A 230,684-nucleotide genomic window follows, 5' to 3' on the forward strand; every position below is an offset into this window, starting at 1 on the left:
GACAGGAAACATTCATCGGCGCGGAGGTCAAGAAGAATGAATACCTCCCTGTCTTCTTGCAGTATGCTGACAACCGACTGAGATCCCATAGCTCGCCAATGGGCATGCCGAATAGACTCAAGAAGTAGGGGTGGAGGACTTGAGCAAAGGTTAGCCGGTTTCGTCCTGCTATGGTTTTCTTTCCGCATATCACAATGACGTACCAAGATCAGTCATTCCTGCTGGAGTTCCGTCTGGCTTGACAGGTGGAAATGCCTCAAAGGCGTTAGAGTCGCCAGCAACAGCAGCAAAGTGCTTGTTCCAGAACCACTTGGCTGTCTCCTCCGTACCATGCACGCCCGACAACTTATACTGCCCCAACTTGGCGAAATCGTCCGCTGTAGGCTTGTCTATGATCTCAGTGATGCCTGTTCTAAGCAAGAAAATGTCGCCATGCTTGAATTCTACGCCTTGATGTTTAGCTACAGCCTCAATGTCTTCGATGGTGATGCGGTAGCCCTCCATGGGATGGTAGTCGATGCCCTTCGCGTCAGCGTATGCTTTGTAATCGATCAAGACTCCGCGACCCACCACGCCACCTCGCTCATGCCAGTGGTCAATGGTGGGCATTTTGTTTGATGCCGTAGATGTCGCTGATAGTTCTTCTTGTGTTGGCTTGAAGCCATTGTAGGCGAATCCCGTCGGCTGATGCTGCCAGTGGACTAGACTGTCCCACTGACTGCTACCTTGCGTGTTGAAGTCCAGCTCGTCGTCCCAGCCAATCCCTTGACTGAGTCCGGCTGCCTGCAGCGAGTGCACCTTATGAACTGATTGCTTGCGTCCTGGGATAGCCAGCTTGTTCATGCTATCCAAAGGCCAGCTATGCACCATCTTGTCAGCCACGAAACGTCTGTTCCAAGTAAGGTAGCATGCACTGGTGATGTTGACGTCTTACTTCAACGAGATGGATACGCCATCGCGGATCTCGGCGCTGGCTGCCTTCACAACTGGAGGGGTGAGCAAGTTCAAGGTCCCGAAGAGGTCTTTCTTTCCATCCTTGTCGAAAAGTCCCCAGACACAGCCCTTGGGCATGCCTTCAACCAGCGGAAGGTCATCATAGTCAGGAAGGTTCAACTCGTTTCCTGGGGCGGTATCCATGATCTCGAATTGTTTGAAAGTCAGCTACGATATGCCGGTATGAAAGGATGGCTTTGAAGAACCTGCGGCTATTTCTTGTTGAAGAAGCAGAATTTCGGTCTGTGTATTCACTAAGCACACAAGGAAACAAGCCCAGCGATGATGCACCAGGCTGGATAGTCAGATACCTATCTCCTGTGTGAGCCCCTCGCTTCGCTTGAGGGGTAAAGTCAGGGGTTTGAGGTTGAGGTAGACAGGGGATCAACGGTGGTGCGATGGGTACTAAAGTGGATATAAATGTCAGTTGGCGGTTAAGTAATAGATCGTGGACCATCGCCATGCAGTTGTGTCCAGACCGAATGGAAATCCAAACCTCAATCTTCGAGCAAAGAGCACGAGCAGAACATTGGGGGATACCTTTCTCTTATTCCCCAACTGACAATGAAACCTACTTAGTACTGATGTGCCATGTCCATGACTGTGTTGGGCTCTCGGATCACTCTATGAATTGACATCAAGAGGAAGACCTCCACAACTTGACTGCACTGATTGGAGGATCTGGTCCACAGCCGATGGCCGCGCGCTGATCTGCGCCATTCGAACGTACGGATAGATACTTTTGTAATCGGTACCTCAGACACCGTTCTCAAGCTCATGCACAGACTAACTGACCTTTGTCGCCAGCACGTGGTCAAGATAGGCTCGGTCATCTCGTACCCCGCTGCATTAAACTTTGAGTTGATGTAAGTGTCAGGCCCATCCCAGTACACTCGTTACAACGATCGTCACACTATGCCTATGAAACAATATGGTCTTACACAAGCATGACTAAGTTTGCCAAGGATATGTCAGTATAAAGGGTCTTCCACTCACTATATAGATAGTCGGGATATTCCCATAGCCACTCGTTCTTCATACTCATCAATACATCCCATTGACCCCCTACCTGATAATCGCTGCCCAACAGTAAGCTTATTCCTAGTTCTAATAACACATCGCCGGAAGAGTTACGTTTGGAGGCGAGACGCGCATGAACGTCAACATCGCCCGTCAGTCCTCATCTTTTGCTAAGTTAGTTGTGACAACGGGCGTGCTGGCTGTGGCACACGGCGGTCGCTCCCGCGTAGTCTAGCGGGAACTACCCGTTCATGGGGTCATCTGATCGGTTTCGGTCTCGTAGCGGTGGGCCAGTCGCGTTGATGGTCTCGAAACCGAGCGCTCTGCACGGGGCAACGCGCAGCGAGCCGTTAGACAATGACACCATTGACTCATGATGCAGCAGCAGATGCACCATCCGCCAGGGTCTAGACGGGACACGCAGGTTCGTCCCCTGGTTCCCTGAAGTTTCAACCTATACCAACACTCTCAACTAATATAGCCCACCAAGACATGCAGGTGGTGTTTGACTCCAGGCCACGCGGAGTTTGTCATATCTGGCCGTCTTTGGACGACAGCTTCTCCGCAACAACTACCCATGCAGCGGAGCAGGAGCCGGACCCTTAAAAGCCTGGCGGGTCAATGTAGATCCTGAGATCGTTTTGGTCCGGTAGAGGACGAGATCCACCATCAACTACCGCATCTTTCATTGAGCGATGTTGCTATGTTGCACTAGAAATGCGACGAACGAATACGAATACGTCCGTGTCGATCTGGAGACACTGGTCCCTCCTGGCCAAGCGAGCAATGGCTCGTCGGGCAGATAGCACTCCCCGACTAGTCCATAGATTGAAGCTCTAATACGACGACCCGCAATCACGCCCCGGCTCAGAGATATTGTGTTACGCGGGGATGCTTGGCCCTCTTCTACCTTAGGGAACCCCAATTGAGACCAGACGACAGACGCGGCCATGGAAGATGTCACTAGAGCTGTTTGAGGACACCGCTTGGACTGCTCTCAGCGGACATGTGCCCCCATATTTCGGCGACTCAAAACCAGAGGATTTGCCTCCTCGAAGATGATAGATAGGTAGTAGAGCAGGATCACCTACCTCAACTACAACTCAGCTTGACCTGCAAATCAACGTCAACATGGCTGCACCTCCACAGATCACGGCAGACACCGCGGCCGGTGCCGCTGCGGTCGACTTCATGGCCCTCAACAAGAAGTACACCGAGGAGAAGGAGAAGCGTCAGCGGTCTGACGGCAACGCGCAGTACATCGAGATGGAAACGGACGCGCAGTTCAGCAAATTGGCACAAGATCCATGGGTCGACCATGAGGAACTCAACGCCCAGTCACCGAGCCTCAAAGACGGCGACGACGTTAAGTTCGTTATCCTTGGCGCAGGGTACGGAGGCTTGCTGTTCGCCATCCGATTCATCCAGGCCGGCTTCAAGCCCGAAGACATTCGCCTTATCGATGCTGCAGGCGGGTTTGGTGGCACATGGTACTGGAACCGTTATCCCGGTCTCATGTGCGATGTAGAATCCTACACCTACATGCCGCTCCTCGAGGAGACCGGCTATATTCCGAAGCATCGATACTCATATGGAAACGAGTTGCGAGCTCATGCAAACCGGATGGCAGAGACATGGGACCTGACAGATAAGGCTGTGTTCCGCTCACAGATCAAGAGCAACGAGTGGGACGAGAACTCCAAGCGATGGATCGTGGTCATCGAGCAGGTCCGCGGCCCGAATAAGTCGCCAATCACTATGACTGTTCGATCCCAGTTTGTTGTTCTCGCCAACGGTGTTTTGAACCACCCCAAAGCGGCCAAGAACCTCGAAGCCTTTGAGGGTGACATGTTCCATACTGCAAGGTGGAACTACAACGTCACTGGTGGAAACACGGAGGACCTTGAAAACGTCCAGCTCACTGGCCTAGAGGGAAAGCGGGTTGGCATCATCGGCACTGGTGCGACTGCCATCCAGCTCGTTCCACAGCTGGCCAAGTGGGCAAATGAGCTCTACGTCTTCCAAAGAACGCCGTCATCTGTAGACGAGAGAGGCCAGAGGCCCACTGATCCAGAAGAGTGGAAGAAGATTGCCGACGGCCCTGGCTGGCAGAAGCGTCGCCTTGAGAACTTCAATATTTTCGTTTCTGGCGGCGAGGCAGAAGAGAACTTGGTAGATGATGGCTGGACGAAACTGAAAACCTATAAAGGCCTTGTCGGCGCACCACATGAGAAGCCTCTTGGATTAGAAGACATTGCCGCCCACATTGGGGGTCTTCTCGCCTTAGATGCACCAAGGTCAGAGAGAGTCCGACGCCGCGTTGAGGAGATTGTGAAGGACAAGTCAGTTGCCGAAGCTCTGAAGCCGTGGTACCCAGCATGGTGCAAGCGACCGACCTTCCATGACGATTACCTCCCTGCGTTCAATTTACCAAATATCCACCTTGTTGATACAAACGGCAAGGGAGTTGACCACGCCACCAAGAACTCACTCGTCGTCGACGGCGTAGACTACCCGCTCGACGTCATCGTCCTGAGCACAGGATACAGACCGCCTGCAGCAGACATGGCTGAGCCATCGAGTAGATCCAACATGACTATCAAGGGCCGGAACGGCGAACTCTTGTCGGAGAAGTGGTCAGGCAAGGGCCCGTCCACCCTTCACGGCGTCCTCACCAATGGGTTTCCAAACTTGTTCCTGACCGGCCCCTTGCAGATCGGCACCACAGCAAACTTTGCTTATGCCCAGGACGTCCTCTCTCAACACTGCGCATACATACTTGTCGAAGCTATGAAGCGCGCGGGGAAAAGCACTAGCGAGGTGGTCATCGAAAGCACATTCGAGGGTGAAGAAGCATACGTCGGCTTGATTATGCAGCATGCGGCGTGGTTCTCCAGCTTATCTATCTGCACACCAAGCTACATGAATAACGAGGGCGAAAAAGCCCCGCCCGAGGCGCAAATGAAGTTGGCTAGAGGAGCACCGTTCCCTCATGGAATGAATGCCTATGTGAGATTTCTCGAAGATTGGCGGGCCAATGGCATGATGAACGGTGTTGAGGTTACAGCATAGCGATTGCGGCATCTGAAGATTGACTTTTGAGCATCTCAGGGCAAGACTTGATCGATATCGGAGGTAAGCCAGGACTTCTAATCGTGGAAAACGTCCTGAACATCACTATTGCCCGCGGTGCAATCGAACTGCTGTGTTTCTCATCTGGTCTACGAGCAAGTTTCAGCGAGCGCAACCACATAGATGGATTCTTACTAGCCATGCAATCGTGGAGTGAAGTTCGAGCATGTTTTATTGAAAGCTCAGCAGCTACTCAGGTAGAAGAAAATTGCCATGATTCAAGACCCTTTTCCCCATTCCTTTTTCACGATGCAGTGATGGTCGCCCTTGACGAATTGAAATTGTGATGACGCAGCTACTATCTAGAGTCAAGTGAACAAGGTAAGTAGGTAACACTGTCGTTGAACATCGGCATAGTCGAATCTCTTTTACGGGGTTCTCCGAGAGGAATCAATCTCTTCCTAGTACTCGCTACATTTTTTTATCAAGAGGTCATATCTTGCCGGCTGGTTTCTTGCCAAAAGAGCGAATCTCGATAAGCTTCCTAGTACTCAAGCAGCCTTTCGTTGACTTGATCTGAGACAGATCACAGTCCTTTCCATTGCCACCTAGTCACAATCTAAATCAACACACTTGCAGCACTATTTTGGGCTGTCCTCGAAACGTGTCATGCTCTGAGTGCCTGGGCCACCAAACCCTACCGTGTTTGCAGTTAAGAAGTGACACAAGCGTTTAGATCTACGAACTGGAGCTTCTTGCTGACCGCTTGGGTTTAATTGCTGCAGTGCGTCCTGACCCGGGCGGTTAGCCGCCTCGAGACTGTCAGTGGATGTCGGAGAGGTTACCATTTATAGAAGATGCGGCATTGGCTGGAGACAACACATCAGTCATTCGCAACTATCATAGGTCGAAGGGAGAATGCTTAAGCGACATGCAACACGTGATGGAAGACGCCTTTTTTGTCGTCAAACGAACAAGGAATGAATTCCCCCGTTGATTGACCAGCATTGAAAACCCACGCTTATGTGCCTCAAGATCCCCCTTTCCCAAGAATAAGATGGCGGTCTAGTATCATATTCAAATCCCTCTGAAGATCAATCAGCACGGAAGGAGATATCGTTTCAGGATTACATGCGGCCGAATTCATCGTTGCAAACAGCCAATTCACTAAGAGCATCCAAACACTGAAGGTCCTTCTCCGTTGCTGTACGTGCAGCCTGTTCACTTCTGAAGATATTACAAAAGTCTTGGAGTGGCAGCTTCCAGTCTTGTGCGGTGGCTCACATGAGAAGATAGTGTCGGAACGGCAAGGCTGATAAGGAGCAATGGGCAGGTATCGTGGGCTGGCTGGCGCCTGCCCGGGGCGAAATGGGACAACCGGCTTAGTCATCACGGCCGGTTAAGGTGGGGTGACAGAATCCATGCATGCTTATATGCGAGTCATAGGTATAACCCATTCGCAATGGTCTAAACATACTGAAACAGGCCAGACTGTCATTTCCACCTGGTCCTAGCTCTAGAGACGTATTATATTAAGGTAGCATTAGGCCCATAAGCCTGTGGGAATCCTTCCACTCTTTAGTACGAATAGACGCTCTTTTCTGCTCACTCATATATGCATATTCCGCTGGCCACCCTGACTAACCGTCATGGGGCAACCACCCAGGCCGTCCCCACCTACTTCGATCGGTCCCTGCCCACAATGTAAATAGGAACAAGAACAACAACAGCAATTATCACGGACATCGAAGTGATTGCTGCCGAAGATACACCCTCATGAGGGAATGTATCACGCCTGTGATACCAACAGATAGCTTTGCGAGTCTGTCGAGAGGGTGACAGCTGGAGGGTAGACACCCACAAGGTTGACGCGGCGCTGTCCTTGTGGCTATGTTCCATTGCCGAAGAACGCCGGGAGAACGAGTCGCCAGTCAAGGTTTCATCCGACGATAAATCAAGGACCTTCATTCAGGAGGCAGATCCATCTGCTAAGAAGGAGAAGGTCAGTAGACCAAGACCGAACCTTTCTTCCGAGTTTCAGACCAAGCTTCATCTGGCAACGTCAACAACAAACTTGCACCGGGATCTCCAGTGGTGGGTACCAAGGGACTTGTTACGTATCTCCCACTACAAAGTGGGTGATCTTGAATTTCCCGAAGGAGACCGAACAGAAGTTCATAGCAAGGGTGACAAGGACCTCTTAGCGATGGATTTCCGTGGCTCAAGGAAGACTCTCTGCCGCCAGAAGCTATTCTCGGCGTTTATGCTAGCTGTGGCAAAAAGAATGGAAGAACCGGACAATTGGGTAGCCGATGAATTGCAAACTGAGATGGCAGTTGTTGACATGGAGTGGGATAAGTTCCAGCTTCGGAACCAGACGCTTTCACGCATGGTTCAAGACATCAATGCAACTGGGTTAGGAAATCTGGGGGAAATTTACACAAGCGTTATTACTCCCTTAAGTCAATACCGAAAACTCCCACAGCTCAACAAAGTCGTTGAGTGGGCACAACAACACGCCGAGCGATTTGCAAGACTTGAGGATTGGGGGAAAACGAAAAAAACCCTCGAGCGGCTTTGCAAAGTCATTGAAACACCTTCTTTGACCGCCAGGGTTGAAGTAATCTTGATGGGTCATTTGCGGAGGGTTTTGTTGACCATCAAATTTGGGGAAGAGAAGGAATACAACGAAAAGGACCGTTCATTTAACTCGTTGATGATGTTGAGAGACATGCTCCAAGAGAAGCTGTCACAGACGAGGCAACTCAGAGCAGGCCCGGAAGAAACCTCGAAACACCAACAAAATCCAGCTTATCAGAGATCAAACCTCATCAGGCTCTTTGACCAAATTACCTGCGAACTGCCACAAGGTCTACTTCTGTAGGCAATGCTTCACAAAACTCAGGCAAAACGCTTCAACGATCCGAGGGATGCATGCCGCTCGTCAATGAAGGCATGTTACGCTACGACTTTCAACCTCAACGCACTTCATTTCGAAGCTTTGAAATGTGGCTATCACAGGGGTATGTCCTCTTTACGCATTAATATATTCTACAATGAAGAAGGGGAGCAGTTGGTCAACTCAAAAGACATACTTGATCGGACACCGGCACAATACACCGTGACAAGGCTGGGTAGTCCATCCAGGGTCCGTTCGCTGAAAGGAATAGGAGCGGATCTTGATGCCCAAGACCTATTAGGTTGGACACCTCTACATTTTGCATGCTGGGCTAGTCAAATTGCCACCGCAAGATCAGTCATCCAGGCAGGCGTTTCTCTCAACCTCCAAACCAACGACGGATCAACACCATTACACTATGCGGTAACTCAAGGATGTATAGAATGGGTCCGTGCGTTGGTTGAAGCGGGAGCGACAGTCGATCTGCGAGACTTCCACGGAAATACGCCGATACATTTAGCTGCTTTTAGGGGCTATTCCGACATTGTATAGATTCTGTTAGAGAACGCAAGTCGAGACCTCCGAGATCGTTTCGGCAGGACTTCGCTACATCAAGCAGCCCTAGCAGGACACCAGGACATTGTTGGGCCACTGGCTCGAAGTGGGATGTTTCTGGATGCTAGGGATCGTAACGGCCAAACGGCATTGTCGATAGCCGCCAAAAACGGCCATACGGCCTTTGTTGAAGCTCTGGTCAGCAGCGGTGCGGACATCAAACTAGAAGATGAAAAAGCAAAGACGCCTCTACAGTGGGCTGCAGAATTAGGCCACGGAGACTGTGTTGGAATACTCCTCACTCATGGTGCTCCCACGGAGCCAAAAGCCGACGGGAAGCTGACACCCCTTCACTTGGCTGCTCAATCAGGGGACTATGACTGTGTCCGCAAACTTCTTGATAAAGGCGCCGATGCGGATGCCTTAGATCACGGCGGTGACGCACCGATTCATCTTGCTGTCCAATCAAGTAATCCGGATACCGTCAAAGCACTACTCAGAAAGAGTCCGAACGCAAAGTTGATAGAACAACCGACTGGGCGGACAACACTGATGTTAGCCTCCGCAGCTAGTCAGACAGAAGTTCTTGAGATCCTTGCCGAGCATGGCGTCAATCCTCAGCTGAAAGATTTGTCGGGCAGGCATGCCTTAGAACATGCGATTTACGGGAGGCGTCATAAATTAATTCATATGACCAGTAAGACCCTAGTCGGGTTGGGCGCCAACGTAGAAGCCCGTGGGATAAAGGGAGAACACCGCTGATGGCTGCTGTTGACTTCTTAGCAGGGGATACTGCGCTGCTTGTTGTCAGACAACTGCATGATTGCGGCGCTGATATCGAGGCAACTTGTCCGAATGATACGACAGCATGAGAAGTCGCCATTGAGAAGCACAAAGAGGATATTGCTCACTTCCTACTGTCCATCAGAAGATCGCGTGGAAACCAGGTGCCTGAATGGTACGCTTGGCCTTCTGAGAATGAGCTTTTAGTGTCGGAAGAGTAAGGGTGGGCTCGAATGTCTAGTGGTTGGACCTCAAGCTTCGGAAACTCCAATTCACAGTTGGTACTACTTTCTATTTCAAGACGACGTGTAACAATGATTGTGCCCCTTCAAAGTGCAACTATGGCTAACTATATGTAGCTACACACGACATAGAGAGTCAAAACTTTCTCGAAATAATTTTATCCGCAGCTAGAACCGCGAACGTAGGCATGATTCTGCTGGCCACCTGCCGAGTTACCATAGGCAGAACCTTGATAGCTGCTAAGCAAACTACAGCTTGTACTGCTGCCCTGGTAGAAAGAAGCAGCAACACAAGCCGAGTTTGCAGCGCACTTCGAAATGCAATCGCCTAAGCTTGTAGCATCAAGGTAGCCAAGATAGTCTCCCGAAGCAAGCCTGCCACAGATGATTTGAAACTTCTTGGAACTCAGTGTCCAACAGTATCCATCGTTCGCGGAACATGTGGGATTGCTGGTCACCGTACCACCGCATGCTGAGCCAGGGCAGGTTGAACATGTCCCCGGTGAGAAGGAAGACTGGCATCCAAAGCCACAGAAGTCGCTGCCAGTGTTGCAGTACCCATTCTTTGAGCTATCATATGGCTTGTCAATGCTCTGATGCCAGAAGATAGAAAGAAGTATTGTCTAAGACTTACCAGCACAATCCGGAGGGGCAGGTATAGTCATTGGAGCCACCACATGTGTTGTCTGGACTTGTCTTGGCGCCAGTGGACGCGGGCTGCGCTGCCGAGGAAGATGCAGCAGCCCCTCCACCTGAAGAGGAAGAAGAGCAGGTTCCAAAGGAAGACTGGCAGCCGGTGCTGCAGTGATCGGTACTTGAGCCACAATATCCCCATTGACTACAGCAGTCACCAAAGTTGCTTCCTCGGCAGGTGTTTCCACCTGTTCCACCACAAGTTCCATCCTGGCTGACCGTTTTGCCGCCATTGGTGACGGAGCTGCAGTCGCCAAACTTTGACTGGCAAGAGTTGAGGCAATGAGCGTCCGTGTTGCCGCAATATCCCCACTGGCTGCAACAGGTTCCGAAAGAGCTTCCCTTGCAGGTGTATCCCGCAGTGCCACCACAAGTGCCATCTGAGCTGACCTTGCCGTTGGTGCTGGTGCTGCCGCTCCCGCTGCTGCCGCTCCCGCTGCTGCTAGAACTAGTTGTGCATTTACCGAATTTGGATTGACATCCTGTTCCGCAGTGCGCGTCGGTTGTTCCGCTATTAATATACTAGGTCAGTCTTGACAATTTCTCGCAGTCTTGCGCATCACCTCAACTTACCACCAGCTGTATTGACTGCAGCATTGAGATCCCGGACAGGTGTAAGCGTTGGAACCTCCGCAGGTCTGGTCCGGAGATGTCGCCGCTGCAACGATTCCCGCCAACAACAGTAGACAAGAAAGGGAAAGTCTAACCATCTTTTCTTCAAAGGCGACAGGGGATTGATGGGTATTGACCTGATATCAAATAAAGTTGATGTCTGTGATTGGAGGCCGCAAGAGTTGGCGCAATTCCAATCTGGATGATACGATATTTAAACACCGGCTAAGTTGAGGTATCCTCTAAATAAAGATTTCGGTGCTATTTTGGTGGTCATTGCTTGCGGACATAGCGGTCACGGGGACCATTCTCAGACTCTCTAGGGCAGGTCTAAGCCTTGGGATTTTGTCTTCGAGCCTAACGACAGGCTACGCTTCATTCCGTTTCCGGTCGTCAATGATCAGAATCCGTGACTTCACGCACCCTTCCGAAAGGAATGGCATGAAGTCCTTTGGCCGGATCTGTCCGATCTATGCGTCCGGCCCGAGGAGATGGCATGACTATCGTCTCCACGATCGGATCTACAAAATTGGTGCTACCGCTCACGCCGCTCTAGATTTCCGAGAACTTGTCCTACCTTCAACCGGCGCTGCGGGGTGTCTGGGTGAAATCAGGTGTTGGCCGAAAACGGGAATAGACATTAATCTAAACGGAATGGCTTCAGTCTAGATTACGTGCCGCAGAAATGGCAAATATTTGCGCACTATTTGTGGCTGAATTGACGTTGCTATCTTTTGACATTGGATGCATGCTGAGCCAGCGTGCCAGCCTGCTGGCGCTTCGTCTGATGATGATCAGATGTCTCAAACTATCACTGTTGCTTTCTTCGGTTCGGCTAGGTAATACCTCCACGCTTTTATTAAATAAGGTTTGAGATCTCCATGTTAATGTCCAACCTCATTTCTAACGTCCATACTCTTTTGGTGAGAATCCAGCGTTTTTCCTCTTTAATTTCTCTTGACATTTGAGGGTCTGTTCTTCACACAAATACTCTCTGCTAGAGTCCGCGTACAAACAGGTCACGCACTTGTAGTTAAGGTACTTAAAATAAGGCCTGTGAGACCAGTTCTCAAGCCCAGGGGGCGCTGGACCGTGCGACGATTCTCTGAACACCTCAGGGCAAGCATTTTCAGCTCTTAATGCAGTCACAGGGACTTCCAGTTACCCACATCACAATACTTATCACACATCACATAAATATGATACTTACACCATGAGAGGACTCTTCCGCGGAATGGCTCGACGCATCGACATTTGCTGGCGTGCAGGATTCCAAGTCGTGGTCGGATCGGTGGCAAGTCATTCATACCATTATGCAGTGAAGAGTGCTAAATGGATTATAATACGAGCCAGTAGAAGATCGTCGGTTTTGTGAGGCGATCATCAACACAACAAATGGCAGAGACACGCTCTGAGCTTGCGATCGGGTAGACCCAGGGATATAGACACAAATCTTGCTGGAGTAGATCATCAATCGGAAGGGTGGCCGAGTTGGTTATGGCGCCAGGTTAAGGTCAGCTTAACATCTGTTTCCTGGTGGGGCAACCCGCGCGAGTTCGAGTCTCGTCCCTTTCATTTTGAAGTTTTTGGCAATTTCTAAGACTGGTCAAACCTGTAGATCATAGTTCCACTCCTTCTACTCCGTATGCAAGCCTTTTTGCTAGCAAAAGAATGGAGTTTTCATATCTTCATCGGCCAAATGTGTCTGGTCGATGTGAGTAGGCGAGGTTGAGCGAGAAATGGCCTGGTATCTGAATGACTATCTCCCTGTGCTTATAAGTCGTTTCGGTAATTCAAACTCAATAACACAGAGTTTATGACTCAACCCACTTGGAAAGGCTTTCATTGATGCCTAGTTTACGTAGTCACGTAAATATTCTCGACAAGTAGTCGCCCCATTTCTGGCCGTGGTATCCATCCGAATATCGGGAACATACAATGCCGCAGTTCATTAGTACAAGTCACTACTAATCAGGATGTGTACCACGTAGCCATTTCCCCCAGGTATATATTGCCGTTTGATAAAACCGTAATATATACCATCAAGGAAGAAAGTTTCCGTGAGATGATCCCAACGTGGTACTAGTGCCAAGTCTCGGTAGTAATTCGCAATACCGCAATGATCTAGCCAGAAAAAGAAAGAAAGAGGGAAAAGTTCCGCTTTAAGTTCCGCTCTTGTTGCTTCACAGGCAGGCCGTACTCCATGAGATATCTGTATCAAAGAGACTGAAACTCGAAGCGATCACTTAGTTCTTTCAGGTCTCAAGGCTACGCGGGAAATAACTTGGTTGTTAACAGTATTGAGATCCATCCCATCATCCTCAAGGTCGCGGTACTTTGTAGCCCCGAATGTCCACACTAAGTCGAATAGTTGCCTAAAGATTGAGTGAGTCGTTTATCCGTCACTCCGTGTAATGAGTGGTTGAAATTTCCGGGACGAATTCGGCATTTCGGTTTTCTGCCCCCCTGAGCCTGAAGTTCGAGACAGTAGATTTCGAGCGCCTACCAAAAAGCTGGTCAGATCGAGAACGATTTTCTTGCCATATTCAGAATTGGATCATGTATTAAGTGTTGGGGGTTCATCAACACGAAAGCTCACTTAGCTCCCCTTACTCCAAGCCTGCGATCCTCGGAAATCACTACTGAGTTCGATAATGAAACTCTTCTCAGGTCTTTCGGGCCTTGCTCTGGCTCAGCGTACGTTAAAGAATCTTAAGACATGGTGCCCTAATTACCTCACTGACTGTTCACCTAGTATCAATGAAGTTACTCGCTGCAACTGTCCCAAATGACCCCTTTGACTACATCGTTGTGGGTAGTGGCCCAGGAGGTATCGTCACTGCTGATAGGCTTTCTGCCAATGGCAAAAATGTGCTTCTGATCGAGAGAGGACCCCCATCTGAAAGAAGATGGGGTGGGAGTAGGTCCCCTCAAACCACCAGTATATTGACAAGTTTGACAACACCAGGTTCTAACGGTTTTGTGTATAGGGCGGAGAGGAAGATGGCTTGAAAACTCGAATCTCACGAGGTTTGACGTTCCAGGCCTTTACGACCTCATATGGCAGGACAGCGCCGACATCAAGTGCCCGGACGTTGTGCCTATGGCAGGCTGTGTCCTAGGTGGTGGATCCGCCATCAACGCAGGCCTCTGGTTCAAGGTAAGCATGTCTGTTCCCCTAGTTTTGTCGTCGTGGCTAACATCTGTAAGCCTCAAAGCTTGGACTGGGATTCCCAGTTTCCTGATGGTTGGAAAGCCGAGGGCCTCTCCGCTGCCACGGATAGAGCTTTCGAGCGTGTACCGTGGACTAGTATTCCTTCTAGCGATGGGATTCTGTACAATTGCGAGGCTAGTGACTTGATTGCGAAGGGACTCGTCAGTGACGGATGGGCTAGCGTTGGGGCAAACAGTGAGCCTAATGCTAAAAACAAAACCGTCTCACAGTCAGAGTACTTCTTCCAGCACGGAGAGAGAGGAGGGCTCTTAGAGACCTATCTGGTATCAACAGCAGCCCGTGGAAACTTCAAGCTTTGGATGAACACACTCGCCACCAGAGTAGAGAGAAACGGAGGTAGCGTCACTGGTGTGCAAGTTGAGCCTTCTGGTGACGGCGGCTACAATGGCACTGTCAAGCTTGCTTCAGGCGGCCGAGTTATTCTCTCCGCAGGAGTGTTTGGCACAGCTAAGATTCTGTTTCGGAGTAAGAGATTTCCATCTAACAAACACCGAGATTGCTTCGGAAGTTCTAACCATATGGATAGGCGGGATTGGCCCCAAAGATCAGCTAGACGTCATCCAGAAAGCAGAGCCAGATGCACTCATCGACTCTGCCCAATGGATTGACCTTCCGGTTGGGCACAACCTCGATGATCATTTAAATGTACCACTCATTTCCAAAGTCCCTTCGTCTCCTTAGCTAATCCGTTCAGACAAATATCATGTTCGAGCATCCGGACATAGTGAACTACGACTTCAACAGCGCTTACAACAACCCTATTTCAGATGATGCAGCAGCATATCTTAGTGAGATCACAGATCTGCCCTTGTAAGATAGTTTGACTTAATTAACTAACAGTGGTTGTACAGCCGACAGATCAGGCATTTTGACCCAAGCCGCCCCGAACATCAATCCCATCTTCTGGGATGCGGTCAAAGGAGACGATGGCATCGACAGGTGGTTTCAATGGACGAATTATGTTGGTGAACCACAAAGAAACAAGATATACAGTGCGTACATTTGGTAACATCCCTACTTTTAGATGACCGTCACTAATAGCCACAGATACTTCCGAAATTGCAGCTGCCCTCGGACTAGGCAAGACTTCGAGGGGACGCGTCACAATCAACTCGTCCCTTGTTATGGATGTCAGCGTGCTTCTTATTTCAATGACGACGGAAACAATGACTTCGAGGCCGTTGTGGCTACTGTTAGTGGGGTCGTCAAGGCGATTTCTTCCATTCCTGGAGCCACGATGATCAACCCTGCCCCTGGTCAAGAAGTACGAGATTACGTTCGAAATGTGAGCAAATCATGCTGTCCTTCTGAAAATTGATATGAACATGGGCTGACTCAATCGTGTGAATAGTTGGCGGTTAATGCCGGCCGTACCGCCAATCACTGGGTCGGAACCGCTCGTTTTGGAACCGACTCTGCCCTGGAGGGGGGTAAATCCGTCGTCGATCTCAACGCGCAAGTTTATGGAACCAGAAATTTGCATGTTGTTGACGCGGGAATACTCAATGGGATTTTTACCGCGAATCCGCAAGCTGGTATTGTTGTTGCTGCTGAGAAGGTCGCGGAAGCTATCATCAAACTCCATGAGTAGACCGGAGCTTTGTCGCCGTGTTTGCCCGTAATTGTGGTGGTGAAGACTTCAGAGAGTCACTCAATTGTTTTCTTTAAGGCATCCTCGCCTATGCGAACCTCGGTAATAAAAGACTGGCAGACAAGCTTTCTGACCCGACGGTCTAGTGGTTGATTGTCATCATGGTCTCTGTGAAGACATCGAAATTGACGCAAATACGCCATCAAGGAGAGCCTCAGCACTTTAGGTTCATCGATCCCTGTAAACTCGTACCCAGACGCGCAGCTTACTCGCACGTCCGCATTTTCCAAAGCCTGTTTGGCACGTCTGGCAGCAGTGAGCAGCTCAAGTCCCAAGCCGTCAACCGGATCTCGGCACGAACGCCTGGAAGTGACGTCTTTAGCGCATTGCAATTCACTTCCAAGTTCAGATGACCTTCCTGTTTGGTGATCGTTCTTACATTTCCCGAGAACTTCGGGGGTCGCAATCAGCCGTCCAAAGTTGTAAACAAGCAGAAATTTCCACAGCTTACAAAGATCAATGGTTCAACGTCTAATTCTGTGACCGACTCGAAAGTTGATGATCAGGCCTTATCAAGTTGCTAGTTGCCCAGTGCTGTAGACGAAGCTTTGAAATCTCGGAGCGCTTCCAGCGCTAGCAGCAGCACCGTCACTACTGTCGCGGCACATTGCGAGTCATTGGCTAGACTCGCAAATTCCTCGCGTCTTGAAGCAGTACGAACCCTGACTTCGCGTGAACTTACCAGACGAGAGCACCCCAAACGTGCCGCCTGGGCGCATCAAGGGATCCTTGGCTTCGTTGGGAGCACCGCATAGTTAGACACCGGGCGAGTTCGTGCAAGACGTTCCTGAACTTTCGATTTGCAACTTCATCATCCATCACAGCGGCTATCGACAACTTCGCGTCCATTGCCGATTGCGAGGGGTCTTTCGGCCCTGCTGTGACGGTTCGCAGCAACCGATTCGATTTCACTCTCCTCTTCGAACAGTCTATCCTGAATATTGGCCCGTCTGCTGTATTGCTTCTGGCTCTCCCTTTACGGCTGCAACAGCTTCTCCACCAACGCCGCAAAGTTCTACGACATCCGTCGAATGCCGTCAAGATCGCGACGTGCATTGTCTTTGGCGGACTTCAAATCGCCTTGCTCACGTTATGGGCACAAGCACCGTTTTCCAGCCGCGTCTCCATCGCTGCCGCAGTTCTCGGCGTTATAGATGCCTTCGCTCTCACTCTCCTCAGCCATGCAGAGCATCTCCGATCCATTCGACCATCAACCACCATCTGCGTCTATCTTGCCTTCTCGCTCGTCTTCGATGCCGTGCAATGCCGCATATTATGGCTGCTCCCTGGCTTGCGCAACTTAGCTAGTGTCTTCAGTGCAGCGCTGGCAGTGAAGTTGACAATGTTTCTTCTAGAAGTACAAGGCAAACGCCGATTCCTCCTTGCTGCTCTGCGCCACTTGAGCCCGGAAGCCACGAGCGGCATCATCGCCCGCGGTTTCTTCTGGTGGCTCAATAGTCTGCTAGTGAAAGGCTTCAAAGCGACCTTATCTCCGTCGACACTTTACGATATTGATGATGATATGCGGTCTGAATACCTGCTGCAGAACCTCGACAATGCATGGAATCAACGAAGAGAACATGGCAAGCGGGCAATGTTACGCTCGATTTTCAGCACGACAAAGATGGCTTTGTTGGCCACGACGGTAAACAGACTCGTCCTGATTGGATTCAAATTTTCACAACCGTTTCTCATCAACCGAATCATCAAATACGTCGACGGCGACCGAGGACCTGACTCTAAGTCTGTTGGTTACGGGTTGATTGCTGCAACAAGTTTGGTCTACCTGGGCAACGCGGGGAGTTGCAATAATGGTGCTTGGTTGTGGTTCTCTCCACTAACAGACCTTGTGTTAGTTGTCGACGGGTTTCTACCAACATAAGCTCTTCCGTTACATCGCGATGATCCGTGGGTCTCTGGTTTCTCTCATCATGTCCAATAACCTCGAGCTAGACATGACAAAGGCCAGCGATCCGTCTGCCCCCTTAACCTTGGTCAGCACCGACGTGAGAACCATCTGCAAGTCATTTGAAATGATCCATAAGGTATGGGCAAACCCCATCGAAATCGGCCTTGCCATCTGGCTACTTCAGCAACAACTTGGCCTTGGAAGTGTGGGACCAGGTGTAACCATCATTGGTAAGCCAATGCTGTCGAGATTGAACCAAAACACAATGCACTATTGATCTAACTGGGACTTTACCAGCTTGCACCATTGGTATGGCGAGGCTATCGAAACTGATGCCTCGAGCTTCGAAGATTTGGAACGAAGAGGTCCAAAAGCGTATCACTGTCACTTCGGAGGTGCTTGGTGAGATCAAAGAAACAAAGATGTTGGAAATGGTGGACTTCCTTCAGCATGCAATCCAAGATCTCAGAATTGCAGAGCTGCGCAGAGCGAAACAGTATCGCCGGCTCATCACTTATATGAATATGTTAGGTGGGATTAAGCCCCCGTTCAGTGGCTGTACACCATAAGCTGATATTCAATATCCAGGCAATGCGCCGCCAATGGTTGGTCCTGTTATTACTTTTGGCCTTGCCATACTTGCGCAAAAGATCAATGCCGGGCTATCGCTCTCTATCGCCACGGTATTCACATCGCTTTCCATTATCGACCTGATTGCTGGGCCTCTTGCGCAACTCATCACCTCGGTACCGAGTTTGGTGGCATCTTTAGGAAGTTTCGAGAGGATCCAAGTCTTCCTCGAACAGGGTAGGCCATCAACGGTCACGAGTCCTGATTACCTTGAAGCTGCAAACCACTCTGACCGTGGCTATGTCGAAACTGATAATGGCATAGAGATGCAGAAAGTGCCGCCGAAAACCTCGTCCGAGCAGAGAGAAATCGCGATAGTTCAGGACGGCTCGTTTAGCCTCAAGATTGACAAGGAGCCCACTCTACGCGACATCAACCTTCGAATCGCCCCCTCATCTATGACCATCGTGATTGGTAGGATCGGCTCGGGAAAGACCACCCTCCTTCGAGGTTTACTAGGCGAACTACCAACCACTGGTTCGGTCAAGGCTCTTGAAAGCCCTGTAGCGTATTGTGCCCAAACAACCTGGCTTACGACTGCAACTGTGAAGAAAAACATTCTGGGCGAAACACCTCCCGACGAGGATTGGTACGAAAGAGTTATAAATGCTTGCGCTCTTGTGCCCGACTTCTCCCAGCTAGCAAACGGAGATCACACAGTAGTAGGAAGCAAAGGCCAGTCACTGAGCGGGGGTCAAAAGCAACGTGTTGTAAGTTGTTTTCCTTGACTTTACTAACAGTCGTTCAAAATCGCTCACTAACTTTACCAGGCTCTAGCACGAGCAGTATTCTCTAGGAAGCATGTTCTTGTTGTTGATGACGCGTTGAGCGGGCTTGATAACTCCACCCAGACTCACATCTGGGACTGTCTTTTCAGCCCACGAGGCCTTGTTCGCCAATATGGAGCAACCGTAATCCTGACCACACACTCACGTAAGTAGAAATACAGACGCACACGGCAAAGTTCCATATGCCAGGCTGTTGGCTCATACCAACCACAGTGAAGTACCTCAAATTTGCGGACAAGATCGTCATCTTGGGCGATAACGGGCAGATTGCTAGCCAAGGCAATTTTGACACTATTCGGGAAAGCGCTTACCTTCAAAGTCTTTCTTTCGAGTATACGCAGCCCAAAGATAAGAAGGACTTTCATACTATCCCAGTCGCAAAATCTCGGCAACAAAGTCAGCCACAGAGCAAAGGGGTCGTGTCTGAATCCGAGCAGGACCTCTTGAGAAAGGCGGGTGACACAACGCTCTACTGGTACTACCTGAAGTCCATCGGTTGGCTGTATGGCTCTGCTGGTGCAATAACCTTGATTTTCGACTGCTTTTTCAGAGTCTTCCCTCGTAAGTTTCTCTTCAAATACTTCTACTGACCATGGTCGCTGATCTACCTTATGCCAGAAATCTGGCTCAAGTCCTGGACGGAAAAAGACGCAAGAACCGGCTCATCAGACGCAGGCTTCTACTTCGGAGCCTACTCTGCGATTTCCGTTGTGGGGTTGTTCGTCGTTGCAGTCAATATCTGGTTCGTATCCGAATGATGCTTCTGCAAACTTTTTACTCAGAGTCTGCATGTGCTAACGGAAGCTTGCAGGATCATGTTTGTTTTGAACGTACCCAAGTCTTCTCAAAGCCTGCACTGGACACTTCTGCAGTCTGTCATGAGGTGGGTTGCACTTCGCTGGCCTGCGATATATATCATTACATGTACTTACCAAGTTACAGAGCACCATTGTCATTCTTTGGATCAACAGACACTGGAGACTTGATCAACAGGTAGTTATATCAGAGTCAGAGGTCTTAAGGCGTAGATGCCTAACATTTTACAGATTCAGTCAAGACCTAACGCATATTGACCGAGATCTTCCTTCAGCGTTGTTCATGACTTCAATAGGTGTGTGATTCGTCTTACGTACTAGACAAAACACCAAGCTAATCCATCTCAGCCGTTCTTGATTGCTTGGCAGGAGCCGTTCTGATTGTTATCGGTGCCAAATATCTAGCAGCTGCCATCCCGTTCGCTTTGATCGCCCTCTACTGCCTGCAGGCTTTCTATCTGAGAACGTCTCGTCAGATGCGATTCCTCGATCTCCAAGCACAAGCTCCTCTTCTGACAAAGTTGATCGAGACCATCGATGGCATGTCAACTATTCCTGCCTTCCGAGACACTTCGCTTGATCTCTTAGATCAGTCCCAACGGCCGTACTATCTGATGTTCTGCATCCAACGATGGCTCACTTCGGTTCTCGACATTCTTGTCGGTGCCATTGCAGTTTTGCTGGTTTCAATGGCCATGATGATACCGGATGCGACTAGCACTGGAGCAATTGCCATTGCGCTCTACAACGTGCTCAACTTCAATCAATCTCTAGCTACTCTGATTACCTCCTGGACAGAGCTCGAAACATCGTTGGGTGCCATATCTCGCTTGAGAACCTTCGTATCTCGAACACCAATCGAACCGACGCCTGTCGCTGGAGAGCATGATAATATTCCGCGTCAATGGCCCTCCCAGGGTCAGGTCGAGATACAGAACGTCACAGTATCTTACTCCGAGGAGACGAGGCCAGTACTCAAGGGCGTCTCGCTTTCGATCGAGCCGGGAGAGAAAGTTGCGATATGTGGTCGCACAGGCAGTGGCAAATCGACTCTCACTCTCGCTATTTTCAAACTTCTTGGCCTTGATGCAGGCAGGATCTTAATCGACGGCGTTGACATATGCAGTGTCCCTAAAGACGTGCTCCGTCGATCTCTTATCGCCATCCCACAGGAGCCACTTCTCTTCCCCGGAAGCCTGCGCACAAATCTCTTTCCCTTCAGTGACGTCTTGAGCGCGGATGAGGTGCCGTCCGACGCTGACCTCATAGATGCTCTGACCAGGTTTCACTGTGGTCAGCCATCTTCTTGAGTGGGGGGCTCAACACGGATGTCTCCAACTTACCACTATCCAAGGGCCAAAAGCAGCTGCTTTGTCTGGCCCGGGCCATAGTCAGGAAGAATTCTAGCAGGGTCCTGGTCCTCGACGAGGCTACTAGTGCCGTCGACCAAGAGACCGAAGACAAGATGGCTAGGATCATCGAGAGCGAGTTCGCTGATCACACTATCATATCTGTGATCCATCGTCCTCAGGCCCTTCGTGGCATTGACAAGATTGTTACCTTGCAAGATGGCAGAGTCGCCAGCATCGGGACTGCAGAGCACTAGTGAAGATGTACGCTTTGGCATGCGGGAAATCTGATTTTCTTTACACAACAGTCATTTGAAGGCTCCATTGATGTGGAAGATGTACGTAGACAATTTAATTTGTAAACGTATCAAGTCTGGTTCAACTACACGGCTCCCCACCTTTGTCCTGGCTGACAACCACCCCGGACGATCAGCTTGCGTCTTTCACCCAGTGGGCTTCTGACTTTGATAACCCTGTAATTGCTGTTATTCCCACAGCGGAACGCCTTGACATTGCATGCTCGGCAAGCTCCGCCAGATGTCCACCGGCCCTGTGATGCCCTGAAGGCTTTCGCATTGACCTTTTTGATGATGAACCAGGGTATGTACATGAAAAAAGATCTTCAACGGCAATAGCTGGTCCATGGGTACGGGTCTGCCGATTCCGCCAAACTTCCCCGATAATTATAACCTGATGAAAATGAGTCGAATAGCTTCTTCACATATTCATAAAAAGCACCTTCCATGTTTCTCCCTTTCAGTCCATGTGCCTTGCCAAAAATTCAATTCCCACGTCCCGGCATGTCTACACCCATTGTCGATACCGTGCTCTGTGATTTCCTGAGCCTCACTGCTTCGGGCTGTATTCCACAGTGATTGTCTTTGTTTGGACAATGTTGTTTCCTCGCATGATAGCCTTTTCTGATGAATCATCCTCTGTTGGATCATTCTCGCTATTGCCAGTGGCGATAGTCACTGGCTTGTTAGGTCCCATGCTAGCCATCACAAATGCTTCGCCGTTGTTATCTCGATCAAACTGCGAGTATTCGGCTCGATTTCGCGTTCCATTTGTTCCACCAATAGTCATTCGCGACATGGGTTTGCTCCCAGTACCACCGACAGTCTTTCCCTTGCCATATGTGCTTTCGCCGATAATCTTAGGTGCGACATGTCGGAAGAATTTGCGTAGGGTCGGGAGAGAGGCGCAAATAACGACCAGATTGGCTTCAACGATACTGAGGAACGAATTTGTTAGGAAACCTACATACAAATAACAACGACAGGATCGAAGCAGACCGGTGTTTACTTACATCCACAAGCTAGCCCATGAGATGACCCAGCTTTGGTCCATGCTCGTAAGCATGGCTGGGAGAAGAGAAACGCGAACAATCGATGTGACAACTGTACTACAGGCTTTGTTAGCTTCACCGGGATCTTTCTACGTATACCATGTATCTTGTTTGAGGATATCGGCAGCGTCGACTTACAGTGACCCGACTGCGAAAATGAAGAATAAGCCAATCTTTTGTCGACGTGGAATCTGTAGCTTCACAACGATTGGTAGCGGGAGGGCGAAGAGTATCAAGTCCGAGATGATGTTTGCCGCAGCGGTCGCAATGTATAACGATGGTCGGTTGATGCATGTGCCTTCCGTGATGGTCACATCCCAGCTCATCGCGATTGGGTCACAGGCAAAGACGAGGGCAATGAAGATACCGATGCTGTAACCGGCAATGATTGCAAGAGAAATCCACACGGCTCTTTTGAACCATCTTTGGGGGGATAGTCGGAAGTAGAAGATCAGGAGAGAGACTTTGGCAAAACTTCCGCAGAGGGTGTAGATGGCGGCCGCGAGAAAGACATCCTGTGTTGACAAATGCGTTAGTAAGTCGGGCTCTCGGAACAACATGCCAGCCCTCAAGGATGAAATAGACAAATAGAATAGTTTTTTTCCACTTACTATCATGTAGATGTTATACTTTTCGATGGATATTTCCCATCCGTGGACACCTCCCGACCCATATGCGAACATATCTACCAAGGGCTTGTTAGCAACAGATTGGCCGACCATATAAGCTTGACAGATTTACTCACGAACGCACAATCCAATCGTTGCGATGGAGGTGAACTATGTTGCAGTCAGTAAGGCTGGTTCCCACAAGTTGATCAAGCTTGTTGGCGTTGGGTGGATAAGCTTGAGGCTGCATGTTGCCGCAAGTCACGACCCGGTGTCCGAGGCATTCATGTTGTAGGTATTCGTGTTGGGGGTATTCATATTGGAACTAACCCAAGCCAAAAGAAGAAAGACTGCCAAGACTAAATGTTAGTTCACTCAGCTTTTCAAGTTGACGTCGAAGAAAAAGTCAAGGGCAGGTTGTGATGGAGGATAATGGGGTAAAAGACACTTGACATGCTGTCTGATGGGCGTTCTTACCATCGTCCCACTGCAGCCGACCGATCAAGAAGGCTTTCGTGTACAGCCTTTGCGCCATGAGCAAGACACTGAGAAGGGTGCCGAATCCAGCTACATAGTAAGCTTCGGGTACAGCCTGTCGCTGGGGATCATCGAAGTTGACCACATAGCCTTCAGGAGCCGAAAGAACAGTGATCACGCCGTTCACCACTGGCATGGCTGGGATGCTAGGAGTCGGATGGTCAAACTGCTGATTTCGTGCTGATGTTTGCGGTAAAATGGGTCACAGGATAAACTCGATCAAATGACAAGAACACAATACCAAAGGTATGTGGGTGGCCAGTGGCTTAAAGCAGATTACATCCTTGGGGCGGATGGTATTTTCGGACACCATGGTCGCTATGTACCAAGCGATATGAGAGTGACTATGGAAGCGTCAGTCTTAGCATGTATCACTCTCGACTACTTGACACCGGCTCTCTTTCATATTATATTCAGAGTGTGATTCGCAAGCATATACAAGTTTATGTTAGAACTGCGAGCTTTGAAGGGTAGAGGAAGCGAGCCCACATATCCGCCCCCCATGCAGCTTGATGCAGAAGGCCCTGCTCCAGTTCCACCGTCCTGCAGTCACAAAATTTCTCTTAAAACCAACGCCGCAAAACCCTGGGCTAGCGGTCGGCCAAGATATTTCTGCGCGATATCACTTCATCTGGCATTCTAGCCCGAAGAACGGCACGTAATCGTCGATATAACAACTTCTTGTCTGTCGCTCCACAAGCTCGGTCACAGGGATGAGCTGTGTTGGAACTAGGATGTCGTGAAGTTGAGACAAATCCTCCATCGTCTCTCTTAGCGAAATGCATGAGAAATTTCCAGTAGCCGCGTGGCGGCATCGACGGCTAGGTCGTTCGATGGTCCCAATCCACGCATGAAATGCGCCTCACACCTGCAGTCGTCGGCTCCGAGAGGCTGCATATCAATCTAAAAAGTGTTGGGGTCCGTTGCAGAAGTTCCGCAAACATAAATTTCTCAGGGATTGGGGCTCCAATCGAACCGCTTTCCGTATCACGATGAAGAAGAAAGATGTGGCAAAGCCAAGTTCGATCATTACTTCCTTCGTAAGGTCGCTGTGTATGAGGTGATGTAAGCCGTTGGAAACTCCGTAATACAAGGTTGCTTTAGTCGTACGAATGGAGAACACCGATCGTACTCTATTCTAGCGTACCTTCCGTGGGTACCTTACACTGTATCTCAAAGCATCCGTACCGTCGATGAACTACCTCGGATGATGGCGCCGGGCGGGGGCTAAATCGTTCGATGAGGCCTGATCCCCGAGATCGTCCCAATCCGTTGACGCGTGGGGCAGTAAGCTTTTTCATCTGGTCCTGACTGAGGCGATGTTGGTTGACCGTTGTCGTCGGCGCGATGCTTGTAAGTTGCCAGGGTTTTCAGAAGGATGAGCTTACGCGGAGTGCGCGGAATCGTAACCCCAGTGCCCGGTAACAAGTCAATCTCTTCCCCGATGGCAACGTCCAGGATCTTGGGTGGGACGACGGAGCTTCGGTGACTAGGATAATATTCGGTTACTTCCAACGACATCGACTGGAGTAACGTTGTGAAAAGACACCAGATGAAAAAAAGAGCAGCAGGGGTTAAAATCGCACCACGATCTTCGGTGCTGCTAGACAGGGGAAAGAAGCATGTCTGCCAAGTCTCCAACGCAAGAATTGAAGGAAACTTTACCGATACTACCCACCCATGCCAGGAAAGAAGACTGGACCGATAAACAACAAATCGATGACAACTGGACGGTGCCAGCCGTTATGAGGGGGCATTTTGGTCTAATGCATCACAAAAGTAATGTCCCACCTTCAACCCAATTCTGAGTTCGTCCAGGCCCTCCCAAGGATCAATATTCCTTTTCGGGTTCCTGATCCACCGTGCTGGATTGCAGCTCTGAAGCCGCTTCAGAACAGGGTAATATAAGGACAAGCTGAGGGCTCGTCGTAGAAAGTCTGCCTCCATGTTCACACCTATCAGTGCAATCTACTCCCATCGGTCTTTTCCCTAAGTCAAGCCTTGGCTTCGGTGTTCGGTCTTGCCACCTCCAGTCTCTCCGTGTCCGCCCTAACCGACCTTGCCAACCTTGCTTTTTGCTCAGTTGACATGATGAAGCCAACTGTAATGGCGTTGAGTACTGCGGCGTTCTTTGACATTGCCTCGGCTGCGACTTGCTACTCGCAGTCAACAGCATGCGTGAGTTTACCTACACGTTTCTAATGCAAATTGTTGGTGCATGTAACTGACTTCGATAACAGTGTTCGAAGCTGAACAAGGCCCCGGGGCTGGCAGGCAAGATCTACTTCCCTAACTCAACGGAGTATGTAGAACGTATGGACTCGTACTGGTCCATCACAGCCGCCCTGGACCCTTGGTGCGTCGCACAACCCTCAACAGCCGAGGATGTGTCGACCATCATCACCACCCTTGCTGCCTCTAACTGCACATTCGGCGTTCGCGGTGGTGGCCACGGCTCCTTTGCTGGATCCAACAGTGTCAACGACGGTGTCACCATCGACTTTGGCAACTTCAACAGCACTACCTACAACCCCGATACCAAGATCGCCTCCATTGGACCCGGCGGTCACTGGCAAACTGTCTACGACACTCTTGCCCCTTATGGCGTCGTCGTCACTGGCGGTCGCGCTGGTACTGTCGGAACTGGTGGCTTCATCCTCGGCGGCGGTAACTCCTTCCACTCGGCGTCTCACGGTTTTGCCTGCGACCAAGTTGCCAACTTTGAGGTGGTCCTTGCTGACGGATCCATCGTTAATGCCAATGCCACTTCCAACCCCGATCTGTGGCAAGGTCTGAAGGGAACTGGCGCCAACATCGGTCTCGTCACTCGATTCGATATGTACGCCATTGACTTCCCCGACCCAACAAAGCCAGTAGTCTGGGGAGGCAACCTCATCTACGACCTGGAGTCTGGTCCCAAAGTCATTGACGCTCTCGTTGAATTCACGGAGAACGTCCACAAGGACGAGAACAGCTCTTCCATCGTCTACTGGGCGTACCTCCCCCAACTCGGCGGTATGATCCTCAACGCCGCCATCGAGAACACCTTGGCTGAGGTTGCGCCTCCTGCTTTTGATGCCTACTACGCAGCCGGCAACATCACCCAGGACACCACTAAGGTCGACTTGATCTCCATCGTCGCGAACGAACTCGGATCCGGCCAACCCGCCGGCTTCCGCAACGCCTGGTTCACGCTTGCCTTCGACAACGACGCCCGAGTCATGAACTACGCCGTCGAGAAGTTCTACACTCTGAACGCGGATCTCGAGAAGGCCGTCGGTGCCGACTCTGGCTTCAACACCCTTTGCATGTTCCAGCCCATCACCAAGTCCATCGTCGACAAGGGCATCGCCATGGGTGGTAACAGCATGGGTCTGGACCACTACATCACCCGTGGCAACGGCATCATGTTCCTCATTACTTTTGCCGTCAACGGCGCTGAGAATGAGACCATTTCTTTCCCGTATATCCAAGCTTACACGGAGGACGTCGAGGCCTATGCCGCGTCTCTAGACTTGAACTGGGGCTGGATCTTCCTCAACTATGCTCACAAGGTGCAGGATGTCATCTCGTCGTATGGCGAAGCTTCCATTGAGAGGTTGAGGGCCGCTTCTGCCAAGTACGATCCCACTGGCGTTTTCCAAAACCTGCGTCACTCAGGCTTCAAGATTCCCTTCTAGACATCAAGTGTGACAGTTGGCAGTTGGCGAGAGGCGACATTAGATATCATCAATCTACCCTAATGAACGATATTATCATCAAATAGAAGTGTAATGCTAAACAACACAAGTTCATTCCTTTTTGACCGCTTGTGTTTTGTGTTCAATCTGAATGATCAGATCACTAATTATCACATGGTGTTAATGGCGATTCTGAAGAGGCTGGGTATCGAAGGAAATCGAATAAAGCGCTGGGAAGTAAATATAACTTGAGAACCGCGAGAAGGAACGCTACGTTCGCTATGTACTCTATGCAGAAAGCAACCTCTATCAAGCAAAATCCACGCTGTAATAGGACTCAACCATCAACATGAGCAGCCACCGCTCAAGGCCATACACGGCAGCCAAGCGCAAAACTCCCAACAAGGTCCTCCATCACCAGCCATACCAGTACAACACCAGCAAGTAGCGCAACAGCAATCTGGGCCTAGACTGCCACCCGCATTGGCACCGCTCCTCATGGGATCCATCGCTTTCCCCGCCTCATACGCGCCGTACACGATTCCAGCTCCGGCTCCCGCGGCAGCAACACCCCATAGTCCGTTCTGCATCGAGTTCTGGAACCCCTTGACGGCCTTGTCCGGTGTGATTTCGCTGAGTCTGTGAGTCGGTGTCTCGAGACTTTCTGCGAAGCAGTCGTAGTCAAGCGCACATCCCTCGGGCTTCTTGATGATGCTGCCGAACTTCTTGAGTAGTTCCCGGCAGTCATCGTATCCGAGATCCTCGGCTGCGATGGATGAGCGCGCGGCAGCCCACTCGGTGTTTACTTCGTCTTTCGTCAAGGTCGTCCAGCCGATCTGACAAACGGTGTAGTCGCGAGTGTGATAGCCCTTAGCCGGTGTTGAAAGCTTCAGTGCCCTGGGCTTGTTCATCTCCTCCTTCAGAGACCATGAGACCACTCGTGCCTCATACACTCTTGGAGGCCCAAACGAACTAGTCTTTTCGCTCTCCGGCAACTTGTCCTTTGGTACATTGCCATTTGATAGGCGGAGCTCGTACTTCAGGCCGTGCGTGATGATGGCCCAGTGTAGAAGACACCCGTCGTCAACACGGCGAGAGTACCATACTTGTTCGCCCTTGGATGTGTCCTGCCCCTGCTTGCCACGCAGGTTCACTTCCTCTTGTAACCTTTTCTTCTCTATCCTTGTTGCTCTTTTGACAGCGTCTATTCAAGGGATATCTTCATGTTATACTCCATAAAATAAGCATGGGATCCTGGTTATCAATGCTTCAATGAAGCCGCTGACGGCATGAGCTGCAGCGTTGCGGCGCTGCGGCGCATGCCCTACCATCGCTGCACGGCCTTGCGCGGACTGCGCCGCAGATAGCTGCCAAGTTTTCCCCATCTCATAGGGCAGATCGCACTCACGCATTCTCGGATTGACCAATGTCAACTAGCCATCATTAGATCTCTTGCAAAAGATCTTTTGTGTCTTTCGTTACTACTAATAGGGAGGCGCAACCGCCTGGATGAACGACGAAAATGACATCACCCACCAGTTGCGGGAAGATCTTCCCTGCATCGCCTCTCCTAAGCTTTCGGGCGGTAAATGTAGGGCTGTCTAATACCGGTGCCTACCTTATTACATCAGACGGCCAATCACCAAGATCTACACAAAGCTAATCGATGGGTGTCTGATATGCGCACCTTGGGAGACGTCAAAGTGAGCTTCGCGTGGCATTCGGCGGAGGGTATGAGCCATGTTCAGTGCGCGTTCATTCCGCCTTCTTCGTGGAAAACTTGTTCCGTCCAGCCCTCATGATATCGATGCTCGCTGCGCGTAGTCACTTCGCTGTAGAAGGTGCCGAGTAGCCATGCAAGGGACGCGAAGTTGACGCGAGAAATATGGCTCACTTAAGGTAAGGGATGCAAGTTACCCAGCACCCCCAGGTACATAAGCAGCTAAGCTCGACAAGTGCTATCGAAATAGCTTCCTGTTGCCCTCTGATACGTGGGATGCCTCGCGTCCCGCCTCTCGATTCGCCACTTATAAACACTCAGCAAAGGTGCTTCCGAGAGCCCCCATGCAACCTTGGATCACTTAGATCTTTGGGCGTCCCTATGATTCAATAATCCGACCCTACTTCCATTGTATCCGCCTATAAACAATCTCGAAATAGAGTTGGAGAAAGATTGGAGACGGATGCCGTGACGCCATCTAGCAGTTGATGAGATACTCAGTCTCCCACGAAATCTCCGAGCAAAGCCACAAGTGTCGCAATCAACACACCGAGCTCAGCTTCCAACGCTCCGACTCACCATTCCTCGAAGTCATTTTGGTTTCTTCCTATATTAAAACGAGCGTTGGGAACGGTGTCATATCTGGGGCTGCAGCCTCATGCAGCTCTTGCCGAAAATCGTGGCATGCAGCTGTGACCTGCAGGTAAGATCGTCATTATCCGACCGAGTCTCCACATTCAAACAATGGCAACATGGCCGAGTGGTCCAAGGCGATAGACTTGAATTGTTCATGATTCAGACATCTATTATCTTCGGATGCGCAGGTTCGAACCCTGCTGTTGTCGCAAATGTTTTTGAAATCGAGCGGGATTTCATGAACTTTTTTGCGTTGATTTGCCACAAATGCTGATGCGCGGTAAAGTTTGACTGCCTACCGTCGTGGCCATGGCTTGGCATATCTAGCTACCTTGAGCAACTTCGCGGGTAGGAAGTGTGGATACAAGGTACATGCGGCACGTCAATGGAGCACGAAAGGAGCAATCTTCATCGACTAAACTTTTTAACTTGCGCTATTATTCTAGAACCTTAAGCCATTGATGAAATGTTGACAGGGCCGAATACTATGACTTCGACAAATATGTACGAAGCAATTGACAAGACGTGATAGTACTAGGTAGATGCGTATAGAGTAGCAAGCGTGAATGAAACCTGACCTGACCTGGCCCTCTTCCCAAAGCAGGAGTGCCCATAGCATTAAACATTAGAACCATGATCCAGAAAACCCCGCGCTCCCAAATTCGAGACCTTGACGGACGGAAATTTTGAGTTAGACCACAAAGTGTTCATGTGGCAAGTAGTCAGGAAAAGTCAGAAAACATACCACGATCAGCAGCCATCCGGCCGTTCAGAAAGGCACTGGTCCATGCAGTATGTGCCCACAATAACACCATACACCTTGCCAGAGACGTAGCTGCGAAAGTTGTCACGGCAGTTATCATAGACCATCTCCGCGGCAGGCAAAAGTTCCGCAACGGGCGTCGGCTTATCAATGAACGCAGTCCAGCTGACGCAGCACCGCGCTGTCTCGATCTCGAGACAGTAGTCCTGCGGGGTGCCGCGGACCATGTCGGTGGCCTTGTCCTTCTTGAGGACGTTGATGAGGTGCGAGCAGACGCCGGCCATGGCCTGGTGGCCCTTGTCGCAGACGAGCTCGTTCTCGCCGCACATGGCGGACGAGGGCTGCTCGACAACGGTGCCGTCCGGACCGGTTGGGGTGACGGTGATGTCGGTGTAGTTCTTTCGGCCCCAGGTGGAGAAGGTGCCGATTTCGTTGGTGTAGAGGTCGAGGACGATGCGTGTGGGGAACTCTTTCTCCATGGCGAAGATGGCGTCCGCGTTGGGGAGCAGGTGAGCTGGGAGAGCTCTCGCGACTTGCATATTGGCACTTAGCGCCGTGACCTCGGGGATAATCATCTTCACGTCGGTGTTCTATCGATGATCAGTTGTCTGTGTGTTGTGTAGGTTATACTTCATAGACTTGATATGCACCTACCTTGGAAAGCGAGGCTACCTGAACTTGCTTATGCGAAAAGGAATGTTGTGGAAGAGGGAAAGAAGAGGTGTGAGGGGCAGTCCATCTGTCGTGGCATTTATACAAGCAGTGGAAGAGAGAGGTTGTAACCTTTGTGAGTGCTGACTGGAAGACCCTCAGAAGCGAGAAAAGCAGTAGCGGAATGAGAGGCCGTGGGGTTTTAGCCCTCAAACTAAAAGAGTGCCAGAGATCAGTATCGCGAGTGTAGGAAAGACAGGACGCCGTCAAGGTCGCGGTTCTCGTTGAAGCATATCGACGAACAACCACCCTGCTAGAAAGAAAATGGACTCTCCGCGGACCGGGGAATTGAGTTCTTTTCTAGACAGGCTGCGATGTCCCTCATGGTCTCTGGGGCCTAATTATCAAGGCAACGAAGTAGCTGTCATGAAGTGTTATGCCGCAGTTGAGCATCCGTAAAGGTAATACTGGGGCAGGAAACTAATATTGCTAGTGGCTGCATTTTCTGCATCGTACACGAAACTTAAGGGGCACTCACCGTAAAGGTATCCGTCTTCGTACGTCTCTCTCCTCAGAAGACAATGCTACGTGTAGTTTTCCACAACCTGCCGGTGTATTACTCACAATGTGTTGCTTCGTCCTGGCAGGTCACCTGCAGGCTCTTCACGCCCCTCTGGGAGATGTAAGGTTACGCTGTCAAGGTCCAGACTAATAAGTCGGCCGAGAGACTAGAAACTTAAAAGAGAGTAGAGGTGAGGAAGCACACCATAGAGGTTGATCGACAACGAGAAGGTAGGCCAGCACACACAAGCACTAATGATCAAAAGGTCACCGAGATATCGGGGCAAAGGAACAAGCTTCGAAGTCTTGACAAACTTGATTTCACCCGTGGGCCCTTCTGTGCCCAGAGTGGGATTCTCCCTATTCATCCACCAACGCCGTTCGCCCAACGTGGGAAGCCACGGATAAACCACATCAATCAATCTACTTTTTGCCCACCGTCCAAGGCGCACTTCCAAGTCCCAGACCGAATGATGATCAAGATTCTACGCCAACCACCCTCGAATAGCGCCAACATGACCCTCCTATCCAGGGAGACAGACAACAGTTTAAAAGGACCATGATACAAGGCGAGGACACATGGCCCCTTTAGTACTACAAGCCGCAGCAAATTCGTGAATGACAGAGGGGTATCGCAACTGCAGACCAATGACCGACCAACTAGCAAAGCAAACAACAGGATTGGTTCACACGCAGAACGGTCACGAACAAGTCAACAACGTGGCGAAAAAGCAAACTAAAAGCTAGGAAATCTCTGTTGGGGGAGTCCCGTGTGGAAGTAAGACGAATAGAAGGGGCAATCAAGTCGCAGAACCATCCGAACCCGACGCCCAAGACAAGCCCAGATGTCCAGAGAGATAACTAAGGCCGCAAAGCATGCAATCGTCGTTCTCGTGATGTCTCACAATCGTATCCGCTATCCGTATGCCTAACATCAAACAAGTCCAAAGAAATGTGTCATTCGCCCAGGTATCCATCGTGCAGCGTTAAGAGTCCAAGGCGGCGGCAGCGAACGAAGAACGATGAGACAAGCTCGAGAAAGGGTGAAGCAATAAGACAGTTGAGAGCGCAACTATCGATTTTCCTCAGGTGCTCAACTTGAGCCCAAGGGCAAGGGGGCCGTCCAGGAGGCCCTTAAGACCTTCGATCTACTACAAAGGATGTTAGCCCAGGTGTGTTCTGACACATGACCCATGGATGCTTACCTGAGGAGGGGCACCAGGAGGGCCCTGAGGTCCCGGAGGGCCATGAGGACCCGGAGCACCGAAGTGAGCGGGTCCGTAGGCGCCAGGGCCGGGAGCCGGAGCGAAGTAATGAGGTGGGGGAGGGGCAGGACGGTAGGGGGTACCAACACCAGAGTTGTTTTGGCTGCGGCCCCAGCTCAGACGGACACGGGAGTTTCCAATAGGGTATCCCTGCATCTGGTTGATGGCCATTTCGGCAGCGTGGCGGTGGACGAACTGGACAAAGCCGCAGCCCTTTCCAGGAGGGATCTTGACGTAGGTAATCTCGCCGAATCCTTGGAAGAAGCTTCGGAGCTCATCCTCGGTAACGTAGCCAGACAGGCCACCAACGAAGACGGTCGTGTTGTTGGGGTCGGTGAACTGGTTCATCTGCTGACCAGGAGGGTTGTAGGGAGCTCCGTAAGCATTGCCGTACTGGGCAGGCGAGGGAACGCCGTAGAATCCCTGCTGGTGAGGAGGCAGGCCGGGGGCCATCATCTGGTTACCAGGGTGCTGTTGGTAAGGGCCACCGTGGTTGCTTCTGCTTTGATTAGTCTCATAGACTCAAACTTGCAAGGTGTGCCGACTCACCTGTTCTTGGGGGTAGCGGTGGAGATACGCATAGGGCGGTTGCCGCAGTAAACTCCCTGCATCTCCACAAGAGCACGCTGCTGGTCCTGCTCGTCGGTGAAGCGGACAAATCCGTAGCCACGCGACTGTCCCGACATGGCATCGGTCATGATCTTAGCAGACTTGCAGGAGGGGAATCGCGCCTGGAAGAGAGACACGAGAACGTATTCGTTGACCTCAGGGCCAAGGTCGCCAACGAAGATCGAGTACTCGGGACCACGATCGTCGCGACGGTCGTTGATGCCGCCACCGGAAGCCCAGTTGAGCTTGAAGGCACGGTTGGAGTTGGGAACGGGGGATCCGTTCAGGGTGAGGGCCTTGCTGGCAGCCTCGGACGAAGTGAACTCGACGAAGCAGTATCCGGCATTGCCCGAAGTCTTGTCACGGATGACCTTAACGTTGACGGGCTCTCCGGTGGCGGTCAAGAAGACACCCTTGATGAAGTTCTCATCCATCCAGGGCTCGAGCTCGCCCATCCTGTGCATGTCAGTCGAAGCCGCACAAGATATCAAGAATGTTCGCTCACCAGAGAGTGTTCTTATTCGCGTCTTGCTGGATAGGGGCTTGGCCGCCCGGGATCTCTCCGGAACCGTTGTTGCCGGGGAAGGGCATACCGCCCGAGACGGGGGTACCGAAGCCGTCACCATTAGCGTTGGGAGGGGGGGCACCGTTGCCCTGAGCGGGGTTGTAGGGGTTGATTCCGTCCATTTTGGTGTTGAGTAGTAGTGAGAAGTTCAGAACTGTAGCTGTCCGCTTTAAAAAAATGGTTGATGGTTTCGAGAATCGAATCAGAACGACCTGTATTCAGACGCAAAACCTGTACTCCGAAAGGAACTTGGTAAAAAGTCGATTCTCTCTGACGCCTGCACGCCCCGTTGTGAAAACGAAAAATCGAGATGTCGCGGGATGTTCGTGCAAAAATGCTGTAGCCGCCGACTCAAAGAACCGAGCAATGCTTCAAATTCGACTTTTAGGTCTGTTTCGCCGTGGCCAACGTGAACTTTGAACGGTTCGAGAAAAGGTCAGAGGAAGAATCCGAAATGATTGGACCTAGCGAGGGTTAGCTTTCAGATACACACAAGGTATCCCGTCAGCACGCCGTGGATAGTCGCAGTTGCAGTCGCAGTCACTCCGAAGTTGTTGATCCGATAGCTGTATCCAGAGGCATTATCATCGTGAGTGCGGGTCGAGATCCTAGCAAAGAGCGGCGTGCGTCCAATGTCGGGTGAATTCGTAGGGCGACAGGGACGTCCCAGACAATCTTTCGTAAACGGGTAGTTGAAGCCAGGTGTTTTGTAGAGAGCCTGCAAGCCCTTCAGTCGCAAACTCCCTTGCGATCGTAGTGTAGCAAGCCTAGGGGTATGTGGCTGTCGAAGAGCTGCAATTCGACGAAGGAAATAATCTGACCGTCTGCCTTTGGCAAGACATGTCATCTCCCCAGCTACCAAAGAAGGCCTTAGGTGACACAAGACTAGATGCTGCCATCTAGCTGGGTGCTATTTCCTGTCCTTGGTATGCAATCCCCTGCGGGTCCGGTCTTTGATCCTCTCCAGTATACTGCAGCATTTCCGCGAGGCATTGGACTTCAGGACGAAATGGCATACCCCATATGTCAAGACGCCATTGCAGAAGCTAGAAAGAAATCCGCTGTTCCTTTGCCAGAGACTGGAAGGAGCTGTGGGACGCGGCGCCGCAGGCAAGGTAAGACGAGACTTGCGGACTTTTCGGGTGCGGGGGTGAGCAAAGGCGTTGCTGTGGTTGCTGATGGTGCATATTTCGCTTCCTCGGGCGTCTGACGGTGACGACTCGTTGCAGGACACGTCGAGGCTGAATGGCTTCGGCATTTGGTTGTCGATCTTCAACCGCGATCCGGGATGATCCACGATGCATGGAGGGGTTCGATGATGCGCCCAGAACTGCAATCCCATTTTTTTCTCCGACCACCATCCTCCAGAGTTGCTCGGGCGGTCAATTCGAGGCGGGCGACGTCGAGGTCCTCAGCAGAGGATTGCCGAGGATGCCGAAGGCCGGATGGTCGGACACGAGTGTACGATTTGCGACAGTGGCTGCGGCTGCGGATGCGACTGCGAGAATGCGACGGAGAGGAGGGGAATATGGGCAGATAGAGAGGAGGACAGTGAGGTAGAGAGAGAGCATTGATTACTTACTTTTGGGCGCCAACAAAAAGACTCTTTTTCCGGATGACCAGGAAGAAACGTCGTGCGACTCGTAAGGAGGGTGAGTGAGGGTGGTGAGGAGGAAGAATTACAGAGTAATTTTCGTGTCGAGGGAGGAATTTGGGAATGGGGGGGTTAAACGACGTGGGAGGAACCGGACAAGGAAGTTGCGCGCAGAGAATTTTTTTTCGCAGCTGGTGAAGGCCGTGGATCTCGCTCTAGTCAGTGGTGACGTGAGGTGGACAAAAAACGCGGCAGCTGGAGCAGCACGGATTTCTTTTGCAACAACCAAGACAATCGCTGAAAAGGATGCTTCGATTTTTGAGCAAAACCTGCAGAGCAACGCAGAGGAGCAGAGCAGATCGCAGAGAGCAGACAGAGATACGACAGAAGAGGCAGAGAGAGGTGCAGCTCTAAAGAAAGAGGAAGAAGGAGAAATGGACGATGATGAGGGTAGAGGGGGGAGTGGGAAGAAGAAGGAACCAAGGGAAGGGAAGGAAAGTGGAAGGAAAAGGAAGAGCGCGAGACTGCGAGACCAGCGGCCAGCCAGAGAGAGACGCCAGACGCCAGACGGGGTAGGTACCTTCCTCACGCACTGGCGATGGAGGACGCAGGCGCAGGCGCAGGCTCAGGAGGTACCTAGAATGTGGATTTTGGGCGAGGAGGAAAGGGAAGGCGCGACCTGAACTCTAGGGATGAGGGGGTGTGCGAGGTGGAAGGAAAGCAGGCAGGTACCTTCCTGGTTATTGACTGAGGTGGTGTGTGCGTGTGTGCGCAAGAACCTAAGGTTGTGTGTGCGTGTGTGTGTGGGTGTGGAAGGAACCTTGGGCCCTTAGGGTGAGGGAAGGCAAGGTACCTTGAGGTAAGGTATTTAGGAGAGGGTGAGGGCAGGCACGGAACCTAGACGGTGTTTGGAGGTGTCTGCAGGTAGGTACCTTCCTTTTAACGTACTTGTCTACTTATTTTCTCAGTGACTGTTTCTTCCGTCTCTTTTTTACGTGTCTATGGCGCTGTTGCTGAGGACGGCAAGTGCTGTGCCCGATACCAAGGTAAGGTCAGGCAGCTAAGGTAGATAGAGGTATCGGTATGGATGTCTGTGTGCGAGTGCGTGCCTCCCCAGCTCTTCGGCGCAAGCAGAGCAAGGTACCTCTTAGCTTAGACTCTACTTTTCACAAGGTACCGGTGGGAGCAAGTACCTTTCCCAAAGGTAAGGGTGGAAGGTATGGAGTCGAGGTTGAGGTGCCTTGAAAGTTGAGGGCAGGCAGGTGGAGCAGCCGCAGGCGAGCCTGTTTCCTTACGTACCTGCCTCACCTTAAGCCGCACTTTACTACGTGTGTACTAGCCGGGTGCATCTCAGCAAGCAAGCGCACCGGGTCAATCCAAGTCAGCCGCAGCAAAGTCTCCAAATCGACGAAGCAGCAAAGGTGGACAAGGTCTCCATGGATGGAAGGGTTGGAGTGGGTCCGGTGTCGGTGCTGATGCCGTGCGTTGGAGCTGGGAGAGCCGTGGCTGCCACCAACAAGCTCTAATAGAACGCCGGCAACAGGCGGACTGGCATCGCGTTTCTCAGGTCAGGTACGTGCTTCAACGGAAACAGCACGAGGCGCCCTAACGTACTCTTTTTGTCTATTTGCCCAGATTTCCTTAGGTACCTTAGTTGGCTCCAGAACATTGGATATAAAGTACCTATCGATGACAATTCATGGTAAGTTCTCTCAGGGCCAGGTTGGCCTGGGGCACCCACCCCGTGACTCCGAGGCCAGATTAACGAATGAGAAATGGCGTCACGAAAAAGTGAGGAGCAGGGGGGGGGGGGGGGGGGGGGGCCGCCGGATTGGGGAGGGGGCTCTTTCCTTGACCCTGCAGCCAGGTGTCGCCTTATCCCCGATGCCTCACCTTACGTCCTAGGAGGAAGGAACCAACCTCAATATCACACTTTTACACGGCAGTCAATTATTCGATCCACCATCTGCGCAACATGCAATAATCTGCACGAAATGATCCATTTCCAGCAGATAGAGACACATCGATCAACCTCCTCAAATGCAGCCACTTTGGTGCATTCACCTCATCAGCCACAATCCCCTCTCCACCTTCACGATTGTCGGAAGCCCCAACCACGCCAGCCTCAGCAACGAGAATGCGAGCTGTACTTCTCTCACGGCTAGGACGATCATCTCAGCAAACGCTGCTTGCTTTTCTGGTCTCCGCCATGCGAATACCCTCGCGATTCGCACCGCATCCAGCCGGACCTAAGTAATATCGGCCCGGCAATGGTTCGCTTGGAATGCGCCGGCTCAGTCCCTCATTCCAGATGCTGCTCGTCGATCGGGCCCTTCCCGCTCGCATGTCTCTCCCTAATCAGCCGCTGGCCGCTGGACGAGCACGAACGACGAGATGGCGGATGCGACAAACACCATAGAGCGAGCCGCATTCGAGACATTGGTCTCCTTTCATTTCTTTTTTCCCGTCGCTTGCTTCCTCCACGCGAACCTCCTCGACGACTTCTCCATAGCCGGCCGATGTTAGCCTTCAAGGACCACTGTCGACTTGCCCCCGACTTGTGCTAGAGCCAGCCACGCCAACGTGACATGTCGTGATATTAACCTTTGCCGCAGTTGTCTTCGTGCCTTACCTTGCTAACCGATTGTGCGCGCACCATGTTTCGAAACAGTTCGATGGTGTCAGTTTCTGCTCCGATACAAGGACAGTCCTCGCTCTTGGCTCGCCGTTGCTCCTACAACAGTGCAGAACACTCGAGCTTCTTTTGTCTGTGCAGCTGCCGCACGAGCGCCCCTATACGGAAGTCAATCTTCAGTTCTACACGCTTGAGAGACTTCCAGCCACAAGATCAACGAGTAACGCGGCGGAGCATTCTGCTCATAGACGGTGTATCTGCAATTCGTGGCCTATGCTTTTTTTTTTCCCAACTCTTCACCACCGCTATCAGGGCCGCCACCGAAGATGCCGGATCCGAAAAGAACCCCTGACCGACCGGCCAACCTTGACCACGGAAAAGACACGTCAAAAGGCTCCCCTATCGGCAAGTCATGGTTGCCTTGCCTTCCTCGGTACCCTCGTTCGGGAGATGGTCGAATAGCAGCGTTGACGTTGCACGGCACTTGCACTTCACTTTACGCGATGCCCGTCTCCTGAACAGGTCACCCCTGGATTACGGGTGACGTTGGCAGAGGCTTTGATTAATTGTTTGGCTCCGGATACCGCAGTTGTCAACTCCGAAAGCCCCAGCGGCCAGACCGGCCCCTCCTTTACGAAATCTGGTTAAAGTGCTGTCTCCGTGCCTTGTTGACACGCTGGCACTCCGGCAGCTGAGGGACACGTCCCCTTGTCCGGAGCGGACGGCTGTGAGGTTCAATAAGGAGCCGAAGCCTCGGGATTTGGGCATCGTCTGCCGTTGCGCTGCCTCCACCCTGTCGGCTGACTGCCCGAGCGATGCCCAGGCAGTGATGGTCTTCAGAATTTTGCAAGGACCGAGAGTGCGACACGCGCGCTCGCGCGCCAAGAATGGCGATCGGGACATATCACGGATTCAATCCTATTTGGATCGCTCAACTTCACCTTTACCCAAAGGGCCGAAGCTGTCTGGCTTGAAGCATTTGCACAGCACCCAGCACGACTCGCATGACAGTGAATTTCGGGTCTCCGTCGCATGCCGACTGACGCTCATTGGGCACATCATTGGCTTGACAGTTTTATTTTATTTTTCTTTCCTGAGAAATGAAATCATCGGACCAGGGTGGAAGGGGGTGGTCGCATGAAGGAGAGTTCCCACTGCTACCGTGGATCGAGGTGTGGGAAGAGTTAGATCTCTGGATTTTCTCGCCCTTCCCTCTCACTGGTCGCTGCCTCAACGCGCCATGTGGCCCGGCCGCACTCTGAAGTGCTGCGGGCTTGGATTGGTGCTGAGTTCAAATGACTCCCTTTCCCGCCTTCATTCCTACTCGCGAGCAGTGGCATGCTGGGCGAGGTCTTTCTATGCTAATTACCCTGCAGGTATCGGCCGATAATGGGCATCAAATATCGCCCGACAATCGATACCTCAGTCTGCCGTTGCTTGCTCCCGCGGCTCAAGTTGGGGCATGATTCAGCTCACACTAGCAATCTCCGGCGCAGCTCTTTAGACCTCGTCTTCTCAAGCCGATGGCTGGCACCGTTCCTTGTCGTTCGTGCAGGTCAGCACACGGACGCAAAGCTGGGACCTATCTCACCACATCCATATCTACATGCCGGTCGTCAAAAGAGCCTTCCTCGGCTATTGCTCAAGGCAAGTATCCGCTTACCCCTACCTGCGGCCATAATCGTATCTGCGATGCATCAACGACCATACGAAGATACGTCTGGCACAAAAAAAATTCGCTCCATGTACATCATATCCGTGGAGGACATTAGTCTCGATGCTAGCCCCAGTTGGTGTGTTCCTTCTCCTAGCAGTGACTTGCGTCCTCATCAGCATGAAGACTAGCAGGGTTCGGCATGTCTTAACCGCATGTTGTTGCGACGAATCATCAGGGGGCTTTTGCAATTCCACCAGATTCATGAATGCATGTTCTCCCTCATCAGGACACGTATAGCAGCATCGTATCCTCCTGGTACATCCGTCGGCGGGCAGGACTGGCGCGGATGGGTGAGACGGGCAACTCGGGCCCCAGCTAAGGCTCAGACCACATTAATTGACATATCGTTAGGGCTTCTCGAAGCCAAGCTGACGGGCACCTGACTGCTCACTCGGCCGTGTAGCTGTCTCGTCTGATGATCAGGAGTCGCATAGGCTGCAGAGTGCAGACTACAGACTGCAAAGAAGCAATTTACCTCCCTTCGTTGCACTCTTCGAGTACATTCCCCGGTTTTTGGAGAGCTCAAATGGCTCGAGCCTTTGAATCAATGGCTACGTGCATACAACAGGTACGCACTCTATGTGTCGTCCAACTCCTTCGCTACCGGGCTAATTGGTCCGCAAACGCATGGCCCCGGCGCCCAAGGATTCAGTAGGCCAGGGAAGCCCAAGGGCCTAGCAATAGCTCGTCGCGGGGATTTGCGACCCTACTGGACGTTGAGGCACCAGCAGTCGTCTGCCAACTCGCATTTGTCCGCGCAGAACGAGTATGCTTCACACTTTTTGGTCTACTAAGGTTGCTTTCGTCTCTGGTACCCGACAGGGCGTAGATGTAATAGATCAACAAGCGACAACCTCCTCCCTTGACTCGCGTCTCTTATTCTTAGGGGGGAACCTATTAGGTAGGTAGTCGTATTCTTTTCTTATTTTCCATCCCTCACCGGCTACCCGGCCATTGCGCTCAGGCGATGCACCGGATAATACCACTTCTGACTTTTCAAGGAGACATCGTAATATCAGTTCGCCGCACTTGCAATGGTGTTAGCGATACCAACTTCTGCATCAATCAGGAGAGCAGGCTATTCCTTTCCTACAAGCAGCTGAGTAACAATGATGCAAGTAGGCTGATTTGTGCTCGCCTGATTTTTTTGACGAGCTCAGGTACTAGTCCAACGTCAGTTGCATCTCGCCAAATCATGTTCTGGCTGCAACCTCGCCTGTCATCAATCACGGAGCCTCCTTGACTCGGCAATCTGCGATGAACTGCACTTTCATCCCCAGATGGTTCGGGGGCCTTCTAAAATAGCGTCCTACATGTTCACTCGCCCAGGTCCTCTTCTCGTCTACATCAAGAACGGTTTAAATGGAGTAATACGTACATGTAAGTCAACCTACCCGCTTTTCGCCATCCCCCCCTTTTCGCCACCCCAAAAATGCCTCCCAGCCACCCCATTATTATCCTACCTCAATTGATCAAACCGCCACAACAATTGCAATTATCGTCCAAATGCATTCCATTTTGGTATACTTATTTATCGATATGTCATGGTCGCGTATACCGAAGTTGAAGTCCAACGGGCTCTCAATGCAATTGAAAACGGTCTCTCTGTCAATAGGGCCTCAGTTGAGTTCGCTGTTCCAAGATCAACACTACGAAGTCGCATACAAGGAACCCAGAGCAGATCCAGAGGATTTATCGACCTCCAGAGGCTTTCCCCATGGCAGGAGGACAGCCTTGCCCAATGGATTCGTATTCAGCACACTCTAGGTGTCTCTCCAACACATGAACAAGTCAGAGAATTCGCTGAGCGAGTTCTGCGTGCTCAGGGAGACAGCAACCCTGTTGGCAAGAGATGGATCCAAGCCTTCCTGCGAAGGAATCCATCAGTTAAGGTCCAGAGAAGTCGTACCATCGATTCTAGACGTGTTAATGGGGCAACTACTGAGGTGATTAGGCCCTGGTTCCGATTACTCGACATACCAGAGATCAGGGGCATCAAACAAGCCAATAGGTATAATATGGATGAGACAGGTATCCTGGAGGGCAAGGGATCCAATGGGCTGGTCTTGGGCAAGGCAGAGACCAAAGCAGTGAGAAAAAAAGAGCCTGGATCGCGTGCCTGGGTGTCGATCATCGAGTGTATTTCTGCTGCTGGCAAATCCATCAACCCACTGATTATATTCAAGGGAAAGTCGGTCCAACAGCAGTGGTTTCCCCTTAAACTTAACCCATATGATGGTTGGGAGTTCACAGCAACAGATAATGGGTGGACGACAGACAACACTGCCCTTGACTGGTTGAGAAAGGTCTTCTTGCCCCTGACCGAGCCCCCCCCCCCCCCCTCCAGGAGGTCTGATGGGCGAAAGGAACCTCGACTGTTGGTTCTTGATGGGCATGGAAGTCATACGACGACTGAGTTTATGTGGGAGTGCTATAACAACAACGTCTACTTGCTGTTCTTGCCTCCACATACCTCACATGTCCTCCAGCCCCTGGATAGCAGTGTTTGGACCTATAAAGACCGCCTACAGAAAGGCACTTCGAAATATCGAAATAGTAGACAATTCTACTATCGTTGGAAAGCGGCACTTCTTGAGCTGCTATGCGACAGCTCGTTTAGCTGGTTTGACAGCATCTAATATACGAAGTGGTTGGAAAGCAACTGGACTATGGCCAGTTAACATGGACCACCCTCTAACCAACCCACTGATGCTCTCCAGCGCTGCCACTCCATCAAACAATACTGCAAAAGAGCAGGCAGTGACTAGAAAGCCTAGAGAACCCGTTGACTGGGTATCATCGACGTCTATTGTTGACTGGTCAACTCCCAGGCAGGCTGTAGAGCTCAGCCAGCACTTGAGGTTATTCACAGAGCTCAGTCCAGACAACAACACTCGACGACTACTGTTCCGCAAGATCAAAAAGGGCTTTGGAGAGAAGGACTACCTATTGGCCACATCTGAGCACCGAAACCGACTGCTCCAGGCTCGAATTGACCGCATGGCTCCAAGGAAGAAGAAGACTGTTCAAACAGACCCAAACACCAGGTTCGCGAACATCAGCGACATAAAGAGAGCTCAAGAGGATGCTGGCGACCGTCTCGTTAGTCCCAGCCGACTCGCAAGGGTCGATTTACCTAGGGACAATGGTGACTGTATTGTAGTGTCAGTGGAAGGTAGTTGATTAATTGAGTGTAGTTGGTGGTGATGTTTTGAGACCATGTTTGTTGGGGTGGCGAAAAGGGGGGGGATGGCGAAAAGCGGGTAGGTTGACTTACGGAATACCCATATGGGATTGGCTTGCAAGCCTGGTAAAGCCTGGAAAACCCGTACCTTCCAAACCGCAAACTCTAAAAATGAGTTTCGGAACAGGAGCTAGTTGGGAAGTAGCGTCTTGGATGGGTGTGTGTGTGTGTGTGTGTGGGAGTATCACTCTGATGAGGTACAGGAGGACTTTGTCATGTGAAGCTGACTCTTTCGATATTGCGGGGATGGGTTTGCGAGAGGGGAAAGGAGGGGGAGAAGGAAAGCAGTGTGATATCAGAAGGACAGATGTGAGCCCTTTTTGAGTTTCTGCTACAGCTGCCAATGAGGCTTCTCGAATGGCACCCTTCTCTGTGTGAGGTGGTGAAGTGGTGAGGATTGTCCTGGGATCATCTTTGTAGGAATCTCGGGTTATCGCTGTGCTGAGAGTGGTGACTCGACGTTCGGTTTCTAGGCCGATCTCGGATCGTGGTGTTGGGAAGTGGACGGTAGGTGAGTGCCAACTTTAAGTAAGGTAGGCAGACAACGTTGACGCGTCGATGTTGTATTCTGTGGTAGGTTGTAATCTTTCCCCGGAGCCCCGGGGCGGGCGCGCTTAGCGGGCGAATGTACCTTGCTCCGGTCGCACGGCGCGCGTTCCATCAGTGGATGCTGCAGCCAAGTAGAGCCTTTTTTCTCCGTTTCCTACGGATTGCCTAGAATTTCCATTGGGTATCAGGAGCGGTTCTTGTTAACAGCCCAGCTGAAGGAGGAATAGAAGGCTTCGGTGATGGTTTGGATGTGCATGTAGAGCCCCTGCTGTCTACCTCTTACTATTAAATGTATGATCTGCCGGACGAAAGTCAATCAGACTTTGAATCTCCAATTACCCTCGGCATGTTACATTCTGAGCGGATTTTTTCCCTTTAAAAACAGAAGCGGAACCGGTTGGCGATAGAGTTGGTGAAGACGATGGTGGGAGTTTGGGACTAATGGTTGATGAACGACTTTGTTATCTGTGATCTGTCAATACCCGGTGTATGGAAGCTTAGCTTAAGATAGTTGAGGTCGATTATTAAACCATCAGGACCTCAACAGTCTGATGAAATGATAGCTATTTTCTCTTGAACGGCTGGAAGAAGACTACCAGGTGCATGCTCACAATCATAGGGGTCTTCCAACGGGCACCCAGACACATTCCCATCGAGGGAGTGACAGTTTCGTCTCATGTGGTGTTGCAAAGCTGTTGGTTGAGTTCAAGGACAGGCTAGCTTGGGATTTACTTATCACTTGGACTTTTTCATATTTGAAGTTTCGTCTGGATGTGGTGTGAAGCCGTCGCCTGGGATCGGTGGCCGGAATCCAAAAGAGCAGGATTTTGGCATCTGTGGTTCTTGTGGATCCTCTCATGAGAGTGGCTGGCCTCAAGAACCAAGTTTGATCCCAGGGAAGATTTATCTATGAGATTTGGTGTCTGTCGTACAAAAACGAATCCGTAATTGCCGGCCAGCAATTACGCCTTATTTACCACAGTGTCGTTCTTCGTCAGCTGAGAAATCGAGAAAAAGTTGGTTGAGGATCCGCTGTGGGCGAACACTTTTCTTCGCTTCAATGTCTGCCGCTGTTGGTCTGTTGATGATCATCGTGTGCTAGCATAGGTGCATCGATCTCGACTCGTAAGGGGAGGGGCATTTTTGAACTCTTACCACGGGAGGTGGCGGTGTTGTATGATGGCAGTGCAACAACGTAGGTATTGGGGTTTTCAATATACCGATCTGGTAGGATGCCTTGCAAGAATGAGGTAAGGAGAGCGAGCTTCAGAACAGTCTATGAGGTTGAAAGCGGTGGTATAGTTCAACATGCATGAAATAAGTGCCATGGCTTAAAGCAAGCAAAATTCAAACATTTATTATCGAGTAATTCTAGATTACTGAAGTTCATGACGAATTACACATCAGACTTAGGCGATAAGTGGCCAGCGGAATGCCGAGCTTCACGTCGTGCGTACTGTGGTTCGATGACTTCAGTGAGCTGCCGGACGCCTCAAGATTTCAATGAAGCCTTGCTACTCGCCCAACTTTGAAGGTAATTATTCCAGTGATCTGTCTCTGATATTGTGGGATTGTTTTTGACCTCATCTAAACATGAACTAGATGCTTGATGGGAATGATGTGGAAACACTTAGATTGTTCATCAGATAGATTTCATCAGACTCCAGCTTGAAAGTGGAGACATACCTCGTAACTTGTACTGTCAAAAGCTATGCTGCAGTTGAAATCAAGATATACCTATACCTAAGTGAGGAGGTTGAATTCGACGTAAGAGCTTGATACCTAGACGAGTTGAACAAATTTGCCTTCGCACATGCGGTCCGATGACCTGAATTGAGACACAAGGAGGCTTTCAGTGAGGTCTACCGAACGTCGGCCTTATGATACATACATGTAAGGTAGGTACAATATCTAATCAAAATATATTGATCCACAGAAATATCTAATATAGGAAGACTTTAATGAATTCAGATTCTCGATATCCTTCAACATTACCACAAAACATTACCAACATTCTCGAAAGTTCTAGGCCACCTTTGTACCCATTGCTTTTCCCCCAAATGGTCTTCACCACGAGTTCTTCTTACATGTACTTTCTTATAATCATAAGAATTGTGATTAGAAAGAGGCAAAAGTCAGGAGAAAATCAAAGACTAAGCTCCAGTTTCCGTCAATCAAGTTGACAACTCAACTCAGTTTATCACTGTCTTCCAGCAGCACCGCTAAAGAAGCCAACCTTTAAGAGCCAACACAGCTGGGAAGCTGACATATAGTTTGTAGTTTGTGATTCCCAACTGAGGTTTTAATTGCTTTTGTGCCTACTTCAAAAGCAGCAAGGGCATCTTTTTATCAAGTTTAATCCACCTCACGTAGACAAAACACAAAAAACCTCAGTTTGGAAGAGTGATGCCGAAGTCCATTGCACTCGGGCAATTTACCATTACTTTTTAGACAGGACTAATAGGTGTCCCAGAAGAACATATAGGACCCCGGTCTCACATGGTGCAGAAGTGTAATAGGCTCAAAAGCTGTCACCTCAAGTATCTCTGATTGGAATGCAGCCATCGAGGTCGTTACCGATAGAAGCAATGTGACAGAACGAGCACTTTGCACAACCAAGTCAACAACCAATTTAGTCAACTTTTAGGAATTCGCCCTCAAACAACTCACCTTTGAGGCAAAAGTTACGTTGATTGCACCGAGCTGAAAACTGTATCAAGTGGAATAGGCGAGTGCTCTCTCAGTCTCGTTTTGGATATCAGCACCCGCCTACTCTATCCTTAATTCTCGTGAAACGATTCCATGCCGTATACGTTCAGCTAGATGAGGCAAGTTGAGACCAAGGACATAGCAAAGTGGTAAACGACGGTTAAGAAGTTCGTGTCTGAGATAACGGAGTCCCTTTCAGACAGGGCCAGGGCGAGCTTTTCATGCCAGAGGAAAGAACAAGGGCCTCGGCAAGAAGAAGCCCAAGGGCAAGAAGGGCAATCACAACTCCACTTGCAAGGACAACAGCACTATCAACTCCGGCCGCACCTTTTTAAGGCTCTAGGTGACTGCTCCTAACACTTCAGTGCCCCTTATCACTTCTTCATTATTAGTCACGACACAAATGGTGTATGATCACAAATAAAAAATGGAAATTGCGTCGAGGAAGCGCCAATTCAATGTGATTAACAGGTGATTAACAGATGACCACCTAAGAGACCCCAATTCCACCCTCGCTTTGTGTACCCCTCCAAGATGCTGCAAAAAAAAAAATCGAAAAGCACGTTACTAAACTTCAAGAACGAGAGCTCTCGCCTCTTGTGATCAAGAAAAGATCACTCAGGTGACCCGCCCAACTCCGTGTCACCCGGTTTATACCTCTACCTAGGCAGAAGAGGCGCTGCAGAACCACATCCTGAGAATTAAATCGAAACAGGACGGTATTCAACTACAAGGGCGAGAGCTCTCGCCTTGTGTGATCAACAAGACTATCGAGCAGACCCGCCCTAGCTCCACGTCACCTTGTCTACCTCTCTGACCCTCTAGAACACTCTGTGCGGAACCACATTCTGAGAAGAAAGTCAAAATAGGATGGTACAGGACCAAAACAGCGAGAGCTCTCGCCTTGTGTGAACATGAACTTTGAAGCTTGGTAGCACCCGCCTTTCTGGTTTGTTTCTGTCTCGGAGTCTCTCGAAAACATCTCCGGCGTCTGCTCGCTAAACCGGTTTCGGAGCAAACATTGGCCACATTGTGGCGGAGGTAAGTTGCCGCCCCCAACTGTTCCCCCCTGTTCCGTTCCGTTTTCTGTGGAATTTCTGGAACCACTCGGACACCAAGCTTAATCAGCTCAGGCAACCGGAAGCAACGTCGACTCTTCCACTACAGCACACGTCAGGTACATTTACATGTACCCCCACATCTCTCTCTCCATCATCATCTCTCATCATCAACCAACAATCGAAGCCCCGACAGCTTGTTCAAGATGTCTGGTGAATCTCCCGAGGCCAAGGAGAAGCGCCTCGTGGGGACCGTTCAGATTCGCCTACTCGAGGCGTCGAACAACGAAGCAAAGCTCAGCGACTTGTTGGGCAAGTACCTGTGCGCGCTGCTGCTCAAGGCCAAGAGCGACTATCCTGCAGTTCGGACTGAGGTAAGAATCCGCTACAAGCCGAACAAAATTATTCACGATGCTGATACTTGCTTTAGGTGATCACATTTGCCGGTAAATTGAAAGGCTTGATCATTCACCCAAGGTATGAGTTTCCCCGTGTTCCGCGTCTTCCACGACATGAGCGTGGGCACTGACGGTGTACACAGCATCATTCTCCCAGTTGAGAAGCTCATCGACCAATACCAGGAGGTCGACTCACCTATTCTTCGCGTCTTAGATATTTCGTTTATTCAGCATAGCATTCTGCGTCTCGAAGATTACGATAGACGTCATCTGTTTCCCAAAGTGGCAAAGGGCATCTCATCGCCCAACCATGCCGCCACCCAATCATCTATGTTCAATGTTCTCTTGAAGATCATTCCCGATATCCAGGTTCCATCACGCGGCAGCGAAGAGGACGCGGCCTTGAGAGAAGCTAGCGGCTTGTCGAAAGATGCAGACGCCCTCTTCGTCGCAAGATGGCTGGGTAAGGTGTTGCTCCTCAGAATCCCGGGTGGCTCGAACCCAACTCGACAAGATTTTGAGAGGATGAATCCGGCCCTGCTTGCAGCGGACCTGGACTTCCTGAAGCCCGAGCAGCGCGATACTGCAGCTGCATTCCAGAACATGCAGGCCCTCCGGCGCAAGATTGCCCAGCTATTGGCCAGCGGTGCTTTCAAAGACGAGGAAAGACTCTTGCCTGCCTTGTCTGCAGCAGCAAGCCCCGACTATCAAGTCTCACAGGCTGGAGAGGATGTCCTGAAAAGGATCACAATTGACTTCGAGAAGGCGTCAGTCATTGAGGAGCTGTATAATGCACATGCCCGACTCCCTGCGCCTCACCGAATCAAGATTCTCCCTCTGCTTTCGAAATCGAAGCTTGCTACGACGATGCAGGATAACATCATGAACGTTGTCACACTCGACTTTGGTACAGAGACAACATCCATTGCGCCAGCTCATCTACAAGCAGCAAGTGGCCTGGAGCGTACACGACTTCATAAAGCTCTGTTCTACTTCCTCAACTGGTGTGCCAACATCGGTCCTACCCAGGCCCGCTTCACCATTGGCCCCAAATTAATCGACAAGATGCGGGCTTACGTCGAAGACCAGGGCTGGCCTGTTTCGCGCACACTGACAGCAGATGAGGAGAAGCTTAGATCCATGGCTTACGACTTGCTTGGTGTTCTCGGCGCAGGAAGTGCATCCAGCACCCAAGACAAGCTCCACCTCGTCGGCTGGCTCTTCAGATCCATGTCCGAGGACCCTACTGCTGAAGCGGTTTCTGCTATCGAGGGCTCACTTTCGGGACTGACCAGAAGCTTCGACCCCGAGACTGTCAGTGGCGATGGCCGTGGCAGCGGCATGATCAACCTCATCTCCCTGCTTCTGCACTACATGAACCTACCCGAGGAAAACCCAGCCGTGCGAAGCGCAAGATTCTCAGCTGTCAAGTGGGCGAACCAGACCATTGCATCGTGGGATGTGCGAGGCAGATGGATCGACATCCTGGCCATCGCCGGCCGTAAGTCGGAGCGCACCGAGGTCGTTGAGGAAGGCAAGAAGGGCTTGGATCCCTGGACGTACAGAGATGCCGAGGCGCACAAGATGCCAGACTGGATTCAACTCATGACGTACTTCTTCTGCGACAAGATTTCAGACGAGATCTCCAGTGACGAATGGAGCAGCTCAGCACCGCCCAAGCTCGATTTTGACGACGATCGCACGATGCAGAACTTCCAGGGCGAGAAGATGATGGCTTACTCTGTTGCCGTCGAGTACGTCAAGAGGGCTCTGTTCGTCGCCGCGCTTCCCGACTTTCCTCTGGTTCCTGATTGGAGTTCCCAGCTCGATACTCTGGTCCGGAACGACGTCAAGACGCGGGAGACCATTCGAACCTATTTCCGCTCAGTTGAGCCTGAGTACATTGGTCTCTTCATCAAGATCTGCTTCGATGGTGTTCGCCACCTGAAGAACCTGGACGGAACCGATCGTGTCGTTGAGAGCTGCCTGAAGTCCATGGTTGATGTCGCGTCACTCGCCCCCGCTGGAACGATCAACTACATCGCCCCCTCGGCATACGTCCTGCAGAAGTGCATCGCATCCAACAACCGCCACACCCGTGCTGCCGCCGCGCAAGCTGTCGGAATTCTTCTTCCTCACCCCCTTAACAAGGTGGACTTGGCGATTCCCGAGGCAGTCCCCCATCAGACGAGGAACGAGAACATCCAGAAATTCCTGAGAGATCTCAAGGCGATGATTTGGGGATGGGACAAGCACGTAGGAGCGGTCGCCAACGGCGTCGAAGGCGCCCTACAGGCATTCGGCCACATCTTTTCGAGAGCCGTGTACTACGGTCTTCCGATCCCGATCGACGTTCATCTGCCGGCAAAGATGCTCATGGACAAATCGCGCCACGGCCCGACGTTGGAGAATGCTATTCTTGAATGCTACGGAGAGCTCTGGACCGCGGGACTCTCTCAGTACATTCCGGACAACGTTAACAACCTTACGGCGGACTATGTGATTGAGAGACTCACGGAGAATGCAAACGCTGGAAGCGACAAGTCCATCTTTGCACTCGGTCGCCTTGCCTTGGCGTTCAACGAGCCGAACGAAGAGGCCACCCCCGAGGACGGCCTGTTGTACCCGTCTAGCAAGACTTCAGGCATCGACAGCGTGCTCAAGAGCCTTTTCGGACTTCATTCCAGAAAGGAGACAGAGATACAGTTCACCGTCGGCGAGGCCATCACTGCCGCCATTGCCTGCTGGGAATCCGACTTTGTCAAGCTTTCCATGAATGTCGACTGCACCGATGGTCCCTGGAGAAAGGGCAAGCGCAGCCAGAGAATTACCGCCGTGCTCGACAAGCTCTTCCGCGACTGCAAGACGACTAAGCCTAGCTTGCTCAAGGCCTCTGGAATCTGGCTCTTCTGCGTCGTCCAGTACTGCGGACATCTCGATGAGGTCCAGTCCCGTCTCCGAGAGGCCCAGGCCGCCTTCATGAGACTGCTGAGTGCGCGCGACGAGTTGGTGCAGGAGACGGCCTCTCGTGGCCTGTCCCTGGTGTACGAGAAGGGAGACGAAGGATTGAAGCAGGATCTGGTCAAGGATTTGGTGTCGGCCTTTACCGGAAACACGACGCAGATCAAGGTCGAGGACGAGACGGAGCTTTTTGAGCCCGGCGCTCTGCCTACTGGCGAAGGCAAGTCGGTCACGTCGTACAAGGACATTGTCAGCCTGGCAAACGAAGTCGGAGACCAGAGCCTCGTCTACAAGTTCATGTCGCTCGCGACCAACGCCGCGACCTGGTCCACGCGATCCGCCTTTGGCCGCTTTGGTCTCAGCAATATCCTCTCCGAGTCGGAAGTCGACCCGAAGCTTTACCCCAAGCTATTCCGATACCGCTTCGACCCGAACTCCAACGTTCAGCGATCAATGGATGATATCTGGAAGGCGTTGGTCAAGAATCCGAACGAGACGATTGGCGAGCACTTTGATGCCATCATGCAAGACCTGCTGAAGAATGTCCTTGGCAAAGAGTGGCGCGTTCGACAGGCTAGCTGTGGTGCCATCTCCGATCTGATTTCTGGACAGCCCTTCCACAAGTATGAGAAGTACTATGCCGAGATCTGGACTGCGGCACTGAAGGTTCTCGACGATGTCAAGGGATCTGTCAGAGAATCGGCCCTGAAGTTGTGCATGGGTCTGACCAACACCATTGTCCGTCAACTCGAAGAGGGCGGATCTTCGTCATCAGCACAGGCTATGCTCAAACAAGCGCTTCGTTTCCTTCTCTCCCCCAGCGGTCTCGAGAGTGGTGTCGAGGATGTCAAGATGTTCTCGCTCAAGACGATCATCGACATCACCAAGAAGGGTGGTCCCAACCTGAAGCCCTTCATCGTCGACTTCATCCCTCCGCTCCTGGGTCTTCATAGCACAATCGAGCCAGAGCAGATCAACTACGCCTACCAGAAGGTCAGCGAGGACTCCCGCGACCAGCTTGACAAGCTTAGAGCTCGATGGGTCAACCAATCACCAATCTCCGAAGCCATTGACAACTGCCTTCGTCAGCTGGACGCCGATGGGATGAAGCAACTTGCGCCGAAGCTCGAGGAGATCATCAAGACCGCCATTGGGATGCCGACCAAGATCGCGTGTGCTAGACTGATCGGCGACCTAGTTATGCGCCACGCTGTGGACTTCAAGCTGGTCTCGCCCAAGTTTATGCAGATCATGGAGAAGCAGGCTCTCGACCGCAACGACGAAGTCAGCAAGGGCTACGCCAGAGCCGCCGGATACCTTATGCGGATCGTCCCCGATGCATCCAAGGAGCGTCTTGTCGATAAGTTTACCGAGTTCTACTTCGCTAGCGAAGACGAGGCCCGCCGTGCCAAGGTGTCTGACGTCGTTCTCGGCGTGTCCAAGCTGGCCCCCGACCACTTCAACGCCTTGGCTGCCAAGTTCATCCCGTTCACCTACATGGGTATGCATGACACCGACGAGTACACCCGAAAGTGCTTCGACGAAGTCTGGAACCAGCATGGCGGCAGCTCCCGCACCGTTGCGCGCTACGTCCCCGAGATTGTGGGCTTCATCAAGAGAGGTCTCGAGGCGCCGCGATGGAACCTTCAGCACACCGCCGCCTTCAGCATCGCGAGCATGATCAAGGCCGTCGTCGCCTCCAGCGATGCCACCGGCGGACAAATGTCCGAGGCCAACCTGAAGCTCATCTGGCCCGTCCTCGATAAGGCGCTCGCGCTCAAGACCTTCCCCGGAAAGGAGAAGGTTCTCGAGTCCTTCCCCCAGTTCGTCGGAAAGGGTAAGGCTCTCTGGCAGAATGACTCAGCCGTCGCTGCACAGCAGCAGAAGATCGCAATCCGCGAGGCCAAGAGGAATAACGAGGACTACCGCCCGCATGCCTTCAAGGCCCTCTGGCAGTTCGCAGAGCAGCGCGACGACCTGGATCTTCTCGAGACAATCTCTGCCATAGTCAGCGGACCTCTGGACGACTTTATCGACGAGAACCGGATGGACGTTGACAGCTCCGGCGACGCGACACGTAAGGCGGCCGTCAATGGTATCGAGACCGTCGCGCGCGGCTACAACCGCAAGCAGATCAAGGAGAACCCCAGCGCCGTGCTCAAGAAGGTCTTTGAGCTGCTCAAGACGTACCTGGATAACGCCAAGTTCGAGGGTATCAAGCGGGAGGTGTGGTACGAGTGTGTCAAGGACCTGATGGAAGCTGCGCCCGCCCCTGGCGCTCCTGCTGGCAACGGGAAGGAGGTCGCCCTTGCGTACCTCCGCAGCCTGGACCCCGAGTCCGTCGACAACGGCACCGAGGCCCAGCGTACGATGCGGGTCCTCGCCATTGGCGGGGTATTCAAGGCCATCCAGCGCGGGGTGTTTGGGGAGGGAGCGGCGGCAGCGGAGGAGAGAAGGGGGTTTGTGGAGATGGTGAAGAAGGCTTTGGCCGCGGAGAGGTCCCTTGAGGTGCAGAAACACCTCAAGGAGATCCTCGCGGAGTTGGAGAAGTAGGGGAAGGGCCTGTACTTCTCCAGGGGAGATGGATGTTTTTGGCCGCGCTGCGGCAGGATATGGCTCGCGGGGTGTTGATACCCCTATATTAGAACTTGCTCTTTACTTGAATGACTGTTTCAATGACCGTGGCCTCCCTTTTAAAGTGTCATTGATCTCGCTAGAAGTATTCCTAGCCGTACACACGGGAGATACTGGGAAGAGGTGAGACCTAGAGAGATGCTTTGGTTTGCATATTTTACCTAGACACTAGGACACCAATATAGATGACTGACACCAGCCCAGAGTCCCACCCTGGTGATACGTATCGACTTCCGTTCTTGTCTCGAAGCCTCGAGGACTCTCACTCGAGTCGTGTGCTGGCATCACAGACTTCGCCAGCCAGGAACGTATAAATAGTTTGATGGACTCCGGTCACTCCAGAGTATGGGCCTTTCAGACAGAGGCGTCTCTGTAGGTAGTAATTTTCCTAGCACAGGTCCCGTCATCACTGTTTGGAATCGATTTCGAATTCGGAATGAGACAGAGGACTTAGAACCAGTAACAAGCTAGGCGATGCATGCTTTGCTGCGGCGAGTTGATCATATTGGCCAAGCCTCAAGGTTCAGTATCGTCTGAGAATGCAATGAGTGAATCTCTCATTAGTTGCTACTCACACAGTTCTATAGTCCTTGATATAGTAGACTTATGAGCCCCGAGTCTCAATGGGATTGAGCTTGGACACAGAATGATGTTGCCCCAATGAATCATTCGCTTGGGGCCAAAAGAGATAAGTGAAGATTCAGGCTGGACCATTTTTGGAGTGTGGCTGGACTGAAGCCACAAAGTCAGCCACATATTCAATGAGGACCTTTGTGGCCGTGGCGCAGCAAATCACCTCATCGCAACAACATTCTGCCATTTCTCCGAGACAGCCCAGGGCAGGAAGGATGGGTGGACCTTCCGAGGCCCGACCGGCGGTTGCGTCACAGAGTTGGACGCCTTGAGGGTGGCACTGGCCCGATAGCAGCACCTGCCCTGCGCTTCCACCCACACCTGCACTCAGTAAGGTAACTCACACGCGCCGGGACAAGCCCGCAACACCATCCCGTCCTCAGATCAGTGGCGGCGCAAACCAACCAAACCCAGCCTTGCTTTTTTCCCAACAAGAAGCTGAACCTGAAGCTATCGACTTTCTTTCACGCTGCCTGTTTGGAAACCGCCTTGGAACTCTTCACTTGACGGGGCCAGACAATTTGGACCCAAGAAAACAACGCGCCCGACGGTGACCTGCAGCTACCCCTCCGCCCCGTGCCAGACAGACTCCAGTACCTTCGGTTCAAGGTGGGGCAGAGGTGCCTTCCGTCTCCCACCTCCAGCGACCCTTTTACATTCACTCTTCTGACCGCCACCAGAGAAAAAGATATCCTTTGACTGATTTCTGGTCGGTACCAAGTGCAGGAGGATATTTCACGAAACCATAAATTTTCCTCTTCAGCTACCTCAACAACGGCAAGCGCGGACCTTCACCATGGACGAGGATATTTCCAACTTCGTCGCCATCACGGCAGCCAGTCCGGAGGCCGCTCGCGGCTTCCTGGAGATGACCAACAACAACCTCGAGCAGGCCATTCAGCTTTTCTTTGAGAACCCAGACATTCAGAGCAGCTTCAACCAGCCAGCTGCCACCTCTTCGACAGCCCCCCCAGTGCCCTCGAACACCCGACCGAACATTGGACGGCAGGACGAGCGCGGGGTCATTCACATAGATAGTGATGACGATGGCGATACTGCCATGACGGTGGACGATATGGACGACAACTTTGGACACGACGACTCTGATATTGCGGCAAACGAACAGGTGGCGGCCATTGCCCGAAGTGCCCAAGAGGAAGAGGACGCCGCCATGGCTAAGAGATTACAAGAGGAACTCTACGGTGGCGGACCTGGAGGAGGTGGTGGTGGTGGCGGCGCTGGAATCGGCGGTCAGGATGATGTGAGATCACCTATCGCCAGAACCACCGAGACTCTGGTCGGAGGCTACGATGGTGACGATGGTATGGACATGGATACCATCATCCGGGCACAAATGCGACAGAGAGATGCCGCCAGAGCAGCTCGAGGTATGCGCTGGGTCAAGTCTGCTCCTTTGGAATCGCCATGCTAACTTGTTGGACATCAGCTGGTGGTGGAAACCCCTTTGCTCATAACCTGTCTATTTGGGATGATGACAGCCCAGCTGCAGCCCAGCCCGCGCAACCCGCTGCGACGGAAGGTGGCACGCGAGCCCAGAGATTGGCAGAGCTTTTCCGGCCGCCCTACGACATCATGTCCAGATTGGAGTGGGACGAGGCGAGGCAGGAGGGCAAGGACGAAAAGAAGTGGATCCTCGTTAACCTCCAGGATATGAGCGACTTCAACTGCCAAGCCTTGAATCGGGATATCTGGAAGGATGCGGCTATTCGACGACTGTTGGATGATGCCTTCATCTTCCTGCAGTACGACAAGGACGCCATGGCGGCACAGCAGTACATCAACTTCTACTTCCACGGCACTGGTCACGAGAACCCAGACAACTACCCGCACGTTGCCATTATCGATCCGAGGACAGGAGAGCAGGTCAAGGTATGGAGTGGAAGACCATTCCCCAGCGCATCAGACTTCCACGCGCAGCTGGCCGAATTCCTGGACCGCTACAGTTTGGCGGCGAACAGCAAGAACCCTGTGGTGGACCAAGCGGCACCCCGCCCCAAGACCGTTGATGTTGATCGAATGACGGAGGATGAAATGCTGGAGATGGCATTGCAGAACAGTCTTGCAGCGTCCAACGGCGGCGCCAGCAGCTCCAAGCCCAAGACTGGCGTTTTCGACCCCGATGCGCTAACCAAGTCAGACTCATCCAGCGGTCAAGGCAAGGGCCAATCCCCGGCCGAGGAGGCAGCAGGCGGCATAACCCCTCCTGCTGAGCCGGCAGTGGCGCAGAGTATCTGGGCCTCGATTGCGACCAACAAGCCGCACAAGGAACCGGAGAACAACCCAGCAACGACGACGCGGATACAGTTCCGACACCCCCATGGACGTGTTATCCGTCGATTCAACCTGGATGACCCCGTCAGGCGCATCTACGAGTGGCTCAAGCATGATCCCATCGAGAACAAGGATTTCATCGAGGTCGAGCTGAAGCGCATGCCGCAGGGCCAGGACTTGAGTAATGAACTGGAGACCACCATCAAGGACGCCGGACTCAAGAACGGGACTGTTATGATTGAATTCATTGAGGACTAGAGCTGGCGTGCGGTCTACTCGGCGACTGATGATTCGAGCAAAGTCGGTTAGGGAACAAAGTGCATTTTTCAGCAGGGCCTGGGCATGGCCGATAGAATTGGAACGGGGCAGGCGGAAGGAAGCCTTGTTTCAATGTTTTTCGTTTGGGCTCTTCTCATACATACCACGATATCCGGCGAGGGCAGGCATGGAAGGATGCAGTTTATCGAGGAACAAGGAAGCCAGACAGAGACAAGTAGCGGGCCAGATGATTCACAGATGGCCACCCAACAAAGGTAGACGCTTGTTAACACAGAGACGGCATCAATAGACACGGGAAATGACAGTAACTGCGGTCATGTTATGTGTGAGCTGCGGCATGAAGTACCAAAACGCGCCATCAGGTTAAATCTAGATGTGCATGTCTTCCCTATCGTGAGTCCTCGAGACATGATTCCATCTGGTCGACGTCGAGTTTCGACATGCAACTACGCAATGCCAATCATCTTCAAGCCTCTAATGGTACCCACACAAGCCACGTCCAAGGCTGAACGGAATCAACGGCAACTTTCTGGCCCAGATGCCTCTTGAGTCTTGACTACCTACCCTAGCTAAGTATCCACGTACCGTAGCCTACTGGCCTACCCCTACCAAGATGACAAGGTCACGAAGGTCAACCAGAAGAAGCCAAAGGAACAAAGATAGCTCGAAGAGTGTCTTGGGCTGAGAGATGTGGGTGTTTCACTAGCCTAGAGCATAACTATCTTGGGTGTGCTTGGCTCACCTGGATCGGTGGTGGCGCCGTTGGAGGGGAACCAATCAGAGGGGCTAAGGCGGACGGGTTCCTGGACGGGAGTTCGGGACGTGTCACTGCATGCGAGATGAATGGAGGGGTGATTGGATGTGGTGGGTTGGGCTCCAAATCTCAAGGGTGGAGGGGAGGTTCTCGGTCAGATAACATTGAGCGATATGAGGCTGGTGGTGGTGGTGGTGGTGGTGGTGGTGGTGTTGTTGGTGATGAAGTGGTGGAATTCGAAAGGAGCCCTTTTCGTGAGGTGCAATGCATTTGATAAGCAAGACGTGATCTGTGCACGCTCGCTTACTACGTAGACTGGCGATAATGCATTGCGCAGTATTGGGATTGTTTTGACTGCTAGAGGCCGCTGATGTTTTTACTGGACAGGGCCATCCCAAGGGCCATGGCAGGGGGGAATATTTGGGATGAGGGGAACCTTGGAACCTGCGGGAGGCTCCAATTGACATCAACAGCGGCGGTTGCTGGTGAACCGACCCCTCGGTTACCATTTGCGATCATGGCATAAACAACGGGGGATCCAATAGACACATCATGTCCACCCATCTCTGCTATTCCAGCCTGCCTTAGGCCCTGATCGACTCGAGACTATCGCTAATTGCCAGTCGCCTACGCTGATGTAATTAGTATATGAAAACAATAGAAACCCTTTTTCTATAGAGTTAAGCTTTTTCTAGCCGTAACAGTAATATTAGATCTAGTTTCTTATTAATATTTAAATTATATAACTATAAGTTAGTCATTTTTAATATTATATATTATATTATTATATTAGCTAAGAAACTAGCTAGACTTATTAAAAAATTAATTGCGATATTATAAAAGAGTTAATTTAATTAAAGAAAAGGTCTTGAAATATAAAAAATAGGAAATCTTTTTTTTAATAACAATAATAATAATATGTTAATCGTAATATTATATTCATATAAGTTACTAGAAAGGTTAAGCGGTTAAGACTAGCCTATTATTTAATATAGTAGTATAATTACTAGCTAGGTAATGGCTAAGCTAGTGGCGCTATATGCTAGTAATTGGTAATTAGTAGTAGAAATCGAGCGGATCAGGGCCTTTAGGGATATCTTGGAACTCGAGACTTTTTTACGCTGGAACGTCGCACTTCCGTTTGTATGTGCCCGCCTCAAGCCAAGGACAAGAGGATCATCAAGAGCAGGTACTAAAACAGTCCCTAAAGTCCAAGCCCCAGACTAGCACCAACACCAACACCACACGGTACCTTCTTCGTACACCCAAACATTTACAACATCCCAAGACAACATTGAAGAAGGCGACGACGACGCAAAGACAGCCACGCCACCGCCCTCTTCTTTGTGGCCTTTCAACCGTCCCAGAGTCAGACTGGTCTTGGTCTTGGTCTGGCTTGGTCCGTCTCTTTTTACCCCACACTCTGCCTCGTGTGCCCAAAGATCAGACTCCCGTCCGTCGTTCCTTTGGACCAAAGCACAGGTATCCGTACCTTACCAACCGCAACCCCACGACACTTTCTTTTTTCGCGCGGCTCTTCCTTGCCATTCCCTGAGAAGTTGAGATTGCTCATCTCTATCCATACTCCGTAAGTGTGTTGATTTTCCATGCTACTGTGGCATTGACGTCTTTCCCTACCTTGCCTTCTCCCTCTCCATTTGCTTTGCTTTGACTCTGTCAACCGACCGACTGGCGAGGAACGCGAATTACAGCGGCCCGCTACAGTGTCTCAGCACCACCTCTGGAACTTTTTTTTTTGATCCTTACCTACATTTCCCTCTTGTTTTCCTCGTCATTCTATCTCTGCACCTTGAAGAAAAGGAGAGACGAGACATAAGACACGCGACAAGAACCGACGTACGATTGACGCCGCCCCCTTGGGAACTAATCACCGTTAGGCTCCGGCCGACTCTGTCTCTAGCACATCTGCTAACCGCTCGCCTTCTACCAGATCGCTTTCTTTCTCCTGGGCCACCTCAGACCATCCTTCTTGGGGCACCTGTGACCGCCAGCCCGGCCTCAATCGCTTCCAGCTCGACGATAGCCGCATCCCTCGTCCCCCACCGCCTCTGTCCCTTTCGCTCGCCCTCAACTCCAGGATCCCCTCTTCAAACCAGCTGCCCGCCTGCTGCTCGAGCACGAAGGAGAAAAGAGACTTTCGAGCCTGAGAAGTCAATTTCCTGCCAAACGAACATCTCTCTCTGCCTAACGGCTGCAGAGACGAACCACCGCCGCGCCAGCACCGAACTACGGCGATTCGCACTGCGCTGACGTACTTTCGGCCCCCTCGCAACCCCGCGATCCTCTCCTTTGCGACGGACGAGAGTGCTCGACGGGAAAGCCTTTCATTGTTGCGCGGCGTCAATTGAACGACCGACCCTTTCTGCCGGAACGACCCCTTCGCATCGCATCGCTAGACCGCAATCATGGGTGATCGCGATAGGGATATCGAGGAGGGCAACGAGGCGCTTGATCCTGAGCTGCTCTACACCAAGGAGTACTGCATTGGTATGCGCTGCTTCTGTGCTTGAAGCGGCATGTTGCTAATACGCTGGATTTCCTAGGCGGAGGAAGCTTTGGCAAGGTCTACAAGGGGTAAGTACCATCTAGCCCCCCTCTCCAGCAGCGATGAGCACCAGAGGACTAACCGCAACTCGTGCAGAGTCGACAAGCGCACCGGTCACGCCGTCGCCATCAAGATCATCGATATCGAGAGCGCCGAGGACGAGGTCGAAGACATTATCCAGGAAATCGCCATCCTGTCCGAACTGCAGTCACCCTATGTTACGAAATACTACGGCTCGTATGCCAAGGGGGCTGAGCTATGGATTGTCATGGAGTTTTGCTCAGGCGGAAGCTGCGCAGACCTCATGAAGCCAGGCCTGATAGGCGAAGACTACATTGCCATCGTTATTCGCGAGCTGCTCCTCGGTCTCGATTACTTGCACACGGACAAGAAGTTACACCGCGATGTCAAGGGTTAGTTGGTCACTTTGTCATGCGCCCCTAGAGTGGCACTACCTTAGAAGCTAACACGCATAATCAGCTGCCAATGTGCTCCTCAGCTCCAACGGCCAGGTCAAGCTTGCGGATTTTGGCGTCTCGGGCCAGCTCTCGGCCACCATGACCAAGAAGAATACCTTTGTCGGCACTCCTTTCTGGATGGCCCCCGAGGTTATCAAGCAGTCTGGCTACGATCATAAAGCTGACGTCTGGTCGCTTGGTATTACGGCGCTGGAGCTTGCCAACGGCGAGCCACCGTATGCTGATATTCATCCCATGAAGGTGTTATTTCTGATCCCCAAGAACCCTCCACCGCGGCTGGAAGGAAACTTTACAAAAGCGTTCAAAGATTTCATCGAGGTGTGTTTGCAGAGGGACCCCAAGGACCGACCCACAGCCAAGGACCTGCTCAAACACCCCTTTATACGCCGCGCAAAGAAGACGAGCTACCTGACCGAGCTCATCGAGCGCCACAGTCGGTGGGCCGCGACGCACAAGGGTGACGATGACGAGAGTGATCAAGGGGGTGAAGAGTACTACGAGCGCCAGCGCGTCGACGAGGACATGTGGGATTTTGGCACAGTGAGGCTTGTGGGAGATCGCGGCGGTGTCGTTCCACGTCCCGGACTTGGTGCCCTGGACGAGTCTGCCACCAACGCTAGAGCCGCGAGATCTACGGACAGCATTGATGACTATGGAGAGCGTTCGAGAGACAGCAGTCCGACCAAGATTCGCGACTTTGGCCGCGACCTCGCCATTGCTTCCGATACCCTCAAGGCGGCCAGTGCCAATACGGGGACCTCTCGACAGGCATCGCCGCAACGGAAGCCAGTGCCGTCAGTCGCGCCCCAGGCGCCGGCCAAGGTGCCTCTTCCAATGTCGCCAGAGAAGTTGCAAAGAGGAGGGGGTCCAGAGACACCGCGACCCATTACTCGATTGATTCAACCTGCCGTCCCTGTCAGTCAATCTCCGGACTACGACCGAGAACTGCAGGTTCAGCTGCAAAAGGACATGGGCTTGATGAGTCTAGGCCCTGTGATCCAGCCCGCCGACCTACAACATATTGATGATTCGACACCGCCGCGACCCCCTCTTCATGGACCTCGGCCAAACAACAAATTTACACCGATTACTCTACCAGAAATACCACCATACCGCGGCAGCCCGCAGCCGCAACAAGCGCCGGTCAGGATACCGAGCCAATCTCCGGGCGGGCCATATCGCCAACCGTCTGGCCAGGCGCCGCCTCCACCGGCCAAGGCATACGCGCTGCCGTCAAAGACGCAAATGCCTACTCCTGAACCTGCGGCTCCTTCATCCTTCCCTCCGCCAGCGCCGTCTAATCCCAATGGGGAGCTCGACGCCTTGAACGATGTCATTTTCCCTGCACTCGAGGAGGCGCTAAAGAGGAGACAAATTAGACTGCAACAGGCATTCCGACCTCAACAGGGTTCTTCAAGCCCCGTGGCCATGAACCAGGTGACTCCGAAGCAGCAACGAGCGGAGGCGGCTCACGAGAAGCTGCGGAAGCTCGTATATAAGCTCGCTCATGTGTGCAAAGAAATCGACCACTATGACAAGGCGGAGCCAGTGGGTATGGGCAGGGACGTCGGCACCTTCCTAGAAGGACTTTTGGAGGAAATCCTCGTCAGGGTTGAACCCCTCGACGAGGAGGATGTTGCGGCGTGAACCGTCTGATGGTCCAGGCGGCTGTGTGTGAGGCGGAACGACAGACAGGGGGGATGCTTGGTGGGGCACCGACGAGCACATGCTCGGATGCTCGCGAGTCGTCGCCGGCGGCACGAGTGACATTGACTGACCGGTGAGGTGGGATGGAAGATGGGAACAAAGGAGCAAACATTGCAAGCCCCCGTTGACGACACGACAATACACGGCGTTCTGGAGGATACATACCGCCCCTATGCGAAAACGAAGAGACTTATTAGATACAATCCAAAGGCGGGGGAATCGGGGTTGTTGGAATGCTGGAAATGACAAGATGAACAAGACGACAGATATGACATGACGGATAGGACACACACACACACACACACACACACACTTGGCCTGTTTCCCTCTCGTCTTTTGACTCAGAATTGGGAAGGAAACAACGGGTGGCGAGTCCGGGGTTTGAGGAATAGAGGGGTGATGGGAGGGAAGGGAAGGGAGGGGAATGGTTCACAAGACGCCTTTTTTCTTTCTACAATTCCCTATGTATTATACCCAGCATTTACCCAAGAATAGAGTGCGTGCTCTTTCTCTGAGACCCCCGGGCCACACCCCCGGAGAAACCGACGCAAGGCTGAGGAGACACACTAAGCCGTATGGGGAGGAGAGAGAGGGATGGCATTTGTATGGTTGGTGAGTATCCGTACTCGTGAGAAGCGGACCCCCGAGTCGAGGGGTCTCACTGCGTCTTCTTTTTCTGCCCAGTAAGAATGGCAGTTCCCGTGTCTAGCTAGGTATGGGAATCGTTAGATCCTGCCGAGAGCCTCCTCGCCTGCCCTCACCCATGCGGCCTATTCGATCTGTCGAAGCCAAGCGGCCAGGGAGTAAGCTCGTGAAGAGAGGGGAGGGGTCAATACTTTACCGTAAGCGAGCGAACCTTGGGCTTGCCGCTGCAGAGTGCCAGAGAGCGAGACAAGGCAAGGCCTAGGGAGAAAGTCTCGCTCTTTCTTGGGCCCTGTCCTGGACTTCTGAAGTTCTGAAGAACGTTCGCTTGGGTGAGGTAGGGGGAGGGGGAGGGGGAGGGGGAAGAGTGTGAGTGAGGTGGATTCGGCCGTGGAGTTATATGGTTACGGATGCCAAGCTCCGTATGTGTGCGGTCGGTGTAAACCATGACTCTATCTACGACGGACCCATGTCCGGCGCGGCTGAAGAGGAGGGAGGCCTGGAGAAGGGTACGGAGTATGGAGTACGGATACTTCGTACAGATACAAAATGAAATCGATCGAATGGGGATAAAAAAGTGCGGGAGGAAGACGAGGAATATGAGTCTTTCGAGGTTTCCGATGGCAGTTGTGTTGTTGTCCGTGTGTTCTTGAGAATGGCCCGTGGAATCCTTGCTTGGGTGGGAGATTCCGACCAAGGCAGCACGTCTTCAAAAGACATGGTAGTACCTGATCTTCAGGCTCCATCAAGGTATGATCTTTCTGTATCCGTACGGAGTAACAGTGTATGAGTTGAGTGGAAAGAAGCAGTTTCGTTCGGCCAGGTCAGCCAAGTCGCAGCGGCAGATAACCTGAAACCAGACGCGCGCGTGGGGCGGATGGCTGCAGCTGGGCAGCAGAAATCCTTGCGGCGAGTCATGGACCCTGAAAATGCCACAGTTACATAGGCATTTGTGCGAGAGGGGAGGGAAAAGCTGCTGAATGAGCGGCATTGACGATGGCTGGCCTTGCTGGGCAGAAACTAGCCATGGATGATGGGGGGGTTCCATCTGGGTAGTCCACAGATACCGCTACGGCGTTACCCGTTGCTGGACCATGATCCCTGGTTCTCTTCTCTCTTTCTGTCTCTCTCTCTCTCTCTTCCCAAGACCAAGACGTACGGATAGACTCAGGGCACAGGCAAACCATGTCTTCCTGACTGCTTCTTCAGGCCAAGTCTGGGGGCCTTCCTCTTGGGACCCTCTTGGGACGAGTCAATCGTCTACCCTCTACCCCAGTCTTTCCCTCAAAGTTGGGACGCTGGGCGCTGCAGGACAAGCAACACGGCTTGGCCCTGGGAGGATGGGATCCATCTTTTCTTTTCCTGCGTGGTTCTCGTCTGAGTGCAGCTGTGGCTTACCTACACATCATCTGTGAGAGACTGTGAGTTGTAAGTGGCATGGTAGCATGACCCCCCCGGGTCGGCGTGCTGCCGGCGAGATGTTCGTGGAGACATCTTCCCCCTCCCCTCCTGGCTCCTGGGCAGCTTTTCTTCACGAGACCGATCCCAAAAGGCGAACTCTGGGTGGAGAGGAAGCACGGATCTGAAGTACCGTGAAGGGAGTTTGGGGGGGGGTGTTTGGGATATGTGACTTCTCTTAAGGCGTGGCTGCGCCGCCCTTGTCTCGTTCGTTTGGGAGGAAGATTTTCGGACTTTCTTTGCAACTATCTTCTCGCTCCTTTTTTTGTTTGCTTCCTGCTTTCCTTCTCCCCTTACTCCTCTGTTCGAAGATGAGAACGTGTTGATTACGTTTTCTCCCTCTCTCTACGAAATCCAAACGCCCCTTCACTCATTTCTAGTTTGTTGGTTTTATTGCTACGCCTTCTCGCGGAGGTAATCTTAATCCTACGGGGGAGGATCGAGAAGCCTCTTATTACTTATCTTGCCCTTCTCTGCTACTGGTCTGCTCCGTCTGGTCTTCCGTGTTCTCAAAGTTGGTTCTTGTTTCGAAATCTCTTGGAAGAGAAAGAGCGAAGGTTGTCGCCTTACCTCAAACACGTTGCACACCACCCAATAGCCCAGCTATTACCTGGCAGACGCTCATATTACTCTCCTCCCAACATCACCCACCCCCCTCCTTCTACTACCTTCGTCTCATAATCAACTCACTCGCCGTCGGACTTTCTCTTCCCATTTCGACCTCCCTTCCCCGAACAAACATACTAGCCTTTTGGGGGCCGGAGCCTCAGACTTTGTTCCTTTCGTCATCACACATCCCCGTCTTGTGCGATCGACACGTTGCGGCTCTTTTGGACGACTGTTTACGACTGTTACGCTGCAATAGAGGCTGGTTCTCTCGACTACACATCTTGCTCGATATTGAATCGACTTTCGTTCGCCACTCGTATAAGCTGGGTCGAGCGTGTTTGGGAAAACGGATCCATCGGCCTAGTCAACCTCCTCAAAAGGGACTCAGGTTGTCCTATACACAAGCAGTAGCAACCATGAAGACGACGGCAACAAAGGCGGTGCTGCTCACGCTGCTCAGCAGCAGCGGCTTCGTGGCAGGCGTCCGGGCCGCCGCGAATCTATGCTTCTTCCCCGGCGGCGTGCAGAGTCTCGACGTGCCGTGCGATCCCAAGGCCGAGGTCAGCATGTGCTGCGGAAGCGTGAATGCGTGTTTAAGCAATGGGTTGTGCAAGCTTGAGGATACGTCGAATAACACGGGTATTGCGTATGCGAGAGGGACGTGTTCGGATCCGACGTGGCAGAGTCCGATTTGCCCGCAACATTGCGTGTTGAGTAAGTCTTTCACATTCTTTTCCGAAGACACAGGGGAGGAGAGGTTTCAGGAAGGCCATGGACCGAGACTGGTGATTCCGAGATGGAGGGGGTGTTTGGGTACATGACCGAGCAGTAGTACTGACATGAATACAGACCCCGACACAAGGAAAAACAACACGGCATACGACTTCAGATTCAACGGTGTCCAGGTATGGCAATGCGACAGCCAAGGCTTCGGCGTACCCGGCAAGTTCTGCTGCGAATCCGCCGCAGAAAAGACGAGATGCTGCTCCACGCCGCCCGCTATCTTCGGGCCCCTCATCGCCGCGACCCCGGGCAACGCCGCCGCCGTCCAAACCCTCAACACCGGCGCCAAGTCTACGCCCACACCCTCGGGATCAGGTCGCGCCAGTATCACGGGCGGTAGCAATTATCCCTCGCAGCAGACGCCCGAGATGACGGCCGTGCCAACGATGACGAGCAAAATCCCTGCCACGCCTGGCGGCGCGGAAGCCAGCCAGCCGACGGCGGATACGAATTCCGGCAGTGGAGATAGCGGACAAAAGGGCATCGGGAACGTGGCTGTCGTGGGACTCGGCGTTGGTGCGAGTGTTGGTGGTGCGCTGCTCGTGGCGGTGGGCGTGATGTGTTATCTTCGCAAGGAGAGGTCTCGTCGGGGACCCGTGGAGCTTGATGGGTCAAGTATCAATGGCGGCTACGGCGGTAGCAGCGGAGCGAGCGATATATCGAGGTCCAATACGGGTCGGATCGCGTATGGGGGGATGAACATTCACAATATGAATCACAATGGGGGCACGGGGACGATTGGCTCCATGGGGACGGGGACGTACAACATGTCGGCGACGCCTGGGATGATGACTGTGAGGAGGGCGAGTAGTGAGTGGGATGGGAGCCCGGGCGGGTTGGGCGGGAATTATCAGATGGCGGAGATTGATGGCAAGGAGGCGATTGTTGTTGCTGAGCCGCAAGGGAGGAAGAAGAGTCTCTATGAGCTGCCGTAGTCACGGTAGTCTTTGGGGGTCATGAGATGAAGAGGTAGTGGACGGAAGAGACAGGAACTGGTGGTCGTTGGCAACTTGGCATTAGAGGTTTGGCACGAGACAAGCTATACAGACATGGTGACGTGGATTTGTATAAAAAAGACAATAGGGACGGATGGTGTACGGTGGTGATACCTTGATACTTTTGATAGCGGGGTGTTTACTTTTCTTACTCCCCATTTTCATTCTAGTTTACGGCTCATGAGAAATCTATTTTTATGAACTTTAGTTGCCTATTTCTTTTCGTGTGAACTGACGGGCGACGCGATAATAGGTGACTTATTTTGACGTGACTTATGCCTATCCGCCATCTATCTGTGATCTCCATGCCTTGGTAGGAAAACGAGAGCTCGGACGGGGAAGGACACTAGCGTGGGAAACAACGATGATGGACACTAGGGCCTGTTGATTGACAGCAGCCATCACGACATCTCAACTATCACGGAGGACGAGGCTGACTAGAGGACAGATGGAAGACGCTAACGAGGCAAGGTGGGAGGGGTACCAGAGCGTTGGGATCTGTCATCGGAAGCGTATCCGACCGGATCACCGACCACCCAAACGGTGTGTACGAAGTACAGAGCAGTGATGACCCGTCAGAGACAGGAAGGGGGGAAGGGAAATGGAGGGATGTGGTTTACCGGCCTTCTTGATCCGGTCACCAACACGTGCTTGCGCCCTATGGCTTTGTTACTGGGTAGTACTGTAAGTGGATGTCGACTCTCCAAGACGGCAGGGGACAGACTTGACTCCTCGAGGGACCGAGCACGTCTTGAGCCGTTGCTTCAAGGTAGGGTAATGATCGGCAGGGGAGCGCTCTGCGGCTCTCGTTGTGCTTCGATGTGACGTTGGAGGGCGGGAAAGAGGGACGGCAGGCCTTGGATTTCACGCGTAGTACGGATGTTAGTCAGGTCAGAGTATCGTTCAGTGTGCCTTTGTCATTGCCGCTACTCCGCGAATTAGACGCGGGAATGCAGAGATGGACTTCCTTGCTATTGAATTCTTATCCGGATAGGTCGATCATTCGCCATCATCCATGCTGGGGACGGGTACGGATCAATGATCGAGATGAAATGCGGAGTACCTTGGGAAAGGGAAAAGAGAGCATAGCAGACTTTGATGTCATAGCAGTGGCGCGCATTATAGATCAGAGGCCTTGCTGCTCGTACAAGACAGAGTCCGGGATGGTGTTCTGAAGGGTGTTTGTCGTGTGTGAGTGGGCGGATTAGACGCAGGGACCTCGATGAGACTCGAGAGAGGGAGCGAGAAGGGATGTCGTTGCCGACGGCCCTGTCTGCATGTGTGAGAGGGATGGACAGGGATACAGGGGTTGACGAGAATAGAGTTTGCCGCGACGTCTCATGAGGTATGATTGTCGATGACAAAAGAGCGATGGAGTCGGGTTGTAATTCACATCTTTCGCGGTCCTCATTGGTGCGTTTGTCATCATTTCAGTGCGTGGTTTTGCTCGTGTAGAAGCCTGGAGGAGGAGTTCATGATCTTGGAGTACCTGCATCTGACTCACTTATTGACCATGTCAATCTACGTTGAACTTCAATAGCTTGGGAATGTACAGAGAAAGATTGTGGAAAGTTTGACTTGGCATTTCCCTCTTGACAGGTCTTGGAGTTCGGGTGGTGCCCTTCAGTGATGGTGTGACGGAGCCGAGAGATGAGACGAGTGGCAAAATGCATGTCTACCCAACACACGCTCATCAATGTAGCTTTGGATAGAACCAGAAATCCGAAGAATTCGGGACTCAAAATGGTTGCATTCAATGTGCAGCCGCACATCCTACACATCACATAGTCCGAAGAAATCGCATTCGGATAGGAGTACGAAAAAGAGTTTGGATCTGAGGATCGGTTGGTTTGGTTCACAATTACAGCACGCATTAGTAGATGATTGAGTATAGGTTATATGGAACATTGTATGATACGGATCTACGAGCCCATGGATAAAAGCCGCAACTACGAGGACCTTGAGGTTTAAGGAGGATATAAAAGTCAGCCAGGGGAAGCCGGGCGAGGAACGGAGGGCAGGAGGACTGCGCCCCCCAGACAATGAACATCCCCGGCGTAACCGGCCCCGGGGTCAACCCACCACCGCACCGGGGCTTTCGAGAAGAAGGTGGAGATGCGGTTCTGTCATCGGCTCGCGTAACGAGTGTGTGCGAGGCGGACCACCGACTGCCGGAACATCGCTTACTTGGGAACAAAAATTGCCGACGACGAGTGGTGTGTCTGTGCCGTGTTTCCATGTCCACTGCGGCGGGCGCAAGATGGGAAGTTTGGGGGCTGATCTTATGTTTCTTGCTTCAGACGTTATAGAGGCCGCCCACATACTATGATACTGCAGTCTGCATGGCGGTAAACGGGGGCCCTTTTGGGGAATTACGTGCTCGTGGAGATTTTCTGCAAGTTTTCAAGGTTGTCTCTTGCCTGTCCCCGTGTGTGTGTGTGTGTGTGGAGGTTGTGTCGCTTCTGGGGGCCGTTTCAAGGAAAGATGGGATGATGCGCTATTCTTGTCAGACAGCTGATTCAAAAGACACTGGGGAATCCGGGAGTGTGTGGTGTTGTGCATTCCTGATCTGCTGGAGGGAGTGCTTATCTTGAAGATCGCTCGTTAGTGGGTGATCATGGCCCTTCTTCTCGGTATCGGTGCCGGTAAATCTTCAATTTTTGTTGCATGTGTGCTTGATCGACCTGACACTGGATGTTATTATGTCCTCTCGAGAAGTGTGAGAGCCGAGAAAGACAGTATCACGAAAGTCTAGGAAAACCTGCACCACAAGTTGGGACACAGCTTTAACAGGCGGGAAATTTGGCCGAGATTTGATATTTGACTTCTTGCCTTTCATTTAGGTGAGAAGTCAAGATGCGACTACGAAGGCTCTCCATCTAAAGTAATAGCAGTGGGAGTTAAGATGAAGTGCGTGGCAGTTGTGGCAGTCTCGGCAGTACCGCCCTGCTGATCACATGTGAAGTGAACACTTCAAACGTGAGGGTACGAGTCCTCGACGCTTAGATCTGATCCGGGTTGGCATTCTTGATAGAGATTATCTGCCCATAACGCGCTTTGTTTGAAGTTCAAGAGATCGATTGGGGGAAGCGTGGATGCCGCGGGGAGAATAAAAACTCCCCGAACACGAACGAACCTCTCGATGAACCGCCCCCAACGATACGCATGAAGTTATTGACGAGCGCCAGCCCGTTCCTGGAGTCTAAAGTCTCCCTGTAAGGCCGGAGTTATCGAGTTGCTGCTGAGCCTTAGTAAGTGATTTAGGGGTTTGCCTGGATGACTCTGGAAGGACCGTTATATTGTGACACCAATTAATGTCCCGTACTGGACGGGACACATTATACGCCAGTCTCAGGCCGAGGAAGGTAAAATGCATATTTGATGTAAACTGCGCTCTGTCGAAGTTGATCATAACCGATCAAGCGAAAATCTCAATTGTATACGAGAAATAGGGGGCTCAATGTAGTAAAGTCTATGCAAATAGAGACGGAAATTCCTCCGATTCAACACTTCAATATCTATCTCATATTCATATCAGGATGAAAGCTTTAGGTCTGAGATGATGAGTACACGCATACCGGATCTCTAGAAGCCACGCTATAGACGTAAAGTGTATTCACCCCAGCGGCCCGCCCGTCGCCGAAAGATATCAGCTTTCTAAGCCCTGGTTAGCAGTACGAACAACACCGAGAATATGAGATTGTCACAAAAAGTGAACCACTCCTTATGGGCAGCATCAGTCTCACCTATTTCTCGTGACAGAGATCTTGGAGCAAGTTAGAAGCATCCAGATACCAGGAGAGACACTGTCACCAGTGATTCTAACAGAGCTGTGTTGCTCAAACACTTTGTGATACATGTTGACGATTTTGCTGTTCAAGGACCTAGTAAATCGGTCTCTTGCGACCGGTGATCCTCCGAAAGTCACGTATAGTAACGGATGGGGAAGCATCCGACAATGGTATTCAACAGAGATCGGCAGATACTGGTCAAAGGTTGTTGGGAATCAGCTCATTATCAGTGGAGGGAGAGACTTCGGACCGAATCATCGACGAGCTTCGCTCAGCAATACAATCAGCTAGTCATGGGCCGACCCAGAGACTTGACCGTACCCAGGTGATTTTCCTTTCGTCGAACCAAAACAAGGAGCCGAGGTTATCGTGGCCAAAGTCATGTTCGACACCGGACTACAGCACAACTGGACTAATAAAAGGATCCTGGAAAGAACGAATGAGACATACGATGAGGTTGAAGGGCCGGGAAATAAATCGAGGCGATGGGGACGCAATTCACACCTCTCCGACAGGCCAAAACTAACTTGGTACTCAGAAACTAACGTGCGCTCAGCAACTTCTTTCACTTTCTGGTGCAAAACAATCCGCCATGTGATGTTATCCTTCATAGCAGGTATATTCTGCGCATTGTATATGAGCTCCGCGAGCCAGTCCTACCCACAAGAAACGCAAACTTTACCAAATGTCATCCTGACCCCATTAAACGTCCTCGAGTATGGCTGCTGACATGCGATAGAGGATTATGTTAATTTTTAACAGACTGACTGGAAACGAAAGTGGTGCCAAGAACGAGAAAGCCACTGCCCTTTAGAGAGAGAGCAGAAAAGAGCCAAGCGGCAAAAGAGGAGAGCCTAAAGGCTGACTCTCAAATTTCAACGCCAAGGTCTTCAGCATCGTACACGGGGGAAGCAACTCACATCCTTGAACCCCCAAAGCCTTGTCGAGACGTCAAAGTACGCGATCTTCGGGACAATTCTCACTCCTGGACGGCAGTCAATCGACCAGATCACAATCCTATCCGTATACGATGACGTCCCAATTACCTGCAGCTCAGGGATTTGCAGCAACTTCTTCCCTGGAAGCTCTTTTTCGATGACTTTTTCAGATAACTCGATGTCTGAAGTGGCAGGAATACGTGAACAAAGTGGGCGAATCAGGATTCTTGGCATATGGATGAAATTATTATTTTTATTAGTAGTAGTAACTAGTAGTATTTAACATCATCAGGGACAGGACCCAGCTATCTAAGTAACTAAGCCCGATCAACCAGAGCGCCCTTTGGGCATATGATGTGCCGTGCCGCTATCTAAACAGCGTACGACAAGTCAGACAATCTGTAATGTACACTTTTCTTCTCGTGCCTAGAGCAGTGGAGATTATTAGCTATTCCCTAGGGTCCGTTCAGTTCCAAAAAAGCACGCCAGCAGGGGTTTCCTGACTCGGCAGAAGCGAATGGGCCTTGAGTAGCCCTACATCGTCCACAGACGACGGGCTATAACGAAAAGGCCGGCCCTCGCGGGCTTAATTACCCACGAGTATATTTTTCTGTTTTCCAGTATTATCTCGAGTAGATTGGTAGATAAAGGAAGGAGAGGGAGAGTGGAGGTAGGGCCATGGCCCAAGAGGTATCGGCAGGTGTATGATAAAGTGTGAGGCGTGGTATCTCGGGCTCGCTATCCCCTCACAGGGAGTGCGTTTCGAAGTACCGCGTCAAGCGCTCGAACTTCTCAAAGGTGCCCGGATCTCTGATCAGGGCGTACCAATAGGCTTCGGCCTGGCCCTTCGGGGGCGGTAAGGGGCCCGGGTCCTTTTTGGGCCCGGTGATCGGCCACAGCGCCGCCTTACGGCTGTTCTTCACGCAGTATACTGGATGGGTAGGTGATAATTTCCGTCCGCAGTCACATTTGAAGTCCCCGTCGTGCTGAAATCGCCTGTGGTAGGCGAAGAAGTGGCCATGGCCAGAGCGGGCAGCGAGCAGGTGGTGCAACAGTGGGCGAGGTAGGTCCAGCTCCGGTGGGCAATAGAGGGCGGCGTCAGTGTTCCTGTAGCCAAGCATATGGATGAAACTTCCATCTGCAATAAGCTTGAGAGATACTCGGATCTTGTCTTCTCTTCTGCTGCGTTCCAGCGATCGAGGTCTCCTCAAAATGGGCAGCCTGCCTCACAACCTTATTTTGGAGAAACGGAATTGGTTCTTAAGCCAGGTCGGACAGATTAGTCCGTGGAAATAAGAAGATCCGTTGCCAGGTCGTATTCTCAACTCGCCCATGTCCTAACTACTTCACTCAAAGAAATGATTGTTTAGGAACGAGCCACCAACAAGACATGATGACAATCGAGCCTTTACAAACCCAAAGGCCGATAAGTTTCACTCAACCACGGGACCAGAGCTCGCCCAAGAGGTGCGAGAGTGATCTGCGTCGACCTGGTATCGGCCCGTCGCATTGACTACGCGCAATGCCCAAATGGGAATTTCCCAAGAGTTTTCTTTCTTGGCCAAAAGAGTTGTCACTCAGAGCAGACATGTCAACTTCATGCTGCATTCCACTGTATTAAATGCCACGGGCAGCTGCAGGAGGCATTGTCGTCCGAGCTAGGCACTAGAGTGCCCGTGTACCGTGTTTACTTACAACCGTGTGCTTATCAGCAAAGTTCGGACCTTGGGTTGCCAGGACGCCATCGGATGGTTTAGCGCCGGGTTGACGGCGTAAAGGAACCACCAAAGATAGATTGGGTATGCTCGACTTGTTCCTTGTCAACATTTGCAAACAGTAAAAGTCGAAAAAATGAATCGCAGCTGAAGAAAGGATTTGACAGCATAGGAATCAAGCTTACAGGATATGATAAGAGTATACTGTGAGACTAACCACGACGAATCGTCATACCGAGGCAGTTTGCAAGCGTCAAAGACTCTCCGAATCATTCTTCGTGCGGGGGGACGAGTAAGTTGGCAACCACAAGGCACTTGGCGCCCGGTTGTGGCGCTTTGGTGAAGCTAAGATGGCATCCCGCGGGCTTCCATTTTAGACCACAAAGGAAAGCCAACCTCCACGATGGCTAGGGTAAGAATGTTCGGACAATTTGACTCGAGCGTTGGACTTTGGGACGGATTAAACGGGAGGAACTTGGGTCTTGCGCTAAACAACCTACGATTCCTATTGCAGTAATTGTAGTAGAGCTACCGAGCTCTAAGATCAGCACGATATGCAATAGCACCGAGAAGTGGACATTTCCATTCGTTCCCCCACCTGAGAGATCGGCATAGAGTCCCTCAGAGCTGGCTGATCGTCAAGCTCTCCAGCTCTCCCCAGAGAGCTCGCCCACAACGCCTTGCCTAAATTCGCAAGAAACGTCGTTAGGCTCGTTGTCACGGACCCGCTCCAGAATCTTGAATGCCGGTAGCTTCGGACACGTTGTGGCGCACACTTTCCACGGCTAGTTCTGGTTCCTTTCTCATTTCAGTCCGAAGTTCTTTGAGATATAAGTAGCTCCGGATCCTGATCCGAAATTAAGATCTTGAACTCTCCAAGTCATCAGCTTCCAACTGACAATCTCATTAACTCTCTTCCAAGTCTTCAGTCTTTTCTTTCTTACTCAATCTTTAGCAGTACATTTCTACTTCCACAAAACTCCACATATCTATCACGATGCGCTCCCAAATTCAGCAACTCGCTCTGGCTGCGGCTCTGATGCAGTCCGCCGATGCCGCCCCGGCCGGCCTTCTCGACGGTCTCGGTGTCGTGACCCAGCTTCTGGCTCTCCCGACCGACTATGTTTCTAGCTTGACCGGGGTTCTTGGCACGAAGACCGGGAGCGGCGTCGGCGCCGGAGTTCTCAACGCCGGAGATCTCCAAACGAAGCTCGGATCGATCTGGAGCACGGGCAGCACCGGAGACTTTTACGGAAAGCTGCAAAAGCAGATCGGCCAAGGCCTCGTTCCGAACAACCTCCTCTCCAGCTTCCAGGGACTTCTCGGCACTGGCCTTCTGGGTAGCTTGGATCTGGCCAACAATGCCAACAAGCTCATTGCTCCTCTCAATGGCATCGATTCGACAAGCAACAACAACCCGGTGAACCCGGCCAAGCCCGTCTATCCCAAGAAAGATGCCACCGATGCGCCCTACACCCTCTCCGAGCAGCAGCTTCGCCAAGCCATCTACATCCCCAAGACTTTCACTTACGGTCAAAAGCCCCCTGTCATCTTCGTTCCGGGCACCGGTGTCTATGGAGGAGAGACCTTCAGCCCCAACTTGTTGAAGCTTCTTACAAACGTCCCCTATGCCGATCCTGTCTGGCTCAACATTCCCGGCGCTCTTCTTGGCGACGCTCAGGTCAACTCAGAGTATGTCGCATACGCCATCAACTACATTAACGGCATCAGCAACAAGAACTCGAGCATCATCTCCTGGTCCCAAGGTGGTCTGGACACTCAGTGGGCATTCACCTTCTGGCCGTCTACCCGCAACGCTGTCGCCAATTTCTTCCCCGTCTCTCCCGACTTCCACGGAACCGTTCTCGCCAACGATCTTTGCCTTTCTCCCGGAAACGGTGCCCTCGACGCTCCCTGCGATCCTTCTGTCATTCAACAACAATACACCTCCGTCTTCGTCAACACTCTTCGTTCCCGCGGAGGAGCCGACGCCTACGTCCCCACGACGACTTTCTACAGCGCCCTTCTCGATGAGGTTGTCGAGCCTCAACAGGGCACCGCCGCTTCCACCTACCTGACTGATGCTCGCCTTGTCGGTGTCACCAACATCGAGGTTCAGTCCGTCTGCACTGGCCGCCCCGCTGGCAGCGTCTATGGCCACGCGACGATGCTCTTCAACCCCTTGACTGCCGCCCTGATCAAGGATGTTCTCCAGAGAGGCTCGGGTCCAGCAAAGATTAGCAACATCAACCTCAATGACGTGTGCAAGGATTTCATTGCCCCTGGCTTGAACCTCGAGGATGGCATTGCTACTGCTGGTTCGATTGTTGCTGCTGGCATTCGCTTGTTGGCTTATCCCCCGAAGCTCATTGCTGAGCCCACTCTCATGGCCTACGCTCGTTCCTAAGTGGTCTCTTGTGTGAAAGGAACGTAGGTTCTACAGAGGTACACTTGTCATAATACTGGGTCGGCGGGACGAGCATGGGCGCTTAGGATGAAGTAATGAAGATGAAGATGGGAATGAAGCCAATGTAAATCTTATTTGTAACACTGTATTTAGGTGTATAATTGGTTATGTATAGACGTAATATGACTAGCTGAATCTCAACATGGCTACTGGCTTTGAAGCACTTGCTCTACATCGACGCTCCAAAGGAACTTGACTACCGTGGTCCTTCAAGGCAGGGCTATTAAAGACATTATGTTGATGCGCAACTTATTAAAGTTGCTTGGATGCCACAATGCATGTGAGGAAGCATCTAAAATCAAGAAGTTCTAGAAGACAGAATCACATCTTGGCGTCTCTCCCAATGCCTGTCTGCCCCACAGCAAATTCCTTTCTCTCGTCCACGGATAATCTCGTCTGAGCTAGTTCACCTGCCTGTGATTGTTCCTCTACAGTTGCAAGATTGTCGGTCTCTTCGACTGGGACGTGGTCTCTGACTACCAACCACGTAGGGTAAACAGCCAAAACTACATCAGTTAGCATAATTCTTGGGTCTAAGGTATTACGGACTTGGCTTACCCAGAAGTACGGTATTGACGGCAAGTGGCACTCTTCCTCCTTTCCACTTTTGTGTGTTCAGTCCGAATGAGACAGCCTGGGAGAAACTCTCCTGGCCTCGAAGGATACCAGAGAAGCGAGTGAGCTCGGAGATATTGTCTGTCTTGGTGGCCAGCAGGTAGTAGAGCCAACTCTGCAATGCTTGACGAGCAAAGTCCCACAATAAGAGCACAAAGAAGCCCTCGGTGAATCCCTTATCTTCCCAATCGTACGCAGGTGGGTTGCGGGTGTACTTCTCTTGGATGACCCAGCCGTAAACCCACGCAATGACGTGCCACACAATGACGTAGTAGAAGCCGATGGTGATGCGCTTCTTGACAGTGAACTTTTTGTAGTCGAGTAGGGTGCTAATCAGCTGCGACGAGAGAAGTGTGCCGAAGTTGCTGACGAAACCGATGAGTGCGCGAGCGCGGATGCCGAAGTAGTAAGACTGGAAGTTCCCGCTGTACTGGTTGAAGTACGCAGCCCAGAAGATGGGGAGAAGCAAAAGAATGTCCTTGCGCTTCGACACGCGGAGAAGCTCTCTGAACTCGGCCTTGAAGGACTTCTCGGCTTTGATGATGACCTTGCTGCCGTCGGATCTTTGGACCTTCTCCGGGGGAGATAGAGCAAGCGCAAGGGGCACGCTGAGGCATTGCAGTGCAACGAAGACCAGGTAAGTCTGATATCCAACCTTGCCCTTCTTCTTCGCAGCCGCATCGTTGTTGAGGGCCAATACAATGGCTCCACCAACAAGAGGACCACCGGTTCTGAACCAGAGCCAAATATTCATGTACTTGCCACGCTTAGACGGCTCTGGGTATCCCAAGGCAACAGCGCCCTCAGAAGCCCAGAACAAGCCGGCAGAGATGCCGCAGGCGGCAGCTCCGACAAGCACGAGCCAGACGTTGCCGTAACGGTTGTTGGTGTACAATCCAGCAGAGTAAAGTGGGTAGCCAACAGCTCCCAGCAACAACGTTCTCGAGAGGCCAATGCGGTTCGCGATGGGTCCACCGAATAAGCATAGGAAAGCCATGAGTCCAAAGACTAGCGCATTGGCGGCGTTGACGAGGAATGGTTCCTGGGCACCACCTGCGCCGAGGGCGTTCATCGCATTCCATAGACCGGGGGCCATGAAGCCTGAGTAACGTTAGTCATTCCTACTCTGACAGTGAGTGCACTTCAAGCTTGATATCATACCGACTCCTCCAATAACAAATGCATTGAACAAGGTGCTGTGGTACCACACCCGCTTCACCGGTGGGTCAGAGGCCACATCGTGGACGTCTGACGACACAGACTTGGGTGCTTCTTCCGCCATCTTCGAAGGTTCTTGGACTCGAGGTTGACGAATATCATCAAGACATGTTGCTGAGAACCATCATTCACTTATATGATATCTCGTGCCTCGGCTTCCATCGCCACTTTGACAACGGTCAAGCCATCTCATGTTCAAAAGTCCCTCCAAAATTTTCCCATAGGATGAACTCCTCATTCTCTACATGAATGACGAATATGCTAGTGCAACGTTGAATCCACCGTTCAAAGGACAACCGTGCAGCTCATTCGGCAGTTGATCATCGAGATCCACTAAACTCCGCGTGGGTTCCTACTCCTCGGTCGAACTCCGTCGGAAAATTAACCGCAACGGGTAGGTCTATCGCGAATTTGGCTGGGAATAACACGCCAAATCGCCTACAGATCTCGCGTAGGAACTGGCGTCTTGGCAATGGGAAAAGATGGAAAATCGTTTTTTGTTGAAAGTCGCGCTTATGAGCGGGACAAAGCTGGTCAAAGTGAGGGAACTTTTCCTCAGTCATTCTATCATGAGGGTCTAATGGTGTCACAAGTTATGGCACGCAGCAATGGGCATATGAAGTGTGGTAAAAGTGGCTTGTATTAACCCAAATAAAATCGAGCAAGGAAAGGTGCTATATAGGAACAAATGAGAGAATAACGTGATAACGCACGTGATGGGCTGATTACAGAGTGCTGATGCTATTCCTATTTCGTGACAAATGGTTTCAATACATTTGAAGTTGAAGACGGTAGCCTGTAATATAGTTTAGATTAGTATAGACCATGTCGGCATTGCGCCCGGCACGTCCTTTTGTTACCAGACGTTAAATACATCATCATCATCATCATCATCAACATTTGAAGTCGGGGCGCAAAGGCCCTGGTGTTCCATCAGGACAAGTTTGCATCCATTCTACAGCTTTGCTTGGATCAGCTTTGTTTCCTCTTCTTTCCTCTTCAACTCCTTCCACCACTTTTGCTTCAGCGCCAGAACGCCAAATCCCAACAACGCCCACTCGTCTTCCCATGCAGGCAACTCATAAGCATTAGTGTCCGGCGCAGGAGGTCCAGCAACGCCCCGTAGAAACTCAAAGTACTCCGAAAAGTCGGGCTTGATTTCGTGAAATTGGGAGGTTGGTCCCTTGTACTGCAGGCGCTTCACTTCCCACTCGTCTTGCTCCCGAGGAGAAGGCAGACCACCTCCTCGGTTAGCGAAATAGCGAGCCACGGCAACGGCCTGATACTCGTAAACGCGGAATGAGATGGCTGCTTTGACTTGTCCGACCACTGTGAGTGAAGGATCCGCGATGTTGAAGACGTGTTGGTAGAAACCCGAGAGACGCCCGCTGGGCGTCACGGGATCCGGGCGCAAAAATGGGTAAGAAAGTCGATAGCCGGTACCGAAGTGGACTTTCTCAATACCTTCAACTTCACTGCCGTCCGAGAAGTTGACTTTGATGTGTTTGTCTGGTCCAACGGACACGCGTGTGATTTGCGGCTTGAGAACCACGTTGGGGAGTTCCCATGCATCCTTGAGAATCTCATTAGAGCCTCGTTGGGAGACGTAAAGAGGGCCGGAGACGATGCTGTGGATCTCGGAGACTGTGTCAGATGCAGAGACGTTACCGCCGACGACAACTACTTTCTAGAAACCTCGTGTTAGTTATTCCTCTGTTCGATGGGGACTCCGGAGGGATAGAAATACCTTGCCAACGTAGTCTTCAGGAGACCTGTAAGCCTTTGAATGCTCAAATGTTTGAGGTAAAGCAGCAAAAGTCTCTTTCAGTCCGTCAATATTCGGCACAAATGGCACACCGTAGTGCCCGGTGGCTACGACAACTGCATCGAATGTGTCCTGCCACCAGTAATCTCTCGTCTGGTTCTTCAGATAGTGCTGAGTCTTCCTCAGAGTCAACTGCCATTTCTTGCCAACTTTCTCTACACGCTCGACATGCGAATTTAAAGTGAGCAAGTGTGAGAATGGCTCTGCGATCTCTTCGAGGTAGCCTGCGACTTGCGCGTAGGGATGCGTCGGGTTCTTCTTGCCAAAGCGGTTAATGGATGAGGCCGAGTTCACATCTGGAAATGGCTTGTAGGTAAACGCCATGACCTGAGAGCCGACGTTGCTGTCCAGGGCAGGATAGAGACCTGTCCGAGCTGTGACGTTTTCAGATGCAGGTGGCAGTGACTGTGGGAGCTTGGCGGGGATCTCTCGCACAGGCTGTGCTGAGAATGGCGAGAAAGGTTCTGGTTGCTCATCGTATATCCTGAAGGCATACATCAGGATAAGAACACACAAGTGGCGGAGATTGCTTACCATGTACCACCAATTCCTTCTCGTCTATCAAATAATTGGATCCTTTCAAAGGCATTCTCCTCGCTCAAAGCCTTGACAGCTGAGATGCCAGAAGGCCCAGCACCAATCACTACAACACTGGAATATCTAGGAGCCATGTTCGGACGTCAAATGCGAGGGCGACAGTTTGTTGGAAACGAGGAACTAGAGAAGATTGGTTGAGCTTGTTTCGATGCTTTACGCCAAGTGAAGAAACATATACTCTCGAAAGTTCTGACGAATTGGTGTTGCATATGACGTGCTTGCAAAACACTCCGAACAAGATGGAGTGAGCGATAGTCCCACCGAGGGGCTTATCGTCATTGTTTTCAGTGGACATTTGGAATGCATGTTTCATTCGGACACTTATTAATACGGCATATTTACTAAGGCAGTCTTCATATTGCGTGGAGATGTAGGCCGAGATTCAACAGGCCAGGGAAGCAATGCTTCCAGCTTGTACCTTAACTAGGCAGTCGAAAAAACAGTTCTATAATGCAGCAAGCTGCAAAATGTCATAGGAATACTTCATAACTTTTCGCCTTATATCTATCTTTATCTGAGTGACGTGATTGATGGATGCTTGCCACCACCACTTTGCGCAATCCCTCCTTGCAATGTCGCGACAAACCCAGCAGACGGTGACAGGATTGAACGAAGTTTTATCTGTATCTTGCACTCAAGAACATCAAGTGGCTCATTAACACCAAATACTACGAGCAAGTCCTTCTAATCGATTCCTCGGCCACCTTTTGACACATGTAGTATTCGCATGTCAAACCTCACCTCATCTCATCATCTGGTGGTCAAATCAGAATAATTTTAGTCTGCACAACACCAAAACTCTCTTATAACATCTTCGTTTCTCTTTCTACGCAATTCAGAAAGCTTATTCAATAAAATCCTTCAGACTATCGTATGAAACCTGCAGTTCCTCTGGTGTGTACATGCCAGTGTCTTCGGTTGTTCAAGGAACACCAGAAAGGCGGTTCGCCAGGGAAATAGTCATCCAGTACTCGCATATACCTAACAGGTAAGGCAGCTAAAGATTAATGTTCAGATGCATTCAGCCTCAATGGTCATTGTGTTATCAAGAAACTCCAGAAAAAGACAGGTTATTGAAGGTGCACCTTCGCTTGCATTCGTCAAATCGACATATGAAGAATTATCAGTTGTCATCCGGCTCGAGACTCAGGGTCTCAAAAGCCAGCGCCAAGAAAGTTAGAGCACCAATCAAATCTGAATGATACCAGATCTTAAGAGGACATGCATCTCAGGGTTGAATGAGACCCACTAGAAGGTTGTGCGTTGGAGTTTGAATCTCTTTTAGACCTATTTTCTATGCGCATTTCTCGCATATTTTTTACGCTTGCCTGATTTTCCAACTTGAAATCTCATGAAACTACTATCATCATCGCGGATTCTAGGCTCTGAAATACTATTGATAGAGACTTTCATGCTGGCAGGCAGTGATTCTCTCAATGAGACTTGAGATGAGTCCGCAAAACAATCCCATAATTTGTTGTTGTTGTATTTTAACGCCGTAGCGGCAAGGGCGCAGCCGCCCTTGTGGCAGACCTCCCGAAGGGTATATGGCGTGGAGGGCCGTAGGCCTATAGCTATCACTAGATACAGTCCAGCTCGTCCTCCAAATCGTGCCCAAAGGCAACTATGTGTTTAACCTGTCTCTGGGTGCCATAATATGACCCTGGATAAAATATCAACCCAGGCATAATGACCGCTACATATTTGGAGTTCATGGTTTAGTTCAGAACGATTTACTTTACATTCCGCTTAGATACTGGAAGTTTCGGGCAACTTGATGGTGGGGTGACGAATCTAAAGCGCTCGACTGTCACGAGAGGATGCTGAAGCGAAAGAGCGGCGGCTGTGGGCCCAGCATCGGCAGCTTTCGGAAAGGCAATGCTCCACCAACACGTGGCAGCCCGAGTTGATGTGCCCCGCTCCAGCTCCCGCTACCGGCGTCAACCCGGGCCTGCGGTGTGCGGGGCAGCACCTGATTCGATTCTTCAACGGCTCGAAGGTCGACGGAGTATGGGGGCGGCGCTGGGGAACCTTCAGTCCGGGCTGATTACCGAGCCTTGCGTTGTTGACTAGTACCTCCTAAAGTTTGCCAGCCAGATCGAGGAAGCATCAAGCGCGCCGAGTTATCATTGTGTTTGGGCAACTGAAAGAGCTGAAGAAGCAGATCATTAGTGCTTCTTTGTGTAGATAAGTACGTTCTGATGTAGATAAACTGGATAAAGAAACATTACTCATCACCTGGCCGGGCTGTCAAAGTCAAACGCGACCAATGTGACTTATCGTAAACAAATTGTGTACTCATTAGTAGTGAGTTATTAGTAGTGAGATTGCTTTCAGTGGCCTCTGCTGGCGAATTTTTGTCGCAGTTGGCTCGTTCACACCTGGGAAGGCTTTCACATGCGTGATTCGTCCCCTGCAGACGCATGTTTTCTGCCCCAATGAACCCCCCCATCGAATCCCCAAAATGGTCCCCGGCTCAGCCAAACAAAGGAGCTGAAAGCCCAGGGGTGCAAGCTCGAGGTCACATTGTCGCTCCGAGTTTCTGTCTTGGTCCCTTGGAGAAGAGCTGCGGCCTGCAGGACTGCGTTGTGCGAGAGGAGGGCGTTGGACACCGCAAGCCAGTCGGGGAGGCCCGTTGGTTTTGGGCCCTCGGTCTCCCGGCTCCACCCCGGGAAGTTCTCTAGTTTTTATTAGGCAGTTCTGACGGCAAAGACGGGCTCCATAAAAGTCAGGCCACCTCGACCCCATCCGCCTTGAATCATTCCCTCCTTTCTCGGGGCTTCCATCCGTCACTTGACATGCTCTCGTTTTGAGACTTTGCGGCAGCTTGACATGGGAGCCGAGCACTCGGATACGCTTGATACGCTTGAACAGCTGTTACTTTGCTACTTTCCCCTTCCTCTTCGTGCTGGTGCTGGCGCTGTCCGAGGCTATGTTCAAGTAACCGGGCAGCGACGAAAACAAGCAGGAAGTTGCAGTTACGGTTACAACTAAGGTAACTTACATGAACCCCTCACGTAATGTACTCGGCAGGCGAATGTACCACAGTAATATGTGTTGCTCGTGTTACTCGGCGTGATCCTTTCCAAGCCCTGTGCCTCCCCTCCATGTCGAGGGAGCCAACCAACCCGTCCAAGTCCGAGCGTGCTCGTCGGAGGTCCCACCTTGCCGCCGGGCCGCTGTCGGTGAGGTAATCACCTGGGGAGGTTCCCATTGTCCCAAATGGGTCTTTCAGGTATCATCCCCGGGTTGCCTCTAGAATGATAATTTCTGCCCGTTTCTTTGCCGTCATTCCTCGAACTTCCTCTCCTACACATCCTTTTTGTCTTCTTCCTTTTTCCTTCATCGTTTTCATTCCTCAATAGACCAATCTCCTCTTTCTTTACGTTTTCATTTGCGACAGATCGACCACGTATAGAACCAGGCTATCACATCTACAGAATCATAAAAACCAAGTAAGCCGCGACCATCCCCCCCATTACTCGCTCGGGCCAAGATACCCCGCAAAGTCGCAGTCGCATTCACTGACCGGGCCCGCGTGACTCCAGATTCCGAGCAAACCGTAAACCTCACAACAAAGAAGTGAGACTGAATAACACTCAATACACATATCAACGTCTCAAGATAAACCGCCACAATGGTCCTCATCACACGAGCCATCTCCCTCACCAACTTCCTCGTCGCTTCGTCCGCCCTCGGCTTCCAGGTCTTCGTCCTGTACCCATGGCACGAGCAGCTGTCCCACGACTTTGAGGAGCTCAAGAAGGAACACATTCGCGTCCTCGACTATGTCAAGGGTGTCGACGCCGGCCTGAGAAAGGGACAAGGCGGCGCGCCCGCTGGCCAGTCTATTCTGGAGAGACTGGGCTACAAATAAGCGGCGCCAGTCGCTCTCTTTTCGTAGCCCGCGGACTTTTCCTTTTTCTTTTGGGGTTTAATAAGGGTCGGTCTGTCCAAGTTGTCTTTCATTTCCACGATTGCATGCGATACTCCCTGGGAGCGAATTTAAAAAGAGCTTGTTCCCCCAATTTGCAGCAGCCTCTTCATGTGATAATCCCACAACATCTCAGACTGATCTGGTGATTAGCCAATGCTTGAGAGCTCACATTCGACCGACAACAGCCTCACCCGTATGATTTCATCCTCGCGACATCCTCGGATAAGGGAACCCGTGTTATTGAACAGCCGTGCACTCCCAACCAGGCGATAGGGAAAGCCCGAGAAAGGTACAGCTCATCATTCAAGATCGCCTGCCGTAATAGAACTCACTCAAGCCATTGATCGGACAACTAAGCATCACGTGGGGCGAGGCCCGCTTCACTGCCGGCAGATACAGCAGCTCCGGAGCCCGCTCCGGAGCCGCGCCAGCGAATCGACGCGACGATAAGCGATCTAAGCGACTCGATGCATCATAGGTGCCTCACTCAAACACCTTGAGCGATGAGTTTTGAAGCCTTTAAAGCTCGCCTCGCCCCGACTTCAGCCAGGGCGGTCAAGAGGGAACGATCGGCACGTGATTCGATCTCACTCACCTCGAGGTCGAATGGGCGAGGCTCTCATCTCACACATATGCCTGGAGAGCTCTAGCTCGTTCTTGTGAGATCGAAGTCGGACTAATCAGCAACGCAATCATTCTTCATCACGATGGATCCACGAGGCTCATGGTCGCAACTAGTGTCTCATTTGATCTCATTCAGCCTGACCAAGTCGTACTGCTCAAGCAATTGGCAAGTCTCAGCTACCTATGCTAGGGTATCGCGAATTCCAGAGCAAAGCATCAGTTCTCATGGGCCATTCCCCCGTCGTTGCCCTTCCATATCAGCATTGTAACGCCCCGAAGCTGCTTCTTCTTCGATCCAACCCAATTTCATCACGCGACTTGTAACTCCTCAATTGGCAAATCATTCTGAATGTGTCGCTAAAAGAACGCCATCGTGGCAATGTCGTGCTGCTCGACTAGGCGTAGCTCTCGGCCTCAGGGGGCCAGGTGGCGACCCAGGCGACGCCGAAAATGAGAAGCCACATGATGAGCCAGGTGGCATAGCGACCGCCGCTACCAAAGCCGATAATGCTACCGACGAGAATGGCGGCGTGGATGAAGGCGGTGACGAGTAGGAAGATGTCAAAGTGCCAGCGACCCTGGGAAGAAAAAAACAAGAATTATTAGCTGTGGTCCTCTCATCTCACCAGACTCCACCTCATCTCAGAAAAGTACTTACGACCACAACGCCCAAAACCTTGCGACGACCCTCGGCCTGGCCAATGACGGCAAGGGCCCAGGCGATGAAGAGGAAGCCCAAGATTCCGAGAATAATGTCAATAATCAGACTGACGATTTGGGCGTTGGTAACGTCGTGGACGATGCCGACAATGGAGATGGCCGTGCGGATGCCGAGAATGATGATCATGCAAATGCGACGAAGGAGCACAGCCTTGTCGGAGGTCTTGAGGTTGTACGACTCCCAGGAGAAGGCCCAGCAAGTACGCATGTTGGGGCACATGCGGTTCTGAAGGCTGCTCTGGCCGGCGGTGCCACCAGCGGTGGCGCCCTGCTGATCGCCGTAGGCCATGATCTCGCTGTTGCTGAGGCCGAGAAGGGGCTCAAGCTCGTCGTCCGAGTCGGAAGTGAGGTCGCCGGACTCGAGGGTGGTGCGGTAGGTGATCTCGGGCCAACCGCCAAAGTAGAGAAGAGCGGGATCAGTGCCGGGGGGCGGGGGGAAGATGAGCTGCGAAGGGTGAGGCATGTTTGCGCTTCTTATATCCCCTCACAGACGGGTAACGGCCTCAAGCGAGATGGGGGTAAAAGAAGATTGTCTTGGTGTTTGCGGATGGGGATCCTTGTGCTACGTGGCGCAGCGGAGGTTGTGCGAGGGTGGATGGTTTGGGGGTGGTGATGGGTGGAAGAAGAGGATGGTTAGTTTCACTGCAGGGGAGGCTTGCTAGCTTCGCCCAGGAAATCCATGGTGGGTTTGTTTATTATTATTTTTCTCAATTGAGCGAGAGCTATCATGGTCTTCTTCTTGAAAAAGTGAGTGCAATGACTCGAAAGTCCAGTTGCTCTCGCCTTTTGGGGTTGTTGACGATGCCATCACGACTAAGCGATGTTGTGACTTTCGAGCGGGAGACGGGAGTTGTCAAGTCTGGCTTGTGACCTCCCGACCTGGGATTCTGCAAGATAGCAAGTACTACCTCCATTCTGACAAAGAACTCAACTTTACCAAGTGGTTGCGGAGTAAATCGTTTCATGCCGGGTCACAGCAGCTACAATCTTTACCGCAACCAACACAGACAAAGACTCTCAAAGTCTGTTCATTATCTTTGGAGTTGAATCCTTGCTGTTGGCTTTACCCGTGTAAGCCACCAAACTGCATCCACATGGACCACCACCACAGACTGCATGGGACCGTGGCCCTTCAACAATTTTTAAGCTTAATCCAACTATCAATAGTCAAGCCACCGCGGATCAGGAGTTGTCTCTAGGCACCTATCTGACAGCTCATGGTCATGGATTAAGGTAGGCGAACGATAACCCCTCCATCTCGACTCTCGATGTTGAGAATTTGGGGCCTGAGACGCTTTGATTTCAGGGGATCGGACCCTCAACTTGGCGACTCCAGCCCTGTCAACTGCGGGGGCTCTCATTAGGCAGCGGCACTCGGAAGTTCTGGCGCCTTGGCATATGATCCTCACGACCGGGCAAGGTTTGTAATTGCCTACACCCGCCACATCCTGAATCCTCCAGTGAGGTATCCCCAGCAGACATTTGCTGTTCTTGGAGTGCAAGTGTGCTGCCTAGGTGTCGATAAGTCCTGAAGTAGGACTTGGAACGAGAAGAGCATGAGTCACCCAAAGTTCTAGTCCGGGATTCCATCCTGGGCGACCAAATGTTGCAGCGCACTTACGGAGTAGACAGGATTTCCATGTCCCTCTTACGGACATGAACTCCGACTAGTAGAACGAGCTTGCCTTCCAGAAACATCACCGTGGCCAAGATATATCGAGGCATCGGGGTTAGCCGGCGAGCTTCATACCTAATGCCCATAATACGTCCGCACGGCGGCACCGGGATCCCGGCTCACACACCCCGCCCCGCTTACCGGAGCTCGGAAAACGCGGATGCAGAATGCCGGTTACATTGAACGATGATCTCTTTTCGCTGGTTGTGACTTCTTGGAGTTAAGTAAGTAGTACACTACAGGCAAATACTTGACCGAAAGATACGAGGTTGGAGCGCTTTAGAGCCTCATGTTTTGGGTAGGAGACTCACATATGTGAAGTATTCTGCGTGAAGTCCGTTATGCGAAGTCCGTTATGTGAAGATCGACGTAGACAACAAAAGCATTCACATGTGAATATGATGAGACGAATGGAGAACGATTCAAATATGAAATTTATAGCATTATTCTTCGACGAAAATCTAATAGCAACGTGTGAATGCTTGCTGGCAAAACCCAAAACCTGCTCTGAAAATGGTATACGTAAATATTCTGAAACAATCGACTTTCTCCTTCAGTGTCTCGTAAGCCTCTATGCTGAGGCAGTCTTCTCAATCTGGCTGACGTCCGCCTCCTTCTCGGAAATTCTATCAGTGGAGTGAGCTCCATGGGTAAGCCCAGCAATCTCCGTCTTTCTGAACTTGCGTGCCGGAACGCGCTGGTCAAAGAGGATCTCAAGCTCGCCGTACGTGCGGCCTCTGGGCTCAGGTAAACGGAACCAAGTCCAGACGAAGCAAATAGCGCAGCTGACCGCCCAGAAGAAACCGCTCTTGGCGCCCCAGTTCCACGCAGAAGGGTTGAGCATCAGCGGGGTAAGGATGTTGGTCGTGATGCCGGTGATGTTGTACAGGTTACGTGCGAGCACGACAGTCTTGGTCCTCAGACGGGTCGAGCTCAGTTCGGAGACGAGGGAGTAGCAGACGGGGCCAACGGTGCAGTCGTACATGAAGGTGTAGACGAGAAGCAAGCTGCCGATGGCCCACTGTGCGGCGACGTTGGACTTTCCGGCCAAGGAGGCGAAGCCGATGCATGCGAGGATGGCGCACATGATGCCCTGGCCTGAGAGGTACAGGGTGCGTCGGCCAAAGTGCTGCATCAGGAACCACGAGAAGACTGTGCCGAGAGCACCGAGAGCGTATTGGGCCAGGGACATGGTGAATGCGTTCTCCTTGGCCATGCCGGCTTGCTGGTAGAAGTATGTCGAGTATCCCATGAACGTCGAGCCGCAAAGAGTCTGGATGGCCCATGTGAAGCACACAATCTCGGTACGGCGGAGGTCGCTTCCCTTGAAGCAGTCGATGTAGCTTGTTCCGCTCTGCGCGGCCTTCTCGAGCTCGTTGGTGTGGACCATCATGGAGATGGTCTCGTCGGGGTTGAAGCTTTGCTGTTGGTTGCGGCTGGTGAGGCGAATGAGAGACTTCTTGGCGTCGTCGAGGCGCTCTTTGCGGATGAGCCACCATGGTGATTCAGGGGCGAAGAAGATGCCGATCATGAGGGGGACAGGCCACATCCACTGAAGCGCAAAGGGAATCTTGTATCCCCACTCGTCAGTACGGCTGATGACGCCTCGAAGGACACCGCTGGCGATGAGTTGACCCATGACCCAGCAAAGGTTGACGTAGGTAGTCTGAATAGAGAGTTAGTGATCAGCCGCCATGGAGAGATTTCGCGGTAACATTAGACTTACAAGATAGGCGCGCAGGTGTGTGGGGCAGACTTCGGAGGCGTAGGTAACGGTCAGGGTCTGGAAGATACCCCATGGAATACCGATGAGAATCTCTCCGATCAGGAGCTGGACAAGGGTCTCGGAGAAGAAGATGATGAAGATGAAAGCCGTGACACCAATGAGGCCACCAATCATGGTCTTGCGGTAACCGAACCTCTCGGCAATAATACCATTGAGGAACAGACCCGTGATCTCACCGACGAGCGCGCCGTTGCTGAGACTAGCCTGCCACGCCGCTGTCAACTGATAGCTGCCGTCGGGCTGGACTTCACCAAACTTTCGCTGGAAAACATCGTAGGCGTAGAGGTTGCCGATGAGGGTCTTGTCGAAACCCTCCATGACGACGGCGGTGCTGAAGAAGAGCGACCACATGACGGCCTTGGGGTAGAGCTTGAGCGATTGCATGAGGCCCATGTTGAGCTCAGCTTCAGTCGCGTTGGCCGCCTCACGGGCGAGCCCGGCGGCGTCGGCGTCGGCGTCGGCGATGGACATGCGGCGTGTGGCATCCGAGTTGATCTGGACCGTTTCGGTCGGCGCGGATGATCCGATGTGCACCATGATTGCGGTGTACTGGGGTAAAGATGGGGATGGATAAAGATTGTGGGTTCAAGCTCGATCTTATAAGATCCGAGCAGGTAGCTTGAGACTCCTATCAATGGGAGTCAGAGATGCTCGAGCTTGATTTGTTGTCAATCCCAATGAAGCAGCTGAAGCTGCTGTTCTGAAGTTGTGTTGAGACTGGGGATATCAGATCATCTTATATCTTCCCTGGATGTTTTGCTCGATCAACCTGATGCTATGCGCCGAGGAGAAGATGGTGATAGTTCTACCGGAGAAGCAAGGTAGTCGGTTAAGCGGCGCGGCTTCTCACTGGCTCGCTCAAATTCAATTCCAAGGTGGCGGAAAGAAGGTATGTATGATGTTGACGTTATGGACCATCCGTGTCTTAAGCTGCCGCACTTCAATGCGAGAAGACAGAACCAAAGACCCCAAGGCTTCCTTTCCGCCCTTCCCCCCCTAGGACCCAAGGCTTGGAATCCGGGACTAAGGACCACGCTATGCTCCACTTTCTCCGCGACCCATTGGCTCGCGCGGGGAAGTTGCGTCTAGCGATGGATGGTCTGGGGTTGGAGATGCAGCGTGGTTGGTACGTGTTTGCTGGTTGGGGATTGACAGCGAGATGTCTCGAACGGCTGGGTCGCATATGGATGTGGATGGGTCAAGTATTGGAAAGGAAAGGGGTGGGAGGGTCACGGCAAAAGGAGAAGAAACCCACATCACACAAAGTACGGGATAGCAATGCTTAGACTTTAGCGGACACTCTTCGCCTCACCCCAAGGCCCAAAGAGAGAAAATCTGTCAGCCCAAAACTCAAAAAGACGAGACCACAGAGTGAGACGGTAGTGCCAGCTGGATGTCTAGACTTGCCGTAGAAGTGTTCGCCGGCGACTCCGCGTACATCCCTGCGCACATGTGGCGTACCTGATGCTGCTTCGGGTCGACGAGCCTTTCTCATCAGGGAGTAGCTTGGCAAAGATCCAGTGCAAGAATCCATGTCTGACGAATGGCAGCACAGAGAACATTCGGCGTTTCCACCCACCGGCAATTGGGGCGAAGATTTCTGCGAGATTTCGTATGGCGGACCGGCCAATAGGTCTTCTTACCTGACGTCGCTGAAACTAGGCATCCCTGCCACAGACAAACACTTGCAGATGGGATGATTGTCGCTGTGGGTGTTCTGGGGTTGGCGTTGGTCGCTGCCGTTGGTTCAATTTTCTTTCTTTACGATACTGACAGTTTGGGGGCGAGCCAGAGGAGAGATCTGGCAGCGATCGACCCCCCATCGAGTATCCCACTATTGCCGAACGTGTGCCATACCAATTACCAACAGACAAGCGGCTTTTCTTAGAAACCGCCTGATGATGATCGAACGGCGAACGGCAGCGTTCTTCCCCGCGTAGCCTCCCGCAGATACATCAAGGATAATGCGGGACTTTAGGCGGGGATTGGCGCCAGAGTTCCGGCGATTGGTCCGTACCGTCTTTACGCAACGTTGAAAGTTCGTTGGTCTGGTCTTTGGTCTCTTGTCTGAGTCTCTGGCGGGGGCACGGTGGAGGGGAGGGAACTTGGGATTCGGGAAGAAGGTTGGGCGGGTGAGCCCTCCCAGACTGAACGAGTTCCAGGTCCGCGAAACTCAAAAAGCACTCGGGCGTATCACGCGCGGGCAGAACATCGCGGAAATTAGGAGCTCCCATCAACAATTCCACAATCTTTCTGCCCGACTTTGTTCGGCGCGATGCCGGGCGCACCTGGATTCCTGGATCATCGTCGAGACTCGACCGAGTCGACAGCATCTCTCCCCACGGGGCACTGTGGAACGACGGGTCGAGTTCTGGGGATGGAACTTGTGGTGGACACAAGATCAAGCAAGCATCCGAGAGAGCCAATAAGTCCCCTTTCCCACCTGCCACGTTGTCGTCATTGCTCGCCTGTGCGACTTTCCCCCCCGCAACCCTTCGTGATCATCCCGAGTCTTGGCCCTCCAATCATCTCCAGATGCGGAGCCCAAGCTCACCGGATAGATCTTACACGTGCTTCGTAAATCTACGGGTCGTCAGCAGCTGACCAAAACTTCTGCCCACATCTATCGTATCTATGTGACACAGCAGGACATATCATATTATATCTCGATTTCTTCAGCGAAATGCATAATGCGGCTCTGTAAGATCTATTGTCAGACCCTTAGAATGACAACCGCAAATCTGGCCGACCCAGATTCTAAGGCGGTTTAGGGCGAACTCACTATCTTGTCAACGGGACATGAACCTAGAAAATGACTAGCCATTGAGGCTGACGAAGACTAGGTACCACACAAGACTGCCGACGGGAGTGACAAGGATGGCTCAAGTATGCAGCTGTGCGATACGGATAGGGCCATCGCGAGTCACGAGTCGCGACTCCGATCAGTATGCACCGTAAGTGGAGCCAATATCGGGTTCGGGCCTTAGCCCATCGTTACCGCAGCATCAAAACGGGGCAGGAACCAGATGCCCGGGCCCGTCTTGTCTCCATTATACCGATTATCACATGCTCGGCCCGCCGGCTGCCTTCCGAAGTTGCCGGGGCCCCAAAGCCCGGGCCCGTCCCCCGGTAATTGGCACCAAGCCCTGCCCCACACCCGCAACGGAACCGGAAGAAACAGTAAAATGCCGCGCCATCGGGAGGACATAGCAGAGCTTGGCAGTTTCTCGGTCGTTGTTAGAACAACAGCCGCATACGAGAGGTGTTATTGCAGTGGCTCATAGTCCTGTCAGTCCCTGTTGCGAGCTCCACACCTCTTAATTTCAACCTGCCAGACTAAAGAAAGCACCATTGCCGTGTACAACCAAGATCATGGCCATTTTATCTGGATCTAGGTATCAAGATAAATGTATGCTAGCAAATGATGGAATGACTCCACGACTTGGGGCTCCAGAGAGATTGTTGGAAGTTGAACGCCATCGCGATCCCAATGGCCGGACCCGGATGGAGCCCTTTTCGAGTTCAGTAGCGCAATGATTCAAGCCACCTTTTGGCAGACTTTTCACGGGGTTTTGTTAGCAGGCGGTGCAAGACTCGAACGTGAAAGTGCTCAATTCTTTCAATCAAAGCTATGGGCACCTACGATATGCCAGTCTCCGTCGTAGCTTTGTGCCGACTTTTCAAATATCAACCTCAAAGCAAGTAGTGCAGGATCAAGCCCTTCGTATTCGTGTTCATGGCTCTCGGAGCGGCACAGATAAATCAAACCGGCGCCTTTCCTGAATGGGCTCGAAAGCTGGGTCTCCCGCGAACCAGCAATCTCATCAGAAAGCATGGCAAAGCGAGATGATGCCTGCAAAGAAGACGCGACATCTCGGAAGAAATCCACAAATGTCATCAAGATCCTCCATTGACTGAAGACGCGGATCTGCGGGAGCGAACGGGTTGTTGCATTTCATCATCTTCGTGCTCCACTGTCTTTCCCATTTAGGTAGCGCCGACGAATCAGAGAGACTCTTGAGCCGTGCCCGAGGTGACGGTTCTGACATTCGCAGGGGGGGTCAGAGAAGCGCATTCGTATTCGGATTTGATTATCATCGAAGAGCTTATCACGTATTCGTGTCTGAGATCTGAGCCTCTGTTACTCTGTAGTTGATAGATACTATATATCTAAGTCTTTGATAGTAATGGCTGAAGAGAAGAGAAAATATTTAAAAGCAGAGAAGACGCTCATACTGCGATGGGAAAGTAAGCCCTCGAGAAGTACGTCTTTCAACAAGTTGAGCCAACTTCCTACCGATTTCAGGCAGCGCCAAACCAGCCGTCACGATTACACCTCAATACCGCCTACAAAATCCAGTTCGTAATTCATCACAATGGTTGGAACAATCCCAGGGGAAGGGCAGATGCTCTTGGCCCGAGATGCCACGTTTGAGAAGATTCTTCACAAGGGGACGTCCAAAGATGTCGGCATGTCAGCAATATTGAAGAAGGACTACGAAGCCCAGAAGGCAGCCACAGACGAGTACTTCAGTCATTGGGACAACAAGAGCGCACAAAAGGAAACGAAAGAAGACCGTGAGGTACATTCGACCTTTCGACCAGCTTTTTACCCAACTTTGCCTAACACTTGGTTTCACACAGGCTCGTGCAGCAAATTATGCTTCCTTGACCCGACAGCAAGTCCTCAAAGTCCATATCAAGAAGCAAGTTCATCGTCTAACCATTAGTTTTACAGATACTACAATCTAGCGACCGACTTCTACGAGTACGGCTTTGGCCAAAGCTTCCACTTTGCTCGACTTGCTGCCGGGGAATCCTTCAAGCAAAGCATTGCAAGACACGAACACTACCTAGCCCACGTCATCGATATCAAGAAGGATATGAAGGTCCTGGACGTTGGTTGCGGCGTCGGCGGACCTGCTCGGGAGATTGCCAAGTTCACGGGGGCATACATCACCGGCCTCAACATCAACGAGTACCAGGTGGAACGAGCCACGAGGTATGCTGTGAAATCAAAGTTGGATAAGCAGGTTCAATTCGTCCAGGCCGACTTCATGGTATGAAACTTCACTGTGCCCTAAACCCCCCTTCAAACGCAGCTAACACAAAATGTTTCACAGAACATTCCCTTCGAAGACAACACCTTTGACGCGGTCTACGCCATCGAAGCCACCGTTCACGCCCCTTCTCTGCAAGACGTCTACTCGGAAATCTTCCGCGTCCTCAAGCCCGGCGGCGTCTTTGGCGTCTACGAGTGGGTCATGACGGAGAAGTACGACAACGAAGACCTCCTTCTGCGCAAGATCCGCATCGACATCGAACAAGGAGACGGCATCGCCAACATGGTCAAGGCATCCGAAGCAGTGTGCGCCTTCCAGGCAGCCGGGTTCGAGATGATCCAGAACGAAGACATGGCAGAGCGTCCGGATCCGAGTCCGTGGTACTGGCCGTTGGACGCGGGTAGCTGGAGACACGCGCAGACGGTGGGCGACTTGCTCTACACCTTCCGTATGACTGGGCTGGGAAGAGCGTTCACACATGGGTTCCTTGGGCTTATGGAGACATTAAGGCTTGCGCCTCCTGGATTGATGAAGATGTCGGATAGCCTTTGTGTTGCTGCTGATGCGTTGGTTCTCGGTGGCAAGGAAAAGATTTTCACGCCTATGTATCTGATGGTTGGACGCAAACCCGCGAAAGAAGAGTAGGCATTTGTGCAGTTCAAACCATTTTCCTACTCGCAACTAGAGTAGATCTAGAACCATAGACCTTTACAATGGAAGTTAATAATGCTTGATCAATTGTCCTAATCATCTTCTAACTGATGGTTGTCAGCGGCATCAATGCTTCGAATAGAAGCCCAGCTAGGTAGGAGCAGACAATCAAAGCCCAAAAAGCAAATGCGAAGGCACCCCAAGCTCAGATTGGCAAAAGAATGGACGATCTGGGAATCGAACCCAGGACCTACCGCATGCTAAGCGGTCATTATACCACTAAACCAATCGCCCATGTGATGATCTAGCCCGGACTTGAACCGGAGACCTTCAGTGTGCTCAGTCCGAATTGCCTCGAATCTGTTAGACTGACGTGATAACCAACTACACCACCAGACCAGTTGAATTGTTGAAGTCAAGGACGGAAATTGCGCAATAGGAATGGTTGTGGTGGGGGATGGCAGATGTGTGGGCATTTGAGTCGTGAAGCGAGGGAGACGAGCCCTGGTGGGGCCGTGTCGGCGGGGCGGGGTCTACACCGGCGTTCTGGGCCGGAGCTGAGGTCCCGAAGCGGACGGGTTTGGCCGAAGGGCTGAAGTGAGACCATCAGCGCCTCAAAAGCCCCTTGCGTAAAGCTTCCTTGCTGGCGGGAGGCATTTATGGAAGAAATTTCCTCGAGACAACTTTCGAGTTGTCTCAAAAGCCTCCGAGGCTCTTCTGGAAACATGGAAGAAAGCGTGAAGAAAAGTCATGACAATGGGCCGACGGAGGATCAAACAAATTCCTGAGCTCAATCAGAATCGAGAAAGACTTGACCCACTTCCTAGAATAATGAGCACGTGAATAAGATAAATCGGCTGATTAGATGCAGTGTCACTTGACAACGTGGTTCATGGAAGAATCTAGACATGGGCTCCGCGTGGCGGGGAATTCCGAACGCCTCCGAGCCAAAGGGAATACAGGGCGATTGAGATTGAGAGCGTTCTCGTATGAGACTCGACGCCGGATCCATCGATTTCACAGGCTGATTTAGCCCTGGGCGTCGCGGCAACGCATATGCAGGCTACATTATGTGCATTTCGTGAGGGATAATAATAATTCTGTAGCCCTGAGAGTATTAATATTCTAAAGCCTGGGCAACAGACTTCGGACAACAAGACGCGAAGATTGCCCTGGATTTCATAGTACCTAGCCTTGAAAGCTTCCAATCGATACAGCATTCCTTTCTCTCCACAATTGACATGTCGATACAAAGGAAGTGAGCCCGTTGACGTGTTTTCTAGATCGAGCCCGAACAAACTTTCTATTTGACTTCCGGGAAGCCCATAAGCTTGTTCCCAGGGACCCAATCATCGCCAAGTTCTGTCGTTGCACCCGAACACCTTTTACCCCAATTTCCATAGATTAGGCTTTAATATCAGCCAACTGCATCCACGACATGTCCCTGCAACCTGCAGACACCCTCCAATACCCCCCATCAAGCACCACAACATCAGGCAAAAGGCTCTCCATTTCGCTTGATTTCTAGTCGCAGTGATCATGCTTGGCTGCGTCCAACACCTTGTCTTTCCCAACTGGCAATTACTCTATACCATCCCGTGCCATTCCTGCCGCATCCCATCTTGGTCCGGAGTGTCCATTTTCCACCACTGGCAGATGAGCGCCATCGTTAGCTGGATCTTGGCGTAGTGTTTCCGTGGCGCTGTGGCTGAGCCAAGACTCTCGACCTGTTATCTTGGATGCCTATCATTGGTGATGGCTTCTGCAATTTCTGCAAGGCAGACAGGGTTCTCCGCATGCTCGTAGGAAGTGTTCATGACGTTAATAGAATCACGGAATAGCTGCAGATCCAGTAGCTTGGGACCTGGCTCGAAGCTCAGTTCAGGGCATGGAGGAGCTTTAATTTGCAGGAAGCCGGGAGCGCATAGCTGTGAAGGATTGTGTATAAGTAGGGCCAGACACCGGCCTTCAAGTCAATGAGCCGTTATTGTAGATGTGGTAGTCTGTCGTCAGCACTAGTCAAATCCCACTCTGTGTGGTTCCCTATCCTTCTTTTTCGACCTCGGTTCAATCTCAAGACAGCTGTAATCATGAGAGTCAACATCTCGGTGATTCTCTGCGCCTTCGTAGGCTTGACCACAGCCAATCCCCTCGACTGGCTCGGTCTCGCCTCTTGGGAAGTCGAAGGCTTCGCCAAAGACAACCCACTCGGCAAGACCACCGGAGGCAAAGGAGGCCCAACTGTAACGGTCTCCAGCGTTCCTGAGCTCCAGACCGCGGTGGCTGGCAGTGATCCCAAGATCGTGGTCCTCAAGGGCGAGTTCGTCTTGCCTGCACGCCTCAATGTCGGATCCAACAAGAGCTTGGTTGGCTATAAGAACACAGCACACATTACCGGCAAGGGCGTCAATGTCTACAATGCGACCAATGTCATCTTGCAGAATCTAAAGATCAGTCATATCTTGGACAATGACTGCATCACGATCCGGAACTCTACCAGGGTCTGGGTGGACCACAATGAATTCACCTCAGATATCACCAAAGGCCCAGACTTCTATGTATGTGGAAACGTCTTCCTCACATCATGGGGGATACTTGATTGGAAACGTTACTGACCTCAATCGAACAGGACGGCCAGGTTGACATCATCCGTGCTTCAGACTGGATCACTGTTTCCTGGAACTACTTCCACGACCACTGGAAATCATCCCTCATCGGCAACGATGCGACATTCCGCGACCTAGACTTTGGCCATCTTCACGTTACCTACCACCACAATTACTGGAAAAACGAAGGCACTCGCGGGCCTGCCGGTCGCTTCGGGCACCAGCATATCTACAGCAACCTCTACGAAGACTTCCTCTACCAGGCAATCCACTCTCGCTCCGACAACCAGGTTCTCGTCGAGGGTAACGTCTTCCGTGGAAACACGCGTGAGGCGCTTAGCACGTATGGCCTCGTCATCCCCGATGATTCGCCGAATACCTGTGTCTGTGGTGATGAGGAATTGGACGGCTTTGCTAATCTTGGTGCTCGTAAGTGAATGCTTCTTCCTGATTTAAATAGAAATTTCCCGAGAACCATGCTGATAAGACGATAGCCAACGACTGGGGAAAAGCTGGTGTCAATATCACCCAAAAGGGTGACTTTTACAAGGCGCCCTACAAGTTCAAGCTCACTCCTTTGCCTTTGGTAGCACCCATCGTCAAACTTGGCGCAGGAATTGGCCGGATCTGAAACGTTGGACCCACTGTCATAGAGTGTAGATATTTCACGCAGATAGAAGATTTAACAGAATCAGATCACTCTTCATATTCCTCGCCGTAAACATTGTGTGTGGCTCGTTCTTCAAACCGTTCTTGGAAGTTTTGCTTTTGGTATAAGGATCCCACCAAATCACTACAAGCTACCTAACTAGTAATAGAACAGCCATTTTATACTAAATGGAGTCTTGTGGGACAGATCGCATCAATGGACTGCTTTGAGCTTAGGTGGACATTTGTGTCATCGCAAGTTATCATCGGATGACCACCACACCGGCCGCACTAACACCGGTTATGGGCGTGGCCAGTGCAACTTCACGCACTCTCTTGAAATGATAATCGGCATAGAATTATGGAGGAGAATCATTTTCGTGAGTATTATTTGGTAAGAACGGCGACGTAGATGCGCATGGAACAAACACCACTGGTGTCCCTACGACAGACTATGTCTCCTCAACCCTGACCTCGACAAGACGAGACCATAGAAGCCAGCTTCAAGTCCAATTGCAAACTAGTCTGTCTCCTATCCCATCGGGTGCTGATGGACCTCATTTTTGCCATGAGCGGGGTAGAGCCAATAAGGGCGTGGAAAATCTTTAAGTTAACCAATCGATTTCTAATACCTCTAATCTCTATAGATTTTGGGTATGCCAGAGGTACCAGCAATCTCTATCAATACATGATAGTACGTCACAGTCTAAGCAGCCCTTCCGAGTTTTTTTCCGCTGCTGCTACCGAGTAAGGCTATTCCTAAATACCTTACCTAAAGGCTACCGTAATACCTTCCTACTACCACAATAAGAGCAAGGTGAACAAGCCTTTCTTAATCCCTTCCTATAGTGTTCCCATGGAATAGAGGTATTCCTTTTATCTATCCCATCGGGTGCCAGTGGACTACAGTACTTTTGGGGCCACTTTTGGAGCCACTTTTTCTCCGCACCACATCAGTACATCGAAATACGTCACTTACCCCTATGATTTTATCCCTACTTTCACCACCAAAATCATCACTTTACTACATGTTATGATAGATTCAGACGATTCTGACGCGTCTACGACCTCCGTACGATCATGTATTCACGTCGCCGTAACCCCAGAAGAGTCGCCTGTACTACCGATTGTACGCCCGAGACCTGTGATGGGGCTACATACCGACCTTATAAGGCCCCCGAAGTTGGGGCTGGCGAACCCGGCAGATTCGACCCTTTCGACGTGCCCCCTCGCGAAGCGATAATAGGAGACCTACCGCCGACTCCTCTAGACTTCTTTTTACAGTATATCCCATCGAGTGCTGCAAGGCGACAGTACATTGGCTCCACATAACGGGCCCCCTTTTACCCCGCACCGCATCTGGTACATCCACTGCTTGAGTTGCCCCTATGATTTCCACTCCGGTACATCTACCAAATCCATCATTACCAATACTCAATTAATGGATTCTGACGATTCTGACGGATCTGGCCGTTCCACGGGCTCGGCGAAGTCGTGTATCTTTGCCCTGCTGCCCGAGGACCTCGCCGCCGCCTGCACTGCCGACTGTACGCCGGAGCAATGTGACAATGCCACTGTTCGGCCCCGCGAGCCTCCGGAGGTTGAGCCCGGTATCCCTGGGCAGTTCGTGCCTTTCGAGGTGCCGCAGCGGCCCACGGAGGTCCGGAGCCTACCACCGCAGCCGCTGGACCTCCTCCTCGAGTTCGTGCCGGCCAGCCTCGTCGGCCGGTGGGTTAAGTGGACGAATGCGGCGCCGCGCTCGGCGAGGCTGGGCCCGGTTAAGAAACACTCTCGCAGTCTCAAGTGGAAGTCAGCGACTGTAGACGAAGTCTATTTGTTTTTGGGCATTTTGATTTATATGGGCTTACACCCTGAAACCAAAATATCTAAATACTGGTCTACTTCACAACAGACAGAGGATCCTATCCATTTGTTTACTCGATTTATCTCGAGGGACCGCTTCCAGCTCCTCCTCCGCCGCATCCGGATCTTCGACCCGGCCAAGATCCCTGCTTCCGTGCCGTCGACGGCAGGCCGGCGCCGCGGGCAGCCCCGGGAGAAGCAGATGCCGAAGGTGTACCAGCAAGTCAACGAGTGGTCAGCTCACATCCAAGAGACCGGCGACCGCTTCTACCGGGCCGGCTCCGACCTCACCGTCGACGAGGCCATGGTCCGCTTCACGGGCCGGGCAGTGGAGACCACGACGATCCCGACGAAGCCGATTCCAACCGGCTTCAAGGTCTGGGTTCTGGCGCAAGCCGGGTACTCCCTCCGCTGGCTCTGGCACGTCCACGGTGACGGGCCCTACGGCCTCGTGGCACAAGCCCGGCCCGCAGCCGGCGACGAGGAGGCCCGGCGAACAGCCTTGACGCCGACCCAGCGGGTGGTCACATCACTGCTTTCCTTGCTTCCATTGGCCACTTATCACGTGTTTCTTGATAATCTATTTGCTTCAGTAAAGCTCTTCCGGGCCCTCCGTGACCAGCGGATCGGTGCCACCGGCACGTGCCGGAAGGATAGTGGAATCGACAAGACATTGGTTGCTGAGAAAGAGACTGACGGCAAGGGACTTCCATGGGGTCAACTACACGCGATTTCCACGGCTGACGGGAAAGTATGTTAACCCAAATCACTGTCAGTGGCTATTCCATACCAAACCATTCATTGGAATAACTTCCAGGTCAACCAGTTCACTTGGAAGGATAATTCCCTCGTTCTCTTCCTCACGACGGTCTTCCGAGAGACATCCGACGTTGTACGAAACCGCAAACGGCCGGCTGGAGATACCGCTGCGAAGAGGGCAGCACGGGAGGTCTTCGGGCCCGAAGTGCGGAAGGATCTCCGGATTCCACTCGCAATCGATGAGTACAATCACCGTATGAACGGCGTAGATACCGGGGACCAAATGCGGTCCTATTACGACTTCAGCCGGCCCGTGAGGCGGGGCAGTTGGCAGGCAATTGCCTGGAACTTTCTCCTCGAAGTCATTATTATTAATACCTTTCGTCTTCAACAATGGGGAGATCCTGAGTGGCCCCGGGTTCAGAACCAGTATGAATGGCGTAGACTGCTTTCTGCCCACCTAATTCAGAGGTTTGGACCATTGGCAGAAGGTCGTCGACGGGGACGTCCAAGGAGGGCAACAGACAAAAGGAACGAGGCAGTACCGTGGCAATTACACGTACGAGGGCACAGAAATGCCAATTCTGCTTGCGTGGGTTGTAGTACGATATCGCAAGTAAAAGCGAGGACTGCGCTGGGCGAAATTAGTGGTAATATCCATACCCAACCGCAGCGGCGGAAGTACACGAGGATGGGCTGCCTCGAGTGCGATGTAGCTCTCTGTAACTCAGAAGATTGCTGGTACCGATTTCATACGCAGAATCTCTAGTAATTGGAAGTATCTATTATCAATTACGTTGGTTGGTTGGAAAAAGGGGCCCGAAGTGGCCCGATTGGCTGCTCCCCCGCATCTCAATGTACTGTCGCCTTGCAGCACTCGATGGGATACCTACGGATCTTATCGACAGATAGTCGGAGTAGACGAACGCCGCGCCGCTGACGGTGGCCGGGCCTCATTAGCCTGAATCTCGAACGTTCGCGTAGAGTGACACTTCGGCAGAAGAGATCTACCTCTTCTTAGGTATTGTTATTTATATAGGAATCTACCTTGAAATTAAATACATAAGATACTGGAGCTCTTAGCAAGAGAAGGAGGACCCTGTCTATCTCTTTATCCGATATATGCCCCGGAATCGCTCCCAGTTACTCTGCTGGCGAATCCGGATCTACGATACCTCCGTACTCGACGAGCCGGCCCCGAGACGAGGAGATGCCGAAGGTCTACCGGCAGGTTAACGGCTGGTCCGTTCATATCCAAGAGACCGGGGACCGCTTCTACACCGCCGGCTCCGACCTCACCGTCGACGAGGCTATGGTTCGGTTCACGGGCCGGTCTACGGAGACGGCAACGATACCAACAAAGCCGACTCCTACCGGGTTTAAGGTATGGGTACTGGCTCAAAACGGCTACTGCCTCCGGTGGTTATGGCACTCTTGCGGCAAGGGTCCGTACGGACTTGTGCCGCAGGCCCGGCTCCGGCCCGGCGACGAGGCTGCTAAAAAAGCGGCCCTGACGCCGACGCAGCGGGTGGTTACTACCCTACTCAGCCTACTGCCTCCGGGGGTCTACCACGTCTTTTTAAATAATCTATTCGCCTCGGTGAAGCTCTTCCGGGCCCTCCGGCAGCAGAATATCGGCGCTACGGGCACTTGCCGAAAAGACGCCGTCATCAGCGAGATCCTCGTCGAAGGAGAAGGAGACAGAGGGCAGAGGGATACCATGGGGTCGAATCCACTGTATCCCAACTACAGATGGTCAGGTATGATCAACAGAACTTCTCTTTATACTGATTTATACTCTGATATGCTCTTTTGGCATATTCTAGGTTAACTAGCTAACTTGGAAGGATAACGCCTTGCTTCTCTTCCTCACGACTATCTACAACTACACCGCCGAGGTCCTCCGGAACCGCCGCCGGCCTACCGGCGATTCCTCGGCGAAGCGGGCCGCTCGTCAAGTGTTCGGCTCCGAAGTCCGGAAGCTTCTTCCGGTGCCCGTCTATATCGACGATTATAACCATAATATGAACGGCGTCGATACGAGCGATCAGATGAGGTCATATTATCAATATGGGCGGCCAATCAGAAGAGGAGGATGGGATTCAATTGCTTGGAACTTCCTGCTCGAGAGCATACTTGTGAATACATATCTTCTACAGCAATAGGGGCGCCTAAACTAGAGATCTCTCGAGAGCCAGTACGAATGGCGCAGACTGCTTTCTACCCAGCTAATTCAGCACTTTAGGCCATTAGTAGGAGCTCGCAAGAGATCTAGGCCTCAGAGGGCTACAGATACGCGGAGGCAAGATGTTCCCTAGCAGCTTCATACGCGGGAGCCACGCAAAAACCCCTCTCCTTACGTAGCCTATAACTTTTCGAGGCCAAAGTCGAGAGTGGCACTTAGGGAGGTTAGTAGTAACGGCAGGCGTCGTAAACAGTCGCGACCCGGCTACTAGCAGTGTGGAGTAGCCCTATGTAACAATAATAAATGCTGGTACATCTATCACAGCCAGAATATATAGCAAACGAATGTACCAGATTTTTCTGGGATTTAATTGGCGAAGGGGGGCGCCGATCAGTATGCTGACGGGACATTACCCCTCACAAGTTGTACTGTAGTCCACTGGCACAAAGCTAGGCTGCAAGCAGCTGCCGCCATTGGTAGTAGGTTTTCACCTTCCGCCACCTAGGACTGCCCCAGAGCTGCAGTAGGAAGCTATTCACAACTACCACTTCCTGCAGGAAATTCCAGGTAATTGACTGCTAGCCCCCTCGACGAGCAGGGTGGCTATATTGATAATAGGACCTCATCTGGTCACTCACATCAACCCCATTCATCTTGTGGTTGTATTCATCAATTGCCCTAGGGATTGGTAAGTCCTTGCGGACATCTGGGCCAAATACTTGTCGGGCAGCCCTCTTGGCAGCAGAATTCCCAGCTGGGCGGCGGCGGCTGCGGATAACTTCCTGCCCGTCCTGGAAGACAGTTGACAGGAAGAGTACAAGGGCATTGTCCTTCCAAGTGAACTGGTTAACCTATTTACTAATTAGTTAGGTAGGCTAGCTGGGCTGGGCTGGGCTGGGCTAAGTAGGGCTAGGTAGGGCGGGCTAGTAGCTTACCTCCCCATCTAAAGTAGGGATACAGTGTACTTCACCCCAGGGTATTTCTCCTCCTTTAGTCTCTTTCTCATCAACTAAGGTCTTTTCTATCCCACTATCCTTTCGGCAGGTACCAGAAGCTCCAACCTGTTGCTTCCGTAGGGTACGAAAGAGCCGTATAGAGGCGAAGAGGTTGTCAAGAAAGACGTGGTAGGTTGCAGCTGGAAGTAGGGAAACAAGGGTAGTTACTACCTGTTGTTTTGGTGTCAACAGAGCCAGCTTTCCAGCAGCCAGCCCAGCTGGCTGGGCCTGAGGGACTAATGCGTATGGGCCCTTTCCATGTACGTGCCACAGCCACCGTATACAATAGCCAGACTGGGCAAGGATCCAGATCTTATAGCCAGTTGGAATAGGCTTCGTTGGAATCGTTGTTGTCTTAAGAGATCGACCTGTAAATCGAACCATAGCCTCATCAACTGTAAGATCTGAACCAGGTGTACAAAAGGAATCCCCAGTCTCTTGGATGTGGGCTGACCACTGGTTAACCTTCCGGTATACATCTGGCATTTTATCTTGAGCCCGGCCCCGGCCCTGGCTGGGCTGGCTGGGCTGGAATTCAGCAGTATTAAATATCCGTAGTCGCCGGAGCAGTAGTTGGAATCGGTTTCTAGAACTAAACCGCGTAAATAGGTGGATAGGATCCTCTCTTTGCTCTTGGGTTGACCAATATGTTGATAATGTAGATTCCCTATGGATCCCTATATATAATAGGATCCCTAGGAAGAGGTAGATCTCTTCTACTGAAGTCTGCCGCCATGAATTTACTCTAGACGTTCTAGCCCTAGGGCCAGACAACGGCATCGCATTTGTCCACTGGGCCCACTGCTCCACGAGACTCTGCGGAACGTAATGGACGAAGAGATCCAGCGGGCTTGCCGGCAGCTGCTGTACTTCTTGGGCCCGGGCTGGCACGTCAAAGGGCCGGAAGGAGCCCGGAGGTCTATGCTCGGTAGCTGGAGGTTCGTGGGGCCGGACTGTTGCTGCGTCACAGCGTTCTGGCATATAGTCTGTATTATAGGTAGTAGTAAGGTCTTCTAGAAGGATCTTAACTACTATATAACTACTTACGGAAGTAATAGAAGCATCGGAATCACTAGAAGACATTGCAGTATTAATCGAAATGGTAGTAATAGTGTGTTACGACCCAACATGCATGACCAAGAACAGGGCCTGCCCCGCAGGCTCGCGGCGGTTATAATACACCACATATGCAGGAGATAAGGGACACAAGGCACCCTCTCACGGAACGGAAGAACTATGGTACAAGTCACGTGATGATAAGATAAGGATCATTTGGGATCAATATGATCCAACACGACTTGGGGGCTAAACGATCATTCTGGATCAGAATGACCCAAGACGACCCAAGGGACAAGGGACATGTTCAGGATCAGGACTTGTATATAAGGATGGACTTGAGCTGGACTCTAGGACAGACTTTCCATAGCTCTTCAGCAATTGACTTCGTATCAGGATTAACATCCGCTTTCAGCTACTACCTTGACAAGACTACGATTGATCACCGAAGCCTTACCTACCCTTACGATTGACAGACATAGCTTCCCTGAAGCTATCCCCGACTACGATTACTGTTACCAGTTCCGCAGCCTCAACTTCTGCAAACTACCCCTACGACTAGCTGGCCGTAACATAGTGGTGATAATAGGCAAAAGAGCATAGGGATAAGTGACGTATTGTTAAGTATCCCTTTGAATGCGGGGTAATAAAGTGTAAATAGTGGGTATTTTGGGGCTTGGCAAAAATGGCGTCAAGTGGCACTCGATGGGATACAACTACGTACAGAAGTAATAGAAGCATTAGAAGCATCAGAATCACTAGAAAACATCGCAGAATTAATTGAAATAGTAGTAATAGTGGCAATAATAGGTAAAAGAGCATAGGGATAAATGACGTACCGTCAAGTACCCCTTTCAACGCGGGGAAAAAATGGGTAAATAGTGGAGCGTTTGAGTCTTGGCAAAAATGAGGTCCATCAGCACCCGATGGGATAAGACTAGAAACGCAACTTCTCCACATTATTCAACAAGAAGTTGAAGCTGTCCTGCCGGAATTCATCATCTATCAAATCCGCATTATTCGCCATCATGTGCATCATTTTGTTCCCGTCTCTCCACTTGGGCCAGTCAATTAAATTCATCTTTGCTTTCCCCGTGCCGCCAGAGGAGTCGTTGGGGTCCAGGTTGTAAGCAAAGTTGAAGTAGTACGCCCGCGTCGCCGAAGCAGCGTAGTTTGGCTTGATTCCGTAGAATACCTGGAGGAGGTCCGATCCGTGGAACGTGCCAAGAACAGGCGTGCCGTAGTCGTAACTGGCAAGGTAGCTCCAGGTGTTGACTTCGGGTTGAACTGTTTGGGAGATGTTGAATACGGCTCGACGGGTGAGGGTAAAGACCGTGTCACCTAGGATAGCAGCTAGCCGCTTGAACTGCGGTCGGACTTCGTTGAATCCTGCGGTCCTGAATGGTGATCCTTCAGAAGGGCGGGGGCCGTAAGTACCTACTAGTTCCTTAATCTGTTGTGGAGAGGCATTGTTGAAGTAGAGTTCGCTAAGATAGCCTTCAACTTCTCGAGTCCTAGTGATGTTCGGTTGGAACAGTGCAAAAAGGGTGCCTTCGTCTTCTTGGTCGCCGAGGATGAAGGGAACCTTGGGTAACTTTCCAGAAGTCGCAAATACCTCTGGACTCGATACGATGTTCTTTCCATCGGGTCTCGGAAGATACGAAAGAGCAACTGAGCTATAACTCAGAAAGCCAGGTACGGAGTTGGCGGCTTTCCGCATGTCCTATCCATACACATTAGAATTCACGTCCAGTAACATAGACATATCGATAGCCTCACATCGTATGAAAGGTCTCGCAAGCACTTCAACCGATCAGCTGCCCCAGCACACCCGGCCGCGGAAAGGACCGTGTCATAGACCTTTGTGGCTTTCGGAGAGTCCATTGGATCTGTCGGAACAGCCGATCCGGAGTTCATTATGGCGCCGCGGAAAAGAGCCTTCCCATTCCGTGTAATGTTACCGTTGTAGAGGGTCAGTTGGCTGAAGATCGATATAGCACCGGCCGACTCTCCCCATAGAGTAACCTTATCCGGGTCGCCACTGAGACACGCGCAATTAGCATTTTTTCATTCGTCTTCGTGCCTTGAAAACTTGAGGGCTTACCCAAAGCTGGCGATGTTGTCCTGGACCCATTCAAGCCCCATTCTTTGGTCCAGAAGACCAGCATTAGAGCTCCCTTCCTGCATCAGGTCCTTCCCCGGCATGAATCCCCAAGCACCTACACGGTAGTTGACTGCCACAAAAACAAATGGCTTGCCTGTAGACATTCCTTCTGCGACAAGACCAGCTCCGTTGTACATAGAGGTGCTGCCTAATTCAAAGCCACCGCCAAAGATCCAATACATCACCGGTAGCTTGTCTCCCTCTTTTGTCCCGGCGGGGCGTTGCACATTAATAGAAAGACAGTCTTCTTGCCCAACAGCCAGGTTCTTGAGAATATTTAGATTGAGGACCTTGTCGAGAAGATCTGGAGGGATGAGCGGCGAGCCAAAGTCGGGCTGTAGGATGAATTGCGGGCACGACTCTGGTTGTTCCGTGGTAGCATCAACTTCGCCCATGGCTTCGGTAAGGCGTACGGGTGGCTTGAACCTCAACTCCCCAATGGGAGGTTTGGCAAAGGGGATTCCATTGAATGATTCAACTTCAGCAGCCTTGGCTCCGAGAAATCCTTTCGTAGTGCCTTTCAGGTTCGCTTGAGGCGCTTTGATGGTGACTCGGGGGGTTTCGCCGCCCCCTTCCTGCGGTGCAGCCCATATTTGAGCAAATAGAGAGACGAAGACCAGCGTCGAGAAAATCATGATGAGGTAGCAACAATTTGAAAGAGTCAAGAGCTGCTCGATTCCCTTTTTCTCGACGTTCCACTAACATACGATCATCATCCCAAATGGGCCAAATGGGCTGGGTCATGGCGGGGGCCTGAGACGATATATGATGCAAGATTCATTCCGACGGGGGCTCGTCTTCGGAACTGACGGAAAGGCAATGACCTCATTACGATCAAGCAACTACGATCTCATTACTTTCGTCTGGGTTTGTCCAATGAGCTTAATTACAGATGAACCAGGTAGCGCCGCGCGGGAGGTAGCGACATGGTGGATATCATGGATGATTCTTCGCATCGCATGACCCAAAATGGAAGTGTTCCTATATTTTGACAACTTGTCAAGGTCTTTGGCTGTTAGAAAATTCTCTGAAGAACTTCAGTAAGGAGCCTTCCTGGTATCCCGGTCCTACGGGTAGGAGCATGTTGCTTTCCACCCTCGGCAGCGAGATCGCATATCATGGGTCGGCAGGTGTCATGCGATTATGCTTTCAGACGGCTGTGACTTGAGGTACGACCCTGGAAGGATGAATTGTGTAAGTCAAGCGGGGAAAAAGAGGAACAAGAGTTAGAATCGACCTGAGGTGGCTGCATCGGTTGTGTTCGAGATAGTGTTGGTTATTGTCCCGTCGCCGAATCAGGGAAAAGGTCATGTTCTGCGACGGTCTGTGTTACGAGGATTTGAGGAAGATCAGACGGAAACAGCTTCAGCCAATCTGGGGTCCGAATCTTCATACTTCCGAGTTCGTGTTCGGCTCCGTATATCAAGGCAGTGCCGGGAGGCAGGTATCGGGGAGCCTTGATATCTTAACCGAAGCTTCGTCGATTTCTTAGAAGAGTCAATCATTGCCAACTTCCGGGGAGATGCTAGCCATCTTGTTTACTATTGATACTATACAGACATGTTCAAGAAGGCTTATGAAAAGATCCGATTGGCTCTACTTTGTTATCCAAAGGCTAAGTAGCTAGATCCTTCCCCGCGCGGCTGAATTACGCATGACCCGAGATAGCCTTGGCCTGATACAGTTCCTCAAGGTACTTTTCCTCCTCATCGGTCAAGACCTTGCCGTCGGCAGTGATTGCCTGATCAATTCTCTCGACGCTGCTGAAGCCAATAATGGGGCTCGTGATTCGTTTATTGATCCATGCAAGAGCCACGTGGGACATGGGCCAGTCCCGCTTCTCCGCGATCTCCTGAACTCGCTTGATGATGGTGAGGTCCGGCTCCACCGTTCCATGGCTTCCAGGCTGACCCTCCTTCTCGGTCTTGCTACGAGAAGTGGAGCCGAAGTCCTTCGGGGGTCGGGCCAAGTGACCACGGCCTAATTGATGTCACCGATTAGCATGTGCCGAAGCCGAATTTGAGGGCCATTGACTTACAAAGAGGAGCCCACGGGATGAGTCCAACTCCAGTGGCGTCACAGAATCGGTTCATCTCCCTTTCTTCTTCGCGATACAACAAATTATACTGATTCTGCATGCTCACAAATTTTGTCCAGCCGTTCTTCTCGGCAGTGAACTGCATCTGGGCAAATTGGGTACCCCACATGCTGCTGGCACCGATGTACCGGACCTTCCCTGTCTGCACCAAATCGTGCAGCGCCTTCATCGTCTCTTCTACGGGTGTCCTGGGGTCGAATCGGTGAATCTGGAGGAGGTCGATGTACGGAGTGTCCAGTCTCTTCAACGAAGCCTCTACCTGGTTAAAGATAGAAGCTCTGGACAAACCCCATTGGTTCTGGTAGTCCTTGGACTTGTTAATCTCCTCGCGGAAGTTGAAGTGGCGAGTCTCTGCAGAGTACGAAGGTCGTTAGGAATCCGACTCACGAAAGACACGGCTGACTGTGACAACGTACCTGGCTCTTCGCCGACAGCAAAGAAACACTTGGTCAAGATGACCACCTTCTCACGGGGGATGTTGTATTTCTTAAGTGCTTTGCCAATCGTTCGCTCCGAAGCTCCATTGGAGTACACGTTCGCGGTATCCCATGTGTTCAACCCCTTATCGTAAGCGGCCTTCAGGAGAGGCAGTGCCTGAATAGATATAGTCTTAGCGATGCCGCTCATTTACCACGCAGTATTCAAACAAATGTTGAATCTGATATACCTCTTCCTCATTCAGAGCCCAGCCGATGGTGCGCGAGTCTCCAAAACTCATGCAGCCAAAGATGGGAACTGAAACACGCAGTCCGGACTTTCCGAGCTGGCGGTATTCGACCTTGGTGCTCTCGATGCCTTCCTTGAGACGTGCGGGGAGCTCCTTAGATGCCATGGTCGCGAGTTGTGCTGGGTGATTGTTGAACAAGGCGTTGAGAAGAGTGAACGTAATCTGCTGAGGACGGCTAGCAGTTAATTGACTTCCTGTGAGAAGCGGGAACGGTCAAAAGGGCAAAGAGACGGCCTAAATAGTAGCTACTTCGACAGCGTAAACGTCATCAAGCCCGATCGCGACATACTTTGGAGGGGTCACAGCGCGGGTCGGTGATGGAACCGAGAGGCGAGGAGCTACCCCGCACTGCGCTGATCACTGGCCTACCTCAAAAGTCCACCAACTGTTGGTAAAGCTTGCTGACCATCAGAGCATTTACGATTCGGAATTAGCTCTTGGGCTGAGCTTGAGCTGTAGTCATTCATGCAAGGGGATTGCTTTGGATGAATGGTCCTGGAGTAAGCTCCTTTGCCCCTGATCTGGAACCGGACTTAAGATATATAAACTCCGCCGCCCACCATGAAGACTGATGACACGATGTCGCATCTATCTCACTTGGGGCTGCCATTGGTGTTGAAAGTTGTCAACTAAATCTGAAGGGTTGGTTGTATTGAATATGATATTCACCATCTCTAACTAAAGCACTCCTCAAAAGTTCCCACGAACGGTCCAGCGCCGCTGGGATCGTTATTAGGTTCGCATGCACCGCGAGCGCTGCAAGTTCCTCTGCCGTTATTGCATGCAGCACCGGCGTTGACTTGAGCATCCTGATTACCGCCGCCAAAATGAAGTCGTCGACTTGAGATCGTCCGTTTCCGGTCTGACATTTCTTGAAGTTACCAACAAACGGGCCAGCGCCGCTCGGGTCGTTATTTGGCTCGCATCGTCTGCCTTTGCAAAACCCTCGGCCGTTGTTACAACTTTCTAGATGTTTCATGTCGTTAGTTATGTCTTCATTTCATCTCATTGATTCGTGTATCTTTAAACGCCTGTGTGATTGGATAATACAAGGAAACCAAGCGGGCTGCCCTATTCGAACAACTCAAGATAAAAACAGGACACTTGCTCCGGCCCTGTGGAAAACTGAGTACTCACGAGAAAATACCGGGCCGACGAGAAGCGCCAGGCAAGCTGTCAGAGTAGTGAGCTGCATTTTGAGGCGCACAAAAGGGAGGGCGAGATGGTCGGGTGTTTGATTTTGAAGGATATAGTAAGTAGTTCCGCGACTGCGTGAGAGATATTGATGCGAAAATAATTGATAGTGAGGATCTGTACCAGACAGGCTTGAAATGAGATGAATGGGAGTCGAAAAGCAAATCAGCTTAGATGTACGAGAGAAGTGGTGGACATATTTAACTTTGTGATGCTGAATTTGCCTTTCAGTCGAGTCTTGTAGCCCCTTGGCCGGAGAAAGAGTACATCGATGTTCCAAAACCTTTGCAAAGTTGAGATTGCCCCAAGTCATGAATTAGGAGATCCTAATCTGTCATCCCATTTTTGCTCGGCGCGATCGTTGTCAACGGAATGTTTAGCCCTATTTTACGTATTCGGTATCGTAAAAGGCTTCCGTGACTTGTCTGACACGTTGCCCCGTAATGTAGTTGTCTTGTGGGGTTTGGAGCGATCCGCGCGATGTTGTAGATCAGTCTGATTGTCGTTAAGATAACATGCTATGATCTGCCTGTCACAAAGTCTTTAGTGTTTTCATTGGGCCGTCTGAATGAAACTCACAAAGAAGCTCGTGGAGCTCAAATTAGCTCTGGTGCTAGTATTGAAGGTACGCTGTTTCAGTAATCAGGGGCTGTTCCACCTCGAAACAGCAGCATTCGGACAGCTCCGTCGAGGATCGTGCCTGCAAATAACTAAGCGAACGAGCACATGCGGGTAGCGTGGACAAAGACTTCTACAGCGAGTATCATCTCATCAGTATTGTATGTCAGAATATGGATGCCACCAAACAGTGCACCACCTGAAGTTGAATAACTTGTTGGGCCCCAGCCTTTATTACGGCCAAGATTCGCATTAACGCCACTAACGGAGAGCCCAATCAATGCCAACTGCGTATAAGTAATCCAGGTCACTTCCATGTCTGCAGAAAACTTGGTCAGTCCCAGTAATGGGATCTACTCTGAGCCTCGGGGCAGCAGCGAGGTCCACTGGACGAGGCGGAGATACAAACTTGAACATAACACAAAGTGTAGCATGGAGAGCATCGCAGGCTTCGACATTTCCTCGCCATTTAAGGCTCGATTTTGCCCAATTTCACCACTAATCGCACGCAAAGCTATCTTAAACTTCAAACCGCAAGAGCTCGCTGTTGTACTTAGGGCCTAATTGGATCGTTGCCACTGATAGTTGCCAGTAGCCAGGATGTGCATTGAAACCCATAAAAAACACTCTCCGTCATACTAAACCTATCAAATCTAGGAGGCGGGTCCGTTCTCTCGTGGACGCCAAAGTTATAAAATATTCTTTTTTGAATCAGTGACAGACAGGGCGAACATGGTAAAGTTACTCCGAACAGGGCTGGTTGTAAGCTCAAATTTGGCATTGTCGGAGAGGTGTCCACTGCTAGAGATCTGTTGCCAGAGCCCTTCCTGCTATAACAGACTTTCGTATGCCCGACACTACGGCCTAATACAGTGGTATAATTGTTTGGCGGGGCTGTGGCTTTGTACTAGGTAGCAACTGGCTACTGGCAACGAGCCGACCAGAGCCAGAGCACTAAAATGAAGTTGACCTTGATGATTTGAGCAATAACAAAATGCTCTGAATACAAATTTGCAGCGACAAATGAACGTTGTAATAAGTCAGATGCCCCTCGATGGCTGTCCTAGGTGACATTGCTCATCCCTGGAATTTCATTTATCGTTGTTGTGCTAGCCAGCCTCCACTTTTCACGAAATATCTCGACCCCCCCCCCCCTTTGACTCTTTCTACATTTTCCGTCTTCATCACTCACCGTGAATTTTTCTTTGTGATTTCAAGTTTTATCGGCCAAAATGCCTCCAATTCGGACAGAAAAGTCCTCCACAGCGAAGAAGTCTGGCTCCCTTGCAGGCTTCTTCGTAAGGGTAGACAGGAACGAAGCTCTAGCCCGTGCTATCAAAGTCCAGCCAAAGGCACCAAAGACGCCAGAAGCACCTCAGCATGCCGAACCCTCGCCAACCTCATAGTTGGCCACGCCACCAGCTTCTTCGATGCCATCAACATCGACGGACTCGGTGTGTCTACTCGAGGAAGAAACCGATGTCATCGACCTGGTAACGACGGACAAAGTGGTCTTGCCTGCCCAACTGCCTCAGACAGTCGCTATTCCGTCTGAGCCCCAGCCGCCGAAACCAACGACATCAACAATCTAGCCGTTGAAACGTATCTGTTGGTAACACAGGAGTGATACATTTCCTCATGAGGGTGTATCTTCAGCAACAATCACGTCGATGTCCGTGATAATTGCTGTTGTTGTTCTTCTTCCTATTTACATTGTGGGCAGGGGCCGATCGAAGTAGGTGGGGACGGCCTGGGTGGTTGTCCCACCTTAACCGGCCGTGATGACTAAGCCGGCTGTCCCACTTCGCCCAGGGCAGGCGCCAGCCAGCCCACGATACCTGCCCATTGCTCCTTATCAGCCTTGCCGTTCCGACAGTATCAGGTGTCCCGACATTGAGAAGGGTACTAAGAATATCTTATTCGGAAGCAATCAGGATCGGAAGAATGATCATCTGGACTTTCTGGGGTCGTCGACAAGACAGCTCATCTTTGGAATTGGGACGCATCTGACACCGTAAGTCGACATGTCCTGATGTGTAGCCCATGTGCTCTCAGCCAGTTCGGTGACAGCAGAAGTCGGCAATCGATTTTACTTTCACGATTGCCGCTCCACCAAACTCTATTGAATAGCACCAGCTGATCTTATCTGCAGCGAAATCATCGACGAGCTTGTCTCTTTTATCAAAGTCTGTCGCAATCTGTGGCACTTTGAACTCCTGTTCTTAGACGACGGCTACCATCCTGACAACCACGCCAAAGCCTTGACGGACGATGACATCGTGAAGTTGGCGGCAGCGTGCCCGAATCTTCGTTCTATCAAATTGCCGGCAACCACCCAGCTGGGTCACAGATCCTTGATTGCGTTCTGCCAACATTGTCCAGGACTGAAGCACTTGGAGATCACCACCGTAGCTGATAACAAGAAACTCTTCGTGCATGAAACATTCTTTGACGAGGCGATGAGGCACCCAAGCTGGGCTCCTCAGCTCAAGAAGATTGTGCTTTACGCTCATTGCGACTCGTACCAGGATCGGGTTCACGGACCTTACCTGAAGCACGTGCGAGCGTTATCGAAGAGAAGACCGAAATTGATCATAGAGTTCCTAAGAATATCTCCTCGCGTCCAAAGCCAATTGCCAGTTGCCAGTGCTGATGTAATCGGTGCATAAAAACAACGGAAAACCCTTTTCCGTGATGCCAAACCTCTTCTGGCTGTAGTTTGGCTGCCGGATCCGGTCTCTCATCTACGCCATAGTTATGCAATGTTCTTTTCTGAATCAGTGGCTGAGACAGGCCGGAGATGGTATAGTTGTTGCCAAAGGGGCTGATTCCATGCTCAGAACTGGTTTTCTGAGAAGCTGTGCCTGTTGCCAGTTTTGTTGCCAGAACCCTTCCCGCCGCTGGAAACACACGTATTATCCCCCCCACCCCCCCCCCCCCCCTGACTTCCAGTGGCGCTGTACCCTCTGGCGACTGGCAATTGGCCTTGGCCGCGAGGAGATCAGGGCCTAATTGCCTTCCTTCCGAAAATCATCCAAAGACTCTTCCGCAGAACTGCGGCAATCTTTCGTGAGCACCTGTCTTCAAGGTTTTTCAGAGAGTAAACCGGTCAGAATGTCATATTGATACCCGAATTATTCATTCAATTGAGTCGCTCGAGAATCGCAAAGAACGATAAGAAGGAGTTTTTCTAGCGAATTCGCCAAAGGTGGAAGACCATTGTTGATTCAAGTGTTGTATCGAGGCATGATAGGCCAAAGGCGACGCGCTATATTCTGCTTGACTGAGGTGACTTATTGTAACTCCGGCACGCTGAATGGGTTCTCAAATCAAAAATCGGCCGTTAGCCCTTGATCGAATATCTTGTTTGTATGTGTCGGATTGGAAGTCCAATTCGGCCGCGAGTAGGGGCAAAGCATGGGCCACCTCGAGGGGGTACACTTAGACCTCGACTACCCACCCAACCTCCGGTTGGAATCTCCCTTCTACTCCTTACGCAGAATCAATCAATACAGAGATTTTCACACGGTTGGTGCAAGGATATACTGTTGGTATCCCTATCACAGTGATGTTGGTTCGAACCGTAGGGTCCTGGGGGTGACGAAGTATCAATAACTACCCACAATCAAGGTCAGATAACGCAGTGAAGTGGCGACCCGTAGTTCAGAACCGTTGTCGCAAAAACGACGCCGTTAATTACGGGCAGGAATTAGAGCCATATATACCCTACGACAACCGTCGATAGCCATGATTGGGTACCTGAACCGATCTTGAAAGGAGATGAGTTGAGTTGACTTTGAGCTTGGACTCCAGCAATTATCGTTGAGACAGGCCGCGCCATTCCTGGTACGTATGACCACATGAAATGAAGAGGCCGCCGCCAAAGACCCTAGCAAGTCTACCTCGAACGTCTGATGATCGAACAGATGGGTCGAGCCAGGCCCTGGAAAGAACAATGCATGCTGTGAATAATCTTTTGGGCTGCAGCAATATGCGGACCGGTCCAGGCCGGATTGCGGCTCATGGGAGCAAGGCAGTGCCCGATGCCAAGCTGAGGCCATGTGTAGTTTAAAAAGACAAGAGTGACGACGGTCGGATGGTAGAGTATGGCAAAGAATGGCAAGGAGAAGCTTAAGTGATCCTGATCCAAATTACAGGTTCTCTCTGGTCCAATGAAGTGGTTTCATCGTATCATTGACAATCCATCCATTCATCACATCTCTCCGCTGGTGATGAGTCCACGACGTAACCACACTTTGGAGCAATAGCTGAGCCACACATGGCGAAACACAAGCGGCCGCCATGACCACCGGCGCCCTCGCCCTTTCGCCGGCGCTTCATGACCGCTTTAACCACACAGCTCCAGCCACATCAGCCCTATCGCGACGAACGCGGGATCCGCGTGCCATGCCGGGTGTGCTTAATAAAGTGGTCTTAAATGGGGCCAAATGGGGGGAATTTGGGCTTTGATAGTAATCCACCGGGAGTAAGCCGGTAAAGAGAACAACAAAATTTTAGAAGCCATGCAGAGAGCGCCACAATGACGTCGAAATGCTACGAACACACACGCGCAACGAATGGAAAAGAGCGGGACAGAGGAGCCAATGGACAAGGGCAAGAGAGAGAAGCGTAAAACTCAATGCAACGGCGGCGTAGACCGCAGGGCGGACGTTCTTACAAGGCGGTAGAGTCCAGACAAGGACAGGCAGGACCTTACAGTTACACACGTCGCACCAGAGCCTGGTGGACAGAGCCTGGTGGACAGATTCTTTATCGAACAATCAAGTGGCCCCGGAGGTGACTCAGCGCGTAAGCCAGGGGGTCCAGTCCGTCCGCTGCGTCCGCCCCCCGCGGGCTTTTCTGCTCTCTCCCCCCTCTATCTTGATGTGCTCGGGACGTTCGAAGGCGCTGCTTTTCCTGCCCCTTGTGTTATTAGCTGATGATGGGCTGGCTGCTAGTCCCAGCGCTGGAGCTCCCGTCCTTTTTGAGTGGTCTGGTGATTGTTGGACCCAGTCGGAATCATCGGACATACCTCCGTCCATCCCGAGCAGCGTCACGAGAGATTAGAAAGCAATCCGGTTTGCGGCTTCGTCAGATCTTTCTCGTTCTTTGACTGGGTGGTTTGCCATTTTGGTCACAGATGATTGATCGATCCCAAACAGGCGAGTAAAGAAAATGAGAGTACCATGTATAAAGGACTTTGGATCGCCCATCACCTGTTCCCTTTGGCCTCTCCATCATTTCTTGAGTGCACACTGTGATACCCAGCTTGCTTATTTTCTTACCTCTTTCGACTCCCCTCCTCCCGTTGGCTCTCTTACCTCTCACCCACGGATACAAACACAAGCCCCTTAATCTCTTCCACTCGCACGTCATCTATCATTCCACCGGCAGTCATGTCAGTAGCGGCAGCGATTGCGCAACCGCCATCGGCGACAACAATACCTCACGTCGGTGATACGAGCCCCCGTCCCAGTGAGACCTCAGATGACGTCTCAACGCTAAAGCCCGCCGCTCAGGCATCGTGGAAGAAAAAGCATGGTCTGCATCTCGGCCGCAGCAATAGCGACAACGGCAACAACAGCGCAAAACATGAGATTAATCGCACAGCATCGCCCAAGCGTTCCAAGACGTTCTGGAAGTCATTCAAGTACCTCCTTGACTTGACGCCAAGACAAGTCGACGACTTCATGGCGTCCTACGTCATTTACAGCCTCGACTGGGCAGATGAGGAGCAAATGGTCAAGACGCTCGGCCCAGATTATAAGGCCAAAGTTGGCGACTGCTTGCAGGCTTACTATGGAGTCTTGAATCACCTCTGCGCGCTGGGCGATGTGGAGAAGATGTACATCCCGCCTCTGATGGACAAGAAGGCGTCCGTTCTCGACAATCAGATGCTGTATGAGGAGTCCATCGCCCGGGACATTGGTCTGAAGCCCGGAGAAAAGGTTCTAGATCTCGGATGCGGTCGCGGAAGAGTCGCGGCCCACATGGCGGCCGTAACCGGCGCCGTGGTCACCGGTCTCAACATCGACCCGAACCAGGTCGCCCAGGCCAGGGAATTCACCGCGCAGATGGGCTTGCAAAACAGCTTCACAATCCAGGACATGAACGAGCTGCCGTTGCCGTTCGAGGACAATTCCTTTGACGCATTCTACCAGATCCAGGCACTCAGCCTATGCAAAGACCTCCCGAAACTATTCAGCGAGCTGCGCCGCGTCCTCAAGCCTGGTGCCAAGATTTCGTTGCTGGATTGGGTTAGCCTGCCGGCGTACGATGCGACAAGCCCGGAGCATGCGGAGCTGATGCGGCGGACAAAGCCGCTGATCGGAGCTGTGGGGACCCCGACGCCCGAAACTTTCGAAAAGGCCTTGACAGACGCCGGTTTCTCCATTTTGAAGTCCGACAACGCGAGCATAGATGGATTACAGGCGCCGCTCATCGACAAAGCCGATGTCTACTTCCGCAGTCTGCGGCAGGTCATTCTTGGACTGGTCAAGGTTCACCTGCTGCCGCCCCACTTCAAGACGCTGATCAATCGGCTTTGCCTGGATGGGCAGGCCTTTGTCAAGATGGACACCATGCGGCTGGTGACGACGAGTTACAGAATCATTGCGCAGAAGCAGTGATTGTTTTTCCGAGGTGTTTAGGGAATCTGGATATTTGTCCAAACGACATGGCGGTATATTTGATAGAAATGACACTCGGAGCTCCCTCGAGGCTCACCTAGATGCTTCATGTTGCTTTGAGGGTAACATAATAAAAAAATACAATAGTCATCGACTATGCGCAAGAACAGGACACCAAGCTCAGTCCGACACGTTGTACCATTCCGCAATTGATGCACTTAGAAGTTTTTCCACTCCATGTCTGCCTGTTATCCAAAATGCACAGGTGAAGACTGTAACTCGTTTGTGCAGGGTTGGACCGGGGCGCATTATGGAACCAGAATTCATTGCTGGAGTATCTAAAAGTGACCGTCAACCGTACACAATGTAAACAGTTGACTGGCTTGACTAGCAATACCTTACACAAAAAAGCGCCACATACATCCAATCCTTGATTGTCCCCCAAGATATCCCACTCTTGCAAGCTCGTGACATCTACGATGCGAGGGATTCAAGGTCAAGCTCTTCTTGGCGCTGGTGAACCAGGATTTTCACAAATAGGTCAAGAAGTAGAGTCATCCCAAACCCGGTGATCTCAGGCTTGTGCCCATCAGATAGCTTCCAGTCGTATTTAAGCCGTCAAGAATCACCCAGGGCAAGCGTTTATGTCATGCCCGAACCCAAGGTGTTTGATGCTGGTACTGACGAGATGAGCGTATTTCTCGTCATCTGTCCCCCGCATGTTGAAGCATCGGTAGGCCATCATATTCGGTAGAGTTCTGATACAAATTCTCGCCCCACATATGGGTGTTATTACGAATTACCTTTTGACTTTTACGGATCACATTTCCGTTGGAAAGAGTGATGTTCGCGGTAGCAAGACGGCGCCAGGTTGCCTGACGTTGGAGGTTAGTCAAGTTCTCCCAGCAAGAGTAGGGAACCGAGCTTGATTTACCTAGTGCACAACAACACGGGCAAGTTCAGACGTTGAGACTCTTTTATCACGCTGTACATGAGCTTCAAATTCGAGAAAGCGGTCTTTTTCAATCATCCAACACTCAGAACTTGGACCAACTCCCCACGTAAGGTTTGTAAAAGCTCCGGATTTAGGGCGAGGTCTATCATGGAGAGATCGCTCGTGGTATGGATTGCCACCAATGTGAGGGTAAGTTGTTATCTTATCCTGTAGCGAGATCATAATTTGAAGTGTGAATTTGGTCAAACCACTCCAATGAATCGTCAAAGTCCTCGCCGTCGGCTTTCCTGGCTTCTCGGCGAGCAATGTGAGGCATCAACACCTTTCGGCAGTCGCTCAGTCAGCTTCGAACGTTTTTGCAGGACGGTAGAAACCAGTGGAGATAAGGTCGAAACCACCGAGGGTAGTAACCCAGTTGCCAGACGACAGAAGGATGCTTCGGTATACTAGCAGACGCTTGCACCCATTTATCAACTCTGCTAAACTCTTCACCCATAAAGACTCTAGCAGATAAACGAGAGATGATACGTGCAATGACTTCTTGTGGCATTTTGTGTCACTCTGTTACTTCTAGATATCCTTCAAGGACAAGGAAGAAGTTGATGCTGAGTCACATCGCAATGATCGGTCAGTAGCTCCTCTAGACTTAGAGTAAATTCTTCAGACAGAGGCCCAGTGACTTTTGCTGCAACACAGATTAGGCCCCTTTAGCTCAATACGTGATTCAACGGTGAAGAGTAACTGCCCAATACCTTGGTTAAATACTTTGTCACGGCATTCGTCAATAGGATCTCCTACTTTATTACAGCTATCATTGCAAGGGCCTATAGTCCAAAGTCAACACGAGAGCAGCCGGATGAATATTTGGCATTTGTTGTGTAAGTCAGCCAAAGGGATAGAAGTCACGATCATGACTCCGGGCCTGGTTGGTCACCACTTCGAGTAACACAATTTCCCAAGAACAGAAGCCAGTCGGAGTCAATCCTGACCCCCGTGACTCCAAGGTTGACAGTGTCTGACCACTTGTAGCTGTCTACTTAGGTAGATACCACTGAACTCGTAGCTGCCGGGTTCAACTTAATGAACACTCAGTAAGACTCAGCGTGCATCAAAAGCTCTAGGCTAAGTACAAAAATTATTATTCACGCACAGCCTGGAGTCTGGCATTATCATGTCAGGTTGCCCTCTATTTCGTTAATCATGATGCAAGTGTAGCAGACTCCCCTTGGGTACGGCCCGGGAACCTAGGTGTTCGGCAAGCTGGCGCCGTGCTAAGCACGTCTACATCTTGTCTCGTTCATGAGCCAACCTGGTAGTGGATCTCGATGGTTTCATTTCATCGGCATGTGGTAGAACGCAAGCGTACTTTGAGGGTTTCCTCTGCAACTGTCGCTTGAAAGTCCAATTTCCACAGCCCCATCTATGGAAGTTCACATCAACCATTAGTACACGAAAAACGTTCCAGTCAGGTGGTACGTTATCGACTCGCTTTGCCGGTCGAGAAGGCTTGGTGTTGCCCCGCGGAGAAAAGGCCGGGCATTTCAGCGTGTGGCGGTGACGAGACGGGTTCCTGCCGGTAACCGGGACGAAGACGGTTGCCTAAAACACAACCGACGACCCATTTTGGATCGGAATCCCTGAATAGTTCCCGCGGTGCCTATTTAGGATACACAGATGCGGCTGTATGCTTTCGTGCTCTTTGTCGAGGTCATTTGTATTTCGAGAAGTCTTGGCGAATGCCACGATAGTTGCTCGAAGTCTGTGGTTCACTCTTACGGTCGCCTAAGAACACTTGCCTCCCAGCCGCAGAGATAAGCGAAAAATAGGATGGGACTCCTCCGACTCGTCGCCTTCAGAACACCGAATATCACGACATGAGACCAACGTGGGATCGTGGGAAATGGTTGCCTGATATCACGATGGCCATGCTGCTTTGGCATATCTACAACACTGCCATCTCATTCGCGCAATACAGCCTAGCGGGCCTTAAGGTTCGGTGGCTTCGGAGGTATTAGTTGTACGCTGTATGACGATTCCGTCGGAAGATTGGTTTTGCAAGCCTTTTGTAACGTTTTATGTAGGCAATGTCATCTCTTTCGAAGATTCTTCCCTCACAACTGCCTTGAGCTCCATTTGATCTCATAGGAAGGTGAGCGGGAACTTGAAATCCCACTACTTAGGGACCCGGGAAGGAACCTTGGATCTGGGACGATAATCGTGCATTTATCCAGTCGGGCTCCAGGCATGAGCTGTGACGGCCCGGCTCGAGAATCCCAAGCGACCATCTGTTCCAGACCTGGCTTTGCTTGGGTGATCTTCGCATTCATGTAGGCTCCCGCATTATGGATGGAAGGCAGTATCATGCCGTAACTCATGATGTGGCTGTGTGTTGGCTGTCCTAGTTGAGGTCAGCTGAATATTGAAAACTGCATGTTTGCCTCCACGTCGCTTCGATATCATAAATGTCCATCTCATTAGAGTCGATTGTGCGATCTCGAGTCTGACCAAGAGATGAGATGTCTTGGGCTATAGACGAGGCCCAAGTTTGCGGTTACACTATAACGGCGCGGAACGAGAGGTAGACATCCCTATTGGATTCTCTTTCGAGGGTAACACGAACTCTCAAGAGGCAGAAGATGGTATCGCGATTGGAGTAGTTCATTTTTGCCACCTCGAGGAACTTCGTTATCATGTCCAGCGTTTTGGTAGTCACACAGATCATCAGCTACGATATTTCCTGAACACACGATGATTGAGGACGGTTGACAACGTTGAAGCATCGCCCAAGGCTTTGAGAGGAGACAACTGGAGATAAAAGGGGCATTGGCAAGACCAATTTTCTCATGGCCTCCATCCTTCTGCCTCTCAGCCACGAAGATTCATCACATCCGCTAGATCATCATTTTCAAGGCCTTGTTCGGCCATAAGTTTCCACTCTCGTTATCCTCGGCATTACGATTTTCATCACGCCCTTTCCCTGTCTCCTTCCACGATGCTGACCATCGTGAGCCTCCTCTGGGCGTTCGCCGCTGTGTTCGGCATCGCCCTGGCATCCCCAACGAATGTTGTCGAGGTCGATCTCCCCGAGACCGCAAAGCCCGCAGCTCCGATCAAGACCTACACCTTCACGCAAGAGGACATCGATGCTTACGTCGAAAAGAACGGCGGAGCGGGCATGATGGGAATGAACGAACTTACGCTATCAGACTTGGATGACCCTCCCGTCTACAACATCACCTGCCCTGACAAATGGCAAGTCTACTATTATAATTGGTGGCCGTAAGATATCCCGTCTTCTTTTGACAGTGCTGAATGAGCATGCTGAAGCAAACATGCCGCAGTTTACTCAACAAGATGTGTGGCACAATTGACAACATGGGAGGGGATTGGGCAGACGGGCCATGGACTGGTGTATTCGGTGGTAACCAGGGGAGAATAGACAGAGCTAGAAAAGTCACCTTCGATTGGGTAGACACGGGTGGGAATTGTGAAGGAAGCTGCGTGCAAGTCTTTAGCACTTTGCGCAACGCGGGTCCGTGTAAGTGAATTCGGCCCCATCAGCTTACTTCACGTTTTACTACAGCTCCAGGTCGTTATCCAGATGAGCTACAATTCTGACGGTGACTCGATAGGCCGCGGCGAGGAGTTCTGGATGAAGGAAAAGATCAGCATGAACTACGAGGGCTGCGGAATAGCCAAGTTCACGTATGTGTACCAAGAACAACCGGTGCTGGAGAACGGAAGAGGAGAATGCTGGAACGCCAAGGACGAACGGCCGACATACCTGCCCACGAACGCAATTGTCAAAGATTTCTGCGATAACGCCATCGCGACGATCAGAGGGAAGGGGGCCGCTCAGTTCGTCAAGGACGTGTATGAGCTTGGAAAAGACGGACACTACTTCACGAGTTACAACCGCCAGGTTGACGATCCGACGAACAGGACCAGGCTGTACGATGTCGGCATGATTCACTTCTGGATCAAGCCGAAGAATGATACCATTGCTTGTCCTGCGGGCAAAACCGTCCAGTCGATCGTGGAGGACGAGGTGAGCGGACTGACCCCGCAGCTGTGCCAGCAGCGCATCTTGTCTATCCAGAATATGAACTGTGAGTACCCTGTGCGCGCGATAGCGAAGACTACACATTGGCTGATACTGTGATCCATCATAGGCGGAGCTCCTCTGGGTAAGAGCGAGGGAGGACGATTATGGGCAGACTGTTTCGAATGGGGAATCGAACCATCTGGTTACAATGGGATCGAAATCATGGGGTAAGCTGGCGAAAAGTGCTGTATTCGCTTCCCTTATATGGGTCCTACACTCATTGAGAATGTGAGGCTGGCTGGGCAAGCCTTTGCGATGTTGCGAGGAGGATGCCTCCGCGATTTCGCGGTCTTAGCCACCTCTGATTGAGTCTGCTGGCCGTATGCTACATCTTTTTTCTGAAATCGACGGAATTGAATCACATCACAAGCTCGAATTGTTCTTGTCGAGATCACAATTGATGTTATTCGTCTGCAGTCATCCGTATTGTCGTGAGTGAAGGTCGCGCGCTCGGCCGAATGAAGTCGCAGCATCGCAAATACGGCCAGGGAGGTCTAAGACCGACTTGGCGGTCTCACAAAAGGAGTGGAGAGGTGGGCTGGCGGGGATTTCTCCGGAAAGAATGGGCGGGCGCGGCTCACTGAAGATGTCAGATAGCCGACGTTGACCGAAAACGCCCGTATGAGGTCTATAATGAATGATGAGATGAAGCCTCAAATCAATACATGAGGTCTTACATGAGCAATCAGTGAGAGGTCAAGATGAGTTGATAATGATGATAATGATGATGTATTTAACGTCTAGTAACAAAAGGACGTGCCGGGCGCTATGCCGACATGGTCTATACTAATCTAAACTATGTTACAAGCTACCGTCTTCACCTAACGTTCCTGTTCAATGACTCGGGCAAATTTCGGAAAAGAAATTGGTCTCCTCTATCCATTCGCATAGAAGAGAGGCTCCCTTAGCAGAACCTAACAAGAAATCAATACTTACTTTGGCCATACGTTGGCGGAGGTAGCGCGGTATAGCCTTGCGTCCGCGCTTACAGAAGCAGAAATAGACTGGTATCTTGGGTTTCCCACAGCTGCAGTTGAGCAACGGATCTTGATAAGCGAATCTCTCGTGGTATGCTACAAAGTCTCCATGATGGGATCTTGCTGCGTATAGCCTTCCTAATAAGTGCCGAGGGAGGCGGAGTTCGGGCGGCTTGGGATGAAGAACTATCTCGAGGTCGGCATATTGCCGAGGGCATTGACGAGCCAGTGACAATTGACTTGAGACACGTGACGTCGTGGGATGCTGTGAGTCCAGATCCGAGGCTCAACCGCGAAGAAAGAGAAAAGAGGCGCTAAAACCGAAAAGAGCAAGGTGCCCCACGTTTGGTTCCTTCCCTTCCCGAGTGACAGCACTGGCTGAACATTGAAGCAGGCGCGAGCAGCGCAGTCTCTCTTTCCCGCGGATGTCGTCCTCCATTCTTCCGACCGCCCGGAAAAGAATAAAGCGGGTCTTTCTGTTCATCTCAGCCATTCAGACTGCTGGAAACGGCAGAGAATTGGAGACCAGCCACTTACGGAATCCCCAGGGTGCCCCACCTGCGAAGGCGTTGGAGAGAGAACGGAAAGAACGACGGCCAGCGCCAGCCGAGAAAGAGCAGGAAAAAAAAGCCTGCCTCAGTGCCTGCCACCTTCGGTCTGTACTTTGACCGTGTACCGTTCCCAGTTACCGTCCCGTCTGTCGCCGTGGTACCTTGCTCTTGCGGCATTTGACAGCCAGCAACTCTGCCTCTCTCGAATTCCACTCTTTTTTCTGAATTCTTCCACTCTCCAACTCCTCCGATCCCGAACAACATCTATTGCTCCGCGAATACCCTCACGAGGCACCCACGACCGTCACGATGCTTTCCCGAGGATCCGCCCGCACTGCGCAGGTACGTTGCCTCTCTGCCAACTTCCAATTGAGTCCCTTTCCTGTTGTGCCACCCGCGACGTGGTTTTTTTTCTTGGTGTGTCTGTGCATCGTGATCGCGGAGGGAAGGCTGCGATGTAAGAGGGGGAGAAACAACAACAACATACCAAATTGCGACCCAGCAGATAACGCAGACAACACGACCATGGCGATTTGGATGAAGGAATATGAAAGGAATACGCGAGAAGCAGACACATTGGCAGGCACACAGTATACACGGCCACTAGCAGATGGCCACACATGCAACCAGATATGCCACGATAACCCACGGACAAATGGCTAACAATTCTCCTCCACGCAGATTCTGCGCACCGCGCAGCCCGCGCGCGCCTACGCCACGGTCGGCTCTGACATCTTCAAGCCCACCAAGTTTGGCGGCAAGTACACGGTCACGTTGATCCCTGGTGACGGTATCGGTGCCGAGGTCGCCGAGAGCGTCAAGACCATCTTCAAGGCCGACAACGTCCCCATTGAGTGGGAGCAGGTCGAGGTCTCTGGTCTCAACACCACCACCCCCGAGAAGACCGAGGATCTCTTCCGCGAGTCCGTCGCCTCCCTCCGCCGTAACAAGCTCGGCCTCAAGGGTATCCTGCACACCCCCATTGAGCGCTCCGGCCACCAGTCTTTCAACGTCGCCATGCGCCAGGAGCTCGACATCTACGCCTCCATCTCCCTCATCAAGAACATCCCCGGCTACCAGACCCGCCACGAGGGTGTCGATCTCGCCATCATCCGTGAGAACACTGAGGGTGAGTACTCTGGCCTCGAGCACCAGTCCGTTCCCGGTGTCGTCGAGTCCCTCAAGATCATCACCCGCGCCAAGTCTGAGCGCATCGCCAAGTTCGCCTTCAACTTCGCCCTGGCCAACAACCGCAAGAAGGTCACCTGCATCCACAAGGCCAACATCATGAAGTTGGCTGACGGTCTCTTCCGCTCCACCTTCCACCGCGTCGCCAACGACTACCCCACCCTCGAGGTCAACGACATGATTGTCGACAACGCCTCCATGCAGGCTGTCAGCAAGCCCCAGCAGTTCGACGTCATGGTCATGCCTAACCTTTACGGTGGCATTCTGTCCAACATTGGTGCTGCCCTCGTCGGTGGTGCTGGTATCGTTCCCGGCTGCAATATGGGCCGTGACGTTGCCGTCTTCGAGCCCGGTTGCCGTCACGTCGGTCTCGACATCAAGGGCAAGGACCAGGCCAACCCCACTGCCTTGATCCTGTCCGGTGCCATGCTTCTCCGTCACCTTGGTCTCGATGACCACGCCAACCGCATCTCCCAGGCCATCTACGGCGTCATCGCCGAGGGGTAAGTTCTTTCGTATCTCCTGGGACAGAAATGAGGATAGCTGCTAACGACCCAACAGCCAGGTCCGCACCCGTGACATGGGCGGTGAGGCCACCACCCACCAGTTCACCAAGGCCATCCTCGACAAGATGGACACCTTGTAAATATAGCTACAAAACCATACACCATCATCCCTGTAGCTATACGATAAACCAACCACAGCGGGCGGCTTCCCACCTTCCTCAAAACGACCCCCTATTTACCTACCTTTTTTCCCCGACAATGCGATTAGACTCGAAATGAGGCGAGACTGGGACGGAGATAGATACCACCGACGCGGCCGAATTGCATAAACAAGCGGAGGAATAGATTTCTCTTTTGGACACTGGGAGGAAGGCTCGGTCTTGCTGGGAGATTGTAGTTGTACCAGTTGTACGTAGCATAGGAGTCACGCAAAGCATATGATTTCCTTTTTCGTTGTTTGAAAAATCCCTTACCGAGATCTACTTGCCCTGCGTGCTCTCTTTTATATGTTAATAGTGACACTTCCCCCGGATTCCAAACATAGTTCGTTATCTATTGATGACGAATGCTCGCGTTCCCATTCGACGACTCGTGCCCCTCAAACCAGTTTCGCATTGTGACCAGGCATACACTATCACCGACGTTGCTCGGAGTATACATAGCCTTGCGCCGAACGAAACGACATCAATCGCATCAATGTCCATCGAGTTTCCTCAGCCTCGCCTCTTACGTGGGGCACATGCATACCGTAGCAGCGAATCAGCAGCCCCGCTACCTGCACCTCCTCGGAGGTGCGTCTGGCTTCGGCTCGGAGGGCTGGCGGCGTGCTGACTCGGATAACATCGGCAATCCGAGATCATGCTCGGCCGCCGATGTCTCGGCCGCTTGGTGGTGGGCTGTTCGGATTTGCCGAGGTTAAGCCTTTTCGATGCGCTTTCTTCAGGCTTGAAGAACCTAAGAGTGAAGAATGTGGGTCAATTGGGGATGAGAGACAACTTGCAAGTTGCTTGCTTTATTGGTTTTGCGAAAGTGAAGAGTCATTTGGAAGCAATCTGGTCGGTAGAGTTGCACGTCTAGCGTCGCAAAAGTGAGAGTATCCATCGCAAGTTTGTGTTTCGGCTTGCGTGCAATCGTCACTTCAGTTGACTTGCGGGAGACCTTAGCTGCTATCAAGAAATTAAGGTATTGTCAAGTGAATGAGAGGCTCAACCAGAATTGCTTAAATTATGTGAGAGAAATCAATCCGGACAACAAATCCAATGGGCGCCGGTTTTCAGCTCAAGACTCTATTCTCTCGGACGTTTCCTGCTGCTCTTGGAAAATTCATCGCACTGAGGTTTTTCGAAAGACTCTTACTTGCCTCTATTGGCTTGATTTGGTCTGCTACTGGTAGTATCGACACTACGACTGAAGCAAAAGTACCGATTGTTAGTACCAGCTAGATCCTGGCGTGAATTGACGAACCTCTGACTTTGAAAGATGATATGGTGATGTTGGTTTTAGCTTACGGCAGAGAAAGCGACAAACATGGCTAACCGTAACTCTGGTTGTCATGTTTTTGGCAAACAGGCTTCTGCTTGTTGAAAATCTTTAAACGGACGCTGTTACCGATGACTCCTTCACAGGAGCAAACTAGATCAGCTACGTAGTGTATTCATTCAGCTCTTGCGCAGCACTCTCAATAGACTATAGACACAGCTTATGTGCCTATTATCCAAAGCCTGATGAAGCCAGTACGTACAACTTCCCTATTTAGTCAACGAGGACAAGATCGATAGTCTACACATCTCATGTCTAACAAGCTTAATTACTGACCCAAAAATAACAGCTCAGGTCTGACGATCAGCCATCTTGAAAGAGACTGAAAGTTACTCATACACGAACGATCTAGCAGCCCGGCTCCTGGGTAGACCCAGATTACGCTCAGAGTGTCTCGTGTCACATCTCACCCCGGCAGGTTCAGTAATCTCTGATGACAATCTGCGATTCTGCATCTACCCCTACGCCATCACGTCGGGGCGGAAACAGGGGGTGTGAAGTGCTGGGTGAGAGACACCCGATCTTAAGAGGAGTCGACGTTGAGACAGCATGTCATCTCTGACGAGTTGCCCCTTTTCTCGTGTGACTCTAGATTTTCTCTTTGGCTTAAGAGGGTACTTGAGTACCTCTTACAACTCTAATACAGTCTTGTACGAGTTCCTCAAAACCGACGCCATCCTTGACTCAATTATATCACATACCTCTGAATTTCCTCACCCGGTAGTGAAGGATCCCCGGCAGGAATACAGTCGCCAAAGAAGCAAACAATCGCATTCGCCTCCAACCCGCCTCAGCTCTGCGCTCGAAAAACAGCCCACACTATCTCGAAGCGCCGCGTCGGCGGCATGATGTATCAGACAAGGGCCGCGGAAGTCAACTACACAAGTCCCCATTGGCCGAGTTTCAGCCACCCAATTTGTGTAAGCGATTTTCGGGAATCGACGACGGCCGTAATTCTGGGTCCTCTGGCAGATCTCTGTACGATCGATCGCAGATGCTCCGCCGGATCAGAGACAGAATTATAGGAACCAACACCCCCGGCCCCATGAGCGTGCGATATGTCGGTATCCAGAATCCAGATCTCGCAGACCATCCTAGCAAGGCCGCAAGGAAGCATCATCTGCAACGCCGAATCACACACGCCCCTGAGAGGAAGGCCTCGCTGCGTGGAGGAACTGCATCGTCGCACAAAGAGGGAGCCGAGAGCACATATATCCACCAATCGCGAGTCGAGACATATGGGTTGAGTTTCCGAACCTCTTGAGATTTCACATCTTGAACAGAGCCTGCATTGCGCGTGCATCTTGAAGTGACGATGCAGCAAATACCCGTCTCGCAGACCAGGCCTCGAGCAGCAAGAACCCGCGTTCGCCCTCGGCGAGCAGAGTATGGCTACATATATCTATGCAAGAGCCAGCTGCCAACCGCTCAAGAGGCCAAGAGAGCACCCAGGCTCGCAAGGATTTCCCAACTTGTTTAGCCGGCATCAATAGTTTCCCCCTTTTACCTCCTTTTGTCGCATGCTGGTTGGATAGTCGGGGCTTTTGAAAGTTGGCATGCGACGAATCAGCATGTCTTGATTCCAACTGTCTCTGCAGGCAGACGCAATCTCTGGTGTCTCATTCGACCTGGGGAACGAGCTGCCGCGAGAACGGGGGGGCATGTTCCAAAGATCCGGGACTCGTGTAACGTCGCGGCAGCATCCGCCGTGGCCGGCACAGATTGTATGCCATATGGCCTTTCCTTTCTTGCAAAGGCCATGCTTTTCAGCGGGCGTTGGCCGTTGCTTCCACTATCCCCTCTTCAACCGCTCATTCCTAAAGACGTCAATGGCCAGCCGAATTCTCTCGCCGTCGAGGTAGTCGTGAAAGGAGAGTTTGTTTGCCTTCTTGGCGCATATGCTTCTCTTGACCCCCCTTGCACTAGACGTCGCCAGTTGCTTACCTTCTCGTGGGAGGTTTGCGGATCGGCTCTTCTAGCGTGGGCGTCAGCGATGCGGGAGCAAGGATCAGTCTCACTCTCGAGATCCTCTTCTTCCACCCCACCCTCATCAACGTCAGGCCCCCGACAAGGATGTAAAGAACCCTGGAGCGAAACAGCACTCGTGTCTTTCCGGACATACAGATCCAGTGGCTCGTTTTCTGTGTTACAACAAGACTTGAATTATCGTTGTCTTGTGATCAAAGAAGTGCAGATGCCGGCCGGGGTCATCCTGTCGACATTGTTGGGAGTTGCGTTTGGTGGCGTTTTGACTTGCGTGGGAATTGTTTGCTTGTCTGTCTTCGATACCGTTGGTCCGGGCATGGCTTGAAATCCCTGGCGAAGGATTGTGATGTCTTAGGGGGGTAAGCATCGAAGTTGCATATTCGGTCTAGGACGAAGTCCATTTTGAGTGATATGTTTGGCGGGTCAAAGGCCCGGTAGAAAATGCAGGTAAAGGTGAAAGGAGGACTATCGACAATAGCTTGCTTTTCCTTTTTGCGGGAGTTTTCGTTCTTTCCTTAAAGATAGGCATCCGCTCCTGCTCAATGAGTGTCGTCCGAACTTTTGAGGATTCTCGACGTTAACAAAAAGGCTCAGTTCAACTTCCCACCTCTCGACTTTACTTTTTTCACCCTTCCACCCACTTCGCCTCTCCACCCACCGCCTCCCTTTCTACCCATTCCAGCCATTGTTCATTCGGAACTCTGGTACCGAATCTTCTTCACCTTTACCCCGACTCATCATAATCACTTCATTAATATCTCTTTCTAACTTGAACGTTTCGCCACCATCGTTCTTACCCCTTGCCCTCAGAACATGGCTCTAAAGCTCTGCGCTGGCATATCGCTCCTACTTGCATTTATTGGCATCAGATTCTTGTACCTGGATCTTTCAGTTGGATTCAAGATCTTCTTGGCTTCATTCACCTTGCAGTGTGCTGTTCTCCTAGGATATAATGCATTCCTTTATCCTTTCTTTCTCTCACCACTACGACACCTTCCTGGACCAAAGGTAAGAACAATCAACTTTTCTCAGTCGATCCAACGGAAGGATCGATACAACTCATTACGCGTTTTGAAAAACTGAACGATGGCTAACATCTCATCACGTTAGGGCGGTCATTTCCTGATCGGTCAGATGCTCAACCAGATCAGAACCCCGGGTCCAGCAGATATCTTCATCTCTTGGACAAAACAATGGCCAGAAGCGCCATTTGTGCGGTACTCGTCCATGCTCAACGCTGAGACTCTCATGGTCAACAACCTGGCGGCTTTCAAGGAGGTCCAACAGACAAAGGCATTCTCGTTCCGAAAGTCACAGCTGGCGGCTCGCATGTTTTCTCCCATCACAGGCCATGGACTCATGTTCTCTGAGGGTGAGGAGAGGAAGAAGCAGCGAACCCAGTTGAATCGTGAGTTCCTTTCTCCAACGATGTTTCTTTCTTTGTTCACTACTCACATTGTTACATAGGTGCCTTTTCGAACCAGAATACCCGAAAGATGCTGCCAGTCTTCCAGCTCAAGGCCAACCAGATGTGCGAGGCGATCTTTCGAGACATGGGCGGAGACGACGTTAAGCTTGTCGATGGTATGTCACGCTTCCTTACTTTATTTGACATTATCTAATACTGACTACTGCCTCAAGTCGAGCCCTACATTAGGAAAGCCACCCTTGATGTATTTGTCATTGGATCGATTGGCTGCGATCTCGACGGCATCTCCATCCCTGAGGCTCACTTCTACGACGTGTATGAGCGCATCATTCGCCAGCCTCCCTCCGGTCACATCCTCACGTTCATCGATGGTCATGTCCCAGTTCGCTCTTGGCTTCCTCTCCCTAGCAACAAGAGATGGCTCAAGGATGTTGCTCTCATTCGGACTATGCTCCTCACCTGCGTTGAGAACCGCCGTGCCGAGATGATTGCTGAGAAGAAGCTTGGTCTCAACGAGAAGACGACTGAGCACCGCGATATCTTGACCTTCATCTTGGAAGACTGCCAATTGGACGCTACTCAGACGAACTGGACTGACTTGGAGCTTCTTGAATACGTAAGTCCCCCTGGAACATCAAGATTCCGGTCTTTGCTAACTCATGTTCAACAGATGCTGAACTTCATCGCTGGAGGTATGAATGACAATAAAAGGAGTAACCAAAAGACATATGCTGACCCTGTCACACAGGCCACGAAACCACTGGATCTATCACCATGTGGATTGCGCATATCCTTGCCACAGAGCCCGAGGTACAAGAACGCCTGAAGCAAGAGGTTCTCAGTCTCTGTGCCGGAAAGCCTAGAGACTGGAATCCTTCATACGAGGAGACAGAACACTTGGTCTACGTCAACAACTTCCTCAAGGAGATGCTGCGCTTCTACTCCCCGGGTAAGCCTAATTGAACCTACTTCACTCAAGTTCGATGTGCTGACAACATCCATGAACAGGTATCTTTCTCCCTCGCGAAGCAGCAGAAGACGTCACAGTCTGCGGAATATTCGTCCCCAAGGGCACCCAAGTGACGCTCTGCCCGGCCGTAGCACACTTCAACCCCCTAGTATGGGGAGAGACCGCCGACATCTTCGACCCCGACCGCTGGTCCGATGGCCGCGCTTCCAAGGACTCGTACGCCATGGAGTCGTTCCTCCAGGGGCCCGCTGGCTGCATCGCCAAAAACATGGCGTTGTTGAATGTGAAGAGCGTCATATTTACTCTGGTGCGCAACTTCAAGTTCTCACCGCGTCCCGGATACAATGGTGTTGTAGAACTTGCGAACCCCAACTTCACCCTTCGACCCAAGGGTAGTATGGGTGTCACGATGGAGAGAGAGGTGAGATAGACGGCGCAATTAGATTGCTTCTATAGAGTAAAGGGTGCTAAAGCATGTGTATGCTGGCGCCGCATACGTTGGGGTCCGTATAAGAGGACCATTTCACTATACATAATTTGGACGAAGGGCGAGGTAGACTAGAATTCGCTCGTAATTACACTCAATAATCATGACCCGGGACTTACCGCTTTTAACATTATATCAATGCTTCGGATTGGGCATAATGCGTACTGATAGGAGCCTCAGAAAGCACCATCAAGCCTTTAGTAATGTCGCCTGATGACCGAAGTCCGAGTACAATCTCGTGTCTCTTTCACGTTGACCGTCATCTCGATCCCCAAAACTACCATATCCTCCAGTTGGGGTAGGTAGTTTCCAGCCGTCCAGAGGCGTATGAAACTTACACGTCCGCTCTGTCTTAGATTACAGATGATTATGGGGGAAATACTCTGCTACTGTGCCTCCTTTCTTTTTCTTGATTGGGAAGGAAGCAGCTCGCCGAGGCCAATCTAGTCGCTCCTGCCTTTCTCATCATGAACTTGAAAGCCAGCTGTATCTGGAGGGAAGGCACGCCGAAAAAATCTGCTCTCTGATGTGCCTTCCTGCACCCGCCCAAGGCCTGCCTCTATTTGAATTTGAATTTCACCACTCGCCTGGACCCCTCGACTTTTTTTCCTCCACCACACCTTTCTAATTGACACATCTTCATACTGACTCCTCTCCGCACCCTACCCAATTATCAAAATATCCTTCTGCACAGCTGTCAGTATCGGTGTCGTGTGCTAAGGGTCCTTTTGGTTTTCTCTTTGATTGTTACCTTCACGTCATCAACTTCACCTTCTTCATCAATACCAGCATTGACACAAGAGACAAGACTCCAGCTCCAATCAGTGATTCATATCATCGTCACCACAGTAAGGCTTCATTGCATATCTTTGTCTCCTGCTACACGAACTAATCTGACACATTCAAGACATCTCATTGTCCATCTCAATCGCTGGTCAACACCCCCAAGATGGCAGTTGCTGCTGAGCCCCTCAACCTGCTGCAGAGACAGCCTCACGAGCACTCCACGTGCTTCCGGATCATGCTCACTCCTGAACCTGATAATATTCCAATCTACAAGATCGACATGGCCAAGCCTGCTGGAGAGCGCTACATTGAGCTCGCCAAGGATCTTGCTCCCCAGATAAGAAGAGTGAGCCCCCTCCTTGATGAGGTGATTGAAGCGATCTTTGCTCCGGGCGCCTTGTCTAGCTTTGCCAAGTTCACATCTCGGGCCACCCTTCGCAAGGTCTTTGACCCTGAGCAGACCAAGGAGATCAAATCCATTGCTAAGGTTGCAGGCATCCCCACTCATCGGCTCATGGCCCTCAATACCTTCCTTGACCTGATGCTTGGTTGCACTTCTGGAGCTGCCTTGGTCAGGGGTGACTCCAAGAACCACGCTGGTGACAGAGGTCCTGACCGTCTGCTGCATTTTCGCACTCTTGAGGTATGGTTCTGTCCCCGTCCCCACAAAGGATATCTGGCACTGACAATCCAGTGGGGCATGGATGTCCTACGTGATATCCTGGTCATTATTGAGTATGTCAATACAAGCAATGGCTCGAATGAGGTGATTGCCAGATCGGTCACCTATGCTGGCTTTGTCGGCATGTTGACTGGTGTCCGGTAGGCTGTCTTGTTCTTTCCACCAGAGACCGACATAAGCTAATACTTATTTCAGAAAGGGCCTATCGGTCTCTCTCAACTTTCGCCCAGGTCATGAGTGTGGTTATGGCTGCCTTATTAAGCACCAACTTGCGGTCCTTTTTGGCTTGCGCGAGTCTGTCCCTTCCATGCTTCGCCGTATCATTCTCAATGAGAATATCTCCACGAAGAATGCCAACGCCTATGATACCAAAGTCCCCAACCCCCTTGAAAACAGCGAGAAACCAACTTTCATCACCTCCATCGCCAAGAAGATCGCCTCCTTCAACGCTTCCCCCTGTTATCTGACCCTCTGCGATGGAAAACAGGTTGTGAACATCCTCAAGGACCTCCACGACGGCAAGATCAAGACGAGCAACCTCTTCCAGATCCAGTGCAACCACGATCCTGACCATCGACGCTGCTGTGGCCGTTTGGCTGTTCGCCACGGCGCCGACCCTGTCCAGGCAAAGCCCATGGAATCTGAGGCCTGGATCGAGGAGTCTGGGGAGCGTCAGAACGCCTTCCATGAGAAGTGGATAGAACATATCCGAGCTATTACCAACGGGATTGACATCACCTGGGCCAAGCAGAATAGTTGCTGCACGGATCTTGAGCTTGATGCCGAAGCTAGCAAATCCGGCGAGATACCTGGCATTGATGAGGCCAAGCTCCGCGAATGGGTCGCTACTTATCCTACCACCAACGAAGCGACTCACTTCATGTGCATCATGGACCCTCTCACTGGTGGGATCCACTGGATCTCTCGCGGCCCTAGGTACTCTGGCAGCTTCTGAGCCTGGCGACGCTGTTTAGGTCTTGGCTCTCATTGAAACCAAATGAAGAAATAGCTGGAGCTTCGTTTCTCATTTGCGTGTGCTAGGAAAATATCAAATAACGGAGTTCTTGTGTGTCTCAACGAAGGCACCACATAAGACTCTGGTTTCTGTATTTATCACACGGGTACAACAAAAAGCCGGCAGTACAATGAAGTAGTATGGATGTGCACAGAACTTGGAGTACATGGGAATAACGATATATCACGATAACACGAATCACGAGCAAAGGGAATACCCCGAGAGAAGTCACTCTACAAGAATCCTAGGATTGTGACGTTGGGGTCGCGACTGTGATTTGTGCCTTGGGAGAGAACTCATTCTAGCCCTGCCATCATGGATGTTGCAAGTGAAATGTGCCCTGAAGATTCCAGAGTTTAGCACTCACCTACGAGGGGGAAGACCAGCATCTGTCTGCACGTTTCAATGATCAGGCAATTTTGAAAAGCATTTGATGCCCTCATTTGAACATTCGATGCGTATAGATGGTCTAACTTAGCATCCATCAATTGCTTAGCCAAGACTGAGATGCTCAAGTTCTGCCAGCTGAAGTGTCGTTTGTAGTGCCCAGCTTCCACGTTACAAGCCACGTTGGGTGGGGACCACCTGCAGCGCAGCTTCTTCAGCGCCTTCCCAGTGAGCCAGCCCAACATTGGCCTTCCCGTCAGGACAAGGCAACAGGAAGGAACCGCTGTCCAACAGCAAGATTCCCAACTTCAGCATTGAAATCTTGACATTTCCACACCCAACAGCCACGAACAACCTCACCTCGACTTCATCCCATCATAGCTCCTATCGTAGCCAATACCGAGGTCGCCAACATGTCAGCGTCAGCGCCAGCTCTGGAACAAGGTCCAATGACCGACAAAGTCCTCAAGGGCATCTTCGCATCCGACCAAGACATGTACCCCGCGCCGCTGACCTGGGACCGCCTCCGGAGCTGGACGGCGGCGGCGCCCGAGATGGCCACTTGTTTCTACCTCCCTGCCGGTGCCGGCGAGAGCAGCGATGCCCCGATACTTGTTGGCGCCGTCATTGCACTCCCGATCCTGGCGCCTGCGTGGCGGGATTTGCTGACAGGAGATGCCAAGGAGGTGGATGTGGACGCCGGAACTATGTTTCCTCGCGATGGCGATGAGCGTTCAGAGGTCGGGCTGCATGTCTTTCACGTCGAGAGGTTCGATGTGCCTGCGGCGCAGGGCAAGGTGCGAGGATTCGCCGATGTTTCGATGCGGGCTGTCGTAGCTGCTGCAGAGAGGAAGGGATGGTCGATCATCGGCTATTCAGGTAAGTGATTCGTGGTGGCTGGCCATGCTGGCATTGCACTTTCGATTGGCATCCATTCATTCGGGAGGAGGACATCAGTATGATCTGACACTCTGGCAGCACTCACAGCGACACCAGAAGGACGACGATGCTTTGAGAAGATGGGCTTTGAGGCAACGGGCTATGAGGAATTCTGGGTTGACAATGGCCACGAGGGCGTCGAATTAGTTACGATTACAGCAGATACCACACCCGAGGAACGCGAAGTGCGAGAAGCGGCGACAGTCCGAGGCCACGCGAGGATGCTAGCAAAACACTTGCATCCCGTCACCAATGCTTAGCTACCTATGGATCAAGGGAGGACCCCTGGCCAGCTTTACCGCCGACACTTTGATCTTCGAGGGGTATCGGAGATTTCAAGACTTCGAGAACCATCAGTGTATGATGGACGATGCAGAGAGAAGGATCTCCCGTTCGAGTACGAGGCAAGGAGCGGAATTCAGGCGGAAATTTGGCTTTGAAATCAGAAATCCCATCATGGGGAGAAAGCTGGGTCGAAGCTGCTTGACACTGGGGCAATCATTCAACCGAATATAGCAACAAGCCAACAGTTGCCCCGGACCACGTTTTCCTCGCCAGAATCCCGTTGCTATCCATCAACAAAGTGCGAAACGAACCTCGGCTCCTGTCACCCAACAGACGTGGTCCAGACTCCGTTGCGGATACTTACGATTGTACGAAATGCCCAGTTGGCAGCACCGTACCAAGCCTCGGCCGCCCGTCCGCCCCGCGGACCTGGCAACCGGCACGGCTCAGGCGACTGCCGAAGTTTTCTGCGCTGTTCTTATTTTTTCGGGGCCCTCCTCCACCGAAAGGGGCAGCCAGCTCCGGGCGGTCGAGCGCCAGGACAATAACGGCATTGAGCTTGTGCTTTGTCATCTTTGCTTAATTGGTACGGGGTAGAGATTTTCTGTGGCACGTTTTGGAGAGAATGGAGAGGCGACTTCAAGCAAGATTGGGTCGAGGCTAGTCAGTGATGAGCCTCACCCTGACTCGAGTTCCCTAGGGCCGAGACCATCCCGTTCAGCCGTTGAATCGAGTGAATCGAGTGAATCGTCAGTTCCTCGAACGGTAGAGAAAGAAACAGCATGGCAGGCCCACCAAACAACAGTGGCGGGAGTTGTGCAAGTCAACACGTACGATTGACGAAGCGATCTTGACCGCAGATCAGAGAATCCAGGAGCCCCTGGTCTGGAATGACCTTCATGGTGGTATCGATGAGCTTGATTGGACCTTTCAGACACACCGCCTACCCAAGCGATATCTGGTATGTGTTTCCGTATCTCAAAGCCGGATATGCCCCGCCATGAACCGCGGCATCTTTCACCAAAAAAAGATGGAGGGGCAAATGGAAAGGAAGAAAAAAATCTAGCGCCCATCTTAAAGTGCTGCTGCTGACAGATCAAAAGAAAGGGTCCGTGGGGGCAACGAGCGGCCAAGTCCCGTTGAACAATTCCGCTATCCTCTTTGCGGGAACCACCTCACAAAACACGACCTGATGGGCATGGCCAATGCCGGCGAACCCCCGGTTGTTGAAGAATCTCCACCGGCCGAACAAGCAAAGTGGATGCCCCGCCTGGCAGTTCTTCCATCATGACGTTGCCGTTTCCAATGCCTTCCGTCGCTCCGTGTTTGCGAGGAGCATGGAGGAGAGCTGAACATTGAACCACTCCAAGCGGACCACAAGGTCGGACCCGGCGCGGGCCCGATGGACCCTTTGACGGGATTCGTCATGATATGGAGCAGGTCTCAACGCTATATTTAACTCGAAGAGAATCCCATACTCTCCAGCTGGATCTTGGAAGAACCACTCACATCTCTTGCATATATCTACTTTACACTACAAAGTCCCTTTTCTAGATACCCGTCACTTAGACACTCCCACATACACATATCCAAAATGGCGCCTACTCCCAACAAGTCCTTCATCTTCAAGCAGGTCCCCAAGGGCCTGCCCGTCGCCGGCCAGGACCTCGTCACCGAGGACCGCCCCATCGACCTCGAGCAGGACCTCAACGGCGGCATCCTCATCAAGGTCCTCTACTCCTCCTTCGACCCCTACATGCGCGGCCGCATGCGCCCCGCCGAGACCGGCAAGTCCTACATCCCTCCCTTTGAGCAGGGCGCCGTCATCGTCTCCTCCATCGTCGCCCGTGTCGAGCGCTCCGACGCCGCCCAGTTCGCCGCCGGCGACCTCGTCACCTCCTTCATGGGTCCCAACGCCGAGTACGCCGCCATCCCCGCCAAGTTCCTCCCCGGCTTCTTCAAGGTCCCCAACACACACAACGTCGACCTCCCCCTCTTCGTCGGCGCCCTCGGTATGCCCGGTATGACCGCCTACGAGGGCTTCTACGAGATCGGAAAGCCCAAGAAGGGCGAGACCATCTTTGTCTCCTCCGCCGCCGGTGCCGTCGGCCAGATTGTCGGCCAGCTTGCCAAGGCCGAGGGCGTCAAGGTCATTGGCTCCGTCGGTAGCGACGAGAAGCTCGACTTCATCATCAACCAGCTCGGCTTCGACGCCGGCTTCAACTACAAAACCGAGTCCCCCCACGACGCCCTCAAGCGCCTCGCGCCCCAGGGTATCGACATGTACTTTGAGAACGTCGGTGGCGACCACCTCGAGGCTGCCCTTGAGTCCTTCAACCAGCAGGGCCGTATCATCGGCTGCGGCATGATCTCCGACTACAACACCCCGCGCGAGCAGCAAAAGGGCGTCCGCGGCCTCTTCCACCTCGTCGCCAAGAAGCTCTCCTTCCAGGGCTTCCTCGTCAACTTGTCGCCGGAGAAGTATAAGCCCTTCCAGGAGAAGGTGCAGCCTATGATTGCCAAGGGCGAGCTTAAGGTCAAGATCCACCAGACGGATAGCATTGACCAGGCTGCTGAGGGTTTCGTTGGCATGCTTACCGGCCAGAACTTTGGCAAGGCTGTCTTGAAGATTGCTCAGGAGTAAGAGGTTAATTAGCGGATGAAAAATATTGCATTGCATAAAAGGATGGGAAAAGCATGTTAGATGTATACTATAATGACAATTGATGACCAATGAACCAAAACTGAGACTCGCGATGTGATTGAATACCAAATGCCCTCGAGTGAGCTTGTTGCCAATTTTGTTTTTTGTGATAACTTAACATAACCGACCCTAGGCACCTCCGTCAAATAATACCGAAAACGATAAAACGAGTAAAACGTTGTGGTGCATGATATTGTGACTACATGCATCGTTCACGCGATGCTAAGGCTGGGTAGTAATCATTATCCTGGAGTCATTCCCCCTTGGCATCACACAGCTCACGTTTGAAAGTCACATTTGATAGAATATCGACTAAAGTTGTGTATAATTCTATGGTATCATACGAAGTGCTATCTAAACCTATACCAGTGCCTGTGTTGTCTAAAACAGAGGAAACCAGAGATATCCAGCCAAACGCCCAACAAACCACATCGCTGAGTCCCAAATCCGTTGAACTAAGTTGAAAGCCTCAATCTACCGAAGTCTCCTTCGTCTTAACCTCTACCAAACAGCTTCTTGGCAGTCACACGTCTCGTAGACGAGGGCGTATGCTCATTGGCATCATAGTACCCTCCATAGCCATTAGCATGCTGCTGCTCCGAAATCGAAGACTGCGAGCGATGGCTGTAGGCATCCGATGCCGCGTCCTCGGGCCTCAGCTTCTGGGGACGAGGAGGAGGCGGGGGAGGTGCCTGGTTCGGTGCGGCAGCCTGTTGGGAGGGTGGAGCTCTGTAGTACTCTTCCTCCTCCCACTGGGAGGTGCTGGTGTTTGTCTTGGCGGGCTCGGCGCGCTCCGGTCGTGAGGTCGGGACGGGAGGAGCCTGTGCGGGTGCCTGATGGCCGCCGTAGGAGTAGCCGTTGGTCGCCGACTCGGTAGGCTGGGTTCTTGTTGAAGGACGCTCCTCACGCTCATCGCGGGAGCGGTTTGAGCGGTGAGTGGTTTCGCGGCTTGGGCTGGTGCTTGTCGGGGCAGTATTGTTGACGGGCTTGCGCGTCGTTGTCTGTTTTGGTTTGTCTTCGTCTGAGTCGGAGCTGTTGTCCTCGAGATCGCGATCTTCGTCGGCGTACTGTGAAGTAGACGTTAGCATAGTCAATTGTGGCGTGGGGAAACAACTGTCAATTACCATTCTCAGCTCCTTGCGCATGGCCAGGCTGGCGCAAATGTCGCGGGCCTCCTCAATCGCAGTCTTTTGCGTCTTGAGCGTCATTCTGCGGTCGCGCGTCTCCTTGTTCTCAGCGGCAATAGCCTCGACCGTCTCACTAGGCATGCCCAGAATCTCAACAGAGTTGAAGATGCTGTACATACCCTGCAGCAAATGTCTCTCGACGACCTGGGTAATCGTGTTGCGGATGAAGGTCTTGGCTGCAAGCTCGTAGAAGATCAACATCTTCTCGCAAACCTCCTGCGCCTCAGTGTACGTGGCGCCATCTTTGGTGGTCTCAATCTGCCACTTGCGAAGACGCTCCTCGTACTCGGGGTCGTACGGCTGGATTTCGAGGTTCATGTCTTGCGTCAGGTGCTCAAGCTCGACCTGTGCGTCGGCCAGCAGCTTCTTCATCTGAACGTCGAGGAACTGGTAGCGCAGAGGCTCGCGCATGCGCTGGGGCCACGCGAAGTCGATGACCTCACTGAGGAACTCATTGCACACGACGCCGAGGTTGTCCTTGTGCTCTTGGGCGAGCTTCGGCCAGTTCTCAGAGTAGCTCTGGAAGAGCATGTAAACCGCGCGAGGCTTCGGGTCCATGGGGAATTCGGAACCGCGGATTTGTCGCAGAAGCATCTCGACTTCTCTGCCGACGAACTCCCTCTTGCTGCTCTCGCTGATGGTGACCCCGTCTGCCGTGCCGGGGGCAGTGGACGACGAGAAGCCGAACTTGCGGCCGTTCTGGCGGATACGGTGCGAGAACTTCTCATTCTCCTCAATAGCGCGGGCACGCAAGTTTTGGGCTGGTGTACCGCGGGGATCGGCTGTGGCACGGAAGAAGTTCTTGCGAGGAGGATTCTTGTAGAAACCGTAGACGGCGGGAATGACCAGTTCCTTGGAGCTGGAGAAGAGCTCAACGAGCTCGATGCGCATCTCTTCAACCGTGTCTTTGCCAGTGCCCATGGACTTGAGCTCTGAATCGCAGTCGTCGAGCGCCTTCTGAATCTGCTTGCGAAGTGTCTTGACGTGGCGGCCAATGTGACGCTGGAGCTGAACGCTCAGCTTTTGCTTGAGCGCATTGGCACCGCACATGGAGCTGGGGAGAGCACGCCATTTGCCGCGGCCAAAGAATTCCTCTTCGCGCTGACGGCGTTCGCGGGCTGAAGGCCAGGGCTGGCCTTGATCGCGGGGTCCAGGGTTCAGCAGGACGTACCAGCCGAGCTTGAAGTAGTTTTGCTTGTCTCGGTTCTGGACGAGCTCGATGAATTTGTCTTCCAGACCGATCGACTCGCAAAGGTCGGGTTTTGTCAAGACACCGATGGTACGGCTGCCAGAGGGGTCGAAGTGGCGTGCCTTTGTGAGAATGGGCGCCTGGACATAGTCGGTGTTGCCGCCAACGACAGCGAGGATGATGGTGCGGGAACTCTTCATGTATCGGTCGCAAAGGGTCTCAATCGTCTTGATATCGTCCATCGACTGGTCGTTGTTGGCGTTCTTGACGAGACCGGGAAGATCGACAAGAGTAAGCAGAGGCATGTCGGGACCTCTCTTCTCAACCACCAAAATATCGCGAGCGGCGAATCTGCCCGGAATGTTCTTGGGCGCGATCATTTCCACCGCAGATCTCATAAGAGACTCAAATGACATATCGGTGTCGACGGCGCCGCCAAACTGCTTCACCCGCTCCTGATCTCTGAAGGGCTTGTTCTTGTCGGGGATGATAGAGACGTTGAGACTCGGTTCGGCCGATCTGCGCAGGCGGATTTCGGTTGCAAAGCGCGTGCAGGCGCCGGCATCGCGGGGGAATGGTGTGCCAGTGATGGCCTCGAGGACGGAACTCTTTCCCGCCGACTGGTCGCCGACAACGACGATCTGGGGCAGCTTGACATTGTCGAGCTGAGCAAATTGCAGCTTGTCGATGAGCTCGAGAAGGCCGCGCTGCTCATTCGCCATGTCCGCCGTCCCCAGCGCCGAGTCGATATTGGGAGCCATGTCGCGTTCGGGACTGAGAGAGACGTTAGTTGGGCGGTGACGGCTGGTTTCTGGAACCTCGTACAATGATCCCATCACAGTCTGGTCTCGATATGTGTGTGTGATGTGGGTAATTGCGCGAGGAAAGTCTTGGACCTCGAGAGCAAAGCGTGGGCACGGCTCTGGGAAGGGAGAACCTTTTAAAGAGGAGACTACTGTTCGCCCAGCCTAAAGACCAAAGAACAAGCTTATGTGGGATTACGCAGTTACGCAGCGCAAGCCTGCATTGCAGCGCGAGACATGTGTCGACCGTACATCACATGCCCCCCAAGTGCGAGTGTGCCCAATAGCCCATGAAAGGGTGCCTGGATCTGGGCTCCAAGTCGTCGCGAAGCCGCGTCGTCAGCCCCCAGTGACGACCTTGGGGCGTGGGGAAAGGGCAAAGCTTCGCCTACTACTGCGTCGCCACCGGGGAATACGGCGGTGCGGCGACAATAGAGTTGGCATTCCATGGATGTTGCTTGGCTTGAGCAGCCCAGCAAAAAGAGGCATCCGTTTGGACCCTTTTTCGCCAGCCTACGGCAATACGGATACTGCAATTTCGTCTGTCACTCGGCGTCAGGTAGTAGAGCCGAGACCACCCAAGGAGACTGGCAGACTGGATACTGCGGGCTAGGTGACCACTCGGTCTCCATTATGCAGGGCGAAAAGACTTTGAACAACAGCGAGAAAGGTGAAAGCAACCCCATGTGCGCAAAGGCACCAGACTTCGGGACGGGGACCAACGCGTTTGTGTCGAGGTTGGACGAATGACGTCGGTAGCTCGGCAGTGGCACAGCCTCATTTTCCCTGTCTGGCACGCCTGGGAAGCCCGCCGTGGATATGGAGGGCCATGGAGGCACACTTTTCCTGTCAAGCTTGTTGACTCGGCCGCCGCAAACTCGCACTTCGTCTCGTTCTTCGCCTTGTCTCGCACTACGCATGACGAGCGTACGCGTCGGGAGGCACTCGAAGCCCCAATCAGAGCTCGGGTATGTCCGTCTAGGCCGGTGTGAGGAGGAACTTGAGCCAGCCAACGTGGTGCTAGAGACGACGACGTTCAACGCCAAGACGCTGGTGGTTGATTTTTTGCCACTCGTTGAACTGCATCAAACAGTTGGAGTCCCAGTGGCTGTGCAAACATCATGTGGCACAGCTGGAGTGATTAGGTAAGGTCGATGCCCCTCATTGTGGCTGAGCTTCGTTGCTTCTGGAAGTGTGGCGAGTGCTCCGAAAATGCTCAATTGTGGCTGAAGCTCCCCGCCAGCCCTCCGAGGTTCGTCGAGACCCTCGGGCATCCCAGCCCACGTACCTGCCCACCTGCCTTCGTAGCTACCACTTGGCTGGTCAAGATATTTGATTAGAACTTCTCATCAAATGGCAACGCGACTTCCGTTTCAGACGCCACTTAGTTGAGAAGCAGGAAGCGTGAGCTTTATTTCAGATAGACGAAACCATACTACATAAACGCACCTTCCGCGCCTTTAAAGAGCAGCTTTTCCTAACAGATTTCTACGTATATAGAGCTCACGAAGTACAGGGAGCCAGCATAGCGGCCCCCAAGGAAGTAAAGAAGAAGGAGAAGTTGGTACTCGGATTAGACAACATGTCTTACACGGTGCATCCAACGGGACTTTCCATAACGATAGCTAGCATATGCCACGCGTTCTATCTCAGGGGCTTGTTCCTGGTATATACCGGAAAGTATACATACGGGCGTATGGGAAGCGATGACAGGGAGTCCTTCAGCGTCTCATATCGCATCACGTCACTTACTGTGGCAGATGCAGGTGGGTCACGTGAGGCAGCTCCTTCACATCTCGGAGCTGCCCCACCTACACCTTGCCCAGATATCCAGCCCAGCCAGCGCTCAGCTTTTCCCATCATCATCATCAGATCCAATACAGTAGTATTGCCTCCACACTTACTATATCCTTACCCCCAAGGACATGGAAATCCACCCAAACGTGGCACCGGCGGATCTGTGGAAAAGAAAATTGGGAGAGCACGTGAGGGTTTCAATCATCGAAGCGAGGATGATCTCATATTGAGACCCTACTGCATCTTGCAATTTATGTCAATCAACCATGATCTATGGCCTCTGCAGCGCCCTCAAATCACAAAGCCCCGAGTACGAACGCGTTTAGATCTTCTCAGAGGTACTGGTGAGTAGAAGATTTTGGCGGAGCGAGACCAGAGAATGAATATATCTGCACTAAAAAAAGCAAAAGTTCGGAATTCGAACTTGCGAGGTTCGAATTCTATGAATCTCGGGGGGGCTTTCGCTATCACTCCCTGATTCTACCGGCTATATACCGCTCGGCTCTGGCGGGTGCGATTGTCCGATGAGAGCTACATTATACACAGCAGTATTCCAGCAGAGAGAACAGAGAATACGCACAAACCATCTCAGTATCTAAACTCCTGCCCAACAAGCTTCTCGCTCAAAACCCACAGCATCTCCGCATCGACCTTGTTTCTCGCCCACGGGTACACCTCCTCCTTCCACGGATCGGCAACGTGACAATCAGTAAGAAACTCCCCATTCTTCTCCCTCAGCTCCGGGTCAAACGCGGCAAACACGTGCGTCGCGGCACCCTGGTCCATATCCTTGGGCTTGATATCCCCCATTCCCCACATATACTTGCTCCCCACCACCACATCAACTTTACGCAAAGCTTCCAGGAACCCGGGAAAGTCATGCGCCTCGTGTGCAGCAAGATTCGTGGGGACATACCCCGGGCAGAGGCTGAATGCTGTCAACCCCCTCGACGCGCCCAGCCTCTCGGCAAGGGCGATGGAGAAGAGGCTGTTGGCCGTCTTGGATTGCCCATAGGCCATCCACTTGTCGTAGTGCTTGCCCTCGTTGAAGTTGTAATCCGTCCAGCGCACGTGGCCGAGTCTATGGGCGTTGCTGCTGATGTTGACAATCCTCTGCGAGGCAGAGGCTAGGATCTTGGGCATGATGAGGTTGGTGAAGAGGAAGTGGCCTAGGTGGTTTGTCTGGAATTGGCTTTCGAATCCGTCTTCTGTGAGGCCATAGGCTGAGGCCATGATGCCGGCGTTGTTGGCGAGGAGGTCGATGTGGGGGACGTCTGCCCATGAGTTGACTGTTTCTGCTGCCTTGCGGACGTTGGCGAAGGGGGTGAGGTCTAGATTTAAGGACTTGATGTTGATATCGGGGTGTGTGGTTGCGAGTTCGTCGATGAGGGGTTGGAACTTTGAGGGTGAGCGGCCGGCTAGGATGAATGTTGCTGGCTTGGCTACGGCGACTTGCTTGACGAAGCTGTCGCCGATGCTGCCTGGGGAGACGCCCGTGATAAGTATCGTCTTGCCGGCGATGTGAGGGGTGTAGACTGTGACGAGGTCACTAGCTCTGGTTTCGTTGTTGTATGTGGGAGCCATGGTATGTTCGTTTTGTCACAGGTTTGATGGTGCTTGGCTTGCGACGGGGGAGAGAAAACTATCTTGCAAGTGTCTTTCGAATGGGGGGATGGAAATCAAGGAACGGCCTCTATATACCCCATCGATTCTCCTTCATTATAATCAGATGTGAGAGCTATGGTAGCACCTGAATCACAAGGCGGCCCACACTTAATGTTAGCTTCGAAGCGGACAGTCTTGAAATTAGTTCACCCGAAGAGTAAAAACACGACATCGACTCTTGCAAGTGTCTTTCGAATGGGGGGATGGAAATCAAGGAACGGCCTCTATATACCCCATCGATTCTCCTTCATTATAATCAGATGTGAGAGCTATGGTAGCACCTGAATCACAAGGCGGCCCACACTTAATGTTAGCTTCGAAGCGGACAGTCTTGAAATTAGTTCACCCGAAGAGTAAAAACACGACATCGACGGGCTACTCCATGTCGTTCTGGGTCATGGCTACCTTTGTCTTACATGGCGCTCTATACGAGAGCATGAGAAAGGATGCGTTACCGTAGATAGGTATACTCCATTGGTGGTTGGGAGTCTTGATTTCCGTAAGTGGGGGGAGACCTCGAGCACGGAGTTAACGGTTGTAAGGGATCATACCACCGTCTGTCAGTAGATCACGTTGGCATCGTCTGCGAGCTTCCTACAACACAGGCCAACTTCAGCTGTTTTGGAAAACGTAGAAAAGTTATGTGGTAATATTGATTGTCCTGTTGCTCCATAAACGCAGTAGCATCCCGAAAAATGTCATCTGGAAGTAAACCATCCTGTTCCCCAAGCCTTCGGGCCTGTCCAATTGACTCTCGCCATTTTACCCTAACGCCCGTATACCCATCCAAGCTTCCGTCCTTAAAACGCCCGAAAATAAGTTGCACTCAGGTTCCACGTCGGGTGGCTGCCATTCGGCATTCGGCGAGGCCCAGGTCCGCGCGCAACTCTAACGGCCGTGTCCGCTACCCCACGTCGCACCGTTGCTGCTCGGAGCCGGGGCGGGGCCCCGCACGTTCGCACCGCTGCCGGAAGCGGAGGTCGGCGTTCGGTAGGCGGCGATGTTGTGGAATGGCGCTGTGGAAGGGGGAGAGGACAACCAGGTATTAAGCCTGTCAGAGCCGTTTGGTTGTTGATATGTAAATGCGTTTGAGAATTGTTCTTGTCGGGGCCGAGGGATGGTGGTGTATTGAGAGGGGTGTTGAGCTTGGTTGGAAGACATCTTGGCGGTTGTGATAGTGGGGGACGTGATTTCTTGTTTGTCGTGACCGCGATTGAGATGAGATGGGTGGATTGAAATGACAAGTTGAGGGACGGAATGAAGAAGAGTTCGAATGGATTTGCCAGCGTTTTTAATGGCGATGAGTGCTCCTCGCAATCCTCGCTCCTCATCATTGTGAGGAGCGAAGCGGCGTGGTCCTCCTCCTCTTCCTCTTCATCTTCCTCACCCTCGCCCTCACCCTCCTCCTCGATAAAAAGACCAGGGGCTTTTCGGCGGGTCTTTGGGTGACAACGCACGCAAACAGGACAGAAGCAAAAGTCTAAGCATTTCCACCCATGGTGGTGAGGTCCGGGAGTCGACTGTAGACTCGGCTCCGTCACAACCCACACCGGGAATCTCTGACTCGCGGGCTTGTCAGAAGAACCTCGTAGATAAGGTAAACTACCTTAGGTACCGTGGGCTACTGCAAGGCACGGCCGCTCAGCACCATATCGTCCATCAAATCGGGAGCGATGGCAGGCGGCGGATCAAAAGGACCATGCCAGAATGCGAGCAGAAAGTTCGATGATCGACCGCGGATGGCGCTGCCAAAGGGCTGCCAACTGGGTGGGCACCTGATTCACTTTTGATCCTTCTGGAGAGGACTTTTGCCGTTTAGTCGCCCCTACAGATCAAGTCCCCGCCAACAAGAACCTCGCTTGCAGGGGACATGCAGAGGACTTTTGGTTCCTCGGTGGGCATGATTGGTCGCCTCACTGCGGCTGTAGTCCGAGAACACCATAATCCAGAGATGGCCGACATGCGTAGTAGGCCATGACCGACAGGCTGGTACAGACAGCACAATTGGCCCTGTTTGTAGTGAGGTGTTGGAGAATGGCTCCACAGAGTGTCCGTATTTTTCAGGGAAGTCTTTCTGGCGGACCAGAAGTGCAAAAGGGCCTCGCCTGTAGCATGGCGGCTGGGAACAGGGGTGTAGGCTTTTGGTTGGAGAAAATCTCCGGGTATCTATTCTTTCGCTCTTTTTAAGGGCTGACAATTCCGGCGTCATAGTAGTCTTCCCACATATTGTACACACCACATGCTCCACATGTGACATTCGTCTATTTTCCGCTGACGCCATGAGAAGGTTAACTACGCTCCCAGCCGACTGTTCTGAAAACTTCTGCGAGGGCACCGAGGACGGTATCGACGATGGATTTGACGAAGCCTTGGCGCTTGCTCTTCCCAGAGGAGTCCCGTAGGGGGTCTTCGCTGCCCATCGTGGGTAGAACGTTGTCGCTAGCGGACAAGCTCACGAACAGAGCAAAGGGGATCAGCCAGACGCAGAGTCCAAAGTAGGAGGCGATCTCGGTGAAGCTCGGGACATCGTCGGGTTGGTCGTAGTAGGAATGCATGTTCGCGTACGATCGTTGCTGCGCGGCAGAGAAGTGGCGGAACCAGAGGTAGTGGTTGACCAGCACCAGGACTGGAAAGGCAAACGTCAGTTCGGAGCTTCCATGCATAGAGTGTTTACCAGTTGTCAAGACAGAGACATACCACAAGAGGCCAAGAATAGAGGGTCAGTCAATCTGACGAAAGGGAAACGGCGCATGTTGCCGAGGTAGACGACATGGGAGACAACTCCCATGAGTGTCAACTTGAAGGGGAATCGGTCGACGATGCATAGCAGTAGCTGCAGAACAATAACCGAATAGATCAACTTTGTAAGAAGGCGCTTCGCAAAGACGGTATGCTCCTCGACAAGCTCCGATAAGTAATACAGACCGGAAGCTGGGCAGACATCGTTAGTAAGGAACCATCTTCACTCTGGATGCCAAGGGAGAACTGGGGGATCAAGACGAACCGATGGCGAGGGTCAGAAAGCAGAAGCCCACGATGGAGCCGAGGTAGCCGACCAAAGGTAAAATCCACATGGTGACGGACGTTATGTTGAAGATATCGTCGTGGTACGTGGCATGAAGTGAAGTGAGAAGAAGTTAAAAGAGAGTGGGTGAAGTTGTTGAATAATCGGTACGCCGGGGAGGTGGTTTGTGCACAGAAGCTCCCTACATTGTCTCCCGAAGCTATGACGGAGGGCAGTGGGAGCTGGCCAGGGCGCGTCGTGAATTCCACTTTGCGCAAGCGTGGCCTTTGCGCGTAGCGGACCGTCGGGGGATTCCTTGATCCGCTATGGATGAGATAAGCGACCCTCTGATTGGACATGCCTGGCCGGGTTTGACCCCACCACATCCCGCCCGCGGGGGATGTCCTTATCGATAAGCCCCTGCCAAAATCGATTATCTTCTTATCGATAGCTATCCGCGACCCCCCAGTTGCGAATTTTTGAGGATTTCCCACGACACACAATTCACCGCCAAATTATCCGATGCGCCGGCGTTACGACAGACTGTTTTGAAGCAATCATAGACGCGAGTCTCCTTCCAAGATCATCCGAGGTCGATCTTCTACCAGAAACTGCCCATCATGTCACGCCCTGAGGATACCCTGTAGGCCAAGGACCCCCCTCTAACCCCGCCATCTGCGTCTAGCTAACCAGATCTCTCTTCTCAGCGCGGCCGACATCCACTACAATGACTCCGAAGCCCGCAAGTACACGACGAGCTCCCGCATCCAAAATATCCAGGCATCCATGACCCGCCGTGCCCTCGAGCTTCTCGACCTCAAGCAACCCTCTTTCATCCTCGACGTCGGCTGCGGCAGCGGTCTGTCCGGCGAAATCCTCACCGCCGAAGGCCCCGAAGATGGCGGTCCACACACCTGGGTCGGCATGGACGTGTCGCCTTCCATGCTCGACATCGCACTCCAAAGAGATGTGGAAGGCGACCTTCTTCTCGCGGATATCGGACAGGGTGTACCCTTCCGCGCCGGTTCCTTCGACGCCGCTATTAGCATTTCCGCCATTCAATGGCTCTGCAACGCCGAGAGCAGCGATACCTCACCCGAGGGCCGTCTCACCAGATTCTTCAACGGTCTTTATGCATCATTACGTAGAGGCGGTCGTGCCGTCTGCCAATTCTACCCCAAGAACGACACCCAGCGCAACATGATTACCCAGGCAGCCGTCAAGGCCGGCTTCGGCGCCGGTCTGCTTGAGGACGACCCCGAGACGAAGAACGTGAAGCTCTACCTTGTTCTGACTGTTGGTGGTACCGCAGAGGGCGGTCGCGGAGGCGATATCACAAACGTCGTTGACGGGATGGACAACGTCGATGTTGAGGACGCGAGGAGAAAGGCTAGCCAGCAGAGTGGCAAGGGTGACATCAAGAAGGGCAGCAAGGCGTGGATTGTGAAGAAGAAGGAGCAGATGGAGAGAAAGGGAAAGGTTGTCAAGTCTACCTCGAAGTACACTGGACGCAAGCGCAGAACTGCCTTCTAAGCGGACGGAGCTTTGGCGGGTTCTCGGGGATGTCGCATGGCATGGCGTTCAGGGGTACAATGGAAAACTTGCTTTTAGAGATCGGAAATCGAATCAGATACCCTCATTTACCTCTCAAAATCTTTGTCTCCTACCTGTGTCTGTCCCTTTTGGGGATCCTGAATATGGCCTCTGTTTTGCAACACTGAAAAGAAAAGGTATCTCACCACATCATGAGTCGAATAGCGGATGCAGTAGCGCCCCGGGAGACCTAACCGGGGTATATGACAAATCAAGCATCCAACTCATGATGTGGTAGATGGTAGATGAGCCAACTTTGGATTATATGAACCCTTTCCACTTCATCTGAAAGTCGAAGCCATCGAGGTACGTACCCAAGCTAATGTGGTTTATTTCTATTGATATTCTTTCTGAATCACAGAGCACTTCTAGGTTGTAAGACCTCTGCTGCATTTCACACCAAAGCCATGTACTTGACAAGCTCTATTTCTTCCTGCCCATCAATGAGATGAGAGAAACGGCAACTATCAACTGTACATAACAGATGAATGGGAATCTTTGTCGAGCTCATTTTCGATACCGCATTCTCGACTTTCGTCCCTGCCGCATCTTCCACTGTAGTTGCATCATCCCATAAAGTAGCGCCTCGGCTGTCGGCGGGCACCCAGGAACATAGATATCCACCGGCACCGGGCGATCACACCCCCGGACTACAGAATAACTATAATAGTAATGCCCCCCGCCGTTAGCGCAGCTCCCCATACTAATGACCCAACGCGGTTCCGGCATCTGATCGTAGACTTGGCGGAAAGCGGGAGCCATTTTATTCGTCACAGTTCCAGCGACGATCATTACGTCTGACTGGCGCGATGATGCTCGAAACATGAAGCCGAATCGGTCTTGGTCGTATCGTAGGCCGGCGATGTGCATCATCTCTACGGCGCAGCATGCGAGGCCGAATGTCATTGGGTACATAGATGACTGACGACCCCAGTTGGCAAGTTTGTCGAGCGTCGTTCTGGTAAAAAGAATTGTTAATTATGGGCGATATTCCTTGAATTGGGTTCCTTACACGGCATTTTCCACCAAGGATTTCGGCTGAGACTGTGTAGGAAGAGCAACTTCGCGACGAGTTGGATGTGGAGAGACAGCCTTTTGGAAGATGGTGGTAGTTGCTATGCATCGAACGTTGGTCGGTGGGAGTGTCGATCTTGTCGCCAGTCCTAGGGCGCGTGGCGCCCTCGACGCAAGAACTTTCAACATGGCGTACAAAGAAAGAGACTACTTGAGCAAGTTGTAGAGCGAGGGTCTTTGGAATGGACGGGGCCGGAAGGGGGACCGGTGCTTAAAGCCCAGGAAGTATACATGGGTCCAAGGGCCAAGCTCCCACACCCAAGGCTACGGATAGGCCGCCTGGGACCAACCGGGGCTAGTACCTTGCTTCTGTATCAGTTACTTGCTTTCTATGAGGTTACGGAGGGGACGAGATATCCAACCAGCAGTTTCACGAGAGCTTCGGCTCATGCTCGCCGTGGTCCAAGTCTCTGTATTCTATGAGGCCTCGGTCGAGCATGACTGAACGAATCTTCCAGCAAAACACAGATTGAAAGACAGTAACATACTAATGCATACTCGGGAGACCTCTCGTCAAGTTATTGAACGATCACGAGCATGTAGGCTCTTCACGCAATTCGTTGATGGTGATTGGTCCTACGTCTAAATTGAAGCGTAGCCCCACTTCGGACTCGCGACGAGAACGAAGTGGGCCCATATGATCCGAGCCCTCCTTCCCCGGGCCCCGTATGTCCGTCGTCAATAACACATCCGCAAAGATCATCCGTCCGCTTCAATCCTTCCAGAGAACCTTCAATTTGATCAAGAAACTTCCGATTCGTTCTTTTATTTCCTCCTTCCCCGAGCCCAATGCAGCTAGACCCCTCAAGGAGCAAACCCTGACCTCGGCTGCAACCTGCTGTATCTAAACCCCAGAGCCCCCCTGACTGGTGCCCAACAGAGCTGGGAACGACAGACCTTGGCATGGAAGACTTGCCTCCCTTAAGACGCGGACCTAAGCGAGCTCATAAAAAGGTTCTAACAGGATTTTTTGCCTGTAAGACGAGGCACGTAAAAGTAGGTGGCAGATCCGAGGCAGATTGAACCCAGATCTGACTGCTCTTCGGGATAGTGTGATGAGCGAAGACCCCAATGCGGGCAATGCACCAAGCAAGCTATTACTGCCTATACTTTCCCTTCACCAAAGCCATGTACTACCACAGAGACTACGATACCACACCCATCTCAGAGTCTTCTGTACAGGGGCGGGGATCTGGATCTCGACATGCTTGATCTCGAACTCATACATCACTGGACCCTCTTCACACACGATAGCTTGACACTCAGCCCCTTGATTCGAACATTCTGGCTTAGGAATGCGGCGCAAATCGGTTTCCGCTGCGACTTTGTCATGCGGAGCTTACTGGCCCTGTCTGCCTCACACCTAGCACATCTCAATCCAGCACGAGAAGAGGCCCTCTATCAACACGCACTGAGGCACCACAACACGCCCACCGCTTCAACTATTGCATCAATTCACCACATAGACCAAGTGGAAGATATCGCGATGCGGGAGAATCTTTTTCTATACTCGATGTTCATCATGTTCTATAGTACGTGTTGTCTACCTCCCTAACCCTTCTCGATCGAGACGAGGTACTAATATCTCCGGTACCTCCGTAGTCATCTCACAGACGGATCACCCCCAGGATGCCATCTTTGGTCGTCCGAGTCGGAAGGAAACATCGTCCCCGGACTGGATGGTATTCTTCCACGGATCAAGGTCAATCACCCTTGCATCAATGGCGCTACATACCACCACCAGTTTAACCCATCCAGTAATCGGCTACACGACGGGGATGCTCGCAGATCGTGAGCGAACATCAAAGAAGCAATATCTCGGCACTCTACTTGCCCGCATAAGAGCCACGGAGCCGAATGCCCATTTTGCAACTTACATGCATGCCGCGGAAGAGCTTGAAGCAACTTTCGCGGTCCTGACCGAGTTCCCGGAGAGCAGAGACATATTCCATGGGTTCCTCTGGATCAGTAACGTTTCAGATCACAGGGGAAATCTGATAGCATTGCTCCAGGGACGCGATGCATCACAAGAAGCGTTGGTTGTTTATACGTACTTTTGCAAGATCATCCAGCGGCTGCCGACTCGATGGTGGTCTGAGAATTGGGTCCGGGGGCTTAAAGAAGGTGCCTTCGCCTCACTTGATGAAGAGCACCGAACCTGGGTCGTCGATATACCAAGTTGGACCTGATTCGTCCTCAGGCACACAGTTTTATTCAGCTGTCTCGGCCGTTCGGGAGCACCCGTACACCAATAATCTCCAAATTCCCCGGCGTTGACTCGCGCTTTATGGGTATCCTTGACGACTCAAAAGGTTCATGTTCGTGGAACAGCGCCGACTACACCTCCTTGACATGCGGATGGCGTAAGCTAAGAAGCAACGCAGATCTTAGTGCCGAGATGTCGGAAAAAAGGCATCATGCATTAAGGAGAATGAAATACATCGGCTCTCATTGGCGGGACACTACGTGGGACTTCTCGCGATATGTGAGAAGCCAAGACAAGGTCCGCCGCTCGGGAAACGGGCCCCGGCTTGGAAACTGGGACCCGAGCTCCTAATTGATCGGCGAGCCGGGCTGTCTTGCGCAACCGAGCCGGGGCCAGGGGCCGGACTGATACGGTGGATTGTACTTTAAGACCGTCGTTCGGCGGACGACTGAAGTTGACCTCATGGGAACCGACGTGAAATAAAACTGCCTTCATCGAACCCATCGGCATCTGTGTCCATGGTTTTACCAGCAACAAGCATCACACCAAGCTACAATCTCCAACGCAAGATCCGATCCAATCATCGTGTGTTTATTCCCTTTCAGCGGTTGTGGCAGCCAAGTCCATCTCAGCCCTCGAGATGCCTTCGATTGCCCTGTCGCTGCTTGTTTTAGCGGCCGCGGTATGTTAGTTGAGGATACGAAAGCCGACTCAAAGCTAACCACTTCCTCAGCTCAGTATCTACGGGGTGGCAACCGTCATCTACAACCTATTCTTCCATCCATTACGCAGATACCCAGGACCGAAGTTATGGGCAGCTACACCTCTACCCGCAGCAATCAACATCCTCCTAGGCAACCCCCACCTCACCATTCTCGATCTGCATAAGCGCTACGGCGACGTCGTCCGCGTGGGACCCAACGAATTGGCACTTGCACACGCCGATGCATGGAAAGACGTCTGCGGACACCTCAAGCGCGGACAAGACGAGAATGGGAAAGACCCAAAATACGGAAAAGAAGAGATGGACAAGAGCCTCATTTCAGCATCGCGAGAGAGACACGGGCCCGCACGACGATTGTTATCTCATGCGTTCTCGGCTCGAGCCATGGCAGAGCAACAGCCCCTGATGGACCGATGGATCAGTCTCTTCATCCAGAGAGTACACGAACACAGTAAAGGTGGAACCGCGGCCATGGATGCCTCCAAGTGGTTCGAGTGGACGACTTTTGACATTATTGGAGATCTTGCCTTTGGCGAACCTTTTGGATGTCTTCAAAACTCCGCCTCGCATCCGTGGGTAGAAAGCTTCTTCGCGTCGATGAAGATCATCCCTTGGATTCAAGCCATCAGTGACTTCCCTCTCTTCTCCGTGCTGAATCCTCTTTACTTCCTCCTCTTGATCCCCAAGGATGTGCTGAAGAAGCGGCATCTAAGCCAGGTTATGGCTGAGGAGAACCTCAAGAAACGGCTCGCCATAGGAGGGGACCGACCAGACTTTGATCAAGCGTTGGTTAAAAGCGGCGAGAAGCACGTAAGTATCGTTGAACCAATGCATGAATATCCTACGTTTTCTTCGAAATTTAAAAATATCAGTGTCTTACTAATATCATGTACCTACAGGAAATGTCCCCGATCGAGATGAGGGACAACATGATCCTCCTCACCACAGCTGGCTCCGAGACAACCGCGACGACCCTCGCAGCAACGACATACTTCCTCGGCAACCACCCCGAGGTCCTCGCAAAGCTGAACGCCGAAGTCCGCTCAGCATTCAAGAGCGAGCAGGACATTGATGTCAACAGCGTCCAGAGCCTCCCTTACATGCTCGCTATTCTTAAGGAGTCTATGCGGGTTTATCCTGCTGTCGCCATTGCCTTGTTGCGTCAGACGCCTCCGAGCGGCGCACAGATTGCCGGTGACTGGGTGACTTGAGGGGTAAGTTTTGCCTCAATTTGCTTTCATGACCACGGGGCTTGTCCGAGTTTCACGCCGACATCAATGCTATGCAGACGACTGTAGGTATCTGGCAGTATGCCGCGTATCACGATCCGTCCAAGTTTCTTCATCCGGATTCGTTTATCCCCGAGCGATGGCTGGATGACAAGCGTTTCGATGACGATCAGAAGAACTTGCATCAGCCGTTTTCTTACGGCCCGCGGAACTGCCTGGGCATGAAGTAATTACTCTGAGATTGGTGCTGTGATTTTCTTGGGATTTTGCTGACCCCTGGTCCATCTAGCCTTGCGTTTGCTGAGATGAGATTGATTCTTGCCCGCATCATCTGGAACTTCGACCTGGAATTGGCGCCAGAGAGTAAATCTTGGGCCGAAAGTCAAAAAGTTTTCTTCTTCTGGGACAAGCCTCCCTTGTGGGTGTACTTCAAACCCGCAAAGATTGATGAACTAGCTGGTAGCTTCGATCGAAACATCACACGGTGATCAAATAAGTGTCAGACGCAAGGGATGGGGTTCATGAACAATGCCGACATAGATGACAGTAGATTCAGGAAGAGTGTGGTATTGTATTCCAGATGGATCATCTCCGCGCTTCAAGTATGCGCGGGGCAAACCTTGAGTCTGCGTTAAAAGTGAAGCTTTTCCTGCGGGAGGCCGACAAGAGAAGCATTCCAGTGACGTACACCACTTTCCCGGGCCTGAGATAATTGCGTCAACGGAAGAATTTGGCATTAAATATCTTCTGTATATCACGTACTTGGTTTGGTTGTTCGTGGAAGATATAATGCCAACCAAATTCCTCCCAGACAATCTGTAGACAATCTGCATTCTGCACCACACAGCACATACCATCATCTTTGATGACAACCCCAAAACAGAAACCAAACCAAAATGAAACCTCTCTCATTTGTACCTTCCTTGATTGCTCTCCTCCTCACAGCAGATATTCCAGCAGCACAGGCCGGCCCAATAGCCTACGGCACCTGCCAGGCTGGTTGCGCGGGCGTGGTAGCAGCTTGCTATGCTGCTGCTGGTTGTGTCTGGGGAGCAACTGCTGGGGCAGGGGCAGCACCAGCTATACTCGCTTGTAACTTGGCTTTCGGGAAATGTCAGGCAGCCTGTGCTGTTGTTGCCTTGGCTCCTTGTCCCTAGAATGCATTCAAAGTTGTCTTTGCAAGGTTAGTCTGAGAAGCCACTTTTAACACGGATCAAGTTCTCAGTATGCGCAGATAAGGCAGTTGTGTGAAAAATCGAGTAACACCGAAAGGTCGATAGCGTCTTGCTTAGTATAGGGTGTCTGGGTGATATTTGTAGGATCTAGGTTGATGATTAGGATATGACGTCTTGGTCATGGAGTGCAGCCGACATGTTGAGTAGACATCTCTCAGCTAAGTTAGTCATCGTCGAGGGGAACTGTTCAGAGCCGACTTTGTGGCCTTGGAAAGATGCAAAATGTGATCAGAAACACCTATATGCTATCATAAGGTAATGTAGTCTTCACTGGCAGCAAAACAACGAGATCAATGACACATGTAGGCACGACACGCCGGACACTCCCTTCGCTCAGAGGATGTCACATTCTGAAGTTTCGGGTTGACATCAAGGGGATACGAAACATTCAGAAGATTAACGTGAGAATTTTGATATTTGTTTATCTCTCATTTGTGCCCTGGGTAGTAGGTATGTGAACATCATGTTAACACGATCTCGGTCACTTGACCTGGTCCGACCAGGAGCCACAAGCGTAGATACAGGCTCTGGTACATCCTATACTTTGCTATTGCCGATAAAGTCAGTCAATGAAGTATGAAAAAGGCATTGTTGGAGCCACTTACTTGAACGCTACTCCCGCGTCACTTGAACTTGTACCGGTTTGGATAAAAGTATCAGACCACACCTTGTTATATCTATAATACCGAATCGAATGTCAGTTCATTGTTCACGGCGTGAAATCTGGCTCTTGGGTATTGGGGATCACGAACCTATTGCAGATATAGTAAGGGTTGTAGGCACCGCTGGTGAGTTGAAGAACTCTGTAAAGGAAGACAGAGGCGCATTGATCTTCGGAGAAAGGACTGTTAACGATGATGCATGTTTGGCGGACGAGGTAAACTTACCAGTGCACTTGGAGAGACACCACTGCTCTATGCCGCTCGTCACTCCTTCACTTGCACTATCAGAAGTGGCATCATAGTCGGCACTGGCGACTCCATCCCGCTCCAAAACCTTAGTAAAGCCCTGGGGAGCATCACTCCACGTCGGCTTTGGAGGCGGTGATGGCTGTGCAGATGCCGATGACGAGGGCGCAGCCGACGTTGGAGCAGGACGAGAGGTCGAAGTCGGCGCTTCTGGAGCAGAAGTACTGGTGGGAGCTGCAGAGGCAACAGATGTTGCCTGGCAAGCACCAGCACCAGCGCCGCCTGAAGGCGCTGCTTGGCGGCGTCGACCCGCAGAAGAACCAGAAGCAGAGCATGCCAGACCGCGAGGGTTAATGCCGTTCCAGATGACGGCAGGCTCTCCTTCGACTCTCGAGTATGCCAATGACTTGACCATCTCCTTGACGTTTGTGGCGACTGAGCCTGGAACCTGAAGACGGGCCTTGTGCTCATCTTGAGACAGCCAGACTGCGATCACGCCAGCCACTGCAGGTGCGGCTAAAGATGAAGTACCGGTTAGAAATGTCTCAAAGCCAGCCAGGTTTGCGATGAATTGTCAAGTCCCTTGCTTACTTACCGAAGGAGGTTCCGTAAAGCTCTTGTGAGCCGGCAGAGCTGCCAGAGGCACAATCGACAAAGCCGGGGGCGGAAACAGTCAGTTGATCACCAGTGCCTTGCGAGAAGAATGCGCGATAGCCGTCATTCTCAGTTGCGCCCACGACGATGATGTCTGTGGTAGGTCCGAAGAGGGCAGGGTACTCCGTTACATCATCGACGCCGTATTGCTACGTAAGATGGTTAGCGAAAATAAGGAACCGAAAATATGCACGGGCTGTGGGATCCTTACAGCATCGTTTCCAGAAGCCGTAACGATGACGATGTCTTCTGCCATAAGAGCGACAAGAAGTAGCTTGTATGCTGTAGTGGTAGACGATAACTTGTCGGGAATGCCTGCCATAGATGGTTAGCATGTTGTCCGATATGCAGAGCAACGATGCCGAGTGATTACGGTCATCGTGTTGAGACTTACGTGACCCTAGCGACATGTTTATGACAGCTTTGCCTTCCAGCTTCTTCTGAAAAACATCGTTGCTGATCTCAATCAAAGCAGTGAAGATAGCGGAAAGCGAAAGGGTTCCCGGGAGTTTGACCGCAATCAAGTCAGCCCCCTTTGCAGTACCGTATGCAGGTCCGGCTGCCTTCGAGGCCACGCACGAACCGTGGTTCAAAAAGTCGGTCTCGTCTTTTGTCGCGCCGGGGGCATACATGAAGCCCTTAGTTCCTGTCATGCCCGTCCATTCCTGCCATGTGTCAGTAATTGGTCATGGACCTCGAGATGACGTTTGGATATGTCATACCGAGTTCTCGGCATTGGCGCCGGTGTCAATGACATAGATCGTGACTCCCTTTCCAGCTTCTGAAGCATATCCGAACCCAGGCAAGTCCGCAATGTTTGCTCCAGATGGCTGCGAAATTGCTTTGAGTTCATCCACTGCATCCGATTGAAGCGCAATGTCAGACGGGTTAGGAACACTTGTCTGTGGCGCGCCGGGTGAACCAGTGGCCGTTGGTTGGCGCGAAGCGGATGGGGGCGGGGCAGAAGACGACGGCGGTTGCTCTTCTTCCAACCTCTCGTCGGGAGTAACTCCGGCAACCTATATAGTTCTTAAGTACTGTGAAGGCTTATAGACAAGAGCAGGGTTAGACTTACACCAGGACGCTTTGACATAGTGTCAGCTTGCTCAGTGGTGATGTTCGCCTTGAACATGGCGACTAAGCCGGTGCGGTCACTAATGACCTCCCTCAGTGACCTGGGAGTAGCATCTCTTGAGAGTGTGCTGTTGAGATCTTGTATCTCTTCCTTTGTGGAGTTTTGCGAAGTGAGGATGATGTAGGGAGTTGGTACAGCCGTAGATGACGGTGTGGATGAAGATGTGGCAGATGTCGAAGTGGGTGCTGCCGACGTCGAGCTGGGAACTGACGGGGCAGATGAAGGGGGCTTGGATTCAGCTGGATCCGAGGTCTGAGAATACTGTGATGGGGCCGGATTCGAGATATTTTCAATCTCGGGAGTATCGCCGTTAGCCCCGGTGCCGATGATTGACACAACGGCTCCGGGAGCTAGTGCGTGGGTGACACCGGCAACCACAAGGGATCCGCCGCCAGCGCCAGCTACGTAGGTTGCGCCGATGACTGCAACGACCACCTCTCCACCAGAGATTGTCTGGGTTGTGGGAGCCGAGCTAGATGTTCCGATGGTTGTCCAAGTTGATGATACGCGCGTGGATGTTCTGGGGTCTGGAGTGATCAGGGGTTGTGTGGAAGAAGCTCTGGTGCTAGCTGGCCTTGTTGTGTTTGAGACAGGAGCCTGTCTCGCCATCATATGACGTCTGCTGTGCATTAAATCATTCCTGCTATCTTGATGCGGGAGAGACACGGCCCCGCTGCTGAATAATAGCAGGGTGAGCCCGTAGAGTAGGCCGCTGGGATGCATTTGAACGAAGGGAAGGTAAAGAATGACTATGCTCAAAGAGCGAATGTAAAGAATGAATGAATGTCTGAGGATAGTGAGCTATGGGAAGATGTGGACAGTGTCAAACGGCTTGTCTTTGGGTGAATATATAGAACCGTTGCCGTCCTAGACAAGCCATTAAGCCTGTCGGCGGCTGCTGATGAACTGCGGCCATAGCTGCCATCTCAACTTACCCGTCTTGGCCTAAAGTTTAGTCGATCAATTTACTGTCAGGAGAAGTTTGCGCCATATTAACGAGCAATCGTGAGAAAGCTCGCCCATGTGCCTGTGGCTCACTGCTAACTGTTGATGCGGTTATTCTTGGCCACGATGCAAGTCGCTTACACGATGCCGATAATTTAAACCATACGGACGGAAACTTTAATAATGTTTGGACTGGCAGCTCTAGCGGTAAAGCAGCCTTACAAGGCCATGACTCGGGGATGTAATAGAGTCAGGGCCCAGCTGCCCCTCCTTCAGGAATCCGCGGCTTTATGTGAAGCATGAATATTAGTAGGGTAGCAATAAGAGGCTGTGTGCCGCGCGCCTTCCACCCAAAATAAGCCGAAATACCCGTTAACGCCATGTTTCGGAATTCGCGGTTCCTTGGCTTGCGGATGAACCTGGAAATTCGTCCCCGAGCCCGAACCGACTGTGGGTTCATCTAATGAGAAGGCGCCAAATCATGACGTGATCGATGGAGTTCTAAATAGAAGAAGTGCAGGGTCAATCTTGCAAGTCCTCGTTATCGTGTTGAAGGAAAAGTAAAGCTCTGTTTTTTTCCTGCGGTGGCCTAGCGATGACTGCCATGAAAGAAAGTGAGCTGCGCAAGGTGCCAAGTGGGTGAAAGAATAGGCTGCCAGCCAACGCATGAGTAGCGCCTTCCTCATAGCTACTAGCACTGTTAAACATGATATTCCAATTCTACGCGTCTTAAAGAACATTCTTCAAGGAATAGACAAAAAAGAAAGATAGAATAGTAGAGTAGGAGAATAGTGAGAGTAGTAGGAGTAGTATAGATAGTAGGAATAGCCGGCATAGTGGTTAGGTATTGGGCGGCAAACTATTGTGTCACCCACTTGGGCACTTGGGTGTGTTCAGCGGCAGCGGAGGCATCGGAGAACTCGAAGTGAAGCTGAGACGCTGTCCGGAAAATGGTTGATGACAAACAAGCGGTCCATTATGAAAGCTATTACTAGATATTGGCATCGACCTGGAATCTCATTTAACGCGCCGATTTCTTAGCGATTCCTTGGCACACCCCCCCCCCCCCCTAGAGCGAGTCTTGGGGAACACACGACGGGATCAATAGCTCCAAGCATTATTTGCCATATTTAAAGGTGGAATTGCGCAGGCTTTTGTTCTTTATCATTATGTGGTTTACCTTAATGCCCGTTGGACTTGCCACTGCGTTATGACCTCGATTCCCATCTCGTGGTGTTGTCCGGCCTCTGGTTCCAGCACGCTGCACTTGATCGGACTCCAGAAGGACTGGACTTAATTATCCTACGCAACGCTACATACAACAAACTTATCACTCAAAAGGGCAAAATCAACGGACGATATTAGTATAAGTCCCTTAACTCCCTCTATTACTCATTCTTTGTTGCGGTCCACGGGGTTCCACGCCGCACCCATCTTCAGAAGATGCATGTGCCATAAGATATCATCCGTGACACATCCGGCACAACTATGATCAATCGACACATGCAATCAACCGTGTTGTGATGGCAGGCAACACACCGTCACACTTCACGCATATTCCTTGGAAGTATCCCGGTCTTCTGCCGACAATAGTGGGCCAAGGATGGCCCTATTCTCGCCGTTAAGGGATGCCGATTTCGAAGGATCTGGGCCACAGGAGTTCACCTGGGCTCTCCGATGCGTCCACTTACTCACAGGCCGCGGATCCCAGCCGATCAGCTGCAGGCTGCATTCATCGACATTGAGGCAAAGCCAACGCAAGTATGAGGCGTTGTCATATGCATGGTTGTTGTTGTTGTTGTTCTATTTAACGCCATGGCGGCAAGGGCGCAGCCGCCCTTGCGGCAGACCTCCCGGAGGGTATGTGGCGTGAAGGGTCGCAGGCTCTAGCTATATACTATATAGTACACGCCGTATCCTGACGTCCTCCAAATCTTGCTCGTGAGCTACTATGTGTTCTATCCATCCCTAGTTCCCACTGGTGCCCTAGTTTCGTTATAACCATCTGGTTTCTTAATAGAGGTAGTTTGTCGTTTGGAGGATAGGTTATGACCTATCTCCTAGTACCGCGGGCAGATCTTCTGGAAGAAGTCTGTCACGCAGAGGAAGGCCTGGAAGCCTTCAGAGTCAGTGATTAGCCCCTTGAAGTAGCGATCGAGGGACCCTATAGGTCCTACGGGCTCCTGGCGGCTGTAGGGGTAGAGGGTGGGCCACTGTTGCCTCCTCAGTAGGGTCTTTCGGCAGTAGACTAGATGGTCTGCCTCCTTAACCCATCCACAGGAGCAGGTGAGTAGTGCTTCTGTGTGGTTAAAGCGTTGGTGATATTGTGTAAAGTCCCCGTGGCCTGACCGTGCCGCGAGGAGGTGATGAAGGGCAGCCCTAGGGAGGCCAAGTTCAGGAGGGCAAGCAAGGGTAGCCTTGAGCCCTAGTTGGGTATAGCGGGGAGTTGCCTCTTGTTTCCACCATCGTCTATATTGGCGTCTTGGCCGCTCTTTAGCAAGCCACTTGATACCTAATAGAGTAGCTAGTTGGCCCCTAAGGACTGGTAGAGTTGTTCCCTCCTTAGCTAGGCTGTCTGCTTCTTCGTTTCCTTTAATACCTTGGTGCCCAGGAGACCAATGGGTTTGTATATCGTGTATCCTAGCTACCTCCTGGATCTCAAGGAAGGCCGCTTGTGAGGAGTCTGGGACCTTACCGCGAATCCCCTGAATAACGCTGGTATTGTCGATGCAGATGTGTATAGGCTGGCCTTGGGAGGTCTGAAGGGCCCGTCGGAGCCCAGCCCTCGCCCCCTCCGCCTCACCATCAAACACTTCTGCTAAGCCGAGACGGCCGCAGCCCTGGGCTATACGTTTATTGTTGCGGTAGATAACAAAGCCGAACCCTGTAGCCCCGTCAGGAGCTTTGGAGCCGTCTGAGTATACGACTGTATGCTGACCTGGCACAGTCTTGAGCCAGGCCTGGAAGATCCTAGCTGCTACTTCCTTCGTCTGTGTAACTATAGGGTCATAGGACCCTGGGAGGTATTGCGGCTGTAGGAGCGCTGGCCTTGGACACTTAGGTAAAAGGCCAGCTGTTCTTTGAAGCCTGGTCTGTTGCCGCCCTGACTGCAGCAGCCTTGGGACCAAGGGATGCTGTTGGTCAACCTTCTGCAGGCGTATAGCGAAGCGTAGTCGCGCTGCTTCGAGGGCTACCTCTGCTGTGGGAAGGCCAGCGTCTCGGATGAGGCTACTGGTCGGTGTGGTTCTCCAGACAGGCAGGATAGCCCTTGCTGCTGCTGTAATAACTTTGTTAAGTCTACGGGCCAGGCCCTTCTGTCCTGTACCAACTGTAGGTATCTGTAAAGCAGTGCTACTGCTAGTATTGGTGCCGCTGTTTAGGGCTGGTTTGGTTAGGCCCGCATACCAGGTCTCAACTCCATACAAGGCTGTTGGAAGGACACAGGCAATAACCGCTTGTCGTACTGCGGCTGCTGGGAGTCCCCCTTTGGTATTTGTTAGGTGCCGTAGGAACTGGGCTACCTTCTTTGCCGCTGCCACCTTAGTTTCGACATGGTGACGGAAGGTGAGTCTCTTGTCGAACCAGACTCCTAGCCATCGTACAGGCTTAGTTGAGGCCTTAATAGTTAGGCCCGTCGCCTGTATATCTGGTAGGTCTTTTGTCTGGTTATATTTCCTGCTGAAGTGGACTGCCTCACACTTAGCTGGGTCAAAAGCAACCTTGTTATCAGTGCCCCAGTTAAGGATATGAGTGATCTTTTGGCCTAGGGCTATAGCATTTCCTTATAGCGACGGGCTAGTAACTACTAAGCCTATATCATCCGCATAGCCAAACCGTAGCTCTTGATCGTCGGCTAGGATATCCGCTAAATATAGTAAAAAGAGAATAGGGGATAGTGGGGAGCCTTGTGGTAGCCCACAGGATAGAGGGAAATCCTCTGTAGTTGTATCCTCTAGCCTGACCCGGGCTGCTCGGCTAGAGGTAAAGGTGAAGATCAGCCTAATCAGATGACTAGGCCAGCCCTGCTGTCGTAGCCTGATAATAAGTCGGTTTCTTAGGACAGAGTCAAAAGCCCCTTTAACGTCCATTGTCACAAGAGTTGCAGTGAGCCCTGAGTCTAGAGCCCTCTCGATCTCGTGGGTCAGACAGGCTGTTAGGTCGACTGCAGCCCTGCCTGGTAGTGCTCCAACCTGCTGTGGGCTAGCAACCCCTTCTAGGATAGTAAGGTAGGCCATCCTTTTTGCTATTAGCCGCTCTAGGCCTTTACCTAAGCAGGATAAAAGGGATATCGGACGCCAAGACCCAGTCTTCGAGAAGTCTGTTTTCCCTGGCTTCTGGATCATGACAACTTCTGCTTTGCGGAACGGTCGAGGGAAGTGGCCTACTTGAATACAGGCCTGGAAGAGCTGCTGTATAGGCCTAGCTACTGATTCCCAGGTGTGTTGTAGTAACTTTGTAGTAATCCCGTCAATCCCAGGGGTTGTAGTCTTTGTTAGAGTAGCCTGGCGTACTTCTTCCATGCTGACCACATCCTGCCAGGGCATTAGACGCCGTGCAACTACTGGGATAGCGAAAGGGTCCCCAGGTAAGTCGTCTGTAGCATTAAATCTCTCTAGTAAGGCCTTTCGTAGGGCCTGGGCTTTATCGTAGCTGTTGTCGATTGTCTGACCTTCCACTATAAGAGGCGGGCCTTTAACAGCTAAGCCAGCCTTCCGCCAGCCTACTATCTTATATAGGTCTTGGTCTGTCTTAGCCCCTTCGATCTTAGTAGTCCAGTAAGCGCGTTTTGCCCTTCTAACAGTTGTTAAGAAGATCTTTTGCTCCTCTAGGATGGGGGGAGGTATAACTAGCCCAGGTTCCTGGGCCTGCTGGCGCCTAGCCTCGATAGCAGCTCGGTGGGCTTCTGCACACTCTTCTGTCCACCAGGGGGCTCCCCTACCCTGATTTGTCCGTCTCTTACCTACAGCTTGAATAGCTGTATAGAAGAGGCTGACTAGTTGGGTAGCTAGAGTGTCCAGCTCTGCTGGACTAGGTACTTCCCCTAGGGTAGGTAAGGCTGAGGATCCAGCTCTTACTAGGTCGATAAGTCGGGGTAGGGCTGACTCTGGGACTGAGAGGTGGCCAGTCTGGCGTTTCTGTTCCTGGGCCTTGCCTATAGGGATAGTTGTTGTGATAGCTTGGTGGTCAGCCCCTGGGTGCAGGTGTGGGCTAATATAAGCCTCAGCAAAGGGGATATTTGAGAATGTTAGGTCGAGGGTATGCCTATGAGTATGGGTAGGGACCCCAACCTCCCCAATAAACGAAAGATCGTAGCCTTCAGCCCACTCTGCAATATCGTCCCCCCGATTCCGGCTAGGGGAGCCTGGTTCCCAGGTAGGGTGGCGGGCGTTAAAGTCCCCTGCTATAAGGGCTCTTTCTGGCGGATAGTATCCTAGGAGAGCAGTAGTCGTGTGGTTTGTCGGCTCACCTGGCGGCCTATATACGTTGATAATAGTGAAGTTGCCAGCCTTAACCCATAAGATATCTCTCGTTTGGGTAGGCCTTTGTTGCTGTATTTGTAGTCTTAGACTCTTGCGTATATAGGTCATAACCCTAGGTCTTGTATCTCTGTTGTTCCAGAAGTCAACTGGGATATAAGAGTTATAGCCTGGGTGTGTGTTGATTTGCATCTTATCTCTATAGCCTATCCAGGGCTCCTGGATCAGTACTATATCGATCTGATCCGCCCAGCAGAGCTCTAGGAGAGCTGTATGAGCTGGGCTTCTCTTCCCCACGTTACACTGGGCGACTCGTAGTGCCCGTGGGGAGGCTGGCCTGAGCCTACTGCTCTGAGTCGAGGTCGAGGTGGGTGTAGGCATTAATAACGTTGTAATCAGGCTTCTGCGCCACCCGCTGAGCCCTGATGCTTGAGGTAGCTAGGGTAGGTTGGCTGGGTAGGGGGGGTAGGACTGGGTCGTCAGGGGCTTGCAGCCCTTCTGCTTCAGCCCCATTCTCATCTTCATCCATGCTGCTACAGCTAGCCGCATCACTAACGTCCGCTACAACAATTGAGTCCTGGGTAGGGGTAGGGGCGCGTGGGCGCTTTGAGCCGGGCTGATGGCTCGTTAGGCTGTTGCTAGGTTGCTGGGTGTTGCTGGCTTGGGTGCCAGCCTGGCTGCTCTGATAGAGGGCCTCATAGGCCTTCTGACCAGCCTTACGGATCCGGGAGAGTTCCTTCCGGTCTGGGAGGGTAGGGGAGCCGTTAACCACTAGGGGCCTTGCTGGACAGTCCTTATGGTTAGCTTGGAAGGGGCCGGAGCAGTTGGCGCACTTCGGTCTAGCTATGCAGGGCCCAGTCTCGTGGGATCCCGAGGGCCTGCTACAGTTGCTACAGAGCGGCTGTCGGTTACAGTATCGGTTCGAATGATATCCCTGGCATCCAGGGTCGTGTCTGATTAGGGTCTTCTTCTTTTGGATAAGCTGAGACCTGCTGCTTTGGTTAAACAGTCTGAAGGGTGGTACTTCCACAGAGAAGGAGATGACCCAGGAGACTTCGTTTGTAATAGGGTTTACACCTAGCCGGGATTGCTGGGCCCGGGTAGGCTTACGTCCTGTTTGGGCAAGGACCTCATCTTCTACCAGAGTAGCTGGGTCAAGGGCGTCGCCATCAAGAGTCCACATCTTAGCAGGGCAACGTGGGACGACGTAGGTAAACCACTTAGTAGGGGTCTCAACCTTATAGGCTCCAAGACACTCTGCTAGTTTCTATTTGTTTGCAAGGAGGGCTTGCTGGACCTGCTTATTCAGGGGTCTCAGTGAGTAGCCAGTTGCAATATGGTAGATATGTGGGATATCTGCCAGCTGGAGCCTAAGGGCCTGGCAGACTGTCCGGCGTAGGGCGAAGGGGGCGTGCTTCCTAGCAGCCGCTAGGCCCTCTTCTGGGATACGGGTAAAGACCCGGAGGTCCTCCTTCGGTTGGGATAGAGCCTGGGCCCGGGTCTCCGTCAGACTCTGTGTCTGGACTTCGGGCCGGGTGGGGATTCGGGTACGGGTCGGGGCTACGGCCACGGCTGTAGTCGAAGCCGAGGCTGCTACGTCAGTCCATTTCCGGCTCGGAGCCGGAGCCGTAGTCTCGTTACCCATAATCCTCTTCAAGGCTTGGATTACATAGGTTGTAGCTTCTTTTGCAATCTGCTTCCTAGGCCCCTCAAAGCAAGAGATCACGTTGTCCACAGACTGAGCAATAGCCATAAAGACGTCCTTTCGGGCTTCATAGTGCTTAGCCTCTTCATTAAGAGCTGTAAGGACAGCTCCAGTAGCTGTCCCAGTCATAGTCGAGGGCCCCTTAGCCGTTAAGGGGGTTGTTGTGGGGGCGTCGGGCTGGCTTCCCACGAGGCTGGGCCGGAGTGGCTGGGCCTCGGTTTCGCGGCGGCGTTTAGCCCTTGAGGATGGGGGCGGCTCTGAAGAGGGTCCAGAGCCTCGATCAGGGCCGGCCGAGGAGGCCGGCAACGGTCCAGAGCCCGCCGGAGGCTGCGAGGCCATCGCGGGAGAGCGCCGGAGGAGAGGTGAAGGGTTTTCAGCTGTTAAGGATTTTGGTGGTAGCCCACTTATTACACTAACAGTAGATGCCAAGAAAAATTAGGCGAGAGGAAGTTGTCATATGCATGGGGCGACCCGACGAATGATGTCGAGATTTTGTTGGAGGGACAGCCGTTCATGATCACCAAGAATCTAAAGACGGCATTGCGTCGTCTACGGTTGACGAATGAAGACCGTATGTTATGGATCGATGCAGTCTGCATCAATCAACACGATCGCGCCGACGTCAATCTCCATGTCAAGAGGATATGGTCGGTGTACAGATACGTGTCGAAAGTCATTGTCTTTCTTGGGGTGGGGACAGCCGATACCAAACACGCTGTCGAGCTGATAAATATCTTGTCAAGGGGGGGGGAACAGGGCTTAGCCATCGACGCGTTACATCTTTACTATTCACCAAGAATGCTCAGCCTGCAAAGCAAGCTTTACGAAACTTGATGAGCGGTGCATGGTAGAGCAGAGCCTGGATCATTCAAGAGTTCTCAGTTGCGATGGAGGTTGCCTTCGTCTGTGGTGACCTTGAGTGGTCCGGTAAATCCTTTTCCGAAGCATTGAGGACGCTGGTAGATGTCAGATTTAACGCAGCCCTGCCGCGCGGTCAGGAATACTTCATGAGAGAGATCGCTTCGACGCCAATAAGTCATCTGATGACGGCCCGCAGAGACTACCAAGACAGCCATTCGGAAAATTCCAAAGGCGCCCCCCAAAAGAGACCCGCTCAGTCTTCTCTACAGGTTTCGGAGCTTCAAAGCTTCAGACCCCAGAGACAAGGTATAACTACAGCTTGTTCCATATAATCGGAGAGGTCTCGCTCCTACAACCAGACTACAGCCACCCGGTCAAAGATCTCTACATAGATGTAGTCAAAGCTTCCATCACTTCATCGGAAACTCTCGAGATTCTCTGTCATCACAACAGGACAGAAAGCTGCATGCCTGGCTTGCCAACCTGGTGTCCTGACTGGACCGTGCAACGAGGCCAGAGAATTCTCCTGTGGCAGAACGATTACGCAGCTGGGGGCGATGGGAGCAAACCATCGGCAAGATTCGAAGGAGATGAGCTGCAGCTGGACGGCACGGTCATGGATAGAATTGAGTGGGCGGTGCCGTTCGAGCCGAAGATGTTCAGGAAACCCGGTTTGGTCTTTGATCAGATCATGACACTCCAAGCTCGGGTGTTAGAACGGGCGCCTGAACTTCCCAAAGAGAGGCAGACAACTGCATCGTTGGTCGACACATTCAGAAGAACTCTGGTGCGATCTCGCGTCAGGGTAAGAGGGCCGCGTCACGAGGCGACGGTTCTCGGTCAACATGAAGCTGACAAGTTTTGGGATGCTTGGTACAGTTCGATGATCGCCATTTCCCCTAAGAAAGACAACACAGACAAAGCATGACTTTTCCGCCCTCAAAATTAGCGAGGTTTTGTAGGTCGCTATTGGCAAACGACACATTAACAGATGGTCCCATACCCCTTCCAAAGAAGGCAATTAGATCGTCGGGGCAATGCCAAGCACCGAGGCCCCTTGAGATTGCAGCCCGGAGCTTAACCCCGCAAGGAGGAATTTCGACTATGCTACTTTAGTCTAGTCTCAACGGATAGGTGGCTGATTGCAACATGCCATGACTATCTCAGGCCGGGGGCTGGGGATATAAAGTGTCCACAGGGCGTTCTACTCCCCACAAACAGGCGAAGGTCGTTCATGCGCCGGCCACCTCCACGCCCTGTCCAGTTCCAACTGCTTTCTTCTTGAATGCTCTTGGTCACGTTTGACTATTCTATCCACCACATCCGGTCAACTCATTTTTATCAAACAGAAGTGATCCAGTAACTCCTATCATTGTCTGTCAGCTTAAGGTACTCATAGCTCCCGAAAGACCGAGGTAGAAGAGCTCATGTCGTCATGACTTTAAGCGATATCACCCCTGTCCCTGCACCATGGAAGCTCAAGGGCGACGTCTACGTCTTCAGCTTCTGGGTACCCAAGAAGCAGGCAGAACACCCTCCAACGATCACGTACTCTCCGCTTGAAGCCAACTCGGCCTTCATACGCCCAGAAGGTAGCCGCCCCCTAGGCGGAATCAGCATGATACAAATCATCCGTTATACCGAAAGTCCTGTCGGTCCCTATGATGAACTGATCTTGAGTCCGGGGTTTCATGAGTACACGGTTGAGGAAAACGGCAAGCGCATCAAGAAGAAGAATGCAAGAATCACGAGGATATACGTCTCGCAAAAGTACACGTGCTGGAATGGGCGAAAGAGTGAGTTACCTTGGCCATTTACCACGCCACCTTAGCTCGTTGCTCACAAAAGAGGCACACAGATTGGAACATTCCTAAACATCTAGCAACTTTCGACTGGGCAACAAATTCAGATGGGAGCACTGCTGTGAAGGTATTCCCTCACGACACATCGGGTGACATTATGGAGTCGGCAGCAAGCACCACGCCTTTCTTCCAAGCCAAGTTCAAGTCTGTCCCATATGTGCCATCGTTTCCTCTCTCTCTCGATGTCCTGAAATATGTTGGCTTGGACGCAACTCTCGTCCAGCCTCCACTGCCCAAGGGAAGTGGAAGCCAGGATGAATTACCAGGAACCGACCGCTGGTGCAGCATTGCGCCAGGCCAAAACTCGAAGAAGACGAGTCTAGGTTGGTTCGATATCCGACAAGCTGATGAAAAGGGCCACATCATTGGGGAACACGAAAACTTCTGGCCTGGACTTGGAAGGTGGCAGATTGGACTAAAGATGGAAGACTCAATTGTCTCCTTTCCCGAACCTAAACATTGGGATGCGCCGAAATCGGTCCTGTAATTAAGTCTCATGTCTTCAGGAGCGGGGAGTAATGGGACAAACGCCTCTGAGGTGGTAGGAGAAATCCAGAATAAGTACCTTGGATATCGTACCCCTCATGTAGGAAGACAGCAGCAAGACTGATTTGGGAACTTTTCCGCTCGACAAAGCCTGCCGACCCGTTTTGGACTGTTTCACCCACATCTCTGCATACATGTACCCGCCAAGGGGGCCACGGCTCGTCTGCAGGGGATAACATATGGTTGTGACTCAAGCTCCTAGTCTGGCTCCGGCGAGAGTGATCCCGCCGATTCTCGCGAGGCAAGGTACCATTGCAGCACGCTCAGACGCAAGAAACGTGGGTGTTCATCTAAGCTTCATGTCTTACATGACGATATGGGCGGTAGTGGGACCCTACTACTTGGGACGGCTCGAAGCGAGTGCCAGCGGTCTGACGGACACAAAACTATAAACACCCAGTCACCAGAATCCGACATGAGTCAAGACCACCTCGTTGACTTGGCCGAATCGCTGAGGATTGCGGGTTAAGATACGTTGGAGGTGGAAGGATGCTCTCCATTGAGATAAAGACTCCGGGTTATCTAGCTTGCACTGAGCAAAATTACCCGTCATGAGGCGTCTTGAGTTGAACAATGATCACCTGCATCAAGAGCGACTAGAGACTCATGACTCCATTTGGGGCGTTCAGAGTTTTGAATATCAACTGTCAATTCATACCTGACACTCAGACTGAGTCAGGGAACGATTGATGGTGGTGTAACAGGTGTCAAAGGAGGATGTGGTCATAAATCATAAATTTCACAGGATATCTAAAGTGCCGAGCTCTCCACGCAAATGGCAAAATCTATCAAACTCTAAGCCCTGACTCTTTCCTGACCAACCTTAGCAGCAAGCTCCAAGCCCTCAGCGACGTCGCCGGGCTGAGACAGGAAGGGGGAGTGGGAGGCCTTGGAAGAGAAGGTAATGGCGGTAGGGCCGAGGAGAGTGGCCATGCCCTGCTGGACGGCGAGGGGGATTGCCTTGTCCTCGTCGCAGAAGAAGAACATGGAGTCGATCTCGTGCCACGGCTCGTAGGTAACGACATCGTCGAAGACTTGAGCGGACTGGTGCTGCAGCTGCTCAATAGCCTTGGCGCGGGTCTCGGGCGCAACATCGTGGTAGAAGATCTCCTCGGGAGTCTGGGCGTAGACATAGTTGCCCTGTAAAAACGTGAGTTTTGGAATTACACATGCGCACGGTCTTCCAGCATCATCTTACCTCGAACTTCATCCACGGGAGGAACTGGCCGCCAAGCATCTCTTTGACGCACTTGCCCTTGGGCACAACGAAGGCGGTAAGGTAGACGAAAGTAATGACGCCGCCCTTCTTGCCCTCCTTGGCGCGCTGCTTGTAGCCAAGACCCTCGACGGCATTGGCTCCGACAAGACCGCCATAGGAGTGCACAACCAGGACGATCTCCTTGCCCTCATCGGCGAGTCTCTGGAGGACAGTTCTGACAGCGTTGGCGTCATCTGTCAGGCCCTTGGTGGGGGGCTCAGCACCGACAGAGGGGTACTCAACGGCCTCAACGGGGTAGCCGCGAGACTCAAGAAGTTCCTGAGCGGGCGAGTAGCAGGTCTCCTTGTGCCACGCACCGGGTGCGAGGACGAAAGTGGGCTTGGTGGTAGACATGGTTGATAGCGTGTGGGTTGCGTGAAAGAGTTAAGCGATGATAGTGAGCTCGGCAGGGGAATTTTCCAGAAAAGTCAAAAGCTTGAATCATTGACTGGCAGAAGGAAGATGCTGCCACGTTATTAAGTCTGAGTGATATCTGATCGTGGGAGCCGGCGCTCAACTCGCGTCTGCCCCTCGCCTCACCGCAATCCATCCTTTCCCCTCTCCTCTGTAAAACGGTAACCTTGCGGCCCCGGTGATATCCCTGAAAGACGCGCCTTTAGCACGCCTTTAGCTCCCCGGAATCCCAACCCGGAACTCGGGAAACCCTGGATAGAGTCCACTAACGTACGGCAACTGCCACATCTCTCGCGAGAGCTATGGAGTTGCGTGCGGGTCTAACGACTCATAGGCTTCGTTGCGTCACACTCAATGCGGAGCACTCTTCAGCGGCACTTCCCAACGGGGTCGAATTGTCCAGTAATGGGTCGAATACAGATAGTGGAAATTAGTAAGGAGGTATAGACCCCGGTGGCCCTACTTCTACCGCCCAGTCAACTACCCTCACGTGATCTACGGCGCCTCCGGTCGCAAGCAATTGCTTGCCATATTATACGGGATTGGTAATCATATTCATTTATACGTAGGGCACGTATGGCACTTTAGCGTACTTAATTATACGGCTACCGTAAGTCTACTGAGAAAAAGTGTTTTGGCGGAGTGCCTCTTGCAGTCTGCCGTAGATACCGTTCCCGGACGACCATGTTGGTGACTTTCTTCTTAAGGAGTCCTTGACTAGGGACACTTCCGATGATTTCCTTGCCAAGTTGACTTCTGCAACGATTTCTGACAACAGCGTCGTAATAGGCGACCCTGGCGTCGTATTTACAGGCTTCACTTGGAATGTCTGACCCTCAGTCCACGTGTAAAACGAGAGGGCCTTCGGAAGCAGGGTATCGATGGAGGGGTTGCGCGACGATCAATGACCTGGGCTGTCTTTGTTGGGGTGACGTTGGGCAGAAGCAGTGTTCAATCCACAACTACGTGGGGGCTGACATCGTCTTTGCCTGCTGCCTCTCCGGCTCAGAAAGTTTTTGTCATGAATATATCCGTACTTAGTACTCAGCTAGTTCATACCGCGCCAACCGCTTTCGCAAAAACTAGGCATCTGAGACTGGTTCTTACATCCATCAGTACCCTCAGTCATTTGGAACAGCAAGATCAACCACCGAGAGTCACAGAGATAATCTTCAACGAGATGGCAAATTCTACGAGGTTGCTCGGGCAAGATTCGCGTGTATCGACAATTTTAGACACATCGTCAGGTCATCTCGAAGATTGACACAGCTGATTAAGGCAGGTACATGTAGAAGGAGAGAACGGCCTTTGGCATGATTGATAAGGTCTATGAGTGACCAGCATTGTCCGCTTTACACGTTGAAGGTGGCTGGGGTTCAGTCACCTTCATGCAGTCTTGATCGTAAACGGTTCATGCGGCTGTTCCAAGAATGAAAGGCTGAGCAGATAGATTGGAGAGTACTGTCTTTGAGCTATCCGTGTCCGGTTCGGCCTGCTGCAATGAAGCGGCGCGGGCGCTGACGAGGCCCCCCGGGAAGAAATAGGGCTGAGCGATATGTGATGCAGGCCATCCTCAAAATAGTTAGAGTATACCGGCGAAATGGTCATTCGTGGGAGGATTCTGACATGCAATGACCAATAGACTCACTCCGCCTTGCGGCTTGCCTTGTGGAGGCACACTGTTGCATTTCCAGCTTGGCAGAAAGGCGGGCGGAGACCTCCAGTCACCCTAGATCTTGCTTTAGTTCTAGTCTGGCACACTATCTTCATTGGCTTGACGTCGGGGCTGCAAAATTAAGCTTGCTGACTACATGCAAGATCCTCCACGAAATCCTCAAATATCTAGGTTGTCCAGAGATATCACCAACGCTTACTACCAAACTGAAAGCCCAAAAAATATGTGAAATGGTATCGATTATACGCAGCAGGTCTGGCCCCAAACTCAACTCACGGATAGAACAATGGGTTTAGTAAAAGATGTTCACAATCTACAAGGCAGTGTGACTCGGATTCGAGAAGCGAGGCAGCGAGCACTGGACGTGATAAGACGAGCCATGGTCTCCATAGCTACTATTCAGACGGGGAGTAGCACTAGAAATGTTCTACAGCGGGCCAGGTTAGACAAAGGGGCGGCAAACCAACAATGTAGTTAAACTGAATGTTTTGTGGTATGGAGTATCTCCTGACTTCATAAACTTGTGAACATCGGTATGTCTCATACTCTCAAAGACGGACTGGATACATTTCAACTCATGCGTGTAGACTTATCGCCAACTTCAAAATTTGTTTAGTGGTGCAGACAAAATTAAGTAGTGCGCGCCCTTGAAAGCGTGCTTGAGCAAACCTGTAAAGTAGTTTCAAGACCAGTGAAAGACCCATTTCTGTCTGTCCGTAGCAGTAACCTAGCAACTGCAGACTCTACCCTTTTGTCGACCTTGGTAGACTGACGATGGTTCCAATCTATCCGGATCTGGCACAGTCAAGGTTGAAGAGGATGGTTGCTTGTGAGAATGGGACGATTTACCAATCTGTTGGGGACGGCGTGTTTTGACATTAAAACAATCACGAGTGCATATGCACGATATTGTGGGCAAAGCCGCAGCCAAGACTGACTGTCTCACCGTGTCACAGATCGATGCGCTTCCGTCCAACGATTGGCTCCAACAAGCGGCGTCAGCTTTCGATCCAGAATCAGCGAATTGGACTATGCCACATTCCGTCATGCGTCACGCTGATTCTTGTATTCGTTTGGCTAGCGCCGCATTTCGATTTCAGTTGAGTCCCAGGGTAAGCGGGCATCGGTGAGACTCCCCAGGCAGCCTCGTTTCTGCCTGAAGCTTCACGCGGCTTCGTGCGTTGCCTCACAAGACATTACGAAAGACTCTTAAAACCAAGGCTAGCCCCCAATTTACTGTCATTATTCGAGACCTCCATTACTCAATTAACCTTGGAAAACAATCATGAGCGAACTCTTCAGGCTCACCAAAGCCTCGCTCCTCACCAGTGCTACTGGCGCCACTGATGCAACGTCCCAAAAGCTATACCAGGGACTCAACGACTTCTTGGAACGCACGACACCAGGCTTCAAATTCTTCACAACGTGGCTCAAACTTGACATCACCACAATAATCCTTCTGATTACACTAGGAGGAGAATTACCAAGGGCGTTGACGGGCATTCAGAAGCTGGGCACTCAGATCTACTGGTGGATTACCCGATTCTTCACCGCCTCCATCTCCATCGGCAGTAACGACAAACTCAACAGAGAGGTTCTCAACTGGCTAGGAGCCCACATTCTCACCCGACAGGGTACTCGCATATTGACAGCTCGCACTGAGGTGATCCAGAACGAGGCATGGTACTATCGGAAGCCCATCGAGCGAGACGACCTCCACCATGAGAAGAGGGTTCCAGTGCAATATCTACCAACCTTTGGCACCACCTGGTTCATATATGAGGGAGGGTTCTTCATGGTCCGAAGAGTGTCTAACATACGCGCCGGCTCTGCGTACACCGGCGTTCCCGACGAATATTCTGCCGCCCCGGAGGGCAATGAGCCGCTCGTCGTGATGCGGTTGGGGCGCTCCATCCAACCTGTCAAAAACTTTCTCAACAATTGCCGACTCTTTGCGGACAAGCAGCGCGAGGCCTTCATCACAGTGAGAGCAACAAAGAGCCAGTACAATCAAGAGACCTGGGACACCACTATCCTCAGGCCGATACGTCCACTAGAGACCGTGCACTTTGATGAGAAGACGAAGAGAGAACTTGTCGATGACATCGAGACGTATCTCAATCATAAAACCAGGAAGTTTTACACAGAAAGAGGGATTCCGTACCGGAGAGGTTATCTCTTCTACGGACCTCCCGGTACTGGCAAGACGTCTCTTTCTCTTGCACTAGCAAGCTACTTCAACCTTGAGCTCTACCTACTCCATATTCCCAGCATTAGAGATGATAATGACTTGGAGAACCTCTTCACCGCGCTGCCGCCGAAATGCATCGTCTTGCTAGAAGATATTGACGCGATTGGAATTCAGCATCGCAAGAAATTCGACGCGGACGATTCATCATCAGACGACAGTGACAGCAGTGACAGCAGCGCAAGATCATTTGGACGCTGCCGCTGCACTTTGTCGGGTCTTTTGAATGTCTTGGATGGAGTCGCGTCCCAAGAAGGCCGCATCGTCTTGATGACGTCAAATGTGGCTCATAAGCTTGATAGAGCCCTCGTAAGACCAGGCCGTATCGACAGAATGATCTATCTGGGGAACATCTCTAAGGGTAGTGCAAGGGGCATGTTTGAGCGCATGTATCGACCACACTTGCTAACCGAGACTATCTTCACGGACAAAGATGGTGAAGCTCTTAAGCCGCAAACTTCGACATTCGACAAACTAGCAGAAGGATTTAGTTCTCAAGTCCCAGACGACATATTCACCCCGGCTCAATTACAGGGGTTCTTGCTCAATCACCGCAATGCACCAGAAGAGGCCGTCAAGAGCATTGCTGCGTGGGTTGTAGAAGAAAAGGCCGCGATGGATGAAGCACAGCGACGGAAAAAAGTGGCAAGTGAGCGTAAAGTGAGGAAGAAGAAGGCCCTCAAGATGAAGGCGCTCAAGGCACTCGCTTCGGACTCTGACGTCGAGGAAGCGAATGAGAAAGCTGGCGAAACGGAGATGAAGAAGGCCAAAGGGGCCGTGGAAAAGAAGACCAAAGGCGCTGGCGACCAACCTCAGAGTGCTCCGGTCGGCACGGAAGAAGCAGAGAAGGTATCTGAGGAGGCAGAGTCGCCAGTTGAAGGCAAAGCGCCAGTTGAATAATTGATGATAGGAGTAAACGTGGGGCGAGCGACCAGCATTTTGCATGGCATTGGAGTTACGGCAATTTCTTGAAAGGGATCGTATTTGAATCGGAGTTGTTTTTGATCATCAGTACGGATAATCACCATAGTAAATACGAGCAAGGCAACAGCTTTCATGTCGACTTAATAGGTCTAGTGCTGGTAGCGCTAAGCCGGCGTCAATCGAAGATGGCTAGTCGATGCGGCACTGCAGGAGTCAACGGCGCCCGACTTGAGGAGACGACGCATGGAACTCCGCAAGAATATTTGAACTCCACTCTCTTCCTTACATGTACCGAAATTCCAGCATCATCTTCCGAAAAGGTCCTCACTGGCGTCATTGTATTTCGATCCGGATTGCGAGGCGAGGGAACCTCACTGGCCCGCAAGGATAATACCTTGTGGCCTTGAACGCTCTTTTCCAAGTATATTTTCTACGCTCACTGACACTTAAGACTTTCTCAATCATCGTGTGCAGATATCTAACTTGAGCCCATCGCGTCAGAGCTCTCTACGCACATTCAGATCATGCATTTTCCGCTCGTTTCAACTCTTTCGGGAGCTCTTTGGCTCCTGGGCCACCTCCCTAACGTGGTCGCCGAACTCGATATCAGCAGCCCGGACAGCATCAAAGAGTCATCGCGGTCACTTGCCAAGGACCTGATGACTTTTTACAAAGGCGACGAGTACGGAGAGACGCCGGAATTGCTACCGTGGTCGTCTGAGTACAATAATGAATACTGTTGGTACTTGTGTGGCAGCTTCTTCGCCACCTATCTCGACTACTGGCATTTGACAGGAGACGACACTTACGGGGCTACAGTTAGCAAGGCACTTCAGTTCCAAGCTGGAACTATCAGCGATTACATGCCTGATAACCAGACTGCTACCCTCACCAATGATGACCAGTGTTTCTGGGGCACGGCGGCTCTCCTGGCTGCCGAGTATGGGTTCCCCGAGGTGGAAGTGAAACCCAAGTCACCAAGTGGATCAACCTTGCTGAGAATGTGTGGAGGACTCAAGCAGCACCTGACCGCTATGATGATACATGCAACGGTGGCCTTCGCTGGCAATTTCTTTCTTGGAATGTTGGATATGAATGGAAGAATAGTGAGTAACGGTGTTACTGTGATAAGACTAAATGCAGTTGAAGCTGACTTGGCGTAGCGGGCTCCAATGCTTGCTTCTTCAACCTAGGAGCCCGGCTTGCTCGGTTTACTGGGAACATGACTTACTCGGAATACTCTGACAGGAGGTGGGAATGGCTCACTGGAGTCGGTTTCGTTGACACCCGCAACTGGAAGGTGTATGACGGGGCTCGCGTAGAGACCAACTGCACCAAAATATCTAACCATCAATGGTCGTATACACCAGCTATGCTCATTCAAGGCGCATCATTCATGTACAACAACGTATGTCTTCCTGACGGAGGTCGAAAAGCTAAAGACAATATCACTAACACTGGCTTAGACCAACGGCTCAGACATCTGGCGTGACCGTGCCCTGGGACTATCTGATACTATGTTTAAAGACTTCTTCCCTTATGGCATTATTTTTTGAAGCGGCTTGCGAATCGGTCGTGGGTCTTTGTCCGACCGATACCCTTTTTTACAAAGGATATATGCACCGGCGGCTCTCCTCAGCCACTCAACTCGCCCCTTTCTTGGTAGACAAATGGCTTCCGGCATTGAAAACTTCTGCTGAAGCTGCGATCAAGCAGTGTGAGCCGGGAAACTCGACGGTCAGCAATCGCTGCGGCTTCTACTGGGACAGCGGCAAATTTGTCGATCCTCAAGTCCACAATACTACTGGTATCGGAGAAGGGTTGAACGTTCTAGCTGCGGTTTCCAACCTACTCATCAGGGATGCCAAGGAACCGATATTTGAGGCCGTTAGAAGTGGTGGAAGCTCTAGCAACTCCCCGAGTGGCACGCTGGGGGCTTCATCGCCGACTTCTACAACCTCACAGACAACTACGCCAGAATCAGGAGGTGGGCAACTTGAAACAGATTTCAAGATGTCCTTGTTCCTTGGGTCAATCATACTTCTAGCCTGGAGTCTCTGATTCTCGGGTGACGGATCGAGAGTATGTTCGAGGCATGCATTTATGTCTTCAGATGGAGCGTAATGAAGCGGCAGAATGGTTCCATGGCACACGGGCAAAAAGCGCAGGTCTCGAGATGAAGTTGAAGAAGAAAGATGTAGAGATTACGATAGCAAAACACCAGTTTGCCACTCATACATAGTAAAAGACGACCCCCTTTCGCCCTTACGCCCACCCTAGTCAGTTCCGTGACATGATGCATCATTTCGTCGTAAGCGTCGTAACCAAAACCCAAGCCCCGCCTATCTATGAGACCTCCTAGCTTGACCAGCAAAGCCCAAATATTCCTGGGTATCCTGCAGTATAATGCCAGAGTCCTCTTCGTTATCCATGAGATACCTCGGCATCGTCGCCGATCCCATTCCGATCAAAGTGTTGTGTATATCCTTGGGGTTGATTGTGTCTTTTGAGTAGTGACCTTGAGTAGGGTAGTCGAAGGGGAGGACCTGGTCAGTGTCCATGGTGTAAGAGTGGTAGTCGGATGGAACAGTTGAGACGACGTCAAAGACCGGCTCAAATGCTTCAAAGCCTGCGGCGTTGAGTTCGTCAAAGTCGTCCACTGTACCGGAGTGGGAGTAAGTCTGGTAGTCTGTCGGGAGCTGCATGCCCGCGTAGTCAGCCTCGATAGGCCGACTCTTTGATCGGGTCTTTCGCGATTCTCGTGATGATGATGTCATTCCGGAAGTTGTAACGTGTTGTGTAGAGTCTGTAGCAAGAGACATGTTGTCCATGCCCCAGTTATGGTCTTGGTAGCCAGAGTTGTGATAAGTGTGATGTGAGCTGTATCCGTTGCCGTTTCCGACGGTCCGGCTATATCCACCGGAGCTCGCAGAAGGATAAGCACTTGAGGCATCGGTAGAGGATGCACTCGGGCTCGATCCGGAGAGTCTCCGATACTCGCGGGACCTCTCCGAGTCGGCATCGCTTCCGTCAGAGTCGTAGTGTGCGGCGTACCCCCTTTCCCATCTGTCCACAGCCTTTTCCATCGCATCAAACATGAGTTGCGTAGGCAAAAGACAGGGAGAATAAGCGTCGTGGTCTGTGCCATTAAGTTAGCTTGCCATGCCGGCTATTAGTAGTATACGCGCTCGAGTTGACTTACAAATCTCCACTTTCTTCGCCCAGTCCTCCTGTCCGGGGTAGAGCTTCATCAGAAGCTTGTGGCGATACTTGTAGTCGAGCGATTGTCCACTGGCTCTCACGGAAATGTTCTCCAGAACACGTTGTTGGTCTTCCGAGAGCAATGGGGGTTCGTGAGGCGACCACACCTTGGTGCAGCTGCGCGAGTGTGATGACTTGGATTCCGCTGGCTTTGAGCCGAATCGGGCTCCACAGTGATGGCACTGCTTGTCACTTCTCAGATGAACTCGCTTGATGTGCTCGCTGGGTTGGGTAAGTCAGTACGCCATACCTGCATGACCTCGACAGGGGTCGTAAACTCACATCAATTTACCGATCCCACCCTTGATGTTTCCATCAGTACAGGAGTTCCGGACATGAGTGAATGCTGCCGGGTTTTTGATAAAAAGGGGGCAGGCCAAGTTGACGCTCTTCTCGTCGACGTTGTCCTTGGATTGATGGCGGTGCAGGGGAAGTCCCATCTCCCTCCTGAGCTCCGTCATGAGGAAGTCCTTCATGCTGGACCAGCCCATCGGTGACTGGGGGGTAGGTTGCTGGATGACATCGACAGGCACATTGGTGCTAAGTTTGGGACGCTTGACCTCCAAGACCTGGCTAGACTTGCCGCGAGTAATAGACTCACGGCTTCGCTGCCGGACTCGCTTGCTGTTCTCGCCCATGATTGCTAGATGGCCAAAAGTGTGGTTTTCTTGGCTCCTGAAACGCTGCGAGGTTCTCTGTGACCTCTTCTCCTATCTGGTAAATGCGCTGAACACGATGTTCAGTGACTTTGGCCTCGGTTTTGAATCCTTGCTCGGAGAGCTTGATGAGGTTTGCCGGAAATGTGGCTTGCTGTTCCCGAACCCAGGCTTCTGTGAGTCTGTTACTTGGTCCAATGTACTTTGGGTCGCTGCTGACAACCGAGCCGAGTGAAAACGAAGGCTGTTGCTGCCGTGTAAAATGACCCTGCGATCTTGTAGATCTACTCTCGACCAAATCGCCAAAGTTAGTTCAACTCTCAATGATTATAGCGTAGTTCCATGGCCAAGGATACGGTCCGGCTTACACCCGATTGGGGATAACTAACCTCTTTGGCGTGTTGTTGAGCACCATTCGGTTCAAGTCAGATAGTCATGGAGAGTAGCCATCAACCCGGAACTACACACAAACGCGCAAATGCCGGACCCTAGACGATGGGAAAAGACAACAAAGAGTCGCGAACAACTTCAGGATACTCTGGAAAGTGAATTCGGAATGAGAAAGAAAGAGGGAGTCGATTCATGGCTCAACGGGGCGGCTTACGACTAAGAAGCAATCCTCGATCGCAATTGCGATCAGGGCATCCTGGCCCCGTCCGCCACCGCCAACAAGTGCCGTTGGTCGCAATTGAGAATGTGAAAGGGGCCCAAGATAAAGCAAACATGTCTGTTGAAGCCATGGATTGATTTCCAATCGATTTGAGGCGATTTGGGTGGGTTATGGTTGTTCGACATGGCTTCACGGGTGGTCTGGGACGGAATTTTGGCAACGGATCTCACTACATGGGAAGTTGGAACCCAGCAACACTGTTCAACTCAACTTTTTTCATATGTAAAGACTGTTCAATATTGTTTCTGAATAGTCTCTTTGTGATTGGTCGTGAAATGACGAGTATTGATTTGCTCTGGCAACTTGCACACTCACTTGGCGTCAAAGGGGAGGTCTGGGAGCCAACCGCCCGCCCTCGCGTCAAAGAAAACCACGATTACATGTACCCGAACAACACTGAAAAGCTTTCCGATCTTTTCTACCACGAATTTGAAAACTGAAACTAGTGCCATTACTTCAAGTCGAGCCACAATGAGCCCTAGATCATCGTCCAGGGTCGTTTAACTGGTGATCCTATGGACGTGCCCTCGGAAAATTAGCTCAATAGCGCTAGACTCATCCAGGGACCAGGAGTCTGGAATGCTTCTATTCTACTACGTGGAAGGTCCGGTGTTGCATCGGCAAGCTTCAAGAGAAGCAAGAGAAGGACGATAGACTTCTTCACCGCCTGATTTAAGGTTTTTTACGGGAGTTCTCAATGGACGAACCCTCTCTATGTGGAACAGCCGATTGATTCCTGTTCCGAGCCTACGGTCTCGTGACAAGGGGTTCATGCGGGCGATCTTGGATCAGGGTTGACGACTTGACCATCACGAAGGGGGATCGCAAAGTCATGTCGCAAAGGAGCAGTTGCACTGAATCTGGAGATGTGAGAGTCCCGAAACCCGGGGTTTCGGCAGAGTAGCGGTCAGAAACTGTATTCCCTTGGCGGAAACGGCCGTGTGAAGGGCGCGTTTGTGCAGGCCTACTACTAGTGGCCAAGCGGACTGGATCTCTCTGTTCCCGGCCGTCGCCTTTTTGTTGCTTCGGATACTTCGACGCGGGGTTGGTGTTCCCAACGAAGGAGAAAAACAGCTGCCCTGCCCTCCATCTCTCTACCACACAAATTACATAAACCAACCACTCGTTTCGATTCTTTCGACATGGATGCCCAGCAGGATGATTGTCACACCCTTGCTTGGATCTGATCCACCAAAGGCCGATTTGCTCCGTGTCCCTGGATCTGTGCTCCGCTGGTCCCATAGCCATCGATTCCGAGTCGCTGGGTCGAGGTAGGACAAGACGTCTTGCCATTGGAAGAGGCGCAGCAACCTGCGACGCTGCCCCTGATTCCGATGGGGTCTTTGAAGCGGTGTGAGCATGCTCGAAGCAGTCTACCCATGACCGCGGTACCAACAACCAGGTTTGCCAACAGCGAGATTAGCATCCCGGATCCTTCAAACCCCAGTCTTCAATCTGCGGCGCAGTCTTGCTCGTAATTCGCGCTGGAGTCGCTGCTCGTTAGTTACCAAGGCCTTCGCGAAACGTGACCAACTGACCTTGACGAGACGAGCAATTGCTGGATCGGATGCAGGCTGACATAGGACGCGCAAGATCATGCAGGCGCAATCTCGTGAACGAACAAACTGTGGATGATCGCACGGTATCAAGACCAATCCGTGTTGTCGAAATCAGACGTCGCGACATGAGCCAGAAGCGGCGCAGGGAATCCAGCCTCCACCTGGCCATCCACAGAAGGTCCTCAATGCACTTGTCCTGTCTCCGGGTTTTGCTTCGATGGGGTTGGCGCTGATCGTGTCTGACGCTCTCACATCCTTGGGGAGATGCCGTCGGAGGGTCGCCGAGAGACTGAAGAGGGCGCGCTGATTATAGCTCATCGGGCCACCGCCCTTGACAGGCAACGGGCACCGATAGGTTAAGATGTGTCTTGCGACACGTAGGGGTTGCTTCAATCGATCATCTTCTGGACTGAAAGTACACCGTGGTCGACGGACCCTGGCTTTTTGATCTGTTCGGCTGGCCATTGAAGCCATTGGGCGTATTGTGATGGTAGAGTGCTGAACAGCCCTTTCATGAGATGCTCCGACCAGCCTTGCATGAACCAGAAATGTTCGAGGGTTTGGGCCAAGATATTAAAATGCCCTAGCAATATTAGGGGTAGCGCTTCCCTGTGCTGGATGCGAAGTACGAAGTCGTCGCTCATGCTATACAGCCAGCGCATAACGACCTCAAATCGGCCTTGGATGTGCGCCTCCGGCTCGGCTTGGGTGCCAAACGTTTGTTTGAAGCAGTCCTTGAGCAATTCGAGTGAGTCCGTGTACATCTGACGTTCCGGCTCGGGCGTTGTGGCCACTAGATCGGCGAGTTCCTCAAGCCGTTGTTCCCAGATGACCATCTTGTGCATGGGGTCGGGCAATGGCGGACAGTGAGTCCAGGTATGTTCGAAAGATATGTTTCCGTCGTCCCAGCCCGCGATTATGGCCTGTATGCCCATCTTTTGGACGACTATACGGACGCCTCTGAGCAAGCCCCACCAAGGGACCTCGCCGTCTTCTGCGACGACTAATAGATGCCCTGGGCTTGGCTTCCTCGCAAACGTCGATAGACAGACGAGCACGGTGGTGTGGTATAGCGCTTGGCAGTTGTCTTTGTTGATATTTGGCATAAGGGTCGTGATCGCCGGTAAGGCGCTTGTAGAGTGCCGCTCTGCGAGAGCATCGTAGCGCGTGGCCTCAGCCGGCCGGAGTCTGGCGAGATGCTGTGCTGATATCGCCAGAACCATATGAAACACGTATTGGTGTTGGAAGCCTAGCCGCGGTACATGTTCTCGCCACACACGTGCTTCACCGAGGGTAATAGCTGTATGGCACATGTAGTGATGTAGGAGTTCGAGATCATCCCGGTTCAGCACCGCAGGAGCGAGCGAGAGGGAGGAGAAGGATGGCTCGATGGATATAGGGGCCGGTGTACGCGGTGTCTTGGTCGCATCGGATGATTCGGAGGCAGTCGGCGTCGGTAACTTCCGGACAGCGTCCCAGTCCTTTCGTGGGCGGCCCCGTTTTCGCGGTGCCGGTGGCGGCGCCGGTGGTGACAGTTCGGTAGGAGATTGGGTGAGAAGATTCGTGGGCGGAGGAGCGAAGTCGCAGTGCATCGAGAACCTCAGACAGTTGCCGCACTCGGGCTTGGTCTCGTCGCACTGTTCAGTCCGTTACAGTCAGCTTTGATCCGTATGACGAGTCCAATTGCGCGTGACGCGTAGATGAACAGCGATTCAACTTCACAAAGAGTGTAGAGACGCGCCTTGACTTTTCTCCTTTTACAGTTGTGGCATCCATTGCGGGACTTCTTATGGGATCTTCTCTTATTCTTGCGACACGTTCCGCAGCAGCAGCCATTGCCGCTCGTATGCTTGTCCGACGCCGTGCATGCTGATGCTGTCGGGCCGGTCTCGTTCTCGCCCTCGTTCATTGTTCGCGATCGTGGGGCAGCGCTCGTCAAGCGTGGATTCGGTCAGGCTGGTAAGCGGCTAGGTATCGGATGGTGGGACGGCCTTGTCCATTCCTACGAGCGCATTCCGCATATGACGTCTCTTGGCATCGGTTTGGGGTAGCCGGGGGTCAGCATTGAATTAGTCGACACATAATCCAGCACCTCAAAGAGCTTGAAAAATTGTAGAACATCGACGGGACTTTCTCGAAAGCTGTTCGGCAGCCTGCCCGCACGTGGGTCCACGGTCTCGGTCTTGGGTCTCGGATGATTTATCGTATTTGATCCGAGAATTGTTCCGGTTTAATTGGCTGAGCGGGACTCACTCGATCCTTATTCTTCAACATCTCATTCACTGAGCGGTATCTACTGCAAATTATTGCCGAACTTTGACTTTGACAGTTGGAAGTTATGGTTCAACTCATTGAACTCAAATGCTCAACAACTTCTCGACGTTAGAGTCAGCACGCTTAGCTTGCTCCACGAACTACGGACCCGAATCCCTACGCAGATTGGAAAGAATTGACGGCTGTTGGAAGTAACAGAACTTCAATTCAATGTAAAGTTTGTTCTATGTAGCGAAAACTGGGGTATCAACCTCTATCCTCCTGTATCAAATGGGTATCTCTAAGTCATGCTCGTCTACATCCAGGCCTTCGTATTGACCACACCTCTTAAGTCTAACTCATACTCTGCATTAGCTTCTCTCCGGATACTCCTAATGCTCATCGGAGTCATTGGAGTCCTGGGAGTCTGCAATGTGGCGCTATCTCTCCAAGGAGGCCGGTAACTAAGCGGCTGTAATGGTGCCGGTGGCAATGGCTTCATTCTCGGATCAAGATGCTCTGCAATGTGGACCTTGATCATGAAAGAGTCCTCTGAGGGCGAAGGCTCAGGGGATGGTACCGATCGAAGACGAGGGGTAATGACGGGAGGCGGAGTGACAAGGCTCTTGTCTCCGAACGAAAGCCGGCTGCTCGCCCTGTTGAAGGTTTCCTTCACTTCAACCGTTGGCCGTGTGCCTCGTATCGTCGTGAGAAGTCCAGGAATCTTCTTGAGAAGAGGTCGTAGTGCGGGAAGACTGCCACACATTAAGGCGCACGAGATCTCAGCCATGCTCCATGTCACCACATCGACGTTATCCCCTGGCTAAGTCAGCGCCCTGCTTAAAAATACAGTTTAGGTAGAGCGTAAACCTACATGTAGTGTCGTAAGACTCAGCAAACAACAAGAGCCAGCGTAGTCGGACAATTGAAGTGATGCACGCGCTGAAAGAGGGGTGGGTTAGCTAACTCGTGCACAGCATACAAGACAAACGCTAAAACTTACAAAGATCCAAGGCTCAGCATGAATCCCACGGCGATCTTCTTCTTAAAACCCAATTGGAGCCTGCTCAGCTGTTGGATAGGCATAGCAAAGATTACGATATCCTCAACGATGCTGAGAATCGCGCTGGCCATGGCAACGGCATTGACGTTGACGCACTTCCGCTCGAGAGTTCGGTCCCAGATTCCAGCTATGGGTGTGCATTCAAACATGATGACAAAGAGAAAGACCAATCCATGGCCAACGAGGAAAACAAACACCAATTTGTTGATGATTTGAAAGTTGCGATCGGGGAATATGCGGGCGAAAAGGGCAATGATGGACAGCTTGGCCAGAATCAAAACGACGACGTAAAGCATTTGAACGGCGTAGTAGAGCTAAGTTTAATCAATCAGTCAAATTGGTCATAGTCCATGTTGAACTTTTACTTACTTGGAGAATCTTCTGAGCATTTTCAGGGTTTACGTTCCAGTAATGAAGCCCGAAGCCGAGGTCGGCAGCTTTGAAAAGTCAGTGACTGGGTTGCATGGAGAGGGATGAAGACGGCGGCATAAGGGAATTACTCACTCGCAACTACGCAGCCAAGAGTGGTGGCTAGTATGGCCTGGGAGAAGCATTAGTTAACCGAGAACTGCTAGAATACAGGCCAAGGATACCAACTTACGGCAGTGACTATCGTCATCCAATCGTCGATTTCCAAACGGCTTGCGATGATCCATCTCGAAACCAATCTCAATATCACAATCGGAAAGGTGATAACAGCCAACACAGCAACAATCAACTTGATTTCGGTGTTTCGAGATGGGTGGGGGTAAGGGCGGCACAGGTCATCTGTCATGTAAGACAATGCTAAAAGATATCAGTAAAACTCACGATGGTACGTCAGGCTCAAACTCACAAAGCTGGTCTTGCCATGTACATGATGATTGTACGCATCCTGATAGTCCATCTAGGAGAGTGACGTTGGTGCAAACACATGGGGCGATGTTGTCTAGTCCGCAACCCGAACTAAAAAATGCAGTTGTGACACAAGAGACCTATCACAGGATTAGATGAAGTTGACTTACGGTTGAAGTTATCAAGACTTACAGCGCATTGTGGGATCTGAGACATAAGCTCCAACGGAGAAGTTGCTGCATTGGTGCTGTCTTGGCCGAGGACGGTACCTGCTACCCAAGGTAGCAGCGCAAGGAACCACCGCGCGTGGTTTTTCATGGTAAGGTGAAACGTGGAAGAACCAGAACACTGGGACCTATCGGGGTCTTGTTTATCTGAAGAATGTTATCCAGCCCGAATATTCGTCTCGGGAGACTCGGGGCATCGTTCCTAAATGCGACCTTCGGCGTCTCCAGGAAGCACGCTCAAGGCGGAAGTTGAACCAGAGGAGAGCTTGGCCTTGAGATAAGTATGTTGAATCATCGTGCTTCGGACGGACTTGACAGCCCGGATCCAAGATTCGAATGACCTTGGATATCCGCAAACCGTTGGTCAATTTCTATTTCCGACTAGGTTATCATGTACGCGAGCCCTGCGAGTCTGTCATTTGCATCTTGGCAGAGAGCCTACAAAATACTACACATGCATGCAAAGCGTCTGATATTGATTCGACCCACGCGAGTATTCTTGAGTTGGGGTTACAATAGTCTCCGAACAAGGCAAAACGCTATGAGCCTCGCAGCTTAATTCGGCATGAGCGACCATTGTGGTGGGCGGGGTGAATCCAAGTCTGAATCATGAACCCTGGTGCCGGCAGCGAGATCCATTGGTCCGTCCGATGTCCGCTGGGTCGGGGTTTCAAGTTGACATGCCGTCAAGTGAGCCCGTGCAACCTTTCCGGCCATCTCTCTGGGTCACTGAGAAACGGGTGGGCAGATCATATTGCTTGATCAATATAAAGAAACTCAAATATCGTAGTGGTTTTGGCAGCTTGCTGCGAGCGGCACTCTATCAACCTACCCACTCTAGCGCAAGCAGCCCTGCCTTTGCCTCATGCACCCGCACGAGTTGGCAAGCACCCCGCTCGCTATCACATTCTGGCTCCATGTAGCTAACCACGTGTAGAGCGTGTGCGATTCAAGTCCGCGTGCGCTGATGTTCTCACCTGGGGTCGGTTGTGGAGCAGTTGAGTAGAATCACGTCAAAGTCCCCACGCGATAACCGCAAACGCGGGCCCGGACTTTGAAAAGAGGCGATTAAAAATCAGGATGTTGACGTAACCCGGAGGCGGGATGATATTGATCAGAACTATCCGCAGGACCGCAGCCACACCCGGAAATGTGACAGGTCATCTTCTTACCCGAAGTTGAAGTCTCAAAGGTCATGTGCGCTGGTGCGGCCTTTGCGGAACCACGAGAACGAGAAGCTCGGGTCGACGTGAAATGGAGTTAGGTACGCTAACGCCACAGCCGCGCGTCTGTAACGAGGTGTTCCCTGAGTCAAGCGCCAGCCTTGAGGCACGCCAAGTGCTGTAGATTGCCTGTAGTTATCAAGAGGTCTGGAACCAAGCTTCGGCTCGCCATCGTAAGGTGTGATGGAAGATACGGATACCGTTGGTCGGCCTTCCGCGTACTCCGGACTTCTTCGGCCGGGACCTCACCTTGGGATGGCCACATGCCGCACACCGGTGTGACAATGGATGCTTAGCGTGCTCCAAACCCATGGCAAAGACGTGCTGCCGCATGCCTATTTTGCATTTAGACTTTGAGGCAAGGGCCGTCCCCAGCTGTGGCCCTGTGGGAGCCGTTATCTTGCGTGGATTGAACTCCCCAATCCTTAGCAAGTTAGCACTCAGCTTGTGCGCACCTCCAAGCTTGGCTTGCCTTACACTGCGTTGCGTTCGAGAGAGTTTACTAGCTCAGGCAAGTCATTAACCTTAGCCAACCCGGGGTTGCACAACATTCGGTCCTGGGAAATGCTCGCTGTTTCTAGTAAAATGAAAGCTTGCCCAGAAAGAATAATAATCAATTGTCGCGTGAAGACAGACTTCAACCGAGGTATTGGGAGTTACTCATAACCAACAAGACTCTGAACTCTCATCCAGTGCAATCGATTGATCAAATGAAAGAGACAACGTTGCATAATAGTCGGAAAAGTAGAGCCAAGCGAAACCTGTCTTGGCAATGTGCCGCCATGCCGCATCTCCCACGCCGATAGCGTCGCAACAACACTGAAGGCTGCAGAAAAAGGAAGATTTGACACTTGCGTCACCCTATCGGTCATATCCGCAATCTGACAGATGATGTGACAAGAAGACAGCCTAACATTATTTTCATCCCCACGGTGTTCAAGTGTATGCCAATTCCGACATGATCTTGATTTGCGATATTATCACAGCAATTGACCGGGCTTTTCCCCAGTGATGCACTCCCACCATGCTGAATCCACTCTATGGGCCTTTCCCGTCGACGGGAAGCATCCAGGTTCTCAGAGTCAGACCAGGCGGTGAATCGAGCGTCCTGAAGGCGGGTTCGGAGGCGGGTTCGGAGGCGGGTTTTCGAGGCGGGTTTCGAGTCATTAACCCCCGAGACTCCTCATATTTGCGCCTTTCCTGCACGTGGAACAGGTTCTCATTAAGACGATGAAGATGATTCGTGCGAGGTCAACAGTGGGACCATGATGTCGATGGTCATGAATCAGTAGCGATTCCCCGATTGCGCCATGTGCTCATAAACCCACAGATTCCTAGGGCCAATGTCAGTTGATGTGGTCTTTATCAGTCCGAATGATGTCGACGATCGAGCTCGGCAATTTCACAAACCAGGTGCGAGATGTTTACGGAATCACTCCAAAAGTCTTCTTTAAATGTGTGCTCGAGGGTATTACATTCGTGAATAAGGGAGTGTGACGAACATGAGCGTTCAAGACCGGCATTTGGATATGTACATGTACGAACGAACTGCGTCGAGGACAAAAGTGCCTCTCGGTTACTTGTTCTTTCATCAGTACAGCAACCTTTTGACTACTGGGTTTGTCTATTTCATCAGGCCCAGCGTCAATGAGCTACCCGCGTACTTATGCCAGCTGTAGGCTTGATGTTCAGGTATACGCAGTTGCGAAGGTATTCAAAACGGATGTCTGAACTCGTGCAGCTTTCACATTAAGGAGCATTGTGATTCTATTAAAGGATGAAAGGTCGTCATGGTCGAGTGGGTTCATGGCAGAACGTTCAGTGAGGGCAACTCAATGAAATTATCACCTAAAGTTGGCACGAGTAATCTAGTATTCATGCGCTAGCGGCTACATTAAAAGTGATAAGCGTACGTTGTCCAGCAACGGCATCGCGAATTCCACAATAGTCGCATCTCTCGACGCACCCACAACACTGGCGAGACTCCTCTAATAGCTGTCAATTCCTTCAGAGGCAACAGAAAACCGAAGACATAAATAGTTTGGATCAAGAAATAGTCTTTGCCAAATGTAAATCAGAACTAGGAACTAGGTAGACCTCGCTGTATGAATTATGCAGTGTCCCTGTGGCTTATCGGAATGAGGCCATGTCTTGGACAAATTTGAGTATTCTGAAGACTCAATGCTGATGTTGTCTATTGCTACTCAATCGCAATTCAAAAGCGATAACCATGCACACAATCTGGATCTGGATGAGTTTTCATGTGTTGATAACAGCTAGAAATATTCAATCTTCATGCTGTCAATGGTGCATGTGGAAACACCCTGATATTGAGAAAGGCTGCAACCAACGCTGGTCAAACAACATTCAATTCGAGGCATTCATTGGGCCGTTGTCTATGCATTGGCTATGTTGGCATAGACTGTTCTAATTCCTGGAAGAAGACCACAACTTCACCAGACAGGCTTTCACAATGTCTTCAGCTTTAATGGACCAATGTTCAAAAGCAGATGACGTAGACAGCTTCATAACATGAATCATTCCCAGAACATTGGTCATGGCCGAGTCACAACTCACTGGGACGGACACAACTAAAGAAATTACTACGTCTTCACAGATGATGTGACATTAACGTGTTAAATATAGATGGTCTTCTTAGTTATTGTTACCGGTAAACAAGCAGCAGCAGAGACGAAGAAGTCGCTTTAACTTCCATAGCTACTTTTGAAAGTTTCAATTCATTCATCGGCTGCTTGGCCTAATAGGAATTCCGCCGAGAAGCACATCCTATCGACTAAGGTACGGAATTCCACGAGGGACCGAGCTCAAATTTGATTACTTATAAGGTGGTAAGAGAAATGTTTGCATCAGTACTTCTGAGATTTGCTACTTCACTGAGAGTAAAGAGCTGCTGGCACGCGTCCTATGGGTGATGTTTCTAGTCATTCTGAACATCTTTGACGCAAAGACGACGGCAACAAGGCTCACGGAAACGGAGGCCAGCGATCTGACTATCATTCCATATATCCATGGATTCGGCGTTGCCGAAGTGAATTAAACCATTAATAAGAAGATAAGCATTGAAATATCGGCATCATAGAACAAGATGCATTGCCGCCCTGACCACAGGCGGGGCGAGTATCTGCGGTGCTGTCGTCTGGTCCTACTGTTCAAATGCGCACGTAATAGCACAGTAGAGTAAGCAGTACTTGTAGTCATCAAGGCATATATGCAAACGTTCGGAAGGCAGTTGAGGTCATGCGCACGGAATCCATTTGCCGCAAGTGCGAAGTGGTGTAGTGAGGGGTTGTCAGAGCCCTCCCGGATAGGGGCTAGTTAGAGGTAGTAAGGAGTCCAAGCAACAAAGGAGCAGCTCAGATATATATACAGCGCAGGGAGTACACGTCGGGGGAGGAGCAGATTTCAGTAATTCATCATTCTACCCCTAACTGCAGTTGGCCTCTGAGAGCTTCCACCCTGCGTCAACACCCCAACTTGACAGGGGTTTAGGTCTCGAGGGTCTTGAGGGGTGAGAACTACGTCTGCCACAAGGTTCAATGTGTTGACGTTGATGATATGGGTTATTTAACATTGCAAACCCATAGTCACGTTATTAGGCAAGGTAAGAGTAGAAAGTACATTTAAGAGGCGTCGACTGTCATTACTTCATCACACAATATTGCCATGAGGTAAAGTGCGAGCCGATATCTATAGCTCTTGAACAGCTCTTCTCACGCTATAAGCGTGCGATTGAACAAGACAAAGTCTTGAATAAGCTTGATTCTGTGAGAGCTAACATGAATCACTACTTTCTCTAAAGAAGATGCAGGCACTGTCGTGTAACACAGGCGCACAGGGTGAAAGACAGTGGCAGGCTGACAAGGATGCATCTTCCGGATTTGTAGCCGACGAGTATCAGGATGCCCTCGGTACCTTGATATGCACATCGAATAAAACAACTTGTTGCGGGATACGTGGTCTTACCGCTGCTTTTCCCACGTGTCCTACTAGAAGCCTAACCGGGCCCCTTGAATCTCTCCCTTCTGCGGCCAGCCGAGGCATCGAGACCCCGTCCCTCAGCCCAACACATTTCTTATTCATCACCATGCATTCCGACGTGCATCTGCCCATCAGCAATTTGCCCCTTCAACAGAGTGATGAGCACGCCTATCTTGTCTCGGCGGTAAGCGACGATTTGTCCGTTGGGCGTCGTCTTGTGTCGCAGGACAGAAAAACAGACCAACGGTAACCAGATATAGGAAACGAGAACCCCGATGTCACCCCAGTCTCATCGCTTCTTTGGGAAGGTTACAACAGATCTCGCGGATGTTGATTCATTGGTACTCGGCCTTCAACCTTTGCGAGATGCATGCAGGCTTGCTGGTCCAGACCAATTGGCCAGAACCCGAGTGCGTGTCCTACCTCCTGTCTTACCTGCATGTCCCATCTATGAATCCTTCCAGGGCTAGTTCAAGTCAGCCTGCGTGCTGCTTGCCCTGCTGGCGGTGGCAATATCACTAGGGCTTTGATAAGACGTGCTGACAGCCTGACTGGGAGGTTTAAGTCTTGGCGAGGGTTCGAGATGGAGTTAAAAGCTTGACTTCGGCAGTCGCATCCTCCCACGCAACGCCAAGTCGTCTGCCCCAGAAGTTCGTCTGATCTGGTTTCCCCGGTTTTCTGTGCTGGTCTCGAGCTACACAATCGTCAAAATGGAGTCCGACAGCGCCCCAACGTCAGAAAAACACGCTCAAACCGAATCGATCGAAGTCGGCGAGTCGCAGCCCTTCGACCACCTTGCGACTAAGAAGCTCTTGAGGAAGCTAGATTGGCATATAATTCCCTTTATGAGTCTGATCTACCTGTGAGTTGTCGCACAGACATTTGTCCAATACCACCGCAGCATCTAGCCATGCGACACTAATAGTGACTTGGGACCAAGACTATGCTTCCTCGACAGGACGAACATTGGAAATGCTAGATTGGACCACTTGGAACAGGACCTCAAGCTGAAGGGAATTCAGTACAATGACTGCCTTGCCATTCTTTTCCCGTTCTACATCGCGGCCGAGATCCCGAGCAACATGATGATGAAGCGCCTTCGGCCATCGATCTGGCTGACATTCATCATGGTTTGCTGGTCTGCATCTATGATTGGACAGGGATTTGTAAAGGACTACTCAGGGCTCATGGCGACTCGAGTCTTTCTTGGAATCTTTGAGGGTGGCTTGTTTCCCGGCGTCAACTACTACATCACGCAATGGTGAGGCTCTCTCCTCTGATGCTCTGATCAGCACGCCCTTTTTATAGACGAGGTCCTGACAAAAACGTGAACAGGTACTGCAGAAACGAATGCGGCTTCAGAATGGCCCTTTTCTTCTCCGCAGCCACGCTCGCCGGTGCGTTTGGTGGTATTCTTGCGCGAGGAATTGCCGAGATGCACGGGGTTGGCGGTCTCTCGGCCTGGGCATGGATCTTCATCCTCGAAGGTATCCTGAGTATTTTGGTGTCTTTCACCGCATACTGGGCCATATATGACTATCCCGCCACGTAAGATGAAAACCCAGGAGATGTCCGACTGAATATGGAGTATTATGAGCTGACCATCGTCACTTACAGCGCGCAATTCCTCTCAGAGAAGGAGCGATCTGAAGTCCAGCGCCGACTGCAAGTAGACTCAGGCCACTTATCCAACGAGTTCAACATCAAATATGTTTGGCAGGCTATCAAGGATTGGAAGATCTACATCCACATGCTGATCTGCATGGCGGGCTTCTGCCCAATCTACTCGATTGCCTTGTTCTTGCCCACCATTATCAAGAACATGGGGTACACCTCCAACAACGCTCAATTGATGTCGGTACCGCCGTATTGCTTCGCTTGTATATTCACCATTGCCGCCAGTTGGTATGCGGATCGCGTAAGACAGCGCGGTATTTTCCTGATGGGATTCCAGCTAGTGGGTATTCTGGGCTTCGGTCTCTTGGTTGGCACCAGCAAGTCTTCTGCACAATATGCTGGCACCATCTTTGCCGCGATCGGTAAGCTTCTACTTCCGTCACTGTAGAAACGGGAGAAACCTATGTGCTGACACGACGTTAGGGATCTACCCTCAAATCCCACTTGGCCTTGCTTGGAATAGCAGCAACATTGGTGGAAGTTTGAAGCGGGGAACCGGCATCGCGATGCAAGTCATGGGTGGTAACTGCGGCGGCATCATTGCGTCCTACGTTTACCTTAGCCGGGATGGACCCCGCTACACAACCGGTCACAGCATTCTCATTGGCTTTGTGAGGTAAGAGAGAACCATAATGACACTTTGGCCAGTGATTACGCATGCTAACTTTCACTAGCATGGCCTTCTTCTTGACGCTATTCATGACCACATGGTGCAGAAGGGAGAACGCTCGCAGAGATCTTGTTGCTAGCGAGGCTGGGGTGCAGGAGTTGACTGCCGAACAAAAGGAACTGGAAGCTGAGCTGGAAGATAACGTGCCGTGGTTCAGATACACTATATGAGACGTGTGGACCCAGTACAGGTCTTCCTGAGAGAGGCTGGACTCGGGAGATGAGGTAGAGGGGTAAATTTCTCAGGTTAGCTTATTCGATGCCTTGTCTAATGGCAATTTAACCCGAGATCAGATCATCCAGTGATCTATTCGGACCCTATGTATAAGTCAGGAGCGGTGTTATGTAGAGAAACTAGGCGTTCGACTTTTGGTAAATAGACCAGGCTCCACTGAAGTTTCGGTCACGATCCGGGCTCTGGTCAGCAGAACCTTGCTGAGACGAACTTAGTCGAATCGCAACCCTAGAGCCGCGAAGATCTAATCGCTGCCGTCGCTATTATAGCCTACTTATTGACACAGGTTTTCGATAGTGACATCTGACACCTGCATTTTCGGTCCGAACAACTGAAAGCCGCCACGTCCCATGTTTGTGTGAGATTCGATGCGACAGTAGACGCCAGCAAGTGACTCGGCCGACGAGGGGGCCTTTCAGAAACCTGGGCGCCGCGGCTGGTGGTGGGCGGGATCAAAGTAAGCTTTTCACGTTTCGTCGATCCCGGAGGAGTCCTTGCGCGGGATGAATCGTTCCATCGCGCTTAATCTGGGGGCCTAAACGACGTTGAAGGGCCATGGAAACCAGGATGGCGGTTTCAGAACAAGGGACCGTTTTCGCACGAATGTTGGCGGTCTGGACTGACTGACATTGCAGTGAAAGACTGGAGAATTCCTAGCCAGTCGAGAGCGAGATAATGGAATGGAGCGAGCAGAAGAATTGGCGATGATGCAAAGATGTTTGTTTGTTGAGCGGCACAATGGCTAAGTTTGCGATCATTAGATCATATCCGTCATACCCGATGTACGAGATTTTTCGGGTAGCTGAGCCACCTCATCGCCCAAGAATGACAGGACCGGCCGGTCTCGAACGTCATACGACAACGAACACGACGAATGCGACGAACACGACATGACCAAAGACGTCAGTTTCCGAAGCCAAGCCTCAGGAATATAAACGCCGAAATATACTCTAGAGTCTGGCTAGGAGTAGAGATTTCGATCTCTGTAAGGTAAAAACCCGTGAGTCCGTGGGGCTATGTTGGTTGAGATGGATACTTCGTACAGGTGATGAACGGCAGCATAGAAGATCATTGTTCTAGAAGACATTTTCAGGGTTCGCTCGGTTTCGGTTTCATCGATACTCTCCGGCCCCGTGGCTAGTGGGCTCGCGCCACGAAAAATGCTTAGCTAGCGCCCCACGATTGTAGATGAGCTGATTTCCCTTGAGCGCACGTCCTTGCCGGTAGAATGGGACATTGGCCCGTTTTATGCCCTCGATGGACCTCGTTTGGGATATAACTCGGCGAGGAGGAATGCAGCCTTACAGATAGTAGTCTGTAACGCCCCCGGAAAGGTTATGGCTACCATCAGGTGCGGAGGGGAAAGGGGAGGGATGGCAAGTGTGCCTTGCTACCGGGCTGACAGCCGTCAAGAAAGATTTGGATTGATAGACACAGGGGACCGGGTAGTAGCGGGAGCTTAGGGTTCATGGAGATAAAGGGGCATGGCAAGGCCCCGTCGTGCCCGTTAACCCCGGAAGCCTAACACAAATCTCGTCGAGTATTGGGTGGTGTTGGCCCCCGGCATCACGACGTGACGGCGTGGGCACTGGCCAAGACGGGAGGATAATTTTGTGAGGAACCTTGGTAGGAACCTTGGTGACAGAATGTTATGCTGCCACACTGACTTATGTCATCTGCGCCGAGTGGTTGAGCGGCCCAGATGATCACAGTGATACACGTATTGACTATGTTGCGTTGCCCATCCAATACATGTATCTAGGTATGCAACTCCACGCAACGCATGCCGACGTTGATGGAGGCTTGGTGGAGGAATTGACGTCTCGATGCCGTGGCTCTTGGCCACATGAGTGATATTCAGGTCTGCATGTTCTACAGATACCTCCTAGTTCGTAGTAGTTTCCTACTAGTGCTTCCAACGGGCAGGATCAGGAGCCCCCAACCCAACGTGAATCGTCATTTAGCGAACATGGATCTCGAGGGAGAGGTCGAATCTTTATTAGAGTGCCGCCCCTCTCGTGGCATCCCTGAGCCTGAGCCTGAGCCACCACCACCACTGGCACCACATAGGAAGAGTGCTTCGGCCTGATGATAGCTTAGATGAAACGTAACCGTACACGCCGACACACCACTCTTGCTTCTTTACAACGTCCTGCCCATCCCCTCCCTTCAATCTTTACACTCGAGAGTCAACAACAGGCTAGGCTCCAATAGGAACGGGCAGAATACGGCCTTGTTCGTTTCACTTTCTCCACGCACACGCCATTCCAGATCCGTACGAGCCGCTATGTTATTGTGTTTCTGACGCACCCGCCCGTGCTTCGGCTTGACTCGTCAGCAAGGCGCATTTTGGGGCCAGCTTTTCTTCAATACCCGCCCCGGCGCTGCCCAGCACGGGACGGGGCAGACTCACTCCCAGTCACTCCGAGATTCCCAAGAACCATCTTCACCGTCTGGTCACTGCTTCGCTTGCGTCTCTTTCACGATATAACTCGAGTGGCTTGCTCCGCGCTTCGTTCCTGGGCGGGTGTTCAAAACCGGCCCAATTCGGAATTGAACTTAACTACGGCTTCATCGCGCGCCAGCAAAAGCTTCCTCCCCGACGACAGACAGGACCATAGATACCCATCACCTCACCACTACTCGTACTCACCCTATCTTACACTACATACCTTACATCACTTATTCACGCTACCGCCGATACACTAAGCTATTACCTCAGTCGTTCCGCTGCAGAAAACACCACAGACCATCTTCGGCCCTGGCGCCCATCTCCCCGACTTGCCTCTCCTCTCTCAGTCCCAACCCATTTGCCATTCACCATCCACCAACCAACCAACCACCCATCCATCCTCACAACCCCACATATTCGCTTTCGGTCTCCTCGACTTGCTGGTTGGCTTCCAACGACACACCAAATGATCGTTGTCTACGGTACCTTTGGCGGACCGCGCCGCTCTTGAAGTGAAGGAGAGCCACATCTTGCTGACATCTCGTCACTGGTACTCAACCGATTCGTCAGATTGCCGACTCTTTCCCCTGCCCATCGCTCTCATCGGATTCCTGTAGCAAGGGGGCTTGAGGTCTAGGTGTCCCCAAAGTCGTGAGAGTTCTCTCATCTGGCAGCCCAAAGGCACTTCGCTCGCCTGTCTGGGGTCCAGCCTGCCCACTCTTCATCGGACGCGAGGTTGGGGAAGTTACGGCAGCTGTTGCCATTTGCGCCAATCTAGGATAACAGCCAGGACCGAGAAGGAAGAGTGAAAGGGCTGCTTATCCCGCTTGCTGCAAGATGCCGCGCCTAGGGTACAAGAAGTCTCGCGGTGGCTGTGCAAGGTGTAAACAGCGTCGTGTAAAAGTACTTACCACCCTTCATCCACACACATACACATGCACACTCATCACCTCTCTGACATTCACAAACCATCTCGTATATCGAGCGCGGCCCGGCTGACACTTCTTAACCCAGTGCGATGAGAACAAGCCGTGTGGCGCCTGTATCAGGCACAACACCCAGTGCAGTCTCCTCGAGGGCTCAGTGGACGGCTCAGGCTCCGGTGACAACATGAGCTGGGAGCCGGCATCCAATTCTAACGCGGCGGGACTCTCCAGAGTGCCGAGTTTTCAACGGAGGAGCTCATCGCGAAAAGGATCCAGTGGCAGCCGCAAGATGCAAACGCCATCAATCAGCCCAATAGACCACTCATTGACGCCGCCGAGTCTACTCGAGGCCACCCTCAACCTACCGGCAGACTTCGTCAGCGACCGGGGCTCTTCTATCGGAAATAGGCGGTCCTCTATCGCCGCCTCGAGCCCCGACCCGTTTCCCTACTTTGTCAAGTTTTCAACCGAACCCGTGGAACCGGTTCATTTGAACAAGTGGATCACAGATCTCGAGCTGATGCACCAGTACTCCACGGCCACCAGTCTCACGATGCCCAGGTCGTCGGACGTGAGCAGTATCTGGCAGTTTGAGGTACCGAAGCTCGGTCTGACGTACATGTTCCTGATGCACGAAATCCTCGCTATCGGTGCTTTACATCTAGGGTACCTCCACCCGGAGCAGCGCGAATCTTACGCCTTGCATGCCTCACAGCATCAGAGTGATGCGATAGCGGGCATGCGAGAGTCACTCATGAACATTACGACGGAAAACTGCCACGCTCTGTTCGCGGCATCGTCATTACTGTTGCTCAATGCATACTCTACATTCCCGTATCAAAGGGGAGCCCCTCACTCACAAGAGGCGCCAACTGTCGACAATGTTCTCGACGTCTTCCTACTTGTGAGAGGAATGAGCCACATCTTATCATCATTTCAACCATCTATCCAGGCAGGGCCTTTTAGGCACTTCTTCACAGAGGTCGTCACTCCCGCGACTACACCATTGCTGGAGGCAGTCACACAGCATCTCGAGAACCTCCAAATAAGTTTAAAGACATCCAGCGCCGACGAACAAACCAAAGCCATCGTCAGCAAGGAGATCGACGTGTTTCTCGGGTGGATCATGCACGCCGTTGAGACAACAGCGTTCCCAGAGCTGCGGGTGGCCTTGACATGGCCCATCAACCTCGCCGAGGAGTATCTACAGCTGCTCCGGAACCGCGATCCTGCGGCGCTGACTCTGTTGGCTTACTACTCGGTCGTCGTCCGCTCGACGGAAGCTACCACGTGGTTTATGCAGGGATGGGGCATCAACTCGGCGCGGGCGATAGTATCAGACTTAGATCCAGAGTGGAAAGAGTTGGTCAAATGGCCATTGGCCTTCATAAGCGACAGAAGTATACAGCTTTAGTTGTCATCTAAACAAATCAAAGAACAAAACATTTAGACTACCCCATTCCGGCCATCCCTTGAACTGCTTTACTAGAGATGCCAATACTCTTCGGACCTCAGAGCAGACACTGATGGCTAGTACGATGAGAGCCGCGACATCCCGCGTGCGACAATTCCACGCTGAAGCTTCATGGAGTTGCAGGGACACCAACGTCAACTGTCAGCTTTTCTGATGCCGTCTACCCGAACAACCTTCCATTTAGGTCTGTTAGGCTCGAAAGTCTAACTAGCCGATCAACAATAATCTAAAGAATTCGGCCGAGCGGCGGCAGAGCGCAATGCAGGCTTCAACGGCCCGGAGATTTCTTGGCGACTACAACTCGTTCGACCTACCTACTTAGGATAGAGGCCATTAGCATTGAAGGTAATGCATATTCAACTACAGAACCTACTAAGAACACAAATGAAGCTGTAGAGTCAGAGTGTGAGCGATCTGAAACAATCAAAACAGGAACAGACGGGTCGTACCTCAAACCCCGAAACCGAAACCGAGGTGGGTGCACTGGTCTGGTGCTAGGTGCACTAGTGGGGGTGTTGCGATCGAAGCTTAAGTGATCCGACCTAGCTACGCTCCGCTCCGGCTCTATGAACAATAACTAGCGGAAAGTGGGAATGGTAAGGCTGAGTATGACTCTGCCGCCGGTTTAAACACTACTTGACGCGCTGCTTAAGCCGTTACTACCGTCATAGCCTTTGTCCACGGAGAATTTGTCGGTAGCTAGGGGTCCCCGATGACACTGGATCCTAGCTTTCCTTCAGCAGAAGGCCACAAGATGGCCAAGACGTTGAAAGGGATAAAAAGCTTAAAGACGCTTATTGACGCCGGGGCGGCAATTACCGGATGAAGAAGAGGTCTAGACGCGTCCAACGCGTGGAATTGCGATTATGGAAGGCGAATTACATCTTCCTTGACTGGCCAAATTGACCATTCTTAGCTCCCTCGACCCTGCGGTCATGCCGACAAGTCGACTTCGGAACTTCCGTGCCTATCTATATTTTGGCTTGGGCAGGAGAGTATCACGAGACGATTACACGAAGCGCGCTGCGCGCCCATGGTCCCGATGAGCTGTTTGTTCCCCCTTCCCGTGACCCACTCTAGTATCATCTTCGGTCTAGCCTAGATCTTAGGATTTTAGATTCGGTCTCTCGAGGGATCTCATTGCCACTGCTAACATGTCGATTTCACCTTTGGGTATAGGCACAGACGATGAGACGAACGCTGAACCTTGTATTACGATTCACGAGACCTCGAGACGAACAGACGATTACGGACGCACATTTCACAATACAGACAACATAATGAAGACCCAATAAACGCAAGTATGTTTTAGACTTCGATTATTGGAAGCTCCCAATATAGTACGAGATCAGTTTCGATCGCAAATTGTTCAATTATGTACAAGAACTATTGATCCGATCAAGCCCAGGTGTCAAAGAAGCGGACAGCCTGGAAGAAAGCCTCCTCCTTGCCAAATTTCTGCCTGGGGTCCGAAATGTCGGCGCGAACGCCGAATCCGTGCGAGGTGCCACCATGCACAGCGAGAGAGAAGGGCTGGCCAGTCTCACCGAGCAGGGCCTCGACCTCGGCACGACGAGCGGGTGTCATGAGGTTGTCAGTTTCTGCAGCGATACTGTCAATAACAAAGAACAATACATGCAGCCCATTGGCATGCAGGGGTGGCGGGGTGAAAACATACCGGCGGCAGCGACACTCGCGGGGCCGGTGATGGCCGTGATCTCCTCGTCGGTGAGCAGACTCGGGTGCGCGGCAAAACCGACGTCGGCGCCCTTGCCCTCAGCGAGGACGCGGAACGTGTAGCGGCCTCCGAAGCAGTATCCCGTGACGGCGACCTTGCTCACGCCGAGCTCCTCGCGCAGGTACTTGATGGAGTTGGCGATGATCGGGTCAGTGACATTGGGCCCGTGCTGCGCAAGGAATGCCGTTGTGTTGAAGCCGGGGATGTTGATGTCGTTCGGGGCCGGGCTGCCGTTGAACAGGTCCGGCGCGACGGAGATGTAACCGGCGCGAGCGAAGCTGTCGGAAAGCCTGTTCATTCACGTTAGCAATTGGTACCTTGGCGTTGCCATGCGGACGCATGATTGAAGACCGGCAAACTCACAGCTTGTTTTGCGCGAGCTGAATGCCGAAAACGTCGGTCAGGTACAGGACGCCAACAGTCCTGTTACCACGCGTGCTCGGCTTGGTGACATATTGGGTCACTGCATGCGAATCGCGTCAGTTTGTGTGCGCCTGAGAGACATCGCGATAAGGATAGACTAACGCCCATTGTATTTGACCTCCTCGCCAATTGGGGTACCAGTGTGGGCAATGGCGGAAACGTCGGCAACGGGGCACTTCGTAGCAGCATTGGTAAGAGATGCGAAGCCCAGAAGGGTGGTGAAGATGGTCTTGCTGAGCATCTTGAAGGTTTTGACCTGGAGGTTTGTCGATCACAGAACACGGTGGACGGATACCGGATGGAAACAATCTTGGGACGGGATGGGATAGCTCAACATCTTTTTAAGTTTTAAGCTTCTCTTCGTTCCACGCGTCTACTAATGATTACAAATAAGCTAGATCGGAACCTATTTCTTGGATGGCCACTCGGACGGAGATACGGCGGTGGTATCTTGGAGATATCCATTGCCAAGACGGTAGGCATGGCGCAAGACCCTGGAAGACGTCATCCAATCCTCTACCTGTGTGCTCCGCGTCTCCGCAAACACACCGTGAACGGTGAAGGATGGAGAGTTGCCGGGGCGGGGAGGAGGTTCCAGTCTGGGCCCAAGGAGGAAGCCGAGTTCTTCCTTCTCCGCTCCAGAAAAGTGCGCCAATCATTGTGCTCTGTGCCCCTGTTTCGAGGTGGCTTTGTTTGCTTGTTTAATGTTTAAATGCAACATCGATGGACGTGATGTTCCTTGGATTCTGCCAGGGCCAAGCAGTGCGGCAACGGGAAATGAGCATCGTTTAGGACGGTTGCCGTCGTGAGATAAGGGGTCCGCGTGGGGCAATTGCGACTTATTAATGGGCGGTTCGCTGCCGAATCGGCCAACAACTTCGATGGTGAGCCTTTTATTATTTGTACTTAGTAAGGTTTCGGTGAGGGTATTCATTCATCAGACTCGGTCAAACTAATCAAGCCCATTCATATCTCAATGACGTAGGCCAGGACGGCAGTAATTCTCTTCCAACATCCGTTATGCTGCCTCTCAACTCTCTGGACACCAAGGCTGGCTAGGTTCCATTCAACCTTCTTCTCAGACAAATCCTAAAAGACCCTCCGTCGTAAACAGCTTGGCGCAAAGTGTTAGAACCGCCCCGACCATGCAAACGACGCCGCCAAAGATGGAAATCTGGTCATAACCGTGGTACCGATTGAGCAACGCGCCGCTGACCGGCGGCCCGATCAATACAGCCATTGATGCGAATGCGATACCCATTCCCATGTAGGTTCCGATATCCTTTGGTGTCTTTGGGCAGAGGGTGAAAACCACGGACCCTCCTGAGATGATGGCGCCAGAGGTGAGACCATACGCTGCGGCAAAGCCGATGATTCCAGCCTCGGTCACCGCCTTGGGCCAGCAGAGAATCGAAATGGCAGTCAACAATCCCGCAGTGAACAGGATGTTGATGCGACCGAATTTGTCGCCCAGGACGCCTGGGATGATGCGGCCAGGGATCGAGGCGCCATTGATGACGGCCACCAAGTAAGACGCCAATGACGGGCTCAAGCCATGATCGATACCGAATGTCGGCAAGTAAAAGAAGGGAATAAACATGCCCACAAACATGAGGCATACGCCACCAGTGAGGCACATGAACAGCGGCTGTCGGAAAGCCTTCCAGATGAAAAATTGGCTCCGTCGCGGGGGAAGACGGGCCCTGACGGCGACGGACGAGAATAAGAGGAACGGCATCATGATGAACCCGCAGATGCGAACGGCCCACCCGAATCCCAGCCTGTCCAGCAGCTCTGAGAGCACGATAGGAAACACGACTGCACCCAGCGAAGAGCCGGCGATGGCGAGGCCCATGGCTGCTCCTCTTCTCCTCTTGAAGTATTGAGGCGTGGCGGCCATTGCCGGGAACATGATCAACCCATTTGATATGCCACTGAGCACACCCTGGGCGAGCATGAACTGCCAGTATTCGTTACATAAGCTCGTCATCATGACTGAGAAGATGTACACTATCGCGGCGGGACGAATGACCTGGTCACGATTAGAATCTTCTCGAAGACGATATCAAGAAGCCAGTGCCTTGAGTTCCACTCACCCATGCGCCGTAGCGATCAAATATTGGTCCTCCGATCGCTCCAGAAGCGAATACCAAGAATGCCTGTATTGATCCGATCCACGATATGTCGTCTGGCGTATGGTCCGAAAGCTGATGTCGCGCGTAGTACGCCTGGAAGACACCAAACGAGTTGGTGTACCCCAGCGAGCAGAACAGGATGGCCGCGGTGCCGGCCGCCACGAGCCATGCTCGCGTGCCGCCTTCCGGGAAGTCATCTTCGGCCGAATGAGTGACCTCCTCTTGTTTTTCCTGCTCTCCTGGTCTTCCTTGGTCTGTTGATGGTGTCGACTTGCTCTTCTCCGACTCAGCGCGCGACTGTTGAAGTACTTCCCCTCGGCCCTCGCCGGAATTGCCTCTCGATGGCCCGCCCTCGACGATATCCTTCACTTCATCCTTGGTCTCTGTTGGTTCGCTCATGGTTGCGATGCTCTCAGAGAACTCTGTGTCTGACAGAGATTCAAGAAGCTTGGATCAGCTCATCCTCAACCTGGACAGAATCGAGGCGCGTCGCCGACTATTGAATACCACCAAGACGTCCACCCCTCGGGACCGACTGCCCGCGGCCACCGTCACGAGATGCCTACCCGTGAGGCGTACATGAACCTTTGGAAAACTTCGCAGCATGTGGGCTCCATTCCTGCAGCTTGGCAGCTACTCGGGAGGAACGTGCCAGTCCGAGCCATTGGGACTTCGCCGATCGACCTGCTTGACTGCGGCTAAGGCACGGCCGAAAGCGCACGTGCGCCGGCGAGCTTCCGGAGGCTCATCTGTTTACAGTCAGTTTGAGAAGACGCAGCCCAGCCCGACGGGACCCCCGTTGGAGGTGGAGAAGGTCTCGCGGGGCCGTGGCATCTGCAAGCTTGCTGGGGCGCATCACGTTGGCTGGAGACGTTTGAGGGGTGACGATGACTTCGTGGTTGGCAGATGGCATAGCCTCTCTATGCTTTAGGTTCATGACGTTATCGACCGTTCTCAACCAACGTCGTCTGATCACCAAGTGGTAAGTGCTGTGCAGCTTTCTCAAACAGCACGTAGCGTACTTGGATCGACGCCAAGGGGAAGCGAATGCGGTTCTCGATACTGCAGCTCCTGTCGATCAATAGTCTCCGACGCAGGCTGTACGTCTTCCCTTGCATGTTTACCTGTGTCATCGACTCCGATAACCTTAAATCAATGAAGGTATTCGTCTGCGAACACCCGCAATATCAACACCGCTTGTTGCCCAACTCCTGCCCCTCATCACTCTATCATTCAGTTGATATACCGCTTTCCCATATACGTGACATTTATCACCAGCTCTCACCTGATGACCACAATGAGGGTCTTTCTAAGTCCTCCGACCTAGAATTTGGGGCTTCGCCGCAACTTTTCAAACCTGGCTAAATATCATGGGCAACCGTCACGTTATGTCGACCAAAGCGTTTGAAGACATGGCGAGCTCTTCAGCAATCGTGATGGTGCTCAGCACAGATTGTGATCGCGTCAAGGTCCTGCCTAACCAAATGGCGGGCGGAGTCTGTGTGCTTGACGGACTTCAGAGTATGGGTCTAAGTCACCTTATCTCTCCGAGGGGGTTTGGTAAGGCAAGGTGCATGTTTCTACGTGTGTAGACAGACGACGCTCTGGTGGACTCGGAACAACTACGATAGCCTCCGCTGATCTCTTTCCGTCCAACCGAACTCCCCATTTTAAATTGAGTCCGACGTTGGTTCGTCTGAGGTCCTGTCACTGCCCTGCTTGCTAAGGCGGGTGAATCTCTACATCGAACACCTATGCTATACTTTGGGTGCCGTAGTTTCTCGGACCGCGCCATTGGGTTCCAGACGAGCTGTTTGGTGATCAAAGTCATGCAGTCGGCGGTGATCTTTTAATGAGAACACCAGCTTCAAACTACACCGCGAGCAGGCAAGTATTGTCAGGCCACCAATGATGGTGGTTTTGTTCAGGTTCTCATTCCATAAACATGACATGAGAATCCTTAATGCTGACTTCTACTTTCTGTTTCCTGTCTTACTCAACCCTCCAATGGCTTGGACTGGGGATACTAGGGTAGGGAGGGTCTAGGGCGAGTGTAGCTAAGGCTTGGTACTGTACTTATGCATCATCCGAGCTGTACTTGAAATACTTCGTCAAAGGTAAGAAGGCTTTGTGAATTCATTGTGTTTCACGTCCTCTTTCTGGGCCGCGTTCCGACTACCCTAACGGTCAGCATATCTTTCTTCCACTTCTAATAGAATCTCAACTTGGCTGTCTTATGAGGTTACTGACAACTGCTCGTAACATAAGGATCTTTCAGACATCGCCAGCACGCATTGAACTTGTCTCTTGACAAACGTTCTCTCAATGCTTTCGTCTATGGGCAATTACATGTAGTTTAAAAGGCGTTACATCGCAGAGCCAGATATTGAAACGATCCTCATTAACGGCAAAACCGCACATGACAACCCCCTTAATATGGAAGAATGCATCTCGAACGGAGCTTCAACCTCCGTGAACCGTGATGTTTGCCCGTTTACCCCGCTACAATGCCAATGGGTGATAACTATTTAGCCCCGGCCCCCCTGCGACTGCTGCACGCCGAGACTCACGCCGAGACTCAGCCCGCAGATCCCCCAGACGCCCTCTTCGGCACAAACTTTGAGCCAAGAGCATAGCGAACCACGCAACATCTTCCGCCTTTGAGCTGTCAGCAAGATTGTGGATAACAGCTTAGCTTTCGATGATACCGGCTGTGGCTCTCTGCCTGAAGGCCTAGTTTGCATGATACTCGTCAGCACCGTTCTCCTGAAATCCCCGCCGGTTACGTCTGTGCAACCCAGAACTAGACTTTGATGAGAGTCGCCAAGAAAGCTTACGAAGTAAGTAGTGCCACGCCGTAGCATGGCGCATCACGGCCTGATGCGTTCAGTCTACTGACCCTGAATTGCGTAGTCTTGAGAGCCCGAATTCTGAGAGGGCGTTGACGGAAGAAAGAAGCCTCCAAATATCCACATGACTTTATCACTCACTACCTACAGCTAAGGTAGGAAGATCAACGAGCCGCTTGGCGCCGATGGAAGTCCGATCCCACGCTGCGAGAACATAGTCGCCTCGAGCTTCACTGTCGACACAAGCCTCTCAGGCCGTTTTCTCGAGCTCCGATACGGACAAGGGAGCCCTGCCGGGCCAGTTCGGATGGTAGACTAGCGAGAGCCGAAGATAGACACGATCGACAAGACATCGCGGCCGTTCCTGACGACCTTTTTAAACATCAACCCGTACATCCCGGAGCTGTTCGCTCACTCCTGCCGTCGCCGAGATCTTGGCTCTTGCAAGCATGACTTGGCTCTTCATCACCCGGCCACCACATCCCGTTGATTCTCGAACAAACGACCAATAGAGCAAACCACCACCCTGCTTACAAGACCTTGGCAGTTGTTTGATATAGGGATTTCTTCGGCTCGAGAAACCTCAGGTCCGCAATCCATGGGACCCTTTCCTCGCAACAAGCGCTCAACTTTTGACAGTTGTGGAAGTGGGGTCTGTGTTGCCGACGGGAACTTCGTCCCGGTTAACTCTTTCCAAGAGTTGGACGACAAGGTATAATGCGATCCAAGGTCACATGGAACTCTTTCGAGCAAAGACATCGTCCCTGCGAGTGTTGGCAATGCAACAATCCGACCCCTTTCGTCGACTTTCGACAACTGATAGGGCCTTGGTCACGGAACTGGACGCGATGTTGCCGGAATCCGGGACGCTGAAGAGAATCACCTCGGGGAGCCTCATTCCGCAATCGTGAGAGACGGAAGACCTCTGAACAAAGACAGGAGCATAAATAGTAAGGAGTAAGCTTCCGTGTTCAGCTGAAGTTCAAAGTAGGCTCCTCACAACCTACCTACCTTTCAGCATTCACTTGCCAACTCAGAAGACAATCCTCCAGTCTCAGTGGTTTCTTTCAAGATGAAGTATACTCTCTCAGCACTTTCCATGCTGGCCATGGCTGTGGCCCAGCAGGTCGGCACAGAGCAGGCTGAGACTCACCCCAAGCTCAGCTGGCAGAGATGTACTTCTGGATCCTGCTCTAACGTCAACGCCGAGGTCGTCATCGACGCCAACTGGCGCTGGGTCCATGGTGTTGGGTAAGTTACACTGCTGGTTTATATCTTCTCTTGAGGTGATTATCGACAGCGCTTGCTAACATCTTCCTCCAGCGGATACCAGAACTGCTACGACGGAAACTCGTGGACCGGCCTGTGCACGACCGGAGACAGCTGCGCCCAGACTTGTGCTGTTGAGGGAGCCGAGTACGGCGGAACTTACGGTGTCTCGACCAGCGGCAATGCCTTGACTCTGAAGTTCGTCCAAGAGCACCAATACGGCAAGAACATTGGCTCTCGTATGTACCTCATGAACGGAGACAGCAAGTACCAGACCTTCCAGCTCCTGAACAACGAGTTCGCCTTCGACGTCGACTTGTCCAGCGTCGAGTGCGGCATTAACAGCGCTCTGTACTTCGTTGCCATGAAGGAGGACGGTGGCCTCTCGTCGGAGCCCAACAACAAGGCTGGAGCCAAGTACGGTACTGGTTACTGCGACGCTCAATGCGCTCGCGACCTCAAGTTCATTGGTGGCAAGGTAAACTTGAACACCCTGTGCCGGACAAGCAAAGAGACTGTGGCTAATAGTGACGACGAATAGGCTAATGTTGTAGGCTGGGAACCTTCTGAGACCGACGACAGTGCCGGTGCCGGCAACATGGGCGCCTGCTGCGCCGAGATTGACGTCTGGTAAGATGCCCGTACCGATTCTCACTCGAGAGTCGCTCAAATCCTCATCATTTCACAGGGAATCCAACGCCTATGCCTACGCTCTGACTCCTCACCCTTGCGAGAACAACAACTACCACGTCTGCGAAGGTTCCGACTGCGGCGGCACCTACTCCGAGGACCGCTACGGCGGCGGCTGCGATGCTAACGGTTGTGACTACAACCCGTACCGCATGGGCAACCCCGACTTCTACGGTCCCGGAAAGACCATTGACACCACCAAGAAGTTCACCGTCATCACCCGCTTCGCCCCTGACCGCATGTACCAGGTCTTCATCCAGAACGACAACACCATCGAAGTCCCCGGCGCCAAGTGGGAGGGTGTCCCCGAGACTTCGGAGATCACGCCTGAGTACTGCGAGCGCCAGTTCGCTGTCTTCAACGAGCGAGACCGCTTCAACGAGGTCGGCGGATATCCCCAGCTCAACGCTGCGCTCAACATCCCCATGACGCTTGTGATGTCCATCTGGAGCGACGTAAGTGTTTCCTCCCATCACACATGTATCTTCCAGCCTTGGAAATAGCTGACGCGCCGTGACAGCACTATGCCAACATGCTCTGGCTCGACTCCACCTACCCTCCCGAAAGGGCCGGAGAGCCCGGTACCGAGCGTGGACCTTGTGCCCCGACTTCGGGTGTCCCTGCCGAGGTCATCGAGCAGTTCCCCAACTCGCAGGTTGTCTGGTCCAACATCCGCTTCGGTCCTATCGGCAGCACTTATGCTGTCTAAGAGACCTGAAAAGAGAAGACTTGAACTGGTCCGAGAACGCGATTCACTCCGAGAGTGTCTCCGAGAGCATACTGAGTGGCGCACATCTCGTTTTCCTCTTGTAAATAACTTCTCTTCTTCCATGGTCGGCACCATTTCTTTATCCCGACTTTGTCCCATAGACTCGGGCTGAAATACACATATTCGCACTACCCAATGCACCATGCACGTGCTTCTAGTGTTCGTTTTGTGCTCCGAAGGCAAGGGCGCTTGTCGGAATGCAGCTCGTCGAAGAGTTGTTGCTCAGAGGAGTATCGGAGAATCGTATGCGTATTGGCAATCAGTTGTGTTTTTCCACGACTGTATTGGGCGTACAGCTTTTTCTAATTACTGTTCAGGTAGAAAGAGAAAAGCTTGTCTTTGGCTATTAAAAGCATCAAATCCACCTTCCCGCTGAGTCATTATACCGGCAGGTATCCGTAATGTACATGTAGTCAAAGCATGGACCCTGGATGGTAACGGAGAGTATCGGATAATCGTCGTCAGTGTATCGATAAGTCGTTGACGTTTGCGTTTTATGTTCGCTGATCGATTCGCAGGTTCGGGTACTTTAACAAAGTTCGTCTCGGCGTCGGCTCAGTTCGGCTCGGTGGTAGTTTGCTACCGCATCGGTTCTTGGTCGCAGGAGCCAGAGTTGTAGCTGACAGAAGAGAGTTCCTGGAGGACGAGGGTGATCAACTTCTATCTATTCGTAGACTGTAGGGCAGGTGAATAGTAATCCCGCGTCCTGACTCGGTACGATCATGGCAGACTCCGAAGTTATTGCGAGCGTCTGCGTACGGATAGAGAGTTGTCGGATAGAGAGTTGTATGTATGGACTCCTATGGGTCGGAGGTCGTGCATAGTGAAGATATGGGACGATTAGCCAAGGCATTTATTCGCGATTGGGCAAGTCTAGCAGTTGAGTGCTGTGAGTGCACCGACGTGACGAACCAGCCTCTGGCTGTAGCTCAACAGGAGAGCGAGAGCGAACTGCTCTAAACAGGGATAGCCCAGACACTATCCGTCTCTTGATTGGTCAGTAGGAAGAGACAAACGTCAGTTTGCGGACGCTAATGCAGACTGCTGACACGCTAAAATCTGGGTAGAGACAAGAAGATAGCAATTCACAAAAAGGACAGAACATAAGGGCAACATTGGTTCTCAACTTCATCTCTCAACTTCTCGCAAAAGTCCTCAAGTTTTCGAAAGTACAAGAGATAAATTGTAAGCAACTTCGACTGTGCTCTGATGAGACTATCCGCACAAACTAGGCCCGAGTCAGTAGGAGCCCCCACCATCTAAAAACATATCGACACCGATTTGACGATTTAGGTTACGGCCTTGTGGCACCATCCCTGGCAATTAGACGGTGGAAGGCCGTCAGCATGCTGCATATAGTTCTCTTGAGGACCAGTCTCATCTCTCCTCGAGCCTTGTTGTCATCCGTTTGTCAAAGAACGACCAGATCTTCGGAGCTGCTGACTGCTGACGCGCCTGGATCTTTACTACATCCCTTGACGCCTTTTTAACCAATGTCTTTCGAGGATATCTTTTCCAATTTAGAAGCAACGACAACAATGGAGATGTGTTTCAGTTCCGGCCCGGCGATTCCTGCCGGGACGGTCATCCCAGTGGTTGCGAATCCTCGTCTGGCGGAACTACGAGACCCTTCAGAGGATTGGACTGGAGTTACGAGTACGGCGGAGAGACGGAAATTGCAAAATCGGCTGAACCAAAGAGCGCGAAGTGAGTCCACCTCTGTACTGTCCGCTGACGTCTACTTTATGAATACGTGTTAGGCTAGTAGCATACAGCAGACAGCTAACGGTAACACGCGTATTACAAGGGCGACGAGCACAGAAGAAACTCGGCAAACATTCTCCATCAGACAGAAGTCCATCCTCCGAAGTGGACTCCGACCCAGCAACAGCCTTGGTGAAAAAGGAGTCGCGTTCCCCGACCAATGAAAACACCCAGACGGCCCTGGCGGCCATCGTCGCAGGGAAGATCGGAAATGCCCCCCAATATATTTGCTTCCTGGGCAAGAAAGGCATGCCAGCCATGCTAGAAAAGTTTGCCGAGAATGCCTACGACGACTACATGCGCGGCCGGCCCTGTACAGACTACCTAACAACCCTCGTCCGTGTAAACGTCTTCCACGCTTTTGTCCGCAACGCCCACGCCCTCAACTTCGACGCAGGGTGGCTGACCTACGACTCCATCTCCCCCTTCAACAAGTCCGGGCCCGGCCTGGGTCTCGCCACGACAACCGCAACGTGTCCGTCCAACATGCTGCCCACGGCGCTGCAACTATCCGTCGAACATCACCCGTGGATCGACTTCTTCCCTCAACCCCGCATGCGAGACAACTTCCTCCGTGTCGTGGCCGAGCACGGCGAGGACTACATCGACGAGGACGAAATGTGCCGGGACGTGGTCGATGTGGGCGCGGGGGCGGGAGTCGAGGACGCGGCGCTTATCGTTTGGGGGGAGCCGTGGGATCCGCGGGGCTGGGAGGCCACGGAACCGTTTCTCCGGAAATGGGGCTGGCTGCTGGACGGCTGCACCGAAATGCTCGAGGGGACAAATTACTGGAGGGAGAAAAGGGGCCTGCAGAAACTCAAATTCAACTGATCCAAATCCTTGCACAAAACAACAGTCCCTCCGCCCGTGTCGAACACAACGAAACATGGGTTTTGATGGACAGAAAGGCAAATGGTCATATATCAGTGTTACTCTGACGTTGCTTGACGAGGTATCTACTGGCTTTACCATCACGAGCTCTTGCTCTTCTTCTGATCTAGAATCTCCATCAACTCGACAAAGTACGGGAGGAATGCCTCGCATTCGACCCTGAAGCCTTCATGGGCACCGGCGACGTCGAGTTTCGGACACCCTAGAATCTTCGCCTGCTCATCGACCGCCTGAGCATACCACGCCTCTCTGCTCCGAATACCCCTCATCAACCCGATACTCGTTCCGTTCTCCTTGATGCGATACAAACTCGGCAGATAGCCCAGTAAGACGGTAAACTCGTTGGCCCAGTGGTTCGGGGGGTTCATCGGATCCGATGGCTCCGTCCGAGGTACACCTTCGTCGAAATAGCCGATCAGCCTAGAGCTGAACTCCTTCTGCGCAGTATCGAACCCCGAAGCCTCGTATATCTCAAGACAGTTGTACAAGAACTCAAAGACCTCGGTGGCGTTTGGCAGTAGCATGAAGGTCGGAGCTTCGTGGGAAATGATGTGCTCGACCATGTCAGGGTAGTCGATGGCGAACTGGAATGCGAGGAGACCACCCATACTACTTCCGAAAAGAGTGGCTTTGTCGAAGCCGAGGGTCTCGATAATGGCGCGTATGTCTCTGGCTTGCTGTGGTGGATGAAGCCTCTTGTTCACCTTGGCTTGACTCGCTGACATTTGTCGACGGTCAAAGGTGGCGCAGAAATATCTATCCGACAAAGCGGTGATGATTTTGTCGTATTGCCGTCCATGGCCGTTGCCTCCCGGGATGAACACGATAAGCGGACCTTTGCCTTGGGACCAATAGTGAATGTCGCAGTCATCGATGTGAAGGACTGCGCGGGTTGGGTTAACCTCCATTGCCATCGTTGTAGTTGTCTCGTGGTCTCATGTAGTCAGAGATAGCTTTAGTTTCAGTTGGAAATGACACTGGGCTTGGTAGATTAGGTACTTGAGACACAATGATACAGGCGACTACCTAGCTATTTAAAGTATTCGAGAAGGAAAAAAGATCGCATCTGATGATATCCAGTCCTGACAGGCGTGATCAAACATTTGCGGCCGTTTCATGACCCGGCTTACAGCAATCGCGATTAGAAATCCAAAAGACGCGTTCTCTGCCTGCGGGGTGGTGATCCTGTCAGCACAGCTAGATTAACCGGATCAATCAGAACGGACGGCGGATGTTACGGACCGGATCTCCTAAATTAAGCTGACGGAAAGGCGCAAGTGATTGGAGATAACGATGACCTTTGAATCCGGACCCGGACCCCGCCCGACAACAGACACCGGGCCGGCGTCCGGCCCCACATCGCCGCATCCGCGATTCTGGCACTGGTGATGACTCAATTACCTACTACCTGGCTTAGCTATATTCATGGTGATTGAGTTCCCAGAGAACTTCCCACGTAGATCAATAAATGGAGCAGATATCAATGGATATTCTGGAGCAACCCAGATCTTTACTTTCACAACTCCCAAAACCCTCGGCAACTCTCGGTAGCGATTGCTGACGTAGCAACCGTCGTATTGATCACAACCATAAGGAACTGAGTGGCGATAACGTGCAGCGCAGAGTTTATGGAGTACCTTACGTATTTCAATGCAGTCGCTCGGGTACATCATCATCATCATCATCATGATCGTCGGACGCTAATGGAATCTGCGACTTGCAAGTATTACTCCGTAAGCAGATGACACTAATATTGCTCTATCCACTCGTAGTCAAGACTTGAAGACTCCATGATCCATCACTGGTGAAGTTCGCACTCTTCGTTCTCTTAGATGCGAAAATCCATCACGCATTGTGACCGAGTTACGGTTCTACGAGAGTTCGATTTGGTGGGTCCACACTCTCGGGAGCGGAAAGCCTCGTGATGGGGCGGCTCAGTTGGCTGGGTCAGCGAACCTGTCAAAACGCAAAAGCAAAAGTCTGCATTCACCAGGGACCTCGCCGCTCAGCACGGAAACGATGCGACGGTGACCATCTAGATGAATACACTGGATTCCCGTAGAGAGGGATGGATCAGTCTTGGCTCGTTCACGCTGGCACATGTACCGCATTACGATTTTCAGGACTAGGTTGTCCCGGAAGATTTGATGCAACCCGGGATCGAAGACTATGTTTGTCAAAAGGCTGGCGTCAAAAGTTTCTAACTGCTCGGAGTAGTCTACATCACCCATGGTCCATGGATCTTGTACTTAGTAGACAGAACACGGAAGTATTAGTCATGTCCTCAAATGTTTGTGAGCTTTCAAGAGTTAGTAGGGACTTGTGCAGGGTCCAGAACAGACAAGATTCGGTTGCTATTTACCGTCCTTGTAGCTAACTTGACCCTTTTTGGCAGTTTTGGGCAAGTCTCGGCTTTCGCCCCCAACTCGTTTGTGGTACGGACCCTGTCAGCTGAAAGGGGGTTCTTTCGGCACATGCCTTCACAAAGACACCCTTGCCACTGCCAGATATTTTTCCTAGTTGCGCGGACCCGGCAATGGCTTGTCAGATATTGCACTTGGAACTAAAGACTCCATGTGTTGATCGACGTTGAGGCCAACGGCTTAGGCACTTAGAGACTCCAACTTGTCATCATATTTCTGGTATAAAGCCAGGACGCAGAACCCCCTTGGTAGAATCTTGAATGAAATCAGTCAGTCTTTCCAGTTTGTAATACTGTCTTCACTCTTTCACGGCTGTCGGTGGTGTTTTGTTTCTTGTAAAACCAAACGAATCGGAAAGCGGTTCTCTTTTCCCAACATTTACAACCTCTTCAACCATTCTTTTGCTCTTGTTTTCACCTCATTCCGTCTTCCGGAATCTGGAGTCGAACGCGGGGGGACCAAATTGCCTATATCGAGAACGCAACATCCGATTAGCTCGACCCCTAGACAGCCTGCCTACTCTCAACATCTGCTAGTACAACCTCCCCCACTCGCTCACGATGCCGAACCAAGAATGGCAAAGCGATCTCATGGACTGCAGCCCATGCGACACCTGCATGATGGCCTCATTCCTTCCATGTATAGGTACGTCAACCAGCCCTACCCAAAACCCCCTGACTATACATCACCAAGAATCCATCTCGTTGCTGACCGACGCACTCCTCGTCTCCCACATCAGTCTTTGGTAAAACCCCTGAGCGCATGCGCGACCCCAGTCTCTCGGACTACTCGCCCGTCAACGGAGACTGCTTCATGATCTCGGCCCTTGGCTCCATCGGTCTGGGCTGGTTGTAAGTTACATGCTGAACCGATGCCCCTTGGCCTCTTTGTCCTCAATGTAGCGGCCGCGTTCTATTACAGTCTGCTGACTCGATCTTTCTGTCCAGGTTCCTCATGAATAACCGCGGCGATATCAGGAAGAAATTTCACATCGAGGGAAGTACGTGTGCGGACTGCTGCGTGTCGTTTTGGTGTCCCTGCTGTGTGCTCATCCAGCATGAGAACGAGGTGAAGGGGCGGACCGATTATGGACCGATCAATACCGGGTATCAGTCGCAAGCGCAGAATATGGAGATGAAGTAGACGCGCAGGCTTACCTTTCGATTGCTTGTCTATATTACAACCATTGTACTTATCTGCCCAAGTGGCAAATTCCTTCCGTAGCTTTACTTTCACTACAGCATTCATCTCCGGATTTTAATGTAGCCACCCGGAACACATGAATTGAGGAAGAAGGGTGCTCCAATGCGATTATGGATTGAATCATATTACTTGATACGGTCATGATTGAAGAAAATAAGCTACGTGAGAGGCTTTTAACAGCCAGACTGCATCTATCTCGCCACGCCAGACATCTCGTATGCGAAGCAGATGGCAAGCGTGAAACCCCCCCACAGTTACCCCTCCTTAATGAGGTGAAATCCAAGGTCTGCATCGCGTTGCCGCGCAGAAGCCGTTGCAGCACGGCCCGACATACTGCCCATTGGTACCATAGCACTCCCCATACGTCGGGACGCAGATACCGACACAGCTGACTCCGGTGACGGGCTGCGGCGGTCCGATTATGACTTGCTGAAGACCCTGTGGGGTGTGGCCTTCGAACAGCGCCTTCTCGCCGTTTGTGTAGAACCTGCACTGGGAGAGGGCGTTGTAGTCTGGTGCGTCGATGATGTTGACGGAGATGTCATTGTCTGCGTGTTTGATCAGTACTTTGTCTTTTACTCTCAATGGAATGGAGGGTCTAATATGGGGGACTAACTGGTGGGATACACCTGTCCATCGGCGGGGATAGTCATCTCGTAGGACGCGGGGCCACCGTGGAAGGTTAGGTGGACCGTTTGAGGGGCATCGCGATCTTCAAGGGGATGAGAAAGAGAGGGGAGAATGAAAGAAATCGAAGTCAGAAGCACTGCAAATTTCATGATGAGAATTCCGGAGTCAGAAATTGTATGAGATAGAGTTGAGTGCTTGTGTTGGTCTGAGATGGCAAAGTGATCGGTAAGACTGACTACTCTAGGAGTTCATCATAGCTAGCGAGCCCTCGCGGGCGTCTTTATACTCCTCCAGATACGCGATCCATCGCCCTGAACCACTTCCTCTCGACTTCGCGAGAAAACATGATGACTCGAATCTCCCTCGTGTAGGTCATCCCAGCGCCTACGCTGCTGTACGATCAGCACTCGTCCTCCCACAACCGTTAATGGCCCGTCTTCGGGCATGACACCCGTACGACGAATACGAACTCACATGGTCTACGCCTCGAGAGGTATTTTCGTCCCTTGTCAGTCCACTTCACGATGCAGTACTAGCAGGATCCCTCGGTACCGTCTTTATAGTAGCCCTATTTCTCACCAATGCCGATCAATCTCGTAAAAAAAGAACGTTGTGGCAGAAAAACCAGGGAAAACGTCCCGAGTGTGGCGTCATTCGGACCAATGCCACGATCTCCCCGCAAGACACTAGAACAGATTGATCCTCGGGCTGACTTGGGTCCATATCGCTAGCGTGCGTGTGAACCCCCCAGGCAGAAGCTGAAATGGCACCGGCATGGAGGGGAAGTGGAACACGTTTTGTGTAAGGCTTTTACCAGCTTTTATTGGGACGTCTTGGCAACATGAGGCACCGGCAATCGCCCCCTCGTCGGATGCATGCAGATTGATCGCCCACCGGTCCCAAGCCGGGTCTGGGGAACCTTAGATCCCGGATCCTAAGGGCAGACTAACAAAATCTCGTATCAGGGCGGATGGAGAGGGGTCGCCCTGCGCATCGTACCGAGCATGAGACTGACGTCTATCTGGGACCATGTCTCAGTTGGGCCTTCTATCAAGTGTAACCGTGAAGTCGGTGTGGATTTGGGAGGACAAGACATGGTATTTTGCGGTATGGAAGCAAGCATGTCAATAGGGAGAACTCCGAAGTGTTTGCCCACCACCATGTGAGATCAGGGTATGGGCTTTCCTCGAAGTGACAGCATGCCTTGGCATCTCGTGGTAAAATGGTCAGACTCAGATGCTGTCTGCAAGATCGGCTTCAGCTCCGTTCAGCTAGACGTGCGTCTGACATTTGCATTCGGCGGTCAGCAGTGAGATCTCCGGGGCAAGCACCCAATCGTGATCAAGTATTTCTCGGAAGCATCTTTCATGCAAGGGTTCGAACGTAACAAGTAAGCTTCAACGTCTTGCGTTCCATTGGAGTCGTCGAGCAATGTCCGACTTTCTCGATGTCTTGAAGCTGAGCTTCTAACATGTAGCTACTTTATACTTTTAGTGATGTTCTCGTATTCCCAGAGTCACGCTCTCTGGAGGCGCATCCTCGAATAACTCTTCCGTCGTCATATCCTTTTCATCGATTTCCTTGATTCATCCCATCATTCCTTAGTAGACGAAGTGATGAGACTTATCATGCGGCGGCGCAAGAGGCGCCACACTGATGCTCAAGCTGTCTGACTTACACGCATCGCCATCCCAAGGGCCACAATCAGGCTGGCAAACCGTCCCGCTCTTCGGCACCGTCCCGTGCTCGAGATACTCCCGAAGAATCTCGTTCGTGCACTTGCTCCCCGTAGCAAAGGCAGCATGGCCCACCGATTCCTGGATCACGACAACCGACCCGGGGTGTCCCTCACTCATTTTGTACGCGTTCCTCAACGGTGTCACGGGATCGAGCCGCGAAGACATGAAGAGCAACGGGGCCGCGGGCCGCCCCTCCACCAGCGCTGCGTCGTGCGGCGGCGTCGTAAACGGACCCGTGAAGCGCCACTTGGGGCGGACGAGCCAGCTCGTGCAGGCGACGCGGATCTGCCCCCAGTAGCCGGCGAAGGTCGGGGACTGGGATTCGAGCTCCGCGACGTAGGCCCTATAGTCGGCAAGAGACATGTTCGAGTTGTCCTCGCCATCGCCACAGAGGACCGCCTGGCCGCTGTCGCCCCATGAGAGGGGAAGGCCTGTGTTGTTGGGGTGGATGCAAGCCTGGTCGAGCTTCGGGATCTCGGCGGCTGCGGTCTCCATGAGGGCGGTGTAGTTCCCCTTGATGGCGGCGTTTATTTCGTTGGCGAGCTTGATGAAGCGGGTGTAGGGCGCGTAGAGCGGGTTCTTGAAGGAGAGGATGACATCGTAGCCTGTCAGGATGTTTGTGAGTTTCCCGTCGAGGACCGCGACGGGGGCTTCGTTGAGGTGTTTCACGAGCTGGTCGACACGATCTCGGATGTCTTGCCATTTCTTATCCGACGGCCTACTCAGCGCGCATTTCTCCTTAGCTTCAAAGCATGTCTCGTAAAAGTAGTCGACAAGCTTCTCCGTGTCTTGCAGGTTGGTCTTCCAGCCCTAGTCACACGTGTTAGCCGCAAGTGTAGAAGTGAATTGGTATGAGTACAACCCTACCCCTGCCATGTAGTCATTTGCGTCTGCGATGCCATCGACAATGAGCCGGCCCACGCGTCCGGGATACATGGAGGCGAATGCATTGCCGAGAATGCTGCCGTAAGAGAAGCCCCAGTACTGAATCCGCGGCACGTCCTTAACCTTTCTGAGCTCCAGGGACTGCTCGGATTGCGAGGCTGCAGCTTCTTCCTTGCGAAGCTCGTCAATCTTGTCCACCATCTCGACCATGTCGCGGCAGACGGACGCCGTCGTGGCGAATGGGATAATGGAGCCGTTGCCGGGCTTCTCAGTACAGAGCCTGCCGTACCCCTGAATCCTCGCCCATTGCCTCCTCAATGCATCCGGGCTGGCATCAAGCGGCCCGATGGCCAGACGCTGGATGCTGTCCGTGTCCCTTGCGAGTTCATCTCCGTAGCAATCGGCCACGGGCGTCGTGAACTGCACGCCGCGCGGGTCCCAGCTAAGCATCTCGTACTTTTTGCTGCCGCCGCTCAGCGTGCGGCGCATGTCGTGACCATTGCGGAGCAACATGCTCACGCCGGAGCCGCCGGGCCCGCCCGGGTTGGTGAAGACTGTGCCACCGAAGGACGGGTCGTCGTCGGGGACGGAGGCGGGGAGCTTGATGATTGCGAGAGCGACGGTGTGCTCATTAGTCTCGTCGAGCCAGTCGAGAGGAACAGAAAGGCGGGCGCATTGGTGGTCTCCGTAGCATGGGTGGTATTCCAGCTTGTGTGAGGGCGTGATGGTCTTCCAGTCAAAGTCGGTCATTTTGGGAGGGTCGCGGCCTATGGCGCTGGTGAGGCCGACGAGGCCTGTGAAGGCGGCTAGCCTAATTGAGGATATCATCACGTTCGTACTGATAAAGACTGCTACGAAGCAATTGTTTTGTGATGGCCTTTGGAAGTATCTTGATGCAGAAGAGTTGACGTTGGCGTCAATGGGTGACGGGTGACGGGTAGACAACCTTGGGAAAGTGAAAGCGCGTTGAGTGTGGCTTTCACCGTGTGCGTCGCTGCTGCCAATCACTTCGCGCGCTTTCTTTTATCTTCAACTTAATGTTAGGGAAAGCGCCGGTGGGCACGATTGAGTTAAAAGATGAACGACTTGAGATGGGGGGAAACTTTCCTTATCTTAGAATGAGATGAGCAGCCGAACAGCGTTTGCTGCGTCAGCATGGGGCCTGCCTGTAAGCGCGGCGCGCAATGATCCCGTCTTACGCATTTTTGTTCAGCAGAACACCACATACCAGACGCCGCCATGCGGAATAGGAAAGGTGAAAACACACATCGCGATATTGGCGAGATTAGTCGAATCATTCGGACAACTCATTTGTGAATTAAATCTACTATTACAAGTCAAAACTTGTGGAGATATATCGATAATTATGAAAACACCGTGACGCCTGCTCCTTAAAATTTCATACTTATCCACCCAACAACTCACTCATCCACTCTCATTCACTCATCCGCTCACGCAGTCTCACTCAACATCAAGCTTTCACATCCGACAGCCGAATGAGCGATGATCCCATCCCGGTGCTGCTCGCCCACTGGTGATGAGCATCCTGAATGTCCTCGAGCTCCCAAACTTTCTTAATGGGAACGGTAATCTTGCCCTCGGCCACCAGCTCCATCAAGGCCCTCAAATTGGGCTCAAACGTTGCGTCGTCGCGCGTAATGTAGTAGAACTTGGTCCTCTTGCCGCAAAACGGCACCATCCCGCGCGCCATAAGCTTCATCGTCGGCAAAATCACAGAGCCATGCTCCGTATCGTCGTTCAGCGAACGCAGATTGCCGCCGTACCCAACCAGGATACCCATGGGCGACAGAACCGAAAAGGACTCATCCCAGCTCTCGAACCCGAGGGGATCGAACACGGCGTCCGCCCCGCCGAGCTCCTTCACAGCTTGGATCCATTTCTTGTCCGTGTACACGAACGGGTGGGCCCCCTGCTCCCGGGCGGCCGCGTGGTTTCGCTCCGACGCCGTGCCGTAGACCTCGGCGCCCTGTAGCTGGCACAGCTTCATGAGGGCGTAGCCGACGGCTCCGCTGATGCCGTGGATGAAGACGCGTTGCCCTTTGCTGACTTTGGCGACGTCAAAGACCATAGCGTACGCCGTGTTCCAGTCTAGGATCAGAGCTGTGGCCTGCTGCAGGTCGGTGCCGGCGGGCAATCTGATGAGGTACTTTTCAGGCAGGTTGACCAGCTCTGCTTCGGCGTCGTAAATTGTGAGACAGGCGACGAGGTCGCCCGGTGAGAGTTTGGATGTGCACCCGGGGCCGTTGGTCTTGACGGTGCCGACAAGGCAGTAGCCCGGGGTCAGTGGGGCCTTCTTCTGCATAGGGTACACGCCTTTGCGCATGTTGATGTCGGCGCCTGAGAAGCCGGAGTAGATGGTTGAGACTTGGACGTGGTTTGCCGGGGGCGACTCGATCGTGTCTTGGATGATTTGAACCTTTGAGACGTCGCCGAACTCCGTGATGACGGCCTTGCGGATGGTGGTTGCAGACATCCTGGATATGAGTGCCTGAGATGGAAGTTTGGAGTGATAAAAATGCGTGTGCAAGGTGAAGCTATTGATATGAAAAGGTTTCGAAATGTGATGAATGTCTTTATTGATGATCTTGTAGTCTTGTGTCTAGGGTCACAACTTCTGGTCGTTCCCGCATTCATTACTTATACTGGATCTTCATCATCTCTAGCCGTTATGACAATGCCCTTCCTAGGCTACATCTTTCGCGATGCGACTCGGCGCCGCCGTGAGATTGGGGGCTAGCGTCGCGGATGACGCCTCATGGGGGTCTGTTGTGCCGACATCTTCACCAAGCGGCCGTTGCTCCCCGCACTAAGGGCGCCACGGTGAGCTTGATTTCACCGCTCGACGGAGCAACTCCAGCAAGATGCGTATGTGGCCTCGGGTTCATGCGGCAGTACAATTGGAGGCTGCTGCGAAGGATGAGAAGGCTTGCTGCAGGGAGGGCTTCCCGGAGAGGAGTTGCGCCGACCAACAGCGCTAGTACCCCATTTAGCTTTCGTACGTTTCACTGGCGCGTCCTTCGCGAGTGTCGCTCTCGCTCGGTCTGACATCGGACCGCCTTGCTTCCCTCGCTCTTACGCGGCGCCACAGGAGACGGAGGGACTCGCTTTTTGCTAAAGACAGTAATGTCTTACCACGGGTAGCAAGCCACAACGGATCGGAGCAATGAGTTGCTGGCTTCTGTGGGAGCAAATCTGACTATGGCCTCTGACGCTAACAGGCGTCAACGCTCATGCTCGCTCAGCCTCAGCATCCATACATTTCAAGCTACATGGCAATATTGAATGAGATGCTAAATCCCCCGTTTCATAATGTTTCTGTTGGTATCACAGGCGTGATACATTTCCTCATGAGGGTGTATCTTCGGCAACAATCACGTCGATGTCCGTGATAATTGCTGTTGTTTTTCTTCCTATTTACATTGTGGGCAGGGGCCGATCGAAGTAGGTGGGGACGGCCTGGGTGGTTGCCCCACCTTAACCGGCCGTGATGACTAAGCCAGTTGTCCCACTTCGCCCAGGGCAGGCGCCAGCCAGCCCACGATACCTGCCCATTGCTCCTTATCAGCCTTGCCGTTCCGACAGTTTCCTTCTTAATGCCGCGTGCATGAAGCCGACAGATACCACATAAGCTCCAGTCAACAAACAACCCTCCAGAGTCATGATGCACCACGGCGCATATCTCAACTCGCAGTTGCGACTAGACTTTTATTTTGACCGGATCAACCAAACACCAGCTACTATGGTGCTGAGTCGAGGGAGATGAATTTTGCTCATTTCGTAGTTGCAAAGCTTAGTAGCGTTGAGGGTGTATGCTGATGCCGCAAAAGATCTCCAGATTAGTAGGCTACGTTTGAGACCCTTTTCCAGGAGGAAGCTGTCGCATTCACGACGCCGCCGCGACTGAATCTTGTCATCGTCAAGCTCAAATGAGCACATGCACATTCACATAGCAGGCGGCGAGGAGCAAGATGTTACTTCATAAGAGTGTGATATTGAAAAAGATTACTTGTCGGGTCCCCCTTTCTGGAGGCCGGCCCATGCGATTAAGTACATTTATCGAGTCCAACCAAGGAAGATTGAAACACATTGGTTTTAGCAGGTCCTAGACATGCGGATAAGGGGTATGATAAGTCCGCAATGCCTAGACCCTGCCGAATGGCTAGAAACACATGACGGGAATTTTGTCCATACGGACTTTGGGTTGTCCCAGGGTGATCAAAAGTAGAACGAATTCGTTTAGAAGACGTTGCCCTTGGTCTGGGTACCCTTCTCGCTCTCGACCTTGATGTTGATGTGCTTCCAGAGGAGGATGGAGCCGAGGCAGAGGGGGACCAAGCAGGAACCAGCAATGACCATCTTGTGCTGCACATCAGCGTACGCGGCAACGATGGCGTCGCGAATGGGGTCGCCGTCCTCGAAGGACATCTGGATCGTGACGTCGCCGAAGATCTCGGCGGTTCTGTTCTTGGCGTAGTCGGGGAGGTTGTTGTACAGCTCCTTGGGCATGATGTTGTTCCACAGGCCACCGGCGATGGCGAAACCAATGGAAGAACCGATACTACCGAACAGAGAGTAGATGGCCATGGCGGAGGCGATCTCCTGGTGGGTGACGATGGCCATGACGGCGATCTGACCGCAGGCGGCGAAGAGACCGGTGCCGATACCGTTGAGCATCTGCATGACTACCAGGGCACCGACGGGGGTGCTGGGCTTACGGAGGGGAATCAGGAGAGCGGTACCCAGAAGCATGAAGGGAACACCGGCGAGCGCGGTGTACTTGTAGTCACCAGTCCATCTAATGATCAGTCCGTAGACGGGACCGAAGAAAGAGGAGGTGAGGGAGAAGGCGTTCAGGATGTATCCGGCGTAGGTAATGCTCTGTCTGTGGACAACCAGGAGGTAAGACTGGTAGTAGGTATCCCAGGTGAAAATGGAGATGAACATGATTCCGTAGAGCAGGAAGGCGCCAATCAGAGTCGGCTCCTTGAGGTACTTGTAGTCGATGAAGCTGACAGGGGCGAGGTACTTCTCCCAGACGTAGATGACGGGGATGAGGACGACTCCGATAACCTCCATGGCAATGATGTAGCCGGTCTTCCATCCGTTAGGAGCGTAGGAGACGATGCTGAAGGGCAGCATAATCATGGAGAACATGCCGATGATGAGGACGATGCATATGACTGTTGAAAACATCGTTAGCGCCTAATTCCGCAAATGTCCGATCATTAGGAATGGAAAACTTACTGTCGAACTGGATCAAGTAGTAAATGAAGCCCTGGAGGTAAGAGCGGTCGTTGGACTTAGCCTTGGCCAAGAGACCAGCCTTCTCAGCCTTGCGCTGCATGAGCAGCATAATGGTCAGGGCAGGAATGCAGACACCAGCAAGAATGATGGCGAAGGCACCGAAGGCCCAGCGGAAGTTGAGGTTGGTGTAGAAGAGGTCGGCGATCTTGGGGCCGGCGAAGGTGACGGCAATGGTAGGGGTACCGTTGATACCGAACATGATCATGCGGTTTTGCAGGGAAGTCATATCGGCGATCATGATGTCAATGACGAACAGCATACCAAAGTGACCGACGTAGTAGATGGTGTGGGCGGCAACATAGGTCTCCATGTTCTTGCAGGTAGCCTTCATGATCATACCAATGACAGAGCACAGGATCATGATGGCGAAACCCTCAGAACGTCCCCAAACGTCGATGATCTTAGCAATGACCAGCTGGCAGCATCCTGACAGGATGGTAGCGAAGATACTGACGATGGCCAGGAGACCGTGCTTTCCGAAGGAGGATGTGACGAAGGCGTTCAGGGAGCCCTGGACGGACTGCAGAAGCAAATCGGCGAAGGAGACGAGGTAGAGCCTTTTCGAATCGAACAAGTCAGTCTTTTGCTCGGAGACATTTTAGGAATCCTAGCCGCGCATTGGGGAAAACTTACAAGCAGAACATGATGATCATGGTCTTCTTGGTCCAGACGGAGGTGATGGCTCTGACACGCTGAACACCACCCTGGAAGTTCTCGCTCTCGGCGTCAGACTCCTGCTTGGTGTCATGGTTGACCTCCTGGACGCCATTGTCGTAGGCAATGTTCTTCTCGTAGTCGACGCCCGCATCTGTGCGGTGGGCCGCATCCTGCGGCTCGATGATGGTAGCCATTGTTGATTATCGGTCGCAAGAAAGAAGGCGACGAGGTGCCACAGTGAAAACCCCAACGAACAGGGTTTTCAAGAGGGTGGAAATGGGGAAGCTGTTGGCAAGAAGGAATATTATATTGAAGGCGAATGCCTGTTGACCTTGCTTGAAGAACCAAGAGGAAGAAGGAGAAAACTCAGATTGAGGACAAGAGGTTCTATGCGGGCCTTTGTATATTGCGCAGATGGACCCCCAGTTCCAACATCCATGAAAATCTCCAGCCGATGTCGCCCAATCTTTGCCTTTATCAGATGATCAGATTAGATGGCAAGGGGCGAATCAAACCTTGGGGCCCATCGGAGGTATGGTTAGGTTCGTGCTAGCGTAGTGGGATCGCCCAGGCCGGACAGCTCTAGGTCGGAGGCCGCGTAGCTGGCTAGGCCCTCATTGCGACTCCGTCCTGTGGAATGCCCAGGTAAATGGATCGTTATGGATGGGCGGTTTAGACCGGAAAGTGAAGGGATCAGCGAATCCGTTGGTTCAGCGGTCATCATTGGCAGCAAAACTTCGAGAAGAAAAGTGGCGTGAAAGGGTGTGAAGGCCCTGAAGCAGGTGGAAGGGTCTGTCTCTGCAACTTTGGTATTCGGAGGGCTCCATGATCCATCGTGTCTGGTCGGGCCGCCAACGTGGTGGTGGGGGTGGAGCGAGTGGTTTCTGGTTCCTGGTCACTCACATCTCACCAGAATATCTCCAAGTCTCCAATTGCTACAGCCTACTTGTGACTTGCTGCTGCATGTGGCCGCCGTGTTCCAAGGACGACGTTGCAACAAGTGGGTGCGCGGGAGTAACCCTCCTCTCCAGATGCCACCTCCAGCCTGCTTCACATGCCTCGGGAGCTTGTACGCACCCTCCACGAGGCTCTTCGTGTTGTGAATATTCAAGCCGTCGAACGCCTCCCGAACAGCTCGCCAGTCCAGTACCCGTCCCGTCCTACCGCTAGGCAAGCTTCTTTAGCTAATAGCTCTCTTGATTTTCTTCAGGTTTGCGGCACAGCCGTTGGTGGCAGAAAAGGTTTTTTTTTTTCCCTCAACACTTGGCAATGCAGGGAGCATCGCTGAAAACATGGGTGCAAAAAACCAGACCAAACAAGGGACCATCTCCCACATATCCGTAAGCTAAGCCAAACCCCCACTTTCAAGCGGGCTCATTATCCATGAACGATCGAATGGTCATATCCCGTCGGTCAGTGCTGGAGTGACACCACAAGGATCCTTGCAGAAGTAGTCTGTCATCTCAATGTGGCCAATCAATAGCTGTTCCCGTGAAGAGAAATCCAAAAACTCGGCGCCATCCATGCAAACAAGGTGTGCCAGGACGCACATCGCGGCAAGTGGGATCGAGCAGTGAGCAGTGCGAGCCAAGGCGGTGATGGTGTCCTCGGTCTCACTCTGTTTTTTCGCCTCCTGCCCGTCTAACCATCTGTCTAGGTAGTGATGAGCACCCATAGTGGACTAGATTCGAAAACGAGGCCCTATGGGACCATGCGATGATCTGCTGGTGTCTTGATCCGTAGGCTTGGCTTTTTCCCGGAGGGAAGGTTATCATGTACCTCGGGCCACATCAGGGCCATTCCGCCGATCACGGGCCACGGTCGGCGAGGAACGGGAACGGCTGCTGCGTCCGACTTATTGTCAGGACTCCGGCATGATGAGCCGTTAATTGCTGTGCCGTTATCCATCTCGAGTGAACCCCCAAATCGTCGAGTCATAGAGGACATCGTGATGGTGGGTTGAGTGCAGCTGACGTGGCGCGTTATGTGTCTGATTTCCTCTGGTGTGGCTGTTCAGTTGTCTAAGTTATTTTGAACTACGCTTTCAATAAAACGGAATTTTCTATATGTCAAAAAGGCTTGTTGGCGCCAAAGCGACACGAAAAAGTCTCCACGATCGGACATCGTCGCGGACGACAAGCGATATTGAGTCTGTCAGCCGTCAATGCAAAACCTGAACGCCAACAGGGGCGCGCTGACCGACCAGGACAATTGCCCAAATTCTCACTGGCCCGTATCGATAGCGGCGGCAGTTCTCGCAGGTCAGAAGTACGAACCAACCGAGCAAGTTACTGGAAAGGGAAAATACCCCGAACGGCCAGTCCCCCAAAAAAAGACTCATAGACCACGACAAGAGAAGCTGAGTTTCCAGGCATTCTTGGCCGAATCCGACCCAGAAGGAAAGGAAAATTCATTTAGTATTGCCACAAGCGCCGCCCCAGGCGGTTGTCTCGTAACTTCAACTCTGACTGGATCGGAGGTAATGTGCATCGCCGTCAAATGTCGGTTTTATCACGACCTGCTCCGAGGGAAAGTCCTCACGAGCCCACTGACTCAAGGGAACAAAGACGGCACAGCACCCCGACTTGACAGCCATCGAAATCATCTTTCAGTTTCACACGCCAGACCATTACGACGTTGGGTCAAACCGATTTTCGAGAAGCCGCAATAGACGAGTTGCAGACGACAGTTTTCGAGTTGCTCAGAGATGGTTCGACTGCTTTCCTAGACTGAGACCGTCAGCCCACGACAACTGCAAACCCTCTCGCTTAGACTTTCCACGCTCTCGGCTGAACTACAACGAACGAGGTCCAACAACGAATAGGCGTGTCAATCCGAATCGAGCTCCGCCAAGGGGCATCTAGTCCATTTTCAACTTCCCAGCCGCAAACTTTTCAGCCGGCCATCTAACAGCAGGCTGCAGTGCCGCAATTTTTGGTCTCCTCGACATTGATCGTGTCGAGCAGATTTCTGGACCGTCCATCAACGTCTCTGATATTGTCGAAACACGACCGAATAATAATGGCTTTCCTCGGAGTTCCGGATGGAAAACACCTATCGGCTTTCTGTGGCGGCAATCGTCAGCATTTGAATGAGCCCCAGTCTGGAAAGCCATTGTTCATTGACCTTGAATTATGGCTTACTTGGAACTCACTAACGCAAGCAAGAAACTAAATCTTGCTCAGGGAAGGAACTCATTATGAATTTCAAGTTGCGTAATCTTGATGAAGTGAAAATTTGTCTTATTCCTTGCCAAAGTCCCTTTTCCAACTCCTCCAGAGAGAGCCACAGTCACCAATTTGCAGTCCTACTAGGTGTATCTTGTCAGAATCGAAGACAGCGTATTTGCCAAGCTGGCGCCGTTCCTCGTCCTGAGGTCATGAATAAGAACATCTTCGTGATGCAACTCGGTCTCTCAGCCCATGCGGAGATGGAGAGGCAAGATAGTACGGACTTGGGGCTTATTTGACACGCCGAGAGACCAATCGCTGGAAAGATCAAGTCAACAACATCTCGGCTGAAAGGAATACGGACGACGTTACGCCAAAGTTGTCAAATATTATGGCCTTTTCTGTTATACAGACATCAAAGAATTAGTAGGGCACTGCGTGAATCTTGGTAATGGTATTGGGAGTAACTTCACGACAACACCTGGCTAAACATGGTTTGCTCTAAGCATAAGTCGTTGGACCTATTCCTAGAAGTTCTGTGTTCACCATGCCTTTGGCAACTTCAGTATGGTGACAACCGTAGGTAGTCTGCTATGCTCGATGCTGGGGAGAGCCTAGGCCCAAGCAAGAAGTGACTGGTACTAGTGCAGAGGGCACTTGCATTCTCGACAGATTTCAAAACATGGCAGGTGTTCAATGTGAGATAGCCAATTGTTTAGACCTTCAGGAATTACCGAACTTTATGAAAGATCATGATCTGTAACTCCGAACAAATCTGCCCCTAGGAATTCCTGCGGTCCGAGAATATTTCGTTGCAGAACCTTGGATGAAGCCAACAAGTGCCGAAAGACATCTTGAACCAAAGTCCCGATGGGCTACCAAAGTACAGCTTAGATCGGAACCGCAGTACGCAGGGACCTGCAAGGCTCGCAGCAGCAGGATCAGAACCCGGGTCAGACCGCGGTGGACACGGGCATCAACTCCAGACCGATCTAGGCCTTCTTCAATGTCTCGGACAAAAGATGACACACGTGACAATAGTAAACTCCACGATCTTTGTAGATTTGAGTCTTTTGAGTCTTCTCGAT

The 230,684-nt window shown here is 51.9% G+C and overlaps 68 protein-coding genes and 4 non-coding genes across 72 annotated transcripts; 37 read left to right on the forward strand and 35 right to left on the reverse strand.

Moving 5' to 3' along the window:
- On the reverse strand, positions 1 to 1,137 carry BDP81DRAFT_334724 (uncharacterized protein; the record flags this gene model as incomplete). The annotated part of the gene is made up of 3 exons (XM_060585789.1): positions 1 to 138; positions 204 to 859; positions 935 to 1,137. Coding segments are annotated over 3 exons (997 nt in total), but the record flags the coding sequence as incomplete, so codon positions are not given.
- Positions 1,138 to 3,039: 1,902 nt separating this feature from the next.
- Positions 3,040 to 5,361, forward strand: BDP81DRAFT_361092 (cyclohexanone monooxygenase). The gene has a single exon (XM_060586415.1). It carries the CDS (start codon positions 3,145 to 3,147, stop codon positions 5,083 to 5,085), a length of 1,941 nt encoding a protein of 646 aa, XP_060438217.1. The 5' UTR covers positions 3,040 to 3,144; the 3' UTR covers positions 5,086 to 5,361.
- A 3,220-nt stretch (positions 5,362 to 8,581) lies between these two features.
- Positions 8,582 to 9,037, forward strand: BDP81DRAFT_271257 (ankyrin repeat protein; the record flags this gene model as incomplete). The annotated part of the gene is made up of 1 exon (XM_060582932.1): positions 8,582 to 9,037. A coding segment is annotated over one exon (456 nt), but the record flags the coding sequence as incomplete, so codon positions are not given.
- A 1,157-nt stretch (positions 9,038 to 10,194) lies between these two features.
- Positions 10,195 to 10,967, reverse strand: BDP81DRAFT_334666 (uncharacterized protein; the record flags this gene model as incomplete). Its single annotated transcript, XM_060585782.1, has 2 exons — positions 10,195 to 10,768; positions 10,831 to 10,967. The coding sequence occupies 2 exons, from the start codon at positions 10,965 to 10,967 to the stop codon at positions 10,195 to 10,197; spliced, it is 711 nt and encodes a 236-aa protein (XP_060438219.1).
- A 1,378-nt stretch (positions 10,968 to 12,345) lies between these two features.
- On the forward strand, positions 12,346 to 12,444 carry BDP81DRAFT_t364. Its single transcript has one exon. It is a non-coding gene; the product is annotated as a tRNA-Leu (tRNA).
- A 1,185-nt stretch (positions 12,445 to 13,629) lies between these two features.
- BDP81DRAFT_485580 (uncharacterized protein) lies at positions 13,630 to 15,810 on the forward strand (the record flags this gene model as incomplete). Its single annotated transcript, XM_060595166.1, has 9 exons — positions 13,630 to 13,789; positions 13,860 to 14,029; positions 14,080 to 14,569; positions 14,631 to 14,749; positions 14,799 to 14,892; positions 14,956 to 15,069; positions 15,146 to 15,240; positions 15,282 to 15,389; positions 15,456 to 15,810. 9 exons carry the CDS (start codon positions 13,630 to 13,632, stop codon positions 15,693 to 15,695), a joined length of 1,590 nt encoding a protein of 529 aa, XP_060438220.1. The 3' UTR covers positions 15,696 to 15,810.
- A 1,287-nt stretch (positions 15,811 to 17,097) lies between these two features.
- Positions 17,098 to 21,503, forward strand: BDP81DRAFT_485581 (ABC transporter; the record flags this gene model as incomplete). Its single annotated transcript, XM_060595167.1, has 12 exons — positions 17,098 to 17,535; positions 17,612 to 17,894; positions 17,962 to 18,195; positions 18,253 to 19,004; positions 19,065 to 19,227; positions 19,296 to 19,643; positions 19,701 to 19,824; positions 19,894 to 19,965; positions 20,025 to 20,075; positions 20,129 to 20,193; positions 20,246 to 21,141; positions 21,180 to 21,503. The coding sequence occupies 12 exons, from the start codon at positions 17,098 to 17,100 to the stop codon at positions 21,501 to 21,503; spliced, it is 3,750 nt and encodes a 1,249-aa protein (XP_060438221.1).
- A 589-nt stretch (positions 21,504 to 22,092) lies between these two features.
- Positions 22,093 to 23,892, reverse strand: BDP81DRAFT_386491 (uncharacterized protein; the record flags this gene model as incomplete). The annotated part of the gene is made up of 7 exons (XM_060587009.1): positions 23,680 to 23,892; positions 23,533 to 23,552; positions 23,340 to 23,373; positions 23,206 to 23,279; positions 22,733 to 23,109; positions 22,556 to 22,651; positions 22,093 to 22,480 (listed from the first exon to the last, which is right to left on the reverse strand). Exons 1-7 carry the CDS (start codon positions 23,873 to 23,875, stop codon positions 22,093 to 22,095), a joined length of 1,185 nt encoding a protein of 394 aa, XP_060438222.1. The 5' UTR covers positions 23,876 to 23,892.
- A 1,953-nt stretch (positions 23,893 to 25,845) lies between these two features.
- BDP81DRAFT_400390 (FAD binding domain-containing protein) lies at positions 25,846 to 27,419 on the forward strand (the record flags this gene model as incomplete). Its single annotated transcript, XM_060588685.1, has 2 exons — positions 25,846 to 25,917; positions 25,980 to 27,419. 2 exons carry the CDS (start codon positions 25,846 to 25,848, stop codon positions 27,417 to 27,419), a joined length of 1,512 nt encoding a protein of 503 aa, XP_060438223.1.
- Positions 27,420 to 27,833: 414 nt separating this feature from the next.
- On the reverse strand, positions 27,834 to 29,734 carry BDP81DRAFT_400391 (uncharacterized protein; the record flags this gene model as incomplete). The annotated part of the gene is made up of 3 exons (XM_060588686.1): positions 27,834 to 27,885; positions 27,948 to 28,623; positions 29,719 to 29,734. The coding sequence occupies 3 exons, from the start codon at positions 29,732 to 29,734 to the stop codon at positions 27,834 to 27,836; spliced, it is 744 nt and encodes a 247-aa protein (XP_060438224.1).
- A 151-nt stretch (positions 29,735 to 29,885) lies between these two features.
- Positions 29,886 to 29,984, forward strand: BDP81DRAFT_t365. The gene has a single exon. It is a non-coding gene; the product is annotated as a tRNA-Ser (tRNA).
- A 198-nt stretch (positions 29,985 to 30,182) lies between these two features.
- BDP81DRAFT_441697 (uncharacterized protein) lies at positions 30,183 to 31,485 on the reverse strand. The gene is made up of 3 exons (XM_060591616.1): positions 31,193 to 31,485; positions 30,521 to 31,128; positions 30,183 to 30,444 (listed from the first exon to the last, which is right to left on the reverse strand). Exon 2 carries the CDS (start codon positions 31,111 to 31,113, stop codon positions 30,526 to 30,528), a length of 588 nt encoding a protein of 195 aa, XP_060438225.1. The 5' UTR covers positions 31,114 to 31,128; positions 31,193 to 31,485; the 3' UTR covers positions 30,183 to 30,444; positions 30,521 to 30,525.
- Positions 31,486 to 32,812: 1,327 nt separating this feature from the next.
- BDP81DRAFT_153392 (uncharacterized protein) lies at positions 32,813 to 34,705 on the reverse strand. The gene is made up of 4 exons (XM_060581927.1): positions 34,130 to 34,705; positions 33,565 to 34,080; positions 32,956 to 33,514; positions 32,813 to 32,901 (listed from the first exon to the last, which is right to left on the reverse strand). Exons 1-4 carry the CDS (start codon positions 34,309 to 34,311, stop codon positions 32,899 to 32,901), a joined length of 1,260 nt encoding a protein of 419 aa, XP_060438226.1. The 5' UTR covers positions 34,312 to 34,705; the 3' UTR covers positions 32,813 to 32,898.
- A 729-nt stretch (positions 34,706 to 35,434) lies between these two features.
- On the forward strand, positions 35,435 to 37,309 carry BDP81DRAFT_455447 (uncharacterized protein; the record flags this gene model as incomplete). The annotated part of the gene is made up of 6 exons (XM_060593063.1): positions 35,435 to 35,740; positions 35,975 to 36,355; positions 36,656 to 36,707; positions 36,752 to 36,829; positions 36,957 to 36,987; positions 37,123 to 37,309. The coding sequence occupies 6 exons, from the start codon at positions 35,435 to 35,437 to the stop codon at positions 37,307 to 37,309; spliced, it is 1,035 nt and encodes a 344-aa protein (XP_060438227.1).
- Positions 37,310 to 47,901: 10,592 nt separating this feature from the next.
- Positions 47,902 to 53,607, forward strand: BDP81DRAFT_400395 (proteasome component ECM29; the record flags this gene model as incomplete). The annotated part of the gene is made up of 3 exons (XM_060588687.1): positions 47,902 to 48,069; positions 48,126 to 48,172; positions 48,237 to 53,607. The coding sequence occupies 3 exons, from the start codon at positions 47,902 to 47,904 to the stop codon at positions 53,605 to 53,607; spliced, it is 5,586 nt and encodes a 1,861-aa protein (XP_060438228.1).
- A 1,389-nt stretch (positions 53,608 to 54,996) lies between these two features.
- Positions 54,997 to 57,042, forward strand: BDP81DRAFT_153477 (UBX domain-containing protein). Its single transcript, XM_060581928.1, has 2 exons — positions 54,997 to 55,709; positions 55,769 to 57,042. Exons 1-2 carry the CDS (start codon positions 55,118 to 55,120, stop codon positions 56,869 to 56,871), a joined length of 1,695 nt encoding a protein of 564 aa, XP_060438229.1. The 5' UTR covers positions 54,997 to 55,117; the 3' UTR covers positions 56,872 to 57,042.
- A 2,780-nt stretch (positions 57,043 to 59,822) lies between these two features.
- BDP81DRAFT_153509 (kinase-like domain-containing protein) lies at positions 59,823 to 62,505 on the forward strand. Its single transcript, XM_060581929.1, has 4 exons — positions 59,823 to 60,154; positions 60,211 to 60,241; positions 60,309 to 60,625; positions 60,693 to 62,505. The coding sequence occupies exons 1-4, from the start codon at positions 60,073 to 60,075 to the stop codon at positions 62,336 to 62,338; spliced, it is 2,076 nt and encodes a 691-aa protein (XP_060438230.1). The 5' UTR covers positions 59,823 to 60,072; the 3' UTR covers positions 62,339 to 62,505.
- A 3,018-nt stretch (positions 62,506 to 65,523) lies between these two features.
- BDP81DRAFT_400398 (uncharacterized protein) lies at positions 65,524 to 66,825 on the forward strand (the record flags this gene model as incomplete). Its single annotated transcript, XM_060588688.1, has 2 exons — positions 65,524 to 65,821; positions 65,957 to 66,825. 2 exons carry the CDS (start codon positions 65,524 to 65,526, stop codon positions 66,823 to 66,825), a joined length of 1,167 nt encoding a protein of 388 aa, XP_060438231.1.
- Positions 66,826 to 74,223: 7,398 nt separating this feature from the next.
- BDP81DRAFT_441713 (uncharacterized protein) lies at positions 74,224 to 75,966 on the forward strand. The gene has a single exon (XM_060591617.1). The coding sequence runs from the start codon at positions 74,327 to 74,329 to the stop codon at positions 75,734 to 75,736; it is 1,410 nt and encodes a 469-aa protein (XP_060438232.1). The 5' UTR covers positions 74,224 to 74,326; the 3' UTR covers positions 75,737 to 75,966.
- BDP81DRAFT_508113 (major facilitator superfamily domain-containing protein) lies at positions 75,943 to 77,693 on the reverse strand (the record flags this gene model as incomplete). The annotated part of the gene is made up of 3 exons (XM_060595694.1): positions 75,943 to 76,302; positions 76,355 to 77,512; positions 77,573 to 77,693. 3 exons carry the CDS (start codon positions 77,691 to 77,693, stop codon positions 76,118 to 76,120), a joined length of 1,464 nt encoding a protein of 487 aa, XP_060438233.1. The 3' UTR covers positions 75,943 to 76,117.
- An 891-nt stretch (positions 77,694 to 78,584) lies between these two features.
- BDP81DRAFT_334736 (dimethylaniline monooxygenase) lies at positions 78,585 to 80,125 on the reverse strand (the record flags this gene model as incomplete). Its single annotated transcript, XM_060585791.1, has 3 exons — positions 78,585 to 79,316; positions 79,377 to 79,938; positions 79,989 to 80,125. The coding sequence occupies 3 exons, from the start codon at positions 80,123 to 80,125 to the stop codon at positions 78,585 to 78,587; spliced, it is 1,431 nt and encodes a 476-aa protein (XP_060438234.1).
- Positions 80,126 to 83,688: 3,563 nt separating this feature from the next.
- Positions 83,689 to 83,928, forward strand: BDP81DRAFT_466163 (uncharacterized protein; the record flags this gene model as incomplete). Its single annotated transcript, XM_060594361.1, has 1 exon — positions 83,689 to 83,928. One exon carries the CDS (start codon positions 83,689 to 83,691, stop codon positions 83,926 to 83,928), a length of 240 nt encoding a protein of 79 aa, XP_060438235.1.
- A 1,079-nt stretch (positions 83,929 to 85,007) lies between these two features.
- On the reverse strand, positions 85,008 to 85,795 carry BDP81DRAFT_466164 (uncharacterized protein; the record flags this gene model as incomplete). Its single annotated transcript, XM_060594362.1, has 2 exons — positions 85,008 to 85,190; positions 85,271 to 85,795. 2 exons carry the CDS (start codon positions 85,793 to 85,795, stop codon positions 85,008 to 85,010), a joined length of 708 nt encoding a protein of 235 aa, XP_060438236.1.
- Positions 85,796 to 87,578: 1,783 nt separating this feature from the next.
- Positions 87,579 to 89,186, reverse strand: BDP81DRAFT_334641 (alpha glucoside transporter; the record flags this gene model as incomplete). The annotated part of the gene is made up of 2 exons (XM_060585780.1): positions 87,579 to 88,673; positions 88,734 to 89,186. 2 exons carry the CDS (start codon positions 89,184 to 89,186, stop codon positions 87,579 to 87,581), a joined length of 1,548 nt encoding a protein of 515 aa, XP_060438237.1.
- Positions 89,187 to 93,022: 3,836 nt separating this feature from the next.
- BDP81DRAFT_386524 (S-adenosyl-L-methionine-dependent methyltransferase) lies at positions 93,023 to 94,576 on the forward strand. Its single transcript, XM_060587010.1, has 4 exons — positions 93,023 to 93,376; positions 93,438 to 93,472; positions 93,532 to 93,853; positions 93,917 to 94,576. The coding sequence occupies exons 1-4, from the start codon at positions 93,170 to 93,172 to the stop codon at positions 94,499 to 94,501; spliced, it is 1,149 nt and encodes a 382-aa protein (XP_060438238.1). The 5' UTR covers positions 93,023 to 93,169; the 3' UTR covers positions 94,502 to 94,576.
- Positions 94,577 to 94,729: 153 nt separating this feature from the next.
- Positions 94,730 to 94,801, reverse strand: BDP81DRAFT_t369. The gene has a single exon. It is a non-coding gene; the product is annotated as a tRNA-Ala (tRNA).
- A 6-nt stretch (positions 94,802 to 94,807) lies between these two features.
- BDP81DRAFT_t368 lies at positions 94,808 to 94,906 on the reverse strand. Its single transcript has one exon. It is a non-coding gene; the product is annotated as a tRNA-Val (tRNA).
- A 1,691-nt stretch (positions 94,907 to 96,597) lies between these two features.
- Positions 96,598 to 97,744, forward strand: BDP81DRAFT_400407 (pectate lyase; the record flags this gene model as incomplete). The annotated part of the gene is made up of 3 exons (XM_060588689.1): positions 96,598 to 97,065; positions 97,137 to 97,542; positions 97,608 to 97,744. 3 exons carry the CDS (start codon positions 96,598 to 96,600, stop codon positions 97,742 to 97,744), a joined length of 1,011 nt encoding a protein of 336 aa, XP_060438239.1.
- A 7,812-nt stretch (positions 97,745 to 105,556) lies between these two features.
- BDP81DRAFT_466168 (carboxylesterase) lies at positions 105,557 to 107,418 on the reverse strand (the record flags this gene model as incomplete). The annotated part of the gene is made up of 3 exons (XM_060594363.1): positions 105,557 to 106,342; positions 106,399 to 106,660; positions 106,724 to 107,418. The coding sequence occupies 3 exons, from the start codon at positions 107,416 to 107,418 to the stop codon at positions 105,557 to 105,559; spliced, it is 1,743 nt and encodes a 580-aa protein (XP_060438240.1).
- A 1,013-nt stretch (positions 107,419 to 108,431) lies between these two features.
- On the reverse strand, positions 108,432 to 109,713 carry BDP81DRAFT_400410 (aldo/keto reductase; the record flags this gene model as incomplete). Its single annotated transcript, XM_060588690.1, has 4 exons — positions 108,432 to 108,763; positions 108,822 to 109,232; positions 109,298 to 109,475; positions 109,549 to 109,713. The coding sequence occupies 4 exons, from the start codon at positions 109,711 to 109,713 to the stop codon at positions 108,432 to 108,434; spliced, it is 1,086 nt and encodes a 361-aa protein (XP_060438241.1).
- Positions 109,714 to 113,043: 3,330 nt separating this feature from the next.
- BDP81DRAFT_476454 (uncharacterized protein) lies at positions 113,044 to 114,089 on the forward strand (the record flags this gene model as incomplete). The annotated part of the gene is made up of 2 exons (XM_060594771.1): positions 113,044 to 113,434; positions 113,573 to 114,089. The coding sequence occupies exons 1-2, from the start codon at positions 113,202 to 113,204 to the stop codon at positions 114,087 to 114,089; spliced, it is 750 nt and encodes a 249-aa protein (XP_060438242.1). The 5' UTR covers positions 113,044 to 113,201.
- A 2,727-nt stretch (positions 114,090 to 116,816) lies between these two features.
- Positions 116,817 to 118,049, forward strand: BDP81DRAFT_455462 (methyltransferase domain-containing protein; the record flags this gene model as incomplete). The annotated part of the gene is made up of 1 exon (XM_060593064.1): positions 116,817 to 118,049. One exon carries the CDS (start codon positions 116,817 to 116,819, stop codon positions 118,047 to 118,049), a length of 1,233 nt encoding a protein of 410 aa, XP_060438243.1.
- A 4,064-nt stretch (positions 118,050 to 122,113) lies between these two features.
- BDP81DRAFT_361149 (uncharacterized protein) lies at positions 122,114 to 123,760 on the forward strand. The gene is made up of 4 exons (XM_060586416.1): positions 122,114 to 122,283; positions 122,346 to 122,542; positions 122,637 to 123,113; positions 123,177 to 123,760. The coding sequence occupies exons 1-4, from the start codon at positions 122,180 to 122,182 to the stop codon at positions 123,278 to 123,280; spliced, it is 882 nt and encodes a 293-aa protein (XP_060438244.1). The 5' UTR covers positions 122,114 to 122,179; the 3' UTR covers positions 123,281 to 123,760.
- A 759-nt stretch (positions 123,761 to 124,519) lies between these two features.
- Positions 124,520 to 126,928, forward strand: BDP81DRAFT_441752 (isocitrate dehydrogenase subunit 1). The gene is made up of 3 exons (XM_060591618.1): positions 124,520 to 124,979; positions 125,319 to 126,328; positions 126,387 to 126,928. Exons 1-3 carry the CDS (start codon positions 124,947 to 124,949, stop codon positions 126,469 to 126,471), a joined length of 1,128 nt encoding a protein of 375 aa, XP_060438245.1. The 5' UTR covers positions 124,520 to 124,946; the 3' UTR covers positions 126,472 to 126,928.
- A 2,938-nt stretch (positions 126,929 to 129,866) lies between these two features.
- On the reverse strand, positions 129,867 to 130,242 carry BDP81DRAFT_441755 (uncharacterized protein). Its single transcript, XM_060591619.1, has one exon. The coding sequence runs from the start codon at positions 130,221 to 130,223 to the stop codon at positions 130,017 to 130,019; it is 207 nt and encodes a 68-aa protein (XP_060438246.1). The 5' UTR covers positions 130,224 to 130,242; the 3' UTR covers positions 129,867 to 130,016.
- Positions 130,243 to 130,990: 748 nt separating this feature from the next.
- BDP81DRAFT_466173 (cytochrome P450) lies at positions 130,991 to 132,685 on the forward strand (the record flags this gene model as incomplete). The annotated part of the gene is made up of 6 exons (XM_060594364.1): positions 130,991 to 131,264; positions 131,324 to 131,440; positions 131,498 to 131,901; positions 131,956 to 131,977; positions 132,034 to 132,234; positions 132,294 to 132,685. 6 exons carry the CDS (start codon positions 130,991 to 130,993, stop codon positions 132,683 to 132,685), a joined length of 1,410 nt encoding a protein of 469 aa, XP_060438247.1.
- A 1,078-nt stretch (positions 132,686 to 133,763) lies between these two features.
- Positions 133,764 to 135,165, forward strand: BDP81DRAFT_334792 (beta subunit of N-acylethanolamine-hydrolyzing acid amidase-domain-containing protein; the record flags this gene model as incomplete). Its single annotated transcript, XM_060585797.1, has 3 exons — positions 133,764 to 134,171; positions 134,223 to 134,350; positions 134,406 to 135,165. 3 exons carry the CDS (start codon positions 133,764 to 133,766, stop codon positions 135,163 to 135,165), a joined length of 1,296 nt encoding a protein of 431 aa, XP_060438248.1.
- An 860-nt stretch (positions 135,166 to 136,025) lies between these two features.
- BDP81DRAFT_455466 (uncharacterized protein) lies at positions 136,026 to 136,811 on the forward strand (the record flags this gene model as incomplete). The annotated part of the gene is made up of 2 exons (XM_060593065.1): positions 136,026 to 136,491; positions 136,591 to 136,811. 2 exons carry the CDS (start codon positions 136,026 to 136,028, stop codon positions 136,809 to 136,811), a joined length of 687 nt encoding a protein of 228 aa, XP_060438249.1.
- A 1,919-nt stretch (positions 136,812 to 138,730) lies between these two features.
- BDP81DRAFT_441759 (uncharacterized protein) lies at positions 138,731 to 139,575 on the forward strand. Its single transcript, XM_060591620.1, has one exon. It carries the CDS (start codon positions 138,740 to 138,742, stop codon positions 139,478 to 139,480), a length of 741 nt encoding a protein of 246 aa, XP_060438250.1. The 5' UTR covers positions 138,731 to 138,739; the 3' UTR covers positions 139,481 to 139,575.
- Positions 139,576 to 140,034: 459 nt separating this feature from the next.
- Positions 140,035 to 142,677, reverse strand: BDP81DRAFT_334726 (dynamin family protein; the record flags this gene model as incomplete). Its single annotated transcript, XM_060585790.1, has 2 exons — positions 140,035 to 140,607; positions 140,665 to 142,677. 2 exons carry the CDS (start codon positions 142,675 to 142,677, stop codon positions 140,035 to 140,037), a joined length of 2,586 nt encoding a protein of 861 aa, XP_060438251.1.
- Positions 142,678 to 144,986: 2,309 nt separating this feature from the next.
- Positions 144,987 to 146,268, reverse strand: BDP81DRAFT_153868 (short-chain dehydrogenase). The gene has a single exon (XM_060581930.1). It carries the CDS (start codon positions 146,098 to 146,100, stop codon positions 145,105 to 145,107), a length of 996 nt encoding a protein of 331 aa, XP_060438252.1. The 5' UTR covers positions 146,101 to 146,268; the 3' UTR covers positions 144,987 to 145,104.
- A 544-nt stretch (positions 146,269 to 146,812) lies between these two features.
- On the reverse strand, positions 146,813 to 147,835 carry BDP81DRAFT_153879 (uncharacterized protein). Its single transcript, XM_060581932.1, has one exon. It carries the CDS (start codon positions 147,513 to 147,515, stop codon positions 146,982 to 146,984), a length of 534 nt encoding a protein of 177 aa, XP_060438253.1. The 5' UTR covers positions 147,516 to 147,835; the 3' UTR covers positions 146,813 to 146,981.
- BDP81DRAFT_153874 (uncharacterized protein) lies at positions 147,761 to 148,596 on the reverse strand. The gene has a single exon (XM_060581931.1). It carries the CDS (start codon positions 148,460 to 148,462, stop codon positions 148,007 to 148,009), a length of 456 nt encoding a protein of 151 aa, XP_060438254.1. The 5' UTR covers positions 148,463 to 148,596; the 3' UTR covers positions 147,761 to 148,006.
- Positions 148,470 to 149,255, reverse strand: BDP81DRAFT_466179 (transmembrane adaptor Erv26; the record flags this gene model as incomplete). The annotated part of the gene is made up of 3 exons (XM_060594365.1): positions 148,470 to 148,807; positions 148,879 to 149,112; positions 149,186 to 149,255. 3 exons carry the CDS (start codon positions 149,253 to 149,255, stop codon positions 148,470 to 148,472), a joined length of 642 nt encoding a protein of 213 aa, XP_060438255.1.
- A 360-nt stretch (positions 149,256 to 149,615) lies between these two features.
- On the forward strand, positions 149,616 to 150,849 carry BDP81DRAFT_361171 (methyltransferase domain-containing protein). Its single transcript, XM_060586417.1, has 2 exons — positions 149,616 to 149,828; positions 149,893 to 150,849. The coding sequence occupies exons 1-2, from the start codon at positions 149,806 to 149,808 to the stop codon at positions 150,716 to 150,718; spliced, it is 849 nt and encodes a 282-aa protein (XP_060438256.1). The 5' UTR covers positions 149,616 to 149,805; the 3' UTR covers positions 150,719 to 150,849.
- A 145-nt stretch (positions 150,850 to 150,994) lies between these two features.
- BDP81DRAFT_476465 (uncharacterized protein) lies at positions 150,995 to 152,362 on the reverse strand. The gene is made up of 4 exons (XM_060594772.1): positions 152,215 to 152,362; positions 151,791 to 152,154; positions 151,151 to 151,736; positions 150,995 to 151,084 (listed from the first exon to the last, which is right to left on the reverse strand). The coding sequence occupies exons 2-3, from the start codon at positions 151,979 to 151,981 to the stop codon at positions 151,286 to 151,288; spliced, it is 642 nt and encodes a 213-aa protein (XP_060438257.1). The 5' UTR covers positions 151,982 to 152,154; positions 152,215 to 152,362; the 3' UTR covers positions 150,995 to 151,084; positions 151,151 to 151,285.
- A 393-nt stretch (positions 152,363 to 152,755) lies between these two features.
- BDP81DRAFT_466182 (C6 zinc finger protein) lies at positions 152,756 to 154,041 on the forward strand (the record flags this gene model as incomplete). The annotated part of the gene is made up of 3 exons (XM_060594366.1): positions 152,756 to 152,848; positions 152,904 to 153,384; positions 153,455 to 154,041. 3 exons carry the CDS (start codon positions 152,756 to 152,758, stop codon positions 154,039 to 154,041), a joined length of 1,161 nt encoding a protein of 386 aa, XP_060438258.1.
- A 750-nt stretch (positions 154,042 to 154,791) lies between these two features.
- Positions 154,792 to 155,112, forward strand: BDP81DRAFT_297961 (cytochrome P450 monooxygenase; the record flags this gene model as incomplete). Its single annotated transcript, XM_060583107.1, has 1 exon — positions 154,792 to 155,112. A coding segment is annotated over one exon (321 nt), but the record flags the coding sequence as incomplete, so codon positions are not given.
- A 141-nt stretch (positions 155,113 to 155,253) lies between these two features.
- Positions 155,254 to 156,778, forward strand: BDP81DRAFT_508150 (cytochrome P450 monooxygenase; the record flags this gene model as incomplete). Its single annotated transcript, XM_060595695.1, has 4 exons — positions 155,254 to 155,592; positions 155,682 to 155,984; positions 156,071 to 156,237; positions 156,301 to 156,778. The coding sequence occupies 4 exons, from the start codon at positions 155,254 to 155,256 to the stop codon at positions 156,497 to 156,499; spliced, it is 1,008 nt and encodes a 335-aa protein (XP_060438260.1). The 3' UTR covers positions 156,500 to 156,778.
- A 767-nt stretch (positions 156,779 to 157,545) lies between these two features.
- BDP81DRAFT_361180 (peptidase S8/S53 domain-containing protein) lies at positions 157,546 to 160,639 on the reverse strand. Its single transcript, XM_060586418.1, has 11 exons — positions 160,561 to 160,639; positions 159,884 to 160,149; positions 159,531 to 159,827; positions 159,203 to 159,473; positions 159,020 to 159,123; positions 158,750 to 158,957; positions 158,476 to 158,670; positions 158,134 to 158,364; positions 157,999 to 158,077; positions 157,852 to 157,923; positions 157,546 to 157,793 (listed from the first exon to the last, which is right to left on the reverse strand). Exons 1-11 carry the CDS (start codon positions 160,571 to 160,573, stop codon positions 157,784 to 157,786), a joined length of 1,746 nt encoding a protein of 581 aa, XP_060438261.1. The 5' UTR covers positions 160,574 to 160,639; the 3' UTR covers positions 157,546 to 157,783.
- An 8,318-nt stretch (positions 160,640 to 168,957) lies between these two features.
- On the forward strand, positions 168,958 to 169,859 carry BDP81DRAFT_455476 (uncharacterized protein; the record flags this gene model as incomplete). The annotated part of the gene is made up of 2 exons (XM_060593066.1): positions 168,958 to 169,237; positions 169,291 to 169,859. 2 exons carry the CDS (start codon positions 168,958 to 168,960, stop codon positions 169,857 to 169,859), a joined length of 849 nt encoding a protein of 282 aa, XP_060438262.1.
- Positions 169,860 to 170,150: 291 nt separating this feature from the next.
- BDP81DRAFT_153958 (uncharacterized protein) lies at positions 170,151 to 171,399 on the forward strand. The gene is made up of 2 exons (XM_060581933.1): positions 170,151 to 170,727; positions 170,790 to 171,399. The coding sequence occupies exons 1-2, from the start codon at positions 170,367 to 170,369 to the stop codon at positions 171,278 to 171,280; spliced, it is 852 nt and encodes a 283-aa protein (XP_060438263.1). The 5' UTR covers positions 170,151 to 170,366; the 3' UTR covers positions 171,281 to 171,399.
- Positions 171,400 to 172,134: 735 nt separating this feature from the next.
- Positions 172,135 to 172,951, reverse strand: BDP81DRAFT_466186 (Alpha/beta hydrolase fold-1; the record flags this gene model as incomplete). The annotated part of the gene is made up of 2 exons (XM_060594367.1): positions 172,135 to 172,479; positions 172,538 to 172,951. 2 exons carry the CDS (start codon positions 172,949 to 172,951, stop codon positions 172,135 to 172,137), a joined length of 759 nt encoding a protein of 252 aa, XP_060438264.1.
- Positions 172,952 to 175,912: 2,961 nt separating this feature from the next.
- Positions 175,913 to 178,094, forward strand: BDP81DRAFT_441779 (P-loop containing nucleoside triphosphate hydrolase protein). The gene has a single exon (XM_060591621.1). The coding sequence runs from the start codon at positions 175,972 to 175,974 to the stop codon at positions 177,832 to 177,834; it is 1,863 nt and encodes a 620-aa protein (XP_060438265.1). The 5' UTR covers positions 175,913 to 175,971; the 3' UTR covers positions 177,835 to 178,094.
- A 288-nt stretch (positions 178,095 to 178,382) lies between these two features.
- BDP81DRAFT_485614 (family 76 glycoside hydrolase) lies at positions 178,383 to 179,919 on the forward strand (the record flags this gene model as incomplete). The annotated part of the gene is made up of 5 exons (XM_060595168.1): positions 178,383 to 178,820; positions 178,859 to 178,964; positions 179,022 to 179,266; positions 179,325 to 179,352; positions 179,417 to 179,919. 5 exons carry the CDS (start codon positions 178,383 to 178,385, stop codon positions 179,917 to 179,919), a joined length of 1,320 nt encoding a protein of 439 aa, XP_060438266.1.
- Positions 179,920 to 180,200: 281 nt separating this feature from the next.
- On the reverse strand, positions 180,201 to 181,757 carry BDP81DRAFT_455481 (uncharacterized protein; the record flags this gene model as incomplete). Its single annotated transcript, XM_060593067.1, has 3 exons — positions 180,201 to 180,997; positions 181,061 to 181,341; positions 181,402 to 181,757. 3 exons carry the CDS (start codon positions 181,755 to 181,757, stop codon positions 180,201 to 180,203), a joined length of 1,434 nt encoding a protein of 477 aa, XP_060438267.1.
- A 1,313-nt stretch (positions 181,758 to 183,070) lies between these two features.
- On the reverse strand, positions 183,071 to 183,848 carry BDP81DRAFT_154012 (uncharacterized protein). Its single transcript, XM_060581934.1, has one exon. It carries the CDS (start codon positions 183,736 to 183,738, stop codon positions 183,193 to 183,195), a length of 546 nt encoding a protein of 181 aa, XP_060438268.1. The 5' UTR covers positions 183,739 to 183,848; the 3' UTR covers positions 183,071 to 183,192.
- BDP81DRAFT_154023 (uncharacterized protein) lies at positions 183,842 to 184,283 on the reverse strand. The gene has a single exon (XM_060581935.1). The coding sequence runs from the start codon at positions 184,171 to 184,173 to the stop codon at positions 183,946 to 183,948; it is 228 nt and encodes a 75-aa protein (XP_060438269.1). The 5' UTR covers positions 184,174 to 184,283; the 3' UTR covers positions 183,842 to 183,945.
- A 110-nt stretch (positions 184,284 to 184,393) lies between these two features.
- On the reverse strand, positions 184,394 to 185,913 carry BDP81DRAFT_334721 (uncharacterized protein; the record flags this gene model as incomplete). Its single annotated transcript, XM_060585788.1, has 2 exons — positions 184,394 to 185,641; positions 185,752 to 185,913. 2 exons carry the CDS (start codon positions 185,911 to 185,913, stop codon positions 184,394 to 184,396), a joined length of 1,410 nt encoding a protein of 469 aa, XP_060438270.1.
- A 306-nt stretch (positions 185,914 to 186,219) lies between these two features.
- Positions 186,220 to 188,840, reverse strand: BDP81DRAFT_441785 (uncharacterized protein). Its single transcript, XM_060591622.1, has 8 exons — positions 188,347 to 188,840; positions 188,156 to 188,294; positions 187,922 to 188,106; positions 187,825 to 187,861; positions 187,690 to 187,757; positions 187,261 to 187,634; positions 187,132 to 187,199; positions 186,220 to 187,076 (listed from the first exon to the last, which is right to left on the reverse strand). The coding sequence occupies exons 1-8, from the start codon at positions 188,470 to 188,472 to the stop codon at positions 186,574 to 186,576; spliced, it is 1,500 nt and encodes a 499-aa protein (XP_060438271.1). The 5' UTR covers positions 188,473 to 188,840; the 3' UTR covers positions 186,220 to 186,573.
- A 5,473-nt stretch (positions 188,841 to 194,313) lies between these two features.
- Positions 194,314 to 196,120, forward strand: BDP81DRAFT_466191 (high-affinity nicotinic acid transporter; the record flags this gene model as incomplete). The annotated part of the gene is made up of 6 exons (XM_060594368.1): positions 194,314 to 194,465; positions 194,544 to 194,864; positions 194,939 to 195,151; positions 195,221 to 195,642; positions 195,704 to 195,896; positions 195,955 to 196,120. 6 exons carry the CDS (start codon positions 194,314 to 194,316, stop codon positions 196,118 to 196,120), a joined length of 1,467 nt encoding a protein of 488 aa, XP_060438272.1.
- A 3,199-nt stretch (positions 196,121 to 199,319) lies between these two features.
- On the forward strand, positions 199,320 to 201,276 carry BDP81DRAFT_154072 (uncharacterized protein). Its single transcript, XM_060581936.1, has 2 exons — positions 199,320 to 199,539; positions 199,651 to 201,276. Exons 1-2 carry the CDS (start codon positions 199,474 to 199,476, stop codon positions 200,974 to 200,976), a joined length of 1,392 nt encoding a protein of 463 aa, XP_060438273.1. The 5' UTR covers positions 199,320 to 199,473; the 3' UTR covers positions 200,977 to 201,276.
- A 1,158-nt stretch (positions 201,277 to 202,434) lies between these two features.
- On the reverse strand, positions 202,435 to 203,884 carry BDP81DRAFT_508205 (dienelactone hydrolase; the record flags this gene model as incomplete). The annotated part of the gene is made up of 4 exons (XM_060595696.1): positions 203,300 to 203,884; positions 203,138 to 203,237; positions 202,715 to 203,064; positions 202,435 to 202,637 (listed from the first exon to the last, which is right to left on the reverse strand). The coding sequence occupies exons 1-4, from the start codon at positions 203,436 to 203,438 to the stop codon at positions 202,435 to 202,437; spliced, it is 792 nt and encodes a 263-aa protein (XP_060438274.1). The 5' UTR covers positions 203,439 to 203,884.
- Positions 203,885 to 204,275: 391 nt separating this feature from the next.
- Positions 204,276 to 205,997, reverse strand: BDP81DRAFT_466194 (riboflavin transporter MCH5; the record flags this gene model as incomplete). Its single annotated transcript, XM_060594369.1, has 3 exons — positions 204,276 to 205,229; positions 205,294 to 205,629; positions 205,899 to 205,997. The coding sequence occupies 3 exons, from the start codon at positions 205,995 to 205,997 to the stop codon at positions 204,276 to 204,278; spliced, it is 1,389 nt and encodes a 462-aa protein (XP_060438275.1).
- A 3,256-nt stretch (positions 205,998 to 209,253) lies between these two features.
- Positions 209,254 to 210,849, forward strand: BDP81DRAFT_334879 (family 7 glycosyl hydrolase; the record flags this gene model as incomplete). The annotated part of the gene is made up of 5 exons (XM_060585798.1): positions 209,254 to 209,432; positions 209,505 to 209,928; positions 209,992 to 210,080; positions 210,139 to 210,595; positions 210,661 to 210,849. 5 exons carry the CDS (start codon positions 209,254 to 209,256, stop codon positions 210,847 to 210,849), a joined length of 1,338 nt encoding a protein of 445 aa, XP_060438276.1.
- Positions 210,850 to 212,436: 1,587 nt separating this feature from the next.
- BDP81DRAFT_411474 (uncharacterized protein) lies at positions 212,437 to 213,504 on the forward strand (the record flags this gene model as incomplete). The annotated part of the gene is made up of 2 exons (XM_060589162.1): positions 212,437 to 212,616; positions 212,717 to 213,504. The coding sequence occupies exons 1-2, from the start codon at positions 212,448 to 212,450 to the stop codon at positions 213,502 to 213,504; spliced, it is 957 nt and encodes a 318-aa protein (XP_060438277.1). The 5' UTR covers positions 212,437 to 212,447.
- A 2-nt stretch (positions 213,505 to 213,506) lies between these two features.
- On the reverse strand, positions 213,507 to 214,476 carry BDP81DRAFT_441798 (acetyltransferase/esterase). The gene has a single exon (XM_060591623.1). The coding sequence runs from the start codon at positions 214,470 to 214,472 to the stop codon at positions 213,645 to 213,647; it is 828 nt and encodes a 275-aa protein (XP_060438278.1). The 5' UTR covers positions 214,473 to 214,476; the 3' UTR covers positions 213,507 to 213,644.
- A 1,780-nt stretch (positions 214,477 to 216,256) lies between these two features.
- On the forward strand, positions 216,257 to 217,130 carry BDP81DRAFT_476482 (PLAC8 family-domain-containing protein; the record flags this gene model as incomplete). The annotated part of the gene is made up of 3 exons (XM_060594773.1): positions 216,257 to 216,632; positions 216,727 to 216,838; positions 216,935 to 217,130. Exons 1-3 carry the CDS (start codon positions 216,548 to 216,550, stop codon positions 217,128 to 217,130), a joined length of 393 nt encoding a protein of 130 aa, XP_060438279.1. The 5' UTR covers positions 216,257 to 216,547.
- Positions 217,131 to 217,454: 324 nt separating this feature from the next.
- On the reverse strand, positions 217,455 to 217,969 carry BDP81DRAFT_400438 (uncharacterized protein; the record flags this gene model as incomplete). Its single annotated transcript, XM_060588691.1, has 2 exons — positions 217,455 to 217,738; positions 217,807 to 217,969. 2 exons carry the CDS (start codon positions 217,967 to 217,969, stop codon positions 217,455 to 217,457), a joined length of 447 nt encoding a protein of 148 aa, XP_060438280.1.
- Positions 217,970 to 219,421: 1,452 nt separating this feature from the next.
- BDP81DRAFT_334660 (TAP-like protein-domain-containing protein) lies at positions 219,422 to 221,272 on the reverse strand (the record flags this gene model as incomplete). The annotated part of the gene is made up of 2 exons (XM_060585781.1): positions 219,422 to 220,369; positions 220,427 to 221,272. 2 exons carry the CDS (start codon positions 221,270 to 221,272, stop codon positions 219,422 to 219,424), a joined length of 1,794 nt encoding a protein of 597 aa, XP_060438281.1.
- A 461-nt stretch (positions 221,273 to 221,733) lies between these two features.
- On the reverse strand, positions 221,734 to 223,230 carry BDP81DRAFT_441806 (zinc-binding dehydrogenase). The gene has a single exon (XM_060591624.1). It carries the CDS (start codon positions 222,936 to 222,938, stop codon positions 221,916 to 221,918), a length of 1,023 nt encoding a protein of 340 aa, XP_060438282.1. The 5' UTR covers positions 222,939 to 223,230; the 3' UTR covers positions 221,734 to 221,915.
- Positions 223,231 to 224,701: 1,471 nt separating this feature from the next.
- Positions 224,702 to 226,620, reverse strand: BDP81DRAFT_455495 (putative transporter; the record flags this gene model as incomplete). Its single annotated transcript, XM_060593068.1, has 3 exons — positions 224,702 to 225,645; positions 225,710 to 226,326; positions 226,403 to 226,620. 3 exons carry the CDS (start codon positions 226,618 to 226,620, stop codon positions 224,702 to 224,704), a joined length of 1,779 nt encoding a protein of 592 aa, XP_060438283.1.
- Between the last annotated feature and the right edge of the window lie 4,064 nt (positions 226,621 to 230,684).

Source organism: Colletotrichum phormii (genome assembly GCF_030913505.1).
Source record: "Colletotrichum phormii strain CBS 102054 chromosome Unknown BDP81scaffold_37, whole genome shotgun sequence".
Taxonomy (NCBI): Eukaryota; Fungi; Ascomycota; class Sordariomycetes; order Glomerellales; family Glomerellaceae; genus Colletotrichum; species Colletotrichum phormii.

Bases quoted from the DNA above. Each gene is read 5' to 3' on its own strand.
- BDP81DRAFT_361092 (XM_060586415.1), top strand. From the start codon at position 3,145: ATGGCTGCACCTCCACAGATCACGGCAGACACCGCGGCCGGTGCCGCT.
- BDP81DRAFT_441697 (XM_060591616.1), bottom strand. From the start codon at position 31,113: ATGATTATCCCCGAGGTCACGGCGCTAAGTGCCAATATGCAAGTCGCG.
- BDP81DRAFT_153392 (XM_060581927.1), bottom strand. From the start codon at position 34,311: ATGGACGGAATCAACCCCTACAACCCCGCTCAGGGCAACGGTGCCCCC. The intron at 34,081-34,129 runs GTGAGCGAACAT...TGACATGCACAG, and splicing joins GCGAATAAGAACACTCTCTG to GATGGGCGAGCTCGAGCCCT. The intron at 33,515-33,564 runs GTGAGTCGGCAC...TAATCAAAGCAG, and splicing joins ACCGCTACCCCCAAGAACAG to AAGCAACCACGGTGGCCCTT.
- BDP81DRAFT_153477 (XM_060581928.1), top strand. From the start codon at position 55,118: ATGGACGAGGATATTTCCAACTTCGTCGCCATCACGGCAGCCAGTCCG. The intron at 55,710-55,768 runs GTATGCGCTGGG...GTTGGACATCAG, and splicing joins TGCCGCCAGAGCAGCTCGAG to CTGGTGGTGGAAACCCCTTT.
- BDP81DRAFT_153509 (XM_060581929.1), top strand. From the start codon at position 60,073: ATGGGTGATCGCGATAGGGATATCGAGGAGGGCAACGAGGCGCTTGAT. The intron at 60,155-60,210 runs GTATGCGCTGCT...TGGATTTCCTAG, and splicing joins CACCAAGGAGTACTGCATTG to GCGGAGGAAGCTTTGGCAAG. The intron at 60,626-60,692 runs GTTAGTTGGTCA...ACGCATAATCAG, and splicing joins GTTACACCGCGATGTCAAGG to CTGCCAATGTGCTCCTCAGC.
- BDP81DRAFT_441713 (XM_060591617.1), top strand. From the start codon at position 74,327: ATGCGCTCCCAAATTCAGCAACTCGCTCTGGCTGCGGCTCTGATGCAG.
- BDP81DRAFT_386524 (XM_060587010.1), top strand. From the start codon at position 93,170: ATGGTTGGAACAATCCCAGGGGAAGGGCAGATGCTCTTGGCCCGAGAT. The intron at 93,377-93,437 runs GTACATTCGACC...GGTTTCACACAG, and splicing joins AAACGAAAGAAGACCGTGAG to GCTCGTGCAGCAAATTATGC. The intron at 93,473-93,531 runs GCAAGTCCTCAA...TTAGTTTTACAG, and splicing joins TATGCTTCCTTGACCCGACA to ATACTACAATCTAGCGACCG.
- BDP81DRAFT_361149 (XM_060586416.1), top strand. From the start codon at position 122,180: ATGATGGGAATGAACGAACTTACGCTATCAGACTTGGATGACCCTCCC. The intron at 122,284-122,345 runs GTAAGATATCCC...AACATGCCGCAG, and splicing joins TACTATTATAATTGGTGGCC to TTTACTCAACAAGATGTGTG. The intron at 123,114-123,176 runs GTGAGTACCCTG...GATCCATCATAG, and splicing joins GTCTATCCAGAATATGAACT to GCGGAGCTCCTCTGGGTAAG.
- BDP81DRAFT_441752 (XM_060591618.1), top strand. From the start codon at position 124,947: ATGCTTTCCCGAGGATCCGCCCGCACTGCGCAG. The intron at 124,980-125,318 runs GTACGTTGCCTC...TCCTCCACGCAG, and splicing joins GATCCGCCCGCACTGCGCAG to ATTCTGCGCACCGCGCAGCC. The intron at 126,329-126,386 runs GTAAGTTCTTTC...ACGACCCAACAG, and splicing joins TACGGCGTCATCGCCGAGGG to CCAGGTCCGCACCCGTGACA.
- BDP81DRAFT_441755 (XM_060591619.1), bottom strand. From the start codon at position 130,223: ATGCTTACCCCCCTAAGACATCACAATCCTTCGCCAGGGATTTCAAGC.
- BDP81DRAFT_441759 (XM_060591620.1), top strand. From the start codon at position 138,740: ATGGGTCCCAACGCCGAGTACGCCGCCATCCCCGCCAAGTTCCTCCCC.
- BDP81DRAFT_153868 (XM_060581930.1), bottom strand. From the start codon at position 146,100: ATGGCTCCCACATACAACAACGAAACCAGAGCTAGTGACCTCGTCACA.
- BDP81DRAFT_153879 (XM_060581932.1), bottom strand. From the start codon at position 147,515: ATGATGAGGAGCGAGGATTGCGAGGAGCACTCATCGCCATTAAAAACG.
- BDP81DRAFT_153874 (XM_060581931.1), bottom strand. From the start codon at position 148,462: ATGGCGTCAGCGGAAAATAGACGAATGTCACATGTGGAGCATGTGGTG.
- BDP81DRAFT_361171 (XM_060586417.1), top strand. From the start codon at position 149,806: ATGTCACGCCCTGAGGATACCCT. The intron at 149,829-149,892 runs GTAGGCCAAGGA...CTCTCTTCTCAG, and splicing joins TCACGCCCTGAGGATACCCT to CGCGGCCGACATCCACTACA.
- BDP81DRAFT_476465 (XM_060594772.1), bottom strand. From the start codon at position 151,981: ATGTTGAAAGTTCTTGCGTCGAGGGCGCCACGCGCCCTAGGACTGGCG. The intron at 151,737-151,790 runs GTAAGGAACCCA...TCTTTTTACCAG, and splicing joins TCCTTGGTGGAAAATGCCGT to AACGACGCTCGACAAACTTG.
- BDP81DRAFT_361180 (XM_060586418.1), bottom strand. The intron at 159,474-159,530 runs GTATGACATATC...GACACATGGCAG, and splicing joins GCGCCAATGCCGAGAACTCG to GAATGGACGGGCATGACAGG. The intron at 159,124-159,202 runs GTAAGTCTCAAC...CATCTATGGCAG, and splicing joins AAACATGTCGCTAGGGTCAC to GCATTCCCGACAAGTTATCG.
- BDP81DRAFT_153958 (XM_060581933.1), top strand. From the start codon at position 170,367: ATGACTTTAAGCGATATCACCCCTGTCCCTGCACCATGGAAGCTCAAG. The intron at 170,728-170,789 runs GTGAGTTACCTT...AGAGGCACACAG, and splicing joins GTGCTGGAATGGGCGAAAGA to ATTGGAACATTCCTAAACAT.
- BDP81DRAFT_441779 (XM_060591621.1), top strand. From the start codon at position 175,972: ATGAGCGAACTCTTCAGGCTCACCAAAGCCTCGCTCCTCACCAGTGCT.
- BDP81DRAFT_154012 (XM_060581934.1), bottom strand. From the start codon at position 183,738: ATGGCAAGACGTCTTGTCCTACCTCGACCCAGCGACTCGGAATCGATG.
- BDP81DRAFT_154023 (XM_060581935.1), bottom strand. From the start codon at position 184,173: ATGGCCAGGTGGAGGCTGGATTCCCTGCGCCGCTTCTGGCTCATGTCG.
- BDP81DRAFT_441785 (XM_060591622.1), bottom strand. From the start codon at position 188,472: ATGAAAAACCACGCGCGGTGGTTCCTTGCGCTGCTACCTTGGGTAGCA. The intron at 188,107-188,155 runs GTGAGTTTGAGC...GATATCTTTTAG, and splicing joins TACATGGCAAGACCAGCTTT to CATTGTCTTACATGACAGAT. The intron at 187,077-187,131 runs GTAGGTTTACGC...TGACTTAGCCAG, and splicing joins TGAGTCTTACGACACTACAT to GGGATAACGTCGATGTGGTG.
- BDP81DRAFT_154072 (XM_060581936.1), top strand. From the start codon at position 199,474: ATGCCGCGCCTAGGGTACAAGAAGTCTCGCGGTGGCTGTGCAAGGTGT. The intron at 199,540-199,650 runs GTACTTACCACC...TTCTTAACCCAG, and splicing joins GTAAACAGCGTCGTGTAAAA to TGCGATGAGAACAAGCCGTG.
- BDP81DRAFT_441798 (XM_060591623.1), bottom strand. From the start codon at position 214,472: ATGGAGGTTAACCCAACCCGCGCAGTCCTTCACATCGATGACTGCGAC.
- BDP81DRAFT_441806 (XM_060591624.1), bottom strand. From the start codon at position 222,938: ATGTCTGCAACCACCATCCGCAAGGCCGTCATCACGGAGTTCGGCGAC.